Raw genomic sequence first — 286,250 nt, 5'->3', positions numbered from 1 at the left:
TCCAAGGGTTCTTCCTGCTCTGACATTCAATGTTCTAAGATCCATTCCAGCTCCAATATCCTATTTAGGTAAAAAGATATATAGTAAATGCAAACAGGAAGAGACCACTGTGGGAGAATGGGCAGCTTCCTAAAAGAAGCTTAGAAATAGGGGCCTCTAGTGGTTCAGGATATCTCCTCTTCAAACAGTTGGGCCAGCATCCTTGTAAAGCAGATAAGGCTAATCATATTCTTCCCCATTTAACAGGTAAGGCAGTGGAAGACCAAAATGGTCAAGTCCCTAACCCAAAAAGAACATGGCAAAGCTGGAACTAAAACTCAGAACTCATCGTCAAGCCTTCAATCATTCAATGAGCATTCATTTAGGATAATTTATTATTTATTACATGTGATTAAGAAGTATTTGTAAAGCACTCTGGAAACCTTAGAGTGCTGCGTAAATACTCCCCCTCCCTTTCCTCCTCCTTTTTCTCTCTCCATCACCATTACCATCCTTACCATCTATGCCTCTTCCATGCTGCCTCACTAACTGTCCCCTACTCACACCTGGAAAGCTTCCCCTCCTCCCCTCTTAGAATCTCAAGCTTCCTTCAAAGAACAGTTTTGGTGCTACTTCCTACAGGAGCTCCTCCCTGATTCTCCCAGCTACTAATGCCTCCCTCTAAATTATCTTCTATTTACTTTGTTTATATTTTGCATATAGTAATAATGCTACTTCCTGGTGGGGTGGTTGTTGTCCTCCGTTCTCCGAGAGCACCCAAATGACATGACTATGTTGGCGTCAAGGTACAGTGTGTCAACTGTGTGGCTGGTCAGACCAATACGAGCTCAGAAGGCTCTACCCCAGGTTGGGCACAAATGGATCACGAGAACACGTGGAGTGGAAACGTCTCTAAATAACAATACCTGACATTTATATACTGCCTACTATGTGCCAGATGCTGTGTGTGGTGCTTTACAAATATCGCCTTGTTTGATCCTCATGACAACCCTGGGAGGTAGGTGCTGTTATCAGAGAGTAGCTAGTAATAGGTGTGTAGCACTTTGAAACCTTAAAGTGATAGATATATCCATATATAATTTTATATGTGCGTGTATTTATACATGTGTATATGATATAGTGTATATATTATACAGCACATATGGGCTTGGTATATGTGTGTATAAGATTCCGTGTGTGTGTGTGTGTATGTGTGTGTGTGTGTGTACACACACTAGCTATTATTATTAGTCAGGAAGAGTCAGGAAGACCTAAGTTCAAATTCAACCTCAGACACAACACTAATTGCGTGACCCTGAACAAGTGATTTAACCATCATTTGCTCCAGTTTCCATATATAGACATGTGTGTGTCTGTGTGTATGTATAAATGTGCGCATATATATAAACATGCATGTATACTTCCATGTGTGTGATATATTAACTATTATTACCTTAAAGTGTCATCTATAAACACATACACATGAATATACGTGTGTGTCTCACTTTAAGGTTTGCAAAGTGCTATGTATCTATATATCTATAGACATGTGTATGTGTGTACATATATACATGTATATACATACATTTAAAAACTCAATTGAGTCTCACCGCCACCCTATGAGGTAGGTGTGTTTACAATCCCCACTTCACAGATGTACTGCAGTTGAGGAATGTTAAGTGATTTGCCAGGGTTACAGGGCCCGGAAGTGTACGTGGCAGCATTTGAACTCAAGTTTTTGTAAGGCCCAGGCCAGCACCTTAGCTGCCATCCTCACCCTCATCGCCCTCCTCCCTCCTTACAGGTATCTTGAGTGGGCCCATCGGCCACAAATGTTGCATCCAACTGGTCAATCCGAGGACCAAGGAGAGGACCCTTCCCTGCCTGCCCTCTGCATGTAAGGCTCCTGAAGACTCTCCCTAATGAGCTTCTCTCCAAATCCCAACACTTCCCTCCAAATCTGTCCTCACCAACCTCTCTCCCATCATCTCCCCCACATCTCCCTGCCCATCTTCTCTCTTGCCAAATCTCTTCCAGATGCTGGACAGCATTGCCTTTATGGCGGGACTGCTGCCTGCTTTTCCTTCTGAGGTGGACAGGGGAGGGAGCCTGGAGCAAGCACTCCCATTCCAGGCCTTCCCCACAAAGGTCCCTGAGGTCCAGGGGCTGAGGGGAAAAGAATAATAATGGGGGTAGCTAGTGTTTCTAGGGGGGGTTGAAGTTTTGCTTTCTATATGTTCCCTTATTTGATCCTTACAACAACCCTGAAGGGTAGAGGCTATGAAACTCAGACAGAGAAATTAAGAAAATTCCTTGGGGTCACACAGCCAATGGATCATAGGGCTTCCTATGCCTGCTGCATGTCTGTGTGTGGCAGCACAGGCTGCAAGCTTTGGGACTTCACAGATTTGCCCCATTGATGCTATATTGAGGGAAAGAAAGAACTCCCTCTCCCACCACCACCACCACCACCATCACCATCACCACCACCACCTCCATTGCCACCGCTGCTGCCGCCACCACCACCAACACCCCACTGGAGATCTTCCCTCTCTTCCCAAGGAACACAAAGCTAGGTCGGGACTAGGTGAGGTTATAGGGAAAAATGGAGAGGCCTAAGGCTAAGCTGGGCAGGGCCGAGGGTATCCATCTCATCTCCAGGGGGCCTGGATGTTTTGCTGGGTGATGCCTGCTAGAGGCCTATGTGTGTATATGTGTGTGGGGAGGATAGCCCCCTGACTTCTCCTGGCTCAGGGCCTAGGGGTGGAGGATACTCTCCAGGTGGGGCCTCCAGGGGGGCCTCAGATTTGTGTTTAGAATATGACATCATCTGTGTTTGGCTCCTGGCATGAATTACTACGATATTTAATAACAAACAGACATCAAATCATCCCCCTTCTCCCCTTTTAGTCCTGATGAGGTTTGCTGCTCTAAGTAGAGGTGAATGAGGCAGCTAGGTTCAAGGGGTCTTTTCCCATCCCTTTTCCCATTCTTGCTCAGGTACTACCTCCTCCATGAAACTTTCCAGGACCTCCCTTCTCCTTCCCCAGTAGAAAATGATCTTGTCCTCAAATTCTCCTAGTGCACTTTGCCCCATCACATCTCACCTTTTATCACACAGATTTGGGACCCCTCACTTTAACTACAGGCTTCTCAAGGGGTAGGAATGTCTTTTTATCTCTGCATTTATCCCTAGTGTGAAGCACAGTGTACACAACAGGGACTTAACAAATGTTGGTTGAATCTAGTTAAATGTACCCCACAGTCATTCATTCATTCACAGACTCATAGAATTTCTGAGTAATCTTTTCCTTAAAAACCTGCCCCTCTTCTAGTCCCCCCAATTTACAACCTCACTTTTCCTGCATTCTTTACCTTCTCTAACCTTCCCCCAATTTAATTAGTTGTCAAGTTTTGTCACTCCACATGCACATATGTGTATATACATACATATATATGTAAAACCATACTATGCATATTTCTATTTTTCAGTTCTTTTTCTGGAGGTGGATAGCATCTTCAAAGGTCCCTTTGTAGTCGATTTGAATATTTATAATACTCAAAATAGCTTAGACATTCACAGCTTTTCTTCAAAGAATATGACTGTTACTGTGTACAATGCTCTCCTGGCTCTACTCACTTCACTCAGCATCAGTTCTTGTAAGTCTTTCCAGGTTTTTCTGAAATCTGCCTGCTCATCATTTCTTATAGCGCAGTAGTATTCCATTACATTCGTATACCACAACTTGTTCAGCCATTCCCCAGTTGATGGGCATCCCCTCAATTTCCAGTTCTCTACCACCACAAACAGAACAGCTATAAATATTTCAGAACATATAGATTCTTTTCCTTTTTGCCCCCCATGACCTTGGGAAACAGACCTTATAGTGTTATTGCGGGGTCAAAGGGTACATAAAGTTTTATAAATCTTCCATTATAAATTCCAGATTGCTCTCCAAAATGGTTGACAGTTCCACTAACAGTGTATGTGTCCTAATTTTTCCACACTCTCTCCAACCTTTGTCATTTCCCCCTTCTAACATTTTTGCTAATCTGATAGGTGTGAGATGATTAAAACAAAGTTGTTTTAATTTGCATTTCTCTAATCAGTAATTATTTAGAGCATTTTTATATGACTCTATATAGCTTTGATTTCTTCATCCAAAAACTGCCTGTTCATATCTTTTGACCATTTATCACAAATGATATTCCTGTAGCACAACTCTGATCCATTTCCTTTCCCTGCTCAAGAAACTCCAGGGGCCCCTCATCGCCTCTAAGATAAAATATAAACTGCTTTATTTGGCATTAAAGGCCTCCCCTGGAAATCTGGCTCCTGGATGCCTCTATGGCCTTCTCGTACCTCACTCCACTTTATACAATGCCCATTCCGGTCAAACTGCTCTTCCCGCTCCTCCTGTTAGTTCAAAAGGTTCTGCCTAGTGTCTTTCTGACTTCCTGCAGACAGAAATGCACTGCCACCTTACCCACCTCTTCCACTTGGCATCCCAGGCTTCTTTCAAGGCTCAGGTCAGGAGCCACTGGCAATGTCCTTCCCGATCCTTGAATTCTCAAGACCCCCACTCCCCCACCACCCAGTTACTTTGCATATGTTTTGTATGAATTTACTTACTTGGGTGCATGTTCACAGACATAGACACACATTTCCAGTAGAACACCAGCTCCTAAAAAGCAGAGACTGTTTTTGGTTCTGTCTTTCCATCCTTAGCACCGACACCTTAGCACAGTCTGGCACCTACTTTGTTGTTGTTTAGTTGTCTCCGTCTCATCTGATACTTGGTGACCCCATTTGGAGTTTTCTTGGCAAAGACTGGTTTGCCACTTCCTTCTCCACTGGCACCTACAAGGAACTTGATAAATCCTTGATGAATGAATGAATGAATGAATAAATGAATGAACTTGTAGGCAATTCAGTGGCAATTGGATCCAACCCTGACAAGTGGTCATCCCGCCTTTGTGAAGATCTCAATCAGTCAATAAACATTTATTAAGGGCCTACTATGTGTTAGACTCCATGCTGGGTGCTGAGGATATAGAAAAAGGCCAAAGACAGTCTCTGCCCTGAAGCAGGGGCAAGCTAAGTGGCACAGCGGATAGAATGCCTGGCCTGGAGTCAGGAAGACTCATCTTCCTCAGTTCAGATCAGGCCTCAGACTCTTACTAGCTGTATGACCCTGGGCAAATAACTTAATCCTGTTTGCCTCAGTTTCCTCACCTGTAAAATGGCAAACCCCTCCAGTATCTTTGTCAAATAAAACCCACAAATGGGATTACGAAGGATGGGGCTGAAGAACAACAAAGACTGAAAGGAGCTTACAACATGCAAACAACTATTTCCAAACAAGCTAGAGATAGCATAAATTGGAAGTAATCAACAAAAGAAAGGCATTAGGATTAAGAGAAATTTTAAAAAGGCTTCCTCTAGAAGGTAAGATATTAGCTAGGACTAGAAGGAAGCTAGGGAAGCCTTAAAGTAGAGATGAGGAGACAGGGCATTGCAGGCATTGGGGAAAGGCAGGGAAAATGCCCAGAGTTGAGAGACATCCTGTGTTTTTTGTGGACCGAGCACAGAGGCCAGTGTTACCAGACCAAAGGGTATCAGGAGGTATATAAGGTATATCATACATACATGTGTTGTGTGTGTGTGTGTGTTCACAGAACAAATCTCCTTTATAACAGGATTTGTTCTGTAAAACTTGGACTCAGTCAAAAGGACCCACCCAAGGACCTAGAAGGCCACATGTGGCCTCGAGACTGCAGGTTCTCCACTCCTGGAAGAGAACCAGAAAGGCTGAAGGGGAAGGGCGCTAGGTTATGAAGGATTTCAAATGCTAAATAGAATATTTGATCCTGAAGGTGATAGAGGTCAGTTGAGTAGAGGGGTGATGGTCAGACCTGAGCTTTAAGGAAATCCCTTTAATGGCTGAGTGGAGGATGGACTAGAAGTGGAAGTGACTTACAGCAGACAGTTCCACCAGCAAGTTATCTCTACATCCAGGTGGGAGGAGATGGAGGACCTGCACCAAGATGGTGGCAGCATCAGAGGAGAGAAGGGGCAGTATTCTAGACATGTAACAAAGGTAAAAAGGGAAGTGTTCTATTTCTTAAGGCAGCCAAATCCTTTTATGGAACGAGTTCATTGCTTAGAAAAACTTTCCTGACATTAATAGAACTCAGATTAAAAGGTGCTAGAAGCAGAAGGGCCTTTAAGGTTCGCCCAATATCTATGTTTGCCTTTTTGTAACTTCCTCCCTTGCTTTGGGTTCTGTCCTCTAGGCCCCGATGCAATCAGTTTCCTGCCTCTTCCACCTGGCAGTCTTTGCCTCTTTCCAGCCTCCCACCCCACCCCATTTTTCTTCTTCAGGTTAACCACACTCAGTATTTTCAATTGGTCCTCATATGGTATGAACTCGAGGGTCTTCCTGGTTCTAGTAGCTCTCTTCTGGACATCCTCCAATTTATCAAGGTCCTTCCTAAAATGTAGTGCCCAGAACTAAGCACAATACCATAGACTCAGTCTGCCCAGGGCAGAGTCCATCAGGGACTATCTGTTTGCCTTGATGTAGCCCAAGGTCACATCACCCTTTGTGGCTACCATATCACATTCACAGCTGACTTCTATTTGATTTGTCTCCTACCAAAACTCCCAGGCCTTTTTCAGGCAAATTACTTACCCTGGCATTGACTGCCCTTCATCAGCTGCATATCTACTTTTCAGGGGTACACGGGCATTGTTCCCCTTCATACACTATGTTCCAACCATGCTGACCTCCTTGTTCCCAGAACGTCTCACTCCACTTCTCTGCCTGTGGCACAGTCTGTGTTCTGTATCTGGAATACACTCTTTCCTCAATCCCTGCTCCTTAGCTTTCTTCAAGGCTCAATTTATTGGCTACCTTCTTTCTCCACCCCACCCCACCCCACTGAGCCTTTCCTAAAAGACCAACTTCTTAATGCTTTCTCCTACCTCAAATGATCTCATCCAAACAATCAATCAACATTGATTAAGCCCTTACTTTGTGCCAGGCACTGTGCTGAGCTCTGGAGATACAAAAAGAGGCAAAATGCAGTCACTGCCTTAAATTTGCTTAACTTTAGAATCTCCCAGTGGTCAGCTATGTAGGCCTGGAGTCAGGAAGACTCATTTTCCTCTGTTCAGATCTGGCCTCAGACACTTACTAGCTGTGTGACCCTGAGCAAGTCACTGAAACCTGTTTGCCTCAGTTTCTTGTAAAATAAGCTGGAGAAGGAAATGGCAAACAGCTTTAGTATCTTTACCAAGAAAACCCCAAATTTGGTCACAGAGTCAGACACGACCGAAATGACTCAACAATAACAAAAAAAGCTGGAGAAGGAAATGGCCAACCATTCCAGTATCTCCACCAAGAAAACTCCAGATGGCGTCACAAAAAGTGGACATGACTGAACAAAGAATCCCCCAGCACAGCCTAAGTTCTCCAAGACCAAGGACTATCTTTCTTTACAAGGCCCTGCCTGCATTAATGAATGAATCTATGGTTTACTGTGCAGGAAAAGGGGGAGAGGAGGGAGGGAATATGTAGAATTTAGGTAGAAAAGGACCATCTAAACCCACAAAATGAAAGGATTTGCCTGGCCCAACCCATGCTTAGGTCTTCAAGGTTCTAAACTCAGAGCTATTTCCAGTACAGTAACCTGACAGGGGACAGTTAGAAGGGACTGGGAAGGGGGGGGGGCTGGCAAAAATGGGAAGTAGGTGGAATTTCTTCCCCCCCTTTTTCTACTCCTACTAAGGGCATAGGTCAAGCCTCAGATAAATTTACTTAGGAAGGTGTTAGAGATTTCCTGATTTACTCATGCTAAGAGGATCTGCATCTCAATAGAGGACCCGGGGAGAAGGCCTCAGTGGTGCTTAGCTCTAATGGAATAACTGATTCATGGAAGAATCACTGACTCTGGTGACAGGCCCTGGGGAAGATCGGCCAAATGGGCAGGTATGTATAATGAGGTGCCACTTCTGGGGTCCAGAGCATGGGGAGAGGAAATAACAAAGAGTGTACTGGACCTGGGTTCAAGGCTAGGCCATGTGATGGCTATTGGACAAATCTCTTCTTTCTAGAGACTCAGTTTTCTCTTCTGAAAAATGAAAGATGAAGACCAGAGGTTCTCCTTTTTGTGTGTCATGGACCCTTTTAACAATCTAGTGAAACCCAGGAACCTGTTCTCAGAAACAAATCACAACTGAAGCAAATACTAAGGTTGAAAGTTAGTGAAAATCAAGATGTGATTTTTTCCCCCAATCCAAGTTCATGGATCCCCTTGAAATTCCGCCTCATCTTTCAAATTGTTCCTACCATCCCCCACCTCCTGTAATCGATCTTTAGTATGGTCATAGGTTTGGAGCTAGAAGGCACCCTAGAGTGCCGCCAGATCCTCAGAGGAGGAAACTGGGGCCCAGATAAGTGACTTGTCCAAGGTCATAGAGATAGCAAACAGAAAGATTAGTAGGCTGAAGCCAAACCCAGCACTCTTTCGGAATTGCTGCCTTCAGTAGAGCACAGGAGACCAGCCATTTCTTTGGTTCCCTGCCTGCTTCTTTTAAGGGTTTTTCCAATGCTCTCCCAGACCCACGACCCTCAACTCCACCTACAAGGCTGAGTCTCTCAATTCAAATCATTACTAGATAATTGTTGGGAGAAGTTAAATCCTTTGTCTCATTCTTAGTATAGTAGTAACAGCCTGCTAGCTGTGTAACCCGGGGCTGCTTGGTTAATATCTCTGAGGCTTGGTTTGCTCACCTGTGAAATGGGGAGAGTAGTTTTTTTATGAACACTTAGGATCAGAGATTCCAAGCTGGAAGGGACCTTAGAGGTTGAGACCAACTTTTTCATTTTATACATGAGGAAACAGAAGCCCCCCAAGGTTAAGTGACTTGCCTGGGGTCACAAGACTAATAAGTGTCAGAGTAGGGGTCCGAATGCAACTTGGAGGCAGAAAAACTTGGAGTCTCTCTGATTCCCCAAACACTGTTCAACCTACCAAGTCTCACTGCCTCTCAGACCCCACAGGGCTGTTTATGAGGAGAGGACTTAAGCTCAGAGAAATGTGAGTTGTTATAATTAATAATAATAATGAAGATCTGCCAGTTGCCTGGAGCTGCCTCACTGTCCAAGCCTGAAGCCATTAGACCTGCCTCTCTCCACCACCCCCCCCACACACTACAGGGTGGGGGAGGCTTGGCCCGGCTCAGACCTCCCACCCCCAGCCCCCTCCCTTCCGCAGACACTGTGTGTGTCTGTGCTGGGCACGGCTGGCCTGGGAGCTGCTCACAGGTGTTTGCTGGCGCCCCGATGTCTGAGCTCAGGCCTCCTTCCCTCCGCCTCCCCCTCCCCTTCACAGCCTGGTCCCGGAGCTTCCCAGCACCCGCCTCTGCAGACAGCCCTAACTTCCTTCCCCAGATCTGCCACCCCCTGGCTGTGAGCACAAGCCCTCCCCACCTCCACCCCCAAACAGGGCAAAAGAGGCAGCTGCCCACAGCTGGCCAGGGGCCCGCCAAGCTGGGAGGTGGGAGTGGGGGTGGGGGCGGGGCGGGAATGGGGCTCAGACAGCTGTGACCGGCTTGGAACGGCGCTGGACTGGGTGCCAGAAGATTTCACTGTGTGACCCTAAGCAGACCCGGGCGTCAGTTTCCTTCTCTGTAAAGTGAGGAGATCGGACTAAGATGATTTCTAACCCCCCACCCCCACCCCACCCAGCTCTGATGTTTTATGCTGGAGCATTCTATGTTGGGGGCAACTAGGTGGTGAAAAGCACAGAGCGCTCAGCCTGGAGTCAGGAAGACTCATCTTCCTGAGTTCAAATCCGGCCTCAGACACTTACTAGTTGGGTGACCCTGGGCAAGTCACTCAAACCTGTTTGCCTCAGTTTCCTCATCTGTAAAATGATCTGGAGAAGAAAATGACAAACCACTCCAGTATCTGCCAAGAAAACCCCAAAAAGGGTCATGGAGAGTAGGACGTGACTGAACAACAACATTCTGCACTTTAAGACCCCCTCTGCCCTGACGCTCTGCCTTCTACGGTCCCTTAGAACTCTGACGTTTTATGTCCTGACGCAGTGTGTTCTAAGGTCCTTTCTTGTTTCTCTTCTGGGTGGCACAGTGGACAGAGCACTGAACCCGGAGTCAACAAGACCGGAATTTTTGGCCTTCTCAGACATTGACTAGTTCTATGACACAGCCGCTGTTTGCTTCAGTCCCTCGTCTGGAAAATGGGGATAATGGTAGCACCCGCCTCGAAAAGTTGGGAGGATCAGACGAGATATTTGAAAAGCACTTAGCACAGTGCCTGATGCACACTTGTTCCCTTCTAGCTCTCATACTCTTAATTCTAAGGTTTCTACTGTTCTAAAATTCTGTATTCTAAGATCCCTTCCAACCCTAACATTCTATGTTCTAAGGGCCCTCCCAGCTCTGACATTTTATGTTCTAAGGGTCCTCTTTGCTCTGACATTCTGTGTTCTAAGGGCCCTCCCAGCCCTGACATCCTGTGTTCTAAGGGCCCTCCCAGTTCTGACATCCTGTGTTCTAAGGGCCCTCCCAGCTCTGATATTCTTTGTTCTAAGTCACCTCCCAACTCTGGCATCCTGTGTTCTAAGATCCCTTTTCAGCTCTGGCATACTATGTACTAACATCCTTTTCAGTCCCAATAGCCAATGTTCTAAGGTACCTTGCAGCTAGAAACATCTTTGATTTCCTGACCTAGAAGACTTCTACTTGTCAAACCTCAGAGCTCTATGTAAATGCCAGCTATCCATAGTTCCTCCTAGCTCCTTCCACTTCTACTTTAGAAAGGTTTCATAAGGAGACCCTTCTCTATCCCACCCCCTGGCCACAGTGGGATTTCTTGGTTCCTCTGGCCTCCTATTCTGATGAATGATATAACCCATAGGAGGAAGGTACTTGATTTAATTTGGGGACTCTAAGATTTCAGACCTGGGCCTGAAGCAGAAAGGGGCAGCCTGGGGCCCATTGGGCTAGCTCCCTTGGAGATGCTGCAGATCAAAGAGTCAGCTATGGAGTAGGCCGGGTGTATGAGTCTGGGGCAGGGTTAACCCAGGCAAGCCAATTCCCGGCCCTTGCAGGGCCCTCCCCTGTGCAGCTGGGACCAGTGCAGCTGTGAATCCTACGAGCCAAGGAGGAATTCCTTGTAATCACAGGCCTCAGCATGGGCACAGGCAAAGCTGGCAGAACTTGAGGGCATGGGGGAGGGGGTCTCCTGTCTACACTGAAGCAGGAAGCTGGTCCCAAGGAAGATGATCCCAAGTCCCTAAGGAGTCTTTGTTCCCTCATGGATATGGAGTCAATTTGTGGAGGAGAGAGCCCACTACTAAAAACACGGGGCTGGGCATGGAGGAAGAACCCTTCTGAAGTCTGGCATCTTTGGTGGCCCAGGCTACTAGGTCCCTAAGGCCTAGGAGATCACAAAATCACAAGTCCATAAGATTTTAAGCTGGAAGGGATATTATAGTGGAGATTTTAAGGGCAATGTGGTATGGTGGGAAGGGTCTTGTTTTGGAGCCTGTGAGATCCTGTGGAATCAATTCAACGCTTGTATGGCTCCAGAAGAATCTCTTACTCTTTCTGAGCTAATATTTTTCCATCTGTAGAACAGTGATAGTAGTATCTAGTTCCTAGGGTTGTCTTGGGGGAGGATCAAGCGGGAAAACTTTGCAGACCTTAAATTACTACGTGAATATGACCCATTCTATCAATTGGGAAACAGCTAAATAAGCTGAGGTTGATGGACGTGATGAAATGTGATGACCATAAGGAAGAGTGAAGAGAAGAATTCAGAGAAGCATTGGAAGATTTATAATAACTGATGCAGAGTCCAGTGAGCAGAACCAGGAAAACAATGTACATGATGACTGCAATGTGAATGGAGAGTGCAGAATTGTTAGTCTTGTAGTTATGATAACCAAACTTGGGTCCAGAGAGGGGTGGAGAATAATAAGAAGTATAATAATAGCTAACATTTATATAGTTCCTACTATGTGCCAGATACTGTGATAAGCACTTTACAAGTATCTCATTTGATCTTCACAATGACCCTCTGAGGTAGGCACTATTTTGATCTCCATTTTACAGATGAGGAGACTGAGGCAAACAGTATTGAAGTGACCTGCCCAAGGTCACACAGCTGGTAAGTATCTGAGGCTGAATTTGAACTCAGGTCTTTCTAACCACACCAGAGCATTCTGTCTTTGCAAAGGTGGGATACTAAAAGTCATGAAATATTTTATATACTGTCAAATATTGTTGCTGTGTTGGATAGAGGACCCTTCTTCCCCCATGACGCATGCTGGTTGCATGACCCTGTACAAGTCACAACCTCTATATCCCCAAGGCAATTCTCTAAGACCCTTGGAGCTCTTTGATAAGTAGGTACTCACTGACCTACACTGGTAGAGGGAGTTTCCTTTCTGGAAACCTCCTACCATGGTGAAATCACAGGTTGAAAAAATCAATAAAAATATTGTTAAAAATTGTGATCTATTATTATTGTGAGCTTGCATTCACAGAATATAATTTAAAGTCTATCAGCCACCTTCTGTGTGTTCTCTCATTAGGGACAGGGCTAGATGGCAGACCTGGAGTCAGGAAGACCTCAGTTCTAATTTGGTCCCACCCACTCACTAGCTGTGGGACCCTGGTCAAGTCATTTAACCTCTGTTTGCCTCAGTTTCCTCATCTGTAAAATGAAGATAATAATAATAGCACAGACCTCCCATGGAAGTTTTGAGGATCAAATGAGACCATAATTATTAAGTATTTAGTACAGTGCTTGGTGTATAGTAAGCACTATATTAGATATTATTTAATATATTAATATATTTTAATATGTTATTATTAATATTGAATATTGTTGTTATTGTTATCATTTGTCCTCACAACAACCCTTTGAAGAAAATACTACAGGTATTATTATCTAGGTTTTACAGATGAGGAAACTGAGGCAAATGGGGTTAAGTGACTTGTCCATGGTCACAAAACTATTGTCTGAGGCCAGATTTGAACTCAGGAAGATGAGTTTTCCTGACTTCAGGCCCAGTGCTCTATCCACTATGGCGCCACCTAGCAGCCCCTAGGTGTTGATAGAGGCCCAGTAATAAGACCTAAGACTTCTGTCTCCTTCCCAAGACCATATTTGAATTAGGAGAATTCCAGATTCTTTTTGTTTTTTTTTTAGAATTCCAGATTCTTCCCAACACTGTAGGAGGAAAAACAAGATCAATTTTTAATCCAAATTCTAGGAAGCCTGAGATTCCCTCAGTGATTCCTAGTGTATCCAATCCAATCCAATCTAACAAACATTTATTAAGAACCTGTCAAGAACTGTGCAAGTGCTGGGGATAAAATTAATAAAAAGAAACAGTCCTTGCCCTCAAGATGCTTACAGTCTAGTGGGGAAAGATAACACACAAGAGGCAGAAAGGATGGGAGGACCAGGGATACCCAGCTTGGGGACATTTTGTTCCCTATGGCACCAGGTAGAGCCATAGATGAAGAGGGGATCCATCTTTCCATCTTGGTATATGATAAAAATTGGTATTGATGTGGCTTTAGAATTTACAAAGCACGTTCACATTCATTATTGTATTTCTTCCTTACAGCAACCCAGTGAAGCAAGCAGGGATTATCATCCTCCCCCCCACCCCATTTTACAGATGACGCAAATATGCCTCAGAGAAGTGAGATCATTCATTCATTCATGCTCATATTTATTTTCTTTTTTATTGATTTCTTCTGTGTTTACACTAGCTACATTTCCCAAAGGACTCCTTGCCCTTTCCAGAAAACCATTCATTCTAATGAGGAATAAAAAAATAGGGGGGAAAACAGTCCAGCAAAACTGACCAACAATCACACAAATTCGACATTATATGGCTGCTCCACACCCACAGGCCTCCATCTCTGCAAAGAAGAGAGGGAGGTTCATTCTCTTCTTTCTTCTTTGGGGCCAGACTTGATTGTTATAATTTCACAGTATTTAGGCTCGTGTTGGGTTTTTTTTTTTTTTTTGCTGTTCTTTATTTTTTTTAAATAATTTTAATAAAATCTGTGGTTTTTATACCACCTGCCCTAAACCCAGTGTTTTTCCTTCCCACCTCCATCCCTTATAACAAAGAATAGAGACAAGGGAAGCAAACCAGTAAAACTAGCCAATGCATAGGAAGTTTGACATTATATGAAATGTTCACACCCACAGTCCTTCAGCTCTTCCAATAAACATGTGTAGGGGAATAGTTTTCATTTTTCTTCCTTGGATCCAGCTTGGTCATTATAAACTCACAGCATTTGGTTACCATTGTTTTCTGGCCATTCTTTCTACTTATGTTGGGGGCGTCTTGTTTATCTTGTTTTCCTGGTTCTGCTGATTTCACTTTGCCCAAGTTCATAGAAGTCTTCCCACACTTCTCTGCCATGCATGATGCTGTTTGTCCTTCGTTTTCAAAGAGGACCAGGATGATGTCTTGACTTGTGAGTTATTTGTATTTAAGGGAGGCAGAGATGCACAAAGTCATCAGCCTCACTCTCTTTTCCCGAGTCATCAAAGTCCAGTGGCAAGACAAAAGTCAGGACGACTGGTGATGGCACTGGATGTAGTTGATGACCTTGGTGTCTTCAAAGTCTGACCAAGTTCTAAGACTTTACAAAGCCTGCTTCAGACGCCTTTGTGGCGTTGGAATTGTTCTCAACTGCCCATTCTGCTGGGGAAAGTCTTCACATGTTTGGGGTAGACATCCCCCTAACTCACTGACTGGTCTGAGGCCTGTTGGTTACCCTCAACCCGGTTTATCCCACATGCTGAGACAGTTTTACCAGGGTGTGGCTGTTGAGCATGCTACAACTTCTTGGAGCCACAGTTAGGTGAAGGTGGACACCAAGGGTGGATAAACAGCCCTGAAAAGCTAAGCCCTCACACGAGAGGTGTTATTCCTCCTGAACACTCCATACACTCCTCTCTGCCATGCACACATCTACAAAGCACCCACTGTGGGCAAAGCCATTAGTGGCAGCAAAACAAATGTACAAGAAAACCCACCCTCCCCAAAGTGGCAGCCTCTGCTCCCAAGGACCTTAAGATCTAATGAGGCCAACATCCAGTTGAGGATTTTTTACAAGTGCAGATGGAACAAGAGCAAAGACAAACCAAAGATGTTGGGGGAAGACTAAGGGAAAGACTGCTTTTAGATGGGAGGAAAAGGTAAGGCAGGGTAAGCTTTCAACAGGGTGGCGCCTGAGTAGAACCTTGAGGGAAAGAAGAGAGGGTGGATGGGAAAGGTGGGGCTCAGGAGAGGAAATGCACAAGGCATAAGGTAAGGGACATAGGAAAGACAGGTTATGATGAGACTGAGGAGCTAGAAGTCCAGTTTGACTGGAAGCGCATCATGATACCAAAGTATGAACTAAGGCTGGATAGACAGCTTGAAGCCAAATTGTGGATCTCTTTACATAGCATGTGGCAGAGCCATAAGTAGGCATTCTTGGGTTCAGGGCAGAGGTGGGACTAGGCCATAGGATTGATGTAGACAAGAGACTGAGCCTGGGTGCAGGCATGAGGCAGATAGTGTGGGGCTGGGGGAAACCTGCTGGATTCTAAGTAAAGAATCTGAGGTCAGTTTCTAGCTTTCTCACCTGCTACCTGGATGAACCCGAGCCTCTCTGAGCTGTCTGAACCTTGGTTTCCCTGGGTGTACAATGAGTTGGGTTGGACTAGATGGCCTGTGAGACCTCCTCAGAATCCGGCCCATGGCTCCAAAGACAATGGTGGAGGGGTGGGAAAGGAAGGAGCCCTGGGAGAGAGGTGGTCCCAGGCCTAGTTGTTTTGCACAGTGTCACCAAACTGGGGATGACCTGGAGGTGATGCATAGGGATGGCAGTTACTCTGGGAAGGAAGCACATGCCCACCTCCATGTTGGTACCATGGGCCAAAGCCCTGGTTACCTCTTACTAGTTATGGTGGTGGAGCCAAGACAAAAAACCTGTGTCTTCTGACACTAAAGATGCTCTATGCACTACACCACACGGCCTGTATCATTACTCCATACCCAGCAGTATCCTCCTCTCCATGTTGGTCCCAGAAAATGGACCATTCTGAAGTCCCTCAGATGTGTGGGACCACTGGAAGAAGCACCTCTAGAGGGAGAGACAGTATGATACTCCTCATTGTCACATGCTGTCCCTTCACTGAATAAAGCACTAAGTGGGCGATGGTGGGATTTATTTTTTAATTCAATTTTGTCCTATTTTCAGGTCTACATTATTTCTCTCTCACCTGCCTCATTAAGAAAGCAAAAAAAAAAAAAACCTCAAAACAAAACCCATTACAATCATAATAGTCAAGCAAAATAAATTCCTGCATTAGTGATATCCAAAAAAATTCTCAGTCTTCACCCTGAGTCTATCCCCTTTCTGTCTATTCCTCTGGAATTGTGATCAGAATTCTTTGATGACTCTGGAAAAGAGAGTGAAGCTGATGACTTTGTGCATCTCTGCCTCCCTTAAATACAAATTACTCACAAGCCAAGACGTCATCCTGTGATATCATTGGTCCTCTTTGAAAACGAAGGACAAAGCACCGTGCATGGCAGAGAAGTGTGGGAAGACTTCTGTGAACTTGGGCAAAGTGAAATCAGCAGAACCAGGAAATTCAGATTGTTTGTTTCTACAATACTGTTATTATTGGGGGAGTTGTTCTCCCCGTTTTGCTCACTTGTTGGTTCATATATGCCCTCAGAGCTCATTTAATTCAACCCCTTTATTTTACAAATGAAGCAACTGAGGCCCAGAAAAGCAAAACTCCTTGCCCAGTCACACAGACAGCGGCATAGTAAGCAGAACTTGGTCACTGACTGCAGATTCACTGGCATTCCCCCTTACCCCGCTCCTAACTAAATGTCAGTCTGCTCTTCCCGTCTCGACTGTGAGTTCTGTAAGCGTTCGGATCATCTCTTCTATTTCCTGGACAGCACTCACTGATGCTCCCTTCAATGCATAGATTGAATTCGAGGTCCACGTTGGGCGGTTGTCCTAGGTCCCGGCCTGTGACTGCCCTCTGGTGACGAGGCCGCGAACTACAACCTTCAGTCAGCATTGGATGGATCAAGCACAGGACTTTGTTCCAAGGCAGACAAAAGAGACAGGACCACGAGATAGCACTATGTTAAGGCTGCAAAGGTCACTGTGTACGAGTGAGGGGTGGGTGGGTAGGGAGGATGAAACATAGAATGTTAGAACATCGTCACTTCTTCTCTAGGACTACTGTGAAATGCCTCAGCCCCCGGTCTCCTCTCCCCAAGTCATTCTCCACACAACTCCCCAAATAATCATCTTAAAGCACAGCCCTGATAGTCACTCCACTCCCCTGCTCAAGAATCCTCCATGGTTCCCTATTGCCTTCAGCATGAAATACAAACTGGCATTTAAAGCCCATCCAGTCTACCTTCTTCTGCTTATTACTTACTATATGAGTTATCCCCCTTCATGTTCTCTGTGTTCAGGCCAAAATTGGCCTACTAGCTGTTCCTAGAATTCAGCATTATGTCTCCCATCTGCACAGACTGTCCCCTTCCCTCCCCAAGAGGCGCACATTCTGCCACTTCAACCACCACCAAATTCCAATGTTTCTAGGCTCCTACAGAAAGTCTTTGCTGATTCCCATGGTTGTTAGTATCTTTCCCTGTCTTAAATTATCTTGTATTTATTTACCTGTTTATTTGTTGCACAACACCCCCCCTCCCCAAAAAAGTTAAGGACTATTTTTTTAAAGTTTCTAGCACTGAATCCCTTGCCTTGCACACAGTGGATGCTTAATAAATGCTTATTGTATAACCAAATGGGCCATAGAACCCACATTGTTAGAGCTGGAAGAATCTTAATGATCATTTATTTGGTCTAACTCTCGGATTTAATTGAGCAAATGGAGGCTCAGAAAAGGAAGGTAACTTTCTTGCCCAAGACCTCAAAGTTAATATTTGAGCTGGGACTAGAGCCCAGGGCTCCTGATTCATGCTGCCCTTCGCCTTTGAAAAGAACATCAATGACTAAGAGACTTAAGGAAACAACAAAGGCTTAAGATCATAAGAAACTCCAGGTAACCCTGAGAAAACCTGGAGGAGCTTGGAAGGCGTCCAGGGCCTCCTTCATCTCTCATCATGGCGGCCCTGGCCTTTTCTTCACTCTTTCTGGCTCCAAGCTCCCAGAGATGGGAAGCTTCACCTCTTATATGGATTGGTACAGAGCACCAGGCTTAATTTAGCACTAAAGGAGCTTGGTCTTTCTTTCAACTGGCTGTATTTGTGTTTTACAGCTTAGGGGGTGGGGGAAAGAAAGAAGATGAGAATTTTGGGGAGATGGGGAGAGAAATTAAATATATAGATTTTATAGCACCTGTTCCAGCCTCAGACATTTACTACATGTCTGACCCTGGGCAAGTCACTTAGCATCAATTGCCTCCAAATTTAAGAAAATAAAAAATAAAAACCACCTGCTATTCGGGAGGCTGCATAGGAGAATTAAATTGATTATGTGGTATAGGGGAAAGAGTAGTGGACTTGGCACTTATTTATGTGATCTTTATGTATTTATTTACGTATTATTTTAATTTACATAAATAATTTATGTATTGTCTTTCTCCCATTAGAATGGAAGCTCCTTGAAGGCAGGAACTATCTTGCTTATCTTGTTTGGCACATACCTACTTATTTAACTCCAGCCATTCACTTTCCTTGCTGGCCTTCATTTTTTCCCTCTGTAAAACAAGAGGATGGGGCTAAATGATCTTGAGGTCCTTCTAACAATGTGATTCCCTGATAAAAGTCATGGTCAATAACCCAGAGTAAATTGTGTTAGTCATTAAGCATTTATTAAGCACCTGCTTAATTTATTAATTCAATTCATTTAAATTAATTAATTAGGCATCTGTGCTAGGCACTGTGCTCAGTCTTAGGGGTACAAAAAGATGCAAATGACAATCTCTGCTCTCAAGGTACTCACAGCTAAGGGGTGAGACAACAGGCAAACACTACGTACCAACAGGCTATATACAAGGTAAAAAGGAAATGATCAACAGAGGAAAAGCACTGGAGCTCAGAGGCAGTGGGAAAAGCTTCCCCTAGAAAGTATTTTAGCTAAGACTTGAAGGAAGCTGGGGAATCCAGGAAGTGGAGATGAGTGGGGAGAGAGTTCCAGGCATGGGGGAAGAGCCAGGGAAAATGCCCGGAGTCGGGAGATGGGGTGTCTGGAGATGATAAGGAGCCACGGTAGTTTACTGAGTAGGAATGACACGGTCAGACCTGCACTTTAGGAAAATCATTCTGGCAGCTGAATGGAGGATGACCTGGAGTGGGAAATGGTTTATGGCAGACAGACCGTACCACGCCCCCCGCCCCCCATTAGCAGGATATTTGTAACAGCCCAGGCCTGAGGTATTGAGGGCCTGCACCAGAGTGGGGGCAGTATCACAGGAGGGCAGGGAACATATGTTGCAAAGGACAACTCCATAAGCCTTGACAACAGATTGGATGGTGGGGGGTGAGAGAGTGAAGAGTGGAGGGTGACAGCTACCTAGGTTGTGAGCCTGGATGTCTGGGAATACGGTAGTAATAGTGACGGGGAAGTCCGGAAGCAATGGGAAGGGTTTGGGGACAAAGAGAATGAATTTCATTTCAGACTGTTGAGTTAAAAATGTTTGCAGGGCATCCAGTTTAAGATGCCTCATGGGCAGTTGGAGGTCAGCAGAGACATTGGGGCAGGATAGGACAGACAATCATCATCCTATGGGACACCCATGGTTAATTGGTGTGACTTGGATGAGGATCCGGCCAAGGAGATTAAGAAGGAGCGGTCAGAGAGGTGGGAGGAGAACCAAGAGGCAAACCAGGAGGCAGTGGGGTCCCCAAAACCTAGAAACAAGTGAGGATTAAGGAGGAGAGAGTGATCCGCAGCGCCAAAGACTGCACAGAGGTTGAAGAGGATGAGGATAGAGAAAAGGCCATTAGATTTGGCCACTAAGAGATCACCGGTAACTTTGGAGAGAACAGTTTCCCTAGAATGAGGGGTCAGAAGCCGGACTACAGAGTTAAGAAGGGAGTAAGAGGAGGCATCCGTTATAAATGGCTTTCTCCAGGATTTTAGCCACAAAGAGCCAAGAAATATAGGGTGGATAGAGAGGAGAAGGGAATAATTAAGGATTTCTCTAATGTCTGTTCTGTACAAGGCACTGTGCTAAACACTTTTCAAACAACTTCTCTGAGCTTCATGGCAATCCAACCTTGCCGGTCACACAACTAGGAAGTGTCCAAGGCTGAGGCCTTCCTGACTCCAGGCCCCAGGCTCTTGAGCAACCAGCTGCCTCAGCTAGGCTGGAGGAGACATGGGCATGTTTGCAGGCAGTAGGGAAGCAGCTGGTAGTCAGGGAGGGGTTAGTGAGAGTAGGGATGATAGATAGAGGGGCAGATCTGCTAGAGGAGGCCCGTTGGCCTTGGCGAAGAGAAGGGTCATTTCTCCCTTCATGTTAGATGAGGTGAAGAAGGAGATGGTGGTAAAAGACACCTCACTTATGGGAGATGAGGATCAGGACTCACTAATATTTATTAAGCACCTTCAGGGCTAGATGAGGATGGCGATGTTCCGGCTGGCAAGTCTCAGCCAACCACCTCAATTTTCTTCAGTAAAATATGAGGCCAGGTTCTCAGTTGAGAGGGTGGGAGGAGGGAAACTCTGAGAGGGGGGAGGAGGGGCAAATAGGGAGAATTAATTAGGGAGATGTAAAAGGTTTGCCTAAAGCAGTTGTGTCAAACTGAAATAAAAACTGGGGTGGGGGGTGGAAGGGAAGAGAGAGAAACTGTTTGCAAGAATCCCTTTGGGCTCCATATTGACTTAGAAAACCACAAATTACTGTTATCTGTGTTCTGTTGTATTTTTATTTATTTTGTTAAATATTCCCAATTACGTTGAATCTAATTCTGGCTTCCTTTGGGAGTGTTAAGGGACCCAGGGAGGTCCACTTTGAATTTGACACCTCTGGTCTAAAGGACTTTATTTAAATCCTGCTTAATCATGTGAGTAAGAATTTAAAAGCTCTATGGCCTGTCTGTCCTAACTAAGGCTGGTATATATGCAATGTTGCCTGAAATAAGGTTGAGGCTGGAAAATAATGAATGGAAACTTTCTAGTCTGGGAGTCCAAAGACCTGGGTTCTAGAGTCCTGACTCACTGTGTGAATTGGGGAGGTCATTTCTTCTTCTTTCTGGGGCTGGTTCTTCAATAAAATGAGGGTGTTCTGGTAGATGGTCTCCTTTCAATTCTATTAGCTTATGTTCTAAGGTCCTTTTTAGTGCTCAGATTCTATGATGCTAAATATTTTGGTTGTCTTCCTGACCACCTGTAACATTTATTATCCGTATTATATATTTCTGAACTTACACTATCAATAATATTTACTCAATAATATTTACCTTTAGGACTTTTTGGTGTTGATGATGATGACGATGTTTGAGCTGGAAGGAACCTTAGAATATTAAACAGACCTTGAAGAAATACCAAAGAACATCAATCCCTCTCTTGTTACAGATAAAGAAATCGAGGACCAGAGAATTCAAGTCATTTATTCAAGTCCAACAGCAAGTTGGTGGTCCATCCATAATTTGACTCTTGACTCTCATTCAATTATTTTTTCTTTGTCTTATTTTGGGGATTCATTGTAGGACTTAAAGGGTACTTGCAGAAAAAAAAAACATATAAGTCATTCTGAAAGTAATAGACTTTTATTTGGTCCATTTAAGTGAAAGTCATGTAGCTTACCTGGATACGATCAAAGGAATATGGAGAGGAAGGCAGGGGAAAAAGGTAAAGGTTTCTTATTGTTGTTGTTGAGTCATTTTAGTCATATCCAACTCTCTTATTTCTTGGCAGAGATACTGGAGTGGTTTGCCATTTTCTTCTCCAGTTCATTTTACAGATGAGGAAACTGAGGCAAACAGGGTTAAGTGACTTGCCCAGGGTCACCCAGATAGTAAGTGTCTGAGGCCAGATTTGAACTCAGGAAGATGAGTCTTCATGATTCCAATCCCAGTACCCTATCCACTTCACCACCTAGCTGCCCCAATGGAAGGGTACTAGGGCATTATACACAGCTATTCCAAACTGGGGCAGCAGTTGATACCTCCAAAACTAGGGAGGCTTGATGATTTCCCCTCTGCCCAAATCTCCCCCCACCTCAGTGGAGGATAGGAGAGATACCTTCAATGGGTGACTGGGAAAGCCAGTCAGAAATACAATCCAGGATGTCATCATAAAGCTTCAGGAACCATGGTCTTCACGCCACAGCACAAGGACATCCGTGATGATCTTGTGAGATGCTGCTCCCCAGACTTGGCATTGATGAATGAACGGATGAATGAAGATGCACACCAGCCTCTCATTGGGACATCATCTGAGGGGCGGCTCCATTTCACCGGACTGATTCGGAGGGGTGAAGTCTTCCTTGCTCTCCTGGGTCCAGCCTATGAGGTCATAAACAAAGAGGCTAAGAAAGTAATCTGCTAGGAACCTGGAAGCCTCTAGCTTGGAAGACTCTAGGCATAAAAGATTTTAGATATGTGGGCATGGTTACACTTTAGACAGCTTGCAGCTTAAAGTCAAGAAGACCTGAGTTCAAACTGGACCTCAGACACTTACTAGCTGCGTGACCCCCGAGTAAGTCACTTCATCTGTTTGCCTCAGTTTCCCCAACTGTAAATAGGGGATTACAATAGCACCCACCTGCCTGGGTTGTTGTAAAGATGCAATATTTGTTAAGCACCTAGCATAGTACCTAGCACACAGTAGGTACTTAATAAATGCTTGTTTTTTTCCTAATGATCATGCTGCTTCTCAGATAAGTGCTGTTATTAGTGACTCCCATATAATCAGTGTATACTAGAGTGGTTCATAGAGTTGCCCAAAGAACCTCTTAGTCCATCCAAGAGGCATCTTAAGCAAACTTTTCAAACAAGGGCTTGTGTTCTGTTATTTGTTATCTGTGGAATCAGGAACATATGGGAACAACCCTGGCCAACTTGGGAGAGATTTAGATAAGATTTAGATTTGGCCAATGGGCCATATTTTCTATTTCCTTACCCCACCCTACAGGAATCTCAGTGAGTTTAATCTTTCTCTTTTTTTTAAAAAAAGTATTTTCATTGATACCTACTGTTTACCCCCACATTCATTTCTGAATATATTCCTCTCCCTCCCCTCCCCCCTGGGGACTAATCAGAAGTAAGGTAATGGGTAGAAATTGCAGAAAGGCACACTTTGCTTGATGTCAGGAAAAATACCCAAACAATTAAACCTACCCCAAAGGGGACTGGTCTCTGTGAAAGAATTACGGTATGAAACTATCTTCATGTGGCATTTAGCTAAGGTCTGTCCAAGGCACTTTTATGATTCTATAAGTGAAGCAACCCCTTGCACTTGGACTCATGGTTGGGGTGTCCCCACAGCGGGGGATTGGCTACTCTTTCTCTCAGGGTTGTAGGAATAGGTAATCCCGAGGGGTTGGGTTTCTAGTTCAATGCAGTAACTTTCAGTCATGTCCCGTTCTTCCTGACCCCATCTGGCAAAGATACTGGAGCGGTTTGCCACTTCTTTCTCCAGCTCATTTTACAGATGAAGAAACTGAGGCAAACAGTGTGACTAGCCCAGGGTCACACAGCTGGGAAGTGTTTGAGGCCAGATTTGAACTCATAGAGATGAGTCTTCTTGACTCCAGGTCAAACGTTCTATTCACCGTACCACCTAGCTGCCCTGTTTTTCTAGTATTGTCACTCAAACCTCAACCTTGCCCCATGCCCTGCTCCCCATTGATATTAGTCAGCCAGACTCCGTTAGCTTTTAGAGACAAGATTTACTGGGAAATTATAGCAAGTGCCTTCTCAATGGGTGGAGGAGGGGCAGGAGAGAGGGAGAGAATTTGGAACTCAAAGTTTTTTTTTTTTATTAAATGTTAAAAAAATTAGTTAAAAAAGAAAGAAAGAAATTATAGTAAGAACACTAGATCCAAAACATTTCTCTAGAAATCGGGCCACACTCTCCCCTTACCCATGTAAGGTCCATGGGAAGACTAGACTGAAACAAAGTACAATCATAGTGAGACATACATGTGTTGCTGAGTCTTTTATTAGTCTTTTTTTTTCAGTTGTGTCTGATTCTTCATGACCCCATTGGAGGTTTTCTTAGTAAAGATGCTAGAGTGGTTTGTCATTTCCTTCTCCAGTTCATTTTACAGATGAGGAAACTGAGACAACCAGGATGAAGTGACTTGCCCAGGGTCACACAACCAGTAAGTATTTAAGGCCAGATTTGAACCCAGGTCTTCCTGGCTTCAGGCCCAGTGCTCTATTCACCGCTCCACTTAGCTGCCCTGAGACATATATGTAAAGAATATATCTGGCGAATTCCTGGTACTGAGAATCTTTTTCTTCCCTTGTAGAGTCCTCAGTGAGTTCTCTTTAGATACAGACCCACGTTGGGCACTCATCCCAAATGGGCTCTCAGGCTCCGTGCCTTGGCTGAGTCTCTAGCTGACCTTCTTTGCTAAGGAAGGATTCCTGCTCCTTGAAGCTATCTCCATCCTCAGGTGATCATCTTCCCTTACCTGCAACAGGCAATTACATGCCTGCCTTCAGTCACTGCTGCTTGGGTCAATGCTTCAGACACTGTCTCAAAGGTCTCCCTCGACATTTGGACCTTTCAAAGATCATGAGGTCAAGATCTGAACATTTCCATATTAAGATATTCATTCACTAAAGGTTATTCACAAAAGAAACCGAGGCAGCCATGTGCTAACAGCCTTCTGCCAGTCAGGCTACCCCTCCACACAGTTCAGAATTAGTCTCATATCTCCAAGCTGGATGGAAGAGAGAAAAGAAGGAGCAGGTTGCCTCTTTTGTATGTACACTCATAGAACTCTTCATCATCATACAGCACAACCCCCCTGAATCGTCATCTCCACTTCCAAACATCTCTATTACTGTCCAGTGTAATAACCATCCTCCTGGTCCCCCAGGCTCAAAACCTAGGTGTCATCCTTCGCTCTTCACTCTCCATCACCCCTCCTATCCAAATCTGCTGCCAAGGTCTGTCAATTTTTCCTTCCTAACATCTCTTATATACCTCTCTCCACTCGCTCCTCAGATCCTACCTAGTAGAGTCTCTTATCACCTATTGCAATAATCTGCTCCTTGGTCTTCCCTCCTCAAAATCCTCCCCATTCCAATCTATCCTCTACTCAGCTGTCAAACTGACCTTCCTCAAGTACAAGACTGACCATGTCATTCCCTCATTCAATAAACTCCAGTGGCTCCCTATTACCTCCTGATCAATTATAAAATCCTAAGCCTTTTAAAGCCCTTCATAATCTGGCCCCTTCCTACTTTTCCAGTTTGTAAGGTTAATGGGGAATAAGATCTTCTCCGCCCATCAATAGGTCTCATGTGGAGCCCATTAAGGGAAGCTTGCTTGTAGGAAGGCTTACACACCTTTTGCTAATTTCTAATTAGGTGCTGAGTCAAGAGGGTTGTGATGCCTTCTGGCTCTGCGCCTATAAGCTGAAAGAATATATATTCTGAGAGGTGAGCTTTTGCTTTGGTGGGGCTCTCTTACAAGAAGGATCTTGTGATTCCCTGGTTGAGACTCACATATGTTCAGAGCTCCCTGACTGCTTAGAGGTAAAGGCTCTCTCAATCCAGTGGTGAATGTAAAGTATATATAGCAATATTACTTTGATTCAGGAAGTAGAGCCCTGTCTGTTGGTCTTTATTTCTCTGCTCTGTTCATATTTTATGTAATTAAAGATTGTTGACTCCTGAAACAGCCGTCTTTCCTAGTAAAGCAGATAAAAGAAGGTGTGTTAGCAGCCATCCTGGGTATGCCAGTGTGGTTGCCATTACACGGTCATCTTATACCTTACTGCCCTCGGTATATTCTGTAATCCAGTGACACCAGCCCCCTTCTTGTTGTCCTCACATGACATTCCCTCTCCCAATTCCAAGCATTTCCCCCATGCCTGCAATGCTCTTCCTCCTCCTCTGAGCCTCTTGGCTTCCTTCAAATCCCAACTAAAATCCCACCTTTTGCAAGAAGTCTTTCCCCATCCCCCTTCCTGCTGGCTTCTTCCCCATGTAAATGGGGTGTTCAGGAAGACCAGCACCTCTGGTGTGAGGGCTTGCTGAGCCCTTTTTGGGGCTGCTCATCCACCTTTGGTGTTCATCTGACCCACCCAACTCTCACCTGTGGCTCCAAGAAGCTGTAGCATGCACAGCAGACATACCCCGGTAAAACTGTCAGCCGATGGTCTAAACCAGGTCGTGGGTGACTGACAGGCCTCAAACACATTGGTGAGTTAGGAGGATGCCCACCCCAAGCATGTGAAGACTTCCCAGCAGAATGGCCAAATGAGAACGATTTGTTCTAAGGGCCATGAAGGTGGTTGAAGCAGGTGCTATGGAGCCTTGGGCCTTGGTCATCCCCTGCATCCTGGGCCAGTCATCCTTACTTTTGTTCTGCCCCTGGACTTTGATGACTCAGGAAGAGAGAATAAAGCTGATGACTTTGTGCAACTCTTCCTCATTTAAATCCATTTCACCCATGAGCCAAGACATTATCTCATGATGTTATTGGTCCTCTTTGAAAACAAAGGACAAATAACAAGTCCTTCCCTCTATTGATGATTTATTTACCTGTGTATAGTCTGTACATAGTTGCTGGTATGTTGTCTCCCTTATTAGACTGTGAGCTTCTTGAGGGCAGGGACTGGTTTTTTGCCTTTCTTTCTCCAGTGGTTAATGCGGTGCCTGGCACAAGTAGGTGCTTAATAAATGCTTGTTGTTGGCTTGACTTGATATATAGATCTGAGAATCATATGCATAGAGATGATAACTGAATCTATGGGAACTGATGAGATTGCCCAATAGGATCACATAAATAGAAAAGAGAAGAGGGCTCAGGACAGAGCCTTCAGGGACTCTCACAGTTTGTAGATGTGACCTGGATGAAGGTCCAGCAAAAAGAAACTGAGGAGGGGTCATATAGGTAAGACGAGAACCAGGAGAGAGTAATGTTTGGAAAACCCATAGAGGAGAGAGTATTTAGGAGAAAAAGGTGATTAATAGTGTCAGAGGCTGCAGAGAGGTCAAGAAGTATGAAAATGGAGAAAAGATAATTGGAATTGGCAATTAAGAGATCACTGGTACCTTTGGAGAGAACTGTTTCAACTGAGTGATGAGGTCAGAAGCCAGACTGCAGAGGATTTAGAAAAAAGTTTGAAGAGAGGGAGGGTGGGTACTGAGTATAGATGGCTTTTGCAAGGAATTTGGCCATGAAAGGTAAGAAAGCTATAGGATGACAGATAGAGGGGATGGTAGAATCAAGTAAGGGTTTTTTAAGGATGGGGGAGACATGGGTATGTTTATTGGCACCAGGGAAGGAGCCAGTAGATTGGGGAAAAAACTGAAGATGTGTGTAAGAGAGAGTGGGGAAGTGGGGTCAATTTGTTAGCAAAGTTGGGAGTGGGTGTGATCAAGGGTGCATATAGAGGGGTTGGCCTCGGTAAGGAGAAAGGCCACCCTGACAGCTGAAGAAGTCTCACCCTAAGCTTTCACATGATTTCTTGGACCAGACCTAGGCAAGATATATCTGCACATTCAAGTAATAATCCCCATAGGTCAGCGTACCTCTAATACACAAGCAATTGCTTGGAGAAAGAGTTGGCCAACAGAATTTCCTTTGCTATTTAAGGGCTCTGGCACCAAAAAAAAAAAAATTCAGCTCATATTTATAGTCACTGTGAAAAAAAAAGATGCAGAAATTTGCAGCAACAAAAAGACAAAGGTAGTTTCCAGTTATAGTTTTGCATAATCTCCCAAAGAGGACAATGGTAAAGTGAACACACTCACGGTGACCAAGCATGCTCCCAAATCCTAATCTGGTCATCAATTCTTAACAGAGATCATGTTTATCAAATGAATACTTAATTTTTTTCAACAGGAAGTCCTGGGTAGTACAAGTTTCTACCATCACCCATCTGAAATGAAGGAAGCAGGGTACTTTTTGTCAACTCTTCAGTTGGGCCAAATTTGGGCAATGTGATTAGTGTTGTTTTTCTTTTTATTATTTTTTATGTTCACACTGTCGTCATCGCGTGCATTGTTTTCTTGTTTTTGCTGACTGTTCATCTAAGTCTTCCTGTGCTTCTCTAAATTATTCACATTCATCTTTTCTTACAACACAATAACATTCTATTAAATTCATGTACCACAATTTGTTTAGCCATTCCTCAGCAGATGGGCACGTATTTTGTTTACACACACACACACACACACACACACACACACACATACACACACACATATACACCAGCACCCCTGCTTATACACTTTGGTGCATATGAGATTTATTTTGCGTCTGACCTTCTTTGGGTCTAGACTTAGCAGTTGGATTGTTGGGTCAAAGAGTGTAGCATTTTGTATACATTTTAAAAATGAATTTTGTTGATATTTACTTTTCCCAATATATCGCTCCCCTACCCCCTCTTAGAGAGCCATCTCACAACAACAAACAACAACAAAAGACACTTCATAGATTATGCTCTGGATTTACTCTCCCAAAGTGGGGCCTCCCAGGCAGCTAGGTGCTGAAGTGGATAGAGCACCGGCCCTGGAGTCAGAAGGACCTGAGTTTAAATCTGGCCTCGGACATTTACTAGTCCAGTGACCCTGGGCAAGTCACTTAACTCCATCACCTTCCCCCCAAAACAAAAAACAAACCTAAGTGAGGCCTCTTGGATCTCCTCTTCTTCACCATTCTAGTGTTAGCCACTGAGTGGTTTGGACATTCTCTTCTCTATAGCCATCCTCTTGAGCCCCCAATGCTTATATTCCCCCTGACATTGACTCATTTAAGCACTTAACATTGGTTAGCTTTTACAAAGTGAAATAAAACAGTAACAAAAATACAACTATTTTCTGCCAACATCCTGGGGGCACATTCTCCCCTATATCACCTAGGGAGAGTGGGCTCAAATTTGGCAGTTTTTACATAGCATTCATCCCACGAAGTTCCATCATAGAATATGAATTCCAGATGACCCCTTATCATGAATGCCACTAGGTCATTAATACCACTGGGCTAGGTTTGGATAGTCACTTCTTGCTCCAGAGGTAGGTCAATGAAGCTAAACTGACTGCAAAACCCAGAATTGTCTCTCCAATTTCCAGACTCCTGGAGGTTTGCTCTCCTGTCCTTTCAAAATTCACAAGGTTGGAGCCTCCAGATTAATCTCCTTGACCTAAATCAAAAGAATAAAAATGAGTCAGGCAAATGAGTCACAAAGCCTCAGAGATTTGAAAGACAAAGGGCTCTGCTCCTACCATTTTGTTTCATGGGATTCTGTCAGTAGGTCAAACCAAGAGCAGAGATCTAATCGTGCAGAGCAGCCAAGGAGAATGATCAGTCACTAGCCCAGTCCTAGCTCTGTAGCCAGGGGAAAAGGCTTCTCTTGAGTGTGAAATTAGCAGATAGGAACCAGCTACAGACTATATCTCCATACTCAGGTCTCTCTACAGTACGTCACTCCATATCATCAGGACTCTCCCAGAAGCAGATACCAAAGCCTCTTCCACACAGGGAATTTGCGTCAGTACAGCAAGCTGATACATTGTACATGTGTCAGTCCTCATAAAGTGACCCATCATCTGACTAATGTCAGATAGTTATCCTCTCCTCTTCAAAGAAGGGAGATGGGTGCCTTCTGTTGAGGCCAACCTTGCTCAATATACAGTATATTCATTTTAAGTTACCTTTTAGCATCATTACAGATGCCTTTCCAAAGTTCCTGGACCAGTTCACAGCTTGCATAGAATGTGCCTGTCTTTCTGCAGCCCCTCCAACATGGGCAAGGTCCAGTTTCTGTCATCTTTGCCACCTGGGTGTGTGATGAAACCTCAGATTCTTTACATTTGTATTTCCCTTAGTATCAGTGATCTGGAGCAATCTTTCATTAGTCTGTTAATAGCTTACAGGTTTTTGAGAACCCGTTTGTTCTTTGACTATGTTATCTCCTGGAAAATGGCTTTTAAATCTTACTTATTATATATTTATGTTAATTCTCTCTATATTTTGGATAAGGGATCTTTACCATATATTTGCTGTAAAGGCTTTTTCCCTATCAAGTTTCCCTTCTTATCGCGGCTACATTGATCATGCAGAGCTTTCCAGTTTTGTGAAACTGAAATAAGCTAGTCCATCATTTGTGATCTCTGCTCTCTCTTCTTTAGGTAAAAATTCTCCCTCTCACCATCTGTGAAAGGCACCTGATTTGGTTATCTTTTAATTTTTAATGGTGTGATCTTTGATATTCAGGATGAATATTCATTTGAGCTTATTGTTAAATATGGTATAAACGACACAGTGGAAAGACCACTGTCTCTGGAGTCAGGGGACCTGGGTTCAGATCCTGATTCTGATCCTTCCTATTAGTGTGACCTTTGGAAGTTAAGTGGTACAGTGAATAGAGTGTCCCGAAATAGAGTCAGGAAGATCTGAGGTCGGATCCAGCCTCTGATCTGTACTGTCGGTGTGACCCTGGGCAAGTCCCCCGTTTGCCTCAGTTTCCTCATCTGTAAAATGGGCGGTAATAATAGCATCTACATCCCAGAGTTGTTGTGAGGATCAAATGAAATAATATTTGCAAAGCCCCTGGTACAGAGCAGACACTGTGTAAATGTTGGTAACCTTTTCGGACTTCAGGGTCCCTATCTGTAAAAGCAGAGGGTTGGATTACATGGCCTCCAATGTTCCTTTCATTTCCAGATCCACTTTTCTTTGTTGGTGTAAGGCTATTTCTGCTCTCCAGTTTCCCCAGCAACTCTTGCCTGAGTTGCCCAACTCTTCCTCAATTAATTTATATTTTCTAGTTGATTGAATTTCATGATTTTCTGATTTTTGCTTTTCTACTGTTTCACTGATCTGCTTTTTCTATTTTTTTAAATTATTTGCCAAACAGTTTTGATGATTCTAGCTTCCGAATATAATTTTGTGCCTAGAAGTGCCATTCGAGTAGGAGTTAATTAATGCTTGGGGACAGACTGACTTAGCTTGGAATCAATGCCGGCTATCTGATGGAGTGGCCCTAGACTTCTAGATGGCACTTGCCCCCTAAAGGCCGCTGATTGGGTCCTCTAGGATTCCCTGGGGAGGAGAAGGGTCACACTCGATGCCTCCTCTTCTGCCTAGTATTAGCCTAGGCTCCTTTGTAACTTGCTTATGAAAAACCAAATTCAGCTCTTACTATATGCTTTGACCTGTGCCAGGCACTGTGGATACAAAAATAAAACAAACAAAAATGTGGAAAGTGGATAATAACACTCCTACTTTTAAAGCGTTTTTTCTCTGTTATACACATAAAAGAAATGGGAGGGAAGAAAAGGAAACTGTTCCACCGATGACCCCGAGTGAGGCGGGCAAAGATGCCCTCCCCCTCCCACATCACGCCCTGGCACCAACCTGCCTCACTCTAGCTGCCTCCGTCATTTCCTTGAGAACTAAATATCCCCAAACTATTGGTCTGCGTGTCCCTAGGAGCAGCAAATCCTGCCCCGAACGAAAGAGAAGCACAGATCCTCGCTAACTAGGAGACTACGGGTGCGGCCCCTTTAAGGGGAAGAACCTACTGTTGCAATTGACTCCTGGCAGAATGTATCCTTTCCGTTGGGCGGAGCCTATGCGTGTTGCTCTGACCAATCCAGGAGCTCTATTTTCCGCGGGAGATCCGAATTTCGCGGCACGCAGTTTGGCGCTAAAAAAAAAAAAAAGGAGCCCTAGACCAAGAGAAAGGAGGGAGGACTGGCGCAAGTGGAGCGCGGTCGGGGACCAATCTGGGCCTATCCCCGGCGGAGTGAGCCCCGCAGCCTCCAGGCACCCGGCAGGGGCCCCGGCCCCTTCGGGTCCTGGAGCCAAGCCAGGCTTCACCTGCGGGGCTGCCTGGAGGAGGCGGCGTGGGCCCCTCCTACCCTCCCCGCCCTTCTGGGGTTTGCGGCTGCCTGACCGGCTCGGACCCGGGCCGACCATGCCCATCACATCCTAGCCCCCGCTTGGCTCCCAAGCCCCAGCTGTGTGCGCTCCTCCGTTCTCCCCAAAGTCTCCAGATCGTCACCCCAGGCCCGATGTTGAGGATCCCCAAGGGGGTCTCCCCGGCTCCGGGGGGCTCCGCCCCGGCCGGACAGCACAAGCCTCCCCAGCCGCTGCAGATCAAGAAGGCCCTGCCAGTGGTGAGCCCGGTGTGGACGCCCGACGTGCGCAGCCCGCAGGGGGGCCCGGTCCCGGTCAGCCACTTCACGCCATTGTACCCACCGATGGTGGCCGCCGTCGCCCCCGCCGCCTCGGGCAGCTGTCTGGACGCCACCCCGCAGGGGCCCGGGATCCGCTCCGGCCGCGCCTCCGCCGGCCGGCTGCCGGTAATACCCGGGGACCCCTCCCTCGTTCTCTCCTTTCTTGTTCCCTTTATCCCTGGTTTCTCCTCCTGCTTCAGGAAAAGCGCCGGACTTTTGGCAGGTCGGAGCCCCAGGCTTTCTGGAATTTTATGTGGTCCATATCTGTAAATGGGGAGGGGGCACCTTGGGAAGGTTCGTGGATAATAGGGTTTAACTGAACGTGCCGCTTCCCAAGCCAGTGAGACTAGGGACACGTGCCCCTCTTTTGCAGGTCCGATTTTAGCTTTCAGAGTCTCCTGCCCTATTGACACGTGCCCCTGTACAGATATGGAAACTGAGGCCCCGCGGGGGATAGAGGCTTGGCCATGGTCACAGGTGGTCGGGCTGGGTCCCCGGACCTCATGCACTTTGCATTCGAACGTCCTCGCTCTTCGAAGCATTTCAGTCCAGGATTCCTTCATTCTAGCAATGGTGTGTGTCTATTAGGGTCGCTTTGATTTGCCTTGTTTCTTCCCCGGGCCTTCAGTGACATCTGCGCCCCCACCCCAGTGAGATGCAGGAGCCGTGAGAATGGGCCAATTACTTTCCCTCTCGGGCCTTCAGTTTTCTCATTCTGGTGGGGGGTGGGAGGGGAGATCATGGGCTGGAAAGCAGGTTGTTGACTTCAGCTCTACCATACAAACACATAGGCTCGGCCAAGAATGGAGAGACCAGCGGAGTAAGGGGCTAGGGGAAGGGGGAGATGTTCCCACGGTCTAACCCTGACAGCCACTTCCCATGTTATTTCTAGGGTGTAATCCCAGGTCTTGTCCCACCCCCAGATCCCATGGCTGAGACTCTTCACCCCCTGCTTCCTCCTTTTAAAAGGGTGTGACCTGGAGGTTTTCCAGACCAAACCATCGGGTGTGCCCTGATTTTACAGTGCCCCCTGAACTGAATTTTTGCCAATGAACTCTATATTCTGACTGGGACCTTTGGTGTAACGCAACCTTTAGGGCAGGGCTGGATAGTCCAATTATCATCTTACACTTTGAAAAGAAAAAAAAAAGCAACTCCTTTAGAGGCAGAATCCTGGTCTCAGCTCTGAGCCGGGCTGGGCTTTCCCTCCAGTTTTGCTAGGATGGGTGTAGCTAACCTTGGAGAGCCCAAGGTCACCTCCAAGCCCTGCTGAGGCTTCCTAGAAGGGAGGATTTCAACAACAGTCACTAAAATCCACCAGCCCTTGTTAAGCATCTCTTAGGATACTAAGACAACAGTGAGAAAATAAACCCCAGTTTCAGGGAGCTTGCTTTTTAACTGGGATAGGAACGAAATCTGATTTCCGCCCTATAGGGAACTTGTATCTACCAGTACAATCGGGCACCTTCTCTCCATTTTAGTCTTACGTTGTTGCCTGAGGTACTGAGTGGTTTAAGGATTTGTCTTGGGTGGCCCAGCCAGGAAGGGTCAGCGTTGGGACTAAAGCTTGTCTTCCTTTCCCAGAAGCCGGCTCTCCACGATAATAATAAGACCGCCTCTGCAGTAGCTCACGTATAGGGCACCAAAGATTGCACCTTTCCTATCTCCCTTAGACTTCTTGATAACCCTGAGAAGTGGTTCTTTAAAGGATGCCCATTTCACAGATGGAACAGAAGAAGCCCAGAGTGTTGAAATGACTCATCTAGAATTCTGCTGTTACTTAGTGGCAGGATTCAGGTAATCCTGACTTACAAAGCTGGGGCTCTTTCCGTGACACCCCAGCTGCCTGGGGGTTCTTTCTTCAATACCCCTTCCTTTGCCCTCCCTATCTCTTCCCCTGGCACCCGTGGCCTTTATGCTGCTCCCCACCCCCTTCCACTCAGGCCTGAGTTCCTTGGACAGGTCTAGGTCAGGGATGGGAAACTTGGGGTCTCGAGGTCACATGTGGCCTTCTAGGTCCTTGGGTGCGGCCTTTTGACTGAGTCCAGGTTTTACAGAACAAATCCTTTTATTAAGGAGATTAATTCTGTGATGTTTGGATTCAGTTAAGGCTGCAAGTTCCCCACCTCTGGTCTAAGTTTATTCTTTTTTGTTTGTATGTTTGTTTTTATTTATTTTTTTTTTGGCCTAGGTTTATTCTGTGGTCTAGCAGTCATTCCCTGAGGGTCAGGTCAGGTCTGGTCAGCTAAGGTGCTAATGGGTATTTAATGAAATTACCTGAACCATGAATATGTATAAATAGCGTTTTAAATTCAAAGAATGATAGGGTCATAGGATATGGAAGCTGGTGGGAGCCTGGGGAGCCAGGGACTTTTCTGCTGGAGAGGACCTTTGGGACCAATTGAATGCCCTAAGGCCCAAGAGAGATTCCTCGTGGTAGAATTTAGTGGAAACTGGCATGGAATTGGGAGACGGGGCACTTGAGGCTCCCACTTCGCCACCTGTGGGACTTGGAGCTAGCCGCTTAACCTCAATGGGCTCTGGTTTCCTCCCTCTGTGAAATGGGGTTTGAATTAGACCTCAGGTGACACTAGCTAACATTAGTCTAGTGGTTTAAAGTGTGTAAAAAGCCTCTCCAGGTCGTTCCCTTAGATCCAGTCCGATGGCCTAACTCGGGCCGGGTCATTAATTGAGTCAAAGACCAGAACTGGGGGCTTCTGGCTTCCTAAGTCTGGAGGCTCTGCTTTAACTGTCTATGAACTTCTTTGTGAATCGAAAACTCTTCTGTAATGCAAATGACCGTTCCCTCTTTTATCTGTTGGGGATGTGACAGCCCTTTGGGGCCTCTAAAGGCCTACATCCCTGGAGCTGCTGCAGCTGCAGGGGGCTGGGCCTGGGCAGCTGGGCTCTACTGAGGTATGGGGGGGGGGTGACTGGCAGGGTGGGGGATGGTGCCACATTGGTAGTGGGGGTGGGAGGGGATGGAGAGTACAGTGATGGGTACTGCAGGGTGGTGTGCAATGGATTTGTCCATTTCTGCCCCTGGCTGGTTTCTTCTAACTCACCTGGGGCTCCTGTAGCTGAGAGCTCCGTATTCAGAGGTGGTTAGAAATGGAGACCATTTCCTCCTCTCCTACTGCCTTTGCCTCCAGTATGCCATCAGCCAGGTCTTCTGGGTGTAGGGCCATAGAGCTGGCCGCTCCCCCCAAAGCAGTGGGGAGTCCTTGCTACAGGGTCCCCTTGCTCTTGTTGGATGAGGTTGTGGTTCGGGGTTCTTCGAATCATAGGATGTTAGGAATGAAAGAGCCTTAGAACACAGAATGTCAGAGCTGGGAGGGCCCTTAGAACACAGAATGTCAGAGCTGGGAGGGCCCTTAGAACACAGAATGTCAGAGCTGGGGAGGGCCCTTAGAACACAGAATGTCAGAGCTGGGAGGGCCCTTAGAACACAGAATGTCAGAGCTGGGAGGGCCCTTAGAACACAGAATGTCAGAGCTGGGGAGGGCCCTTAGAACACAGAATGTCAGAGCTGGGAGGGCCCTTAGAACACAGAATGTCAGAGCTGAGAAGGACTTTTAAAAGATGTAATTAGTCTGGGATTTCTTTAACCTGGGGTCTGTAGATAGATTTTTTTAAGGGGAGTGGTGTTTGTGAACTTGTTTTCCATTTTTAACATGTATTTTAATGACTGCATTTTAATAGAATTTGTTTCCTTTTTAGTCCTATGGATTTTTATTTATTTGTTTAAAAACATCATTCATAGAAGGGGCTCATAGGCTTCACCAGCCTGCCTTAGGGGATCTATGACTCCAAAAATATCCAATCTTCATCACAGATACTGAAAGGTCTGGTCATACATGCTGGTCCAAACACCCTCTCTTTGTCTTTCTGTGGAATTAGATAACTTTCCACTGCCCCACTTTGAAGAGGAGAAAACTGAGGCCCAGAGAAGTTGGTCAAAGACTCTGCCCCTATTACTCATTCACTCAGTGCCAGAACCAGGGATAACACCCAGGTCTCCTGACAACCTCCCCTCCCCCACCCCCAGGGGGCCTTTGCCCTCCCTGGCCCCATCCTTGCTTCCTCCTCTTAGCCTTGGACTTTCTTCTCTCTCTCTCTCTCTCTCTCTCTCTCTCTCTCTCTCTCTCTCTCTCTCTCTCTCTCTCTCTCTCTCTCTCTCTCTCTCCCCCCCTCCCATCCCCCCCTTCTTCCCTCCCTCCCCCTCTCACCCTCTCTCTCCCTCTCTCCCTGTCCTGGCCTTTCTTGGAGTTGAGAGCCTTTTGACAAACCCCGAGCACCGGGGAGAGGCACCTGGAAAGGAGTTAGACACTTTTTAGTGTTAAGAGTTGCCTGCCTAGGCCTCAGCTTCCTCATCTGTAAAATGGACGTGATATTTGCATGCCTTCTCTCATTGGGTTGTTGCAGGGCAAGTCCTTTCCATGCCATCAAAATGGGGTAGGTTTGTTTAAATTAAGACCCGTGATTTCATTGAGAGACTGTTCTTGTGTAACTTGAGAGTCTGGGGGGCGGGGCAGGTGAGGCTCAAATTGCTTGTAGTAGGTCACCCAGGGCAAGGGCAGGGGCAGTACTGGACCTCTCACCTTCCAGCACTTCTACATTGTTGTTGTTTATTACTTAATATTTATCCTCGCACTAAAGCCCAGGTACCCCACCCTCCCATGAGCAGAGACTCCCCTCCCCTGTGATTGGCTGTGGTTTCTGGGGCCCCAGGGCTGGGCCCTGGAGAGCAGATGTGGCCGTGGTCTGATTTCCCCAGCAGGTGTTTCCCAAGCCTGGGGAGGATGGGTGGAGAAAGGAAACTAGGCTGGGGTAGGGGATTCCTCGGTTGCTGGCCCTGACGGCTGGGCTGGATGGGTGGATGGATGGGTGGATGGATTGATGGAGGGACTCGCCCTCAAAGATCCCTTTGGGCTCTGGGGTGCTGTGGCAGCACCCACCCCTCAGGAAGCTCTGGCCCTGGCCTCCTGGTGCCCTGTGGGTGCTTAGCTTGGGCTCTGAGCAGGTGGCACAGGGCCAGGAAGCCCTGCTAAGGGGGAGGGGTTGTGGGTGAAGCTTTACCCTGATAAGGACCAGCTGGGAGGCTGCTCTCCAGCCCCACCCTACCCTGCCCAGCCCTCCCCTACTGGCCCCTGGAGATAGGCAATGGGCCCAGGGGTGCTGACTTGAACATCCCACAAACAATTGTAAACCCCATGCTCCTCCCCCCAGCCCTGGTAGGGGGTACAAAGATAAACAACAGCCTTGTACGTGAACTTAAAGAAATTGCAATTCACACACGGTAAACAGATTGTTCAAAAAAGGGGAACCCTCTCCTTACCCGCGCCCCTGCCATAATATTGTTGCAGCCACTTGAGATAGGCTGTGGGGAAGTAGTTTGGTCTCGGCCCCAATACTCTGCTGTGTGACCTTGGGCCAGTCACTCACCTGCTCTGGGTTTGTTTCTCACTGTGTGAATGAAGAGAGAATTTCAGAGGTTCAGCCCAGCAACTGACTTGGTTGGTTTTAACCTTGTATGGTTGATTCTGTGGTTATGAAAGCTTTCTCCACTCTGCCCCCACCCCTGGCTTGAGCCCTTGCCCAAACACTGGCTTCCCTCCCCTGGAGCACAGCACATACTTAGGGGCTCCTTGGGACAAGTCAGGAATCCTTGGCCAGATCCACTCCAGGTCAGAACTTGGAAGATGGGAGTGCCCCCTCTGGGGATTTTGGTCTGTTTGGTCAAGGCTTACGTTATGGAGCCCCTGGAGGTTCCCTGCTAGACACAGCTTCTCCAGCAAGGATAGGGAAACTGAGGCACTGATGTGGCTTCAGTGTCCTGGCACCAAGAAAGAGGGTGTGGGGCCTGGGAGGGTCTGGTTCTGTTTCTATATTCTATTGATTTCCCTCTTTTGGTTTTTAGGGTTTCAAGGCCAAGAGGAAGTTGGATCTGGAGGGGATGGGACGGCAGGGACTCTCTGAGTTTCGGACCCCCAAGGGGAAGTGCAGAGGAGGAGATGGCCTCCCAAGTCCCAAGAGTGAGTGCTCCGGAGCATGACAGGAAGGGGATGGTCCAGGGGATCCTGGCTAGGAAAACAAAATGTGCAAATGAGCTTGGCTTTCCTAAATCTCTGCTCTGTGTCTAGCGCATTGTGAGCATGGACACGCAAAGGCGTAAAAACCATGAGTCCTGGCTCTCAGGAGTCACAAGCATAGAACACAGAATGTCAGAACCGGGAGAGCCCTTAGAACACAGAAGATTAGAGCTGGGAGAAGTCTTAGAATTCATTGCATTGGATATCGCATGGTGCCTGACAGGTGACCTGGCCCTCTGGTTTGGGCCCAGTGATAGATTGCTCTGAGACCTGTGACATCTGTCCTCTGAGTACTAAGTGAGGGAAGGGCTCATTATGCCACGTTGGATGCCAGGACATCATTTTCTTTGGCCACTGCAATTCTCAAAGAGCCTCAGCTAAGGTGCAGAAGAGTTACCTTGGTGATTCAGTGTGCTGTGGGTTAGAATATTCCCTGAGGGCTCAGGAAGACCTGGGTTCTGAACCTTCCTAGCTCTATGACCATAGTAAACAAGTCATCTAACTTTTCTCAGCCTCGGTTTCTTCATCTGGAAAATGGGTGGGCCAACACCTATACTATCTTCCTCACAGGGTACCGATGAAGAAAGTGTTTTCCAAATGAAGTGCTATATGATTGGGAACTATTATTACCCACTCTGATAAAGTCACCAATCCTTGGTATGTTGAGGCACAAGTAGCTTACTCTGAGCTCCTGGATGGTTTTGTTTCTTTAAAAATGTCCCATGATCCCCCATTCTTCTCCCTCATTCCACATACTCCCAGATCCCATAATTCTGAGACCCTGAGAACTGGCTGGCCACCGTTCCACCATTGAGTGGCTTCCCTGACCCCAAAGTAGGCCAGCTCATAATAGCAGGATCTTACCTGAGGTTTTGGGTGGTATTATGGAAAGAGTGGTGGGCATGCAGTCAAAAGCCCAGCCTCTATAATTTGGATGGGTATGTTTAATTCATCCTCCATTAATCTATCCATAAAAGGGCAAGACCCCGGGCATACAAAGAACCTGACTGCAACGAAAAAACCCGATGAATACAACTACAGTATTCTGGGTTTTAGTCTGCAGGGAACAATTCTATTCATTTAACATTAAATCCGCTTTTACCTTGGAGAAAGATGTTCCCAACTGGCATAGTCCCTTGTGCCCTTTGAAATGACTCTTTTCCAAAATAGTTTACATTGATAGGAATCCTCAATTAAGAGAGGATGTTTTAAAATGCAGGCTGGGTTACCATTCCAGGATTGAGCTTTAGAGTCGTGTCTCTCCGCCCCCGCCCCATTCTTCCTGCACCACTCCCTTCACTCCGGGGGTTAAATTTCAGTTCACCAGTACCTTAATCCTTTCTCAGTGGAGCGGTGTAGGGCTTGGTACCTGTCTTGCCAGGCAGAGATATGAATGAACTGAAGTTTTTCTTAAGTCTTACAATATCCGACTTAACTCTGTCTTTAAGGTAACGGACACCCTTAAGGTATCACATGTTGGAGTTGTCCTATCATCAGGTATCATCCTTAATCCATTCCCCTATAAAAAATCTTTTGTCCAAGTATCAACCACCTTTCCAAGGGACTTGTCTCTGAGGTCTGGAAAGGACTTCAGAGAAAAACAGCAGTAATGGCTATTAGGTCTACAAAGCACTTTCCATGTTTTAATTTATTTTGACCCTCACAACAACCCTGAGACTTAGGTGTGATGACTATCCCCATTTTACAGATGTAAAAACTGAGGCTAAGGGAGGTTTACTGACTTGCCCAGGATCACACAGCTAGTAAGTGAGGCAGGATTCAAATTCTTTTCAGTTTTATTTAAAAAAGAGGTTTTAAATACATTTAAAAGAGGTTTAATTAATAAAGTAATAAAACAGATTTTTATTAATGATTAACATTTATTTTATATACTTTATATAATTAGCGCTGATGATGAACATAATATATTTAAAGAAGATTTAATAAGAAATAGCATTTATAATGAATTTATTAATATTTATATAATTACTATTATCAGATAATAAAATATAAAGAAGATTTAATAAGAAATAATATAATGGATATTATTAATAAATAATATTCATTGTTTACCTAACTAGTATTAATAATTAATTTAACCTAAGCCTATTCAAATGTTTATTAATATTATATTATAATTAAATTTATTAATAACAAAATTTACTGGTAAACAATATTTAAAGGTTTTAAAACTCAGAATCACAGAATTTTTACCACCAAAAGGGATCACCTGGTCCAGCCTAGACTCTCTCCCCATACAAATATTTTGTGTAACATTATATGAGTGGTCATCCAGTCTGTGCTTGAAGATGCCACCATCTCCCAAGGCATCCCATTCCACTCTTGGATCCCTCTGCTTTGGGGAAGTCTTTCCCGACACTAAATGTCCTTGTCTCCATCCGAGGAGTCTCTTCTCCCAACATGTCCGGTCCCTTCTGCTGCTCTTCCTCAGGTGACACGGACTGACAGTTCCTCACCATCCTGGGTGGCCTCCTGGATACCCTCCAGCTTATCAGTGCCTAAACAGTGGTGCCCAGACCCGGACAACGGCCAGAGCCTGCTGGTTGGTCTGTCTCCCTGCCTCCAATCTCTCCCAGACACTCTGGGCCCTGCCTCCACTCAGATGTCAAAATCACCTTCCTAACACGAAGGTCTGGCCATGCCGCCTCTCTCCTATTTCATAAACTCGGCCAGCTCCCTATTACCTCCTTCTCCTCTCTGGCTTTGAAAGCCCTTTATAACCTGGCCCCTTCTAACCTTCCCACTCTTCCCATCTTATTCTCCTCCTCGTATTTTTCCGTCCCTTAATACCAGCATCATTGCTGTCTCTCAAGACACTCCCATCTCCAGATGCTGGGCATTTTCCCTGGCTGTGCCCCATGCCTGGAATACCCTTCCTTCAAGGCCTCCCTAAAACCAGCCTTCTATATGAAGCTTTTTCCTGATCCCCCTCAGGGCTCATGTTTCCCCTTGGTTATCATCTCAGTTTTATCCTCTCTATATATCCTGTTTGTGCCTGGTTAATAATAACTAGCACCTTTACAAATGTCTCATTTGAGCCTCACAACAACCCTGGGAGGAAGCTGGTATCCCCATTTTACGGATGAGGAAACTGAGGCAGAGAGGGGTTAAAGTGACTTGCCGGCTAGTAAGTATGTGAGGCCAGCCTCGAACCGGTTCTTCCTGACTCTAGGCTTAGTGGCCACCTGGCTGTCGTCACCTCTATTCTTGGAGGGCCTGGGACTATTTTACTGCTTTTCTTTATTCTTCATCACAAGGGATAGCTTTTGGCAGGGGGAATGCCTGTGTTTGGAGGCAAAGAAGATTTTTTAAAAAACATCAAGAAAGGAGTGAGTGGGTTTTTTAAAGCACCTACCATGTGCCAAGTACGGGGCTAAGCACGTTGCGCTGATTATCTCCCTTGAGCCTCACAACCACCCTAGGAGGTTGGTGCTGTTATTATCCCACTTTACAGATAAGAAAACGAGGCAGGCCAGGTTTAAGGGACTTACCCAGGGCCACACAGCTGGGAAGTGGCTGGGAAGGACTTAACAAAATTTAAAAAAAGAAACGAAATGAGAATTAGGATTCCCTAAGCCAGGTCTTTGCCTTCTTTTCTCCCTCCTCACCAGCCCCCAAGTCCCCGGGTGAGAAAACAAGGTATGATACATCCCTGGGGCTGCTCACCAAGAAGTTCATTTACTTGCTGAGTGAGTCAAAGGATGGGGTCCTGGACCTGAACTGGGCGGCCGAGGTGCTGGAAGTCCAGAAACGGCGCATCTATGACATCACCAACGTGCTGGAGGGCATCCAGCTCATCCGGAAGAAGGCCAAGAACAACATCCAGTGGGTGTAAGTGGCAGGGAGGGACCCCCAGGGAAGAGGAGGAGGACAGGTCTGTCCTGGCTGAGGTGGGGGGGGGAGCCTGGCCTGAAGGCAAGGACCCCAGACCCTCAAGGAGCTGAGCTGGGAGGCCTGGATGCTGAGGGATGAGCTGTGGAATCCCAGCCCCTTTATTAGTCTGGGGGGGAGGAGGCTGTTGGTGCGATCCCTGGAGCATTGTGGGTGGTCACAATAAGCCTCCCCGACTCCCTGCTCCTAGAAACCAGGATCAGAAAGCTCCCTCCAAGGGGCAGCTAGGTGGTTCAGTCAGTAGAGCACCGGCCCTGGAGTCAGGAGGACCTGAGTTCAAATTCGGCCTCAGACGCTTGACACGCTTACCAGCTGTGTGACCTTGGGCAAGTCACTTTACCCTGCAAAAAAAAAAAAAAAAGAAATGGAAGCTCATCTAGGGCAGGCAGGTTTCTTTCTTTGTGTTCCCTCGCACCTAAACAGAGTGCCTGGCATCTCGTAGGTGCTTAGTGCTTGTTGATCTAGTGAAGCAATGAAGTCATTTCTGCACTCACTTCATTCAAATATTAAGCGTGAAAATCTGGATTGGGCCAGACTCAGCAGCCAGCCCAGTTGTGTTACCTGCCCTCCAGCTTCAAGGCCCACCGATGCTGGGACCAGGCCTGCCCAGGAGTTAAGAGTGAGGGTGTGGGCCTCTCTATTCCCAGAGGCAGGGGAATGTTTGAAGACCCAGCTGGGCCCAGGAAGCAGCAGACCCTGGGGCAAGAATTGAAGGAGCTGAGCAACACTGAGGGGATCTTGGACCAGCTGATTCAGAACTGCACTTTGGATCTGAAGAACCTGACCGAGGATGAGACCAACCAGAGATATCCTTCTTTTGAGGAGGGGGTCTGGGACGTGTGGATGGGGGCAGGGAAGGGGGACTCCTACTGGGAGTGAGATTGCTCTCACCCAAGGGGAAGGTCCTGGAAGCCTCTAGAATTTCAACAGATGGAGGTTACCAGTAGAGAATGCACTCTAGGTAGAGGAAGGTTGTGAGCAAAGGTGCGGAGATAGGGAAATACATATGGCACCAAAGGAGTAACTGAGTGCTGGTCAAGGAGTAATAGGGAAGGGCCTTTGAAAACCAGACTGAGGAGCTTGGAGCTGACAAGACTCCCATTGCCCTTAACCTGGCTTCTACATTGGCCTATGTAACCTACCAGGACATCCGGGCTATAGGAAATTTCAAGGACCAGACGGTGATTGCTGTGAAGGCCCCTCCTGAGACTCGCCTGGAAGTCCCGGACCTGAGGGAGGTGAGGGGTAATTGTACTGTTCTACTAGAAATCCAGGATTTAGGGAGCTTTACCCCCCACAGGGGATCAGTCATCCAACAGGCTCCCTGGGCACCTATGTGCGCTATGGTCACCAGCAGTCCAGGGAACTCTCATGCAATGTTTCGTGGAGCCTGATGGTATCCTAGGAGCGTGAGAGTGGGAACAAGCTTTAGAGCGTGGAATGTCAGATCAGAGACCTGAGGAGACAGAGTAATAGTGGTGAGTGGGACAGTAAGACAGTTTTAGAACATACATGTCAGCTGGAAAGGACTTTAGAACACAGAATGTCAGAACTGGAAGGGCCTTAGAACACAGAACATCAGAGCTGGGAGGGACCTTAGAACCCAGGATGTCAGAGCTGGGAGGGGCCTTAGAACACAAAATGTCAGAGCTGGGAGAGCTCTTAGAACACAAAATATCAGAGCTGGGAGGGGCCTTAGAACACAAAATGTCAGAGCTGGGAGGGGCCTTAGAACACAGAATGTCAGAGCTGGGAGGTGCCTTAGAACATAGAATGTCAGAGCTGGGAGAGCCCTTAGAACTCAAGACATCAGAGCTGGGAGGTGCCTTAGAACTCAAGACATCAGAGCTGGGAGGGACCTTAGAACCCAGGATGTCAGAGCTGGGAGGGGCCTTAGAACACAGGATGTCAGAGCTGGGAGGGGCCTTAGAACACAATATGTCAGAGCTGGGAGGTGCCTTAGAACTCAAGACATCAGAGCTGGGACGGCCCTTAGAACACAAAATGTCAGGGCTGGGAGGGCCCTTAGAACACAGAATGTCAGAGCTGGGAGGTGCCTTAGAACACAGAATGTCAGAGCTGGAAGGGCCCTTAGAACACAAAATGTCAGAGCTAGGAGGGGCCTTAGAACACAGAATATCAGAGCTGGGAGAGCCCTTAGAACACAAAATGTCAGAGCTGGGAGGGTCTTTAAAAATTTTCTAATACAATATGACAAAATAGATACCAGTGGGAGACTTGGAAGCAGGAAGACCTGGATTCAGGCTCTGCATCATATGCTTTCTAGCTATGACCCCCAGCAATTGCTTAACCTCTGTCTGCCTCAGTTTCCTCATCTGTAAAATGGGGATAACAGCCCCCACTCCACCTGTTATTGTAAGAATCAAATGAGATCATGTCCCTAGGGGACATTGCTGACCTAAAAGTCCCACAGCAATGTAAGCTGTTGTAAGAGAATGACTTACCCAGCAGCCCCACAATCTGCTAATGATAGACTATAGCTTCTCCAGACTTCCAGCCTAGTGTTTCTATGCTAATGAATATATGCCTACTGTCTGTGTATGCACACCTACTGTGTGTGTATATATGCCTACTGTGTGTGCCTACTGTGTGTGTGCACCTTCTGTATGTGCCTATTGTGTGTGTGTACCTACTGTGTGGGTGGGGGTATGTGCATACAACTACTCTGTGTGTGTGTGTGCCTACTCTGTGTGTATGTCTTGGAGGAGGGCTCATTGAGGGGCAGACCAAGCTCAGACAAAGGCCCTCGCAGGCTCCCCAGCTTCTTAAACACCAGCAAACCTGCCCTGGAGACGTTTTTTCCTCTCTCTTCTCCCAGGACAACCTGCAGATTTACCTGAAGAGCACCAACGGACCCATTGAGGTGTACCTGTGCCCGGAGGAGAATAGAGAGGCAGGCAGCCCCTCCCAGGTGGCTGCCCACTCTGGCCCAGGCCCCTTCACTGGCCTGCCCAGCAGCCCCAGCAGCTCTTGCGGCCTGGATCTCATTGCACCCTCAGGTAGGTGCTGAGCCAGGGGTTGTGGTCTCTTTCCTCACATTCTGGGAGTAAAGGAGGACACAAGTCCATCACCCCACTCTGAGACTCTAGGCCTTTGAAGCTCCCCAAAAAGTTTCTTAAGCTTAGACTTTAATTTTACTATGATAAGGATCATCAGAAAGGATTCCTTGATTACATACTTTGTATAGGACATTTAGAGCCCAGGAGGGGATATGGAGAAACTTAGTCTGATCGCAGTCACTGAATCACAGATTCGGTGGGAAGTATTGAACATGGAGGGCCCTTAGAACACAGGATGTCAGAGCTGGGAGGACCTTTAGAACACAGTGTTGGAACTGGGAGGCATCTTAGAACCCAGGATGTCAGAACTGGGAGGGGCCTTAGAACCCAGGATGTCAGAACTGGGAGGGATCTTAGAACACAGGATGTCAGAACTGGGAGGGATCTTAGAACACAGAATGTCAAAGCTGGAAGGGACCTTAGAACATAGGATGTCAGAGCTGGGAGGGCCCTTAGAACTCAGGATGTCAGAGCTGGGAGGGGCCTTAGAACCCAGGATGTCAGAGCTGGGAGGGGCCTTAGAACCCAGGATGTCAGAGCTGGGAGGGGCCTTAGAACCCAGGATGTCAGAGCCAGGAGAGCTCTTAGAACTCAGAAGGTCAGAGTCTCCTGTGCTCCCGTTCATGTTACAGAGTAGAACACAGGCTGAGTGAGTGCTTTTCCCCCGACCATGCCGCTCCTTGGTGATGGCTGGTTCTTGGACCCTAGCCCAGTGGTCCTTGTAGCCCAGCTGTCCCTTGTGTGTGTGCAAAGATAACTTGCACTGCCTGGTGCATTGAAGGAGTGCCGTGTGCATGGCATACATAATAAGGATAACTGGAATTTGTCTGACGTGTTAACGTTTACAGGTGCTTTATGTATATTATGTCATTTGACCCTCACAACAATCCTGGGAGAGAGGTGCTATTAATGTCCCCGTTTCAGAGATGAGGAAACAGGCTGACTGGTCTCACAGCCAGCCAGGAGGTATCTGTGTCTAAGCTTGAACCCAGGTCTGTCCTGTGTCCTGGTCTATCTGTCTTCACTCTGGCACCACTTACCTGCCTCCATTCCATGTGCCCTATGTGCCATCTCCAGGGGTGTCAAGGCAGGAGTGACAGGTGATAAGGAACAGCTTCCTGAATGAGGTCGGGTTTGAATAGGACCTTGAAAACCTTTGGATTTTCCTGGCTTCCTCCTCGCAGGGGCTCTTGGGGCTCTTGGGGCTGAGGTCTAGACAGGAGGATAGGTTTCCCATCTCTGGACCCCGCCTTCTCCCCACAGATCCTCACCCCTCCAAGTGATAAGACTGTAAGTCACAGCCCCCAGGCCTTGATACTGGGCTGACGATAACATCATTGAGTCAGACGTGTTGACTCCTGGCGGGCTTTTACATCCATTATTTCATGAGACCTCGAAACCTGCTGGGGTCACTTTACAGTTGAGGAGACCAAGGTTCTCAAAGGGGCCACAAAAATGAGAACTAGGTCTGCGAGTTTCCCAGTCTGATACCTTTCACCCCACATCCTTCTCGAGACTCAGAATCCCCTGGGAACATCCAGGAGCCACCGCCCCGTTTCCCTGCTTAATTCCCCTGGCCTCCAGCCCAGTTCCCCATCTCTTTGGCCTCGGCCTGGGCCCCACCCTGCTCTTCCTCCAGTACCTTAGCCAGGGGTGGGGTGCAGCCTTTACCTACTGAGCTGCCGTTTGGGGTGGGAGGAGCCCTCTGAGTTTGGGCAGGAAGGTGATGCAACCCAGGCTGGCTTGAGGGAGTACCAGGCCTACTCACAGCCCTTCCAGAGCTGGGGAAGAGACTGGGGAGCGCCAGCAAAGCCCCACCTCCCCGAATCCTTCCTCCTAGAATGCCTGCCCCAGGGCCTGACATTCTGCCCTTAGGAAAAGTGCCCTTTGGAAAGTGAAGCCTTCTTTGGTCTTCCAGAGTCCCCTGTTAGAAAGGTAAAACCTTAGGCCTTTATGAACTTGGGGCTTAAGGAGGATATGTTTCATCTTCTAGGAGTGGAGGGGGAGCCCAACGATAAGAAGCCTCAGTTTTTCTCCTAAAAAATAGAATGTTAGGCATCCTTAGGATGGTGGGTCATAGTGAGAGGGGTAGTATTTTGGGGGAGTGGGAATTCCAAAATTCCGTTCCTTTATCTAGATACAGAGCGTAAGACAGGGTAGAGAGAACTTTGGACCCCTCCCCGCCCCTTCTAGAGCTCTTCCTGCTGTGTGATGTTAGGCAGGTGTGACATCAGCCTGTAGGTGGCGCCATAGGGCTCAGAGCACAGAATCACGAAAGACCTATGTTCAGAGTGGACCTCAGATACTTACTAGTGCTTTGTGACTTGGGGCGAGTCACTTGTCTTCCTCAGTCTTGTCAAGCATAAAACAGGCACTGTAATAGCACCTGCCTCCCCGAGTTGTGAGAATCAAATGAGATCATGTTTGTAAAGCACTTCGCACAGTGCCTGCTGCATAGTAGGTGCTCAAAAAAATGCTTATTATTGACTCTTCCCCAGGAAAGTGACTATATTCTTCCAGGCCTTAACTTAATGATCTTTGATGGGTTGTTTAACTCGCCCATCTGCAGAATGGAGAGGTTCTGGGGTCAGATCACCCAATCTCAGAGCTAGATGGGACTGCTAAGGCTGTCTGAGTGTACATGGACAAGAACCCCCCCAGCTGACAGTGGCTTGGAGGCTTCCAGTGACAGGGAGCTCACCCCCTGACGAGGTTAGCACTCAGTGGTATCGGATAAGGGAAGATGGCTGCCTTTGTAATTATCCTGAGATAATCTACCTCTCTGGGCCTGTTTCCTCATTTGTAAAATTCAGGGACTAATTTGTAGTTAAACTAATTACTCCCTGGGGTCCCTTCTAGGCCTGGGATCCTGAGGTCTCACCTTGTGAGATCCTTTTTGGCCTGGCATTTGAAGATTTTAGCAGCCAGCCTGTTTGTAGGGCTGCTCTTCCCTGAGGGATAGGGAGCGTCCCGTGTGGGGTGGGAGCTTGATGACTTGGTCTCTCTCCCTAGCCGTGGCTCTGAAGTGCCAGCCGTCCCAGGCCCTGCTGGAGGTGAACGAAGGCCTCCTGGACCTGCCCCACCCACTCCTGCAGCAGACGGAGGACCAGCTCCTGTCCTCGTCCCTGAGTGGCTCGCCTCTGGTCACCTTCTCCCCACCCCTGGATGAGGAGGACTACCTGTGGGGCCTGGATGGTGGGGAAGGGGTCAGTGACCTCTTTGAATCCTACGATCTGGGAGACCTACTGAGGAACTGAGTATCCTCGGCTCTCCGCCTCTTCATCAGCACCAGGCGCTCAGAGTGGCTGTTCTGGGCCTGGGGAGGTTGGAGGTTGGGGTCAGGGGAGCGTCCTTCCCCTTAGGCCCTCCATAGCTCCCCAGTACCCTCCAGGAGTCAGACTCCAGTAGCAGCAAAGTTGGGGCAGCACCTGTTTGTGGGATGGTGTTCAGGGCTTGGATGGGGTGAGGCAGGGGTGGCAGGTTGCCTTCCCTCTATGTCCTGCCTGGGGTAAGGACTGCTCTTTTTCCTTCTGATCCCCATCTCTGATCAGTTCCCAGGTAACGCTTCTCTCCCTGGCTCCCCGGCTGGGTGGAGGGGCTCCTTCCTGGTGGGAACCCACTCCTCAGAGGGGTTTAGATCCAAGTTAATGGTGCTTTGGTGTGCCTCAGGGCTTTGGAACCCACGATGCACTTAGTCATTATTCTATTTATTTGGGATTTTCAGGTCTGAATTGCTTCAATATTTTGCCCAATTTCCCAGGGGTTGGTTCAGCAGGGAAAACATTCATTTCCCTGGTTTTTGTTTTCTTTTAAAGAAACATATACTTTCCCCAATGTGGCCAGTCCCCTGCCTCCATACCCCTGCCCCAACTCAACCACTTCCTGGGTGGCTCTAATACCTTAGTGGGGAGGGCTGCATGTGTGCGTGTGCGTGTGCGTGTGTGTGTGTGTGTGTGTGTTCATGTGTCCATCTGTCTGTCTGTGGGAGGAGCCTGGCAGAACGTTGGCCAGACCAGCTATGCCAGTGACTGGCCATCCAGGTCCTTCCCTTCCCCATTCTAGGCAGACCAGGACCCTGTAGGCAGCTGAAGGAATCTTGGTTCCCTTAACAGATGGGGCCTGCCTTATTTCCAGGGCCCGATGGGAGTTGTTCCATGCCAGCTCTGCACCTCCAGCCAGTCACAGGTTCCAAGCCTGGGAGATTTGCCCTTTCTGTCTTGCCACCGATGATCCAGGCCCCTGATGTGTGTGGCCTGTGATGTGACTGATGGGAAGGTGACTGGTATTCCCTCCCAAAAGGCACTTGGGAGTGGTAGGAGATGTGTGTGGCATTCCCACCTAGTCTGAAGGTCCTGATTTGTTAGGATACTTCTGAGCCATCTCTAGCACTCCCCTCACATCCCCCCACCCCAGCCTCCTTCTCCCATTTTTTGATTTGATCCTTTCTGATGTAATAGCACTACCTGTAGGGGGATGGAGTTGGTGGTAGTTCCCAGTAGGAGACCCCAGTTCATTCCACCTCCCCTCCACTCCCCTTACCAACCACCTTTGTGAGAATCTACTCACATCCCTCAGCTAAGTTCCACTGGCCAAGGGGTTGAGGCCCTGTCATCCCACCAGGGGGGTCAGACAAATGCTGACATTCAGTGCCCTTAGGTGACTGCTGTGACCCAGTTCCTCGGGGCTCTGAGACGACTCTCCCTTCCTGTCGCCTTCCATGGGGGATTGGGGGCTGCCAGCAAAGATATGGTTTTTTTGGGGGGTGTGGACCCAAGCCCTCTTGGCACTGGGCTGGGAAGCACTTTTTATTTTTTTAAGTTGAAATTTGTGGCATTAAATTCGTTTGCAATGTGAAGTTAATACAGTTGCTCCTGAGTGTGTTTGCTTGGCACCCTTGGAGCCGGGGATGGATTGGTTTTACTGACAGGTTGGAGATGAAAGTGCTGGATGTTTGGAGCCAGGCTCAGGTGAGCCCCATTTAGTGGCATCTGGGAAGAGATATGCCCAGCTCCATGTTCAGAGGGAGAGGAGGGCTGATCCTGCTGTGGTTTCACCTGACTTGGCTTGGCTCAAAAACAGCCCCTTATTGGGGGAAGAAGAGGCTGGGGTCAGTCAGCTCCCCCACCCCTGGACACAGTTAAGCTCCTTCATTGAGGAATTACAGCCAAGCCAGCGTTCTCTATGTCCCGTCCAGCAGTTACCCAGGAGCTCTGGTCCTCCAGGTGGGAAGCCCAGGGTAACCAGTTGGGATACAAGGAGCACCCAGAGACCCTTTTGACTCCTTGTGTGGTGGGGGGAAAGAGGAGAGCTGACTGGACTTGGCAGAAAACTTTGCTAGTCTGAGAACAACTTTCCAGGGGGAGAAGAGGCATCTCATCTGCACAATCTTCAAGGAAGGGACTATGGGGTAGATTAGCTTTCTATCAGCTAAAGCTAAAGGAGGATTTCAGATGGGGAACTGGGCTGTAATTGACTTTTCTTGTCTCCTGAGGGAATCTTGGAAGGAGAAAAAATCTGCTGGATTCATTCTTTGGGTCCTTTGGTACAGGGCAGAGCCCTGACCTAGCTTCTGGAGGGAGAGGATGAGGGTGAGAAATCAGGTGAGCACCAGAACCCGGGGTCAGAATCTGAAGCAGTTGGGGCAGCTAGGTTGCACAGTGAGCACAGCACCAGCCCTGGAGTCAGGAGGACCTGAGTTCAAATTCAGCCTTGACACATACTAGCTGTGTGACTTTGGGCAAGTTACTTAACCCCAATTGTTCTCCATTCCCTCTTCAAAAACCAAAAACACAGAATCAGAAGCACTTCCCTATGGAACTGGGGGTGTGCTCAGACCTGGGCTTGACATGAAGACTCAGGTTTGAATCCTGCCATCGATCTGTTCTATCTGTGTGACCCTGGGCAAGTCACAACCTCTGAACCTCATTTTCCTCACTGGTTAAAAGGGGATAGTAATAGCATAGGTCACCCCCAATCTCAGTTTTCCTCATCTGTAATCAAGTGAAATATTTGTAAAACATTTAACAGTGCCCAGTACGTAGGGAGCTGTATAGAAATGCTCATTCCTGCCATCCTGTTCATCCCTGTAAAATGGGACCAATTATTATCTCCCTCAGAAGTTGTGAGGATCAGATGAGAGAATGTTTGAAAAAGCACTAAAATGCTGTAAATGTTGGCTGTTCTTATCCTGGTCCTCCTAGGGGAGCAGTCCCTTGGAGCTGTGGATAGTGGGACCATCTCTAATCAGTCAACAGGCATTTATAGAGCACAGCTAAAGGGTGCCAGGAGAGGCCCGCCCTGCCCCTGTCTTTGGACCAAGGGTCTGGCCCTCCCCATCCCAGCCCCACAGCCGGCAGAGACTTTGACCATCAATAAACAGGGAAAAGGTCATGGGCAACAGAGGGGAAAACTGCCTACAGGCTTGGGATGTTTGCATGTTTTTATAGAACACCCTGGTGTAGAGGGAGATTGGGGGTGCAGCCAGGGTCCTAGCCTCTTCTGGGTCAGGGTCTTCAACCTGGGGAACTTAAGGCCTTTGGGGCTAGAGGCCAGAGTAGCTTTAAGGGAGGCCAGTGTGAAGCAGGTCTTTGCTGTAGGAATCTTCCCCATCCAGTGAGGGACCCCTGACTTTCTGCCCATGAGCCCTCAGGGTTCTTTACCCTGGTCCCTCCTGCCTGGTCCTGGGTTTAGTGGGGAAGAAATTGTACCAGCCAGGCCAAGCCCCAAGTAGCATGAGGGCATTTCCTGGAATTTAAAATTCAAAGGGTTCCTTTTAGTTCCTTGCTATATATTTTTTACTAATGGGCTGTGTCTTCTGCTGCCAGAAGGGGGCAAGCTCGCTAGCTATCTTAACATCCACCTAACTATCCTGTCTATTTATAGCTAACCTAGACTCATACTCTCTCCCTCCTTCCCTCTCTTTCTTTCTCTGTCCTTCTCTTCCTCTCTCCCTCTCCATTTCCCTCTCTCTCCCTCCCTCTCCATTTCTCTCTCTCACTCTCCCCCTCTCTTTTTCCCTCCCTCTCTTCCCCCCTCTTTCTCTTCCCCACCTCTCTCTCTCCATCCCTCTCCCCCCTCCCTTCTCCCCCTCGTGGCATCAGAAGAAATTAGGGGTGTTAGTGTGCAATGCACAGCAAAGGGCAGAAGAGACAGCTTTTTCAATCTTAATTTCTAGTGTTTGTGTGTATAATATTAACGATGGGAGTGAGGGAGGAGACTTAGAGCACAGAATGTGTGTGTTTGTGTAGAGAGAGGTCCTCTATACACATGCATGTGTATGTATAGATATCACACACACAAACACCTGGCTGTCTTAAGGTTCAGTCTTTTTTTTCTCCTAAAGTGGTTTTCAGGTTCAATTCTGTGCATCAGTTGGCAATTTCAACAATATAACATTAAAGCTTTTGCTTTCTAAAAATACAGGTGCCAGAAAGCTATAGATCATACAATGTAAGCATTCAAAGTGAAAGGCTTTTTTAAAACATCAGCAATTTTAAAAAATTCTTTGTGATGAAGTTGCCAGACACCCACAAGCATGTATAATTTCCCATAAAAAGGATAGAAGAGGCTTACATATTAGGGAAGCTACGAGTAATGATACAGTAGAAGGAGTGTAAAATTTGGAGTCGGAGATCCTGGGTTTGAATCCCACCTCTTAAGCTATGTGAACCTGGCCAAGTCACTTACCCTCTCTGGGTGACAGTTTGCTCACTGGTAAAATGATGATGCTGGGACTACATAAACCCTGAGGCTCCTCCTGCCTCTAAATCTCCGATCCATGAGATTGTGGATTTCCCCAGCTGGGTTTTGAAACAGAGTGTCAGATTTAACATCTGAGTTGCAACACAGCCCATGTGTCTATTTCCTCTTCTGAACTTCCTGCAGCTCACAGGTGAGTATTTTTAAACAATTCATAGTTCTTGTTCTCTGGTACCATTCTGGCTCCTCCCACTATTTTCCCCCAAAAGTCAAAGCCCTCCCTTGTCACAAATAAGTACAATCTGGCCAAACTAACCCCTAGCTCGGCTGGGTCTGCAGGTGTGTGTCTCATCCTGCAATTCTACCTGGAGCAGTTTGGATTCAGGCACCATAAGATTCTCTCCCACCTCCCCATGCCCTGAGCCTTGTCAATGGGATTCATTGACCCTGGGACACTTAGTTGACAAATCAGGAAGGTCCAACAGAGCTTTATTGGGGGGGGGGGGTGTCGAGGGGGAGGCAGCTTGAAAGAAAGCCACCTTGAATGTATATTGGAATGGTTCCTTGTTCCCACTCTTAGGGTCCTTTTTCCCATCCGAACATTTCATTCTGGATCTGGACCTGTTTTGGTGAGCATGCTGGAGAAATGGGAAGCATGCGTTGTATTGCTTGGCGGCCGCTAGGGGGCACCATAGTGACCAGAGAGCTTGCCTGGCTTTCCTCACAGGTAAAACGGACCTACCTTCCAGGGTCCCTGTGAGGCTAATATTTGTAAAGCGCTTTCTAAACCTTAGAGCACTATATGAATGCCATAATAGTTACAGTATGTAATTATGGTATATAAAACGGGTTCTAAGATTCTAATTACAGCGATAGTGTTTTTATAGCACCCGTGTTCCAAGCACTGTGATGAGCATGTTGCAAATACTCCATTTGATCCTTACAACAAGCCTGGTATTAAATGGGGGCTCTGTGGCTTTGGATGCCTGATGTCACTTAAGAGGCAGTCTTAGAAATACCCTCCTGGGCCCCAAGGGCAAAGCAAGGGCAGCTCAGGGTGGCAGGAGCCCTTCAGGGGAGGATGGGATCTGAGAATGGGAGCTGGGAGAGATCTCAGACACCATGCAGGCTAGCCTCTTCATTTTGCATCAGACTGCAAAAGAGAAAAAGATTCACAAATATAAGGTCACACAGCTGGGATTCAAACCAAGGTTCTCAGGCTCCAGATTCAGTGCTGGCTGGCTCTCTCTCACCACCCCGACCTCTACCCATTTACAAACACCTTCCCCCCACCCCATACACAATGAAATCCTACCATTTGTGATTCATTTCTTTGTCTTGGTCCCATTTTTTTTTTTTTTGCTGGAGCTACAGGAAGAGCAGATGGGAGGAGATATGGTGACCTGAGGATGCTAGGCAGCTTCCTTTCAAGGCTGAGTCCATATTATGGACTGAGTGGAGATTACTTGTTGGCAGGAACATAGTACTGACTATGACAGGAAGCGCCCTTCTTTCCCATGTGGGCCCAGTTAGCTTTTGGTGGGGGGGAAATTCATATCTGTGGCAGTGCTACATGCTATCCCTTTCTCCTGGTAGCCACCCTGACAATGTCCATCATGGATCCCAGAGGGGAAGAGGAAAGAGTGGTTAAATTGCATAACACCATCCGCTCTACTAGAAACATAGCTAAGACTTTACTGGCTTGTCTATCCTAGTCAGTAATGGTCAAGCTTTATTGATGTGCATCATAGAATGTCAGAACTGTGAGGCCCTTACAACCCAGAATATCAGAGCTGGGAGGGCCCTTAGAACATGCAGTATCAGAGCTGGGAGGAACCTTAGAACACACAGTGTCAGAACTGGGAAAGACCTTAGAACATACAATGTCAGAGCTGGGAAGGGCCCTTAGAACACAGAATGTCAGCTGGGAGGGCCATTAGAACAGAAAGTGTTAAGACACAATGGCAGATCTGGAAAAGATCTTAAAATAGAGAATATCGGAGCTAGAAAGGGCTTTGGGACATAGAATCTTAGAGCTAGGTGGGATCTTAGAATTTGGGACCTTTTTGAGATCGTCGAGGCCAACCATCTTTATGTAACCCATGAGAAAACTGGCCTAGAGAGCTTAAGGTGAGGGCCAATGATACACTGTAAATACTAATTAGGTGACAGCCTCATCAGCTGTGACTGGCCCTGTTTCCCTGTGACAGCCCACGATTGACCTCGACCAAAGACTACCATTGGTCACTGACCACAGCTGGACTGAATGACCACTACGGATGTTTCTATAATAAACTCTTTTCATTGGGCCAGAGCTGAGTTGACTTGAGATGCTGGCACTGCCATTCTCAGGCATGGGGTGACAAAGGCACCAAGTTGCTCTCCTCAGGCTCCTCCCTCCCCCAAGCCCCCTAATTCTAGCCAGGACCAAGGCCAGGGGTTGTATGAATCCAGATTGTGGCGATCACTGCCCTCTGGTGGCCAGAGATTCATAGTGTCGACCAAAGCTCCCTCCCATTTTCAAATTGCCAGTAGAATAACTCTTCTGCTCATACGCGCCAGTAAGAAATACTGACCTACAAGGTATTCACTGTTGCACTCCAATCTAAGTTAGCCCCAAGTTGTTGCAAAGCCCAACACTGCAGAAAGGCTATTGTGCTGTGTGTTTACTCACCAGAATACAAAGGGATACCACTAATGATAGCTAGCATTCAAATAGTGCTTTAAAGCTTACAAAATGCTTTACGCTTATTTATCTCATTGGCCGGTCATGACAAGCCTGGGAGGTAGATGCTATTAGTTCCAAGAGCTGAGGACAGAGTACCCACTGAACCTGATTAAGTCTAGGGCGAAGATCCCAAAGGGAGGAATGTCAGGCCAGAGCAGAGGGGGGGATGGGCTGGGAAAGTAGGAGGGGCAGAGGGCTTGGAGACTGAGATAAGGGTGGAAAAAGGGTTTGGGAGAGGTAGAAAGTGATGTCGTGAAAAGGGAGAGTAGAAAGTCATGGTCTGAGGAGTTTCAGGTTCACTACATGAAGGTCATCCTCAATTTCTCTCTTTTACCCTCCTCATATATCCCATGAAATGCCAAATCATTTCTTTCTCTGTAACATTTCTCATATATCCTCTCTTCTCCACTCATAATCACCACCCAAGTTCAGACCCTTATCATTTCTCAGGTGGACTACTGCGCCAATCAATCAACCAATAAACATTGTCAAGCATGTGTCAGGCACTGTGCTAAGTGCCAGGGATACAACAAGTGGCAAAAGACAGTCCTTGTTATCCAGGAGCTTACAATCTAAAGGGAGAGACAACATGCAATTAAGTGACACAAAGCCAGCTACATAGAAGCTACAGAGGCAATAATTGACAGAGGGCAGGCACTGGAATTAAGAGTAGTGGGGGAAGCATTCCTGTAGAAGGTGGGATTTTAGTTGGAACTTAATCAAAGCAGAGGAAAGAGAGTGTTCCAGGCATGGGGGGCAGCCAGAGAAAATCCTGGTAGCGGAGAAATGGAGTGTCCTCTTTGAGGAACAGCCAGGAGGCTGGTGTCACTAGACAGAAGAAGATGTATAGGTGGAGGAGTTAAGATAGGAGCGGGCTAGATTAGAAAGGGCTTTGAATGCCAAACAGCATTTGGTATTTGATCCTGGAGGCAATAGGGAGCCACAGCAGTTTATTAAATGGGAGGTAGGGGTGGCATGATCGGACTTATGCTTTTTTTAAAAATCCCTTTGGTGCTTGGTTGGAGGATAGACTGGAGGGGGAAGAGACCTGAGGCAGTCAGATCCCCCAGCAGGCTGTTGCAAAGGTCCAGGTGTGAGGGTCTATGCTAGATTGTGGCAGGAGCCTCCTAATTGGTCTCTGCCTCAGGTCCCTCCTCACTCTGAGGGGAGCTGCCAAAATGACCTTCCAAAAGTGTAGATGTGCCCACATCACTCTCCTGATCAACAAATTCCCATGGCTCCCTATTACCACTAGGATCAAATACAATTTCCTTTATTTGAAATTTAATGCTTTTCCCAACCTAATCTCTTTTTATCTTTCTAAACTTCTTATATTCTACTCTTCTTGGCATGCTCTATGGTTTAGCCCTATAAGCCTTCTTACTTTTCCTCAAATACAAATTTGATCTGTTCCTTATGCCTGGAATGATGATGCTCTCAATCTCTGACTCTTAGAACCCCTAGCTCACTTTAAGACTCAGTCCAAAAGCCACCTCCTCCAGGAAGCTTTTCCTAGTATAGGGTTAGGAAGAGTGGAGGTAGCAAGATTGTGGATGATGAGATCAGGGACACATGACCATCCCCATGTGTGGCCAAAGCGGAGTGAGGGTGAACATCATCAGAACTGGGGAGACTGATGAACTCGAAAGGCAGGATATCTGAGGAAACATCGCCATGTAAATTTAAGTCCCTAAGTCTAAGAGGAGGGAATTGGGATATAGAAGAAAACTGTGAGCCAGGACCTGAACACCTTGAGAAGGGAGAAAGAATGGCCTAGAGACTGGGACAGACATCAGAATTTGGATGGGGAATATGTCTGGTTGGAGTGAGCCTCAAAGGAGGGGAGAGGTTTGTTCAATGACAGTTCCAGAGGAAGATCTTAGAAGTGGCAGTGAGGAGTAAGAAGCATAATCTCTCCTCCTTGACCATTGTGTTGACGGCCAGGATAAGGGTATATTCAGGGTTGAAGAAGATGGCCAATGATGCATCTTCTGTGGGTCATAAACTGGGTCATGACCCCATGTAGGGTCACAAAAAATTTGACAACAGTAAAAGGTTTCTAAATGTGCAACAACCAAAAATTAATTAAAAATCAAACGGATAATGAATCTCAGGTATCTCTAGCATTGCTTGCCCATGTTGCATCTGGCAACTTCACTGCAGCCTTAGTTCAGAACACAAGCCCTCAGGCCATGCAACACCAAGGAACCCCAAGCCTGTGAAAAGGAGTCAGGAGAGGGAAAAGTTCCACAGGGAGTCCTGATTATAAAGAGTGTTCGAAGAGTAGCTCTAGTAGGAAGGGCAGTTTTGTTACTGATAGAACAGGAATTCCAGAGGGCACAATGGGAGGAAGGGTCAGACTAGGATGGAAACACAAGAAGGATAGAACTGATACAGATGGGTATGAGGAAGCAGGGAGTGGTAGCCAAGCTTTGGTCTGGACAGCCTGAGACTGAATCATAGGGATTTCTAGGACAAGAAGTTGTCCTGCCTTTTGCCAAATAAGCAATCATTCCGTGAGTAAAAGTCAGAGGGGGAGATGGCCGGGCAGGTATAGGGTGTCTGGTCTGGAGGGGAAATCAAAGGCAAAGGTTGGTCAGTGGCTGCATGTGCCTGAGACCTTTCAGCCAGGATGGGTCTGGAGGGGTAAGGTACACTTGACTTCCCAATCACCAACCAGGTCAACTATGGAAAGATATTTTTTCTCCCTGCTTGGGGAGGTCTGAGAGGCTCCCACACTGGTGGCTAGGCAGGTGTCATAAGATCATAGATTTAGAACTGGAATGGACTTTAGAGGCCATCTAGATCACACAATTCTGAGGTGTCTGAACCCTACATTGAATATCAACGCTTATCATCTTTTAATTAATTGATTCGTTGTGGTAGTTGCTGTTATTCATCCTTTGGTCTCGAAGAGGACCAATGGCATCATGAGGATGATGAGCAAACATGTGCTGTTGGTCGATTATGAGCAAGGCCCCGTGCTGAACTCTGAGGAAGAGGCAGAAAATGAGACACAGGTCCTGGCCTCGAGGATCCTACACTCTAGAGGTGAAGCAGGGAGCACATTGTCATGTTCTGCAGCTCTAGGCCTTAGGAGAAGTACCAGGAGCTCCAGAATGTCAGAGGCCAGGGAGGCAGCTGCCTAGAACAGGTGGCATTTGGGCCACCAAAGGCTGGGCAAGATTTAAGGATTTGCCCTCAAAGGATGGGCAAGATTTGACATGGTCTGTCCCCCTCAAACCTGACTGCTAGCAGCCTCAGTGGCGGAATATGGGCAGAGGCAGGAAAGACTAGGGTTGGATTGGAGAAATAGGAAGTGATAGTCTTGAATCAATTAATCTATCTACTAGTCAACACGCATTTATTAAATACCATGTGTGTTTAATAGGGCCTCTGGGCACTGTCCTAAAGATTGGGGACACCTAGACAAAAATGAAATCACCTCTGTCTTCAAGGGGTTTACATATTATTAGATAAGATAAGCTGTACGTATAAAGTAAAATAAATACAACATTTTGGGGAGATGCCAGGTTAAAGACCTTGGACTTTAATCCACAGCTGACAAGGAGCCAGTGAATTATCAGGGGAGGGATGTGGTCAGACCTGTGCACTAAGTCGAATCTGGCCATGTGCTCTAGATGGATTGGAGAGGAGGTGGGGGGATGCAAGGAGATGAGTTAAGGTGTCATACAAAGCCCAAGTGATGTGGAATCCAGTGATTGTCCTTGAGTCTCAGCTCTGCCACCTGTATCTCTCCCATCCTTAAAACAAACAAAACAAAAAAACCCTCCCTTGTTGCTACCATACCTATCAGCTATCACTGTATCTCTCTTCCCCTTCATGACTAAACTCCTCAGAAAGCTGTCTACACTAGGTACCTCTATTTTCTCTCTTTTCACTCTCTTCTAAACCATTTGCAGGGGTCCACTGCTCGTCATCTTGACCTATGTCTTAAACCTGGACTCTGATGATTCTGGAGGAGAGAATGAGGCTGGTGACTCTGCATGGTTCTACTTCACTTAAACCCAATTCACCTGCAAGTCAAGACATCACTCTCCTGATGTCATTGGTCTGAGAATGAAGGGTGAACAACAACAAACCCTTTGCCATCTGGCTTCTGACCTCATCATTCCCCTGGGCAAGCTCTCTCCAAAGTTACCGGTGGTCTCTTAATTGCCAAATCCAACAGCTTCTTCTCAGTTCCCATCCTTCTTGACCTCTCTTGCAGTCTTGGACACTGCTGATCACCCTCCCCTCCCCACCCCCACTCCTTTCCTAGGTTTTCCTGGTGCTGCTCTCTTCTGGTTCTCCTCCCACTTCTCTGACTGTTCTCTGACTCCAGCTCCTTTGCAGGTGATCGCATCTGCTCCTTTGGGTTCAACCATTATCTCTGTTGCAGGCAATTCCCTGATCTCTACACATCTAGCCCTAATTTCTCTCTTGACTATCAGTCCAGTATCACTAAATGCCTCTGGCTATCTGGTGGGTACTTTTAACTCATAATCTTTCTTCCCCAAAGCCTACCTCCCTTCCTAACTTTTGTGTTTCTGTCAAGGGCATCCCAACCTAGTCACCTGGTCTTGCCACTTCAATGTCATCCTCAAGTCCTTCACTCATGCTCACTCATATCAATTCTGTTGTCAAATTTTGTTTTTACCTTGACCTCTCTGGTATCTGTCCCCTTCTCTCTATTTTTCATATGGCCCTTGTACAGAAACTCATCAAATCCCATCTGCACCATTGTAAATAGCTTTGGGCCCCCACACCAATCCATCCTCCACTAAGCTGCCAAAGTGGTTTTCCTAAAGGGAATGTGTAATCCTGTCACCCCCACCCCCACTCAGTAAATTCTGGTGTCTCCTTATGGGTCACATATAAAATCCTACTAACCCCTCACAACCCCTCAACCTTAAAACCCCTCACAACTTGGCCCTTTCCTACCTTTCCAGATGTTTACATACTATTTCCCTCCATAAACTCTATGATTCAGCCGCATTTGCCTTATGTCCTGTTCTCAAGGCACAAAAAATCCATCTCCAGATTCAGGGCTTTTGCACTGGCTGTAGCTCATGCCTGGAGTGCCCTCCCTTCTCACTTCTAACTCCTAGTTTCTTTGGCTTTCTTCAAGAAGCAGTTCAAATCTCATCTTCTGCAGATGTCTCTGCCCCTCCCCTCCACCTCCCCTTACTGCTAGTACCTCAAGCTCTGAGATTACCTTCAGTTGACACTGTAAATATCTTGTCCCCACAGTTGTTTGTATGTGGTCTCACCTGTTATAACAGGAGCTCCTTGAGAACTGGGACCGAGTTTTGCCTTCCTTCCTAGCTTCTGGCACATAATAAGCTCTTACTAGATGTTTGTTGACTGACCTTAGACAAGTCACACCACTACCACCACCCCACCCCGCTCCCGGGCCTGTTTTCTCCTCTGCAGAGTAAGGAGTTTGGACAAATAAAGTCCCTCCTAGTTCCGAACCTGCCCTGTGACCCAATAGGGAAAGGAATTGGGCTGTGGGTTGGGTGACTGTGGGCACGGACAAGATGGGAAAGGGAGGAGTCCGGTATTACGGAGCCGGGTGACTGGAGAATGGCCCGGGCCAGAGGCAAGAAAGGGGAAGTCCCCATCAGGAGCCAGAGGCTGGCCTTTGTTTTTTGGGGGAAGGTGAGGACCCCCCACACGGGGTGGGGAGTGAGAGTCAGGAGGTTGGGGTTCATATCTTTGGGTTATGAGTTCCTGACATCACTGCCCTTCTCTGGGCCTCAGTTTCCTCCTCTGTAAACCGAGGATATTGACACTCGCACAACAACTGACTTAGCGTTTCGGTTTTGTGAGAAGCACTTTGTAAACTGTAATAGCCCTGGAAATGGAAGACTGGAGGGCTCATAAGGGCAACGATTGTTTTGTGGGGGGAAGGGACCGGGAGCGGCTGTCTAAGGGATGGGGGGAACCTCCCAACGTCCTGGAGAAGTCGGGCCAGTACAGCCGGGTTAGGGGGGATGGGGCAGTGTTCCTGGGCCCGGGGCCAAGAGTTGGGCGGGGCAGGAGCCCGGAGAAGCAGGGGCTGGACGGGGTAGGGGGAAAACAGGCTGAGCCCACATGACTGCGGGGAGCCCCAGGCGGGGAGGCAGAGGGCGGGGCTACGGCGTCGGGGCCCAGGTGGGAAGGAGGGAAAGGGGAAGGAGCTGGACTGGACCTGGGGGCGGGGCTAGCGGGGACTTGAAAGGGGAGGGGCGAACGCAGTGGGGCGGCCGGGAGGTGGAGCGGAGGGCCTTGCAGAGTCTAGGGCGGTCTAGAGGGGGAGGGATGAGATGGGGGCAGACCTGGGAGAATGGGGATGGGGTCTGGAGGGGGAGGGACCAAAAGGGGCGGGGGCTGCAGGAGGAATGGGGGAGGGACTTGGAGGGAATGGGGTGCTGGAGAAGAAATGGGGGACCTTGAGGGCGGCAGTGGGAGGGGTTTGGAAGGGGGGTCTGCAGGAGGAATGGGGGACCTGGGGCGGGAGTGGGAGGGATTTGGAGGGGGTGGGAGGTCTAGGGAGTGGGGGCGGGGCAAGGTGGGGGCCAAGGGCAATGGGGACTCGAGGGGGCGGACCTAGCCGGCTGGGGGTGGAGGAGGGTGCTCGCAGGGGCTGGCCGTAGGAGGAGGGAGGCGGGGGTGGGGCGGTCCCTCGGACTCGGACTGTGCCCAGGCAGGGCAGCGAGAGGCGGCCCGGCGCGGCGCGCTAGCACTGCTCGGTCTGACCCAGCCGGCGCAGCTGCCCGTCCCCCCGCGCCCCGCGCCCCGGGCCGGACCCCAGCCCCAGCCATGCCGGAGCAGCTCAGCGTCGCCGAATTTCTGGCGGTCACCGCGGAAGACCTTAGCTCCCAGGGTGGCCCCGCCGCGCTCGCCTTCGCCGCCAAGATGCCCCGATGCCGGGGGGCGGCTCTGGCCCGGGAGGAGGTGAGGGGGAGACTCCGGGACTGGGTGGGGGGGCGTGTCCCACCCGAAGGGTCCCTCCCTCTCTGAGGGGCCGGGGAGGAGGGGCAGAGCCTGACCCGGACACCTCCCGGGCCTGCCAGGTCGGTCCGTGCCGGGCATGTGCCCCAGACCCTGCGCATCCGAGAGCAGGTAAGGTCACCCGGAATGGGAAAGCCCAGGGCTCCTCAAGCTGTCTCGGGCTGGGGGACAGTTCCTAGGATCGCGATTCAGGGATGGAGGGAACTTTAGTGACCCTCTGGGCCATTTCACAGACCAGAAAACAAGCCCAGTGACGGACCCAAGGTCATCTAGATACTTAGGGCACAGTAAGGATATCCAAACTCACGTCTTCTGGCTACAAACTCAACCCTCTTTTCACTAAACCCAACTGAGTCTTGCCCACTGAAGACCCGAGGAGACTTCCTCTTCCTTGAAGCCTGTCCGGATTAATTCCAGCCCATGGTCATCTTCCTGAATTCCCCTCACACAAACTTATATGTCACGGTAGCGGACAGAGCACTGGACCTTCATTTGAATCCTGCCTCTGACACTTAGTAGCCATATGACCCTGGAGAAAGCCCCGAATTTCTCCCAGGCTGTTTCCTCCTTGGCAGCACAGGGACAATAACATGTACCTTCCAGAGGGTGATAAGAGATCACAGTTCCAACGGGCTTTGCTAACGTCGAAGTGCTTTCAAAATGTTAGCTATTGTTCTTTTTATCCATGTTTTGTCTTGTTTCACCAACTGTCAGTGACATGAGGGCAGGATCCCTGCCCTTCTCTGCTTTAGTTTTGTTTCGTTGGGTTTTTTTATTGACGTTGTAGTCGTTTTATTTACACATATTGTTTTCCGTTCTGCTTACTTCATTCGACATCATTTCATAAAAGGGTAAGAGTAGGCATTCACGAATGAATGCTTCATTGCCCACTTGGCAGTCTCTAGGGGAGTGCCACAGAGATCTGTGCTCAGCCCTTGTCAGTTTAACACATTTGTCCATGATTTGGAGAAAAGCATGCATGCACTCCAGATTCGCAGGCGACACAGAGTTGGGAGCACTTCGCTAACTCTCTGAATGACAGAGTTGGAATCCAAAGAGAAGTATCCATTTATAGTCACGTATAAGGCCTACCCTATGTGTGGGCCTTCCCCCACTGCTGTGTGTTGGGGGAGGGGAGGGGCAAGGGTGGGGAACCTTCGGCCTCGAGGCCACACGTGGCCTTCTAGGTCCTCAAGTGCGGCCCTTTGACTGAATCCAAACTTCACAGAACAAATCCCCTTAATAAAAGGATTTGTTCTGTAAAACTTGGGCTCAGTCAAAAGGCTGCACCCGAGGACCTAGAGGGCCACGTGTGCCCTCGAGGCTGCAGGTCAGGTTCCTCACCCCTGGATAGAGAAGGGCAGCAGGTTAGGTCAGAACACTGGGCTGAATCTTACAAGATGAAATGAAATTGGGATATATAGAATTATATATACCAGGAGGTACCTTATAGGTCATCTCATCCAACCCTATCATTTTAGAGCTGGGGAAAATGGAGATCCAAGGAAATCAAATGATGTGCTAAAGATCACACAGGCAACCTCAGGACCTCAGAATATCTAAATCCATCAGGTTGTCCACCATGCTTCGAGGCATCCTCAGTACATTTCACTACCTTTGCCTGGTGGCCACTGACTCCTTTTCTGCCCCACTTTACACAATGATCTTCCTCAAGAGGTAGTGAGCCTTGGGAGGTAGTGAGCTCCCCATTACCAAGGCCTTCAAACAGCCACCCTGTGGACTGATTGTTATACAGTTATACAGCAGATCTCTGCACAGGTTTGGGTTGGACCAGATGTCTAGATTAGAATCTATCCCCCCACCCCCAAATGAAAGGGTCTAAAATTCTCGCTCTCCATGCCCAAGAGAAGTGAATGCTGAGGATCCCGGGGATTTCACTGGGTGCTCCTTCTGCAAGATCATTTGTTAAAAATTAAATAAGCTTCATTCCAACCCCCATCCCTGACAGGCCACACTATGAATACTTCTCTGTAGACAGAAGTGTCCATTTATACTCACACATAAGGCCTACCCTATGCGTGTGGGCCTTTCCTTCTGTGTGCTAGGGGAGGGGAGGGGAGAGGAAGGAGGCAGCCTTTGGCATGGGCTACTGAGAAGGACAGCAGCAGCAGTAGGTTAGGACCTCGTTATCTATGCCCTGGTTCAGACCAGGTCAAGCTGGTCCCCATTTTGGCTTGGGAACGTGGCAGCCTTTCAGCAAGTATTGTCTCTGCCTCCTCTCTTTTGACAAAACCTGAGGACACCGGTCCCATGTAACCATCTGCCTGATGGGAGGCCAGGAGAAGGGACAGGGATGTGCTTTTTGCCTCCTCAGTGATGCTTTCAGACCAACCTTCCACTGCCATCCTTCCATGATCTTAGTGACTTCAAAGGCCACTCCATCCATTTCTACCCCTCTCTCCTTATCCCTCCTGATATCACTCACCCAAACTTATCAAAAACATTTGCTCAGCTCATTGCCTGACATTAGCACCTGGCTCCAGGGTCTTCCTCCCTGCCTTATGATCTCCCTTCCCATCATTCCCCCTCTCCCCCAACCCCCATCCTTGGAACTTCAGTATTTGTGTTGACATATCTCTAACTAACAATCTGACCTACCTCAGCTATACTACTAGATTTAATTATCCATTCAATCTACAAGGATTTATTAAGCACCTACTGTATTCCAGATATTGTTTTAAGCATTGGGAGGAAATGTCAGGGGCCATCTAAGCCAATCCCTTCATTCTTCAGTTAAGAAAACTGACACCTTAGGTGTCTCATTGACTTACCTAGGGTCCCATAGAGTCCCAAGTAGCCAAGTTGGGATTTGAACCTAGACTCAAAAACATAAACCTGGCCACATTTTAGCTCTTTCCATCTCAGGATCGCCTTATTTCCACGACCCAGAACTTTTAAATACTCCCCACCAACCACCTCCAGTCCTTATATCTTTCTCCCTCTTTTGTTCATATTCAATCCAATTCAACCATCATTTATTAAATACCTACTGTGTGCTGGTTCTGGGACAAAACAAAAACTGCCCCTCCGCTCAAAGGAGGTTCCATTTCTTTTGTAAGGTGAGAGGGAGATCTTACAAACCTCTAAATGTCAGCTATTATTGTTGTTTTTGTCCCAATTTTCCCGGTCCAGCCTCCCAATGTTGGCTTCTTTTTTCTCCTTGAGTACATAGTAGGCCCACACCTGTGTATCCCTAGCTACTAAGCTGTGCGTTGCCCCTGACCTTGGAATCCTCATCTCTGGGTAACCCCTCCACCCTGACCCCTGGTGTCTCTGCTCCCGTTCCCAGGCAGTTGATGAAATCATGAAATCAAGCTGGTTTCACCCACCACAAATTCATGGTACCTCACCCTCAGCTGGGCTTTGGCTTCTGCTCAAAAATCCTTCTTCCTTTCTCTTTCTTGGCTCCTTATCTCTCTCTCTTCTCTAGAGATTTGTTCCCAATCTTTTCTTCTCTCCTCTAGTCACCAACCCCACCTTCATCCCCAGCCCACCTACTGAAAAGATTGAGGCCATCTGATGGGAGCTTCCTCAGCCTCTTACCTCCATCTCTTTCCCTTCCCCCCACCTCATTCCTTGCGCCTTCAGTCCCAGAAGAACAAACAGCCCCACTCCTCATTAAGGCTCATCCCTTGTTTGTAGGGCCTCTTCTGATGCTCCCAGACCCTTACTCCAGCATTCCCTCCTCTCAGGCTCCCTCAGGTTCACCCTCGACCCTGATTCTTTCCAGTCTGACAACGGCCATGTTCAGGTCTCAGAGGCTCTGAACCTCAGTTTCCTCGTCTGTAGAATGGAGCTAATAAGACCGCCCCCGCCTCCTTCACAGTGTTATCTCAAATGAGGATTCTTCTATGACCTTTAGAAACTTTCTTCATAACTCTGAGCCTCAGTTTCCTAATCTGTAAAGTGGGGCTATTAAGATCTACCCTGACTCACTCAAAGGGTTGTGATCTCAAGAAGATATCTCTGCGACCTTTAGAAAGTCCCTTAATGTCTCTGAGATTCAGTTTCTTCTTCAGTAAAGTGAAAATAATAAGACCTACCTCCAAGGCTGGGACTGGGTGGCCTTCCTCTATTCTTTTAGGATATCTGAGGATGCTGCGGTCCTTCTCAGGCTGTCGATCTGTTGTCTCTCATTCTTTTTTTGAGGCAGTTGGGGTTAAGTGACTTGCCCAGGGTCACATAGCTAGTAAGTGTGTGAGGCTGGATTTGAACTCGGGTCCTCCTTTCTTTAGGGCCGGTAGGTACTCTATCCACTTCGCCACCTATCTGCCCATTGTCTCTCATTTTCAGAATAGGAATAGTTTATATATTAGGAGTAGTTATCATAATTATAATCATTAATGTTGATCCATAAACACATGCGAGTGCCATTTTTAATAGATGACACCACAGCAAATACTCGAAGTATCCAAGGTGTGTAGAAGAAAAGCTTCCACTGTAGAGAGACCTAGAAGGAGAAAATCGAAACAACGTGGAAACATGATGGGGCACATAATCCCCTCCTCATCCCTCCTTCTACTGGACCTATCAAGGATGCTGTCGAGGATTAGTTGTTCAACCACTGAAAGCAGCCACTTTACTCACCTGCCCAATGGTCTGCAGAATATTGAATTTAGAAAAATCACAGCAGGAAAATGGCTTGGCCCATTTATCCACTGAAAAGGCCGAGGCTATCCTTTCCATAACAGTAATACTTTAAGAACTTTGTTATAAGAGATGGCTTTCTGGAAGGGGAGAGAAACTGGGTGAAATTTGGAGGGTGTAAAAACAAACTTATTGATGAAGCATATTTTTTAAAAATTTAATGCTTTTTTAGAAAAAGACTTTTTATGAAGACCTTTATGGTTTACAAAACCGCATTCCTTACAACAACCCTGTGGGCTGGGTATTTGGAATTGTATTAACCCCATTTTTTGGATGGGAATGCTGAGGTTTGAGGAGGTAAAGGAAAAGGCCAGATCTTATTTGGCAGGAGCCAGGATCCTGGATCTTTAGATTTAGAACTTAAGTATAATCTTGTTCAACCTCCTCAGCTGAAGAGGAAATTAAGTCCCAGAGAGAAATGATCTGGCCAAGGTCACATAGCATAGGCAAGTTTGCCCCTCAGGCCATCTGCAGCTCCATCTTCTCCTCCATGCTTAGCAAACATGCCGGTGCTTCTTCCCCGAAGAGATGTCTGTAAAGCCTGGCATGTAGTAGGCTCTTAATAAATGCTTATTCCTCCCCTCGCCTTTCCCATGATGCTCTCTATGGCTTTGGGAAATCATTTTAACTCTCTGGGCTTCCGCATCGGTCAAAAGGGGCTTCTTTCAGTTCAAAACCCAGAATCTCCTGCTTCCTCCCCCTTTCCCAGTCCTGCTGAGGGCATGCCAACCATTCAAAGCCCAGCAGGTCTGTGCCTGCTCCTGGAAGGTACTGGTGAGCACCCACCACCCCTCTCTCCTCTGACCTCTGGCATGGGAAGAATGCTGGATCTAGGGTCGAGCCCCACTTTGGCTACCTCCTAGCTGTGTGACATTGAGCCAGTGAACTAACCTCTCTGGGCCTTGCTCTCATCTGGAATAAGAACAGCAAGTGAGGTTCACAAAGTAAGTTCCTTTTATCTTTATAACCACCGCATGAGGAAGCCAGTAATAGCAGCAAAGCGTTTACCTAGAGCTTCAAAGTGTGCAGAGCGCTTTGCAATTATTATTTCAATGGATGTTCACAGCAGCCCTGGGAGGGAGGTGCTGTCGTTGTACGGTTGAAGAAACCGATGCTCTGAGAGGTCAAGTGACTTGCCCAGGGTCACCTTGTTGTTTTGGTTCATCTTTCGTTTTCAAAGAGAACCAACGATATCGTGAGGTGATGTCTCGCCTTGGGTGTGAATTGGATTGAAGCGAAGCAGAGTTGTCCAAAGTCATCAGCCTCACTCTCTCTTCCAGAGTCATTGAAATCTAGTGGCAGGACAAAAGTCAAGCCCACTGGTGATGGCCCGGATGTAGCAGATGAACTTGGCACCTTTGATGTCGAGTGTTCAGGGTCACACAGATGATCAGTCAGTCAACATTGATTAATGCCAGGCACTGCGCGAAGTGCCAAGGATACAAATTGAGGCAAAAGACAGTTCCTGCCCTCAAGGAGCATACAATCTAATGGGAGAACCAACATGCAAACCAATATATACAGACAAGCTGTATGCAGGATAAATGGGGAATAATTAACAGAGGGAAGACACTATTACTAAGAAGGATTAGGTGTCTGAGGCAGGATTTGAACTCAGGTCTTCCTGATTACAAGTCCAACATTCTAACCTTTTCCCCACCAAGCCATATAGTGGCTAGAATTCTAGAAGTCAGGAAGGCAGGTGCTATTATTAGAGCCCAATTTACAGATGAGAAAACTGTGCCTGAGAGAGAGGCCAAGTCACTTCACCAAGGCCACTCATCCAAGTGTCCATTGCTCTCTCCTCCATCTCTGGATGTCTATCTTGTCCATCTGTGAATCAGGAGAGCCAAATAGCCCCTGGCTTCTCAAGCCGTGACTTCTCGTCTACTCTGGTCTTCTAGAAGGAGTGGAGAGGCTGCAGTGGGTCTTTAGTCTCATCTTTCCCCTGACTCCTAGCTTTAGCCAGAGTGGCCTGTCCTCCCAGAGACAATATCATATAGGAGAAATGGCTTGAACCCCAGCCCCACTGGTCACTTCTCCTGCCAAGCTCCCCCGAGATAGTTGATGGAAAGCACTCTTCAGTCCCAAAAGGCCGCTGCAGATGTGACTTGTCCTCTTCCTCTTTCTCCTCGGCTACCTGGTCATGAGTAAATTCCTTCACCTCTCAGCTTTCTCATCTGTAAAATGAAGATAACAGTCTTTGTGGTGATGACCTCACAATTCTGTTGTAAAGATCAAATGAGGAAACAGAATAATTCGGTCTGTGTGATTGCACCTCAGAGGGGTCACTTGAATGTGGAAACTCCCGTCCCAGGTGCAGATCGGCAGCTTCTCTGAGGGAGGACTTGAACCCTTCAGGAAACAAATGCTGGCCTTCTGTCCATTATTCCACAAGTCATTATGCTTTTAAAAAATCCGATATGTTTATTTTTCAAACCTTCAGTTGGTCGGTCAACAAGCATTTCTTAAGTGCTAGGTGCTGTACTAAGCACAGAGGGGACAAAGAAGAGCATAAAGACATCTTTAGGGAGCTTCCATTCTAATGGGAGAATTGACTTACAAAAAATTGACTTACAATTGACTGACCTCTTATTTTTTTTAAACAGTACAGTTAAAAAAATGAGTGTATCAAGCGCCAATCCAAAGACTCTACCCCTTCACCTCACCATTGCTTAAGGGTTCCAGACAACCCTTGGAACCAGGAATGTCAATTGAGCATGTCCCAAGAGAGGGCGAGGGAGGAGGAAATGGCCCCTGTTTTTTAAATTTTAAGGTGATGTCACTATCACAGTCATTTCTGGATATGCCCTCTTCCCTCTCCTCCTTTATAACGGAGAAAAACAGATAAAACCGAATAACTAATACAGCGACTTCATCCATTAGTTGTATGCAACGTACTGCCCTGATAGACCCCCACCTGTCTGCTGAGACATTATCTGTGCCATAGTATCATTACTAGTTTCCTCAGTTACTTAGAGTTGGACTTCCTTCCAGCAAGTTCTCCATTTGCTTTGTTGTAATCACCAGGTACATTGTTCTCTAGGGTCTGCTTATCAATTCTACATCAGTTCATATAGCTCTTCCTAGGTTTCTCTGCAGTCTTCATAATTGTCTTTTCTTACAGTCCCAGCACCACAATAATGCATTTCCTCAGTTGATGGGAACTCATTTTGTTTCTCCTGATGTTGATTTTTCCCTAATATAATCAGTGTCTGTCTATCTATCTATCTATCTATCTATCTATCTATCTATCTATCTATCTATCTATTTATCTATATATCTTTGGTAAATAGTATTTTATTTTTTCCAATTATATGTAAAGATCATTTTCAGTATTCATTTTGATAATATTTTGAGGTTCAGAATTTTCCCCCTTTCTTCCTCCCTCCCATCCCCCCAAGATGACAAGCAATCTGATATAGGTTACACATGTGCAATCATGTAAGCGTATTTCCACATTAGTCATGTTGTGAAAGAAGGAACAGAACAAAAGGAAAAAACCACAAAAAAAAAAAACAAAAAAAGAGCAAAGAGTCTGCTTCAATCTACATTCAGACTCCATAGTTGTTTTTCTGGATGTGGACAGCATTTTCCATAATGAGTCTTTTGGAGTTGTCTTGGATCATTGTATTGCTGAGAAGAGCTAAGTCTATAAAAGCTGGTCATGGTTACCATACACATGCTTCTGCTCACTTCACTCAGCATCCGTTCATACAAGTCTTCCCAGGTTTTTCTGAAATCCGTCTGTTCATCATTTCTTCTAGCACAATAATCATTTCATTCATATACCACAACTTGTTCAGCCATTTCCCAATGGATGGGCATCCCCTCAATTTCCAATTTTTGCCACCACAAAAAGAGCTGCTATAAATATTTTTGTACATGTGGGTCCTTTTTCCTTCTGATGTTGATTTTTTAAAAACTGTTGCTTCTTCCAGGGGTGAACCCAGCCTGGCAAGGCCTTGGAAGAAACCTCGTGGGTGAGGGGGTATGTTGGCAGAATGTTCCTCTGACTACCTAGGCCAGTGCCCAGCCTAGCTTCTCGATGTGGGGTCACTATTCCATGTTGCTGACTGAAAGAGGACTCTGGCCCTCTGGTTCTCTGGTCAACAATCTGATAATTAATAAGAATTTATTAAATATCTCCTGTGTGCCGGACACGGTACTAGATGCTAGGGCTACAAGGACCCAAGTGAAAGTTTACATTCTAAAAGGGGGGGACTACATGCACATATATAGTTATAGGCAGAAGAGATTTTTTTTTTCTAGGTCAGGGAAGTGGAAAAGAGGCACTGTTGACTGTTGGAGTAGGCCGGGCCTCACTCAGAAAGTGGTGCTTAAGCAGCGTCTTGAAGGAAATAGGGATTCCAAGAGGTGGCAGTGAGAAGGGAAGGCATTCCAGGCATAGGGGACAGGCATGGCAAAGGTGTGGAGGAGACAAATGAAGTATATATATAGTGTGTGAAGACTGGCAAGAAAGCCAGTTTGGTGTAAATGGTATAAAGGCCTGGACCGGGAGCCACTGAGACAGTCTGGTCCCAGCTGTGCTACAAGTTCTATCTGACTTGGATCAAGTTCTCCATGCATTGGATTTCCTGTCTATAAAATGGGGATGATAATAACTGATAGTTAATAAGAATGATATTCTGAGGTTTGCAAAACACTGTAAATATTAGCTCACTGGATCCATACCCTAGGAAGGCGGTTCTATGGTTACCCCCATCTCACAGATGAGAATACTGAGGCAAACAGGGTTAAGTGACTTAACCAGGGTCACACAGCTACTAAGAATCTGCAGATGGATTTGAATTCTGGTCTGCCTGACTCCAGGTCCTTTGCTGTCTTCATTGCTAAGATGAGAGGAACAAACTAACAATAATTATGTGGCCCAGGGCCACATAATTAGTAAGGTCTTGAGCTGAATTTGAGCCCCATTCTATTTGTTAAGTCCAGGACTTTCTTCACCACACCAAGGTTTCTCTCATATAGTACGCATACATGCATACGCACATGCACATACATGCACACGTATGTAGAAATACATCACAATTATTAATTTATATCAAGTATTTTGCATGACCATAAATTGGGCTAGGAAAAAAAAGGAAGGGCTGTCATTCAATTTGCTGGCTATAGAAAGAGGAGTTTATAAATAGTCATCCTTCCATATTTGTCGGAGTTACTTCATAGGAATAGCATAAGCGTATAGTCTATCGATTTTGATGCTTCAAGCAGGTTAAGAAAAAACTGGGTTTTCCTAGCAGGACCACCTGGGGTAAGGGAGAGGAAAACACTTTGCATATGTTACCTTATTGGAGTCTCACTGTGAGATGAATAGTATTTTCTCCACTTTACAGATGAGGGAGCTCAGAGAGATTGTGATTTGCCTGAGGTCACACACCAAAAAAATGTCTGAAGTGAGATTTGAATTCAGGTCTTCCTGACTCCACATCCAACACTCAGGCTTTACGCCAGGCTGTTGGCATTAGTAATGGCTGAGCTGCCTGCCTCCCAAGGACATTGAGAGGATCAGATGAGGGACTGTAGAAGCATGGTTGCTTTTATTAGTTGTTATTATGGTGGTTCTACGAATATAAATGGGATTGCTTTTATTAGTCATTATGAAAATAGTTTTGTGGCACATTTGTACACAGGCCACTTCCATCCTTCAGCCTCTCAGGGAGCTTGACTTGGAGGTGCGTCTGTGGCCTAGCACCCAGTATTTGCGGTAGGAGGGTCACAGATGAATGCCCTGGTTATTCTGAAATGGGTTGCTCTGTCCAAACCTACAGATTGGTCAACTCAAGCTAACAAGCATATATTAAGTACTTACTATATGCCAGGCACTGAGGTTAAAAAACAAAAAACTTCATCTCTGCTCTCAAGGAGGTCATATTGTAATGGAAGGAGAGCATATTTGCCTTATGCATCATAGGATTTAGAACTAGAAGGAGCTCTAGCACAGTCCATAATCATCTAAGCTGTAAGGGACCTTAGAATATAACAGAGGTCGTGGGGTCCTAGGTTTGGAGCTGGAGGCCCTGAGAGACTGGCTCGTCCAATCTCTTCGTTTTCTGAAAGCTGAGGCCCAGGGAAGTGAAATGGTTTACCAAGGCTGCACAAGTATTGAGTGGAAGAGCCAGGATTTGCACCAAGGTCCCTGGATCATAGTTCTAGAGCTGGAAGGGACCTCAGAGGTCATTGAGCCCAGCCTCTTTATTTTACAGCTGAGGAAAATAAGACAAGGGGAATTAGTGATTTACCCAAAGTTACCTAGGTAGTAAGAAATGAACCCAGAACCTCTTAACTCAAGAGCAGGAAAGGCCTTGGAACATGGAATGTCAGAGCTGGGAGGGCCCTTAGAACCCAGAATGTCAGCGCTGGGAGGGCCCTTAGGACACAGAATGTCAGGGCCGGGTGGGCCCTTAGAGCACAGAATGTCTGAGCTGGGAGGGGCCTTAGGACACAGGATGTCAGGGCTGGGAGGGCCCTTGGAACATGAAATGTCAGAGCTGGGAGGGCCCTTAGAATATAACTCACATGCATTAGAAGCAGATGTTAGGAGCTGGAAAGAGGAAGTTCTAGTTGACAGAAAGCTATCTTCAGTATCCAAGCCCCTTAGTTTCAGTCCTGGCTCTGCTACTATGTGGACTTGCTCAAATTACTTCCCCTTTCTGGGCCTCGGTTATTTCAGTTATTACAAAAAAAAAAAGAAGAAAGAAGGAAAAAAATAAGGTTTATTTCTGCCTTTTGTTTTACATCACAGTCATTTACTTGGTCCTCTCCTTTCCTCCTTCCCTGTAACAGCCCTGAGCACCCTCATAGATCGGGTCTCTCAAAGGAAAGAAAAGAGGTGAATCTCCTCATCCCTTTTCTGTGCTAAGGCGGGGCATTCTGACGACTCACTAATAGGCCCCATCTCCTTCAGGAAGAGATACTGGCTCCCTGGCTAGGGAAGGAAGAAGGGGGCACTTGTTTCCTGACATTACTGTAGTCCTTGTGTATTTCAGCCTCTTGGTCTTGCTCATTTCACTCTTCGTCAATTGCCGTGGGTCTTCCCCTCTGTTTCTCTCTGAATTTTTCCCTTTCTCCTTTCTCCAGGCACAGCAACATTCCATCCCATTCGTTAGCCAATCGCTCTATAAATACTCATTAAGCACCTACTGTGTGCCAGGCACTCGTTTAACATGACTGTTTTGCTCATTCCCCAATCGATGGGCACCCCTTTTCTTTTCAATTTTTTGCTACTCCTTCTATGAATATGGCGCTGGAGATGGAGGATTTCTTTTTGGTCATTGGTGGAGGAGGTAGGATTTTATGAGCATATTGGCTCGCTTTAGTTTGCTCATCACTAAAATGGGAGCAAGTGTCAGAACGATGAGGTTTCTAAGTTCCCTTCCAGTTCTAGACTTTATGGTTCATTGAATGAGGAAAAGAAAAAGTTCATCGCTATTACTAATAATACTCTCCCCCCTTTCTGAAGTACATTAGCTTTTACAAGGTACTTTCCTTAACAAGAGCCCTGTGAGAGAAGAAGTGCAAATATTACCTCTATTTTACAGATAGGGAAACAGTCACTCAGAGGAGAATTTTGACTTGCTCGAGCTCACACAGCTTGCTTCGACTTGCTTTCACCACAGCTTCGACTCAGAACTAGGTTTTTAAAATTCCACTTCCTCGCTATTGGTGAGCTCGAGGGGAGAGAGCATCTTGATTTAGTTCAACCCAACGACCATTTATCGAGGGTCTTTCTGAGCCTGTAACATTAATACAACACATTTAGTAAATTCGTGGTGACTGATTAACAGTGCCAGCCACCACACTGGGGTGTTGGGGATGCGAAGACAAAACAGTTCCTGGCCTCAGGGAGCCCCCATGCTGGGGGTTGGAGTGTGAAAGGAGTGAGGAAGGTGAAATAATGTTGCACAGATGGGTGCGTAGAAAGTAGGCCCAGAATAAATACAGGGTGTCCCAAAAGTGATTCAGGATTGCACTAAGACTTTTGGGACACCCTATAGAAAGTGAAAAAACGATTACACAACAATAGAGAAAGTGGCGTGTTCTTTCTACTCAGCCAGGACTGGTGTAACAAGCCCTTTTGTTCAGTTGTGTCTGACTCTTGGCAGAGATACTGGAGCGGTTTGCCGTTTCCTTCTCCAGCTCATATGACAGATGATGAAACTGAGGCAAACAGGGTTGAGTGACTTGCCCAGGGTCACACAGCTAGTAAGTGTCTGAGGCCAGATTTGAACTCAGGAAGACAAGTCTTCCCTGACTCCAGGCCCAACAGTCTGTGCACTATGGCACCACCTAGCTGCCCCCAGTACATAGTTATAGAGATCGTGCATATTTGCCAGGCAGTGGACTCACACAGAAGAAGAGATTAAGACCAGGAGTAATTTGCTCTAGGCCAGTAGTAGAGCCGGGCCTAATAATGATAATAATAAGAGCTAGCAGGTAGCAGGTGTGTTATTTCTTGTGGTCTAGACAGGAGGTAGGTGCTATGATTATCCCCATTTTACAGATGAGGAAACCGAGACTCACAGCGTCTTGCCCAGGATGATGCAGCTAGCGAGGGCTGGAGGAAGCTCTAGTATTCCTTACTCACAAATCCAACACTATCCACCACACCACCTCATCTGAGTCAGTCTCAGGGTGGGGAGAGCATCTGGCCTAGGGGATCTTTGCCTCTTGCCTCTGTCTGTCTGTCCTCTTTGTCGTCCTCCTGTCCTGCCTGAGTAGGAAAAACTACTCTCTCTCTTCCCCTTTCCCCCCTCATCTCTCCTCCCTCCCTCTCTTTCCATCTTTCTTCTCCCTCCTTCTCTCCCTGCCCCCCCCCCACACACACACGGCACTCCTCAGAGCCTACTCTCCTGAAGCCTTTCACAGGCTACCTCTGTCTGACCTGTCCGGTCTTATCCCATAAGAGTGAGTCCCCCTCATGTTTTCTGATTTTTCTTTTTAATTTTTTTTGGAGGGGGGAAGGCAGGGCAGTTGGGGTTAAGTGACTTGCCCAAGGTCACACAGCTAGGAAGTGTGTCAAGTGTCTGAGGCCAAATTTGAACTCAGGTCCTCCTGACTCCAGGGCCTGTGCTCTACTCACTGAGCCACCTAGCTGCCCCTTTTTCTCTGTTTTAACCCAACTAAGACACTGGCCATGGTCCCTCATTCTCCTGCCTTTGCTTATAGCTGGAATAGATTCCCTGCCCACCTCCCTAGACTCAGGCTCCCAAAGGTCTTCTCTTCCTTAAACAGCCAACCCCTGAGCCACCACCTCCAGGAAGCCTTTTCTGATTGCCTCCAGGAGACAGCATTTTCTCCCTTCTCTGATACCCCCCAACCCTTTTCCTGGATTTCTCTGTTCTCTGTCACATTCTGCCTTGTAGTACAGTTATTTGTGTGTACATCTCGACCTCATTAGGTTGTAAGTTTTGTTAAGAGCAGGGTCTTGTGTGCATACACACACAGTGCTAGGCCCTGGGGATACAAGGACATAGATAGGTGTGCACACACATATAGCTCGTGTATACAAGTGTGTATGTGTGTAGACATACTGTGCCAGGCACTGGGGATACAAGAACATAGTTGTGTATGTGTGTGTGTATTTATATCTGTATACGTGTATATATACCATGTTAGGCACTGGGGATTGTTGTTTGGCAGATTTTCTTGGCAAAGATACCAAAGTGGCTCACTATTTCCTTCTCCAGTGTTTCCCTATTTTACAGATGAGAAACTGAAACAGGGTTAAGTGACTCGCCCAGAGTCACACAGCTAGTAAGTGTCTGAGGCTAGATTTGAACTCAGATCTTTCTGACTCCGGGCCTGGCCGTCTGGCTGTCCCAGACACTGGGGGTGTAAGCACATATATGCATATACACACATCTATATGCTCACATCGGTGTATGCACATACACAAATATGAATATGTGTGTGGATGTGGATGTATATGTACACACACTGTGCTGGACTGCTGGGGGACAAGGACACACACATATATGACTGAGCACATGCACATTTATGTACGTATACTATGCTCGGCACTGAGGGTGCAAGGCCACATATACATACACATGTCCACGTATACGTATACATGGTTGTGCGTACATGTGCACACACCAGGCTAGGCACTAGGCTATAAGGCCATAGATAGTATATATGCACATACATGCATGTATAATTGTGTACACATGTATATGTCTGTTATAATGCTAGGCAGCAGAGGGACAAGGGCGTGCATGTCCTTATGTCTATGTGTGTACATGTTATATGTGCATGTAATAATGTGTGTACACATGTTGTGCTAGGCACTGGAGATCCAAGGACATGCGTGTGCCCACCCAGTGCCAAGCACAGTATATATGTACACGTATATGTGCGTATGTGTATATACATGTTCATAGACATAGACATAGATATAGCTACATACACACTCCACACGTACATCACAGCATATATTGTGTAAACACAAAGATATGTGTGCATACACATGTATGTATGTATATGTCTTTAAAACTCTAGTGCCCACCGTCGTGTGTATACATGTATGCACACATACACACACATGCACGTATCTCCTTGTACTCCCACTGCCTAGCACAGCATATATACACATATGCACACGTGTTTCCTTGTAACCACCATGCCCAGCACAATACACACATGCATGCACACACAACCAACATGCATTGTGCACATGTGCATGCAATGTGTGTCCTTGTACCCCCGGTGCCTAGCCCCATATGTATACATATATGTACATGCATATAACCCCATGTGTGAGGTATACACACACAGACACATGAAGACACACACGTGTCCTAGTACCCCCAGTGCCTTGCACAAAGTGAGCGCTTAGTAAACGTTTAGTAAATGATGAGAACCCTCGAGAGAATGGCTGGCCCGTGTGCCTAGCTGGCCCCGCTGGCCAATGGAGCCTATGTGTAGACAGTGGTTCACACGCATTTGTTCAGCCGCCATCCGTTCATTAATTCAGCAAACCTGAAGCATCAGCCATACGTGGGGGCCTGTGCAAGGGGGTGGAGGTGGGGTGCAAAGTCAGCCAAGACACAATTTCTGTTTTTCTGGAGATTACAATCTTCAAGGAAGATAAGGCAAAACTGAAGTGTACATTATTAATCAAGGATAAATACATCATTATAGGACAAATGTTCCGTGAGCCTGGGTAAACCATCCACCCTCTCATGGCTGTAGGCAACGCTACCACTGGAAGCTGCAGAAAGGATGCCAGCTTGCTTCGGTAAAGGGCGTTTCCTCACCTGAGAGTTCCCTATACCAATGAAATCTCTGGTCCAGCCCTGGCCCCCATCCCGGTCTCTATCCCCGGTCTCCAGGCTGTGCTTTGTGAGGTCTGAGTGGGGCAGTCGGTAGGGGTGGGGGTGAGCCTTGGAAGTGAGCCATCTCCGCCAGCCTGTGCTTGATACTGAGATGCCCCCAGGGAGAGGCGGGGGGGGAGGGGCGGGGGGGGGGGAGAGAGAGAGAGAGAGAGACCCTTGCTCTATGTTCTGTCCTCCTCCTCTTCCTCCTCCTCCTCCTCCAAGGCTCAGCCAGAACCAGGGCTGGGGGAGGAGGCGCCACAGGCCGGCCCACAGACCAGGGCTCTGGCCTTCATCAGCACATGGTTGGAGGGGCTTAGCTCGGGCGAGGCCTTCCCTGGGGTCCCAAGGAATGCTGGACTAACCCAAGTCTTTCTCGTCTCTGGTTTCTCAGAGCTTTGTCTTTGGATGTTTCCAGAGCACGTATCTCATACCATGCCTCACTGCAGCATTTGATTTGCCAGTGGAAAACTTGAGTGCAGGGACTGATTCTCCTGCACCTCGGGTTATATGAATGGAACCGAACCACTTTAGACTCAGTTTTGTCATCTGTAAAATGGGGACAGTAGCAGTCACCCTGCTGACCCCTACAGTTGTAGTCAGCAAACTGTGGAGAACTTAGAAATGTGTTTTGTTCCTCTTGTAGATACAGATTTATCCCCTGTCCCCTTGCCAGATTGAATCTAAGCTCCTTGAGAGCAGGGCACCTGTGATTCTCTCCCTCACCCCTTTTAATTCAAAGCCTAGGGCCTTTCTCTCTCTCTCTCTCTCTCTCTCTCTCTCTCTCTCTCTCTCACACACACACACACACACACACACACACACACACACACACACAGTAGGTACTTCATAGCTGTTAGCTGAGTTTGAATTTATCATACCATGACAAGATTCAGAGTTTGAAGGGATCATCTGGTTCAAATTCCTCATTTTTCAGGTGTGGAAACTGAGGCCCACTGTGGTGTTTTGAACCTGCATCATTGAGGAGGCGGTTTTTTTCATCAAGATTAAATGACCTTCTTTATTGTATAGGATGGCTGTCTGGGAGAGGACGATGATATGGTGGAGAGAATGCCAGGCTTGGAGTCAGGAGGATCTGAGTTCAAATGTGGCCTCAGACACCTACTGGCTGTGTGACCCTGGGCAAGTCACTGCCTGCCTCAGTTTCCTCATCTGTAAAATGTGGATAATAGCGGCACTTCCCTCCCAGAGTGGATGTGAGGATCATATGCGATAATATGTGAGCCCTTTGTAAGGCCAGCTACTATTCTTATTAAAGGAGAAGGAAGGGGAAACTTAGGCAATGGAAAACCAAAGGGATCACTAAAAATTGGTTTTAAAAAATACTAAATGACCATAGAATTTGAAGTTGGAAGGTAACTTGGAAACCTTCTCATCATAAGATCCTGGCTCTAGAACCAGAAGAGACCTTGGAGGCAGTCTAGTCTGACCCCCCCCCCCACTCTTTACAAATAAGGAACTACGGCCTAGGGAAGTTAAATGACCTGCTGGGGGTTCACTCTGACCCCAGGGCCAGCATTCTTTCCACTGCATCTTGCTGTGTCCTGTGTATCCCCACATAGCCCCCTTCATTTTACAAATGAGGAAACCAAGGCCCAAAGTCACCCAGATGTCAGTAAAAGGGCTGCAATTGAGATCGTAACAATAGCAACAAAAAATCCCCTTCCCTGGGAAAGTCCCCACCTGGAGACTGTGGTCTCCTAGTGTCCTTCTGCCAATAGCTATAATGTCGCTGTGGTGTCCCTTGAAAAATCCCCTTGAAATTCCAGTGCCTCTTTCTCTCCTGAGTCGTGACATTCTCTAGGGTACAGCCTGGGTTCCCTGGGGAAGGCCAGAAGGAGAGGCCAGCCACGGGCCTCTCATCTCTGGACTCCCTCTTGAAATGTGAGAGGTGATGGGGATCGGGGCTGGATTCCAGAATTCAGGCCATCCCTCTCTGATTGCCCCAGTTCCTGGCAGGACTGAGAGCTGGGAGCCGCAGGAAGCTGCAGCCAGGATGCTGGGTGGGGTCCTGGCTCGAAGAGAATGCAGCCTTCTGAGCTCCAGCCGGGTGGGCGGGCTTTGGGTGGGGGAGTGGGGGCCCTGCGGGAAGGTTCTGAGTTTCCCTCGAAACCAAGCAGCTTTTGGGGCCCTGCCTTCTCTGCCTCCATCAGGGGGAGGAAGGGGAAATACATCCAAACGAAAACTATTTGGCTGTTCCTAAAAACTTCTGCTGGTTTTGCTGTTTTTGCTGTTTCTGCCTTTGTGCAGAAGTTAGATTTTTGTGAGGACTGTTAGAAACTTGATATGGCTAGGAAGATACCTGGAACCAGAGGATGCCTTAGACTGTAGCATGTCAACACTGGGATGACCCTTAGAAGATAGAATGTCAGAGCTTGGAGGGGCCTTAGAACACAGAATGGCAGAGCTGGGAGGGCCCTTAGAGCACAGAATGGCAGAGCTGGGAGGCCCCTAGAACACAGGTCAGAGCTACCAGGCCCTCAGAACACAGGTCAGAGCTAGGGAACCTTGGGTGAGGAACTGGATTTTCTGACCCTGAGAAAGGATATAAAAATGCTATTTCAGAGCCCCTAAGTAAATGTTAAAAAGAAATAAAACCCTACCACTTAACCATTTAATTTAGAATGTAAGTTGCTTCAGTAGAGAGGAGTCTATTCAGATTCCCATCCTAAGCTGGTCAGCCCTGAGGCCACCTCCTTGCCCACTGTCTGTCCCTAGGAAGCTCCCCATGCCCTCCACTCTAATCCCTTCCCTGCTTTTAGTGCCAGCCTCCTTGGTGAGGCCACAGCTCTCCTTTACCTGCTGTCTCCTGTAGCCCCTCAAGGTAGGTCTTGCCCCCAAAGGGAATTGTTTGCTAGAATCACCTAAGTTCAGCCCCTTCCCTCATTTTCCCCCCTTGACTCCCCTAAGAGAAGAGGCAACTCTGGGCAAGAGGGTCCTCTTCCCTCATTGGTGGAAGGGGCACTTTGGCTCCTGAGAAGGAAAGGTTGGATTGGGAAGGATTTCTTTGGAGCCATTATCTACACTTTTCTCCTGATGGGGAGTGAGCAGATGATGGGCCTGGCCTGGCTTGGCTTGGTGAAGGCTGCCAAGTCATTAGGGTGGAAGGTTGTGCATTCCCCACTCCCCACCTTCTCCTGCCTTGGCCACCCACAAAGGAGCCTGCAGAGCTCCCCTCTTACCATGGGCCACGGAGGGTGGGTGGGCCGAGGAGAAGAAAAATACCAGAAATGAATCGAATGGTTCAAGATTACACTGCATTCCCAGAGGAGGGCTTGGGTCTGGATCTGGGGTTTCACTGGCATACAGAACTCCCAGATGAAAAAACTCTCTCTACCAATTCAGGTTGGCACACCACACCACCACCACCACCACCATCATCATTGCTGTAATAATCATAATAGCAGCTAGCATTTATATAATGCTTACTGCGTTCCAGACACTTAACACACAGGCCATTTTTATCCTACCAACAACCCCAAGAGGTAGATGATATTATCCCATTTGACACTTGAGGAAACTGAGGCAAATGGTTTAAGTGATTTGTCCAAGGTCACACAGCTAATTTGTCTAAGCTAATAAGATCCGAGGCCAAATTTGAACTATTCCTGTACCAGGGCTCTAGCCCCTTCACCCCCAGGTGCCCATTAGTGTTAGCAAGTTGGCCGAGGCTCCAAAGGTTGAGTCACTTGGCCACAGTCACACAGCCAGATGGTGTCAGAGGCTGGAAAGGCCTCTCTCTGACCCGATACTCTAGGCTTCTCATTCCTAGAGAGACGAGGAAAGATACTTCCCTCCCTTCTTTGGAGAGGTGGGGGACTACAGGTGTGCAGCATGGCATCTATTGTCAAAATTGGTTGATGTGTTGGTTTTCCTGAGTTGCTTTTTTCTCTTTAAAAAAATTATTGCAAGGAATGTCTCACTAGGCAAAGGAGGAGAAAGGGATAGGTTTATAAATGAATTTGATATAAAACAAAATATATTGATTTTATTTTAACAGGGATGACTTCATTGTCTGGAAGGGCCAACCCAAACTGGGCCGTGTAGGGAAAGGTCCAGGAGCCAGAAGGCTGGCTTGCCCTGCCCCAACTAGCCACCAATCCATTTTCTTCTCTGTAAAGGAGTATGCTGCTAAAGGCCCTGCCCACTAACATTTCTCCAGTTCAAACCTAGATGGCACGTGAGGGTTTGCAAAGCGCTTTCTCTGCACCAGTCCTGTGGGGGAACTCATGAAAATATTGTGATCTTCGATTGGCAGATGAGAAAACTTGGGCCTAAAGTGAATGGCCCAAGGTCACAGAGTAAGGGCTCAAAATTGGAATTTGAACTTGGGACTCCTGATTTAAGACAGCAGAAGAGGGGATTCTTGCATAGGTGTGGTCTGTTCTAGAGCACCTTCTATGATACCGACTCTACGTTCGAGGGCTCTTTCCACATCATGTTCTGAGGTTTCTCAACATTCTAAGGTTTAATGTTTCTTCTAGTTTTAACATACCAGTGTTCCTCCTGATTCTGAAATTTTGTGTTCTAAGGGCCCTCCCAGCTCTGACATCCTGTGATCTAAGGGCCCTCCCAGCTCTGACATCCTGTGATCTAAGGGCCCTCCCAGCTCCGACATCCTGTGTTCTAAGGCCCCTCCCAGTTCTGACATCCTGTGATCTAAGGGCCCTCCCAGCTCTGACATTCTAGGTTCTAAGGCCCCTCCCAGCTCTGATATTCTGAGTTCTAAGGCCCCTACCAGCTCTGACATCCTGTGTTCTAAGGGCCCTCCCAGCTCTGACATCCTGTGATCTAAGGCCCCTCCCAGCTCTGACATCCTGTGATCTAAGGCCCCTCCCAGCTCTGACATCCTGTGATCTAAGGGCCCTCCCAGCTCTGACATTCTAGGTTCTAAGGCCCCTCCCAGCTCTGATATTCTGAGTTCTAAGGCCCCTCCCAGCTCTGACACTTTGTGTTCTAAGGGCACTCCCAGCTCTGACATCCTGTGTTCTAAGGCCCCTCCCAGTTCTGACATCCTGTGTTCTAAGGGCCCTCCCGGCTCTGACATCCTGTGATCTAAGGCCCCTCCCGGCTCTGGTATTCTGAGTTCTAAGACCCCTCCCAGTCCTGACATTCTATGATGATGATGATGATAATGTTCTAAGGCCTCTTTGACAATGACATTCAATTCAGTTCAATTCACCAAACATTAATTAAGCACTAGAGACAGTGGCCACCTCTCTCTTCAAAGTTTGAGTAAGACAAATAAAATCTTGTCCCAGAGATGGCCCCTCTCCTGCCCCTTCTTAAAGCAGGAAGCCTGGGTACCTGAGCAAGGATCCCCACAGAAAGAGATTCACTCACTCCTTAGGCCGCACTGGGGGAGGGGGAGCAGTGAGCTGATGGACGCTGTTCTGAGTGGTCCTGAGAACAGCCGCCACATCCCTACAGCCCCTATGCAGAAATGGCCCCTGTAGCTGAAGCTGATGTTTGCTGAGTCTCCTTCCACCAGGCCTTCCAGGCCTGGGGCCTTGGCAGTTAGGTGCATGCTCTGAGCTGGACCCACAAGCTTCCTGTTGCCTTCTGAGCTTGAAGTCTGGAAGACCTGGGTTCAAATCCTATGTCTGAGCCTCAGTTTTCCCTATCTACAGAATGAGGAATTCCTGTGGTGCCTCCCTCATGGGGCTGTCATGAGGCTCCCATAAGTGCTTTGCAGACTTGATATACCTTGTAAAATGTCAGTTATTATTAACCAAGACTTTGTCCTGCTAGCCTGTGATGTTGCCTGAAATTCTACCATTAGATATTCATTCTTTGGATATGCAGAATGACACAGGAGAAAGAAACCTAGGTTTAGAGTCAGAAGACCTAGGTTTGAGTTCCAGGGGTGCCACTGACTAGCTGTGTGATCTCAGGAAAGCTATTATACCTCTCTGAACCTCAGTTTTTGTAACTGTAAGTGGGGATAACAGTACCTGCACCACCTACCTTATAGAGTCATTATGAGGAAAAGTACTTTATGAACCATAAAGCTTGCTATCAAATATAGCTATCTACTGTTTTGATTAAGTTAAAGCCTTGGCTCTTCAGGCCTCTTCTTTTAAAAAATTGCAGATACTCCTAGTCGGGATCATAGATCTGGAGCTAAAAGGAATCTTCAAGGTCATCTAATCCAAACCCATTTTACAGATAAGGAAACCAAAGCCTAGCAAGATTAAGTGATTCTTGCAAGGTCACACAGGTAGTAAATGGCACAGTCAGGATTTGAACCCGGGTCCTCTGACTCCAAATCCACTGTCCTATGCCATTTAAAGCAATTCCTCATATAGCTTTTCCCTTGGGAATACCTAAGGGCTGTGCACTGAGGGCATGCCCTCATCTCCATCATCCAGGGCCTTCCAAAATCTTGGTATCCGTTCATAATCATAAAATCGTAAGATTTAGAACTAGAAGAGAACTTATAATGTCTTCCAGTTTCTCTTATTTTACAGATAGGGAAACTGAGGCCCATAGTCGTTTGCCTCTTTTTCTTTTTTTTTTTTGTATCCCCACTGCTTAGCACAGTGCCCTCGCTCTTAATAAATGTTCACCAGATTGCATAGTGGCTTAAGTGGTTTGTCTGAGGTCCTGTGGGTATTCAGGGTAGAATCTCTAGAGACTCTAGCTCAGGTTCCCCAACTCCCAGGTCTGTGTTCTTTCCACCAGACCAAGCCATGCTCCCCAGCTCTCTGATTGTCACTTTCTGATGGCTGTCTGTGACTCTGTGGTCACAAGGCAGCTGGAAGATACCCAGCGACTCTCTCCTGCAGGGCTCAAAGGTGGGGAAGGGGTGGGGGGGAGCCCCAGGAGAGGCAGTGCCCAGGGCAGGAATGCAGCCTGAGGCCTAACGGAGGGAGGCTGCCCAAAAGGCACTGTTAGGGCAAACCCCCGCCCCTCTGAGAAGAGCAACTGAGGGGGTCATGTGGTCATTCTTCCCATGGGGCATAAAGACAGATGGAGTGGGGACATACTGACCTACACATTCTTTCCCATCCACTGGCCTATTTCTAGGCTCTGGGCAGAGCAGCCTCCTTGGGGCACGTACTTGTCATTAAGAGCTCCTTCTCCCTTTCCTGGCAGCCTTCCAAGGAGTCACCAGAGCTCTGCATGGGGAGTCAAGACTGGCAGGGCTCTGCAGCTAGTTCACTCTGGGACTTTGGACAGTCCTCTTCCCTGTCTGATCTTTGTCTCTATGTCAATGTGTTCTTGAGTCCTTTCCTAGGTTTTAAGGTTTTCTAACTCTCTTTATTCTAATATTGTGTTCTAAGGGCCCTCCCAGCTCTGACATCCTGTGTTCTAAGGGCCCTCCCAGCCCTGACATTCTGGGTTCTAAGGGCCCTCCCAGCCCTGACAGATAGGGAAACTGAGGTTCTAATGGCCTTCTTAATAGCCCTGACACTGTGTTCTAAGGACCTTTCCAAATCTAATGTTCTCTTTTCTAAAAACGTTCCCAGCTTTTACATCAGAGTGGGAAGTGTGATATTAATCAATCAGTAAACAAACATTAAGCAGCTACAATGTAGCAGACACTGCTACATACAAATACAAAAAGATATAAACGCAAAGAGCAGTAGTCTTGTCCTCAAGGAACTTCCAGTCTAACTGTAGGAGAACACAGATACAAGTAAATACAGACTATGTAAAATACACATTCGAAGTGTTTGGAGGAGGGCAGGCATGAGTAGATGTGAGAATCAACAAACACTTCATGTAGGAGGTGGTAGTTGAGCTGAGTCTGGAAGGAAACCAGAGATATGGAAAAATACTGGTGCTGGAGTCAAAGGACCTGGATTCAAATCCCTCCTCAGATATTTACTAGCTGTGTGATTTTAGACAAGTTATTAAATCTTCCTGGGCCTCAGTTTCCTCTTCTGTCAAATGAGGGGATTGCACTTAGGTTTCTTCCAGCTCTAGATCTTTAATCCTGTGAACCTTCATTTTCTTTTTTTAAATATATTTTTATTCATTTTGTTATTACCTAATTACAGGTAGAGAAATTTTTAACATCCATTTTTTTTAACATTTTGAGCTCTATATTGTGTCCTTTCCTCCCTCCCTCTCCTTCCCTACCCTTTAAGAAGGCAAGCAATATGATATCAGTTATACATGTGAAATCATGCAAAACATATTTATACATTAGCTATGTTGAAAAAAACACAAAAAACCCCAAGAAAAATAAAGAAAATTTTTAAAAAATTATTCTTTAATTTGCACTCAAAGTTTTTCAGTTCTCCCTCTAGAAGTGGAGAATATTTTTCATCATGGGTCCTTTGGAATTATCTTGGATCATTGTCTTGATCGGAGTAGCCAAGTCTTTCACAGTTGGTCATCCTTAAAATATTGCTGTTACTTTCTACAATTGAACCTTTATTTTCTGAGAGGTCTCCCCCAGCTCTGACATTTTATGATTATATCTGAGACTGGCTTCTTCTGAAGCACAACTGGGAAAGAGCTTTAAACATGTCTCCAAACACCACAGTAGAACTGAAATCATCTGGGTAGAGTTCCCGTCTATAAAGGGCAGCTTCTCACTCATCTACCTTATGGAGATCCCTCTTCCCATCTTTCTCCAGGTTACCGTGTCCTTGTTTGTCATCCATTCAAAGTAGATTGGGCTTTGCATCTACCAATCTCTGTCCTCGTGATTCCCACCTTAGGCTCCCACAGAGGGCTAGAAAGGAGGGATCTCCCCACTGTGATCAGTCCATGGACATGGATATCTAGATGGCACCTGCTCTCCTGTACTCGCCCGACCAAGACTTTCAGGGACGTCTGGTTTTTGTCATTTTGTTACATATGGGCAAATACCCAAATTTTACATGGTATCATAAGATTGCATACCTAGAGCTTCCTCTGCAGCCAGCTAGGCCATCCCCTTCATTTCAGTGATGAGGAAATGGAGGGGGAAGTGAAGTAACCTGCCCAAAGTCAAGGAAGTAGTAGTAACATCCATCCCTGAACAGGAAAAGGGAAGATCTAGTCCTCTATGGTCTCAGGTGGAGTGGGGGCCAGGTGCTCTGGTAAATAGTTATTATCTGGGTTTCTGGAATAAAGAATATGCTCATGACACACTTTTAAATTTAATCTGCATTATTGACATTTTCTACATTACTTACCAAGTATAGACAATTGACAAAATAATATTAATCAAGCTCAGATTGTAGTGTTTGCTGTTTCCAGGGTGAAAATACATTGAAAATTTAACAATCAGCTCTCAAGCTGGCTCCAGCATAGCCCTGAGTGGAGGGTCTGTGGTCTCCTGTGTGGAGATATTATAGTTTAATATTGCCTGATTTATTCACAGCATGACTATTGTGGATATGTTTCATATGACTACACATGTATAACCTATATTAAATTGCTTGCCTCCTCAATGCGGGGTGGGGGGCAAGACGGAATTTGGAACTCAAAGTTTTAAAAAGGAATGTTAAAATTGTTTTTACATGTAACTGGGGGAAGATAAAATGCTAAATAAAGAAAAAAATATTACCTGATTTAGTGATCTGTGTGGGTGTCTTAGCCTATATACTTGACTATAAGATGCTAGAAAACAGGGATTTTATTTTGTCTCATCTATTTTTCCCAGTGACAAGTATAGGGCTCTTTATACACTAGGCACTTAATATGTGCTTTTGGTATTGTTCTGTACTGGATGGAAAGCATTCGTCACCTCCATAGGCTCAGGAGGAGTATAATGAGCTGCATGGAAACATAGCGAGCCCCCATCACTAGTGGTGTTCAAATGGAAACTATATGACCTCTTGTTGCTATATTGTGAAGAGGATTTCTTTTAAGTTAAGTTTGGATCAAATGCTTCCTGAGTTTTCTTCCAGCTCTGAAATCCTGTGATTCTATGAGGGGGGGAAAAGGGCTCTTGTCCTCTGGGTCGAGGAGGTCTGTGGTGTCTGTGTGTCCCTATCAGGGGACCTGGGCCCTAGTTTTGAAAGAAAGGACCCCTGCTCTATTGGTCTCTTTCAGAACCTCTTTCTTTACTTCCTAGACCCTTGAAGGGGACCAGGCCATTTTGCAGCGAATAAAGAAATCAGTCCGGACTATTCATAGCTCTGGCCTTGGTGAGTGAAGGGGCAGCTTCAGTGGCCGGGGTAGTGGTGGTGGTGGTGATGGTGGCAACCAGAAGCCCTCCTTGCTCCTTCCCACTCTCCAACCCCCAGCTAACTTAGTAGAACAACACCCCCTTCCTAACAGTGACAGCTAACCCTTGGACTTCCCTCCCCAGCCCATGTGGAGAATGAGGAACAGTACAGCGAGGCCCTGGAGACTTTCGGTAACAGCCACCTCTCACAGAACAACCATGAGTTGTCCACAGGCTTCCTGAACTTGGCTGTGTTCACCCGTGAGGTGGCTGCCCTCTTCAAAAACCTGGTAAGAATGGAGGAGATAGACTGGCCTGCTGCCCTGCTCGCTTGCTCTCCTCAGGACCTCGAGGTCTAGCTGAGCTAGAGGAGAGCGTTAACGCTCAAAGAATGTCTAGCTTTAAGATCCAGTGTCATCCAGGTGGTGAATAGGGTGCTGGCCTGTAGCCAGGAAGACCTGAGTTCAAATCCTTCCTCACATGCTTACTTTCTGTGACCCTGAACAAGTCGCAAGATCATAGAGTTAGAGTTGGAGAGTCATTAGAGAACATAGTCCAACCCCTTTACAGAGAAGGAAATTGAGACTAGCTATGTGACCCCAAGAAAATTCTCTATGAAGATAAGGGACTTAGCTAGGGTCATGTAGCTAGTAAGTATCTCAGAAGAGATTTGAACCCAGGACTTCCTCTCTCAGCCTCAGTTTCCTTACCTGTACAAAGTGGATAGTTTTATCACCCAGGTTGTTGAGAGGCTCAAGAGGGATCCACACATATAAAGTGTTTGGCAAACCTCAAAGCATCATGTAAATGGTGCATATGTAGGATACACATATTTATGTGTACGTACATACAAAAGTAAATGAACACCATGATTGTTATTGGAGCAAGCCCTTTTCCAGATAGGAAACTGGCCCTGGGAGGGGAAGATCCCTCAAACAGTAAGTAGCAGAGCTGAATTAGAACCTGGCCCCCTCCCATCATGACACAACAGAGGTTTATAAAGTCCTTTTCATACTGTGACCTCATGAGGGATGTAGTGAAAGTCTCATGACAAGTGAGAAAGCTGAAGCTTAGAGACAGGAAATGTTTCAACCATAGCCACGAATCTGGAAGTGTGAGTAACAAGATTAGGACATGGCCTTCCTTTTCTGCACACGGGACATCACCCCGTGATGGGAGGACTCGGGGCTAAGTTGTGTGGTTTCTCGTTCTGTGTGATTTCTAAGTTTTGTGTTTCTCCTTCTATTAAATGGACTAGGTCCTTCTAAATCCATAATTATATGGATCCTCCTTCTCTATTTCTTCCAGGTGCAGAACCTGAATAACATTGTCTCTTTCCCCCTGGACAGCCTGCTAAAGGGACAGCTGAGGGATGGCCGACAGGTGAGTTTGGGGGAGGGAGAAAAGAGATCCATGACCCTTTGCAGCTGGTTGGGCTCTCCTTAGGTCCAGGGCAAGGGCTTCTAGAAAGAGGTCACCACGGCACCTCAAATCACCTCTTAGGAAAAGTATAGGGGCAATTTTAAGACCATCTAAGGCAAGTTTAGTCCTTGAAAGACACTCTTGACTCCATTAAGTCTAATGAGAAAGTAACTTTCAGAGGAACTCTTTTCCCATTTTGATGGAGGTAAAACTGCTACAAGAAGACACCAGGAGGGAATGGGCGACTGACGGCTCCCCTGAGACTAAGAGAGTAGGAAGTGGTGAGAGAGGGGTGACAGGACTGACCTGGCAGAAAAAGAGAGGAGTGTGGAGAGCAGAGAGAAAGGTGGGGAATGGAATGGAAAGAACACTGGACTGGGTCCAGCTCCAATCAGCTGTGCAACTTGGGGCAAGGCTTTCCTCATTTCTGGGCCTCAGTTTTCTCATTTGCAAAATGGGGAAGTTAGACTAGATGGTCTCTAAGGGCCCTCCCAGCTCTGGCATCCTGTGTTCTAAGGTCCCTCCCAGCTCTGACATCCTGTGTTCTAAGGTCCCTCCCAGCTCTGACATCCTGTGTTCCAAGGGCCCTCCCAGCTCTGACATCCTGTGTTCTAAGGGTCCCTCCCAGCTCTGACATCCTGCGTTCTAAGGACCCTTCCTGCTCTGACGTCTTGTGTCCTAAGGTCCCTCCCAGCTCTGACATCCTGTGTCCTAAGGGCCCTCCCAGCTCTGACATTCTGTGTTCCAAGGGCCCTCCCAGCTCTGACATCCTGTGTTCTAAGGGTCCCTCCCAGCTCTGACATCCTGCGTTCTAAGGACCCTTCCTGCTCTGACGTCTTGTGTCCTAAGGGCCTTTGCAGCTCTGACATTTTCTGTTCTAAGGGCCCTCTCAGCTCTGACATTCTGTGTTCCAAGGGCCCTCCCAGCTCTGACATCCTGTGTCCTAAGGTCCCTCCCAGCTCTGACATCCTGTGTCCTAAGGGCCCTCCCAGCTCTGACATCCTGTGTTCTAAGGTCGCTCCCAGCTCTGACATCCTGTGTTCTAAGGTCCCTCCCAGCTCTGACATCCTGTGTCCTAAGGGCCCTCCCAGCTCTGACATCCTGTGTTCTAAGGGCCCTCCCACTTCTGATGTCCTGTGTTCTAAAGTCTTTCCCAGCTCTGACGTTCTTTGTTCTTTGTTTTTGCCAGCAAGAAGAGAGCTATTTTTGTTTCTTTTTTTTTATTTAATATTTTCCCTCAATTACATGTAAAAAGTTTTTTTTTTTCAAATTTTGAGTTCCAAATTCTCTCCCCACCCTGCAGTTGAGAAGGCAAGCAGTTTGACTTAGGTTATACATGTGTACTCATATAAAACACATTTCCATGTAAGCCATTCTGTGAAAGTAAGCACACACAAAACAAAAAACAAGAAAAATAAAGTAAAGAAAAAGTATCTTTGCTCTGCATTCAGCCTCTCGCAGTCTCTTCTTTGGAGCTGGACAGCACCTTTCATCACAAGCCCTGCAGAATTGTCTTGGATCATTGTATTGCTGAGAAGAGCTAAGCTGAAGTTCTGCACTCTAGGGTCTTCCTGCACATTCCGTGACTGTGTGAAACATGCAGTGTTAGTAGAGAGGAAGAGGGAGGAACTGGGAGGCGAAAGTAGGGCCTGGACACTGTGGGAAGGGCTTTCCCAGCCCCATCATCAGCCAGGTGGCCACTGAAGTTCCTCCTATGTGACTAGGCTGAAGGGGGAGGGCAGCCTTAGAGGGTGGAGACTGAGGCCCCCCAGAGAGAAAGCTTACTGGTAAGGGGTTCTCCTGACAGCCCTAGAGGTGTGTTCTGTTTGTCTGCCCAAGGGCTTACTCCCAGCTCTGGGGCTGCCTTTTCCCAGTCAGTGGTAACAGCCCAAACCAGACAGGCAGCTTTCTTTGAAGTGGGTGGGGTTGAGGATGAGGGAGAATTGGGGGTGGGGAGGGCCTTACCTTTGGGCTCCTGGGCTTGGCCCTGCCTCAGCAGTGCAAGGAGTGGACTGGAGGACCTGGGAAGGACCTCACACCCTCATCAGAGGCTGAAGTAGCCCCAGTGAATTTAAGCCTGGGAGTCATTTAGAGCCTCAGATAGAGTCCAAGGCCTTTCTGCTCACCTGCTAAGATGGTTGTGAGATAGCCGGAGGATCTCTGATTTTAAATTTAGATGCTCTAGGTTCAAATTTTCTCTTTATTACTTATTCCCTGTTTTGCTTTGAGAGAAATGGACTAGATAACCCCGTGCCTTCTCCTCCATTTTTAAGTCTTTGACCTCATGATCCAACCGACTCATTTTACAGGAGAGGAAACTGAGTCTTTGAGTTAAGTGACTTGGGATTCAAGCCCAGGTTCTCTCTTAGGTCAGGGTAGAGACCCCAGGCCACTTGAGACCCCTCCCTGGCTCCCTCCCTCCACCCTGCCCCAGCCAGGCCACTTAATATCTCAGATTCTCCATCCATAAATCAAGTAGTTTGATACAACACTAAGGTACCAGTTGAGCCCTTTGGATCAACGCTAGACGAACAGGCCTGGGATTTTAAAAGTGGTGGAATTATGAAAAGTGGAGCCACCTGGTTTGGAATTGGACACCCTAGGGTTCAGGTTCTGGTAAGAATGGATAAGTTTGAACAGGGTACTTACCTTCTCTGGGAGTCAGTTTGCCCACTCTGTAAACTGAGGAGGTCATACTTAGATAATCTGTAAGGTCCCTTCTTGCTCCAACAGTACGTAAGCAAGCCTCCTCTCCCGGTCCCCATCCACCCTCAGCTCAGATCCAGGTGTATTGATGCTTACCTGGGTGCTGGCCCATTGCAGGAGGTGCTAATGTGTCAGGCTCTAAAAACAACTCCCTTTTCACCTCTCAGGGATGAGCTGATACCTTAGTGGTACTCTACACTTTACAGATCATTTCCCTTTCCATAGGCCCATCCAGTCAAGCAGGGTAAGGACTCTGGTCCTGGGTGAGGTCAAAATATTTGACCTTTCTGGGCCTCAGTTACCTCATCCGTAAAAGGAGAGGTTTAGATTAGCTAATCACTCAGTCCATTTCCAGTCCTAAAACCTATGATCCTGTGATGATTATTCTCCTTGTACAGAGGGGGAAACTGAGGCCCAGGGCAGGAAAGCTACTCATTCCAGGTCACGAGGCCTAGCAAGGATGTCTCCTGAATCTCAAGCCACTTCTCTTTGGCAGGGCCTGGCAGCTTCTCACTCCATCCTGCCCACTCCAGGTCAGATCTGCCTGAGGGTACAACTGGGGTATCCACAGGGACAGACCTCACCTAGCTCATTAATCAGGCACCCATTGTGCTTGTGTATAGAGGGGCAGCTCCCAGGCTCTGCCACCTGCTTTCATCAAGCTCTGGCCATTTCCAAGGTTTAAATGCTCACTTTGAAAATTTAACGGTTTGCTCTTGTAAGCTGATTTGAACTGGTGCTACTACACTGCTGGTCATGGGCACATTCCCCCCTTGCCAGCGGTCTGGTGAAGGCTATAGACCCTTCTCAGATTAATGTTTGTAAGAGTGTAAAACAAAATACATAGGATTGCAAGGGAAACTGATTATATTGGAATACAGTTATGAAGATTTTTTTTAAAGTTTACAGTCCCCAGATCAGGAACCATTCTCCCAAGATCTCTTCCAGCTCTGACATTCTGTGTGGGAAGGTCATCTGAAGCTCTAGACATTTTATATTCTAAGGGTCCTCTTTGCTCTGACATTCTGTGTTCTAAGGGACCTCCCAGCTCTGACATTCTGGGTTCTAAGGGCCCTCCCAGCTCTGACATCCTGTGTTCTAAGGGCCCTCCCAGCTCTGACATTCTGGGTTCTAAGGGCCCTCCCAGCTCTGACATCCTGGGTTCTAAGGGCCCTCCCAGCTCGGACATTCTGGGTTCTAAGGTCCCTTCTGATATTCTATACTGTAGGTCTTGCCCAGTTCAGACATCCTGTGTTCTAAGGTTCCTTCTAGCTCTTATACCTAATGATCCCATGATTCTGTTTCCTTATATAGGAAGATGGCAAAGCTTAGACTATAATAGGCAAGATGGGGGCAAGGGTTGCAGAGGTCTGGGTCTACCAAGAGTAAAGGCAGGAGCAAGACCAAGTTGATGGGAAGGACTAGTTCAGAATGGAGACACTTGACACACTTACTAGCTGTGTGACCTTAGGCAAGTCACTTAACCCCAATTGTCTTCCCTTCTCCCCTCAAACTCCCACCCAAAAAACAAAAACAAAAACAAAAAAAGACCAGAATGGTGTCAGTTGGAGGGACAGCTTTTATGGGCATCAAGGTCAGGACTAGGAGAATGAGTGCACAGATCTGGATGGAGGGAAAAAGCAGATTTGAGGGGCCACAGGGTCAAGATTGGGGAGGATGGCATGATCAATCAGTCAGTCAATAAACACTTATTAAGTGCCTACTCTGTGCCAGGCACTGTGCTAAGCACTTGGGATGCAAAGAAAGACAAAAGATAGTTCTGCCCTCGGGGAGCTCAGAGTCTAACGGAGGAGACAACGTGCAAGCAACTACATGCAAACCAGTTACATACAGGATAAATTGGAGATAATTGATCAACCAAGCCAAGGCAGTAACATTAAGGCTGTTCCTGTAGAAGGCTGGATTTTAGCTAGGACTTGAAGGAAGCCAGGAGAGGTGGAGATGAGGAGCAAGAGCATTCCAGGCATGGTGGGGAGCTGGTGGGTAGAGTGGAGGGATGGGCTTTATTTGAGGGAAGGATTAGGAAGGGACCTTGGTCAGAGTGGAGGGATGAAGTCAGTCTCCAGGAGTATGGAGGGTCGAGTCTCAGTCAGGCCCAAGGGAGCAAGGCATGGGGACAATCCCATAAAGCCACAGAGAGGCGTGAGTTGTGTTGGGGTCCTTGACTGAGCCCCTTTCTGATCCTCTTTTCCTTGAATCACAGGATTCCAGGAAGCAGGTGGAGAAGGCGTGGAAAGACTATGAAGCCAAAATGTAAGTGTTCTCTGGGGAGATAGGCTGCCCCAAGAATCTGCTGCCTTCTTCATCAGAGCAGTAATAATCATAATGGTAACCTTCCTTTGAGGTTAATAAGTGCATCCCTCACACCGCCACTGGGGCATTAGTTATCCCAGTCTTACAGATGGGGAGACCAAGGCTTAGAGAGTTTGGCAAGGGCTTGATTCCAGGACTCTTCTACCACGTCACGCAGCCTCCCCTCTCCCTTGCCACTCTGCTGAGGCTCCTGGATCTAGAGAGGACTCCTGTTGTAGCAGGAGGGACTTAGGTCAAAGATTTTTAAAAGTAACAAGCAAACTTCCTGATTGTAAGAGCTGAGTGAGCTTGCAAGGCCACATGTCCTTTCCTTTTCTGAGGAAGAAAAGCAGGGCACAGCCTGGCAGAGACATCCAATGCCGAACGTGGGCTCAGCCAATAAAAGGGAGGCGGAAATGCTGGTGTGGCCTCCTGTATCTTCCCTGTATTTGGTTCAGAGCCCAGGTCATAGTCCCTGGACCATTCCAGGGCCTTGGTGCATACCTGGGCTCCCCTAGTGTGCACATCCCAGGGCTGTCCTGCAGCCAAGAGAGAGAGTTCTAGGCCGGGGTCTTGTTCATGGGAAGTCCTAGGCACACAGAGATCACAAGAGCTAGACGCCATCCGGAGGCCCACTATGCCAGTCCCCTCATTTTACAGATGAGGAAACCTAGAGCCTATTGGTAGTGTATACAGTGGTGAGAGTACAGGCTTTGGGGTCAGAGGACCTGGGTTCAAATCCTCCTTTTGTCACTTCTGCCTGTGTGATTTTAGGCAAGACGCCTTCTCTGGATCAAAGTTTCCTCATCTGTAAAATGGACTGGATGACCTCTAAGGTCCCTTCTGACTCAACAGGAATGATCCTCTGAGCCAATGAAATAATATTTGTAAAGTGATTAGCACAGTGCCTGGCACGTAGTGTGATAGTAGTGATGATGGTGACAATGATGAGAACAAGTATGCCAGAGCTGGGAGGGCCCTTAGAACCCAGGATGTCAGAGCTGAGAGGGCCCTTAGAACCCAGGATGTCAGAGCTGGGAGGGCCATTGGAACATGAATTGTCAGAGCTGGGAGGGTCCTTAGAACTGAGAATGTCAAAGTTGGGAAGGACCCTAGAACAGAGAATATTAGAGGTGGGACAGATCTCCAAGCACTGAAGTTCAGGGATGGGAAGGACCTTAGAACACAGAATGTCAGAGCTGGGAGAGCCCTTAGAACACAGGATGTCAGAGCTGGGAGGGCCCTTAGAGCACAGAATGTCTGAGCTTGGAGGGCCCTTGGAACATGAATTGTCAGAGCTGGGAGGGCCCTTAGAACTGAGAATATCAGAACTGGGAAGGACCCTAGAACAGAGAATATTGGAGGTAGGACAGATCTCAAAGCACTGAAGTTCAGGGATGGGAAGACCCTTAGAACACAGAATGTCAGAGCTGGGAGAGCCTTTAGAACAGAGAAGTTCAGAGCTGGGAGGGCCCTTAGAACCGAGGATGTCAGGGCTGGGAGGGCCCTTAGAACCCAGGATGTCAGATCTGGGAGGGCCCTTAGAACCCAGGCTGTCAGGGCTGGGAGGGCCCTTAGAACAGAGAATGTGAGAGCTGGGAGGGCCCTTGGAACATGAATTGTCAGAGCTGGGAGGGCCCTTAGAACTGAGAATGTCAGAGCTGGGAAGGACCCTAGAACAGAGAATATTAGAGGTGGGACAGATCTCCAAGCACTGAAGTTCAGGGATGGGAAGGCCCTTAGAACACAGAATGTCAGAGCTGGGAGGGTCCTTAGAACACAGAATGTCAGAGCTGGGAGAGCCCTTAGAACAGAGAAGGTCAGACCTGGGAGGGCCCTTAGAACACAGAATGTCAGACCACATTTTTAGACTATAGAATGTCCAAGCTGGGAGGACCCTCAGAGATCAAAGTCCAACCCCCTGATTTTAGCTTTCAGGATCCTGAAGCCCATAGGAAGATAGTGATGGATTAACACATAGTGCTGGGAGGCCTTCACTGTGCAGGGCCCAGGGCCTGGGCATTTCTGTATCCTCTACACATTTTTGGTGAAGGGGATAATGACTGAGTGGCTGGAGGTTTCTAGGCTCTCAGCTGGCTTCTGGAGTAAATTTGCTCCCGTCATTCCGGGACGGGCCTCCACCCCTCTCCGGGCCTCAGGGTCTCCCAAGGAAGCTGCCAGCTGGGGGCGTAGGGGAGGGAACCATGCAGAGTCAAATTTAACAGACACATTTATTAAGCACATCTGTGTAAAGCCTTATGATGGGCACTTGGGGGAGACAAAAATAAATGAGACTCTGGCCTAACCTTCAAGGATTATAGCAATCCAGTCGAGAAGAGCAGATGTGGACACAACGTCCGTGGCAGTTAAAGCTGGAGGAGGCCTGAGGGATCATACAGTCCGATTCCTTCCTTTTACAGATGAGGAAACTGAGGTCCAGAGAGGGGTGGTGGCTTGTCTCTGCTCATACAGTTAATTTAGTAGCAGCACTAGGTCCTGTGGCTCCAAATCTGGTCTCCTTTCTACTATAATTACAGGGATAGGAATTGGGGCTGGATCTGGGGCTTCAGAGATATAGGGAACTCCCAGATGAGGAAAATCCCACTACAATGCAGGTCAGCACCTCCTCTGTGACATCAGAAACATGTCTTAGAAACTTACGTGGGACACACAGAGAGAAGTGGGATGTGACCTCAGTCCTTCCTGCCTCAGAGATGAGCTCTCCATCCACCACACCCCAGTAGCCTCATATTCTTCAATTATGCTTTAATTATAATGCAAATTAAAATAGATTATTAAAATAGTCCAAAGAGAGTGCTAGCTGAGAGTTGAGGATGAGCATTTCCAGTTGGGGGAGGGGTTTCTGGAGCACTTGGGGACCATGCTGGGCTTCCAAGAAGGAGACTGATTGCAACAGGTGGCTGGGGGTGGAGGTAGCAGGCTCCAAGGACTAGCAGAAGGGTGGGGCCGGATCCTGGACCTCAGACAGCAGGAGCAGAGTTGGGGAAAGGAGCCTCACAGCCTGGCTGCTGTGGGTGGGGTCCCCTTTGTAAAAAAGTGTCTTTGCTATCATGAATTTAGCAATCATCAACGAACCAGTCAGTCAGTGAGGATTTCTTAAATGTCTACTGTGTGTCAGGGCCTTGCTGGGGGCCAGGGGGACAGAAATGATGAATGAAACAATCCCTAATGTTCCAGGAGCTTAGGTTCTTTAATGGGGGAGATCTGTGCACAAATTAGTACATACAGAATAGATAGAAAGACAATAAATACAAATGTAGGCCCAGCAGTTAAATACATGGTTGTCTGGGAAGGAAGGAAAGGAGGGAGGGAGGCAAAAAGGAAAGGAAGAGAAGGTGGAAGGGGAGGAGGAAGGAAGGAAAGAAGGAAGGGAGATAGAGGGGAGGAAGAGAGGGAGAGAAAGGGAGGGAGGGAGGAAAGAAGGAAGGAAAAGAGGGAAGGAAGAAGGAAGGAAGGGAAGAAGAGAGGGAGGAAGGAAAGGAAAGAGGGAGGAAGGAAAGGAAAGAGGGAGGAAGAAAGGAAGGAAGGAATAAAGGGAGGAAAGAAAGAAAGAGGAAATGGAAGAAGGGAGGGAAGAAGGAAGGAAGATTAGGGTCTTATGTGTCAGGCACCATGCTAAGCACTAAGAATACAAATAGAAGCAAAAGACTGTCCCTGCCCTCATGGACCTTAATTCTAAAGGGGGAAGAGAATACATCAAAGGGAGCCCTAAAACAGGTAAGAATTGGGGATTGAAAGTACAAGAAGAAGTGAAGGGAACATAGTTTTGAAGTCCTAGAAGCCAGGATCAGGAGGGAAAAGATGCAAAAAAGAACAAGGAAGGGGATTGTATAAGGAACTCTGAATGTCTGTCATGTACGGTGGTCTGGCTTTGTTGTTGTTTTAGAAAAAAAAAAAAACCATGAAGAACTGGGTTCAAGTCCCACTTCTGACCCTGGGTGAACCTCTCAGTGTTTCAGGAAACTCTAAACATATAGGTTACCAGGAAGGTGGCAACCTGCACTATCAGAAGGGGTTGTCCTCATCTGCAAGTTCCCTTTACTAGTGACCTCCCAGGGCCAGTCCCTATCCTCTATGTTGGTGGGGACCTTTCCAAGGCTAGGGAGACCACAGTGTCTCTGAATTTCACTGTGGCTGTTGGAGTCTAGAGTGAGGAGTGTGGTCCCTATCCCTCGAGGGTCCCCCTTCTGTCTGCAGTGAGAGGCCTCTACTTGTTCCTCAGCTTAGGATCCTACGGAGGGGAACAAAGTCAGCTGTGCTCAGGCACTGCAGCCTCCGGCCTTGGCAGGCACCGGGTCACCAAGAATAGAGCATGTCCTTGGAATTAGGAAGCCTGGGGCTCAAGTCATGCCTCTGAGACTTACTGGTTTGGGGACTCTGGCCAAGTTTCTAGCTCTCTCTGAGCCTCAGGTCTGTAAAATGGAGATAGTAGTACCTGTAAAACGTAATCATGGAGCAGGTAGGTACTACAATGGATAGAGCTCCAGGTCTGGAGTCAGGAAGACCTGAGTTCAAATCCAGCTCTAGACATTACCTGGATGACCTTGGGTGAGTCACTTAAACCTGTTTGCCTCTGTTTCCTCGTCTGTAAAGTGAGCTGGAGAAGGAAATGGCAAACCACTCCAGTATCTCTGCCAAGAAAACTCCAAATGGAGCCAGGAAGAATCAGACATGACTGAAATGACTGAACAACAAGACCTTAGTTGTGGGATTATTAGAAGTTTAAATATGCTAACGTATGATAAGCCCTATATGAATGCCAATTATTATCTTGGACAAGCCACTCTGGGGACCTGGGTTTTTTTCTCATTTGTGGAATGAACGTATGAAGCAGATACTCTGATTTGACTGGGGATTCTTAATCTGTTCTGTGTGTCCTGGACCCCTCCTCGGGCAGTGTGGGAAAGCCCAGGGACCCCATCTTGGAATCATGTTTTTAAATGCATAGAACAAAATACACAGGATTACAAAGGAAGCCAATTATGTGGAAATACAATGATCAAGATTAAAAGCAAATAAACAAACAAACAAAACGTAAGTTTCTGGACTCTAGGTTAAGAACACGTGGAGATGATGATGTTACAGTCATATAATGCTTTAAGGTTTGCAAAGTCCTTTATATAAGTTATTGTTTGATTCTCACACTGTCTCTGCTAAGGGAGTCTTTGTGGGTGATATTATCCCCTCTCTACAGGCAAAGAGATTGAGGCTCAGAGTGGTTAAGTGACTTACCCTTGGTCACACAGCTAAGCTAGGAATTGGCAGAGGTGGAATTAGAACTCAGGTGTCTTATTCTGTGTTTTAAAGTTCTTTACAGCTCTGACATCCTGTATTCTAAGGGCCCTCCCAGCTCTGACATTCTGTGTTCTAAGGCCCCTCCCCGCTCTGACATTCTGTGTTCTAAGGGCCCTCCCAGCTCTGACATCCTGTGTTCTAAGGCCCCTCCCCGCTCTGACATTCTGTGTTCTAAGGGCCCTCTCAGCTCTGACATCCTCTGTTCTAAGGGCCCTCCCAGCTCTGACATCCTGTGTTCTAAGGCCCTTCCCCGCTCTGACATTCTGTGTTCTAAGGGCCCTCCCAGCTCTGACATCCTGGGTTCTAAGGTCCCCCAGCTCTGACATTGTATGGTTTTGCTGACCTCACTCAGTTCATCACTAAAGCAGTGATAGCTCTCAGAGATAATGAGGGCTGAGAGCAGACGGGCTTTTACAGGCTTTGCTCTCTGTGTGGTCTCCAGGGCCAGGCTGGAGAAGGAGAAGGAGCGGTCCAAAATGCCTGGAGGGGGTCCTGGAGAGGCAGCTCAGGACACCCAGAGAGAGCGGCGCGTCTTCCAGCTGCATATGTGTGAGGTGGGATGGTGTGTGCCTGGTGGGTGCTCTCTGGGCACCTCAAAGGGCCCATCTCAGAGCCTGGCGTGGGCCGAAGAGGCCGATGGCCTGGGATCCAGGCCCCAAGCTCTGCTGGGCTCTGACCTCCAAGCTACCTTTGAGCTCTGAGACTATGGTGCTGAGGTCCTTGGGTAGGGATGTCCCTGTCACTAGGTGTCAGATGACAAGGGGCCAGAGAAGGTTGGTGTCTCCCTGGCACTGGGACAAGGAGATGGGCTAACAGAGGCAGGAGCGGGATCGAAGCAGACAGGGTGGCCTCATGAAGCCCGCCGTTCCCAGGTCCCAGCCTCTGTGCTAGAACGGGTCATCTACAGGCTCTCGTCCCCAGGAATGATAATAGTAACACATGGTTATCTGTGCCTGCCTAATAGCAAAGTTAGAAAAAAAGAAAATATAATAACAATCCAGTAAAGTAGGTCATACGAATGTTATTATCCTCATTTTAGAGAAGAGGGAACTGAAGTTCCTACAGGGAGGGGGAGGGGTTAGCCAAGATTCCACCCCCAGTGTCTTTCCACTAGTCCATCTCTCCAGATAGCTGCTGCCCCTCCCAGCCACCAGTGACCCTCGCTCTCAGGCCTACCCCTCTGGCCAGTCCTAGACCCAGGCCGGGTAGAGATGGGAAGGGGGCAAAGGTGAGGGAAGCAGAGTTCTGGCTAATGTCTCCCTGACTTCTTCTCCCCATCCCCCATCTCCCTTAGTACCTGCTAAAAGCCAGTGAGAGCCAGATGAAACAAGGTCCTGACTTCCTGCAGAGCCTCATTAAATTCTTCCACGCCCAGCACAAGTAGGTGTTGGGACAAGCCCCCCTTGCCCCCCTGTCCTCATCTGGCCCTCATGCTCTGGGGCCTCCTCCAGGGCCAGCAGGATCCTTGGCCATAGGAGATCTCAAGTCCCTCTCGCTTGGGTCATGACCCGGTAAATCTGTTCTGGATCTCTTTAGTCAGCCATGGTGATGGGGGCGGGGAGCAAGGCCAGGGGAGGGGGTGTCCTCTAACAGCCCCCAACATTCCCTTTAGATAAGGAAAGCCGGGCCCCTTTCCTTCCGTCTCTGCCCTGGGTGGAGTCAGGGAGCAGGGTGAAGTGGCCCCAAGTCCCTAGGTACTCTATGATGCTCTAAGCTGCCTTCCTTTTTCTCCCTCTGATCTCTGTCTTTCATTTTGTCCATCCATCCATCCATCCGTCTATCTGTCTATTCGTCCTTCCCTCCTTTGCCCTCTGAAATCCCTTAGCTTTTTCCAAGATGGCTGGAAGGCAGCTCAAAGCCTGTCTCCCTTCATAGAGAAATTGGCAGCCTCAGTACATACGGTAAGTCACAGCCCCTGGAAGTGTGGCCAGCTGACCTTGGTGGATGGACGGATGGATGGATGGATGGATGGATGGATGGATGGATGGATGGACGGATGGATGGATGGATGGATGGAAGGAAGGAACATTTATCAAGCACCTACTAGATGCCAAGCACTGTGCTAAGTCCTGGAAATTCAAATACAGTAAACATGACCCTCAAGAAGCTTACACACTGATGGGGGAAGGCAAGGCAAGGCAAGACAACAAGCATTTATTAAGCACTTGCTGTATGCTAGCCATTGTTGTAAGCGATGAGAATACAAATACAAAAAGACAGTCCCTGCTTACATGGAAAGCAGGGAGTGGGGGAAGAAGAGTTCTCAAATTGGGGTGATACTGCAGGCAAAGAAGGAGAAGCAGAGGGAGTCTGGAGTGAGTGAGGTGAAGCATGACTGTGGTCCTTCCTATAATGGGGGTCCTGGGGTGGGAGTCACCAAGCAGAAGAGGAGGACATCGGAGTGAAGGGTGCTCCAAGATGACAAAATGGTGGCCAAGTAGAGAGAGGAAGAATATAGAGATAGAGTCTGGGCATGAGCTAGGTGAAGCATGATTGGGATCCTTGCTAAAATGGTGGTGAAATGAATGGATGGGTGGAGGGAGGGAGGAATGGATGGATGGATGGAGAGGGAGGGATATATGAGTGGAAGGATGGATGGGGGAGGGAGGGAAAGAGATGGAGGGAGAGGGGGATGAAAGGAAAGATGGAGGAAGGGAGAGAGAGGAGGAAGAGAGAAATGGATGGAAGAATGGAGAGGGAGGGGAGAGGGAGGGAGGGAAGGATGGAGGAAGAGATATCCAAATGGAAAGATGGAGGGAGGGAGGGAAGGCTGGATGGAGGGAGAGAGGGATAGAGGGAAGGATGGAAGGAGGGAGGGAGGAATGGATGAATCTGGCTCCTATGCCTGGAGAACTCTGCAGTATACAGCGTATGATAAGCCTGGCCCATGTACACATGATAAATGTCTCCCACCCCGATCCATGGTGTGTCCCTGTAAGCGCAGTGAGTACAGTCCTTGTCTGCAGGGGAGGTCCTGCCCACAGGCATGGTGAGGCCAGTCCTTGTGCAGGCTCCAGGCAGCAGCAGCAGCTGCCAGGGTTGTGGGAGCAGGGACTGGGGTTGGCAGCTGCAGCCTGCCTTCTTCCTTCCCCAGCTGCACCAGGCCCATGAGGAGGACATTCAGAAGCTCACACAGATCCGGGACTCTCTCCGGGGTGCCCTGCAGCTGGAGAGCAGAGAGGTCAGGCCCCCGAGCTGAGAGCTCTTGAGCCCTCCCCCACTCCACCCCTCCCCAGGACAGCCGGAGTCCTCCTGAATGAGCCACTGTCCAAGTAAATGGCTAGCTGCAAGTGAGACTCCCTCCCCATGCCCCGAGGAGGCTTCCCCAGGGCAAGACCTCCCTCCTTCTCCCCCTCCCTCCACCCCAAGGATGGCCCCCACCAAGTCAGACCTTCTAACCATTGGCCTTTGGGTGACTTGGAGCAGGAAAGCTCAAGTCGGAAGAACTCTGGGAGTGGCTACAGCATCCACCAGCACCAAGGGAATAAGCAGTTTGGTACAGAGAAGTCGGGCTTTCTGTACAAGAAGAGTGATGGGTGAGTTTGGCTGCCTTCATCCCAATTCATAGTCTTGAGGAGTCTCCCTGGACACAGAACAGGGGGTGATTGGCCCAGAGTCACACAGCAAGGACGAGTCAGAGCAGGCCTGAGCCTGGGCTTGGTGGCTATGCCAATCTACATCCCATGGAGGTAATAATACTTGCCATGGGTTTGATAGTTAGAAGGGACCTCAGAAAACAAACAGGCCCAGAGAGGAGGCGGCATGGCATTGTGGGTAGAGTGAGGAGGACCTGGCTTCAAACCCTGCTTCTGATTGTGACTAGTCGTATGGCCAGGGACAAATCCCTTGTCCCCTCTGAACTTCAGTCTCTGAACAATGGAAATAAAGGTCTATGTAGGGCCTACCTCCCAGGGGGTGGTGAGGAAAGCATTTTGTGAAACTTTAAGTCCCGTGTTGAGAATAGGGACTGGACCTGGAATTTCACTGGGGTAGGCAGCTTCCAGGTGAGGAAATTCTCTCCAGCAATGCAAGTGGGCACCTTCTCTGCAACACAGAGAATAGCCTAGAGCCCTTTGAGGTTGAGTGATGGGCCTGGGGTCACTCAGGCAGAAACAGGATTTGTCTTTTTGGCTTTGAGGTCAATTCTCTGCCCCTGTTGCAACTATTTATCTAGTGCCTTCCGTGTGTTGAGCACCGTGCCAAGGAAGGAAACAAGTATTTAGTAAGAGCCTACTATGTGCCAGGCAATGTGCTAAGGAAGGAAAGAAACAAGTATTAAGAGTCTACTATGTGCCAGGCACTGTGCTAAGGAAGGAAGGAAACACATATTTAGTAAGAGCCTACTATGTGCCAGGCACTGTGATAAGGGAAGAAGGAAACAAGCATTTATTCAGAGCCTACTATGTGTCAGACACTGTGCTAAGCATGGAAGAAAATAGGCATTTATTTAGAGCCTAATATATGCCAAGCAATGTGCTAAAGAAGGAAAGAAACAAGCATTTTTTAAGAGCCTACTATGTGCCAGGCACTGAGCTAAGTGGTAGGGATACAAAGAAAGGCAAAAGATAATCTCTGCCTTCAAGCAGGTCACAGTCTAACAGGGGAGACGACATGTAGACAACTATAGGAAACAAGATTTGTACAGAATTAAAGAAATGATCACCAGAGGGAAGGCACCAGAGTTGAGAGGGGGTGGGGAAGGCTTCCTGTAGAAGAGAGGATTTTAGGTGGGACTTGAATTATTATTAACAAGCCACATTACCCAAGGTGCTGGTCCGAATGATGGGGTTTTACATGCCTGTCCCCTAAGGGAACGCTTCTTAGTTTAGCAGGTGTTAGGACACCTTGGTTCTGAAACAGAGGAAAGGATGCTACCGATCATACCTTATTTCTGGTGTGAAATTCAGGGCTGGCATTCAACATACTAATGATATGGAAACACATTTGTCTTTGCCAGTCAGCTGTGATGGGCAGATATCCTGTTAAGCAGTAGACCCTTAGTTTGAACATGAACCAAGGTTCATGAGTTTGCCAGTTGTCCTTCTGGGTTCTAGGTGTTTTCCTGATGGGTCCCTAACTTGTAACGCACTTCTGCTGTCTGGGTGCTGCTTGCCTTTCAGACCTGAGGCTCCGTAAGGGGAGGAGCTGGGTCTCCCCCATCAGACCAGGGTTCCCTGAGGACAGGCCCTGTTTCCCTCTCAGACCTAAGACTCCCCTAGAGCGGTGTCTTTTCCCTCAGCCTGGAGGTCCCGTAAGGGTTTGCACTGTGCCCACCCCCCAAGAATGGGAGCTTCTGGAGGTATAGGGGTGGAAGTATGGTAAGGAGGCCCAGCAGGGACAGGAATAGGGCAGACATGGGCTCCTTCTTCCCTGGAGAATGGTCCTTGATGACGGTGAGCCCAGCCATAATCCTGAGCTTTCTTCTTTCTCTTTTTGGACTCCAGAATTCGGAGAGTTTGGCAGAAGAGAAAGTGTGGAGTCAAGTATGGTTGTCTGACCATCTCTCACAGCACGGTGAGAGGTCAAGGGGGTTGGGGCCAAGGTGAATGGCTATTGTCGGCATGAGGGCTGGGTGGGTCTGAACAGACTAAATGACTAACCAGCAAGCCCTCATTGCCCTGGTTAAGTCTAGCTGGGCCCAGAGGTTGGAGGCTCCCTGTAGCCAGGCCAGGGTGAGGGTGGGAGGTGCTAGGGATAACTTCCCCTGTTTTATAGATAGCGAAATTGAGGACCCAAGAGGTCCTGTGAACCTGAGACCTGAGAAAGACATGTCTGCCCCTAGAGAAGCCAAGCATATTCACACCAAGGAATTCTGCCCTCTTAATTTATTTCTCTTCCCTTCCTTTTGCCCACTTTTACAGATAAATCGGCCGCCAGTGAAGCTCACGTTGCTGACCTGCCAAGTGAGGCCAAGCCTGGAGGAGAAGAAGTGTTTTGACCTAGTGACCCGTGAGTAGCAGCTGACCCCCTCTTCCTCCCTGACTCCCCAAATCCAGGAAAGAAGAATCTTTCCCTGGCCTCCAAACCTCCTTTCCAAGCAATCTCAGTCAAGTGTAGACAGATTGCCAGTCACAGGGGCCCAGAGCAGCTCCTGGAGAGTCCTGCTTCACTCATTGGGTATTTAGGGAACCCCTGCTATGTGCAAAGACTTTCTGCCCACCCCTGTGAGGGAGTTCAGGAATAAATAAGACACAGTCCCTGCCTGCAGAGAGCTTCTTGGCCGATAGAGCATCTACGAGACAATGGCACATATTAATGTAATTGAAGGCGAATTTTAAAGAATACTAGGGGACTATAATAAGGCAAAGAGGAGAGTAAAGTGTTAGAGAAGGCCAGGGGAGGGGGAAGCCATTTATGCTCAGGGGAATCATGAAGGCCCATAAGGTATAATATTAGGACTAGAAGGGCCCTGAGAATAAAGAAAGTCAGAACTGGGAGGGCCCTTGGAACAGAGAATATCAGAGCTGGGAAGAGCCTTAGAACACGGAATGTCAGAGTTGGGAGAGGCCTTAGAACACAGGACATCAGGGCCAGGAGGATTTTTAGAACACAGGATGTCAGAGCTGGGAGAGGCCTTAGAACACAGAATGTCAGAGCTGGGAGGACCCTTAGAATACAGAATGTCAGAGCTGGGAGGGCCCTTAGAACGCAGAACATCAGGGCCTGGAGGATTTTTAGAACACAGGATGTCAGAGCTGGGAGGGCAGTTAGATATGATCTGTTCTAGGAGCTTGTTTTTACTGGGAAGGCAAGTTAGGCCCAGGAAAGGGAAGGAACTTTTGCAAAGTCATTGACTTGTGGGTGAGAGGCCTGGGATCCCAGTGCAGGGATCTTGTGGCTACCCCAGGACCAACAGGACGGTAAGACACCTCTCTCCTGCTCCTGAGCCAGGAGTCCCGGGCCCTGACTGGGGGGCTTGGGAGTTTCCCCTGATGTTCCAGGCGGCCCCCTTCCCTCCTCTCCCTGTAGATAACCGGACGTACCACTTTCAAGCTGAGGATGAGCATGAGTGTGAGGCGTAAGTGCTCCTGGGTCCCTTCTCTGACCTCTTGCCTTCTCCCTTCTTTCCATCCTGTTTATCTCAGGGCAGGTCCTGGGATCCCCTGGGGTTCTCCTGGGGGGCTTTGAGAGAGAGCTGAGTATGCCACTGTGTCCAGGGAAGGGGGCTCTTGGTTGGCTCTCCACCCCCAAAGAGAGTCATGGCCAACTTGGGTAACACAGTCATCCCTTCCAGGTGCATTATTCCCTTCCCCTCACTGCCTCAGTTTCCCCCTACAGGTGGGTGTCCGTGTTACAGAACAGCAAAGATGAGGCCCTGAGCAGTGCCTTCCATGGGGAGTCAGGAGGTGGACTTCAAGGGAGCCCAGCGGGGGCCGGACTGGATGGGGACCTTCGAGACCTCACCAGGCTGGTCATTGCTGAGATCAAAAGCAGGCCTGGAAATAGCCAATGTTGTGACTGTGGAGCATCAGGTAGGCAGGCAGGGAGGTGGAATGTGTGTATATTGAGGGGGAACCAATTAGATTTAATTAGTTTAATTAAGCACCCATTATGCTTAGGTACTGGGGGAGAGACCACATTGGGATGTGATCTCCACCCTCACAGAGCTTAGAGTCCAATAGGGGTATAAGGAAAAAAAACCATGGCTAATTCTAATGGATGTGACTAGTCCATTGGACAGAGGCCAGCCACCCTACCATGGTGGACATGACTGCATGCTGCGGGAAGGGCATTGCCAACAGAAAGGATCATGGAAGGCTTCCTGGAGGAGACTGCATTTGAATGGGGCTTTAAAGGAGGAGGAAGAGTTTAATAGGTCAAGACAGGAAAGATGTCTCTTGTTTGGCATCCAGAACCCAAGGCTTAGAGCTTTCCTAGTTGCTTACACTTTACTCTCCTTTACACTGGGCAGCTGTGTGGCCCCATAGTGCCTAGAGCACTGGGCTTGGAATCAGGAAGAACTCATCTTCCTGAGTTCAAATCTGGCCTCAGACACTTACTAGCTGTGTGACCCTGGGCAAGTCACTTAACCCTGTTGGCCTCAGTTTCCCCATCTGTCCAATGAGCTGGAAAAGGAAAGGGCAAACTACTCCAGCATCTCTGCCAAGAAAACCCCAAATGGGATCACACACTTTATAGTCCATCCAAACTGGCTTTCTCACAATTTCTTCCAGCCTGACAGTCCCTGCCTTTGCATTGGCTGTACCCCATTCCTAGAATTCACCCCCTTCTCACATCTGCCTCTTAGAATCCTTAGATTCCTTCAGAGCCCAGCTCAGGCTTCAGCTTCCCCATGAGGCCGTTTCTGATCCCCTCAGCCGCTGGTGCCTCCCACCCAAATGACTTTGATTTGTTTTGTCTGTATTCTGCATATGTGTATGTGTTGTCTCTGCACTAGAACGTAAGCTTCTTGAGGACAGGGATAGCTTCATTTTTGTATTTGTGTCTCCACCACCTTGCACAGTACCTACTAGACACTTAATATATTTGCCTTGGTTGATTGGTTGATCGAAGGTGGTCCCAGGGCAAGAAACAGGGAGAGAAAAGACATAGAAGTCTGAGAGCCAAGGGCATATCTGAGGCCAAAACGAAGGCCAGGTTGGCTGGAATATGACAGATATAGAGGGGAGTATATAAAGTAAGCCTAGAAAGGGAGGAGGGTGCCAGAAGATCCATCCTTCCCAGAGAGGGACCAGAGAGGCCCCAGACATAGGGCGTGTATATGGAGCCAGAGCCAATTCCACCCCTCAGCACATGCCTCTCTTCCTTCCAGACCCCACGTGGCTCAGTACCAACCTGGGCATCCTCACCTGCATCCAGTGCTCAGGCGTCCACCGGGAGCTGGGTGTGCGCTTCTCCCGAATCCAGTCACTCACCCTGGATGTGTTGGGGCCTGCAGAGTTGCTGGTGAGTGGCGGTAGCAGGGTGGGGGAGCCTGGATGAAACGGGGGAAACCTGGTGGGTGGGGAAGAGGCCCCACCCCACAGACCTTGGCATTGGTCCCCTACCTGGCCTGACAAAGCCCTCCTCACATGCAGCTGGCTGTTGGCATTGGAAATACACAGTTCAATGAGATTATGGAAGCCCAACTTACTTCAAATGGTGCTACCAAACCCTCGAGTGAAAGTGACATGTGAGTAGTCCTACTATGCAGGAGGTCTGAGGTCCCAGGTCTGAGGGTCTTCAAAGCAGGACTTGTTGCAGTCCCAGATACATGGGTCCCCAGGGGAGGTCTAAAGACAGTGGGGCTATGTAGGTCCCTCGGATGGAGGGATTCAGGGAAGGGTAGGTGGCCCAGGTCTGAAGGTCCTGGGGTGGGGATTGTCTCTTGCAGGAGCACCCGAAGAAACTACATTGTTGCCAAGTATGTGGAACACAGGTTTGCTCGCCGAGGTGGGTATGAGCCCCACAGACTCTGGACGGCAATCTGCAACCGGGACCTCCCAGCTGTACTGGAAGCATTTGCCAATGGCCTGGACTTTGGGCAGCCACTGCCTCGGCCAGATGGGCAGGTAGGACCTTCCTCTCTACTTCTTGCTTTCCAGTGGTCATCCAGTGACCATCCCTAGTTCTCCCTCAACCCAAGATATGATCCCATTCCATCATGCATGGGAAAACCAATGAACAGTTAAGTGACCCAAGATGTTGTTATTAAGTATCTACTATGTGTCTGGCACTATATAGAGGAGGGAGAAATCAGGAAGGACTGGTTAGTCACAGAAGGTTTCTCAGAGGAAACAGGACTTGGGCTGGACCTTGGAGGATGGAGGAGACTTTGAGAGGCAAGAACAAACCATATAGAGATAGAAAGGAGTGGGATGAATTTTCAGGATAATGAGAAGACAGTCTTAACCTGAGTGGAGAGTTTATGGTAGAGATTGTAGCAGTCTGTTTGGACGTAGGGAAAAGAAGCAGCTCACGCAGCCTGGGGCTCTGGGGCGGTGGGGCTTCTCTTCACTGAAATGGGGAAGTCCAGATTAGGGATCCGGGTTCTGAGCATCATTGATGAGGGCTATTTTGGACAGGCTGAGTGTGAGGTGTAGGCGGGAGCTTCAAGGGAAGACCTCTGGCAAGGAGGTGGATTCAGGCCTGAGGTTGGGAAGAGGTCAGGGCTGGAAATGGAGATCTGAGTTTCTTCCACCTAGGAATTATAGCTGAAGGCTGAGATTGGAAATCTTTTGGGGAAAGAAGGGGAGTAGAGAAGAGGGCTGGGAACTGAGCCTGAGGGAATACTGATTAAGAAGGCAGGAGGAGAAGTTAGAACATAGGATACTGGGAACTAAGGAGGGCCCTTAGAACACAGGATGTCAGAGCTGGAAGGGCCCTTAGAGCACAGGATAGCAGAGCTGGGAGGGCCCTTAGAACACAGAATGGCAGAGCTGGGAGGGCCCTTAGAACACAGAATGGCAGAGCTGGGAGGGCCCTTAGAGCACAGGATGTCAGAGCTGGGAGGGCCCTTAGAATACAGAATGTCAGAGCTGGGAGGGCCCTTAGAGCACAGGATGTCAGAGCTGGGAGGGCCCTTAGAACACAGAATGGCAGAGCTGGGAGGGCCCTTAGAGCACAAAATGGCAGAGCTGGGAGGGCCTTTAGGACACAGGATGTAAGAGCTCGGAGAACCCTTGGACCATAGACTGTTAGAGCTGGAAGAGATCTTAAACAGAATATTGATGCTGCAAGGGACCTTAGGACACAGAATGTTAGAACCCCAAATTTAGAGAGGTAGAAGAACTGAATCTGCTTTCTAAGTTCCCCATGGGAGCCTCTCCTTCAATCTCAGTGACAACCCTGACCCTCCCCAGCAGAGGCTTTGGTCTGACTTTTCCAACTTGGCCCCCCCAGGTTGGCATTTCTCAACAGAGAGTTGGGCTGGAGGGGGTGGGGGAGCTGAGGGAAGAGGCTCAAGGTCTGAATGGTGTCTCTAGACTTCCGGAGAGCTGGCCCTGCACTTGGCCATCCGCCTTGCCGACCAGACCTCCCTTCCCCTGGTGGATTTCATCATCCAGAATGGGTGAGAAGTGACCCTTCCCCTCCTCCTTGGTCTTTTTCCCATTTTTGACTCTCCTTCCCTCCTCTCCTCAGTAGCTTCCCTTCCTCCCCTCCTCTGTCTCCTTGGCACCCGCCCCCTCCCCCACTCTGACTTTCCCCCTTCCCCCACAGAGGCCACGTGGATGCCAAGGCCCTGGATGGGAACACGGCTCTGCACCTCGCTGCCCTGCACAACCAGCCGGACTGCCTCAAGCTGCTGCTCAAAGGGAGAGCCTCCGTGGGCACAGGTGAGGCTTGGGCCTCCAGGTGGGGAGTGGAGGCCCTGCCTCCACATAGTTACCCACTCCTGCTTATCCTTTGGGAGGGAAGTAGAGGACTTTTCCATGGTGCAGTCTGTCCATGGTGCTGTCTGTCCACTCTCCCAGTGTGGGGAGAGAACGTGAAGTGGAAAGATTTGTCATTAAAGATTCGGGTTTAAGTCCCAACTCTGAGGCTTAGTAGCTGAGCCATGTAGAGCAAGTCATTTACCTTTGTGGGCCTCTGTAAAATGAGGCACAAGAGGCATCCGGGTATAACAGGTAAAGACCTAACCTAGGAGTTGGGAAGAACTAGATCGAGTCTGGCCTTTGATACCTTAAGACAATTACAGGTTGCAAGGAAATGGCGAGGTTGTTGTTTTCAACCTTAAAGTACTCTTACCCAAATGTGCGCTATTGGTGGTAGTGGAATGACCTGTGACCTCCTCACAGTTAATGATGCAGGTGATACTGCCTTAGAAGTGGCCCGGAAAAACCAGCACAAGGAGTGTGAGGACCTGGTGAGTGAGGGCTTCTAGGGGCCGGGACCGGGGTTGGGGTGGTCCAGGGCCCTTCCTGGCTCTAACTCTGACTCCCTACCTCTCTCTCCTCTGTCCTGTGGCAGCTGGAACAGGCCCAGGCTGGGACCCTCATCCTTCCATTCCACATAGACTATCCCTGGGGGGTTTCTGTGGACCCTGGATCTGAGAGTGAGGAGGAGGAAGAAGATAAGGTGAGTCTCTGTCTCCTTCCTTGTTCCCTCCCCACCCCCCCATCAATGACTTTCTGGGGTCCTCGAGCTGCTGCGTTGCTGGGAATTGCAAAAGGAAAGGATTTGGTTGAGGTTATCTTGTTCAGCCCTCTGCCTCCCAGTATGGTCCACATTAAGAGAGAGGAGGCTTTGGCTTATGGCTATGGTTGAGTTGTCTGCCATCAGACAATATCCCAACTAAAGAACTGTACATCAGAACTGTCCTCTTGCTGTGTTTTTCTCATGGTTATTCCTCTAATCTTGGCGAGAGCAAGCTCCTTCTCTATGAGAAAGGCTTTTATAGGTCTGACTACGTGACTCGAGACCTCAGATTTTCTCTACTTCTAATTGATGGTCCCCGTTTCCTTTTCTCTTCTCTCCCCCCTGCCCCCATCGTCTTTCTTTGTGGCTCATTCCTTCCTTCTTCTATACCCTCCTTCCATTTCTCCTGACCTTCGGCCAAAGATGACGGGCTCAGAAATCACACGCACCCCCAGCCAGGAAGCTGGAGAGGGTCGGGGTCACTGTGTTAAACAGAGAAAGGAGGACAGATCACACTAAGTCTGGAGGTTGCAGCCAGATGGCAGAGGGCTTTAAATGCCAGGGCGTGGACATTTTATTTTTAGCATCCAGGCGGAGGGAACCATGAAAGTTTTTTGAGCCGGGCCATGGTAGGTGCTTAAGGAATGTTATTTTTGCAGTTGTGTGAAGGATAGACTGGAAGGCAGAAAGACGGGAATTGTGGAGCTCAGTTAGGAGACGCTTATGATAGTCTGAGACACAGTCAAGCAAGGGGGGGCCGCATGTGGCCCAGAAGGCTCCCAGGTGCAGCCAGAACCAGATTAGAATGTAGTTTCTGCTTGATTTTAATGTGCTGGTGTTTCAGTAAAAAAAAAGTGGGATCCTTATTAGGGTTTAGTGGTCCCCTTGTCTATTGACATTTGACACCCTCATGTTGGCAAGAGAGGAAGAGGAGATGTCTCTAAGGTAGTGGCTGTGTGAGAGAAGAGAAGGGGAAGAAGGAGAGGTTTGTTACCCAGGTAGAACTGACAGGATTTACCAACTGATTAGATATTGGGAGTGAGGGAAAGTCATAATCTTGGAGATGCTTAAGCCCATCAAATACTCTGCCCTCCTCAGAGCACATCTGGAGTCTTTTAAGTTCTAGGCACCAAAATTTAAGAAGGATATTGGGAAAGCTGGAGAGAGGGACAGCCAGAATCCCAAAGGGCCATGTGAAGATCTGTGGAGGGGGAAGGGAACAAGCATTTATTAAGCACCAACTATGTTCTAGGCACTGTGCCAAGTGCTTTTAAAAATATTATCTCATTGATCCTCACAATAACCCTGCAAGGTAGGTGCTTTTTTACATTTGGGGAAACCGAGGCAAATAGAGGTGAAATGACTTGCCCAGGGTCACACAATAAGTGCCTGAGGTCAGATTTGAACTCAGGTCTTCCGGATTCTATGCCAACATTCTATCCACGACACAACCTGCTATGTCAGAAGGAGTTGTTGAAGGAACTACCTCTCCTGGGCTCGGTAGGTGCTGCCTCACTCCTGTTTCAACAATCTGGCTAGCAGCTTCTGTGGGGGTATAAGATCCACCCACAGCCAGCTCCCAGAAAGCTGCCAACAGCACAGGTTCTTTTGATCTGCTTAACTAAGGAAAGCAAGGTGAAGGGGTTGGCAAGCTTACTTTAATTCAGCATACAAATATCTTTCACTTAGTTCAGAGGAAAAAACCAGCACCCTGAACTTCAGAACAAAATACAAACAAATTACAAATATCAACAGACAGACCTTGTCTGATTCAAATCCCAATACATAGTTACCAGAGTTCAACAAAGTCTCAGCATCTGGGTTTACAAGCTGGAGGGCTCCTTAGCTACACCTGCCTGGAGTCTCCTCATCAACACCATCTCGAGAGCCCTGCACAGATGGCTCTGTCCTCCCTTCTTATAGGGCTTCAGACGTCATCAAACATCGTCTGAATGACCAGAGTTTAGGCTCTGGTGATTGGTTCTTGAGTTGGCCCCTCCCCTTAGGACCCTGGGAGGTTCACATCCACATAGATTAGGTTAACACCTAATAGGGCATGGCTCTGCAGTTAGCACCTCCCCTTAGCCAGCCCCACCTTGGGCCTGCACCCCAGTCACCAATCCACACCCACATAGGTTCCATACCTAATAGGGGTTTGGGCCTGGGGCTTAGCACCTAGTTAGGCTCAATGAAATACACTGAATTACTCAAAACAAAAGCCAAACTCTTCAATCACTTGTTGAACTAAGTGCTAAGGAGTCCATTTTGCTTACCAACACAACTCCCTTTCCCACCAAGAGAAGGGAGCATCCACTACAACCATTGATATGTTTCAGACCTGCTTTACCTCTAGGGGAGCCTGGCCTCTAATGAGAGGTGTTAGGTTATTTTTTTATTCACATCCTCATTACACCACCCCCCCCATCCTTGTAGCCTGAAATGACTTACTTAAAGTTTAAGTTTGGGCTTGTATCTGGGGTCTCCCCAGAGGGCGAAGCAGAAAGGTACTCACTGTACAACATGAATCAGGTATAGGACAGATATTTATTTTTCACATGCAAAAGAAATGCTAAACACAAAATATCAACAAGCACATATTTGACAAAAACACATTTGAACAGGTGATAACAATAACTTCTGTAATACCCTCCCAGGAAGTTGGCATTAAACCTCGATTCAACAATAAGGCATTTTTCAGGATAAATGAGTGTTGTTAAGTTGATTAGTCATGTCTAACCCTTTATAACCCCATCTGGGGTTTTCTTGGCAAAGATACTGGAATGGTTTGCTATTTCCTTCTCCAGCTCATTTGACAGATGAGAAAACTGAAGCAAATAGGGTTAAGTGACTTGCCCTGAGACAAGATTTGAACTCAGGTCCTCCTGACTCCGTGGTCATCATCATCCGTTACACCACCCAGATGCCCAAACCTCATTTAAAAAATAAGACGTTTTTCAAGATTAGTGATTAGGGAGGCATTTTACATTTCATTTGGACTCTGCCTTGTGGCCTTCTGACAAGCCAGTCAGAGCTTGGGCTCATCTTCTTGGGCTTCATCTGCTCCAAAAGCACCAAAGTAGTTATCAGAGACTCCTAACCTTGCTTTCAATCCTCTCTCAACAGCGGACTCATTATCTGGAATTTTTTTAATTCACAAGGCTGTGTCCAAATCTTGTCCATCTTGGAATTGATTCTGGGGTTCACATGAGATCAGGAAAGAAGAAATATAGAGGAAGCTGCCACAAACCCAGGCTCAGGCTTGTTTAGGCAGCTGATGGACTCTAGCCTCCATGCGCTGGGGAGTTGGCTATTTCTGCTGGGGTCAAAGTGGGAGGGGAGTGGAGGGGAAGGCAGTCCCTCCTCCCACCCCTCATGGGAGAGCTATTTGCCACATGGTGAGTCCAAGGAAGAAGAGCAACAGGGGTGAGGTCATTCCCTTTTTTAAAGGTCCACTGAGTCATTGGCTTTTTATGGCAGCTTGGTGGCAATAGTGCATAGAGATCTCAACTTGGAGTCAGGAAGACAGGTTAAAATCCAACCTCAGGCACTTATTAGCATGGGACACTGGGCGAGTCACTTCTCTGTGCCTACGTTTCCTCATCTATAAAATAAGGGAGTTGGACTTGATGACCTCTGAGATCCTTCTAGTTCTGGAGTTTCCTGTTCCGTGGCTAGTAAGGAGATGCTTCCTTATGTTAAAACACCAAGCCTCACTCAGGGCTTTCACACTTATGGCCCACCAGAAGCAGTCAGGGTTTCTCATCCCCAAAGGGGCAAAGCACGGAAGGTCAGCCAGAATTAGGAAGGAAAGTTTTTGTGGGTACCCTATTTAACTCCTGGTTACATAAACCTATACAGTAAAATATCAAATAAACGCAAGGTTTTTTGTTGGGCTCATGTCTAGGGTTCCTCTAAAGAGGAGGGTGATGAGGTGAGAGGGAGGATCAGGGAAGGCCTCCTGGAGAACGGGGTGCTCAGGCTGAACCTGGAAGGAATTGAAAGATTCTAGGAGGAAGAGGTAAGGAGTGGGGAATACATTCCAGATCAGAGGGACAACCAACACAAAGTCACAGAGAAAGGAGGTGGAGCACTGTGTGTGAAAAACAGCCAGTTTGGCTGAATCACGGAGCATGGTGGGGGGGGGATAATTTCCGGTGAAGCTGAAAAGATAAATTGAGGCCACATTGTGAAAGTCTTTAAAAGATGAACAGAGAAATATTTATTGGATCTAGAAGTAATAGGGAGCCACAGGTGTTTATTGATCAGGGTAGTGACATGATCTGTTCTGTGCTTTCGGAAAATCCCTTTGGCATTTGTATGGAGGCTGAACTGGACGGGGGGAGACTTGAGGTAGAGAGGCCAATGAGGAAGCAAGAGACATGTGAGGCTTAATTACAGTGACAGCTATGTGAATGGAGAATGTGGAGATAGAAAAGGCAAGATTCAGCAACTGATACATGAGGTGAAGAACACTGAGAAGTTGAGGATGATGATGAGGTTACAAATCTAGGAAGCCAAAAGAAAGATGGCGCCTTCAACAGAAACAGGAAGGTTTAGTGGAGGATGGGACTGAGGGGAAAGATAATGGTTTCTGTTTTGAACATGTCGAGTTTGAGATGCCTGAGGGACATCCAGTTTGAAATGGCCAATAGGCACTTGGGGACGCGGACCTGAAACTCCAGGAAGAGACCAGAGCTAGATATATTGATCTGTAAGTCATATGTGTAGAAATTATGGTGAAGTAAATGCATGGGAGCTAATGAGGTCACTGACGCCGATTGTATGAACAGAAGAGAAGAGGACCCAGGATGGAACCTTTGGGAAAACCCACAGCTGGGGGGAGTAATAGAGACAATGAGCCAGCAAAGGCAGTTGAGAAGGGGTGGTCAGAACTTTGATAGACTTAGCTCTTCTCAACAATGCAATGACCTAAGATAGCTCCAAAAGACTCATGATGGAAAATGCTAACCACATCCAGAGAAAGAACTATGGAGTCTGAATGCAGATCAAGGCAGACTATTTTCTCTTTTTTGTTGTTTTTTCTCTCTTGTGGTTTTTCCCTTTTGTTCTGATTCTTCTTTCACAACATGACTCATGTGGAAATATGTTTAAAAAAGAAAAGAAAAAAGAAATGGTGGTCAGATAGATAAGGAGGGAACCAGGACAGAACAACATCATGAAAACCCAGAGAGAAAAGAACAGGCAGGCAGAGAGAATGGTCAGATGCAGCAGAGAGCTCATGACGGATGAAAATCAAGGCAGCAAATGGGTTGAGGAGAGAGGTGGACATTGCAAAGAGACAAAATTCCAGTTATCCCTTCCATGTTAAGACTTTCCCCATTGTGGTTTCCATGTCATCGCTTGGGCAAAAGAAATTAAATGGGAATTTTGGGGAAGTTTTGCAGAAGGCACAGACGATACCCTCGAAGGCCAGCAGAAAACCCTGAGTTTTGACCAAATATTTAACCCAAATTTTACGATAATGTACTGTAAACACCCCATAAAAGAAAAATTTCAGACTTCTTCTTTGGTATGAAGGGAGGGCCAAAAAATTTTATGTGGATTTTCCAGATCACAGGGGCACCGAAGTCCCTAACCCCCAGGGGTTGTGGAACTGTACTCCTAATATGAGGGGAAAACTTCTCATAATTTGAGCTGTCCCGAAGTAGACTAGGCTTTCTGGAGGAAGGAATGAGTTCCCCATCATTAGAGGTCTTCAAGAAGAGTCCACATGACCACAAGTCAGGTATGTTGTAGTAGGAATTCCTTTCGGATATGGGTTGGGTTCAGTGGCCAATGAGGTAGGTCCTTCCAATTCTCAGATTCTGTGGTTCTTTGATTCTTAAGCAGATGAGATCACTGAGGGAGAAAATCTAGTGAGAGAAAAGAAGAGCAAGGATAGGGGGCAGGAGATGGTCGATGGTCCAATTTTTTAAAAAGATCGGATGAATCGATGAAGAACCAGGAGACAGCCCTGTCCCAGAACCAAAAGGAGAACAGAATAACCAAGAGGAAGGGGTTAACCATCTCAGAAGCTCCAGAGAGGCTGAGGAGGAGGAGGACTGAGTAAAGTCTGCTTTGTTTAACAGTTAGGAGGTCACTCACTGCCCTGGTTCAAGCCCAGTGATGAGGTCAAAATCAGATTGCAAGGGGTCCAAGAGGAAGCTGATGGACACAGTGTACATGGGCATCTGTTCCTAGGAATTTAGCATCCAAAGGAGGGCAAAATATAGGATGATAGCCTGAGGGAATGGGAGAATCATGTGACAGTTTTTCAAGGATTGGGGGGGGAGTGGGAGAGGGAAACTCAGCATGTTTTTAGGAGTTAGTAGATCATAAACACAGATAGCGTGTATTGTCGATGTCTAAACATATTTGGTTTAGATACCATATATTCAGAGGGATGTGGGGAAATGGAGCACATGCCAAAAAGGGGAGCTGGGAAGGTTATAGGCCTAGAAAAACAGTCCATATGGGGATCCACTGAGAGAACCAATAGGGATGAGAATGGCTCAAGTGTACAAGGGGAAAAGTTAGTCTTGGTGAAAGAGCAGGAGAGAGGACAGGTGAAGGCTTGCAGAGGTTCTTAGGTTTGGAACAGGGGAGGGTAGAGGGTGAGAAAAATGGATCACCTTAATTTTCCGAGTTAATCGAGAGGCAAGGTCACTTGCCAAGTGGAGTGGTTGAGGATGCTTCCAGGGAGAGAAGGTTAGAAGCAGCTGATATCTGTGATAGAGTCATCTCGGGAAGGATAAAAAGATTGTCATGTTAACAGTGAGGGCCCAAATGAGATTGGCTCATATGAATTTGTAGTGACATGATTTCGTGGTTTCCTCCAACCATGTCCAGTTGCTTAGGAATAGGAATGGAGGAGGCAGGTGGCCGGACTGGCCCAGGATTGAGCACTGGCAGAAGGACAAAGGGTAACAGGATTCAAGGGTAGAAGGGCCTTGCATGGTTGAATTGGTTAACTAGGTCAGCACTGGCAGGGTGGGGGGAAGGGGTGTGGAGGGCAAGAGATTGAAATGGGAATGAAGAACAGTTTGAGGAGGAGTGAAGCAGTAGGAGGCAGGGAAGTAAAGCCAGGAGATTATTCAGAGGGGAAGCATAGAGTTCAAGATCAAGGAAACTAAACAGGTTTGTAAGACATCCTGGGTTCTAAGGGCCCTCCCAGCTCTGACATCCTGTATTCTAAGGGCCCTCCCAGCTCTGACATCCTGGGTTCTAAGGGCCCTCCCAGCTCTGACATCCTGGGTTCTAAGGGCCCTCCCAGCTCTGATATCCTGGGTTCTAAGGGCCCTCCCAGCTCTGACATCCTGTATTCTAAGGGCCCTCCCAGCTCTGACGTTCTGTGTTCTAAGGGCTTTCCCAGCTCTGACATTCTGTGTTCTAAGCTCCCTCCCAGTTCTAACATTCTGTGTTCTAAAGCCCACCCCACCCCCAGCTCTGACATCCTGTGTTCTAAGGCCCCTCCCAGCCCTGACATTCTTCCCTCTAAGGGCATTCTTTGGCTCACTGGTTCTTTTCCTTCCAGCGCTGCCCCATCAAGCTCCCAGCCCCAGCTAGGCCCCGGTGGGGCTGTACAGGTCTGGACATAAGCAACAAGACCTATGAGACCATCGTCAGCCTGGGCCCCTCCCAGGCCAGCAACAGAAGAAGCCACACGGAAGAGCTCCCTCCCCCTCTCCCTGTCAAAAGCCCTTCCCGGGCCTCCTCCCAAGGTCGGATAGGACATGGGAGTGGAGGTAAGGCAGACTTCCCTTGCTCCCAGAACACTGCTCTTCCGAATGCCGGGGAAGGGATTTGTAATTTCTCAACTTTGGGCAATTTGGGTTTTTTCCCCCTTGTTAACAAGTATTTGCTAAGCATCTATTGTGTACCTGCCTCTAGATTACTTCTGTGGGGGAGACAAGAAAATGAGATAGTTTAAGCTTTTGTATCATTTTAACTTTCTTGTCCTCAGCATCCTGCACCAGCAAGCACTTAGTACATGTTTGTTGAATTGAAGCAAGAAGACACAGTCTCTGTCCCCTAAATCTCTGCATCTAGGGATCTTTGGGGAGACCAATACATATACAACAAACATATATTAAGCACCTGCTGTGTGCAGAGCTACCTCCAATTGATTAGTTGGGGGGAGGGGGGGAGGGGGAAATGCAAGTCTTGATAAGTCCTAGTCCCTGCCCCTGTGGAACCCATATGCTAACGGAGGTAAGTTGCCAACAAGGAGGAAAGTAACTTTATTGATAGGAGTCGGTCAGCACAGGATACATCTCTGCAGTATCACCAGTGTGCTGGTATAGTGGACAAAATCTAAGAATTTAGAAGTCTAAAATCCAAGAATCCTTAAGAAGAGACCTCAGAAGCTGACTAGACCAGCGCTGTCACTTTTGCTCAAAGACCTCCGGCGATCAGGAGCTCATTGCCTATGGAGGTAGCCCATTTCACTCCACACGGCACTGTCAGAAGGCTTGTTTCTCGTACCAAACCTTCCCCTGCCTCTCAGCAGCTTCCCTGAATTGCTCCTGGTTCTGCCCTTTGGAGCCAAACAGAACAAGTGTAATCCCTTCTTCATATAACAGCCCTGCAGATAACATGACCACGGCTGGCTGTCATATTCCCTGGGCCGTTTCCAAGCTGATCATCTCCCATTTCCTTCAGCTGATCCTTGTGTGGCCTCTTCTGGGTCCCTCCTGTTACCATCCTGTTGGCCTCTTCAGCATGTACTCTAATTTATCCATGTCCTTCTTCCAGTATGACTCATGGAAATGAACAGAGTGAGACAGCTCAGTTACATACTGTTTACATGAAAGGGCATCAGAAATTTTCCCCCCAAAGTATTTGGTGAAATATTTGAATAGACATGTAAAAAGTTAAGCAGTTATCAAGAGTTATGGAGCAAGAGATAGCCCCAGAACCAGAGAAGCTTTTATTAAGCACCTAGCATGTACCAGGCACTGTGCCAAGTTACAAAAGAAGAATTGGGCCTGCCCTCAAGGAGCTTCCATTCTAACTGGTAAGTAAAGACATACATATACAAGTATACATGCAAAAATGGATATGAGGTAAACGTGGAGGCCCGTGGATGGATTTCAGAGAGTATATGAAATTGGACTGGAACAAAGTTACATCTTTGTTTTGATTAACCTCTAACTGAAATTTAAGATTTCTTTCAATTATGAATATGGGAAACAAACATCATCCTGAGGAAGGGTCCGTAGATATCACCAGATTGCCAAGGCGGGGGCGGTCTGTGGGAATAAAGGGGAGGGGGTAGGAATAGACATGTGTTAAGAATCTACTATTTTTAAAAAAAGAATCTACTATTTAGGCCACTATGTTAAAAAATTACTTTATAAAAATTATCTCATTTGATCTTCACAACAACCCTGGGAAGTAGGTACTGTTACTACAGGGTGTCCCTAAAGTCTGAGCACATAGGAAATCTCATTAACGTCTCATTAACCATTTCACCAAAGACTCTGTGTTGTTCAGTGACTTCTTTTTCTGAGGTATGCTAAAGGAGAGGGTGTACTCAATGAAAATCACAGACGCAACACACTTGATTGAACACATAAAGAGTGAATGTACTAAAATTGACGGCAATGTGGAGTTATTGCATGGAATTCACATGAATCTTGCAAAGCGCATCAACCTTTGCATCACAAATGATGGAAATCATATTGAAGATGTTATTTGTTAATATTCCAATTAAATAAAATGTTGTTGAAAATTTCATTCATTTCATTTCTTGAAAATATGCATCTTTGCCTATGTGTCCAGACTTTAGGAACACCTTGTATTTCCATTTTATAGCTGAGGAAACTGAAGCAGATATCAGTGAAGTGACTTGCCCAGGGTCACACAACTAAGTGTCTGAGGCTAGATCTAAACTCCAGTTTTTCTGACTCCAGGTCCAGTGTTCTATCCACTCTACCACCTAGCTTCATCCAGCACACAAAGCAGTTAAGAATCCTTGCCTTAGACAGAAAGGCCCTAGCAGATGGGGAGGGAAGGGGTGGGAAAGACCTCCTTCAGAAGGTAGCACTAGATCTGACCCTTGAAGGAAACTAGGGATTTTAAGAGGTAAAGGTCAGGATAAGAACATCTCTCTTAAGCATAGGTGACAGTTAGTGGATAGGCCTGGAGATATGAGATGGAATGTAGGCCAACATTTCTGTACTTTCCAAAATATTGGAAAGATAAAGAAGAGCTTTAGATGTCAAACATAGGAGTCCATATTTGATCTTAGCATCAATAGGAAGCCATTGGGGTTTACTGAGTACTTTAGGAAGTGACTTTGGTAGCCGGGTGGAAGATGGACTGGAGTGGGGAGAGATTTGAGGCAGGGACATCAGTGAGTGGGCTATTGCAGCAGTCCAATGGAGAAGTGATAACGTGGCAGATGAGGGTAGTGGTGGCCATGTGGGTGGAAAGAAGAGACATTGTGGAAGGTAGAAATGGCAGATTTGGGTAACTGATTGCATTGGGGAGATGAATGAGAATGAAGAATCAAAGATGACTCTGAAGTTGAAAACTTGGGTGATGACCTCGACAGAGTAAGGATTGGGGAAAAGACAGTGAGTTGTTTTCAACATGTTGAATTGAGATGCTTGTGGGACATCCAAGTCAAAATGTCCAATAGGCAATGCGTGTGGGGGCCTGGAGCTCAGGAGAGAGAGAGACAGACAGAGACTAGAACTTTAAATCCAAGGTTGGCCGGGCAAAGCAACAAGCATTTATTAAATGCTTACTGTATTCAAGACACTGTGCTAAGCCCTGATAATACAAACATAAGTAAAAAGGAACACAAATACCTGCCCTCAAGGAGCTTCCATTCTAATGGAAGAAAACACATGCACAAAAAAAAAGTAAGCTGAAAAGTGTTGAGGGGTGGAGGAGGGAAAAGGTACCCACTTGGGAGTATGGTGGTGAAATCTGGAGAGTCAGAAGTCCATCTCTCAGTTCTGCAACTTCACCGCCATCTTTGAACCTTCATTCTCATTCATCCCACACATCCAGAGGGTCTGCTCTCAAGCCGCTCAAGTAACGGGGGGAGACAACATGTAGGAAGTAGGTCTCAGCTGGAAGTCCTGTGGTCCTTAGGGTGCAGCAGCGCCTTAATTCTATTTCCACGGATAAAATTGTACCAGGTCCTGATGTCGATCCATTTGACAGGGCCAAGGACTTTGGTGGTGAGAACTGTCTTTTCTGGGTCTTCAGTAGCTATGGGTTCAGCTTTGTCAGCAGCAGCTGCCAGGCTGCATCTCCATGGGGATTGCTTCCCTGGATTCTGAGTCCAGTGCTGGGCTAGAAACAAGACTGGTGGTCTATAAGCTGCTGCCAGTTTCAGAGTATTTGGTGGTAGCATTTAGTCAGCATTTGGTGTTTGTGGTAGCAAGGAAAGGAAGTAGGGTATGGGGGGACATATTCTACTATTGAGTCACAGTAATCTGTTTGCTGAAGGATGAAACATCATCATCATCATCATCATTATTATTATTATTACAGATGGCCCGGAAGTTCTCAGCCCAGGCTCGGAGCCACCTGGATCCCTGGAGTCTCCATCTGTGTTCAGTCCATCCACCTCCAGCATCTCCAGCCCCACAGAAAGCATTCTTGCCCGGCCAACCAGCTGCAGCTCCTCAGGTCCCCGAGTCCTAGGCCAGACAGAGGCCTGCTCAGAGGAAAGCCTCTGGGAGTCCTCAGGAACAGCCCATCCCCTCTCGCCCTCAGGGGCCACCTCTCCTGAGCAGCTTCCCCCAGTCAGGTTCAGGTAGGTGAGGACCCACTTACAACCTTAGGCAATTAATTTCACTGGGTCTCCATTGTCTAGTCTGAAAAATATTTAACTCTAATTTACCTAATTTTCCCTGCCTAGAGTGAGAGGAAGCCCAGCTCCAAAGGGACACCAATGTCCAAACCCCTGGGTTGAAGGAAGTCCTTAATTTTCTCTCCCTCTGAGCTGGGGGTCGTTGGTCAGGGAAACCAGAGTCCGAGGGGAGCAACAGAGATTGTAAAATTGATCACTGGCATTCATACAGTGCTTTGAGGTTTCTAAATTCCTCCTTTGAACCTCACACCAGTCCTGGGAAGTGGGAAGTAGAGAGTAGCTAGGTGGTACAGTGGAAAGACAGATCCTGGAGTCAGAAGGACCAGAGTTCAAATCCAGCCTGAGACACTTACTGGGTCTAGCTGAGCAAATCACTTAATTCTGATTGTGAAAGAAAGAAAGAAAGAAAGAAAGAAAGAAAGAAAGAAAGAAAGAAAGAAAGAAAGAAAGAAAGAGAAAGGAGGAAGGAAGGAGAGAGGGAGGGAAGGAAGGAAGGAAGGAAGGGAAAGAGAAATTCAGAGTTCTTCCTTGCTTTTGGTCAAACAGCTACTCAGAGTCAGAGGTGGGATTTGAACTCAGGTCTTCTGGCACTCTATCCATAACACCACACTGCCTCATAAAGAGATGATAGGAAAGGGACTGGAAATGGGATTAAATGGGCAGAGAGAGGGGTGAGCAGAACCATAACTTCATACATAGCATCGGCACCGTTGTGTGTTGATCAAGTATGAATGACTTAGCTCCTCTCAGCAACACAATGATCCAAAACAATTCCAAAGGACTCAGGAAGGAAAATGCTCTCCAGCTCCAGAGAAAGAATGGATGGACTTGGAATGCAGATTGAAGCATATTTTTTCACTCACTTTATTCTTTCTCGTGTTTTTTTTCCCTTTTGATTTGTCTCTTCTTTCACAACTGTGACTAATATGGAAATATTTTAACATGATAGCACATGTATAAACTCTATCAAACTATTTACCATTTTCAGAAGAAGGGAGGAGAAGGGAAGGGGGGAGGAAGAAGAAATTGGAACTCATAATCTTGTTAAAATGAATGCTAAAAATTTTCTTGAATGTAGCTGGGGCAAAAAATAAAATGCTATTTAAAAAAAGATGGGGGCGGGGCTCTGGGTTTTATTGGGAAAGACTTTGGAAGTGAGGAGACCCAAAGTTTTGAATTCTATTTTATCTTGGACAAATTTACTTCATTTTTCTGGGCCTCTCCTGTACAATGAGTGGATTAGTCAGGAGTGAAGAAACCTTCTGCATCGAGGTCACATATGGCCTTCTAGGTCCTCAAGTGCAGCCCTTTGACTGAATCTAAACTTCACAGAACAGATCCCCTTAATAAAAGGATTTGTTCTATGAAGTTTGGATTCAATCAAAGGGCTGTACTTGAGGACCTAGAAGGCCACATGTGGCCTCGAGGCACAGGTTCCCCACCCCTGGACTAAATGACCTCTAAAGTTTCTTCTAACTGTAAAGCCAGTGATCCCAGAGAAGAGGAGGTAGAGGGCCACATGTGGCCTTCTTCTCCTGTGTCTGGGGAGGGGGTGTCACAGAACACCCATGGCTCTACCCCGCCTCAGATGAGAACTTGTCTCCCTCCCTGTTTGCCTTCACCAGGAATTCCCGGGAAATGCTATGAGCACCCCAACCTGCTATGGACTGTTCACCCCAGGCTATGACCCAGGCTCCCCTAACGAACCCCATCCTTACTCTTAAGCCATCCCTCTGTTTCCCCCCGACCCCCACATTGTGACTCTAAGGGATCTGGCCCTGCCTGAGGGTTTCCAGTATTACTTCCACTCCTTCTCATCTTCTAGCTCAGAGAGCACTCGGTCCTATCGCCGAAGCGGTCGAGGCCTGGAAGACACCCCCTCGGTCAGGCAGCTGCCCCCTGGGCCTGTGGCCAGAAGAGCTGTGTCGGTATGAATCCTAGAGAAGTTTTTTGTGGGGAACAAGGTGGGGGGGTGAGGATGGGGTGGGGCAGGCCAGAAATTGGAATGAGTAAAGATAGGCATGTTGGGAGTATATGGTCTAGTTGCTGGGTGTGAAGTCAGGGACTGGAATGACTGAGAATTTGGAGTTTGAGATTAAACTGTTTGTTGTTTTGGCGCTGGTTCGAGCACCACAGTTTAGGAAGGGCGATGACAAACTGGAGAGCCTCCATGAGAGAACTGGGGTGGTGAGGGGCTTTGGTTCTCCATCATGGGAGGGCATCTGCTAAAGGAACAGGGGATGTTTATCCTGGAGAAGAGAGAGACTCAGGGTGCAAGCTGAGCTCTGCATGCAAGTATTAGAAGGGTAGTCATCATGTGGGAGAAGGATTAGTCTTGTTCTCTGGCCCCAGAGAGCAGAACCAGGAGCAAAGAGTGGGACAAATCTGGGATTGATCCAAGGAAAGACTTCATGACAATGAGAACCATCCATGAGTGGACTGGGAGACCGTGGGAGGAAGGGCGTCTTTTGTGGGTGTCGTAGTGGGGATTTCTCTGCGGCCGTGGGTTGGACCAGGTGGCCAATGAGGTCTGTTCCATGAGAGGCAGCTTGATGTAATGCATCGAGCCCTGGATCTGCCTCGAATATTTCCTGGGCAAATTAAATGCACTGAGCCTCGGTTTCCCCATCAGTAAAACAAGATAATAAGCACTTACTTCACAGGATGAAATGCAAACCTTACTGGAATATAGAAATGTCAGCTGTTATTATCATTCCAAATCTAAAACTGTCATTCTATTTTGGGGCTAAGGATAGATTGTTGGAAGTTGGGGTTATGGTACTGAGAGTGTGGGGTGAGGGCACAGGTGTGATTGAGGGTTTTGGAGCTGGGCTCTGGGTCTTAGGGGTGTTGAAGATGGGGGATCTAGGTTCTGACACGGCTACTGATGATATGGGCTAAGGGTGTTGGAGACACGAGCTTGTGGTGTTCCGCTGGGTATCAGAGGGTAGAGGAGACCTGGTCTTTTCCACCCACAGGCTTTACATTTCTCCCTATTGATGAGGGTGAGGGGGTAGGATACACTCTGGGAATTTTTACTGACCCCTGCTCTTCCATACATACACAGATCCCCCTTCCTGGACAGCCCCAAGGGAAATCAAAAAGAACCAAGTCCCTGACAGACAGCCGGATTGAGGACACCCGATCCCCTCCCACCTTCTCCCAGGGGGAAGTGAATGTAGCTCCTTATGCTGAGGATGAGAAGAGCTGGGTAAGCCATGCTTGCCTTGGGAAAAGCAAGGAGAATGCCAGAACTTCAGAGCACCCCAAGCTGGAGCTTTACTGGCTGAAATTAAATCCACCAGGATTCTCCTGGAACTTTCTGAGAGATTCCTGGTTATATGTGTGAATTGGGGAGAGCAAGGAGTGGCCGGGGTGTCAGCTTACTCTCCTGGCTTCTGGGCCCAGAGTGACTGTCAGAAACCACTGGGCTTGGGAGGTGGGCAGCAGGAAGCTGCAGCCTCGGTTCATCAAAATTCCCTCTCCCCCCAGGATGGCGTCACTGAAGTCGATGGCTCCAAAGCCGGACTCCACCTGGCCAGTTCTGTGAAACTTTCACCAGACTGACCCCACCTCCAGTATCCTGCCCGGGCTGGGCTTGGGCTGTCCCCTTCAAAGTAGCTGGCACTTGGATCTGCGGTGAGCTCAGAGGATCAGGTATCCAGGGGGCTTGCTTGGTTCTAAATTCCTCCTGCGGACCACCTCCTGGCACGGAACTCACTCAAACTTAGGGTCATTCCGAGGCAGTGGCTATTGGGGAGGAGACGCTGGGAAGATTTGGAGTCGACTTTCCAGCTGCATCCAGGACCCCCACATCCCCTGCCCCCCACCCCATCCTTGGATCACTATTTCTGTTTCAACATTGTCACCAGTGTGACAATCCCAGGTGAGAGGCTAGTCTTGGCTATTTTTCTTTGCCCAGCATGGCTTTGGCGGTGGATTCAAGAATAGGAATTTGCTATGCCAGACACTCACCTAACAGACTGAAAACTGATTCTCTACCCCAACCCCTCCCCCAAGACAAGGACTGCATCTGTCCCATCAAATATGGGGGGGGGGGTTGTTCTTCTAAGGGCTGGGCTATGTATTGCCACCGCTTATTCATTTAACAAACATTTCCTGACCCCTTTGTGCTGGACCTTACACAGAGGAATCAGTCTCTACCCTCAAGTTTACCTAAGAAAGCTTATAGTGTCCAGAAGGTAGAGATTGTCTATCTTCCATGAGGCCCAAGGGAGAGGCCTCTGGGCTCAGAGATTATTCAGGCTAGGCTGTCTCTGGGGCTGGTCCTTGAATCCTGGCTGTGGGACAGTTCAGGTGAAGGGGAGAAAGGGGGCAGGGTTGAGGTTACCAGACAGGAGGGTTATCCAGGGTTGGGTAAACAAAGCCAGAGTTCTGTCCCCCAATGTAGAAAATAGGAAGACATTTCCCCCAGTGCTCAGGTCAGGGAAAGGAAGAAAGGGGAAAGGGAAAGCAGGGACGTGTCTCTGTCTCTGTCTCCCCTCTTTCTACTCCAGCCAGTTCTGATTTCAACAGCTCAGAGGAGTTTTCTTGCCTGGGAGGAGGAAGAAAAGGGAAGGGGTATTTGTGGGTATATATGACCCTGGCAGCAGCAGGCAATCAATCAAAGAGTATCTTGGCAGGGTTTTGCTCCACAAAAACAAAACAAAACAAAACAGCTCTCTTCCCCATGGCCTTTCCCAGAGTCCAATATTCTACCATGAGAAATCTTTTGGGAGCTTAAAGGCTTACCTGTCTCCCAGAGCTCTCAGGGAACATTCAGATTCTCCTGAAAGGGGGAACAAAAGATAGGAGGGGCCCCAATGGGGTGGCACCCTGCTGTTAGGAGTGTGTGGACACTATGTGGGGGCCTCAGTCATTGCACCGGTTTCCCTTGCAGATGTGACTGGCTCCGTGGTTCTTGGAATTACTCTGGGGCCACTATCTTACCTTGTTCATCTCAGACTTTTTGTTTCACCGATTTTGAATAAAGGATCTATCATTGTTATTTTCAGTAAACTGTGGTCATTTCATTTGTTGCCATCACTGATATCTAGAAGGGGCCATCTCTGCCTGTGGATGCCTGGAAACCCCCTTTTCTTACAGTGATGGAGAGAGAGAAGTGTGGAGGAATAAGCACTGGACCTCCAGGAGTCAGAACACTGAGATTCTTAGCCCCTGACGCTACCTGGATGTGTGACTTAGGGCAAAAGACTTCTTTCTAGAATCAGTTTCCTTATCTGCAAATAAGGGGGTTAGACTGGATGGTCTGGAAAGTCACCTCCACCTCTGACATTCTGTGTTCTAAAGTTATCCTCAGCTCTGATAGTTTATTGCCTAAGACAGTGGTTCTCAATGTTTTTGGTCTCAGAACCCCTTTAAACTCTTGTTTATGTGTATTCGATTGATATTTAGCATTTAGAAATTAAAACATCTTAGTATTATTATGTGACCCCATGGACCCTGGGAAAGGGTCTCAGGGCCACACTTTGAAAACTCTTGGTCTAAGTTCTCTTCCAGCTCTGACATCCTGTGTTCCAAGGGCCCTCCCAGCTCTAACATCCTGTGTTCCAAGGGCCCTCCCAGCTCTAACATTCTGTGTTCTAAAGGCCCTCCCAGCTCTGACATCCTGTGTTCCAAGGGCCCTCCCAGCTCTGACATCCTGTGTTCCAAGGGCCCTCCCAGCTCTAACATTCTGTGTTCTAAAGGCCCTCCCAGCTCTGACATTTTGTGTTCTGGGGGCCCTCCCAGCTCTGAAATTCTCTTTTCTAAGCTGCTTCCCAGTTCTTAGTATTCTAGGTCCTAACTTCCTTTCTATTTCTAATATTTTGTGTTCTAAGGTCCTTCCCAGCTCTGACCTTTCATGTTCTAAGCTCTAAGGTCTGTTTTGGCTGTCACAATCTATGTTCTAAGCCCTCCCAGCTCTAACATTCTGTGTTCTAAAGGCCCTCCAAGCTCTGACATCCTGTGTTCCAAGGACCCTCCCAGCTCTGACATCCTGTGTTCCAAGGGCCCTCCCAGCTCTAACATTCTGTGTTCTAAAGGCCCTCCCAGCTCTGACATTTTGTGTTCTGGGGGCCCTCCCAGCTCTGACATTCTCTCTTCTTAGCTGCTTCCCAGTTCTTAGTATTCTAGGTCCTAACTTCCTTTCCATCTCTAATATTTTGTGTTCTAAGGTCCTTCCCAGCTCTGACCTTTCATGTTCTAAGCTCTAAGGTCTGGCACAATCTATGTTTTAAGCCCTTCTAGCTCTAACATTCTACCATAGCTCTGTGTAGAGGAGCCTAGGTTAAGGATAGAGAAAGGCCTAAATAAAGGGAAACATGGTGCTTTTTTCTCTTTAGGAATCCCAAACAACCATCGGTGGAATGGGCCTCCCCAGGGAGTGCCATGGTGCCTCTTCCAGGCCCAGGCTATCATAATAGGGGATGTAACAGGAGCCAGCAAAGGGCTTTCTGGACTCCCCCTATTTACTCAGACTTGGGCATATGTCTGCCAGAAGGGTATAGCCAGCCCTGACTCCTGTGATTTCATGCATTTCCATAAAAATCATCTGGCTCAACTGGCCCACTTAACAGATGAGGAAACTAAAGCGAGAGACATGATTTGCCTAAGGTCACACAAGTAACATGTGGCAAAGCTAGTGAACCCAGGTCCTCTGACTCCCATCCCAGCCATCTTCCACACTAACATGCCCTCCTCCCCTAGGCCTGGGTCGCATCCCCAGAGTTTGGAAAGATGCTTTGCACCAGTATTCTGCACTTAGTGGTAGACAGCCTGGTGGGACCTCAGACATAGACTCTGGTGCCTAATGTCTTGAGAGGGGCTGTGGACCAGTTCCACAGGGCCCCTTCCACCTTCGAATCCTATAGGAGGTTCCCAGTCAGTGAGAATACCCGGCACTCTCCAGCTCACAGGATTGTACAAAGACTTCTATAGATGGACAATTGTAATGCCTATTGTGCTGAGTGGGGCCAGGTACATCAGGAAAGAGAGATGCATTTAGGTGGATGATCTGGATTCTAATCCTACCTCCACCACTACACCTCAATTTCAAATGGAAAATGAGTGTTAGACTAGAATAAGAGTGTTTTTGTGTTTGTGTGTATGTATTCTGGACCCCTAGAGGTGTATCCTGGATCCCTAGAATGGGGAGAGGGTGTATTCTGGATCCCTAGAATCAGGGGTATGTATATCCTGAACTCCTGGAAATAGGAGGGGGTTGTATATCCTGCAGTCCTGGAATCAGAGGGGTGTATCTTGGACCCCTAGAATGGGGGCAGTATATTCTGGAACTCTAGAATCAGGGGTATGTATATCCTGGATCCCTAGAATCCAGGGTTTATATACCCTGGACCCCTGGAATTAGGAGGGGGATGTATATCCTGCAGTCCTGGAATCAGAGGGGTATGTGTGTATCCTGGACCTCTAGAATCTACGTGTGTGTGTCTTAGGCCACTAGAATCAGGAGGGTGTGTGTATGTATCCTGGACCCCTGGAATCAAGGGTGTGTGTATTTATGTATCCAAGACCCTTAGAATCAGAGATATGTGTATATCCTGGACCCCTAAAATCAGTGGGGTATATGTATCTTGGACCCTTAGAATCAGGGGTGTGTGCATCCTGGATCCCTAGAATCAGGGGCATGTAGGTATCTTGCACCCCTAGAATCAGTGGGGTGTGTATATTCTGGACCCCTAGAATCAGGGGTTCGTGTGTGTATCCTGGACCCCCAGATTCAGAGGAGGAGTGTATCCTGGACTCCTCAGGCAGTCTGGTGAAGCCCGTGGACCTTTTCTCAGAATAACTTTAGATGCATAAATTAAACCCATAGGGTTACAAAGGAAAGGAAGACGGAGTTTTTTCCCTCTCTCAGTGTACGGGGCTCCTGAGGTCTATCCACGGACCTGGGACGGACGCTCTCCCAGGCTCCTTCCAGCCCCACACCTGTGACTCCCCCTTTCCTAGAAGGGGCGCCCCCCACCCCACCCCTCCCCTCCCGCGCGGCCAGCGGGGCAGGCTGCAATCTTTGCCCTCCTTAGTCCTTGAAGCCTATAATTAGCCTCCCCTCGCGCAGGCCGGGGCGGGGGCGGGGCCGCGGCGGCGGCGGGGCAGCCCAATGGGCCCGCGGGGCCCCGCCCCCCGGTCCGGCCCCGCCCCCTTTGCTGGGTGTCGGTGCTGAGCTGTCAGCCTCGGCCAGCGACCTGGGAGCCCGACGGAGGCGGAGGACCCCCTGGCCGGGCCCGGGTCGTATCGGCGTCCTCCCCCCGGCCCCGCGAGCCAGCATGGGGCAGGAAGAGGAGCTGCTGAGAATCGCCAAGAAGCTGGATAAAATGGTGTCCAGGAAGAGCACGGTGAGCGCTGGCTGGGTTAGGCGGGGAGACCCCCCCCCCGCCCGCCCCCAGGGCCCCGGCTCGGAGCAGGAGCGCCAGAGCCCCGGAGGGGCCCCGACGGGAGGCCGCCGGGCCGCGAGAAGAGCGGAGCCGGAGCGGGAGCGGCCGCCGCCAGGAGGAGGAGGAGGAGGAGGAGGAAGAGCAGCAGCAGCAGCGGGAGGAGAGCGGCGCCGGGCAGAGCAGAGCGGAGCAGCGCAGAGACCCTGTTTCCTCTGCCCTGCCCTGCCCTGCCATGCCCTGCGCCGCGCCGCACGCAGCCCCCGGCCCCGCCGCCCCGGGGCCCCCGGACCCCGCCCCTCCCTGCAGCCCCGGAGCGGCGCGCTGCAAACTTTCCCTGCCCCCGGGCGGGCCCCGCGCCTTCCCGGGCGCTGGGGAGGGGGCGCGGGCTTCCTTCGGAAACTTTCCCTGCCCTCGTGGCGGGCTGGGGAGGGGGGGAGGGGGCGGCCCCGGGAGCGGAGGCGCGGGAAGACGGGAGAAGGGACCGCGGGGGGAGGAGCGGGCTGGGGAGGGAGAAAGGGCGCGCGAGCTAGAATGGAAGCCCCTGGAGGGCAAGGACTTTGTTTCGCTTTTGTTCCCCAGCCCCCCAGCCTGTAGCGCAGGGCCTGGCCTATGTAGCAGGCGCTTAATAAATATTTGTTGGTTTGGATCGCATCGGGATGGGAGGAGGGGGAAGGAGAAGGGGAGGTGCGGCGGGAAGGGACTGGAGGAGTGGAGAAGGGGGGAAGGGGGCCCTCGGGCTTCTCTTCGAAACTAGACCTTGGCTCCGGCCCCGGGTGGGGCCCTGGCCGGGCTGGGGGGGGGGGGGCGGGGAGGGGGCAGAACAGGTGCTGGGCAGATATAGCTTGCGTGATCGGGGCCCCAGCCCCCGTCCTAGCTGGTGGGGAGGGGGGAGGCCCGGCCGGGCTGGGCGCGGGGCCAAGGGGCTCCAACCCGCCCGCCGGAGAGGCTGGAGCAGGCGCGGGGAAGCAGGAAGAAAGTTTCTGTCCCTGGGGGGAGGGGTGTGGAGAGAGCCAGGCTGGGGGAGGGGCTGGGGCCGAGCTAGGGGGAGGGGGTTGCCGAGGGAAAGGGGAGACTGAGATTCCTTTAGGGGAAGTGAGCCTGGCCCTTCCCCCACCTACGCCCCGCGCGTACACAGACACACACACACTCCCTTTCTTTCCCCCTCTCCCCTCCCAAATTTGGAGCCAGACAGAGCGGGAGCTGAGCCGCGGCCCAGCTGGGAGTTAATGTTTGACTTTCCATCTGCTCTTTGCCTCGGCTCACAAGGCCAAAACAAACTTGGCTGGGGCTGGAGCGAGCTGGGGGCTCCCCGAGGCCCCAGCCAGGGGCGGGGTGGGACTGAGCGCAGAGGTCCCTTGGTCCGGGGGCCCCAGCGTCCCACCCTCTGCTTTTGGGGAAGGGGGTGGATCTCACTTGGCAGCAAGCTCTGGGCAGCCTGGCCAAGGCGGGAACTCCCTCTTTGTCAATTTCTTCGGGGTCCCTAGGAGGGGCTGGGGAACGAGGGCGCCTCGGAGGGGGTGGGTATCCTGTAGCCTCGCCTCCGTCCCTCTACGTGTCAGCGCCCACTCCGGCTTCCAGCGCGGAGGGTGGGGTCTGCTCTGGCGGCTGGAAGGAGGAAGGAGGGGGAAAGTTTCCCATAGTAATAAGACCAGAGTCGTACCACGTTGCAGCTCCGGCTCCAAGTCGGCTGTTTGTGGAACAGGCGTGTGCAGACACTCACATACACACAAGTACACACCTCCCCCATCCAGCACATCCTAGCACAAGCCCGTTTTCACCCACCCGCTCCACAGCAGTCAATAAGTTAAAATCAGAGTTGGAACGTGGTCTACCATTAGGGCGGTTCTGATGGCCAAAGTCATTTCTTCTGTCTTCCCTAACTCTGCCAGACTCCTAGAAAAGTGTATCTACACTGGCTGCCTCTGCCTTCTCGTCATCCCCTGGGCTTTTCAGCTTGCAGCCTGGCTTCTCACACAACACCCTACTGAAAGTGCCCTCTCTCAGTGGAAACTCTCCCCTGACATTTATTTAAAGGCTCTCCATAGAGAGGTCCCTACTCCTTGGGAGCCATCTCAATGCCCTGGAAAGACTTGGATTTAAGAGTTGTGCCATTTATTATGGGTCACTTTCTCAAGCCTTAGTATCTATCCTCTGTAAAATGGGGAGGGGGTTATTGAACCAGTTGGTCTGTAAGGATAATACCCCTCCCCTTTATTTCACTGTACTTCCCATTCATGCCCTCTCTGCAGGCCAAAAGAAGCACTGTCTTCTCCCTCCTTCATTTCAGGCCTGGGATGCACTCCCTGGTCCCTTTTTCTTCAAAGCCCAGTGTAATCTGAAGCTTTTCCGGATATCCTCAGGTGGCAGTGCTCAGTGCTTCCTTAAATTACCTTGTATTTACTTCCCAGTAGGCCATATTTCCCGCTAGAATTGTAAGTACCCTGAGAATAGAGGCTTTTTGTACTTCTAGAATCTATTAGCGCCGTATGCATATGTAAACACACCTATATAGACACACATATACATAGTGAGGGTTTTTTGGAGGGGCATGTGTGCCCCATTGAGGCCAGTGGTTTCATCTATTTGGAGAAATCCCCGTGTGGAAACCCCACTCACTAACCCAGGCCCACAGCTCCTTTGTGATATACAGTCTGAGCTTAAAGGCTCAGTCACTCAGCCCAGCCTGTTAAGAGTTGGGCTTGAACCTAGGTCTCTCAGCCTCCACGAGGACCCCTAGCTGTTGAAATGAGTTGACTAAAACACGAAATCGAATGGAGGGAAATGAAGCAAAGTCCTGGTTAAGAAAATGCCACGTGTTCCAGGTCTGTGGGACAGAATAATAATTATTAACTGACTTGGATGTAGCACATAGCTGAACTCATTAGTCACAACAACCCTTCGAGGGTAGACAGTACAGGTATTACTGTCATTTTACAGAGGAGGAAACTGAGGCTCAGAGGTGGCATCTGAATGTGATTCTGACTCTTTAGGCAGAGTGGCCAGCTAATGAGTATGGTTTCAAATCTCTGCTTATTTCCCAGTTTTTAATTGAGGAGGCCTGGAGTTTCAGCCCTACCCTACAGTCACAGTGAGAATTAACTGGTCAAGGATTTGGTCCCCAAGGAGGTATTTTAGTATGAAAGCATCTCAGTCCACCAAACAGGGTGAGGTGCTAGTAAAATCCCAATTGGTGTCCCATGTACAATGCAGGCTTTATACAGTCTTCAGGACTCAATCGGTCTCATTCTAAACTCTTACGTTTACCTTGGCCGTGACTTCTGGGTCTGGTCCTTCCAAAGGGCTGGCCAATTCAGCAGTCACAAAATTACCCAGACTTTACTTTTCCACTCGTCAGCCCATGTCTGGCTTGTGGTCTTTTTACCGTTAGGTTGACGTTAGAGAATAAAACATTCCTGGAGCCATCCGTTTGACTTGGAGCCAGGTCTTCCTTTCCTCCTTTCAGATATCCCCTAATCCCCTATGCCACTGCCAGACATCATCTTCTTTGTTCATAAGTTTGGCTATGCCATTTTTCTAATCAAAAATCATTACTTGCTAAGTACTGCTCCATAGTAAAATTCAGATGTTGCTGCTTGGTATATCACTGACTCAGCTTACCCTAAGTATCAACCAATGGAGATCACTCTCTCTCTCTCTCTCTCTCTCTCTCTCTCTCTCTCTCTCTCTCTCTCTCTCACACACACACACACACACACACACACACACACACCCCTTGATTCATGATGAGCCTAATCCCTCTAGTGCCCTTCCCAACCATGTTCCTATTGAAATAGCCTAACTCATGCCCCTTTCTTTAGCAAGTCTGCCTTGTTCCCCTCTTTACCTTTTCCCAGTAGATTTAATTTCCCACTTTCAAAACACCTCTCGGTTGTATTCATCACATATTGTTTTGTCTCATGGGAAGCGGATAGCTTTGAAGCCAGGAAGACCTAGGTTTGAGTCTTCTAATACTGGCTAAGTGACCCTGGATGAGACATTTTACTTTGTCAGCTCTATGAGTTGTAGAGATAGTGTTAACTTGTATCAGTGGAGGGAGTTTTCTTTACCAATAATAGCACAGATTTATTCTATCTGTGCATGAATCTCCCCCCAGCTTCTGGAAGGCATAGATTATATCTCATCTAAATTTTGTATTTCTCCTAGTACCTAAAGGATCTGAATTTAGTATAGTTGCTTAATAAATTTGTTAATTCACCTGGTCACCTACACACAGAAATCCAGCTACATGTATGAAGCGAAGTAATCATGCACATGCATGTGCACAAATCACATGAGACAGATACACACTGAGAAAAGAGTTTGGTCATTATTCCAGTGAGTTAACTTGAGTGACCGAGCAAGAAGCTTCTCTCAGGCTCGGATTCTACCTCTGCAAAATGAGGGGGCTGGATTGGATGATCTCCAAGGTCCTAGAACTATCAGATTTTGAAATGGGGGAGACAGATCATTTTAGTCCAGAATTTTCATCTTATACCTGAAATTGAGGTTCCTCCCAGCTCTGACATGTTAGACCCTAAAATCGCTCTCTGTGTCCCCAGGTTAGCCCTGTCATTCTGTGTTCTAAGACCCCTCTCAGCACTGACATCCATGGTCCAAGGTTCTTTTCCACTGTGATTATTACATGTTCTAAGTTGCTTTTAAGCCCTTGTATTTAAGGATAGTTACTCTGAAAATGGAGAGAGGCCCCATGAGAGACTACTTAGAGTAAATTCCAAGGACCCCAGCAGGAATGTTTTGGTTAGCAGACCAAAAAAAAAATTAGCAAGAGAAAACCATATTTGGGGCTGGGATCTGTTGTTCAAGGTTAGCCAAGGCTATAGATGACTTCCCTTCCTGGGATGTAAGGAGGTGGGCCTGTAAGTGGCTCTGTGATAAGAGATGGATGAAATGGCTTTGATGGGGGAATCCTTGAGATAGAACCCACTGAATTTGACTTAGACCTGAAGAGGAATCCCCCCTCCACAAAGTGTTTACTTGTTTCTGTTTGCAGCCCTTCCACGAGGGAGAGGAGCTATCCTCCTTGGACAGCTCCCACGGGAAGTTTTCCTTAACTTTGAGCCTAAATCTGCCCCTTTTCCATTCCCAAGCATTGCCTCTGGTTCTATCCATTGGGGGAGAACACATCTGATCCCACTTCCACATAGCACTATAGATCTGAAGATGGAAAGGAGCCCTTAGGGACCATCTAGGACAGCCTTCTTCTTTGCCACATGAGGAGCCAGGCCCAGGGAAAGCTTGCTCAAGGTCACACAGGTCTAATCCTGAATTAGAAGCAGGATTGGGGGCAGCTAGGTGGTGCAGCGATTAGAACCCTGGAGTCAGGAGGACCTGAGTTCAAATCCAGCCTCAGACACACTAGCTGTGTGACCTTGGGCAAGTCACAAAGCCAATTGCCCTGCCTTCCCCCTTTCCCCCCTCAAAAAAAGAAGCAGGATTCATACTTGGGGCATTTGATGAGCTTTTCAAATGCTTGGAGACAGCTATCATGTTGCTGCCCCTGTACCCCTTTCTCTTTAGAGACTGTCTAATCCAACCCTTTAGCTGAGAGGAACAATGAGGTCAGATGGGAGAATACAAGATTTGGGAGTCTGGAGACAAGAGTTAGGGGTCTGACCCTTGAGAAGTCACTAGCTTTGTTAGCCCGTGAAATGTTCCACAGTTTTGAGCCTCAGCTTTCTCACCTGTAAAATTGAAATGACATTGATCCTAACCACCTCGCTAGGTTGTTGTGAAGAAATGTTATTGAAATGGAGGGTGTTATTACAGATGGGGAAACTGAGGCACACCCGCCACACACACTTACCCTACCTTTCTACTTTTACATTGCTTGTCTATCAGGGGTCATTTGAAACTCACCCAGGGTTAGGGTACACAATACTGACTCGGTGCTCTCCTTTAGGAAGGAGCCCTGGATCTCCTGAAGAAACTGAATGGCTACAAGATGTCAATCCAGTTACTGCAGGTGGGCAGTTTCTGACGGGGCTGGAGCCTGGTTTGGGAGGAGAGAGCCTGGGAGAGGGAGGGATCTTTCAAGAGAAAAAAGAATGGGGAGGGGGGGGAGGAGAGCTGTAACATAGATCACGTTTGGGGGCCCTGCATGAGAGACCCTGGGAGAGAAGCCAGGTGGGGCTAGCGTGAGGATGCCCGGCAGGAGAGAGCCTGGAGCATGGGGGTGGGAGGCAGCAGGAGAGATCCTGTGGAGGAAGACTCTGCAGAAGCTGTCCTGGGTGAGTGGGGCCCTGCAAGAGAGAGCCTGAGTAGGAGAAAAAGGGAAGGGGTGCAGGGGGAGGGAAGGTGATCTCCTTGTTAGATTCTGTTTGGTGGGCCCTAAAGGAGAGAACCTGGGGGAGGGTGCCCCATAAGTAGAGGCCTGGGTAGAGAGGCCCTATCAGAGGCATTCTAGGTAAAGTGAGCTCTTTAGGAGGGAGCTAGAGCTGGGGGAGGTCATGAGCACCCTCTCTATGTTGAGAACCTCTGTGGGTGGGATTCTAGGAACCTAGTCCCTAGGGAAATAAATTAGCATCAGAACCAGGCACTCCCAGGTCAGGCTCCCTTCCAGGGGAGGTCAGAGGCTGCATTTTTTTTTCTTTACAATGCACCCTGCCCTTCCCCAGGCTGGCCACACATTCTGCGGGGCCTGACTTTTCCTGGGAAGCCCCTTTGTTCTCAGAGCCCTCCTTCTCAGGCCAACTCTGGCCCCAAGACAGTATTTCTAAAGGGATATTGTTCTTGCTCTCCACTCTGTCCTGTAGATGACCACAGAGTTTCAAGCCTTGCACTGCTGGGGTCAGGCCTTTAGTTATTGGTCATTGTTAGGGGCTTAGGCCTTCCATCTATGCTCATCAACTAGGAAGAGTTTGTTGATCACTTAATATGTGGCAGGCCTTGTGCTCGGTGCCAGGGATAGAAAGCAAAAAAAAAAAAAATCCTGTTATTTCTCCCTGGGTAATGTAGGCTCCTGACCTCAAGAAGCTTATATTTTACTGGGAAAGAACATAAGTAGATATAAGGTAAAATTTAGGGGGATGGGAGCACTAGCAGCTGGGGAGATCTGCAGAGGTTCATGCAAGAAGTAGCCCCTGGCACCAGATTTAAAGAAAATTAGGATTCCAGTAGGCAGCATAAGGAGGGACTGCCTTCCAGGCATGGTGGGAATGGCCTGTGCAAAGGCTTGGGGATGGGTTATTAGGGTCCGACATCTCAGTTGTTGGTTAGCGTGGGGGTCAGAGCTTTAGTCAGTGTTCATGCCTGGGAGATGGGTGTTGGGCAGGTAGAACAGCTTTCCTTGTGAACGTATCTTCTCCAGCCTCCATGGCTCTCCTTCATCAAACACTGGCTCCAGCCTCACCCCATGTAGCACCCAGGATAGAGACTGGAGTCTAGTCCTGAATCTCTTTGTTCTTCCAGACCACCAGGATTGGGATTGCTGTCAATGGGGTCCGTAAGCACTGCCTGGACAAGGAGGTGGTGGCCTTGGCCAAAATTCTCATCAAGAACTGGAAACGGCTCCTGGGTGAGGGAAACCGTTCATTCACCCACCATCTCCTGGGGTTGGAATCCTCAATTACCCTGGCGGGGTGAGGGCCCTACGCTTCACACTCTTTTAAGGGGTCCTTTAGAGAGTATACTGAGACTTGGGAGCAGGGGAATCGATCTTATTTATTTATTTATTTTATTGGTCCAAAAGTTCCCTCTTTTTGCCACATACATACATACGGACACACATGGGCAGCTAGGTGGTGCCACAGTGCACATAGTGCCCAGCCTAGAGTCAGGAAGATTCATCTTCCTGAGTTCACACTTACTTGCTGTGTGACCCTGGGCAAGTCACTTAACCTTTGCTGGCCTCAGTTCCCTCATCTGTAATGTGGGGATAATATACCTCCTAGAGTTGCTGTGAGGATTAAATGAGATAATGTTTGTAAAGCGGTATATAATGCTAGCTATTAATATTATTTTATCCATCGTGCTTTGCTGCCTCTCAGAAAACAGCAAAACCCCACCTACTGCAACTCGTATTCCATATTGGTTTCCCATCCAAATACTAACCGTTGAGGTTGGCATGGCCGTGTGCTCATATACAGACACAGAGATCCATGCTTGCATTGTACGACATATCGCACGCCAAGAACTAGAATGTGTTGTTCAGTCACTTTTCAGTTGTGTCTTTTTGTGACCCTATTTGGGGTTTTCTTGGCAAAGACACCAGAGTGGTTTGCCATTTCCTTCTCCAGCTCATTTGACAGATGAGGAAACTGAGGCAAAGAGGGAGAAGTGACTTGTCCAGGGTCACACGGCTATTAAGTGTCTGAGGCTGGATTTGAACTCAGGTCTTCCTGACTGCAGGCTCAGGGATCTATCCACTGCCACCACAGCCATAATTAGCAAAGGGATAATGGGCTTTTTTGGTGCGCGCGCACACACACACACACACACACAGGACCACACGGTAACCTCTGTCTTCTACTTTGTCCAGAGGCACAGGCTACCCTTAGGCTTGAGGGGAGGAACTGCCCAGTCTTCTGCCTCAAATAAACCCATACTCAACATCATCCTCTTCTGACCTGCCCAATCCTCCTCCTCGCCAATGCCTTTTTTTTACTCGAGTGGAACCATCCCTAGTTCTGGCTCCGTGGGGTCCCTCAGGCTCCAGGACAAACTTTCCCAGGTTCCACAGAAGACACAAGGGGCAGATCATTCGTGATCTGGTTATCTACTTTGCGGGCAGCTATAACATTAACACTTCTATCACACTGTCCTCACAACGACCTCATGAGAGAGGCGATGGAAGTATATTTATCCTCATTTTGGAGATGTAGAATACTGAGGTTCCCAGAAAAGAAAACTCGAGTCTCCTTGAGATGAAATGATTTCTCAGAGGTCACAAGGGCTTCCTGCCTCTTAGGTCCAGGCTCTTTATTGTCCAATGGACGTTGGTCCAGGAGAAGATGAAGAGCAGATGGGGCTCTGTGGTGACCCACCCTTAAGTGACCTTCCCTGCCTCCCCCTGAGTCATTATTTCCAGTGCAGTTTGTGAAGCAAGGTGGAGCTTTAGAGGTCCCTCCGACTTGTGGGTCCTGGCCAAGGAAGGGCAGGGGAGGGGAGGGCCCTTCCCACTCTTAGCTTAATCTGCTCCCAGCTCTCTCTGGTCCTCCTGGCTTCCCTCCTCCTGGTAATCCCTCCTTCAGTTATTTCATTGTTTATTAGTACAAGAGAGTTTAGGGTATTGGGACAGAGAGAAAATCTCTGTGTGTCAGCGTGAATGCTTTGAAACAGCTCCAGTAACAGGTTAGGGAGGGAGGGAGGCCCGCATAAAGGACTGACAATGAAGGAATATGAAGTGCTTACAAAGCTCAGTGCTGAGGGTTAGGCCCACAAAGATGGAAGGCCAAGCAGTCCTGTCCTCAGAGCGGGAGAGAATGTGGGGGCGTGCAGACAGCTGCGGGGTTCTGTAGAGATTCACCATTTCTGCCACCCCAGGCATGTCAGCCTCAATTTCTTTATCTGTAAAATGGGAATGATATATCTTACAGGGTGAGATAAGGTGTAACGTCCTTTGCCAACTTTAAAGGGCTTTACAAATGCTAGCTGTTGTTTTTACTGGTGTGATAGGAGCAAAGAAAAAATTCAGACAAATTACCCGAAGGAAATTTGATTGTTTCTCTGTGTGTGTGTGTGTGTGTGTGTGTGTGTTTGAGGGAGGGGATCAGAATCAAGGAAGGCTTCCTGGAGGAGATAGCAGAGGAAGTAGGCCTTGAAGGATTTTAACAGATGAAGAGATGAAGATTTCAATGGGTCAAACAGATGTTAACCTTTCTTTGTGACCTCCAGTTGAGAACTGAATGTAGCATGAAGAGAGGGGTCACCCAGCAGACCCCTCCCATTAGGCTAGGGAGCCTACATGGTCCCTACCTATCCAGCCTCACCAACCCTGCCCAAGGTACCCTCTTCAGACCCAAACTTTATCCCCTGGCCAGCTGACACGCCCAGTCTTAACACAGAGGATCTGCTCCAACGTTACCAGTTGTTGACTAGCACAGTGCCTGGCACATGGTAAGCTTGTTTCCTTCCTTCCTTAGCACAGTGCCTAGCACATAGTAGGCTCTAAATAAATGTTTGTTTCCTTCCCTCCTTAGCACAGTACCTAGCACATAGTAGGCTCTAAATAAATGCTTGTTTCCTGCCTTCCTTAGCACAGTGCCTGGCCCATAGTAGGCACTTAGTAAATGCTTGTTTCCTCCTTTTCTTAGCACGGTGCCTGGCATATAGTAGGCACTTAACAAATGCTTGTTTCTTTCTTTCCTTCCTATCCCACTTTTCCTCTCCTGACTGGCGTCCACAGTTCTTACTTGGGCCAGCTTGACTTTTTCTGGCATATAATAATAATAACAGCTAGAATTTCTAGAGTACTTTAAAGTTCACTAAAGGACTTTCCACATATCTCATCTGAACCTTAAGACAACCCCAGGCTGTAGGTGCTGTTATCCCCGTTATACAGGTGAGGAGCTTGAGGCAGAATGGCCCCGGGGTCGCAAAGCTCATAAGCGTCTGAGGTTAGATTTTAACTCAGGTTTTTCTGATTCCAGTCCAGCACTCTGTCCTCTGAGCCAGTTAACTGCTTCCCTGCCAGGCATCTCCTCTGAACAACTCTCTTTTACCGTCCCTGTAACCAGGATCCATATTGTTAACCTGCCTTGTCCATTATACTCTTGCCCTGGGTTCTCTATCTTCTTTTGGAGAGCCTCAAACAGAGGCCAATGACCTCTGACATCACAGGACTGTAGATTTAGAGCCAGGAGGGGCCTCAGCGGTCACCTAGTCCAGCCCCTTCATTTTACTGACCAGGAAACTGAGTCACAGTGAATCCAACTGAGATTTTCTGAATCTCTTGCCCTTTGACTACTGCATTGGAAAAGAATAGGTGCGTTTCTAGGCTGTAAAATCAGATAAGCTCAGATGATTTTTTTAAGTGCCAAGATTGGTGTTAATTTATTTATCCCCTTCTAATTAGATGGGGCATTGAAATTCTCCCCTCCCTGTCTCCACACCCTCCAACTCTCTGGTCCTCAGGAATCTCAGATATCTCTGCTCCTCTCCAGCCCACATGAGGCCTCCAACTTCAGCCACGATAACCGCTGCTTGTGCCAGGCAGTCTCTCCACCCCGCCTCACTGCCCAGGCCAGTGTTTAGGCACGCTCATGTGGAGTCAGCCCCATTGAGCTTGGGGGCTCTAAACTCATCCAGCCATGGTGACCACTAGGGGGCACGTTCTGTCTGCCGAGCAGTCCCACCTACAGCTAGGTCTGATTTCTCCTGGCCGTCTTAGATCCCCATTCCTATTTCCCAGGTGGGGAAACTGAGGCAGTGAATTCATTCAGTGAACATTTATTGAGTGCCTCCTGCGAAGAGGGCTTTTTGAGACACCCCCGGGGATTACAACTAGGTGACAGCACAGTCTGTTTCCTTCCAGATACCCCTGAGACCCCCAAAAAGGAAAAATCGATGGAAAAAGAAAAAGAGAAGAAGAAAGAGCAAGACGCTGACCTTTCTGACTGGAAACCACTGGGGGCTTTTTCCCCACAGAGCAAAAGCCAGAGGGAAGAACCCAAGGATAGGTATGTTGCCAGGAAGGGGACGATGAAACCACTATCTGTATATCTCATTCATTTGACTGGGACCCCCCTTTTGGTCCTCATCCCCCATCACTGTTGATATTGGTCTATGGTTATCTTTCTCGACTTTCCCTGATGTGGGCATCAAGACCGTATCTGTGTCCCGTCACTGTCCATGCTGGAACCACGTGGTATGGGAAGAAACCTACTAGACTTGGCAGTAAGAGACCTGTATCTGAATTCTAGCTTTTTCTACCTTTGTTACCATCTTGTGCCTCAGTTTCCTTCACTGAAAAATCAGATAAGAACACCTACACTGCCTGATTCATTGACTTGTTACAAGTTTTTGCTATCATTACTTCTCAGAGCCCCCACTCACTTATCTACAAATCTTGCCCAGATCATACCAGCTTCAGGGAGGGTCTCCTATAGGTGGGCCGCACATGCTGCACCCCTCCTAACATTTAAGGAGGTAAGATCTTAGCGTTAGGGCCTGGACCTGTGATCTATGGATAGATAGGGAGGTCTCAGGTGAGGAACGCCCCTGCTGATACAGGTTGGCGCCTTCCCTACAACTTTATGGTATTAGATGGTTGTTTACAACAGGGCTTCTTAGATTTTTTTTCCACTCACAACCTCTTCAGCACTTCTTAAACTGTGGGTTGAGATCGCGTTTGGAAAGAGGATATGTGACTTGTCCAGGGTCCTACAGCCAGAATGTCTCAGAGACGAAACTTGAATCTAGGTCCTCTTGGCTTCCAGATTAGCTCTGTAACCACTATACACACAGCCTCTCTTAGGGATAATAAGATAATGAATTGATCATTTAACAAACAGACCAGATTTTACACAGCCATGAAGGACCCCTTTGTCATACAGGTGGATCCCCCTACATGATGTTGCCCCAATTAACTCATGCTCTAGTAACATCCTTAGGCCATTATGCATTCATTCATCCATCACCAGAGCGTGAATTCGATTCAACAAGCGTTTACCATGTGCCCTTCAGCCCTCAGATAGTTCCGTGTCATTGGGCCACAGGCTACATTGGGCACAGCCTATATTGTATCATATTTGAGCCTCTCTCTCACTTTCCTTTGGGGTCTTCTCCCGAGGGAGACCACAGAGGTCATTTCATCCAGTCCCCGCATTTGACAACTGAGGCCCAGAAAGGTTCATTCAGGTAGTAAGTGACAAAGGTGGAATTTGAACCCAGGGCCTGGTGCTGGTATCATCCTGAACTATTCCATTCTTTCAGGAGATACCCTGGAGACTCCAGAGGTAGAACCCACCCTCTTCATTTACATATGAGGAAAATGAAGCCAAAAGGGGATGGAATCTGCACAAGGTCCCATGAGTCATAAGCATCCCAGGCAGGACTCAAACCCAGGTCCTCTTACCCTGGAGCCAGTGACCTTCCCACACTGTCTGGCGCTGCCATCATCCTATAAAGCGCCTCACCCCAAATTGTTCAATTCTTCCAGGAGAGACTCTTCCGAGTCCGGATCTTCCTCCACCGTCTCCTCCCCATCTTTCTCTTCCTCCTCCTCATCTCCTCAGAAGAGGCTGGTGGAAAGGTATGTACCTTTGTCCCAGGGTCTGACTTCATTGTCAGCTCTTCCCTCTTTACCGGGTTTGTGATGGAGGCATCTGGAGCGGGGTCTCACGTTGGAGAACCCATGTCTCTGGATCTGCCCAGTTACGGGTGGGTGGGGTCAGACCCAGACAGACCTGAGCCCTGGAAGCCACCTCTGGCAACTTCCCTGCTGCCATCTTGGACCCCGGGGACCCTCCGCCTGCTCCAGCTAGGTAAATACTGGCTGTTACTGTATTGTATTTCAGTTGTTTTTCAGTCTCTTCACGACCTAATTTGGGGTTTTCTTGGCAAAGATATTGGAGTGGTCTGCTATTTCCTTCTCCAGTGGATTAAGGCAAACAGAAGATTAAGTGACTTGCCCAGGGTCACACAGCTAGTAAGTGTCTGAGGCTGCATTTGAACTCGGGTCTTCCTGACTGCAGGCCTGGTGCTCTATCCACTGCACCACCCGGCTGCCCAGTGATGTGTTCCCTCTTCTACTTTGGGGAACATGTGTCCCCTGATTGCCTTTGCTTTATATCCCCAGTGCTTAGCACAGTGCCTGGCACATAGCAGGCACTTAAAATTTCAAGAAGCTTCAGTAGTTTCTTGTAGCTTCTAGGATCCAATACCAGCTCATCTGTTTGGCATTTAAAACCTTTTACAATCCAGCTCCAGCCATCATTCCAGCCTGATTATAAGTTACTCCCCCTCATAAACTCAGTGCCGGACAGGCCTTTTTTTCTGTTCCCTGTAGAGTACCTTTCATTTTCCATCTTCAGCCCTGTGAACAAGGCTGTCCATTCTCCCTGCAATGCTCTCCTTCTGCTTGGAATCTCCAGCTCCTTCCAGGAGTCAGCTCAAGGACGCCTCCTACAGGAGGGCTTTCCTGATTCCCTCAGGTGTTTGTTCTTCAACCCTACCTCAACCCTCTGTTATTTTGTATTTATTTTCTGTGTAGTACATTTACTTGTCTGTAAATATATTGTATTTCCCCTTTGTAAAATTCCCTGTAGAATCCGTGAGGGCAGCAAGTTTCTTTCTTTCTTTCTGTCTGTCCCTCCCTTCTTCCTTCCTCTCTTTCTCTCTCCTTCCTTCTTCTTTCCTTCCTTCCTTTCTCTCTATCTCCATTTCTCTCTCCCTTTCTTTCTTTCTCCTTCCCTCTCTTCCTTCTTTCCTTCCTTCCCTCCTCCCTTTCTTTCACTTCTTTCTCTTCCTTCCTTTCTTCCTCTGTTTCTCTCTCCTTTTCTCTCTCCTTCCCTCTCTTCCTTTCCTTCCTTCCTTCTTTTCCCTCTCTCCCTTTCTCTCTCCTTCCCTGTTTTCCTTCTTCCTTCCTTTCTCTCTATATCTATTTCTCTCTCTCTTTCTTTCTTTCCCTCCTTTCTCTCCCTTCCTTCCTTTTTTCCTCTTCCAGCCTGGAGCACAGTGCCTGGACCTTAATAAGTGCCTGACAAATTGAATCCAACTCTCTTTGGCTCTCTGGCCCTTCTTTATAAAATAAGGATTGACTAATGTCCTCCATGGTCCCTTCCAGCTCCAAGCCCATAGAGATGCCTTTATTCCCTCAGGGTGTCCCTTGGCATCGCCTCTTTCTGCTCCGTCCTTCTCTCCTGGACTTGGGTTTTGCCTCATGGGAGAGCCCAGTCTGCAGTGGTCAGGGCCCCATGCGTGCTCCTCTGGCTTCAGGTGGTCTGCCCTCTCTTGGTAGCTCTAGGCAAGCTTTGGAGCCCATCAGAGGATGAGTAGCTTCTTTACCTCTAGTCTCAATCCACTCCAATCTATCCTCTACAGCAGAGGTGCCAAACTCATTGCTGGCATTTGGCCCACAATACTCCCAAGTGCAGCCCAATCTAGATTAAAATGTAATTAGGAAATATTTAACAAAATAGATTAAAATACTATAAAACATGGAAAATGTCAATATGTGATTTTCTAAGTCAGTGTGTGGACAGCTAGGTTGTGCAGTGGATAGAGTGCCAGGCCTCAGGTCAAGAAGACCTGAGTTCCAATCTAGCCTCAGGCACTTACTACCTGTGTGACTCTAAGTAAGTCACTTTACCCTGTTTGCCTCAATTTCCTCATCTGAAAAATGAGCTGGAGAAGGAAATGGCAAACCACTCCAGTATCTTTGCCAAGAAAACTCCAAATGGCGTCGTGAAGAAATGGACATGACTGAATAGCAACAACAAATCAATATGTGATCGGCAGTATGTTTCCATAAAAGTTTGATTCCACCACTTTACACTGGTGCCAATATGATTTTCCTAAAGTCTAAGTGCCAGGGCGGAGCCAAGAAGGTGGAGAAAAGGCAGCAGCTCACCTGAACTCTCCTCAAAACCCCTCCAAACACCTTTAAATAATGTCATAAAACAAGTCCTGGAGCAGCAGAACCCATAAAAGGATGGGGTGAAATAATTTTCCAGCCAAAGACAACTCATAAGGTCAGCAGGAAAAGTCTGTTTACCTGAATGAAAGGGGAGCACAGTCCAGCACAGGCTGCGCCAGCACAGCCCTGGCCCCAGCAAACCAGGAGCAGGCCTTGGGAGCCACTGAATCAGCAGGACAAGCAGCAGCAGCTACTTCTGGAGCTCTCAGCCCACAGATGCTAAGGGGGTTGAACAACTGGTCAGAGGGAGATTATAGGAGTCTTTTTGCTAGCACTGAGGCAAGAGTCTGTTGTTTTGCCCATCCTCAGATCTGAGCTGCAGTCCTGGGTGGCAGTCCCAGTGCAAGGAGGAGCATTAGCATGGCAGAGTTTGAGGCCACAGTGGAGGGGGGACCCTCTTCACTGTTCCAGGCAGAGGAGAGTACTTATGGTTTCTCACAGACCAGAGCACAGGCCAGGAGAGGAGTAAACACCTCTCCTTAGATCATACCACTTTGGAAGAACTGAAAACTTACAAGTCCCTAAAAGTATCTCTGGAAACAGCTGCACAAAACCCCTGAAGCATGGGACAATGTGCCCTCCACCCTGGAAGCAGAGCTCTACATTAACAAAGAGTTAAAAGTCAAGAAATAAGCTGGGAAAATGAGCAAACAATAGAAAAAAATTCTCACCATAAAAAGTTACTATGGTGACAAGGAAGATCAAAACACACACTCAGAAGTCAAAGCTCCTACATCCAAATCCTCCAAGAAAAATTTGAATTGGTCTTTGGCCATAGAAGAGCTCAAAAAGGATTTTGAAAATAAAGTAAGAGAGATAGAGGAAAAATTGGAAAGAGAAATGAGAGTGATGCAAGAAAATCATAAAAAATGAGTCAACAGCTTGGTAAAGGAGACACAAAAAATACTGAAGAAAATAATACCTCAAAAACCAGACTAGGCCAAATGGTAAAAGTGGTCCAAAAAGCCAATGAGGAGAAGAATGCCTTAAAAAACTGAATTGGCCAAATGAAAAGAGAGGCACAATAATTCCTTAAAAATTAGAATGGAGCAAATGAAAGCTAATGATTTTATGAGAAATCAAAGAACAATAAAACAAAACTGAAAGAATGAAAAAATAGAAGACAATGTAAAATGTCTCATTGGAAAAACAACTGACCTGGAAAATAGATCCAAGATAGATAATCTAAAAATTATTGGACTTCCTGAAAGCCACAATCAAAAAAAGAGCCCAGACGTCATCTTTCAAGAAATTATCAAGAAAAACTGCCCTGATATTCTAGAACCAAAGGGTAAAGTGGAAATTGAAAGAATCCACCTATCATCTCCTGGAAGAGATCTCAAAATGAAAACTCCCAGGAATATTATAGCCACATTCCAGAGCTCCTAGGTCAAGGAGAAAATATTTCAAGCATTCAGAAAGAAACAATTCAAGTATTATGGAACAACAGTCAGGAAAACACAAGATTTAGTAGCTTTTACGTGAAAGGATCAGAGTGCTGGAATATGATATTCTGGAGGGAAAAGGAACTAGAAGTACAATCAGGAATCACCTACCCAGCAAAACTGAGTAAAATCCTTCAGAGGGAAAAGTGGACATTCAATGAAATAGAGGACTTTCAAGTATTCTTTTTATTAGTATTCTTTTTTGTTTTGTTTTTGGAGGGGGGAAGGCAGGGCAATTGGGGTTAAGTGACTTGCCCAAGGTCACACAGCTAGTAAGTGTGTCAAGTGTCTGAGGCTGGATTTGAACTCAGGTCCTCCTGACTCCTGCTCTATTCACTGCACCACCTAGCTGCCCCACTTTCAAGTAATCTTGATAAAAAGACCAGAGCTGAATAGAACATTTGACTAGTCTAGAGAAGCATAAAAAGATAAACAAGAAAGAGAAATCATGAGGGACTTAATAAGTTTAAACTGTTTGCATTCCTATTGGGAAGATGATATTTGTAACTCATAAGACCTTTCTCATTATTGGGGCAGTTAGAAGGAATATATATAGACAGAAGTTGAATATGATAGGATGATATCTAAAAAAAATACAATTAAGGGGTGAGAGAAGAATGTACTGGGAGAAAGAGAAAGGGAGAGGTAGAATGGGGTAAGTTATCTCACATAAAAGAGACAAGAAAAAGCTTTTACTGTGGAGGAGAAGAGGGGAGAGGTAAGGGGGAGTGAGTGAACCTTATTCTCATCAGAATTCTCTCAAAGAGGGAATAACATACACACTCAGTTGGGTATAGAAATCTATATTACACTACAGGAAGGTAGGAGGGGAAAGGGAACAAAGAAGGGAGGGGGTGATAGAAGGGAGGGCAGATTGGGGAGGGGATGGTCAGAAGCCAAACCCTTTTGAGGAGGGACAAGGTGGAAGGAAAGAGAAAATAGAATAAACATGGGTTGGGGGAGATAGCATGGAAGGAAACACAGTTAACAGCAGTAAAATTTTAAGCAAGTTTCTCTGATAAAAGCCTCTTTTCTGAAACATTGAGAACTATGTCAGATTTATAAAAATAAGAGCCATTCCCCCAATCGATATATGATCCGTTTTCAGGTGAAGTAATCAAAGCTATCTATAGCCATATGAAAAAAATTCTCTAACTCACTATTGATTGGAGAAATGCAAATTAAAACAATTCTGAGGTACTACCTCATACCTATTAGCTTGGCTAATAGGACAGAAAAGGAAAATTACAAATATTTGAAGGGAATGTGGGTAAAATGAGACATTAATGCATTGTTGATGGCATTGTGAACTGATTCAACCATTCTGTAGAGCTATTTGGAACAATGCCCAAAGGGCTATAAAACCATGCATACATAACCTTTGACCTAGCAACACTACTTCTACTAGATCTGTATCCCAAAAGAGATAAAAAACAAAAAAGAAAAGGACTCATACCTAGAAAAATATTTATAGCAGCTGTTTTCTGGTGGCAAAGAATTGGAAGTTGAGGGGATGGCCATTGACTGGGGAATGGCTGAACAAATTGTGGTATGTAATTGTGATGGAATACTATTGTGCTAAAGGAAATGATGAGCAGGATGCTCTCAGAAAAACCTAGAAAGAGTTGCATGAACTGATGCAAAGTGAAATGTGGTGTGTACAAAGTAAAAACAATATTGTGTGATGATCAGCTGTGAGTGACTTAGCTATTCTCAGCAGTAAGATGATCCAAGACAACCCTGAAGGACTTACGATGAAAAATGCTATCCACCTCCAGAGAAAGAACCAAAGACATCTGAATACAGATTGGAGCATACTTTTTTTTTACTTTATTTTGCTGGAGGGTTTTTTTTTTGGTCTGTGTTTACTTTCACAACATGACTAATATGGAAATGTTTTGCATGACTACACATGTATAATCTAAATTGAATTGCTTGCTCTCTCAATGAGGCAGAGTGTGGAGGGAGGAGGGGAGAGAATTTGGAACTCAAAGTTTTTAAAACGAATGTTAAAAATGGTTTTTACATATAACTAGGGGAAAATAAAATACCAAATAAGTTTAAAAATTAAATTAAATTAAAAAGTCTAAGTCCCCTTCCCCCACTCAACAAACTCCTATGGCTCCCTATTGCCTCCAGAATTAAATATAAATTCTTTATCTGGCATTCGAAGCTCTTTGCTTCTTGGTCCCTTCCTGCCTTTGCAAGCTTCTTACATGTTTCTCCCCTTCATATATTCTATCATTGCTATGCTGGCTCACCGTACACGCTATCCGCCTCACCACCTGCATTTGCGCCAGCCATTCCCACTGCTTGGAGTGCCCTCCTTATTTTCCACCTCCTGGAGTCCCGGGCCTCCTTCAGCCCTCCACTCAAGTGCCACCTTCTCATAGATCCCCCCAGCTGCCGATGGCTTCCTCTCTAAGTTTTACCCCTCTGCTGTAGAGGATAGATCAGAGTGGGCAAAGACACCAGCAAAAGCCCCAGGTCAAAAGCCACCCATCCTCTGATGGGCTCAAAACTCTGCCTAGAGCCACCGAGAGAGGGCAGGCCGCCTAAAGCTAGAGGAGCATGCATGGGGCCCTGACCACTGCGGACCAGGCTCTCCCATGTGGCAAAACCCAAGTCCAAGAGAGAGGATGGAACAGAAAGAGGCAATGCCAAGGGACACCCTGAAGAAATTAAGGCATCTCTGTGGACTTGGAGCTGGAAGAGACTGCAGAGGACAGTAGTCCATACTATGGAGGTGTCTTGTATGTACCTAATGTTGTCTCCCCCATTAGACTGAGAGTTCTAGGGACTGCCTTTTGCCTTCCTTTGTATCCCCAGTGCCTGGCACGTAGTAGGTGCTTAATAAATGTTTGTTGACTGACTGTCTGACAGGTGTTACTGTTTAGTAGAACCTGAGAATTCCCTTCTTACTCAGGTGTCTGGGCTCATTGTCCCCAGCTGTGACTGGTGGTGAGTGACTCGGCCAGAGAGAGCACCCCTGAGGGGGGCTCTGCTGTTCTGATTTCTTAACTTCATGATTCCCTTTCATATTTTGGCTTTGCCCCTCCCCCTCTCCACCTTGTGTGTGAGAAGGAACTCACCAGGCTGGCCTGAATTCTCTCCAGAGAGCCTGCTAGCCAACGGTGTGTTATTTTGTTGTTTAGAATAGAGGTTTTGTTTTCGACCGTGGAGTGGTCTGTCAGGAGCCTGTAGAGGGAGGTTGTGTGGGGCAGTGGTGAAAGCTGTGGACTTGGAATTAGAGGACATGCGTTTGAATCCTAGCTCTGCTGGATGATAATGCTAATAAAGATGAGGGTGGGGGCAGTGTCAGAGGACAGAAAGGGACACACTTGAGAGATGTGCAAAGGTGGTACTGCCAGGCCTTGGCCACGGCCTGGAAATAGGGGTGGGGAGAGGGAGGAGTCCAGGAGGACTCCTGGGGTGGGAGCCTGGGGGAATGGGGGGATGCTGGTGCCCCCTCCAGTAATAGGGAAGGTGGGAGCCGGGAAGGGTTTGGGGGAAAGATAATGGGTTGTGTATTGGACATGGTGAGTTTAAGATGTCTATTGGACATCCAGTTTGAGATGTCGGAAAGGCAGTTGGAGGTGGGAGACTGGAGGTCAGCAGAGAGATGAGGACTGGACAGGTGGATGTGAGAATCAATCTAGAGATGGTAACTGAAGGAGAGTTTTGTTGGGCAGCTAATTACTTTGATATATGAGCCAGAAGATAGGAGGAGGAGGAGGAGGCCCAGACTGGGGGTGGGGAGTAAGTAACCCTAAATTCTCGTTCTAATTTGGAACTTCCTCATTCTTTGAGTGGCGGCTAGGTGGCAAAGCGTATTGGGTGCCAAGAAGTCAGAAAGACCTGAGTTCAAATCCAGCCTCAGATACTTACTAGCCTTGTGACCCTGGGCAAGTCACTTCACCCTGTCTGCCTCAGTTTCCTCATCTGTCAAATGAGCTAGAGAAGGAAATGGCAAACCACTCCAGTGTCTCTGCCGAGAAAACCTTAAATGGGGTCACAAGGAATCTGACATGACTGAACACCACTCTTTGACCTTGGGCAAGTCTCTGGCCTTCTCTTGGTCTTTATCTGTCCCTTGCTTTTAAGCTCTAGCTTGGACCAGGTGACTGCTAAGATCTCTTCCAACTCTGAGGCAAGTCTATAATGGTATAATTCTGGATACTTTCAAATCAATCCAGCATCAAGGATTTATTAAGTACCTACTGTGCGCCATATATGATGTTGGTCACTGCAGATATAAAGGAAAAAGTGAGATAGTCTTTGAAGTTCTGGGGTTCTCAGATAGAAAGATGGGTGGCATTTGGTGTCAGAGGAGCCCTGGGTTCAAGTTCTGACTCTGCTATGTGCTGTGTGACATTGGGTAATTCACTTACCCTCTCTGATCCTCAGCGTCTTCATCTCTAAAATGAGGTGAACAACGTCCCCTTGTTACCTCCCTCGAGGGGCTCAGATGAGCTGTTTGGAAGGGTCTTCATAAACCCCAAAGCTCTAGAGATATGTGAATTCTTGTCTTTATTTATCCTGATTGTCTTGGGCCCTGGAAGGGGGAGAAGATGCTTGGAAAAGCTGAGATGAGACTGGCATCTCCAGAGATTTCTGTCCTCACTCACGCTCTGCCCTCTCTCCTGCAGCCAGCCCTTTTCTAGGCTCTGCTCTGGGGGGAACCAGAATTTAAACCCCACATTTACAGGGCCTCAAGTAGGAAAATGAAGAAGGAGCTAGGGGTCTCAGTGGATAGAGCGACATTACATGGAGTCAGGAAGACCCAAGTTCAAATCCAGCCTGACACTTCCTAGCTGTGTGATCCTGGGGAAGTTACTAAACCTCTGTCTTCCTCACTTTCCCCAACTGTAAAATAGAAGTAATAAATAATAAATAGTACCTACCTCCCAGGGTTGTGGAGATCAAATGAGATGGCACAGCGGCTGGCACATAGTAGGTCCTTAAGAAACACTTGCTCTCCGAGTATAACTGTAATTATTAACTTACTGAATTATCTTTTACCTTACTATCAATGTGTTTGTGTGTTAGCTTTTCATTTGTGTATAGAAAATAAATACCTGTCCCATATCTGAAAAATAATGCTCGCTCCCCTCCTTTGAGGCTTAAGAAAAACCAGGCAGCCATGGTCCTGGTTGCCAAAGAAGGTGGTACTAGGGAGAATCCAGGGTTCAATTGGCTGGAGCTGCCATGGGTTGTTTAGGTCAGGCCAGGGGCCTTAGGCATCATCAAATCAGACCCCTTTATTTTACAGATGAAAAGATGGAGTCCCAGACACCTGCCAAGGGTCCCACGGTGGTGGTAGAGCAGGACTAGATGAAATTAAGGGGGTCAGCAAAGCAGAGTTGGCATGCCTTCAAACAGGCAGGGTCGAGTCTAGCACCAACAAAGACTCTTAAAAAGCCAATTATAGCATAAGCCTCAGTTTGATTCATTTCAATTCAATTCAGATCAATCTGACAGGCATTTATTAAGTATCTACTGTATCCAAGACCCGAGTGGCAGAACTCTGCCTGTTGGATAAAGAGCTGTCCTTACTCAAAGTTATAGCAAGACCTGGGTTCAAGTGCCCCTTCCAAGAATAGATTTGTTATGTGACCCTGGGGAAGTCACCTAACCTCTTAGAGAGCCAGCAACCCTCTCAGACTGTAAGTTGTCAAACAGATGCCCCTCTGTATCAGGAAAGGGAGTTTCCCAGCTGGGAGTTCTTTGCACCAATGAAAACAGAGGCCTGGTTAAAAAAAATGCTCAAGGTATTTATTGGGGTTAAGGAATATTCTGTTGGAGAAATACAACCTGAACATGCGTGAGTACTAGGTGATGTGAGAAGGAGAAAAGGACTAACCAGGGGTGAGGATCAGGGAAGGCTTCACGGAGAGAGGAGGCTCTGAAGGGAGATAGGGATTCTGAGCAGGTGGACATGAGCTCCGAGCTCCCCAGGCAGCCCTGCTTTTGAGGTGGCCATTCCAGGTCTTAAAGTCAAGTCAAGAAGCATGGTTGTTACTCAGTTGTGTCCAACTCTCCGTGACCCCATCTGGGGTTTTCTCGGTATTGGCGTGGTTTGCCATTTCCTTCTCCAGCTCCCTTTTACAGATGAGCTGGATTTGAACTCAGATCTTCCTGCCTCCAGGCCCAGCATTCTATCCCCTGCAACACCTAGCTACAGATCTCATCTTGCTAACGTGAAGGAGAGCAAGGGAGTGACGAGAGGAGATTTCATCAAAACAGGGAGCCATGGTGTTCCAAGGAGGCTTCCCCGCTGTCTACGCTCCCTTGTATCTTTATGTCCCAGAGGAAGTCTCACGCTCCAGCCTGTGCTGAGGCGTCAAGCACAGAAAACTGAAGGCCGGGCCCATGGATGATGCTTGTGTTCTAGGCTCACTGCTCCTTGGTTACACTTTCTGAGTCTTTTCTCATTCTCTCAGATCAGCCTATGGTGCTGGGCATTGATTGATAAGCTGGACAGTGTCGGGGGTGGGGGAGACAGTCAGGACGGTGAAAGGGTCTTGGGTTCATGAATAAATGAATGAAAAAATACTTGACTAAGGGATCACTATGCACTAAAGTGGCTATACAAAATTTAAATGAGTCCCTGCCTCCAAGGGACCTGTGTTCTAATAGGAGACAACAGCCCACATAGGGGAGTGATGACCTGGGAGGACTTCTCTTTTGGAAAACTACAAGGATGCCTTGTGGGTCCCTAGGGCAGTGAGTAATGGACACACCCAAGCCCGTAGAATGAGGGAGTTGACTTGATCATTCAGAGAGAGCGGGGTGATGGTGAGCAGAGAGGGAGAGGGTGGATGCTAAGAAGAGGGGAGCAGCACGGCTTGGAGCCCCCCACTTATGGGGCAGCTGGGGGGTGCATTGGATAGAACACGGGCCCTCAAATAAGGAAGACCTGAGTTCAAATGTGGCTTCAGATACTTATAAGCTGTGTGACCTTAGTCAAGTCTCTTAACCTTTTTGCTTCAGTTTCCTCACCTGTAAAAAGCGCTACCTCCCAGAGTTGTAAGGATAAAGTGAGGTCGTAATTGTAAAGCACTTAACGCAATGCCTGGCGCATAGTAGGCTCTATATAAATGTTAGCCATTAGATGAGCCCTATGAAACAGTCCCCAATGAGGACAGCCCCAGGGTGACCCTTTGAGGGGAGACCCAGGGGAGCCATGATGACTGTCTTCAGGGCTGCTTCGTCCAAGAGGGAACAGACCCTTCTACTGGGATGTCAAGGGCAGGCCAAGCCAAGTAGGTGTTGGATGCAGAGGGACAGAGGTGGGCTCCGGGTTAAATAGAAGCTTCCTGGCCATTGAGAGCTGACCAGCAGTGGGGTGCCCAGGTGGGGAGACCCTTTCCCTAAAGAGCAGCCTTCGAGCATGTGGAGGAGAGACTTTGAGGGGGATTCATGTACACCTAGGCTTGGCCTGGAGGGCCTCCAGGGGCCCTTCCACGTCTGAGATTCTGGGATATGTGACCTGAGTGCAAGAGGTTCTAAGCAGCCTGAGTCCCACGGCAAGGCCAGGGCCTTAGCAGAAGCCAGGACAAACAGCAGCTTGCATTTATAGAAAGCTTTAAGGTTCATAAGGCAGCTAGGTGGCACCATAGTGCATCGAGTGCTAGGCTTAGAATCAACGAGAGTTCAAATCCAGCCTCAGACACTGACTGGCTGTGTGACCCTGAGCAAGTCACTTCACCCTGTTTGCCTCAGTTTCCTCATCTCTAAAATGGCCTGGAGAAGGAAATGGCAAATCACTCCAGTATCTTTGCCAAGAAAACCACAAACGGGGTCACAAACAGTTGGACCCGGCTGAAAAATGACCAAACAGAACTGATTTAAGGTTTATGAAGTGCTTTCCAAATATCTTCTTATTTGATCCTTACAGCAACCCTGGGAGTAGGTACGATTATTATCCCCATTTTACAGATAGGGAAAATTGGAATGATAGGGGTTAAGTGACTTGTCCAGGGTCACACAGCTTGGAAGTACCTGAGGATTGGAACTCAGATCTTCTGCCTCTAGGCTCGGCACTCTTACCCACCGGTATGGAGACATAGCCAGCTGTGACCATTTCTCTTCCTCTATCCTCAGATCCAACAGCAGCAAAGGGAAAGTGGAGACCCCAAAGACACCCACCAGCCCCTCTTCCCCTACATTTTCTCCATCGATCTGCTTCTTAGCCCCCTGCTACCTCACAGGAGACTCAGTCCGGGACAAGTGCGTGGAGATGCTGTCAGCAGCCCTGAAGATGGATGGTGAGGAAGTCTGGGGTGGGCCTTCATGGGCAGAGGGGATCAGCCTTGTCCTGCTTGTCCCTAGAGCTAGGAGCAGTGGATAGAAGTCACAGAGAGACAGATTTAGGTTCTATGGAAAGAGAAACTCCTTGACAAAGCCACGCAAATGTAACTTGGGCTGCCTGAAAGGTAATGAGTTCCCCAGCACTGAAGGTCTTTAAGAGAAGGCTCAATGACTGCTTGTCAGGTGAGTGTCGGTCGAGATGCGACTTCTGGAGGTCCCTTCAGACCTTGGGATTCTAGAGGAGTCTTTGAAGATTGAGAGTGGAAAAAGAGAAAAGAAGAGGAGCCAGCATTTCCCTGGGGCCTGGGAAGAAAATTCACCTATTTTTGTTCTTGACTCTTCTATGGGGGGGTTGGGGAGGAGATCATAGGCAGGAGCAGTAGCTGGGATATTTGTCTTAATTCCTACCCCTCTTCCCCACACACCAGTAACCCAGTTTATAATTGACTTCCTTGCCAAGACCAAGTGAAACATGAATTTATGTATCTTTTTTTAGATGATTACAAAGAATATGGAGTCAACTGTGATAAGATGGCATCAGAAATTGAAGATCATATCCTTTTATGGGCTTGTCCCATGTGGCCCTGTATTCCCGGCAAAGACCTTTGCTCCTTACCTGCTTTGAGCAGTTGAGGGATGGGCAACTGAAGTCACACCTCTTGTAGGGTGGTCTGGCCTTTGTCTTTATGGAGGCTGTGGAGGGGATGGGGCCCAGAAGAAGAGCACCATGGTGATGAGCCCCCAGAGGGGGTGGCCCAGGGCTGGTACTACTGTATTGCCACATGGACCAGAAAAGGACTGTGAGGTGTTCAGTCTGAGGAGGAAGTGTGCCTCCCTCCCCCCAACCCAACATAGGGTCATAGCTAGGTGGTGCAGTGGATAGAGCCCTGGGCCTGGAGTCAGGAAGACCTGAATTCAAGTCTCAGACATCTAATAGCTGTGTGACCCTGGGCAAGTCACTTTAACTTCTATCTACCTCAGTTTCCTCATCTGTAAAGTGAGGATCATAATAGCACCTACCTTCTAGGTTGTTGTGAGGATCGAATGATATAATGATTATAAATCATTTAGCACAGCGCTTGGCACATGGTAATTGTCATAGGGCAGTTATATACTAACCGTCATTATCATCATTATTATTGTCATAGATGTAGGGCTGGAAGGGACCTCAGACCGTGTGGTCCAAACCCTTCCATTTACAGATGAGGAAACTGAGGCCCATGGAGGCTGTGACTTGTCCGGCATGGCGCACCCCAAGGCCATGCTGCCTCCATGGATGTCATCTCCCTGTGACAAAGCACCATTGGTCTCATGGGAGTTCCAGTCCTGGGTCTGGGTCCCTCAAAGCCAGAGGCATGGCAGTCTCCACAGCTCACCCTCTCTTCTCACTGCTTCCCTGGGAACAGAGTCCTCCACTCAAATACTTCCTTCCCCTCCATAGACTCAAGAAATGATGACGTAAGAATGTCGAGATGTGCTTGAATGGGCCCGGCATCGCTTCCTGCATCTGAGTTGTCAGGGAAGGGAAGGATTTCCTGACCCTCTCACCCCTATCTCCCACTCTTGGACTGGTCCTCGTAGCCCTTCCTGCTTCCTTCCTGCATGATGAGGATCAGACTTCTTGGAATCTCCCACTTGTCCCTGACCCAGTGAAAGATAACCCGTGATTACTTCTGAAAACGGGGCGTGCCGGCTGAGGCTACCGTGTGTGGCACGTGGGAAGGGTCCCAATCCAAGAAGATACCTCCTACCCACCTTTACCTGCCCTGCCCTGATGCAACATATGATGAGGGAAAGAACACAGACGGAGGTCTAATCCCAGCTCCACCTCTTACTGCAGGGTGATTGTGGGCGAGTCACCCACCTTGCTGGCCCCGTCTTCCTGTGTATAAAATCAGACAGCTGGACTAGATGTCCCTTCCAGCAGGAGATCTATGATCTTATGACCTCTGGACTAGTCACTGGCCCTCTCCAGTCTCTCTTGTCGGTCTCCTCATCTGTAAAATGAGGGGATTGGATTAGATGATCTCTAAGGTCCCTTTGATTCTGACATTCCATGTTCTAGGGCCCCTACCACCTCTGACCTTCCGTGTTCTAAGAGCCCTCCCTGCTCTGACAGTCTGTGTTCTAAGAGACTTCCCAGCTCTGACAGCCTGTGTTCTAAGAGCCCTCCCAGATCTGACATCCTGTGTTCTAAGAGCCCTCCCAGCTCTGACAGCCTGTGTTCTAAGAGCCCTCCCAGCTCTGACATCCTGTGTTCTAAGAGACCTCCCAGCTCTGACAGCCTGTGCTCTAAGAGCCCTCCCAGCTCTGACAGCCTGTGTTCTAGGGGCCCTCCCAGTCCTGACATTCTGTGTTCTAAGAGACCTCCCAGCTCTGACAGCCTGTGTTCTAAGAGCCCTCCCTGCTCTGACAGTCTGTGTTCTAAGAGACCTCCCAGCTCTGACAGCCTGTGTTCTAAGAGCCCTCCCTGCTCTGACATCCTGTGTTCTAAGGCCCTTCCCAGCTCTGACAGCCTGTGTTCTAAGGGCCCTTCTAGCTCTGACATCCCGTGTTCTAAGGGCCCTCCCAGCTCTGACATTCTGTGTTCTAAGGGCCCTCCCAGCTCTGATAGCCTGTGTTCTAAGAGCCCTCCCAGCTCTGACATTCTGTGTCCTAACATCCTCTGACTATCATCCCTTCTGGCTTGAACATTCTATGAGTCTGTGACACCTAAAGTTCCTTGCCAGGTGACCAGGACTTTCATTACGCGATCAGAGATAAGGGTCAGACTATTCCTGAGGTACAGAACACAGGGCATTAAATGTGCACCAAGGCATACATGACTGATGTCAGAACCTACCCTGAAATTTGGAAAGGGGGAGATAAGAAAGAAGGGGAGCTCCAGTCCCAGAGGAAGGGGAGGAAAGGGGTGCCAAGAAGGGAGTGCAGGAGGTGGGCTTGGCTGCCCCAAGATGTCACTGAGGGCTGGGCCTGGCTCCAAGCCCTTCCTGGGCTAATTCATCCTCATTGTTTTCTCCGCTTAATTATTGCCCAGTACATCATAGAATGTGACCCACCATTGAAAACCCGCTTCCTACTCAACGCAATGCCTCCCGTCCCTGAGTTAGAATGAACTTCGTCTTCATTCCCAGAGCTCAGCAGCTCCTTTGCTTCTGTCTCTTGGCCCTCTACCACAGCTGGGCTTCAAACAATGTGTGGAAGGATTTAATACTCATTTTCATTCATTATCTCAGTCTCTCATCACCCCCTCACCACCCCTGCCTGCTCCTCCTATCTTGAGGTGTCCACCCAGAGGTGCCAGGTGAGATGATGAAACCCACACTGATCACTGTTCAGGTGACAGAAGTTCGAGGTTTGTTAAATTATTTCAGTCATGTCTAGTTCTTCCTCATCTGGGGTTTTCTTGGCAAAGATACTGAGTAGTTTGCCAGATCATTCTTCAAATGAAGAAACTGAGGCAAACAGGGTTAAGTGACTTGCCCAGGGTCACACAGCTAGAGTGTCTGAGGCCAGATTTGAACTCAGGTCTTCCTGACTCCAGGTGCTTTATTCACTATGCCACCCAACTGCCCTGGAAGACAGTCGTTTAGGCCTGTTTTCTTTCTAACCTGGATCACCAGGGTGGATCCTGAGGTCCACCAACACCCAAGGGGGTCTGTAGATAGATTTTTTTAACAGTCAATTTTATTTTCAGCTCCAAATTTTCTCCTTTCTGTCTCCAGCTCACAACCCACCTGCACCTATTCATTCCTATGAGGTTCTTGACCTTTTCCTCCCATAGAAGGATAATCTAGATGGACTTTGCTTGCCTCCCAGCAGCCCTGGGAAGGAAGCTGAGCAGGTATCATTAGGATCATAGATTTCTGAGAGCTCGATGGAATCTTTGAGGTCATCTAGTCTGGAGGTGTCAAATGAGGCCCAGTATATCCAGAACCAGATTAAAATATAATTAGGAGGTACTTAACAAAATAAAAGCAATGCAGTAGAACATAGATAATGCTAACAAGTGGTTTTCTAAGTCACAGCATGCAGCCAGCAGGGATCCCCCTGTACCGTTTAGTGACCCACCATTTCTGTTTGAGGTTAACACCATTTATTTAATCTGACTCCCCTCATTTACAGAGGAGGAAACAGGCTGGTGGAAAGGAAGTTATTTGCCCAAAGTAGCTTATGGAAAATGGAGATTTGAATTCAGGTCCTGTGTGACCCTGAGTAAGTCGGGGTTAGTTTCCTTGTCTGAAAAATGAGGGGGTTGGACTCAATGATGTCTAAGGTCCCTTCCAGCTCTCAGCCTGTGATCATTAACCTTAATTTTCTTTGTACTCCTGTGTATTTTATTTTATGCATTGAAAAATATTCTTCTGAGAAAGGGTTCATGGACTCCACCAGAGAGCCAAAAGGGTCCAGGTCACAAAAAGGTTGAAAAACCCCTGTTCTAGTCCAGCTTTCTCATTTTTCATATGAAGAAAGAAGCCTAGGGATGTCAGGGGACCAGGCCAAGGTCACACAATAGAGCCAGGATCGAGACCCACTGGATTCCAAACCCGGTGTTATTATTATTAGACGGTGGGGCTGTGCTGGTGGGAGGGAAGAGAGGCTTCTCTTTGGGATGACTCCTTGACTATTTCACATATATATCAAGAACTGAAGGGCACAGACATGAAATATCGGAATAGGGTACGCAGCCGAATCAGTAACCTCAAGGACCCCCGGAACCCCAACTTGAGGCGGAACGTGCTTTGCGGGGCTATTTCCACCAGCCTCATTGCCAGGATGACGGCTGAGGTGAGGAGCTCCATGGTAGAGCCATTTCTGAAGCTGAGGTCTTGGCTCCTGGGGAAGTGCCAGGCAGGCTCTTTGTGAGAAGCAGAGATACTGAGCAGACACCCAGCAGAACCGGGCAGGGGAAGGCTGTCTGGGTGTAACAGTGTTAAGCCTGGCCACTCTGACTTTTCACAGCCAAGGTTTCCCCTCAGAGATGCTGATGATAAATCATTATTTAAAAACCTCATTTGACCACAAGAATTATACTCGACAAGCTGGATCCGCCTACGTTTGTCTCAGCCAAAGGACGTGAAACTGGGGTCAACTACTTAAAATTATAACCTTATGACTCCTCAGACTATGGGGTTCAAAGGATACTGATGTCTGTCCATGTAAGTCAGGCCCAGGAGACACATACCCCATGACTGCATCGGCCCCAGCAAGGCAGCCAAAGTGTATAGATGACACAGTAGAGGCCAATTGTCTGGGGTCAGCTGCTCATAATTATGGCCTCGTGGAAGGTATTGAAGGAAGCATATAAAAGTGTGTTGTTGTTCAGTCATGCTTGACTCTTCCTGACCCCATTTGGGCTTTTCTTAGCAAAGATACTGGAGTGGTTTGCTACTTCCTTCTCCAGCTCATTTGACAGATGAGGAAACCGAGGCAGGCAGGATTAAGTGACTTGCCCAGGGTCACACAGCTAGTAAGTGTCTGAGGCTGGATTTGAACTCACAAAGATGAGTCTTATGAACTCCAAGCCCAGCCCTCTGTGCACTATGAAGACACCTAGCGGCCCCAGTATGTTACCAGAATTTCCAGTATAGTATTTAACAGATGCTGGTGACTTCTAGGCTGAATAGAACATCTCATACTCCTAATGGTGCTGATTCCATTCATTGATCACAACCTGGGAGAGTGTGGGACTCCCTATGGTTTCCTTCTATGAAATTCACCTTAGTCCTGCCTATGTGTGATCTGGGAAGGTGGAGGTCTCTGTAGAAAGATTCTACTTGTCTCTGTCTGCATGTAAGCTGGGACCTGGGTTGGTGAGGGAGGGCAAAGCTGGCCTGAGACTCCCAATGGGGCACCTTAGCAGGTAGAAGCACCTCCCGTGGATGGCCTGGCTGGAAGTCACGCCGCTCCTGCAGAACCAGGTTTCTGTGAGAGCCCACAGATTTTTCCGTGTGCCATTGAAGCCCCGTCTCGGGAATCCTGAGCCGTCCACTGATGGTGCCCCTCCAGGAACTCATGGTGGAGGAAATGCCCTCTCTACCGCAGACATCTTGGAATGTTGGTTGGTTCATTTAGGAAATGGCCAGTGATGAACTGAAGGAGCTGAGGAACGCCATGACTCTGGAGGCCATCCGGGAGCACCAGATGGCCAAGACCGGGGGCACAACAACCGACCTCTTCCAGTGCAATAAGTGTAAAAAAAAGAATTGTACCTACAACCAGGTGCGTACCAGGGTACAGGGGGACTCCATGCAGAGGCTCAGAAGGGAATCATCATGGAAGACCAAGGAGGGGAGGCCATGAAGGGGAGGCGGTGTAGATGCCAGAGAGGATGCATGGATGGGGGTGTGGGGGCGGCGGAGAGGCAGGGCTCTGGGATTATGGAGCATCAACCAGATGGCATTTATTTTCCTGCAGGGTTAGATAAGGGGAGATTGGAAATAAGGCATGGAGACCAATTATAGAGTGTCAGAGCTAGGAGGGTATTGAGAACATAGAATGTCATCACTGGAAGATACCTTGGAACACAGAGGGTCAGAGCCGGGGGGAGGGGGGGTGCTTGGGACACCGAATGTCAGAGCTGGGAGGGCCCTTAGAACACAGGATGTGAGAGCTGGGGGGGAGCTTAGAAGGGGAATAAGAACACAGAATATCAGAACTGGGAGTGCCCTTAGAACGCAGAATGTCAGAGCTAGAAGGGGCCCTATTACATAGGATGTCAGAACTGGGAGGGATCTTAGAACACCGGATGTCAGAGCTGGGAGGGCCCTTAGAACACAGGATGTCAGAGCTGGGAGGGCCCTTAGAACCCAGAATGTCAGAGCTGAGAGGGCCCTTAGAACACAGAATATCAGAGCTAGAAGGGCCCTTAGAACATAGGATGTGAGAGCTGGGAGGGATCTTAGAACCCAGGATGTCAGAGCTGGAAGCGCCCTTAGAACACAGGATGTCAGGGCTGGGAGGGCCCTTAGAACACACGTCAGAGTTGTGGGAGGCCCTCGGGACATGGGATGTCAGGGCTGGGAGGGGCTTTAGAACACAAGAGGTGGATCGGAGGGTCCTGATGGGAAAAGCTTCTCTGAAGACGTTGTCCTCCGCTTACATCATAGATCACAGTTCTGTAGCATTTTACATTTTGTGACCTTTCTTCACAAAAACCCTGTGATGTAGGTAGTGCAAGTGTCATTATCCCCATTTTACAGACCAGGAAACTGAGCTTCATAGAGGTTAAGTGATTTGCCTAAGGCCACACAGTAAGTAAGTTGCAGAGCCAAGACTCGAACCCAGATCTTCAAGTCCAGTGAAGGATGTAAAACCCAGAATTGGTGGAAAGGAAGGGAGAGAGCGTTCCAGGTGAGGGCAAAAGCATCAGTAAAGGTCCTGAGGTCAGAAAAAAAAAATCTATCTTTCAATTTAATTCAGCAAACATTCCTACTCTTCATAAGCCACTGTACTAAGAGGGCGGGTAGTCAGGGGACTGGCCTCGATGGAGTGGTGGGGCAGGACGGGAAGTTCAAGGGGTGAGGCTGGGTGGGAAGAGTCTGTGAAGGGGAGGGAGGCGCCTTCAACACCGGGGTGAGTTGTTTGGCAGGAGCCATGGTAGATTCGAGAGCAGGGGAGTGACTGGATGATTCTGCTTCCTCAGGTGCAGACACGAAGTGCCGATGAGCCCATGACCACTTTCGTCTTATGCAACGAGTGTGGCAACCGCTGGAAGGTCCGTGTTTCTTTTGCTTCCGAAGCCCTCAAAAGTAGCCGACGGCCTCCCTCAGGGTCTTTCCCAGTCAGGGTGTGGGGCCCATCCATGCAAACCAGCTGATTCACTTATTACGGGGTCCTAGGATTTGAAGTCAAAAGGGACTTCAGAGATTCTCCCCCCCTTCCCAATGGGGACGTGGCCCCCGAGTGCTCCGGGGACTGCTCAAAGAGTGAGCAGCAGAATGAGCCTCCAAACCTAGTTCCCAGACCCCCACTTCACCCGTCTGCTCCGTCTTTTTCTCTAACGGTCGAGAGCACAAAGTGTTTCAGATTCCCTGACTCCTCAGCCTCACACAGGCCCCGGTAGGGCGGGTCTAAAGGACTCCCCATCTCCCTGCTTGGCTTGGCCACACGGGCTGGGCAGAGTGGCCTTTGAACCTCCCTCTGCCCGATTCCAAGTTCGGTTCTCCACTGGGCTCCTCTGTTCCCATTCACCAACCAGACTATCTTCCCTCCTTGAAGAGCCACGTGGAGAGGGTTCTGGCAGGGAGGGTGCGTTTCTTTTCTCAAAAACTTTTCCCTTGTGACACCCTCAGGGCTCAGGGTTGAGGTAGCTTCACCCTTGTTACAGTATAGTAGGTGAGTCACCTTTACAGTTCCTTCAGGTGAGTAGTGTCCCATTTTAGAGATGAGAAAACTGAGGCTCCAATTCCATCTTGTCCAGACCAGTACCACATTAGAAGGAAGGAAGGAAAGAAGAGAGAGAAGAAGGAAGGAAGGAAGGATGGAAGGATGGAAGGAAGGAAGGAAGGAAGGGAGGGAGGGAGGAAGGAAAGAGGGAGGGAAGGATGGAAGGAAGGAAGGAAGGGGGGAAAGAAGAAAGGAAGGGAGGAAGAAAGGAAGGGAGGAAGGGAGGGAGGGAGAGAGGAAGGAAGGGAAGGAGGAAGGAAGGAAGGAGGGAGAGAAGGGAAGTAGGGAGGAAAGAAGGGAGGAAGGGACGGAAGAAGGAAGGAAGGTTTACTAAGTGCCTGCTATGTACTGGATATTGTGCCAAGCACTTTATAAACACTTAATTTGATCCTCACAACAATCCTGGGAGGAAGGTGCAATTATTGTCCCCATTCCACAGTTGGGGATAGCAAGGCAGAGTTCAAGTAACTTGCCTGGGGTTGTTCAGCTAGTAAGTGTCTGAGACCGGATTTGAACCTAGGATTGTAAGGATAGAACATTCTGACTGATATCAGGAGAGCATCACAAACCCTGTTGGCATTTCTTGTTTTTTTCCAGTTCTGCTGAGTGGTCCCAGCCGGGCCTGTGGTGGTTGCATCAAGCACACACGAAGAAGAAACCACTTGGCCCACATGCCTGGAGCACAGAGAGAAATGCTCAGATAGGAAGGGGAGTTCTGGGTGGTGCCAGCTAAATGTAGGACTCTCCCCAGAATACGTAGCTAGCTTTGCCCTCTGACTTCAGAGCTTTCCCTAGTGGGTGAGAGAGGGTATTTTTACTGGGAAAGTCCACACCAGATGAGCTCTGACCTGTACCTCCCCAAATCCTGCAGTAAAGCAGAAATCTAAACCTACTTAAGGATTCACATAGAATGCCAGAACTACCAGAGAAATTAGAATCTAGCCTCAGAAATGAGAGGTGGTTTAGGACACAGACTCTCCATGCTGGGAGGGGCCTCAGCTGAAAGGGATTTTTTGAGACCTTTCGGTCCACCCTCCTCATTTTATAGGTGGGAGAACCGAGGCCCAGAGAGGAGCAATCACTTGCCCTAGGTGGCAGAGACAGCAAGCGTCAGAAATAGAACAAGCTGCCCACATCAGGCCTCTTCCCCCTGCCCCATCCTGCTTCTGGGGACTGATTGTGCCAAGACAAGGACATTGAGTCCTTCCCCAGTGATTAGCCCTTCCCTAGTTTTTCTCCATGAAAAATACCAGGCTGACAAAAGTGATGCCCCTGTCTGTCCTATCACTTCCTTCACCTAGCAACCAGTGTGTCATTTGGTCTAATAATAGGTTTGATACTGTATAGAAAGAACACAATCTTTGCATTTAGGTGCTGAGTAATTTTCAATCATGTCTGATTCTTCATGACCCCATTTGGGGTTTTCTTGGCAGGGATGCTGGAGTGGTTTGCCATTTCCTTCTCCAGCTCATGTGACAGATGAGGAAACTGAGGCAAACAGGGTGAAGTGACTTGCCCAGGGTCACACAGCTAGGAAGTATCTGAGGCTGGATTTGAACTCAGGTCTTCCTGACTCCAGACCCAGTGCTCTATCTACTGCACCATCTCAAATCCCATCTCTGCTGCTGGGTGAGCTTGGGTTGAGTCCATTTGCCTCTGTGGGCCTCAGTATGAACTGTAAAATGGAAGGACTGAATTAATTAGCTTCTGATATTCCTTCCAGATCAAGATCCATGATGCCATGAGGCATTTATATATCACATTGGCGCTACAAAATCCTCTCTCTTGTGGCTTCCTCTCGGACCCCCCGTAGCAGTCCTGTGAGCTGGGTAGTGTGAGTACTATGGCCATTTTACAGATGAGAAAGCTGGACTCACAGATCCTAGAGGCAAAGTCAGGATGTGTCCTCACATCCTCCTGACTCTTAGACTCATTGCAATCTGATATACTTTACCGATCTAGACCTGTGTGACAACAGGGTACCCTTCTCCCTAAATTACAAAAGGTCTTCCCTGTCCTCGTCCTCACGCCCTCCCAAACTATCAGTAACTCCTTGTTCTCATTGGGTTTGGGGTGGGGGACCCTTGGTACACCCACAGATTGAGTCCTGGAATCAGGAAACCGTGCCTCCTGACTTCATGTTGCCACACTGCCCCCGGGCCACAGGCTGAGATGGGACTCTCCATAGCCAGCTCCCACCAAACAGAAGACAGGGCACCTGCAGGCCGGAGCTTCCTTAGGATGCTCTGTGCAAAGCAAAAGTGCCCTTCTAGGCTTTCCTCTTTGACTGCACTTCCTAATTGATTCAATGATTTAGTCACAGGTGACTTTCCCTGGCCCCCAGGTCAGGAAAGGAGGCTGCCCCAGGAAGAAGACTTCTGGGAACCCCTGCTTTTCTTCCCCTCCCCCTTCTTCTGGCTGCCCCCCAACCTGGGAGAGTTGCCTCTCCTTCCCTGAAGATTTCCATCCCCCGCCCCCAACAGCACCCTGCACAGCTGAAGAGCAGAAGCATTGGCCAGTCCTCTGCCCCTCCTAGGGGTCAGCTGGATGAGCTTGTTTCACAGCTGTACTTAGGGATCAGTCAGAGTAACTTACTCAAGGCCAAACAGCTAATGAGTTATATGGAATGCGGTCACAGCGACCTCTGACATTTTTCCCCCTGAAATGCACTAGGTACCACCCTCCCCTGAAATGGAGACCCCAAACAGCTTCTCCTATAGGCTAACTCTGTAAATAAACTCTGTACAGAAATCTGTCTCCAATTTCTATTATTGTACAACAGTATTTGGAGTGGGAGGAGAGGGGGTTGTTGTACTGTGTGTGTCTAGTGCAAAAGTAATCAATATAGTTAGTACCATGGGGCAGCTAGGTGGTGTAGTGGATAGAGCACCAGCCCTGGAGTCAGGAGAACTTAGGTTCAAATGTGACCTCAGATACTTATTAACCAGGTGACCATGGGAAGTCACTTAACCCCAACTCTCTCTCTCTCTCTCTCTCTCTCTCTCTCTCTCTCTCTCTCTCTCTCTCTCTCTCTCTCTCTGTATATACATATATATATACTTTCAAGATTCATTTTTATAAGATTTTGAGTTCCTAATTTTTCTCCCTGCCTCCCTCCCCAAAATGACAAGCAATCTGATATAGGTTATACGTGTGCAATCATGTAAACATATTTCCACCATTAGTCATGTTGTGAAAGAAGAAACAGAACAAAAGGGGAAAACCACAGGGGAAAGAAAGTGAAAATAGTATGCTTCAGTCTGCATCTGGATGTGGATAGCATTTTCCATTAGGAGTCTTTTGGAACTGTCCTCAGCCATTGTATTGTTGAGAAGAGTCAAAGCTATCATAGTTGATCAATGCACAATGTTGTCATTACTGTGTACAGCGTTCTCCTGGTTCTGCTCATTTCACTCAGCATCAGTTCATGGAAGTCTTTCCAGGTTTTCCTGAACTCTACCGGCTCATCATTTCTTATAGCACTATAGTATTCCATTACATTCATATACCACAACTTGTTCAGCCATTTCCCAATTGATAGACATCCCCTCAATTTCCAGTTCTTGGTCACCACAAAAAGAGCTGCTATAAATATTTTTGTACATATGGGTCCTTTTCTCTTTTTTTTTCTCTTTGGGATACAGATCTAGCAGTGGTATTGCTGGATCAAAGGGTTTGGTCATAGTTCCAAATTGTTCTCCAGCTCACAACTTCACCAACCATTAACGCATTAGTGTTCCAATTTTCCCACATCTCCAACATTTCTCATTTTCCTTTTCTGTCATATTAGCCAGTCTGATAGGTGTGAGGTGATACCTCACAGTTGTTTTAATTTGCATTCCTCTAATAAATAATGATTTGGGGCATAAAAATACATACATATATAATATACATATGTATGTGTATATATATATATATGTATGTGTGTGTATATATATATATATATATATATATATATATATATATTCTTAGTTTCATTCTCCAGTTCACAAGTCACAATTCATATCCTTAGTTTCATCTGTACTAGTGTTGGGAGTAAAGGGCAGGGTATCATCATCCCCATTTAAAGGGGACAGTAGCTTACCTATTTTAAGGTGATACCCATTATCTCATTTGCTACTCTTAGTAGTCCCATGAGGTAGGGTGAATGTTACTTCCCCCATTTTATGGATGACAAAACTGAGGTTCAGCGAGGTTAATTTGCTGCCTCAGGGTTGTGCACCTAATAGGTATGTCAAAGGCAAGACTTGAACCGGCTCTTCTAGACTCCCAAGTTCAGTACTCTTACCTACTATACCATCCTAAGGCAGATAGATGAAGGAAGTGGCAGAGAGAAAAGGAAATGACATACTTAGGGTCACACAGTGAATAAGGTAAACCAACCAAGCCAAGGGTTCTTTCCACTTCAAGATATGTCCAACAACAGTATAAAAATCGGCCCATTATAATCTATTTTAATATGTTCTATTGATGCCTTTTGTCCTAACGTCATAGCCATCTCCTACCCACTCCTGCCACACTTGTGACCCCCCTAAAAAAATAAGCAAAAACATGACATAGGAAGACCCTGTTTAGCAACATGGTATTCTCACTCATCTCTGCCATGAGATGTGGTTCACTATCTCTTCTGGGCCTACACTGGTTTTCCAATTATTTAAGACTCTGATTTCCTTTTTTTAAAAAATTATTTGTATCTTTCTTTTCTATATCACTTTTGTTTCCCAGTACGCACCCCTCCTCCACTCCAAAAAAGCCGTCCCTTAAAGCAAAGAAGAAAAAAAAGAAAGAAAGAAAAGGTAGGGAGAGACTGTTCAAAAAAATCTAAGAAGCACATTAACAAATGTTATATGTAGTGTTATATCCATTATATTACATTATATTACTGTTTGATATATACGGTATATTTGATATATATAGATATCCCTTCTACATCATGGAGGTTAGGGGCATGGCACCTTCCCCCTCCCCCATCTGGAAAATCCACATAAAAATTTTTGGCCCTCCGTTTGTACCAGAAAAGTCTGAATTTTTCTTTTTCTCTTATGGGCATTTACAGTACTTTATTGTAGAATTTGGGTTGATATTATACAATATCTCACATTTTTATGCTTTTCTGAGTTTCTAAATGTTTTCTGTGTTGTCTACTGGCCTTTGCTTGTCATCTGTGGCTTCTACAAAACTTTCAAAAAATTCCCATTTAGTTTCTTATGCCTACCCATGATATAGCAAAATCACAATGGGGAAAGTCGCGATGTAGAAGGAATAACTGTAACGTTATATTTATTATATTATGTTAGGTGGGGCAGAGCCAAGGTGGCACCTGGAAAAAAGGGATGTGCTTAAGCTGTCCCCCAAATCCCTCCAAACACCTGTAAAAAATGGCTCTGAACAAATTCTAGAGCTGCAGAACCCACAAAATAGCAGAGGGAAACAGGTCTCCAACCCAGGACAGCCTGGGTGGTTGCTGGGAAAGGTCTATTGCATGGTGCTGGGAGTGGAGCACAGCCCAGCATGGGCCGCTCCAGGACAGACCAGACTGGGAGTTGGCCCAGAGCAGGCCTTAGGGCCATGAATCATTGAGCTGTGACAGTCATCAGACTTCTCAACCCACAAATGCAAAGACCATGGAGCAGATTAGTAGGAAAACTGCTAGATCAGGTTAGAATGCAGTCCGGCCCCAGACCTGGGGGTGGTGGAGGTGGTGCAGCGGGGGTCACAACAGGGAGCTCCTGCAGCTGCTTCCAGAGCTCCAGTGTCAGCTGCTTCCAGAGTCCCTGGCTCACACGTTGGGAGGAATCAAGCGGCAGACCACAGAGGGAGTGTGGATCTGGGTCCCAATCCTGGTTGGTGGTTCTTGGGGGAGGAGGAGTGCTGTTGTGGCCGAGCTTATGGTGGCAGTAGAGTAGAAGTAGTTCTGAAAACAGCAGCGCAGCCCCTAAAACTTGGGACAAAGCACTCTCTACAAGCAGTCATACCCTGACAAAAAGCTCAAAGGTCAAGTAGTTGGCTGGTAACATGGCCAGGCAATGAAAAAGGACACAGACTCAGACTCAGACTCTAGAATGTTTTCTTTTTGGTGACAAGATCAAAACATACAACCAGAAGAAGTCAACAAAGTAAAAGAGACTACATCAAAAGCCTCCAAGAAAAATATGAATTGGCCTCAGGCCATGGAAGAGCTCAAAAAGGATTTGGAAAAGCAAGTAAGAGAAGTAGAGGAAAAATTGGGAAGAGAAATGAGAGAGATGCAATAAAAACATGAAAAACAAGTCAACGACTTGCTAAAGGAGACCCAAAAAGTACTGAAGAAAATAACACCTTAAAAAATAGACTAACCCAAATGGCAAAAGAGCTCTAAAAAGCCAATGAAGAGAAGAATTCCTTGAAAGGCAGAATTAGCCAAATGGAAAAGGAGGTCCAAAAGACCACTGAAGAAAATACTACCTTAAAAATTAGATTGGAGCAAGTGGAAGCTAGTGACTTTATGAGAAATCACAATATTATAAAACAGAACCAAAAGAATGAAAAAAAATGGAAGACAATGTGAAACATCTCATTGGAAAAACCACTGACCTGGAGAATAGATCCAGGAGAGATAATTTAAAAATTATTGGACTACCTGAACACCATGATCAAAAAAAAGAGCCTAGACATCATCTTTTAAGAAATTATCAGGGAAAACTGCCCTGATATTCTAGAGCCAGAAGGTAAAATAGAAATTGAAAGAATCCACCGATCGCTTCTTGAAAAAGATCCCCAAAAGAAAACTCCTGGGAATATTGTCGCCAAATTCCAGAGCTCCCAGATCAAGGAGAAAATACTGCAAGCAGCCAGAAAGAAACAATTTGAGTATTGTGGAAACACAATCAGGATAACACAAGCTCTAGCAGTTTCTACATTCAGGGATCAAAGGGCTGGGAGGTCAAAGGAGCTAGGATTAAAACCAAGAATCACCTACCCAGCAAAACTGAGTATAATACTCCAAGGCAAAATATGGATTTTCAATAAAATAGAAGACTTTCAAGCTTTCTCAGTGAAAAGACCAGGGCTCAACAGAAAATTTGGCTTTCAAGTACAAGAATCAAGAGAAGCATGAAAAGGTAAACAAGAAAGAGAAATCATAAGGAACTTACTAAAGTTGAACTGTTTTGTTTACATTCCTACATGGAAAGATGATGTGTGTAATTCATGAGACCTTTCTCAGTGTTAGGGAAGTTGAAAGGAATATACATATATAGACATATACATATATATACAGACAGAGGGCACAGGGTGAGTTGAATGTGAAGGGATGATATCTAAAAAAAAATTAAATTAAGGGATGAGAGAGGAATATATTGAGAGAGGGAGAAAAGGAGAGATAGAATGGAGTAAATTATCTCACATAAAAGTGGCAAGAAAAAGCAGTTCTGCTGGAAGGGAAGAGGGGCTAGGTGAAAAAGGAATGAGTGAATCTTGCTCTCATCGGATTTGACTTGAGGAGGGAATAACATACACACTCAATCGGGTATCTTACCCCACAGGAAAGTAGGGGGAAGGGGATAAAAAAGGGGGATGATAGAAGGGTGGGCAGATAGGGGGAGGAGGTAATCAAAAGCAAACACTTTTGAAAAGGGACAGGGTCAAGGGAGAAAATTGAATAAATGGGGACAGGATAGGATGGAGGGAGATATATTTAGTCTTTCACAACATGATTATTGTGGAAGTGTTTTACATAATGATACATCTGTGGCCTATGTTAAATTGCTTGCCTTCTTAGGGAAGAGGGCGGGTGGGAAGGGAAGAGGGGAGAGAATTTGGAACTCAAAGTTTTAAAATCAGATGTTCAAAAGAAAAAGTTGTTTTTGCATGCAACTGGGAAATAAGAAATATAGGGAATGGAGCATAGAAATCTATCCTGCCCTACAAGAAAGTAAGAGGAAAGAGGAGTGGGGAAAGTGGGGTGATAGAAGTGAGGGCTGACTGGGGAATGAGGCAATCAGAATATATGCCATCATGGAGTGGGGGAAGGGTAGAAATGGGGAGAAAATTTGTAACTCAAAATCTTGTGGAAATCAATGCTTAAAACTAAAATATTAAATAAATAAATAAAAATTTTAAAAAATAAAATATAAAATAAAATTAAAAATATATATTACATTATATTAGTGATATATCTGATATCATATGTAGTGTTATAGCTGACACATATACTGTTATATATTTTGTGTGTGTGTGTATATGCATATATACACATATATACATGTATATGTATATGTGAGTATGTATATGTATATATACATGTATATGTATATATACATGTATATGTATATACAGTCCCCCACTTCCACAAAAAAGAGAGGGAGGTGTCTTCTCATCTCTCTGCTTTGGGACCAAGCTTGGTCATTTCAATTTACACAACATTCAGCGGAAATTCTTTTGGTTCCTTCCATTTACATTGTTGTGTCATGGTGTGTCCTGTTTTCCTAGTTCCACCTGTTTGACCTCACATTGGTTCAAAAGTCTTCCCATGCTTCTTTACAATCTTCTTATTCATCATCATTGGCTTCTTTTTTGTGATCATTTCATCTGAAATTGTTGTATCCAATAGTTCATGGTGTAAATTATCCTCTCAGTTCTGTTTTTTCTGTTGGTTCATGTCAATAGTCTCATATTTCTCAGAATTCCTCATATTTATCATTTCTTAGAGTGTGGTAGTATTCTCTTGCATTCATATATCATAACATTCTCAGACATTCTTCAACCAGCGGATTAATGCTTTGCTTCCAATTCGTGTTGTTCAGTCATTTCAGTTGTATCCTACCCTCTGTGATCCCATTTGGGGTTTTCTTGGCAAAGATACTGAAGTGGCTTACCATTTTCTTCTCCAGATTATTTTATGATGAGAAAAGTGAGACAAACAGGGTGAAGTGATGTGTCCGTGGTCACACAGCTAGTAAGTGTCTGAGGCTGGATTTGAACTCAGAAAGATGAGTTTTCCTGACTCTAGGCCCTATCCACTGTGCCACCTAGATACCCCTTCTCATTCTTAGCTATCACAAAGAATGCTTGGACCATTCTTTCTGTGTCTAAGCTGGTAATAGAATTGCTGTCTCAAATGACTTTTCTTACTTAATTCTAAATTGAAATCTAGAGTAGTTGGACCATTTCATGGCTCCATCAACAAAGCATCAGTGTGTGTGTCTTTCCACAGCCCCTCCATCGTTGATTCTTCTGTGTTAAATGCTGAGGATGCAAAAAGAGGCAAAAGATGATCTCTAGCTTCAAGGAGCTTAATATCTATCATGGTTCCCCTAGATCTCCCAGCCAGCTCCAATATGGCAGGGTCTGATGGCTTTTCACTATCTTGGTTACTCTCTTCTGGCTGCTCCACAGCTTACCTGAAATTCGGTGCCCAGAACTGAGCCCAGTATGCCAGCTATGGATTTTTGTTTATGTTTGTATCCTTCAGAGTCACAAAATAGGACCTTAAATATACCAGGGGCTCTGTCAACGTTTCTTTGAAGAACGAATGAATGAACGAACATGTCTTTGTTGAACTCTTTGAACCCTAATGTATCTTGAATTAACACTAATTAACTGTAGGTTAAATTTTCCCCTTCATCTTCCTCCCCATCCTCAGGATGGGGCACACTCTCTCTGGATTTGGGAGTGGGTGAGGGAGATTTTCTTTGGTGCCAGAGCTCACCCAGATTAAGAGGGAGAGTGAAGAATCTTACTGAAACTGTCATGCCCCCAGGTCTTTATTCAAGGAGGCCTCATTGTGGCATGGTGCTGACTCCCGGTTCTTAAAAGCTGTGCCAGCAGAGGGGAGTAAACTGGTCGATCCTACTGAACTGGAAAGCCTCTAGGAACGAACCTGGTAAGGATTCTGGATCCAGCAACTGAGGTCTGGCCTAAGTTAAAGCCTCATCATTTGGTTGGGTGCTGGGAAGGAATTTTTCAGCCCCGGTAACTTTTGGAGATCATCCCCTATGGCAGGGGTTCTTAACCCGTCTTGGGTCTGTAGACATTTTTTTAAATCTACATAATTATATTTCATTATCATTGGTTTCCTTTGTAATCCTATGCATTTTTATTTTGTGGATTTAATCACTTCAGTCTAAAGAGGAAGGCATAGGTTTCACCAGACTTTCCAAGGGGGCCATGACACCCAAAAAAAGGTTAAGAAGCCCACCTCTCTCCCATAATGCAAGATGTGGGAGCGGGGAGAAAGGAGAGTGCGAGATCTACAAAGGGGAAGGAATGCCCACAGTAATGAAATCAAGACCATTAAAATATTATATTAGATATGTGCAGAGCTTTAGACAAAGCTAAACAATAGAAAAGAAATGAGAAATCCTTGCTTAGAATTCTTCTTCACAACTTGACTATTGTGTAAATAAGTTCAACATGAAGGTATATGTAGAACCTATATCGGATTACATGCTGTCTTGGGGGAGAGGGGGAAGGAGAGGGAAGGGTAGAAAATTTGGAACTCAAAAACTTGTGGAACTGAGTGTTGTAAACTAAAAATAAAAAATAAATTAAAAAAAAAGAAATGAGAAATCTTTAACTGATGGGACAACCTGTTACAGGCCAGCCCTGATTCAGACCGGTCTGGGACTTCAGGTTTGTAATTAGAAGACACTAGAAGACCCTTTCTAACAGAGTACAAAAAGTGGCTTACTTAGCCATATCATGGAAAGGATACCCACCAAGGACACAGCATTGATTCACTTAAGAAATACAGCTTCCCTGTCTCCGGGTTGGTCATCCTGGTGTTCCAGTCAAGCTTGCAGGAGAGTGTTCCTACCTCCTTTTGAGTTGGCCTTTGTACTTAGACTATCAGGAATCTAGGCCAACTGCTGGAGTAGTTGAAGTACAGTTAGGACCCTGGGTCAGTTAAGTGTCAAGGACAATTTTAATATCCTTTAAGGGAAAACTATTCTAGCTTATTGTGGATACTGTTTATTCTACACGTTTACTACTCATCTTTCAAAGCTCAACTCAAAGTCACCACCTCTAGGAAGCCTTTCTTGATCTTACCAGTTAGAAATGAGCTTTACCTCCTCAAACCTCTGATAGTCTTTCCTTTGTGCCTTTCTTACTCATTTATTATGTTGTATTATGGTTACATTTATATGTTTTTTTCGAACTTAGAAGTGGTTTTCCTCTGACATCATGTTGATACCAAGAGGCATTTCCAAAGCTATGCCATTGGGACCTTATTAATCAGTCAGTCAACAAGCACTTATTAAACACTTACTATATACAGGTATTACACTAAGCACCGGGGATACAAAGGCAAAAAAAAATTACCTTCCCTCAAAGAGATTACATTTTAATGTCAAAGACAACATTAGGCCCATTAGACTGTGAGTTCCTTGGGAAGGTTTTGGGAGAAAGGTAATGAATTCTGTTTTGGACATGTGGAGTTTGTCCAAAAGGCAGTGGGACTTAGATAACTGCAGCTGAGGAGATATGCTAGGGTTGGGTCTAGATATAGGAATGAGCTGCAGAGACGATGGAACCAGGAGAGCTGATGACATCGTCAAGTGAGATAAAATGAAAAAGAAAAGGGCCCAGGGCGGAGGCTTTGGGGAAACCCATGGTGAGTACGTGTGACATTGATGCAGACACAGCAGAAAAAGACAGGATAGATCTGGTAAAAAAGGAGAGCTAGGAGAGGGCAGTATCACGACAAACCCAGACACGAGAGAGAACCCAGGAATAGAAGTCGATCAACAGTATCAAAGGCTGCAGAGAGGTCAGCAAGATCAGGATTGAGAAAACGCCATTGGCTTTGGCCATGAAGACATCCCCGGTAACTTGGGAGAGAGCAGCTTCACCTGAATGTTGAGGCTGGAAGCCAGGAGGCAGAGTGTTTAGAAGGGAGTGAGTGAAAAGGAAGAGGAAGCACCGAGTAGAGAAAATTTTCTCATGGTGTTGAGCCATGAAGGGGAGGAGAGATGTAGAAGGGTAACTGGTGGGGACGGCAGGAGGAAGGGAGGACTTTCAAAGGTTGGCTCCCCTTCCACACACCTATATTCCAGCCAAGCTGGTCTATTCCCTGTTCTTCACACATGACATCCTATCTCTTGGCCCGAGGCCTCTGAACACACACTGTCCTTCGTGCCTGAACTTGATCTTCTCTCCCCTCGGGACTTCCCAGCTTCCTCCAATGCTCAGACTTAGTTCATGTCACCTCCTGCTTGGAGACTTTCCTGACCCTCCCGATTGCAAGTACTCTCTGGAATTACTTTGAATATATTATGTATTTTCTTATCTGTGTATACTATTTTGTTATTTCTAATATAATGTAATTCCCTTGAAGGCAGGGGCTGCTTCATTTTTTTTTTTTGGTTCTTGTATCCTCAGTATGCATTGTGCCTTCCACCCCGAAAGTATTTAATAAGACATTTGTTGAATGAATGTATAGAGGGTTTGCTTCAATAGCACACATATTCAATGAATGAATGAATGAATGAATGAACAAATTAATGGAGTACAAACTCTGGCATGTTCCCATCCAAGGATGCAGGAAGCTAGTCACAAGAAACTCAATGACCACAGAACTAAAACTTTTTTAGCCATAGTGATTTGTGAAGGTCTACTAGGGCAAAGAGATGGGTGGCAGGAACTATAATTAGTAACAGAAATAATAGCTAGCATTTACATAGCACTTTAAAGTTTGCAAAATGCTTTTCAAACATTATTTCATTTGGTCTTCACCATCACCCTGGGATTTATTATCCCCATTTTATAGGTGAAGAGACTGAGGCTGACAGAGTCTGCTAAATGACTTGCCCAGGATCATAGAGCTTGTAAGTGTCAGAGGCTGGATTTGAATTCAGGGCTTTCTAATCCTAGACCTGATGATATTTATAAAGTACTTTAATGTGTGTCAAGTGCTTTACAGCTATTATTTCATTTGATCCTTAACACATATAGGTATTTTTGTGACACATATAGGTATTATTGTTTCTATTTTACAGATGGAGAAATTGAGGTCCAGTGAGTGACAATAACTGATTTTCCATGGTCATATAGCTAGTAATCCACCCATCAAACAGCATTTATTAAGCACCTGCTATATGCCAGGCACTGTACTAGGCCCTAGAGATACAAAGACAAAAAGGAAGCGGTCTTGTCTCATCAAGGGGTTCTACCAGGGGGTATCTTCAAGTCCATGTGATAGTCCAAACTGGCCCCCGGTGTTCCTGACTCCATGTGTGATCCAGCATTCTGGTCATTGTCACCACACAGTAAGCACAGGGTGAAACTTGGATTCTTGAAGTATTGATGACTGGGGCGGGGGGCGGGGCAGGGAGGGAAGGAGGGATGTTACTTCCCTCCACCATCACACCCTCTACATACCCCTCAGTTGGTGAAGTCATGGGATGTATTCTCGCAGGTCGAGGCTTTAATGTGTTAGCAAGATGTAACACGCTGTCATCTTTTTATAAGGTGCAAATACTTGGCTGATTGTGTCAAGAAAGATTGGATGCGCAAATTAACCACGGCCCTGGGGGCTTTAAATAGCTAAGCTAAGCTAAGCAGTTCCACAGCGAGAGATATTTAAAACTGAGAATTGCCAGGAGAGGAGACCCCCAGGGAGGGAGAAGTGATGGAAGGAAATTTTCTCTCCCCTTCCTTCCAATTTAACCATGTAGCTCTGAAGGGGAATTATGAGGCCCCCAGGGCACGCTACATCCAGTGGGGGAGCAGAAATACACATTCTAGCCAGAGATGGATACAGACACACAGACACCCAGGGGTGATTAAGCAGCTCCAAGGAGCATGGCCCCTGGCAGCGGAAAGGAGAGCTGGACTGTAAAAAAAGGTAGACCCTTGGCAACCAGCTGAGCAACTCAGGAAGCAAAGATGCATCACCCAGGAAGGACTCCATGTGTGAGGACTCCCTGATGGGAGAAAGGACCTACAGGTCCCACAGTCTCAGAAGTTGTGACTTACCTTTGCCACAAATGTGCCTCACTATCTCTGAACCCACTCTTCCCATGGTTGTATTTGTGGGTGACTGTGCCCCAGGTATATAGGGGAGTTTTTTTAGCTACTGTTTTTAGCCCTTACCAAGAGCTAAATATTGTTTTCTGGCTGACTGTCATTGAAAAATACACCAGCAGGGGCCTGTGAATTATAGCGTTAAGAATGCAGATCCACAGGGTTACCCAAAGAATCCAAGAGTAGTCTCCTTACCTGGGAACCCAATTCTAAGATGCAAGTGCAGGTTGAGGGGGTAGCCTTGAGCAGCGCTAAAGAAGTACACGGGTGTTGCAAATACTTCAGCTGGTACTGTTGTTCGTTCAGCAGTGTCTGACAGTATGTTTTCTTGGCAAAGACACTGGAGTCATGTGTTATTTCCTTCTCCCCTGTATTCCCATTTTACAGATGAGGAACTGAGGCAAATAAGGGTTAAGTGGCATGCCCAGGGTCACACAGCTAGTAAGTGTCTGAGGCTGGATTTAAACTTGGATCTTTCTGACTCCAGGTCCAGTGCATTATCCACCATACCACCTAGCTGCTCAAATGGCACTACAATGCAAATCCCTTGAGGGTGGGGACTAAGGGGGTGAAACCAAGATAGTGGAATAAAGGAAGAGACTCACCTGAACTCTCCCAAATTCCCCTCCAAACAACTATAAATTCGTGCCTCAAATCAAATTCTGGAACAGCAGAACCAACAAAAGGATGGGGAGAAACAATTTTCCAGCCCAAGACAACTTAGCGGGTTCGCAGAAAAAGTATATCTCACTGGGTTGAGAGTGGCACACAGGCCTCATCTGGTAAGCCAGTAGCAGGCCTTGGGAGTGGTGGAATCTGCATCAGTGGCTCTCAGCCCACAGATGGTAAGGGGGTCGGGAAACTGGTCAGAAGGAGACTACAAGGGACCCTTTGCTGGCACTGGGAGCAGAACTCTATTATATTGTTCCAGGTTGCAGTCCCAGGTGAGGAGGAACACTAGCAGGAGCAGGAAACTTGGTCACAGTTCTAGGGTGAAGAAGATGATGAAGAACTATATACAATGAGCAAGCATGTTTGGGGTACTGACTTACATCCTTAGAGGGAGCTCCCTCACTGATGGTCACAGGGATCCTTTGGAGTGGTAGAGGCAGAACTTGGTTAGACACTGAAGAAGCCAAGGTCACCTACCGTATCAGGGCTCTTCCAGCTCTAACATTCTACATTCCCAAGACTCTCCCAGCTCCAACTTTCTATGTTCTGAGGTTTATTCCATTTCCAAGACCCTATTTCCTAAGATCCCTCTAGGCTTCAACATTCTACGTTTTAAGAGTCCTTCCAGACTTAACATTTCATTCAGAATGAATGCATGAAAAAACATTGATTAAGTGTTTTCTACGTGCTAAGCACTTGGGAATACAAACAGAAAAGTAAGACATCCTTGGGGTCGGGAGCTCACATTCTAACGAGAGACACCACAGATAGGAAATTCAACTCCAAGTCAGACGGAAGGGTGCCACGATCCTTGGGCTGCAAGTGGGTGAGGCCTCTTCTTTAATATTATTCCCACTAATCAAATCCCACCCGTCTTTGACAATGAATCATTTGAGGGGGCCAAAAACTTCTTTTCTGCGTCTTCAGTTGCTGTGACTCCAGCGCCTGCAGGAGCAGAAGCCAGGCTGCACCTCCAGTTGGCATTGTTTCCAAGATTGATGGCTGAGGGCACTGGGTTAGAAGCATTAATGTTCCCAAGGTTCTTCGGTACAAAGTCTTGGGCTGTCTTCACCGGAGTCTAAGGGTGGTTAAGGTGAGTGTGTTGGTCTCACTTGCCCGGCACATGCTGCCTCCTGTCTCTCCCTCAGGGTGCCCTGCTGCTTCAGCTAGCCTGGTTTGCCTATCCTGTGTATGGTAGCCATTTAGCAGCTGTTGGGACTGACTGGCCCTTTCTCTGTAAGAACTACTTCCAGGGCAGCTTGGTGATGCAGTGAATAGAGAACTGGCCCTGGAGTCAGAAGGACCTGAGTTCAAATGTGGCCTCAGACACTTGAAGCTTACTAGCTGTGTGACCTTGGGCAAGTCACTTAACCCCAATTGCCTTTCCTTCCCTCCTCCAAAAAAAAAATTAGAAGAAAAAAAAGAATTCCCCGTGTGAAGGCAGTGATCTGCCTGTTGGTAATAGCTGGTCATCAGCCCTAACATTTCATGTTCTAACATTCTGTGTTTGACGGTCTTTTCCAGGGCTAAATCCCAATCAACAAATTTTTTTGTTTCGAAAATGTTCTCTTTTTTTGACTGAACAACAGCAACATTTATTATTTCCATTTCAGATAAAATGCTTAAGACTCAACATTAATAAGTACTTAACACATGAAACAGTAACCCCATTACCCCTGTTATGCTCTTTAAGTAGGTAAAGACTCCCAGGAGCTTTGTAGAATTGCTGAATGGACAAAAAAAAATTTTAAAATAGGAATTATAAAATTCCTAAAATTCTCTAAAATTTCTAAAACTGATATCTGTTGATTTTATATTCCCTTCATCTCTGAATACACTCCTTTCACCTCTCTTACCCAGCAAGCCTTCCCTTGTAACAAAGAAATAAAAAGAAAGAGAAGAAAAAAGTTTAGCAAAGTTAACCAACACATTCATTAACTAAGCCTGAAGATATATACTGGGCTCCATCCCTGCAGTTCCCTGCCACTGCAACAAAGGGAAGGAGGTGCCCTTTCTCATCTCTTCTCTGGGACCAAGCTTGGTCATAAGAATCACACAGTTTAACATGTTCTGAGCAGCTACTGTGTATGAACATTGCAACTCAAGGATTGTGGGACCCTTCCTTGACTGGGAGCTGAAACTTTCCATATCCATTAGAATGTGAGCTCCCAGAGAACAAGGATGTCTTACTTTTCTATTTGTATCCTCAAATGCTCAGCACCAAGTCTTTATGTCAGTTTCAATTGCTGACCTCATGAAACATACAAACAAAACAAGTCATAACCATGGAAAGCAATGACAATTTCTATGCATCAGACAGTTACACAACAAAGCTGCTTGCCAAGCCAGAGGAACAAAGTCCTTAAGAAAGGGTAGAGGGTAGCTCATAAATTTCAAACTGGAAAAGAGCTCATCCCATGGAACTTCCTCATTTTATAGGTGAGGAAGGCTCTGAGAAATTAGCCCACTGGTATCATCGAGGACTGCCTGATGGAGGTGGCTTTGGAAATAGGCTTTAAGGGACGGGTAGGAATTCTACAGGAGAAGGGAGAAGGGGGAGGGAACACATTCCAGGCATAGGGAATATAAGTGGGTGGGCACATAGCAAATTCTGACTGGAGCACAGAATGTATGGAGAGGAGTAATATGAGATGACTGGAAAGGTGGGGGATGATGCTAGATTTTAAAAGGCTTTGGATGTTAGGCAAAGGAATCTGAACTTTACCCCAGAAGCAACAGAAAGCTGTTGGAAATTTTAAAAGCAGAGAACTGATAGAAATTTTGGGGAAAAAAATTATACTATCAGGGTTCAGCCAGTTAAGTGACTACTATGTGCTGGGGAGACAAAGAAAGGTAAATGACAGTCTATGATCTCTCCAGGAGCTCACAGTCTGATAGGAGAGACAGTATGCAAACAACCACATACAAACAAGCTATGGACAGGATACACTGGAGGTAATCAACAGGAAGAAGGCATTAGAAGTAAAAGGGAGCAGAAGGGGGCATTTTAGATGGGCCTTCAAGGAAGGCAGAGAAGCCAGGAGGAGGAGTTGAAGAGGGAAGAGATTTCCAGGCCTTGGGACTGGGGAGTGAAAGTATCCAGTGGGGAGACCGTGTGTCTTGTTGGAGGAACAAGGAGGCCAGTGTTACTGGATTGCAGAGTGTGTGGGGGTGTGAGGTGTGAGAGGACTGGAAAGGTGGGGGAGGGAAGAGGACATGAAGCTATGAAGGGCTTTGGAAGGCAAACAGGGGATGTTATAGTTGATTCTGGCAGTGATAGGGAGCTCCTGGAGTTTATTGAGTAGGGGAGTGACAGGATCAGACCTGCCCTTAAGGAAAGTCTCTTTGACAGCTGAATGGTGGGTGGATTGGAGCGGGGAGAGATTTGAGACAGGCAGACCCACCAGCAGGTTATTGTAGTAATCAAGGCATGTGAAGTGACAGTGAGGTGACAAAGGTCTGCACCAGAGTGGGGACAGTGTCAAAGGAGAGAAAGGGGTGGATTCGAGAGGTGGTGCAAAGGTGGAATTGGCAGACCTTAGCAACAGTTTGGATGGGGGAGGGTGGTGTGTGAGAGTGAGGAGTTCAGGATGACCCCTAGATGGCAAACCTGGGTGACTGAGAGGAGGATGATTGTGCCCTCATCAGTTATAGGGAAATTAGGAAGAGGAGAGGATTTGGGAGGAAAAATAAGTTCAATTTTAGATATGTTGAGTTTAAGGTGTCTAAGGGATATCCAGTTCACTCCGTCCAGGAGGCAGCTGGGGCTGTGTGTCCTGGAGGTGGATAAGGAGGTACGAAGGGGGTATGAGGACGATCGATGTAGGATGAAGCAGGATAAGTAGGTGAGGACCTCCAATAATTCGGGTATTGAAGGTCTGTGCTAAAATGGTGACAACAGGAATAAAGAGAGGGGGAAATGTCTTGACATCTTATGTTCTAAGGCTCCTCCCCGCTCTGAGATTCCCTGTTCTTAGGCTGCTTCTAACTCTGACACGGATGATAGCTGACATCCGTGAATTGGGCTAAGATTTATAAAACAGGTTATAAACATTCTTTCATTCGATCTTCACAAAAACCCAGTGGGGCAGACTCGTTTCACAGATGAGGAAAATGAAGCTCAGTGTCTTGCCTACGAAGGTCATGAAATTAAGTGCCAGAGATGGACTTTGAGCCCTGGTTTCTACTGTCTCTATCCTTTGGGCTTTCTATCACATCATCCTCTCTTTTGTGATTTATATTTTAAGGTTCCTCCCAATTGTAACATTCTATGTTCTAACTTCCCCATTAACGCAGGGGTTGTGTATATTGTAAGGCCCCTCCCCCCCTCTGGGCCTCAGTTTCTTTGTAAGTGAATTGAGGGGGGAACACAAAGTTTCTGAGCTGAAGACAAAGACTGCTAGATGGAGCACAGAATGTTAGCGCTAGGAGGGTGTTGTCAGAGCACAGATGGGGAAGGGACTTTATGACTAAAAATAACCGTTAGCTTTAAGGTTTGCCAATGCTTTATATATGCGATCTCGGTAGGTGCTATTATCATCCTCATTTTACAAACTGAGGCTGAGAGGTTTAGTGGCTGGCTCAGGATCACAGTTAGTACAGATCTAAGGCTGGATTGGAACTCAGGTCTTCCTGATTCCAGGCCTGGTGCTCTATCCACTGCACCACCTAGCACATGGTTTAGTAGGAAGAATCTAGAGGTCTGGTTAGCAAATCTGAGCCTTAACTTCATTACTGTTACTAACCAGTTGTGTGACCTAGAGAAAATCTTTTTCTCTGGCTTTGTTTCTTCCTTTATAAAACTGAGAGATTGGAGTAGGTGATCTCTAAGGGCACCCATAAATAATCGGGCCCTGAGAATAGCACACGAATACCAGCCTGGCCCCAAGGCATAGTTCAGAAAAAATCAAGTCACCCTATCGATCAGAGTGTCTGCAAACAAAAGAAAAATCTTTTTTCCCAGCTCAGAGACGTCCCCTGTACAGTTACAAACAATAGACATCCGGGCACCTAGCCAAGGCTCTGGAGATATTTATAACATGGAGAGGGTGGGAGTCCCTAATAAGCTGGTGTGTGTTTTTTCCCACCTCTTCCCTCTCTCCTACCCAGAGCCCTGAGCTGTTCCCCACTCAAGAGGCCAGGCTGACTTGTCTTGGGCCCTGGCTCCTCCTCAGCCGCACAGAGGGAAGGCCTTGTTGGAGCCCCTGGTCAGGGGAAGGACAGCTGCAGGGAGCCAAGGTGGTGGAATTCCTGGGCGGCTCCCCTTTCCCCTTGAGCTGATGCAATCTCTGGGTTCTGTCCGGCTTGGAAGCTGCAATCTGGTGGACCGAGCTGCTCCAGGATTCTGCCCCTGGACCAAAGAGGTAAGTGACCTCTTCTCGGCCCTTTAAATGGGCTCCTCCAAAGCCTACAGCATTTGCAAAGATGCTGATGGGTGACAGCCCCCTAGACCTCTGCTACGGGGCTTGCTGCTGACGTTCTCCTTCTCCCCTCCCCTCCCCCGCACTTCCGACCCCCCAGGTCTGGGCTATTCTGGCCCTCCGCCTTAAAAGGGGCTTAGCCTCCCTCTCCCTCTCCCTTGTTCCCTTCTCACATCCTTCTGCCCTCCTTTTCGGTATGATTCTTCCCTAGCATCCTCCTCCCACCGCCCACTTTCCATAGGATTCCTTCTCACCCCCTACCCCCTCTGTAGAACTTGCTCTTTCTTCCCACTTCTTCTCTCTGCAGTACTCTACCTGCCCACTCCACACTCCTCTCGGTGGATCTTTCTATACTGCCCCGGCCTCCCAATCTTCTCCCACTCTGTGGGTGGGATTCTCCTCTCCCCAATCTATGGGGCTGTCCCCCCAACTTTTATCATAGCCCACCCCTGCAGGCCTCTCTCTCCCCTTTCCCCACCACCCCCATAGGACTCTTCCCATGCCTCTGTAGGACTTTCTCTTCCCCCTTTCAAGGACTCTTCCACTCAAGAACTTGGAGATTGAGAGATCTGTTCTGGGGGTAATCAGAAAAGGCTCCGTGAAGGAAGAGGGATCTGTGAAGCTTTGAAGGGAAGGGAGGAACTTGGGGGGAGGGGGTTGAGAAGTGGAGTTGGAGAGCCCCTGGAAAGTAGCATGAAAAATTGGGAAAGGGCAGTATGAGAAAGGGGGTCGTTCAGGGTGGCAGAAAATGTAAAGGGAAAAGGTAGGAGATGAGGCTTGAAAGGTAGGTTAGAGCAAGATTGGGAAGTACCTTGAGTGCCACCCAGGAATATATATGTTATCATTTGGTAAGGGATGAGACGCTGAAAGTTTGTCGGTAAGGGAGCGACATCTTTGGAAGGTTACTTGGAAATTAAGTCCTGGAGAGTTTGGATTGGAGATGGGAGAAATTGAAGATGAGAGCCCAATTTGTAGTTTACTAGAGAAGAGCTGAGGGGCTAGAGAGGAAGGAGGGACCAGATGCAGGAGACTCAGGGAGAAAGAACATTATTTGGAAACTGTTTGTGTGGGGCAAAGGAGGGGGAGGAGAGAGGGATGACTGAAAAATGACAAGCACCGGCAACTGGAGGGATGCTGGTGTGCGATCTGGAGGGATTAAGTGGAAGGTCAGGCTCATAGGGGAACATGCAAACAAAACACAAAGAGCAAGGGGACCTCAGAAGTCAGCCAGGAAGATCCCTCCCTTTTATAGATTAAAAAACTGAGTCCCAGAGAGATGGAGTGGGTAACCAGACCTAGCCCAGCAGACTACAGTTCAGTTTTAGACTTATTTTGGGCTGAAGGTGCTGGAGAGAACAGTCTGTTTTCTCTTTCCTCATCTCTGTCTCTTTCCATCTCTCTCTTCCTCTGTCTCTCTCTCCCCCTCCATCTCTCTGTGTCTCCCTATCTCTGTCTCTATATCTTTTTGTCTCTGTCTCCATCTCTTGTCTCTCTCCCCATCTCTGCCTCCATCTCCTTTTGTCTGTCTCCATCTCTTGTCTCTCATCTCTGACTCTCTCCGTCTGTCTCTCTCCCTCCTCCTATCTCTGTCTCTCTGTGTATACCTGTCTCTCTCCCTCCATCTCTGTCTCTCCCCATGTCTCTGTCTCTCTCTCCTCTCCCTCCTGCCATCTGTCTCTCCCCATCTCTTTCCCTCCCTCCATCTGTCTCTCTGTGTATGCCTCTCTCTCTCCCTCCCTCCCTCTGTCTGTCCCCCTCCCTCTCTCCATCACCCTCCCTCCCTCCATCTCTCTCTCCCTTCCCTCCATCTTTCTCTCTCGGTCTCTCTCCCTCTCTCCCCCTCCTTCCATTTCTGTCTCTCTTTCCATCTCTCTCTCCTTCTGTGTGTGTGTGTGTGTCTCTCCCTCCCTCCATCTCTGTCTCTCTCCCTTCCTCCATCTCTCTCTGTCTCTCCCCATCTCTATCTCTGTGTGTGTGTGTCTCTCCGTCTCGGTCTCTCTCTGCATCTCTCTCCCCTCCCCCCCTCCCGGGACTGGGGTGAAGGTCGAAGGTTTAGGGTTCAAAGAAGCTTTAAGGCCTTCTCGGGGCAAAACCGAGCCCTACGGAAAGGTTAGCTATTATTGTTTCTGCAACGCCGCTCCTCGGGACACCCCCACGCCCCCAAGCCTCGCCCTTCCTGCAGGGCTCCGCCCCTCCAGCTCGCTCTCCCCAAGGCCTCGCCCCGCCCCCAGCATTCACTCTCCTATGAAAGGAAGCTAGGGGGTGGGCTTGACCGCGAAGTGGGGCCTACTGGGAAGTGTAGTCGGAGGTGAGGGCACCGTAAGGGCTGCCGGGATCTGTAGTACGTGGGCGGAGCTTCCAACCCAGCGAGTGGCCTCGGGCTTGGCGGAGCGGGTGAGTGGGCGTTGGCCCGGGTAGCTGTCCCTCTATTCTGCAGTCCCTTCTCTGGGCCGGTGGCTGGGAACCTGGGACTGGCTTGGGTAAGGCGGCTTGCCCGCCGTCGTGCTATAGGTACATGGCCTAGGGTGACTAAGCCCGGGCAGAACGTGAGGAAAGCTTCGGCGCCATAGGGCGTCCAGAAGCTAAAGCAGCTCAGGCTAGAAGCCATCCAACTAGAACCTGTCCCTTAGCAGCGCTTGGCCTCGGGTTGGCCTTGCCTTACCCCCGGACTACCTTTCCCGTCAGGTCCCGGGGCTCGACGCAGGCGCAGGTTTCATCTTAGGCCGCACTGCTCGAGGAGGATGGGAAAGGCCTTTGATTCGGACTATGATTGGCCGAAATTTCCTGGGTCTCGGTCTCTGATTGGCTGTATCTGGGAGGCGGAAAGGGCGGAGTATTGGGGGACGGCGGCCGAGCGGAGGCGTTGGGAGCCGCCGGGGCGGGCACTGCCCCGAGACCGTCCCAGTCCGGGGCCCTGTGGGAGCCGGAGCCTCCTCCACCTTGGAGGACTTCACTCCGGTACGAGTCCCAGGACGCCCAGGGGCGGGGCTGGCTGCGCTGGCTCTGTCTAGGCGGGGATGTTTGGGCGCTGCCCCCGCCCCGCCCAACCGCGTAACCCCAGGGAGTGGGCCGGGCCTGTTTTTCTGTAGCTCCCAGCTGTCTCCTTGTCTCTACAGCGCTGCCCGTGTCTGCGCGCCCCGGAACAGGACCGGAGCCCCAGTCACCGCCATGGCTGCCACCCTCCTCATGGCCGGCTCCCAGGTAAGCTGCGGACGAGCGGCCCCGAGCCTGGCGAGGTGCAGCGTCCGAGACGGGAGGTCCTGAGACCCGAGGGAGGTCAAGGTTGCGGGGGGCCCTTAGAACCCCGGACGTCAGAGCCGGGAGGGCCCTTAGAACCCGGGACGTCAGAGCCGGGAGGGCACTTAGAACCCCGGACGTCAGAGCCGGGAGGGTCCTTAGAACCCAGGACGTCAGAGCCGGGAGGGTCCTTAGAACCCAGGACGTCAGAGCCGGGAGGGTCCTTAGAACCCAGGACGTCAGAGCCGGGAGGGTCCTTAGAACCCAGGACGTCAGAGCCGGGAGGGTCCTTAGAACCCAGGATGTCAGAGCCGGGAGGGCCCTTAGAACCCAGGATGTCAGAGCTGGGAGGCCTCTTAGGACAGAAAATGTCAGAGTTGGGAGGGTCATTAGGATGGAGAATGTCAGAGCTGGGAGGGCCTTTGGGACACAGAATGTTAGAGCTGGCAAGGCTTTAGAACCCAGGATGTCAGAACTGGAGGGGGGGCCTTAGAAAACAGAATGTCAGAGCTGGGGCGACCCTTAGAACACAGGATGTTAGAGCTAGGAGGGCTTTAGAACCCAGGATGTCAGAGCTGGGAGGGCCCTTAGAACAGAGAGTGTCAGAGTTGAGAGGGCTCTCAGAACAAAGAATGTCAAGAACTGGGAGGGACAGAATGTCAGAGCTATGCGGGATCTCAGAACAAGAAATGTAAGAACAGGAGGGGATAAGGTTTGAAATGGCTTTTAGAACATAGACTTACAGCTTGGAGGGACTTTTGAACATAGGATGTCCTTATAGGACATCGGATATCCTACCTAAGATGTTCTAGAAAGGTCCCTTTGGACCGAAGACTAACAGGGCTAGACAGAGCCATTTAATTTAGCTTTAGTTTACAGATGAGGAAACTGGAGATCCAGAGTGGGAAAGTGACATGCTTGTACTCTATAAGTAAGTTAGTGACTCAGCTGAGGCTAAAACCTGTCTTCTGCCTCCCCATGCCATGGTTCTGTGTCCCGCAGCAGACCTTCCTACTCTGGATTTTGTACCATTATGTCCGTCCATCAAGGGCATTCATTGCCTGGTAATCTTCCAGACATTGGTTACCACAGGTCTGGTATCAGCCCGTGGATGATGATGATTTCTTCACAGGTTATTTCCTTATTGTATTACTGTATCCTTCCTGTTGGCTTTTGGCTATACTGTACACATGTCCTATCTGCTCCAGTTATCAATTATTTTCTACACATATCATGGTATTGTCCTTTAGGTAGCTGGTAACAGTGGAGTCTTTCATTTCAGGGGCCTATGACGTTTGAAGATATGGCTATGTATCTTACTAGGGAAGAATGGAGGCCTCTCGACCCAACACAGAGGGACCTTTACCGGGACGTTATGCAGGAGAATTATGGAAATGTGGTCTCCTTAGGTAAGAATTCTTACTTTGTTCCATTTCCAAGTTTGTAGCCGTAGGACTTTTGAGCTGAAAGAGACTCTAGAGCTCACCTTGTCTACCATATCATTATCATGAGGTGAGGAAACAGGCTTAGGGAGAACAAATGACCCACATTGAGTTTGGTACAGCTGGGACTCTGCCCAGGTTCTCTGACTTCTAAGTTCATTATCCTGGCTACCTCTCTGATTCTGACCCATCTCCTCTCCCAGAGCTGGGTACATTATGTGACCTGCTCCTGTGGACTCACAGACCTTTGAGGGTCTGAATGAGAAGGAATTGCTTCTAGGCATTCCACAATGTTCAGATTGTTGTGCCATCAGTCACTTCCTGTTCCCACAAGGTTCTTTTACAGATCAATGACCAACTATAATCCTAATAGTTTGAATGAATGTAACACTTTAAAGTTTTCAAAATGTTTTCTTTTCTCACATTCTTGTGAAGTCTATAGTAGTATTAAGCTTGTCTCTGTTTTACACATGTGGATATTAAGAATCTGAGGAAAAGTGATTTACCCAATGTCCCACAACTGGTAAATCTCAGCACCAAAACATGAAACTCAGTTTTCTGACCCCAAATCACAGGCACTTTCCATGACAGTACAATGCATCAGAGTTTGTTTTACATAGTAGTGAGGACCACAATATACATACTCTAATGAACAGCATCCCTCTTTTTTTTAATACTGGAAGGTAAATGTCTTTTTCTACAAGGAAGCCTATGTTCAGAACCGTTATCACCAAGGACAAATCCAGAAGGATTCACAGCATTTACTTTCTCCTTGTTGCTGCTCCAGAAAATCAGAATGGACCCAGTATACCTCTTATCTAGAGCCATCTCCAGGCTTGAAGACTTATAGAATCTTTATTATTTATAGAAATCTTTGGCAGGTGGAAGGGGTAGGAAAGATTCTTCAGTGGAATCGTGGACTAAACTACCTGAGAAAGAGGAACATTCACTGGGCTTTTTGTTTCACAACAGGATTTCTATGTAAAGCACCCTTTTTGCCTTGGATACTTTGATTGTGACCTTTCAATAGTCACTCATTCCATAAATCTCTTCCTCATAAAATCATTCATAATTAAATGGAAACAGGCTCATCAACTCTTAGTGACGTAAAGGACCTTAGAGATCATTTGGTCCAATTTTTTCATTTTTACAGATGAGGATGTTGAGGCCCAGAGAGAGAATGTTATTTGCTTGAGGTTACAGAGAGTCATCAGAGCCTTGACTAAAATGTAGATTTTTCCTAGCTCTCTGATTCATCAGTCTTTTCACTGTACTTTTTCCTTTCCTAGTGATAATAGTTGACATAGAGTGTTTAGATTTGCAAAGTGCTCTGTGTTTATTATTTGACTCTCATAATAGCTCTATGAGGAAAATATAAGTATTTCTCCCATTTTATAAATGCATAAACTGAGGCTCAGTGAGGTGGTGACTTCTCCAGCATCACACAAATTAGTGGATGTCAGACATTTGATTTGAAACCAAGTCTTTCCTGACTCCAAGCCCAGTGCATTTTTGATGAGATCACATAGCCTGTGTGAAGACCTTAAAGTGTGGAGGGACATAGCAATGGAGATTCTTGGCCAGTTTTAGGAGCCTATCAGATGGTTGGTGTGAGAACAAGGAAAAGACCTGGTGAAGTCAGCAAGAGAAACATTTGAGAAAGGTTACCAGTCTCTCCAGACTCTAGAAGAGTCTTGGGATAGTGACTGTGTATTTGGTATAATCTTTATGGCCGCTTGGTAGTGAATAGGCCAGTGTTGTGAGAGTTGCCATACTTTTCCCCATGTGACTTCCCTGCCCTTATCTCCTTTTCATAAACTTATTTTAAAAAAATAAACTGGGAAGGGGCAGGTAATCTTTGACACCCATTTTCCATGGCCTTAGGTTTGATTTACTTCTAAGAGAAGTTAACTGACAACAAAAGAATCTACTTCCTTCCCTGCATGGCTAGTTCAACACATAATTGATCTTCAATAAATACTCACTGATTGTGACATGAGAATGTTCCAAACTTAAAGCATAAAATATGTAAAACATTAACCGTTATGTTTCGGATCCTAAGAATCTTAACTTTGTTTTTCTTTAACTGATTCTTTCCTTCCTAGCATGGGGACTGTATGATATCTACCTTTTCTTTTATTTCAGATTTTGATATCAGGAGTGAGAATGAGGCCAATCCAAAGGTGATATCTGAAGACGTAGAATTTGGGAACATATCTGGAAGGCCTATTGAGAGTGATCCCCAGAATCCTGAGTGTGAAGACAGCTTTGAAAGTGGGGACAAGTCAGAAGGACAGTGGGGAGATTTAACTGGGGATGAGTGGGTAAACTATCCTCTTCAACAAGTTACAGATCTCCTTGTCCACAAAGAAGTCCATGGAGATATAAGATTCCATATATGCTCTCAGTGTGGAAAGACTTTCAATCAAATCTCAGACCTGAATCGACATCAGAGAACTCATACTGGAGAGAGACCCTATAAATGTTATGACTGTGGAAAAAGCTTTAGCCGAAGCTCCCATCTCATTCAGCATCAGAGAACACACACTGGGGAGAAGCCCTATGATTGCAGTGAATGTGGGAAAAGCTTTGGTCGAAGTTCACACCTCATTCAGCACCAGACAATTCATACTGGAGAGAAACCCCACAAATGTAATGAATGTGGCAAAAGTTTCTGTCGGGTCTCACACCTTATTCAGCACCAGAGGACCCATAGTGGAGAGAAGCCTTATGAATGTGAGGAGTGTGGGAAAAGCTTCAGCCGCAGCTCTCACCTGGCTCAGCACCAGAGGACACATACTGGTGAGAAGCCTTATGAATGTAATGAATGTGGGAGAAGCTTCAGCGAAAGATCAGATCTCATCAAGCACTACAGAGTCCACACAGGAGAAAGGCCCTACAAATGTGATGAATGTGGAAAAAACTTTAGTCAGAATTCAGATCTCATTCGCCATCGGAGAGCCCATACAGGAGAGAAACCATATAGATGTAATGAATGTGGGGAAAATTTCAGCCGGATCTCTCACTTAGTTCAGCACCAGAGAACCCACACTGGTGAAAAGCCCTATGAATGCAATGAGTGTGGAAAAAGCTTTAGCCGGAGTTCCCACCTCATTACACATCAGAAAATTCACACTGGAGAGAAGCCCTATGAATGTAATGAATGTTGGAGAAGCTTTGGTGAGAGATCAGATCTTATTAAACACCAGAGAACCCATACTGGAGAAAAGCCCTATGAATGTGTGGAATGTGGAAAAGGTTTTACCCAGAGCTCAAACCTTATCACACATCAGCGAGTTCATACTGGAGAGAAACCATATGAATGCACCGAATGTGACAAAAGTTTCAGTCGAAGTTCAGCTCTTATTAAACATAAGAGAGTTCATACAGACTGAGTCCCTTACTTATGATTTTATGGGAATAATTTTGGCAAAGAACAGAGAATTTTAAATTAGTGAGCTCCCTTTGAATCAAGCTCCTTTCACTATATTGAATTTTCTAGTTATGAGTCATAATTTAAATTTATAAGAAGATGAAGTCATTTGGATATCTGATCTAAGGCTCTGGCATCTTGATTTCTTCTGCCTTAGAAATAAATCATAATCCTTTTTAATTCAACATTAATGAATTGCTCAGCTAAAAGTATGAACCAAGTGACTGAAGATCTGCAGTCCCAGGAAGAAATACTGGCCACTGGCTGTTTGGACCAGGGACTGCAGTGATGATGTTCTAGCAGCTCTTTATCTTACTTCCCTGGCCCACACTTGTTCTTGGAGGAAAGTGTGGGATTGTAATAGTTGGTGAGCTACCTTAGAAGAAGGCAATCAGGAATTCTCCGAACTACAATGCCTATACAAGCCTTGTTAATTCACATACCCATCGTATCCTACCAAGGGCTTTGTTCTTGAGTTGCCTGTGTATCCATAAGTAGTTTTTCCTCTGCTTTCCTGCAAGCAGGACTCTGCACAGTGGATGCAGTCGTTACAGCATTTATCTTTCTTGTTTTCATTTCTATTTATTCATTGTAATATTTTAGCTTTTGTTAAAACACTTTTAAGAAAAAAAAAGATCAAAAGGGAAAATGAGCAGTGGGGTTTGGGAAAGATGATCTCTTTCCTGCTCCCAGTGAGTGACTGGCAAGATTTGCTTGGTGTTATTATCACCATTAATCAGAATTTACTAATTATCTTTTGGGATGGCTGTAGGGTGTAGTTGTGGGGGCATCATCTTCAAGGAAGACAGGGCAGTGGAATGTAACCACAGCCACAGTGAGACATGAAAATGGACCTTTGAGGAAAGAGGAAGGAAGGTGGCTGCTTTTTCATCTCCTCCACCCTTTAAGATTCCTGACTGTTGTGAGGAGCCTGGATTCCAAGTGTCTTCAGTACTAACTAGGATTTGATAAGGGATGGTTTCCAGTACTTCTCTTCTTACATAAGGCCTTATAGGCATACCATCAACCCCATATGTGCTTGTGGTTCTACAAGACAATTGCAACTGTCAGGATTACACAGTGTCAGCGTGGTTTGAAATGAACATGCTTTTGTGTGATGGAAGTCTGAATTTAACTCACAGGGGTGAGAAATGGATTTTTAAAAAACACTGGTGCCCTGGGACTCACTCATGTAAGAGGCTAGCATATACTTGTTTGTGTAACTAGATTGTTGTGGGGTTGACTACCTGAACAGATTGATACAGTACTGTAATTGAAAACACAGCCAGGAAGCTGGACACTGTTCTGGTAGAGAAGAACAGGTATATCAGGGCAGGGCTTTTTATGTGTTACTGTTTTTTAAATGAAAAACAAATAACAGATGGATAGAAGAATTCCAGAACAGGTGGTTTGAGTTCCCCTCTCTCAGGGTAAGATTTAAGAGCCATTCCTAAATCTCAGGCATGGCACTGGGGGAGAGGTAGGAACTAGGAAAAGGAGAAATTTGGATTCTTTCCAGGAATCCCCGTAACTTCTTATGTTGTTTTGTATCGTGACCGTCGTACTGTTTTTTTAAAAAAAAAAAACGACAAAACTTTCTGTTCTATCTATTTGGAGTATTCTAGGGGCAAGTAAGCCTTTTGGGAATGTGATGCTCAACTAAATCATTGTGACCTTGAGCTTTATGGGCCTGGGGATTCTATTGCTTTCTATGAAACTTGACCTCCAGACCAAACCACAAGGACTACAGCCACACACACAACACATGTTTCTTTAGGTTGCCTAGCTTCATTAAGTATAAGTTCCTAAAGGTCAAGAATCACATTTTATGGTTTTCTTTTTTTTCAAGAATCACCTAGATTGTTTGGGGTGCCACTCAAGTATTTTAATTCCTCTGGGAGATCTCTGTTCCAACACTAAAGTCTTATACATTTTGTCCCATATCAGTGTTCCTGATAATTGTAATGAAAATCAAGAGTTCTAACCCTTGAGATCATTTTGGGGGTGGCCAGAATCTCCACTTCTCCATCTTTCCTGCTGCTGTGCCAGCTTCTTGCTGGAAGGCTCCAGTCATTGCTTCATAATTTGTGCATGCCTGCTGGTGAGGTTTTGGTTTTGGGGGGAGGGGTGGGGCAAGGAATGAAGAGGACAGGCCACTCAAACTCTGTCCCCTACCACCACCTCCCTCTGCCAGGTGCTGCTCCCACCGTTGTCATCCTGTGCTTTCTTGAGTAGAAGTTTCGCATTAAAATTCTTCCATGGCTACTTCTGCATGCCCTGTGCCCCCAGGCTCCTGACTGCCTCTGCCCACACTCTGAACACTTTGTGCCTGTTTTCTCTAGTTGTGGAGAATGAGTGAGCCAGTAAGTAGGGCAGTTTTTGCTTTTAAGGTATTGGTAAAAAGTTATCCTAGTGTTTATCTACATTTGTATTCTAACAATATAATGGAAAATATACTTTTTAAATGCAGATGTTGAAAATCATTTTAGTAACTCAGCCTTGGTTAGTATTCTCTGCTTCAAATATATTAAAGCTCAGCACGAACACATCCAGGTGTTAGGAACTTAAAAGATCGGAGCTGGAAGGGACCTTAGAGGCTGTGTGGTCCAAAGCGCTCATTCTACATGAGGAAACTGAGGACTAAGTAGATGAAGTGATTTGTCCAAGCTCGCACAGCCAGTTAGGAGCAGATCCAGGATTTGGAGTAAGGACCTTCGCTGCCAGATCTGGTGCTCTTAGTAATACACTAGGCTGTCTGCTCTTCCATAGGTGCAATAGGAACACTAGTTTTGTGGAGATTCCAGAGAATAGTGTCTTTGGATGAATTGCTTTTTAAACTTTGAAAACTCTCTCTATTGCCTTTTCTCAGGCAGCTGCAAAACCTGGTAAGATTCTATGAAGGCTGTGCTGGTGGCAAAATCAACTGGAAGAGTTGGGTGTAGGTGATTCACCTTTTTGGGAGAGGGGAGGGAAATGATCAAATTTGCAAAAGAAAGGTGTTAACTGCTTCAGGAAGATGCGTTGGAGTACCAGCCTCCAACACTAAAACCCAGGATGTCTGCAACTAGGACCCCTGAACACTAAGACTGAGATGGTTCATGCAAGCAGGAAGGGCACTGTGCACCGCGCCCCCCTCCCCAAGATAGGCAGGCAGAAGATAATGCCCATCCCCAGCTGTGCAACACCAGGGGCTTGACATTTTCAAAGTATTTTTAAAAATTAAAGTTGTCATATGAAACTTCTTGTTCTCTTGCTTTTTGGGGGGATAGGGGATAGGAAAGAAAATGTATGTTTGACTCCCAGGTTGACAGTATGGTTTAGTTCTTTGAAAAAGACCTATCAACACAGGAGCCTCCATGTAGAGCTGATACGGACCATGGAGCTGATCTAATCCAACCTTCTCATTTTGTCCATGCAGAAAACGAGACCTAAGGTCACAATGTCTCGAACTTTAAATGTCATTCAGACCCAGGCTTTTGGATTCCAAATACAGAAAACCAGAGAGCTAGTCATTTCACCAAAGTATATTTAATAATACTTCTCTTTCTTATTAGTATCCCCATATTACAAATGGGGAAAGAGACTGGTCTGCCAACAATCTACGTTACTGATCACAAGACACATCAGATGGAGGTATTTGATTTCCTGGCCTCCATGACTGCATTAAAAAGTTGGACCCCCACTCTTCTCTCCAGAATTAAAATGCTTTGATTCTAGTAGAGAGGAAGTGAAGAGAGCCTGGGGGAGGGAGGATAGCTAATTAAGAGCCTGCAGCCAAAACTTATTCGATGTGTTAATTTTGGGTTGGTAGTAGTCATTACTTGTAAATGTTATGGGTTAGGAGCCTGCATTCACTCTAATCCATCTAGCCTTTAGAGCCCCATTTACTGTAGAGATGTCGTAATTGGCTAATGGTACCCTAGAGGTAGGAAAAGGGGAGTGTAGCTCTCAAAGGCTTTTTCCCTAGCCCAGAGAGAAACTGGGTTATTCTTACATGCCCAAAGCATGTGGAGGAATTTACTTAGAAGCTCAGTTAACCTCTACCACTGCATATGACGCTCAGCAGGGTTGGCCCTTGGCATATATTGCCGTACTTGGTGTTTTTGTTTTTGAAAGGTTTTAGTGTCAACACTGGGAAAGAAAATCAACAGAAACCATCTTGCTCTACAGACCTGGAAGAGTCCTTAAGGGATCATTAAGTCCAATGCCTTCATTTTGCAAATGAGTTGAAGCCTAGAGAGGGAAAGTAATTTGTCCAAAGTCACACAGCTAGTAAATGAAAAAGCAAGAGGTTGAACCTGAATCTGATTCTTAAGTTTCATAACTGGTCCAGCAGTTTCTCTTTTTTTTTTTTTTTTGAAGGAAGGGGGTAGGAGTGGGGGCCTGGGTCAGACCTGGATTTTATCCATGTAGGGAACCACCTCTCCCAATACAAATCAGTAACTGCCATGGAGTGGTTAAGTGACTTTTCCAGGGTCAGTCAGTCAGGAAACGTTAAGTACCTACTATGTGCCAGGCACTGTGCTGAGAGCTAAGGATCACAAAGCCAGACTCTGTCAGCAACATGAACATCTAGCTAATTTTAGCATGATACTGCCCACACCAGGCTGCCTTACATGACTAACATTTACATCTATGTGGCACTGTAAGCCATTCATCAGACTCCTGAGGCTGAAAGGTCATACAACTGGTGACAGGGATGGTCTGGGACTCAGGTGTATGGATCTGCAGAAACTTTTAGACCAGACCTGCCCAACTTGGCAGTAGGTGGGGACCAAAATTAAAATGGGCTAAACTTCTTTGGGTGGCAGATAGGTTTTTAGTGGCTCACTTTCCAAGTAAAGGTAACGAGTCAGACTGACCATGGTTGGTAGCCACGGGTCATGTGGCAAATAGGAGAGAGTGCGCAGTGGCCAGCTGCCCCAGAAATCCTTTGGTGGGCAGCAAGCGGCCTGGGCCGTATGTTGTGCAGGACTGTTTCAGATAGATTGGCTCTTTACTAGCACCACCTTGCCAAATAAAAGAACAACAACAAAATAAAAACCCCTGAAAATGTGCTTATTGCTATAAAAATTATATGCATATCCATATTTATAGGCATTTACTTTTCTGAAATGAGCTGGGTACTGTGTTAAGTGTTGGGGGCAGGGTTGAAGGAAGGAGGGAGGTGACAGAGGCACAAAATGGATCCACTGAGTCCCTTGTCTTCAAGGAGTTTACGCAAAGCCAGGAATGGGTATGGACAGATTCCCTTCCCCATTTCCATCCCCCACCTCCTCCTGGGGCCTTCTAATTCCAAGGCCTGACCAGTGCTTTTTCTGCTACTAGAATGGAATTTTGCAATATTTAGCATTTATTATAAACTTACTGAAACTAAGATTTTAGGACTCCAGTATATTGTTTACTGAAAATACGATTTTAGGAATCTAGTATGTTGGGCTACGGCAGGGATACCTAAGATAATATAGCAGAAAACCTGTGGGTAAAATATCCTCCAATCATCAAGAAGATGACCTCGGAGAGGCAATAACAATCATATTTTGATAGTAGATTAAGTTCTAGAAATCTTTTTTCCTCATAAAGAGCCTGGTTTTTTTTTTTCTTTCCAGAGATACCACACCATCCTTGGTTCTTTTTAGATCTCTCTGGCCACTCATCCCATCTTTGCTAATTGATCAACCGTTCCTTCCCTCTACTAATTCTGATGGCCTCTTCTTAGTGCTCAGCCTCCTTGACCACAGCAGCTTCTGACACTGTTGACTACCCAGAGTCCTTGCTTGGTTTCTGTGACTTCATTCTCTCCTACTTGTCTAATCTCTCCTTTTCTGGGCTGCTGTCCACCCACCATCTCCTCAATGTGGGTGAGCCTCCAGGCTAGCCCTGGACCCTCTCCTCACTGGTCCTTTGAGAACTCTTCTGCCTACACAGACTCAAGTAGTACCTCTATAGAAACTACTCCTAAATCTGCGTATCTCCTAAATTCCTGTCACATCTTTTTCTGCCACCATATGAAAGTTCCATCATTATCTCAAACCTGGAATGTCTAAAACAAAACTCCTCCTCTTTGCACTGCCCCACTTCCAGCCCAGCCACGAACTTCCCTATTTCTGTTGAAGGACTGCCATCTTCTCAGTTGCACAGGTGTATATCCTTAGAGTCATTTGCTCCAAAGCAGACTTTAAGCTAGGGGTTCTTAGCTTTTTCGTGTGTGTCATAGACCCGATTGGCAGTTTTGGGAAACTTATGGACACTCTTCTCATAATATTGTTGTCTACATATATGATCAAAGGAAATGATATATTTCAGGAGGCACGTGAAAATAAATTTTTCCCATCCAAGTTCATGGCGCCCCTGAAATCTATTCAAGGATCCCTTGGGATCTATCTGTGAACCATAGTTTAAAAACCCCTGTTCTAAGCTGTCTCAGGCCTCAATCTCAGACTCCAGAGGTGTAACTGGCCTTCTCAAAGAAGGGCCTTATACTAACACTTATCTCAATTCTCAGTGAACCAAAAGTAATGTGGTAGTGAGGTTGCTTTCTATGACAGAGAGATGGGGAGGTGAGTACCTGTGCCACATAGAGGATAGCTTTTGTGAGTGCCTCATGCCCTACATGGCAGCTAGGTGGTACAGTGGGTAGACCACTGGGCATGTGTGACTCTGGGCAAGTCATTTAACCCTGTTTGCCTCAGTTTCCTCATCTGTAAAATGAGCCAGAGAAGGAAATGGCAAACCCCTCCTGTATCTTTGCTAAGAAAACCCCAAGTGGGGTCATGGAGAGTGGGACACGACTGAGAAATGATTTAACAACAAACTTAACATGCCCCACCATCTTTTGAGACTCTGGGAGCTTGAAGTTCAGCCCAGCATCCATGAAGCAAATCCTCCTCACTGTGACCTCCAATCCCTCCACTGCACAGTTCTTTCCCAGGCTATGTCCTTCACTATCTCTACTCTCTTCCCTTTCCCATCTTGACTCCTTAGTGAACCAGTTCAACTCTACACTGTCCTCTTTCCTCGAGTCCCCTCCCCTTAGTGTTGTTGATAATTCCCCTGAGAAGCCTCAGCCCTGGATCAGTGCCATTATCCACTGCCTTTGCTCCTCCTAAGCTCATGAAAATCATGAAACTGAACTGTCTCACATAAAGAGGCGACTCTTCTTTGCCAAAGCAAGCCCATCTACATCTACAAGTGATTCCATTGCATTACAGCACCCTGTCTCCTCCATCTCTCAGGTTAAGTCTATCAAATGCTTCTAAACTGCCTACAAACACGCCCAGGTCTCTCCCATCCATCCCCATTAGCCATCTTCCCATATCTCTCCTCTCTTGGATGATGAAATTCCTTGAGAAGGCCACATATAATAACAGAGACTTCTATTTCTTTACCTCTCACTTTCTTCTGGCTTCCAAGCTTACAATTCAACCCAAAATCACCAACTATTTCTTGCTGCCAAATCCAATGCCCTTTCCTCACTCCTCATCCTTCTTGACCTCGATGCTTTCGACACTGTTCTTCCTTGATACTCTCTTCTCTCTATGTCAGAGGTGTCAAAGTCAGCCAATGCAGCCTGGAAAACTTCTCAGTGCAAGCCTGAACCAGATAACTGTAATTAACAAAAATACCAAATGACATAGCTCATATTCACTTTCCAAGTCCATGTTCAGTCTACAGGGGGCTGTTTGACACCACTGCTCTAGGTTTTCAGGACACTCTTCTCTCTTAGTTTCTTCTCCATGCCTGACTGCTCTTACCCAGTCTCTTTGGCTGGATGGTTATCCAGGTCATGACTGCTCAGGGTGGGTGTCCTCCAGTGCTGTGTCCTCTGTTCTCTCTCTATACTACTTCAGTTGGTGACCTCGTTAGGTCCCATGGATTCAATGATCATCTCTAAGCCAATGAGTCTCAGATTTAGTTATCCATCCCTAACCCCTGTCCTACCTTCTAGTCTCGCATTTCCAACTGCCCAGTAGATGTCTCAGACCAGATCCTCAGATATATCTTAAACTCAACATGCTCAAAACTGATTATCTCCACTCCCAAGCCTCATCATCCCTTCTTTCAAACTTCCCTATTACTATGCAGCAGAAATATCAAATATAAGACCAATAAAACAACTTAAAATGTAATTGGGAAACATTTAACAAAATAAATAAAAATACAGCATAACACAGATAATGTTGATGTGTAGCTTTCTGAGTAAATATGAGGCCCACAGGGATCCTTATGTATGGTTTAATAAAAATGGATCCCTGTGGTGGAATAATGACTTAGAAAATTACAACTTAACATTATCTATGCTGTCTGGTATTTTTACTTATTTTGTTAAGCACTTCCCAATTTCATTGTAATACCATTTGGTAAGAGCTTGTCACTTGCAGGCTATCTCTGCTGAAGAAGATACCTCCATCCTCCCAGCCACCCAGTCTTGAAACTTGGGCATTCTCCTTGTCTCCTCTACTCCTTTTCTTTTCTGACACTGTCACTGTTCTGGTGCAGGAAGGAAGGAAGGAAATAAGCACCTAAGTGCCTACTATGTGCCAGGCACTGTGATAAGTGCACCTACATTTCATAAATATTATCTCTTTTGATCACAACAATCCTGGGAAGTTGGTGCTATTATCCTTGTTTGACAGTTGAGGAAAATGAGGCAAGCTGAGATTTAGTAACTTGCCCAGTAAAAGCCAGTCTGAAGCTTCCAGATTTGAATTCAGGTCTTCTTGACTCCAGGCCCAACCCTATTTATTGTGCCACCAGCTGCCTCTGTCACCTTGTGCCTGGACTACTGGAATAGCCTGCTAGATGGTCTTGCTTGAAGTCTCTCTTCATTCCACTCCATCTTCTGCTCAGTTGTCAGACAGATCTTCTCAAAGTACAATTCTGACTGTGTCACTCCCCTATTCAACAGACTCCTACGGTTCCCTGTCACCTCCAGGATCCAATAGAAAATCTTCTGGCTTACAAAGCCCTTCATAACTGCCCCTCCTCTGATGCCCACCACCACTGCAGTCTTCTTATGCTTCATTCCCCTCTCCCCTCTTTCGTGTACTACTAGATCCAATAACCCTAAACCCTTTGCTGTTCTTTGAATGAAACTCCCTCTTTCCAGACTCCAAGTATTTTCCTTGGCTACTCCCTACTTCTATGAGAAATGTTTCCTGATTCCTCTTAATGCTGGTGCCTTCCCTCTATTGATTATTTCCAAATGATCCTGTATGTATCTTGTTGGTACACAGTTGTTTTCATGTTTTCATTAGACTGTGAGCTCCTTGACAGCAGGGACTGTTTTTAAAAAAAAAATGTGGGGGGGTGATGTTGGCCTTACTCTGTATTTCCAGGGTTTAGAACAGTGCCTGGCACAAAGGAGGCACTTAATAAATGGGTATTGACCTGACTAGGCAGCATAAGACATACTTTTTTGAGGCATGGCCAATATGGTCATTTGTTTAGCTTGTCTTTGCATATTGGTTATAAAGATTTTGATTTTCTTTTTTTCAATGAAAGAGATGGGAAGAAGGGGGTGGTATTAGGGATACACACAAAAAAAGAAAGGAGAATAGTTGGAATATTTTTAAAAATGCACACAGGAGAAAAGGAAGGCTGCCGAAATCAATGACAAGCTAAATAATTTTGAACATTACATATTAAATTTATTACATAATTAAAAAGAAAAACAAGCTGTACATAACAGAAATTCTCTGAATTTCACATACAATCTTTTTCTGTTTTACTATGTATATATAAACAATCATTTTGTTAGGTGTTAAATTTAACATTTTTAAAATGAAAAGGAAAATCACCTAACTTACAAAGTGATCTAATCTAAACTGGGCTTTCACTACTATAGGGCAATCTTTTTAACTTTCCCTAGTTGACTTTCTTTTCACACACTCTGCACAGCAGTTATTCTAAACTGCTTCTCTTCTCAAATCAATACCACCTTCTCCCCTTGCCCTCTCATCAAAGGACTTTGTCTTCTACTTTATTGAAAAAAAAATAGAAGAGGATCTGTCATGGGTTTATTGTTCTCTCCCACTCCACTTCTCAAAAGCACTCTTCATCATCCCCTATTCTGTCTTTGTTTGCTCCAGTCTCTGGCTGCTCTTCTCTTTGCCAGACTCTTCCCCAAGACTAACTCTTCCCCTTGTGACCTTGATTCCATCCCCTTGTCCCCATTTCCTCTGGAAAACTATTTTTCTTTCTCTCATCTTCAATCTCTCAGCCACTGGCTCCTTTTTCCTAGCCCAGGTCTCCCCACAATTCCTAAAAAATATCTTTACTTGATCTTGTCATCTCCAACCATCATCTTACATCTTTAGTCCTCATAGAAATGGTGACTTACACTTTCTATTTCCCCATTCTCTTCTCAGTCCCTTGCAAGCTAGTTTCCAGCCCCACCACTGGACTGAAATGGCTATTGCTCAGGTTACCCACAAGCTCAGCTGCTTTGCCCAATGGCTTTTTCTTACTAACCAATTCTATTTTCCCTCTCTAGAGCTTTCAACACTGGGACATTCTCTCCTCCTTTGGCATGTGTGATACCGCTCTCTTCTAGTTCTCCTCCTTCTTGTCTGACATCCTTTGGCTGGATTCTTGTCCGTCTCCCACTTCGTCACTGTGGGCATTACCCAAGGCTCCCTCCTGGGCCCTTTTCTCTTTTACGCTGCTGCCCTTGGTCGTCTTATCAGTTCCTGTAGGCTCTGTACATATTTGTATAGATCTGTGTGTGCATGTGATCTCATGCTTGTACAAGGGCATGCCTGGACTTACGATTTTAGTGGTGTAGGGAACTCCTGGCGAAGAAGCTTCTTCTACAGATAAAAACAGACTCTAAGATTTAATGTTTTTTTTTTCAAGAAGTTAAGTGGCTTGGCTAGGGTCCCACAGTATTTCTACATTTTAACTAAATAAGGCCTCCTTGTCTCTTTAGCCCCTGTACCGCACTGCCTTTCATCCATATGGAAGAGTTTGTATCTCTCTATCCTAGTCTCTCTTCTGAGCTCCAGCCCTACATCATCACCAGCCTGTGGGACATTGCTGCTGTTGTTTATGCTTTGTTCTTGAAGAGGACCAACGTTTAAGCGACCTGGATGTCATCATAGGTGTCTCACATTCAACATGTTCAAAACAGAACTCATTATATTCTTCCCAAAAAAGTTTGAAAAATCTTTTATAAATGAAATGAGAGTACTTGAGGAAAAAAACTAGAAAAGAAATGAGAGCTACGGAAGAAAGAATTGAAAATGTAGTTATCAGCTTGGCATAAGAGGTACAAAACTTAGTTCAAGACACAAATTCCCTGAAAATCAGAGTAGACCAAATAAAAGTCAATGACTCTATGAGACAACAAGAAATATTTAAACAAAGCCAAAGACTGCAAATACAGAAAAAATGTAAGGTTATCCCAGAGCAAAAACAAGTGAGCTAGAAAACACACTGAGGAGAACACTTTAAGAATAGCTGGACTATCTAAACACTATGATCAAAAAAAGTATCCAGACACACTGTTTCAAGAAATCGTAAAAGAAAACTGCTCGGATTTCTTAGAACCTGAAGACAAAGTGGAAAGAGAAAGAATCTACCAGTCACCTCCGGAAAGAAACACCCAAATGAAAACTCCCAGGAACATCATACTCAAAATCCAGAATTTCCAGGTGAAAGAAAAAATACTACACATAGCCAGAAAGAAATAATTCAAGAACTTAGGAGCCACCATCAGGATCATATGTGGTTTAGCAGCCACCCCTATTAAGGAGAAGAGAGATCAGAATACAACATTCCAGAAGGCAAGGGATATGTGCCCAGAGGCAAGAATAACTTATCCAGCAAAACTGAGCATAATGTTACAGGGGAAAAAATGGACCTTACAAAAACACCAGGGCTGCAGAGAAACTTTGATTTTTGTGAATAGAAACACAAAAAGGTAAACATGGATGAATAATGATAAATGACTAGATAGGATAAATTGCTTACATTCAAATATGGGACGATGATACCTATGTTCCCTCTGAACCCCACCATTATCAGGGGTCATAGAGGGAGTACAATTAGACAAGGCCTAGAGGTGGTTCGATTATGTCTTAACGATCTTGAGAAAAGAATGGAAAAAGACAGGAAGAGGAGTGCATCATGAGAGGAAGGGTGGGCAGGGTGAGGAAGAGAAAGGAAGATTAGGGAAAATTATCTCACGTAATTAGGGTGTACAAGTAGACCCCTCTACAAATAAGGATGAGGGTGTGAGGGGAGTGGTTTCCATTTGAACCTCACTCTCATCTGAACCGGTCAAAAGAAGGAAAAATACACACAAAGATGTGAGTATAGTAATACATATCACTTAAGAGAAAAATAGGAAGAAAAGGGGAATAGTAGGGAGTGGAATTAGAAGTGTAGATTAAGAGAAAGAGTGGACCTAAGCAAAACAAATACCAAGGGTGTATAAAATATATTTATAGCTCTTTTTGAGGCAATGGATTGGATTTGGGCAATGGACAAACAAGTTATAGTGTATAAATGTGATGGAATTGGTGGAATGCTATCATACTAAACTCTTATCAACATAAAGGACAACCATTATTCTAGAGGAACACGCCACCCGCCTCCTGATAGAAAAGGTGAATGATTCAGAATGCAGAATGAGACAGTTTTTTTTTTGAGGGGGTGTAGGGTATGGCCAATATGGAAAATTGTTTTGAGTGACTATACATGTTTGTAATGGGTTTTGCTTTTCTTATATTCTAAACTGGGAGTGGGGTGGGGTGGGAGAATGAGAAGGGGGATTTTGGATGAGTAAAACAAATAAAAATATTTTCAAAGACAAAAAAGACAGATCCTGCTCTCAAGTTGCTCACAGTCTAATGAGAAGGACAAATATGTACCAACAAGCTATGTACAGGATAATTTAGAGATAATCAATAACAGATAGAACTTTAGCTGGAAACCAGGGAAATCAAGGGGCAGAGATGAGGAGGAAGAGTATCCCAAGCATGGGGAACCTCCAGCATAAATGTGGAGTCTGGAGGTTGGCTAGTGTCAGTGGGTGGCAAAGTGTAAGAAGACAAGAAAGGTCAGAAAAGGCCAGGTTGTAAAGCACTTTGAGTGCCAAACCAGATTTTATATATGATCCTGGAGGTGATAGGGAGCCATTGGAGTTTATGAATAAGGGGGTGAGATGATCAAATCTGTGCCTTAAGGAAGATTAATTTGACACTTAAGCAGAGGGTGGACTGGAATGAGGCAATCGATCACAATAGTCCAGGAATGAGGGGTGAGGATCTGCATCAGGAAGATGATAGTATCAGAAGAAAGAAGGGAGAATATGAAAGAGAAATTAATAAGGTAAAGTCCACAGGTCTTGCCGGTAGGTTAGATATGGGAGATGAGAGAGAATGAGGAGTCAAGGGTGAAACCTAGATTATAAGCCTGGGGGACAGGGAAATGGTGGTGTCCTGGACAATAATAGGGAAGTTTGGAAGCAGGGAACATTTTTGGAGAAAAATACGAGGTTCAGTTTTGGACATGATGAGTTTGAGATGTTTACAGGACATCCAGTTTGAACTGTCAAGTAGTTAGTTGGAGATTTGAGTCTGGAGGCTAGAAGAAAGGTTAGGGCTGGATAAGTAGATCTGAGGACCACGTGCATATCAAGGAGAATTGAATCCTTGGGAGCTGATAAGATCACTAAGTGAAATGGTATAAAAACATAAAAGAAGAGGGCCAAGGACAGAGCCCCAGAGCAGACCCAAACTGGATGGAGATTAGGCAAAGGAGACAGAGAAAGAGTTGTCAGACAGTATCAGGTGAACCAAGAGAGAGCAGGGTTATGGAAACTTAGAGGGAAGAGAGTATCAAAGAGAACAGTGTGATCAATAATGTTAAAAATCAAGAAGAATAAAGATTGAGAAAGGGCCGTTCGGCAATTAAGGGATCTTCGGTAACTTTGGAGAGAGTGGTTTCAGTGGAATGATAAGCTCAGAAGATGGATTGTAAGGGGTTAAGAAGAGATTGAGGGAGAGAAAGTGGAGGCACCTATTGTAGACAGCCTTTTGGTTTTTTTGGGGGGGGGAGCAGGGCAATTGGGGTTAAATGACTCGCCCAAGGTCACACAGCTACTACATGTGTCAAGTGTCTGAGTCTGAATTTGAACTCAGGCCCTTGCCACTCCAGGGCCGGTACTCTACTCACTGCGCCACCTAGCTTCCCCATGTAGACAGCCTTTGTAAGTTTAGCCACCAGGGATGAAAGATCCGGGATGATAATGGGGATGGAAGAAAGGGTTTTTTGGAGGATGGCATAGACAAGAAGACTTGTTTTTAGGCAAAAGGGAAGCAGCCAGTAGACAAGGAGAAACTGAAGATTAGTTAGAGTGAGACGATAAAGGGAAAAATCTGGTAGAGAAAATGAGATGGAATGGCATCACTTGCGCATGTATGTAAAAGTGTTTGCTTGCAAGGTGTCATTTCACGTGAAATGAGTTGAAGGAGGAGATAGTAGTGTAAGTGTAACAACAATACTGCTTGCAGCTGCTGTGTAGGTGTAAGGCCAACAACTGCAGCACACAGCAGGGCTGCTAGCACAGGTCTTTTGATCTGCTTTTCTAAGTAAAGTAACTTTAAGGGGTTTACAATCTCACTTTAATTAAACATACATATATCATTCACTTAGTTCAGGGGAAAAAGTCAGCACCTGAATTTTGGAGAAAACACAAACAGAAATTACAAGCAGAAATTATATAAACAGAGCAAATAACACAAATTAGCAGCCAGGCTTCTAACTGTCTGTCCATAGAAATATATACATGGTTACCAGAGAGAGAAGCACCAACATCTGGGTTTTCAAAGCTGGGGGGCTCCTTAATGGCTACCCAGAGTCTCATCTGGTGAAATCACAGGAACACTCTTCTAATGAGTGAGCCCCTGAAGCAACATGCTAGCCTCAGAGTACAAATACACTTCTTTAGGGTCAGAGAGTGTCACAACCACCTCAAACTCATGTGACTTAGGCTTTCTTGTGACCCAAGCAGGTCATCAAAGACTCTTGATTCAATCAAAGACTCTTGATTCAAACAAAGGCAAGACTCAATCAAAGACCCCGGTGCTGAGAAACATTCCAAAAGAAAAAAACAGCAAAAAGTCCCACCCTGCTTGCCACCACAGGAAGGCATCTGAGTGACATGAGATGAAGTGGAGGGAAGAAGAGGGAATGCTGTGCTGAAGGCCTCCATGTCTTCAGTTAAATATGAGGCCAAGTTCTCAAGTGAGATAGTGGAAGTTGGGGGAGGTGTGGGAAGCTTGAGGAGAGATGGAAAAATTTGGAAATATGCTATGGTGTGTGGGATAATCATTTAATTACCAATGTGTAAAAGGATTTCCTCACCACCGTGAGGACACCTCCATACTAAGGCCATTATCCTTCTGACCTCCTGATTTCTGTGGAATAACCATCCTTTTTATCCCCCGTGTTTGTAACTTTGGACCTGTCTTTGTCTCTTCTCTTTCCTTTATTTTTCATTTCTACTCAGGTAATTGGTTGACATTAGACCTATTGATTCTATATCTGTAACATCTCTGTTTATTCTCCCCTCTTATTGTCACTGAAACCACCTAAATTACCACTTACCCAGCCTAGTGAACTGATAGGTCTTCCCACTTCCAACCTCTCCCTTCTCAAATCTATCCATCGTAATGCTGCCAAGATAATTTTTCTTATGCATAGATTTGATCAACCCTTCGCTAAAATATCTCCTGTAGATTCCATTTTTGCCTTCCAAGTTCAAATTCCTTTGCCATGCATTCAAGGCTTTTGATTTATAGAAATGGCACCTGAAGCCCTGGAAGATTATTTGTTTGTAGTCATATATAGAGTGAACTTGCATCAGAGCCAATACTAGAACACGTGACTTGCAACTGCCTCCAGAATAAAATACAAACTCTTTAGCCTAGATTTTAAGGATCTCCCGAAGCTGCCTCCAAAGTGCCTTAGTGGCTATCTTTCACATTCCTCCCCTTCAGGAACTCTATATTTTTGCTAATTGGATAATTAGCTGATGCCTTAACTCTGCATTCCTATCTCCTGTCTCTACATTCACACAGACCTTCCCCCATGCCTGGAATTTCTGCCTCAGGATCCTTACCTTCCTGCTAGACTCAGTTGACAGCAGGTGCCACTGAAACATTCTCTGGTTCCCCAGTTAGTGCTCTCTCTCTCACCTCAGTTTACCTTATATTAGACTTACTTTTGTACATGTATCCCTCTGGCAAAACACAAGTTTCTTGACTTGTAGAGATGTATCCCTCAAAACTCATCTTTCATCTATTTGTATTTATTTGTATACTGTCTTATTAACCACACTAAAGTATAAGTCCCTTGGGGGATGAGATTGTATTTTATTTATCTTTGATAACAAATTCAACCAAAAACCTTTACTAAGATCCCACATTGTACATAGGCACTGTGCCGGGTGCTGGGGCAAAGCTCATAATCTAATATGTACACACAATAAATATGATAATAGTTCCCATTGGTGTGTCATTGTACATACGTTATCTCATTTGAGCCTCAAAACATCCCTGTGAGGTGGATGCTGTTATTATCCTCATGTTACGAATAAGAACTTAAATGACTTGTCTCACTAAATTAATTTTAAAAAATTAAATGACTTGACATGGTTAGTGTCAGAGATGGAAAATGAACCCAATTTTCTTGATTCCAAATCCAGCACTCTACCCACTTTGCCAGGATGCCTCTCCTACAAAGTTATGGCAAGTAGGTGGCAAAATGGAGAGAGCCCTACACCTGGTCAGGAAAACCAGAGTTCAAATCCTGCTTCAGATACTAGCTATGTGACCTTGGGAGAGTCACTTAACCTTGGTTTGCCTCAGTTTCCTCAGGTATAAAATGGGGATAATAGCACCTACCTCTTGGGTTGTTGTGAGGATCAAATGAGATACTATTTTTAAAGCACATAGCACAGTGCCTGGCACACTGTGGGTACTATATAAATGCTATTATTGAAGTAAGATATGACTAGAGCAAAAAAGAAATACAGAAAAAGTTCTCCCTTATGGCTAATGTGTAGATCCGAAGACCTAGCACAGGGCTCTACACAGGGTAGGCAGACAATAGTTATTTCTTGAATGAGTGAATCCATTCAGCGTAGTGCTAAATATGCAGTAGATACTTAAGAAATACTTAAATATTTCTTGGTTGTGTTTTCATGGTAACTTCATCCTGAAATGGCCTTGGAAATGAAGACTAGCTTGATCGAGGTCACTCTTCACCTACATGCATTGAATTACAAGTGAAGGGGAGAAATGAGGTCAGGCTTCAACATGCACTACTAGATTCTAAGTTCCTTGAGGTCAGAGAACTTAATCATCGTTTTATGTTTAGCTCCGTGCTGAAGCAGGTTTTGGCAAGCAATAGCTTTCAATTGCTGAACAAGTGTTTGTTAAATGCCTCCTGAATATAAGGCTCCGCAAAAGCATTGGTCTCAAGGAGTTTACATCCTTACATGCCACCAAGATATGAAAGAAAAATAGATTTAGGGTAAATGGGAATTTGTCTTCTTTGTCTACACAAGGTAGGGAGAATAGCACAAGATTCATTTTTCTTTAATTGAAACTCTTATCTATCTATGGTATTTTGCCCCTATCCCATCTATTTCATAATAAAGTTCATGGACCTCTGTGTAGCCCTCAAATATACACTGTAGGTAAGAGAAAATTTACATATATTTGCATTTAGCATTTCCTGAGCTTATCATGTGAGGGATGGTAATTATCAATCACTCTGAGGGATGGTAATTATGAGGGGAGATGGAGATGGAGGGGAGAAACAAAAGGGATCCCTAATCCTGGTTTTGAAAGTGGTCACTTCAAATTTTCCTAAAGATATCCTATACTCTCCTATCATGGTCTTTTTGTTGTTGTTCAGTAGTGCCCAACTCTTCAGAACCCCATTTGGGGTTTCCTTTGCAAAGATCCTGGAATAGTTTGTCAGTTCCACCTCTAGCACATTTTAGAGATGAGGAAACTGAGGCAAACAGGGTTAAGTGACTTGCTCAGGGTCTACACATCTAGTAAATGTCTGATGGAAGATTCGAACTAAGAGAGACGAGTCTTCCTGACTCCAGGCCCAGCACTCTATCCACTTCGACACCTAGCTGCCCTTGTGGTTTGCCTTTGATCATAAGAAGACTTCCCTTACTCCTCGCTGCTTCCCCTTGATAACATCCCACTCCCTCAGACTTGACATAATTATGTTTGTACTTTTTTAACTGCTTTTTTTTCTTTTTCGTTGAAATCTGGCATTTCATGGGTATAGAGAATTCCAGGTCCACCAATGCAGATCTGCAACTTGGGCACTAAGTGAATTGGCTTCCCTAGCATCGCAGTTGGTAGGTGCCAAGAGGAAAGACTTCAATCCCAATCTTCTCCACTAGAAGACCAGCTCCCTATTGTGTTGGTAAGCAAAATGGGCTCTTAGCACTCAGTTCAACCAAGTGCCCTTGAAGAGTTCGGCTTTTGTTTCCTTTGATTAATTCAGTGTATTTCATTGAGTCTTAATAGGTGCTAAGCCCCAGGCCCAAACCCTTATTAGGTGCTTAAGCCTATGTGGGTATGAAGCTCCCAGGGTACTAAGGGGAGGTGCTAACTCAAGAGCCAATCATAGGAGCCTAAGTTCTGGTCATTCAGATGATGTATGATGATGTCTGAAATGGTATAAGAAGAGAAGATGGAGCTATTTGGAGGGGGGGGGGGTTGGGGGGTGGCGCAAGCTGATGCAGACCCTCCAGGCAGCTATAGCAAAGAGCCCTCCAGCTCGTAAACCAGGATGTTGGGACTTTGTTAAACTCTGGTAACTATGTATTGAGATTTGAATTGTATTTGGTCTGTCTGTCGATGTCTGTTATTTGTTTGTATTTTGCTCTGAAGTTCAGGGTGCTGGCTTTTTCCCCTGAACTAAGTGAATGGTATTTGTCTGCTGAATTAAAGTAAACTTGTCAACCCCTTAACGTTGCTTTCCTTACTAAAGCAGATCAAAAGAACCTGGGCTTTTGCAGCTCTTGTTGTTGGGCTTCTGTTGGTCTTTCACTCCCACAACAGCTGCTAGCCAGATTGTTGAAAAGCCTATTCACTTAACCATACTACTCCTCAATGGACTCCCAACTCTGTTTTATAGTTATTTTGTGTTGGAGTTTTACCCTCACCTACCTTACTGAGCGCCAGGAGGGCAGAGACTGTCTTATCTACACTTGGCATCTCCCCATCCTTTCCTAGGGCTCTTCACACTGTGATCACTACATGTTTTTTGAATGAATACTTATCAGCATATTTTCAGTACACTCCTTGAAGACATAACAGATTGTACCAGTTTTCATCTTTCATTTCTCATAGCGTTCAGCTTCAGGGCCTGGCATTTAATTGTTCCTTCAACAGGTATTTAATTCTGTTCACATCCTATTTTTTGCTCTGAGAAGTAAGGGACTAAGTGAGTTTTTCACCTTTTTCATGATACCCAGTGCCCAGCTGGCAAGGCCTGGCACATGGCAATTAATAAACATCGACTCTTCTACCCTCGTGTATATTGTATCCTCAAAGTAGGCTGCAAGGTCTTCAAAAGTTGGGGGCTGTCAGTTTTCACTCTTGGTCCCAACGCCCAGAACTAATAGTCCTTAACACACCATTGACTGTACTGTTTTTTGATCAGATCCTCTTTAATGCCACTGCCTTTCCTTTGTTGATTATCTCCAATTTACTGGGTCTACAACTTCTTTGTAATTTTTTGCACGTTATCTGCCCAATTAAGAGTGGGAGCTCCTTGAGAGCTGGGACTCTTTTTGCCAGTGCTTAGCAGTGCCTGGTACATAGTAGGTGCTTAATGTCTGCTTACTGCACACTTGTGGATCTTCGGTGACTCTCCAAGTGTGGGGGCAGGGCCTACGGCTGCCTTGGTCTCTGCTCCTTCAGCACTTGCCCAGGCACACGGGACACTTCATGAATGTAGACAGAAATAGCCCGATGGTGAGTGACAAGTCAGAGGGCTCCAATTATCACACTGGAAACTACAGATCCGAGGTCTGAAACGGGCTAGGCCCCTTTCCGCCAACGTTTGTTGAAGCGGTCACAAATACATCAAGCGCCGTCCGAGCGTCTGGCAGGTCTGGCCTCGGGGCCAGCCGGGCCTGAGGTCGGACCAAAGTGGGATGGGGGCGGTCAGGGACGTCGGTCGCGTCCCGGCGGGTGAGGCAAGTTGCAGGGAGGTCACGCCACTCACTTCCCCAGCGCTCACCTGGAACCCCGGCCCTCAATTAGACCACCTCAGCACCGAGCAAACCACTAGGCTAGAGCCGGCCTAAGCGCACCCTTTGTGTGCCTCCCTCCGCCCCCGGCTCCTAGTCCGAAGCCGCTGAGCTTCCCTATTGGCTCAGCGGAAGCCTCCGCTCATTGGCCCTCCGTTCGTCCCGGCTAGTCGTCCCCAGCTCAGAGTCCCGTTGCTATAGGTCGCCGCAGCCGCCGCTCGGGCCTCTCCCAGTGCTGATTGGCTCTCTCGGAGAGCCGAGTCCCTGGAAGCAGTTCCGGGAAACCCCGCGTGCTGCCGGGATCTCGCCGCCCGTTCCATGAGGAGGAGGAGGCGGAGGAGGCGGCGGAGGCGGCGGCCCTGGGGGGGGGAAAGGCGGGGGGAGACAGAAAGGGGGTGGCGCGCGCGCCATTTCTAGTCGTTTTCAAAGAGCCTCGCGCTCGTTCTCACGGGCCCCCATCGCCGGCGCCCGCTTTGCCCTGGTGAGTCTCGCGCCCGCCCGTGGGGGGAGGGGCCGGCCGCCCCGATTCGGCCCGGTCGGGGCCCCGCGCCACGTCCCCTCTCTGGAGGGGGCCGCCGGGCGGGCCGGTGCGAGCGGGGGAGGAGGGGAGAGGGAAGGAAGCAAAGGGAGAAGGGGGGACGGTTCTGGGCCGGCGCGGGGCTTCGGGCCTAGGTCGGTCGGCCGGGCGCCTTCCGCCCCCGCAGCACCCTCCGCTCCAGCCCGCGGGCCGCGCCTTTCCCGCCTACGAGGAAGGCCCAGCCATGAGCGCCGGGAGGTGGGGGGGGGGCGGGGGCCCAACCTGGCCTCGCCGTCTGGGCCTCGGGGAAACGGGAGTCCCCCCTCCCCCAACGCGCCCCCCAACCCCCCCCCCCTCACGTGAGGCCGGCGCCATCCCTCCCGCCTGCCATCCATCTCCAGCAGGCTGAGAGGAGGTGGTGGTGGTGGTGGTGGTCCGGGGAGTGAGAGTAAGTACCCCCTCACGTGGTGCCCAGGTCAGGCCCCCTCCCGCTGCTGGCCTTTGGCCTGCAGCCCTGGATCGTTCACGTGAACATTTAAAAACAATCTGGGACATGTTGGGGGTAGCTAATTTATCCCCCCTAATTTAAATGGCTTTCGTGCTCCCTCTCCCAAAAGAAAAACCACCCCCCCACAACAAAAACTCACTTGAGTGTGTTTACTAAATCCAGAAGTTTGGTCTGGCTGGGTGGTAGTTTGTCAATTAACATAATAGGATTAGTTCCTAAGCCTTGGTCTTGAAGGAGAGGGAGGTTTTTCTTTTGGATTCCCCAAGACCTGTTTTGTAAAGCTGCATTTTTTTGTAAAGTTTTATTGAACTTTTTTTGAAGTAAAGACACCCCCTCCCCCTTTCCTTCTTTTCCTCCCCTCCCCCTTTCCTTCCCTCCCCCCTTCAGTATCTCCTTATTTGAGGCATGCTGAGTACATCTGGTACTAATAGTATTCATGACTTTTTTTTTCCATCTTGTGCTTAATAGGCAACCTGTCTTATGCTTTACCCATACTTTGATAATGATATTTCTTAACAGAAATGTTCACATCTGTTAAGAGTTTGCTTCCATTCTGTGACTGCAAAATGTTGCTTTGCTGCGAAGGTCTTGCGATGTTGTGTATAACTTTGGAATTTTGAAGAATTCCTAGCTGTACTTGGGGGTGGGGTGGCAAGGGATATGAAAATTCAGGAGAATGGGGAGTCTAGGATGCGTAGGAGTATGGTTTGATTTAATAATGTGCATATGCCCATTTTTCGTGTTAAACAGTTGAGCACAATTCTGTGTAGTCTTGAGTGTGTTAGCTTTTAGCTAGTTCATTAGATAGTGTTTTGAGGCCTGCATAAAAAAACACTTACCCATGTCAATAAAAGAGTTCAACAGCAAAGTACTCGTCTGTCTGTACGCCACCTGTACATATCACCGGACAATCAAATCTTTAATAGTGTTCTTTGACCGTAAGACAGCTTTAGCTCTTTCAGAGTACTCCGTCTATGCTGTATTTCCTCATTTCCTCCTTTCTCCCTTTTTCTCCCCAACTCTGGTCTGTTCTATCTTCTCACATTATCTTCAACTGAACTTCCGTGGCCTTTGAAAGAAATTAAGTCGTTTCAAGTGGGACAATTGCTCCTGGTGCTTTCCCATAATGTCTGGTAGGATCTCTAGTAGCGTGGCTAAGGAAGAGCTTTTTGGGAGACTTGTATTTTCTTGATAGCTGAGGTATCTTGAGTTTTCTTCAAAAGCCAGGCTTATTCTTGGTATCCACCTTCATATCCTTTATTTCAGTATATGTTGCAATGTCTTTCTTCTGCTGCATATTATCTTCATCAAGTTGTCATTTCACCACAGACAAATGCACCTTTAACTCTTACTGCTTTTGTGAGGCAGGTACCTTTTCATCTATGTGGGTCTTGTAGAGCTCTCCATTTAAACTCTTCCCCAGGTAGTTGGTCTATTTTAGTAGTATGTGAATGGTGGAATATACAGAATGATTGCTGACTGGTTAACTGAGAAATCTGACCTAAGTTCACCCTTAATTAGGCACCATTGATTGGAACTCTTGGAAAGAAGCTAGCTTGAATGTGTATTTTTGCAGCCTTACCAAATTGATTGATATGGAAAATTCAATATATTGTAGACTTGGGTTTCCTTTTTAAAAAAGTAACCTCTGCAAATAGCTCATTTTAAATATGAATTAAATTTTTTATCATAAATTTATAGATGGGAAGAGGAAAATTAATTTTGTTAGTGATCTTAATGTGATCTTAGTGAGTGCAGGATGGAAAACCACCCCCAGATGCCACCAGCATGCTGATCAGGGCTACACTTCTGTCACACCTGTATTGGAATGGAAGCATGACATGGCAGAGAGCCAGGGATCTTTGAAAATTCTCAAACCTTGAGTGTTTGGTTTGTTTAAAAACAAGATATAATTGAGTTTATGTAAGAATGGGAGCTACAGAGCTTTTTAGACCTTTATAGTGGTGACTTGTTCATCAAAGAAAGTGTTTCTTTTTGATGACATGATCACCAGGACATAACAGCTGCTTTGCTAATCAGATACTTTCCCTCTTATCAGAAAGTTTGAGACCTCTGACCACCATGGTGTACATGAAGTGCCTTAAAACCTTGCTGCTTCCATGTACATTTTCCATTGTTTTCCAGGATGATTTTATTGCAAATTTAGGTCAGTTACCTCACGAAAACGCATTAATATGATTTTGATAAAGTATTAGCAGCATGTATACAAGTTAGTTTAGATAAATCATTCATTGTCCTGCAAACTAGTTATTTCTGGCTTAATGTAATATAGCTCCTGAATTTTTTCCAGCAGCATAATAAAATGGCTAATCAGGTGAATGGTAATGCGGTACAGTTAAAAGAAGAGGAAGAACCAATGGACACTTCCAGTGTAACTCACACAGAGCACTACAAGACACTGATAGAGGCAGGCCTCCCACAGAAGGTGGCAGAGAGACTTGATGAAATATTTCAGACAGGTATAATATGCATTTCTTGTTTCTGACCGGTTATGAAAGTGAGGGCAAACCACTTTGAATTGTATAGCTTTTTAAGGTTAAATAATACTACTGTTTCTGATCTGTCCGTGTAGAGCTGAATGTGTGACTTTCCTGTCACTGAAGGCAAATTGGGTTTGACTTTGACACTGACTCTTATTTCATGATTTTGAAGCCTTCTTAGGGTTGAATATGCAGTCTTAGTTGCTTCAGACCCAGTACATCAATTTGTCTTAGATTTATCACAAGAAAAATGTGTATTCCAGCATACTAAATTTTACATTTTTTCTCAATCCAAATCAATCATCATTTTGCTTTTACTTTTCTCCTTTTAGCTTCTTAATGTGACTCTTAAATCAGTTTAGCTCTGAACTAGGTGGCATAGTGAGGAATAGTTAGGATGTATTATTGCCTGAAACTATAATAAATGTCATATTATGTGAGTTTTGTGGCCTGTCCAGTTTTCATTGGACAGTAATCCACATCTCTCAGCATCTCATGGAAGTGTTTGGTTTGCAATAGTTGGCTGTTTTTTATCCAGAAGTCCCAGGGCTAAGTGCTTAGGAAAATCTGTATATCTTAAATAAGGTTTGGTTGTAAGTGGTTTCAGGTTTTAAAGTGGGAGAGAAATGTTTACCCTTAGGGAATCTTGTTCATAAATAATATATCCTCCCCCTTTGATTACATAAATGGATGGAAACCTTCCTCTTTAGAATGTTTGGTGATCTTCAGTCAGCTTCTGAGAAAGAGAACTGAATTGTATTATAAATCTTTCTTAAGTACTGTAAGTTGTAAAATAACTTTTTGTCCTTTTTTTTTTTTTTAAAAAAAAAGGAGATAAATGTTAAAGATTAAAAATGATTTCCTTAAATGTCTCCTGGGTAAGGTATCCATTTGGAAATCAGTCCTAGGGAGCTTTTTGTGCATTTCTGCCATTGGGAACAGGCAGTGATCTGCTTAAAGATGCCCTCTTGGAGAGTCTTGGTTATAAGGATGGCGAAGCTCATGCTTTGGGCATAGGCATGGTTGGACAGGGAAAGAAAGGCCTGATGGGCCTCTGGGACTATGGTGTTTGGGTGGTGCTGTGGAGTTTTTCATGTAAGGAGCTCCAAACTTACTTAGACATGCTCATTTGGGGACATTTAAATAAATTATGACAATGCATTTAATTTTCTTATATCAGTAACTGCAGGTGGCACTACATTTATTAAATTTTTTATTTCAGTATAAAACGAAATTTTGTTTGGTGGGCTTTGCTAATGTGGAGTCACTTTAAAAGTACTGTTTCCATTTCCTAACAGTTTACTTCACAGGCTCATGTATAACAATTGTTATAATAAATTCAGATTAAGTTAAAAGAGCTGTATTTTATTCCTTAGTAGATGCTTTATATACTATTTAACAGTTCATGTTTAGACTACTGGGAAGAATTTTTTCAAAAATACAGTTTCTAGTAGGTCTGTGGCCATAACATTAATTTTAGTTCATTTGAAAAATGTCTTTGTTGACATTTCATGTTCTGATTGCCACAGCATCCCTTAAATCTCAACACATCTCATATTCAAGAAGAAAATAAGAGGCTGCTAAAATGTGGCCCTCTGCACTTTTTCCCATGCTGCATCTACAAATGTTAATTTTATAAAACTTACAGAAGAGTGATATTGTATCTTTCCACATTTGACTGCAGCGTTTGTCTACACACTCAAACAATTTTTGATCTCTCTGGCCCTAAGAAGGAGAAAGCCTTTGCTACTCTTTGGGGCTGGAGTTGCTTAGTAATAGGTGGCTTTTCTCCCACCAGTTGGTTGGGTGACTCTACACTTGAATGAAGATTGCAAAACTCCCTAAGTCCATAGTTTGGAGCAGATAGATCCTTGGGGAACATAGTAATATTTATGTACTACTTAGAAATGTGGACCAGAATTTATCGATAATTTCAAGCCTCAGTTTGTTGCACAATGTGTACAGCAGATTTAACTCCTTCCAGGGCATTTGAAACTCAAATGTTCATTCTTTTGGTGGGGGTGTAGGGTTTGGGTATTTATGTGTTTTTTGGCAGGGGTAGGGGCGGGGGACGTGGGGAACGAATTCAGTTTCATAGTAAAAGTATTTTATTTTTTTAAGTGTTTACATTTTCATGTCCTTTCAGTGTTTGTATGTAGTTAAGAATAAGATAATTAGTGATAGAATTGAATGTAACTATTCATGATTAAAAGTTAATAATAAGACAGGCTCATCAATTTGTGTCCCCTCTAGCTTTTTGAACAATAACATTACCGTTTTTCAATTTGAATTTTTAGGGTTGGTAGCTTATGTCGATCTTGATGAAAGAGCAATTGATGCTCTCAGAGAATTTAATGAAGAAGGCGCCCTCTCTGTGCTCCAACAGTTTAAGGAAAGTGACCTGTCTCATGTACAGGTAAGATCAGGAGTCAGAAGAAGTGCTGAGTGAGTGAACTAAAGTGGAGTTTGCTGGTTGTCTTTAGTTACAGTGGTATGCTGGGCTCCAGGTGCTTTTGTAAACCTGAACTTGATGTACTGCTGAAAGTTAAATCTCAAAGCCACATTGAAAATAGAAGCTTGTTGGCCATTCATTTTACATGGTTGATGTCCTCAGGAGATGTTACTAGTTATACAGGGAGCTGACTGTCTGTAATATTGTTTTAGACTCTGCATTACCTTGGGGGGGACATATTAAGGTAGGAGGGATAAGTTAAGAACAGCAGATGATAAAGGCTAGGAAAAACTAAAAGTCCAGAAAGGCTGGTTTGGTTCCCCCTGATGTTTAAATATCTGGAGATATGGAATCATTTGTTGGTACAACTGCTTCTTCTGGCAACTCCAAATGGTTTTTCTTTTGTAGAACAAAAGTGCTTTTTTATGTGGAGTTATGAAGACCTACAGGCAAAGGGAGAAACAAGGGAGCAAGGTACAAGAATCAACAAAGGGACCTGATGAAGCAAAGATTAAGGTAAAGCAAACTTCACCTTGTGAGAATTAATGAGATTAATTAGTGTTATGTTTTCCAGAATGGTGTTTTTATACCCCTAGCAATTTTTTTTTTAAATTAAGGAAATTCTTCATAAAAAGTAAGGTTTTGTGTTTAACTGTTTCTCCCTCTCCCCATTGTTGAGAGTTAATTGAGTGGGAAGGACTCTAGATTTGGAGTCAGGAAGAGACAAATTCTGCTTCAGACTCTTGTGGTCTCTGGTCTCCGGCTGAACCTCCCTGGGCTTCAGTTAGCTCATTTTCAAAATTCAGGTATTGCCTGCGGTACCTACTTCACAGAGTAATGAGAAAGAGGTGAGATAATGTATTGTGTGTGTTCTAGCACAGCATGCTAGAAAGGTCCCTTGGCTTAATCATGCTAAGCCTCAGTGTCCACATCTGCCTGTTGTGAAGGATGGTAGTATTAATAAATCATAATCTGATATTTATATAGCCAGACACTTTTACATATATCATGTAATTCTCCCAATAGCCCTGTGAGATAAAGAGTGCAGGTATTATTACAGCTAGGAAGTATCTGAGACTGGCTTAGACCCTAGTCTTCTCTGAAGTTCAAGTTTAGCATTCTGTATTGCCACTGTTAGGCCTGCCTGTTGGCCTCCTGGTGGTTGTGGAGAGCACTCTGCAAATGTCAGATATTGTCATCATCACCAACATTATACCTGAATTTGAGTAGGGCCTTTCTCAAAGAATTTGTGTTTCTGTTTCTTTGGATTTTCTCCATGTATCTTTCTCAGTAAGGAAGTTCTCCAGTCACTCTTCCTGTTGACTTTCCATGTACTTTTTTGATTAAAAAGAGGCCCTGAAAAGTGAAACATAAGGTTAGGGCTAATTGGTGAATAGACCTTTAGGCTAACCCAGTTTTCTTGATTGGCCATTTACCTTACATTTGTGAACAGGAAACAGAGGCCAACCACTTTACTGGAATAACAGAACTTTAAAGAAGCCTGGAAGAAATATGTCTTATATTGTACTTTGTTTATAGGAGGTTGAATTTTTGTAGAGAAGTAGGAACAGCATTGAATTTGGAATTAGGAAGCTTGGGTTCTAGTTTCTTTCAATAACTTTTTTTTTTTTTGAGTCTTAGTACTTATCTCTGCCTCAGTTTTATCATTGGGAAATGGAATAATACCACCCATTTCCCTTCTTTATAGGTTAAAATTAGGTTAAAATATGGTATAGTAGAAAGAGTAGGGAATTTAGATTCAAGACCAAGGCTGGAATCATGGTTCTGCTATTGTCTTTGTGACCTTGGACAAGTCGCTTAACTTCTGGGGCTCAGTGTCCTGGACTAGGTGATCTCTAAGGTTACTTCTAGCTCTAAATCTTATAATTCTCTTCTAGGCAGTATATTTCAAAAACAAATTTTTTAGCCTTTGCAGTAGATAGGCCTGTATTGTTTGTCCTAAATGATTTGCTTCCTCATTAAGAACTCTTGACACTATTTAAAAAACAAAACTAAACTCTGGGTTGAAAGTGGGAAGGTGAGTAGGACCTCCAAAGAACCGACTTTAGGAATCTATTCAGAGATGATGGCTCCACTTATAAAAGCTAGGCTAAAGCCACCAGCCCTGGTGCTCACAAGTTCTGTGGTCTTGGTCAGATCACCTTCTTTCTGGCTTTGGTTTCACTTTCAAATGAAGGGGTTGTAATAGAAGCTCTCTAAGGTGCCTTCTAATTCTGAGATGTTTGTGATCCTTAAATAGAATCTCTGTTTAATGAATTAATATAAACTATATATAACCATCCCAGGCTTTCATTCTCTGTGAAGCCTTTGCTGAGTGATGGCATGTTGGCTGCTACTATTTTGTGTCACTTAAGCATGTTTCATGCGCTAGAGAGACCAGAGATTATAGCTTAATTTACATTTGGATAGTGTTAAAAAGTTTATAAGACACTCTTTTGACAACTTTATGAGGTAAAGCTAGCAAAATATCATCCTCATTTTATCGGTGAGGAAACTGATACATAGAGGTTGAGTGATTTTTCCCAAGGGAATAAGTGTCCCAACTGGGAATTGTACTCATATGTCTTGAGGCAGTGATTCATTGTTGGCTCCTCTACAACCAACTGCATGAAACACTCAGTTTTGTAGAAGTTAAGGACTGACTGGCTCAATGTGCCCAGGCCCAAATTCCTGTCAGCTTAGAAGGGTCAGTTGAGTGTTTATTCATATGGATTTAACCAAATTGAGGGCTGTGAGGGAAGCCTATTGACTGTCCTTACTGAATTCCTGGCTTAGGTAAAACTAGAGCTTGATACCAGATAGATCAGGGCTAGATTGTGGTACTAATTAGCAGTACAGGAAGAATGAGATAAGCGAAGACTAAAACTGGAAAAAGGAAATGGAACTTTTTTAAGGGTAGGGTGGAGAGGGGGACGTTTCAAATGGGCAGAAACAAAGATGGGAATGAACAAGGGCTTGTGGATACTAAAGACCGATTGGAACAGAGAATTTGTGTTGAGGAATAACAATAAATAAATTGGGACAGCTATTGGTAACAGAGTTGGGAGGCCTCTAGCAGGCATTTAGGTGGACCTCCCCCATCTTAAGTAGAAAATGCCTTTTAGGCATGGCCATCAATTGGGGAATGGCTGAACAAGCTATGGTGTGTGAATGTAATGGAATACTCTTGTGCTAATAAGAAATGATGAGCAGGCAGATTTCAGAAAACCTTGGGAAGACTTAGATGAACTGATGCTGAGTGAAGTGAGCAGAACCAGGAGAACATTGTACACGGTAATAGCAACGTTGTACAGTGATCAATCATGATTGACTTAGCTCTTGTCATTAATACAATGATCCAAGACAATTCCAAAAGACTCATGACGGAGAATCTACATCCAGAGGGAAAACTGATGGAGTCTGAATGCAGATTGAAGCATACTATTTTCACTTTATTTTCTTGTAGTTTTTCTTTTATTCTGTTTATTCTTTCACAACATGACTGATATGGAAATACGTTGTACATGATTGCACATAGGTAACCTATATCAAATTGCTTACAGTCTTAGGGGAGGGGAAGGAGGGAGGGAGAAAAATTTGGAACTTAAAATCTTATTTAAAAAATGAATGTTAAAAATTGTCTTCATATGTAATTGGAAAAATAAATAAAATAATATTTAAACAGTGGAAAAAAAGAAAATCCCCTCTGTACCATTCCGGAATGGTGGTCATCTCTGTTTCCCAGTAAACTGTAGCCAGATTTAATAGGACCCTTAAAAAGTCTGTCTTTATAAAGTGTTTTAGGGTGAAGGTTGATGAAGACTAATATACTGAAAAATTAGTTTTTTTGTGCAATATCCCTTCAGTTTTAATGAGCTGTGCAATCCTTTCTAGGCTTTGCTGGAGAGGACTGGTTACACACTAGATGTAACCACAGGACAGAGAAAATATGGTGGTCCTCCTCCAGATAGCGTGTACTCTGGTGTACAACCTGGCATTGGGACAGAGGTGAGTTAGATAGCTTTCTGCTTGGAATCTTTTCTGTAATAAGATAAGTGAATTAATTTCATGTTTTTGCAAATATCACTTGAGTTTGATTTTTTATTCATTTTAATTTTGCTCTTAGGAAGTATATAAGCATGAAAAACCAGAGTAAATCAAAAAGCCTTAGCAACACAAAAAGAGTCTGAATGAGTTTCTAAATTCATGACCTAAAACCCCACACTCTAAATCAAAGTTATAGATTCTGGACCTTGTTGTTGAACTTGGGAAGACTCTCACAGCACTTTGCTAGGAACTGAGTGGGGAAATCTCCTTTCTCCACTTAGCAGCAGTTCTGTATGGCTCCAAAGGGAAGCAGCATGGTCCATTGGAATATAATGTGGTCTTGGGAGGCAGAGTCTGGGTTTGAAACCTGGCTGTGCCACAATTAGTAGTTGTGTCATTTTGGGTAAGTCACTTCACTGTGGTATAATGAAAACAGGATGGCATACATAGTACAAAAAAGCCTTGGAGTCAGAAGACCTGGGTTTGAATTCTAGTTCTGACATTTATTAGCTATTTGACTGTAGGCAAATCACTTATCTTATCATGATTTGTTTTCTCACCTGTAAAATGACGTAAAAACTAATACTTGCACAAAATCAATTTATAACCTTTAAAGCGGCTTATAATTGTTATTATTTATTTCCCTGAGGTATTTAATCATTAAAGGAAAAATTATGTCTAGCACACTGTTAAGGTGCTAATAAACATTGGAAAGATTTTTATCAAGAGTTAAAGCAAAGGTTTGTGTTATAGTTAAAAGGTTATCCTATCCCCCTAGTCACGCCAGTTAACTGTATGTATGGTTTGTCTTTTTTTTTTTTAAGAAGAGAGATTTTCATTTACAGTATGGTTGTGGATTCATATATTTAAGTTGGATTTTAATGAACCATATTTTAAAAATTCCTTCAGGTTTTTGTAGGTAAGATACCAAGAGATTTATATGAAGATGAGTTGGTACCACTGTTTGAAAAGGCTGGTCCCATTTGGGACTTACGCCTTATGATGGATCCTCTGTCTGGTCAGAATAGAGGGTATGCATTCATCACCTTCTGTGGAAAGGATGCTGCACAGGAAGCTGTCAAGCTGGTATGTAAAGGGGCCATAGCGGCCAAGCTTCACAGTTCAAAGATCCTTTGGAAACAGTTCAGATGATCTGATGATCACTAATTCCTGCTTATTCTGGATTGAAGGCTTTAGTGGGTGACCTTTTTGGGGGTGGGAGGATGTACTTGAGACCTCTTGGTTTCAGGAGTTAAATCTCCATTTTGGCTTTTGCCTGTCTGCACTGAGAACAAGAAGAGGTCCTCAGCTCTGCTCTGTGTTTTCTGGCCAAAGTCTTCTTGGAAACGAGGGCTTTGCTTTAAACAGTGTTTTACCCCTTTCGTCTCTTGTGTCTATTAAGTTCTACTCCTATAACAAGAGATAGCTTCAGGTTCCTCGCTCTTAGGAATATCCTTGGCCCTCCTTTGTTTCTTCTTGTTACCTTTTTGTCTTGGGGCCCAAGTACCCTTGGCCATATTTGTTCTGTCTGTCTTCTATGTACCTTCTTCTGTCTGTTCCCTTGCGCTCCCTTACAAATAACAGTAAATGAGTCAGTGGTAAAACCGTTTGAGTTCAGCGTGTCCTCCAGTTGGGAAATAATGTCTTGTCACTGCCTTCTCATGGTGCTACGTGGAGTCAGAGGCCTTAGGCTTCCAGGGTGAGGTGTAGACGTCTTCACCATTTTGCTCCTTTTCTCCCTTACAGTTAGCTGACTCACTGAGGGGCTCCAGGTTCCTTCTTTAGTGTTAATGCCTCCCTTCCTAGAGGTTGGTAGCTCAGAGTCATTCCCTTTCTTCTCCCTTCTGCTCCCTTCTCTCCTCTTACACGCTTTCACCCCCTGCTGTCCATAACCTCAGGAAATTGAAATGTGGGTATTGAAAGCTTGTAAAAATCTTGAGTAGTGTGCTCACTTTGGTAGCACATAGATTCAAATTAAAATCAAAAAAGATTAGCATGGCCTCCCTACAAGGTCGACGTGCAAATTTGTGAAGCATTTGATATTTTAAAAATTTTTTAATATTATGATTTGTTAAACTTCAGACCCACAAATTTGTGTGCAGGTATTGCATATCATATGCCGCTGTGTTTCTAGTTGTAGTGTGTTTGGTTCAGTATTAAAATAAAATGACAGAAATGTTGAATTATTTTTTTAAGAAAGTTTTTTCATTATGTATCATCACCATACTTTCCATATTCTTGAATTCGTTTGGGGGCAAACTGTCCTTGGTTTTATTTTAAGTCTCTTGAATAATTCAACTCAGTTGACTTGTCTGAAATGAGGAAAATTTTGAAGTAGGCTCAATTTTGTTTAAATGGGGCAACTCCCTCCCCTCTTTAATTTTGAGTAAGTTGATTTAGAAACAAAAGGAGGAAAGTGACAAAACCAAATGGAATTGGGGGTTGAAAGCATTGAGTTTTTAAAAAATAATAATAGCATGACAAGCATTTACAGGATATAAGGAATAACTTTGCTCTAATGACTGAAGTCAGCAGTTCTCCAAGTGTGGTCCGGGGGTGGTGGGGTGGGGGCCCTCTCAGAAGTCTGGGAGGTCAGAACTATTTTTATAATAACAATATTGGCATTTTAATTCCTAGTATGGTAAATATCAATAGATGTAATCCACAAAAACAAAAGTGCTTTAGAGTTCTTGATAATATGAAGAATGTAAAGGGGTCCTGAGACCAAAAAGTTTGAGAACTGCTGATGCAAGGAATTGCCTGATTTTATAGAGTTATTAAATACTTTAGAATTAAAATCCAGTATCCTGAGTGTGGGGTGGTTGTGGGGTGTATTTGGGTTTTTTCTTCCTTGCAGTGTGACAGCTATGAAATCCGTCCTGGTAAACACCTTGGAGTGTGCATCTCGGTGGCAAACAACAGGCTGTTTGTTGGATCGATTCCAAAGAATAAAACCAAGGAAAACATATTGGAAGAATTCAGCAAAGTCACAGGTAAAAAAAGTAGTGTTTATAAATGAGTTTGGGGGAATCAGAGTTATCATCTTAGTGTCAAAGGCCACCTTAGACTCCCAGTGGTGTCAGACTCAGTCCAGCTACATGTTGACTTAGAAAACCACAAGTTAACATTATCTATGTTGTGTTATATTTTTATTTATTTAAATAGTTAAACATTTGCCAATTATATTTTAATCTGGTTCAGGCCAGTTGGAAGTTTAATGTGCCTTAATCTTTTGAAGTCAGGGCTCTATATAAAGTGAAAGGTCTTGTTTTCCTTCTCCTTCCTCTGCTTTTTAAACTATTCCTTTTTTTCTGCTTAGCTTTTGACTGATTTGGCTTCAGTTTGGTATTAATGAACATTGGGAGCCTCATTTGTTCACGTTAGTGAGTCGCTATGATGTGGAGACACTATTTAGTAAAACTCAACTTGGCTCCATATGATGGATTTACTGCAGATCAAGACAGGAGGACTAACGTTAACCAAAATCTGGAGAAATGGAGCCTCTCAATGTTAGATGCTTTGAGGCCAGGTATCCTTTGACCTGATAGGAGATGACCTCTCCCTGAGTGAATTAAAGCCTGGAACCTTATGCCAGGGAAGCTCTATTGTGGGAGTGGATTGGATTGACTGTGCCTTTCCTGCCCCAATTACATTTAAAAATACAACGAACACATAATTCCATGTGTCTTTGCTGTGTTTTTAAGATACTGGAACACATGAGTAATTAACCTAGTTCATCTCTTGAATCTCAGCAAGACTATGTCTGTCATGTTCAACAGATTTTAAGGATCTTTAGGGAGGAAGATTCCACATTCTTTGGTAACCTAGTAAAAATAGCCCAGACTGGATGATTTTTTCAATGGCTCACCTGTATTATGGGTGCTGCAACTCAGCCAGAGTTTTTCTTCTGTTTTTCTTTCAGAATTAGAACAGCTGTTTATCATCTATCCTTTGAAGAGGGATACTTTATATATTTGAACAGTCATTTAGGCCAGCACAATGCCCAATAAATGCTCTTATATGTATTCAAAATAAGAACGACTAACAAGCTAAATACTCTATTTCTCTCTTCATTTTTGGAGCAATTTGCAGTCTATCAGTAAGCCTTTATTAAGCACCTAAAATGTGCCAAATGCTGTGCTGGGGATAGAAAGACACCAGTGAAACAGGCCCTACTTTTAAGGAGTTTACATTCCAGGATGACAACATGAGAGTGAATTATTTTTCCTTTTTGTCTTAGAAAACGCACAAAATTAAGTGACAGCTTGCCATGATCATGGTCATTTTGCTTTTTGTTTTCAAGATCTAGGGTGATGTTTGTTGGAACCTCATCCTTGCTTCAATAACATTTCCTAACCAAATGGATTCCTGCTGCTCACTTAGTACTTAGTCTGTGCAAATTGCTTGTATTTTCTTGGAGCCAGGTATTTTTTAATGCATGGCCTGGCTCATTACTGTATAGGAGGTATTGGAATTCTTCTTCCTATAAAGGAATTTGGTGGTAGAAATTAAGTTCCTAGCCTTCCAAGAGCTTTTATGGCTCCTCTAGGTAAAACAGAAGTACTCGAAACAGTAGGAAGACAATACATTTTCATGCCCACATCTTCACCCTCACCTCATCGTTCCTTTCAATTCCCAGATCTTTGTGTGGAGACGTGGCTTCACAGTTTATTTTTTTAATTCAGTTTTATTTTATTTTTAGTTCCAAATTCTCTCCCTTACTTCCCTCTCCCCCTCCCATTGAGAAGGCAAGGAAAACAAAATCTGTTACAAATATGGGACAGTCAAGAAAAACATTCCCACGTTAGCCATGTTGCTGCTCCCTCTACCCATTCCCTTCCCCTTTAAAAGAAAGGAAAGGAAAAACACACTTTATGCCGCATGCTATCTCCTAGATCTCTGTTTGGATGGCGGTGGATAACATATTTCCTCGTGAGTCCTTTAGAATTGTGGTTGGTTATTGTGTTGATTAGAATTGATTGGCTTGGTTTAGAGCTGTGGAATGTCATCTAGAGCATAGCCTTCCCCTCTGGGGAGGGCCAAGTGCTGTCTTCATGGTAATCTGACTGGTGAAGTGAGGTCTACTGGTTAGACTTTTGTAGTGCTTTTGCCTTGGATGACTTTTAGGATCTAAGACTGTTAGGCTGTGTATAGTAGGGGACTGTCTCCTGAGTACCTCTGCTCCTTCCTTACCTGAGGCATGTGTCATGCACTTTGACAGCTTTTTCTTATCTAGGTGCAGGGGCCAAAGTAGGCCTAAATAGTGATGTAAATTTTATGGTGTTAAAATGTTTCTATTATGAACTTTATCATTGGTCAGAGTGAATTCTCTGAGACATCTGTTGATGGACTGTGCCCTTAAATATAATGAATAGTTTGGAATTTTAATAGTTGCTATAGAGGTGACCGTCAAGAGGCAACGAATGAAGTGTTGTCAATTTTCAGCAGCATGTTTGGGTTGGTTAAGTTCTCTGGTGTATGGCATTAGCATTTCAAGATTCCCCATATCTTGATCTCTTAAGCACGCTTATTACCTCTTCAATTAGTAGTATTATCTGTTGGACTTAGGGTGTAGCCCTTTCTCTTTAGGATTGTTTATTCCTTTTATGGCTTTGTGCCTCTCCAATGATTTTTGACTGGTCTCTGCCTGCCATGTTGTATACAGTCTTTGATCATATTAAATGTTTTGGATTATTTCAGTTTTAGTCCCATGTTTCCAAGCTGTGCGTGGTAATTCAGTCCCTCTTTCTGTATTCTTATGTGAGTTGGAAGACTTATTTTGGGGTAATTCTTTTCTGTTAACATTTTCCTGTTTCTTTTTGTTGTTAATGGTAAGATGTGACATGTGGGACTTCCTGGTTGAAAAGGCATCCAAAAGAGGACTTTGAGGAGCAGTGACAGAGAGCTACTTTATCAGCAATCGTCTGCGCAGATGGAAGGAGGGCAGGACTGCTGGAGGAAAGGCAGTGTAGTTCAGTAAGCAGTTGAGGCAGAAAATGATAAGGGTAGGCAGAGAGAAAAGGGCAAACTAAAGAGACATTGTGGAGAAGGAAGACTTAACTTAGCTGACTCCACATTGTAGACAATAAAGAACAGAGGACAATTGTGTGATTTCTATGTTTCTAGCTTGGAATGTCAAGAAATGACTTTTTTGTCAAAGTGTAAGGCTTTAAATGGTACATGGTGTGTTAATGATACTGTTGAATACAGAATCAGTCCTGACCTTTAGTGGAATCTGTTGGCTTTGATTTTAGGACTACGTTCAGGTTATGACCTTGGATCAAGAGCTTAGTTACTTAATCAGTAATTAGCAGAGTACTTCAGGCTGATTTTTCTTTTTTGGTCATGGGCAAGTGGATTTAGAGCATAGGTCAGCTCCCTAGCTGTGTGGTGGATGCTTTTGGCTCATCTCTCTGGATGTTGGTTTAACAGAGGGTTTGGTGGACGTTATTCTCTATCATCAACCCGATGACAAAAAGAAGAATCGGGGGTTCTGCTTCCTTGAGTATGAAGACCACAAGTCTGCAGCACAAGCCCGACGCAGGCTTATGAGTGGGAAAGTCAAAGTCTGGGGCAATGTTGTGACCGTGGAGTGGGCCGACCCTGTGGAAGAACCAGATCCGGAGGTGATGGCCAAGGTAAACGTAAAAATTTGTATTGATTATGGTTGAATTCCGCAGACCATAGAATGCCTGCATAGTTGTACCAGGAACACCAGTGAGGGCTTAGTTCTTACTAGCCGATTACCCACAGCAGTGCCTTAACCCTAAATGAACTCCCTTGGAGGCTACAAGCTTGGCTATTCCTGTGACTGTCAGTAGAGGGGGAGCTGAGATTCTGGGCCTGCCTTATACAGAGAGGTTGAGGAAGCCAAGAAAGAACCACGTTGGCAATGTATGCTGAGCTCATTTTCTGTTGGCCTAAGTCCTCTGAGGACAGGGTAGTGAATGCTTTCCCAGGCCTTGGGCTGGGCCTTTGCACTTGAGGTGTTTTTTTTTTGTTTTTGTTTTGCTCCCCTTATCTGTAAAAGGGGCCTGAGAAGACTTGTAAAGTCCATTCCAGTTCTGATTCCTGTGCTCTTTAGGACAGTGATCACCTTGAAAAAAGATGAAGATGGAGAGCATTGCTATTGAGTAAGGTTGGATTTGCCCGTCAAGACCTATGTATAGAAGCTGCTTGTTTCCTCCTACTTCCCATGCATGCAGCCCCACCAGCTCTCACCAGCGTGAATGGTGGTATCCTGGCATGTGGTGCCTAGACCTTGGGATTAAGTCATTCCAAGTGTGAGTCCTAGGATGTGCTAAGGCCAGGACAAGGATGGTCCTAATAGGATATTGAGGGTTTAAGAGATGGTGGGTGTTTTCTCTTTGGGAGCCATCATTCCCTCAAAATAAGTTACATCTGAGGTCACTCTGGGTTTTGGGAAACCTTGTCTCCAGCCTTACTCTCTTGGCTCCTCAAGAACAATTCCCCATCTTGAATGAATGAAAAAGGCATTTATTTAGTGCAAAACACTGAGGATCCAGATAGAAGAGTAAGCCAGTCTCTGCTTTCCAGGAGCCCACATTCTAATGGGACACAACACATATAGAAAGTTTTAGCTGCGTGTCCTTAGGGTACAGCAGCAAAGCAGATGGCAATGCCTCTCATTTAATGTTATTTCCAATGATAAAATCCTGTCAGTTTTTTTATGGTGATCCCTTTGACAGTGCCAAGAATTTTAGTCATGAGAACTTTATTTTCTTGGTCTTTAGTAGCTGTAACTCTAGTTGCATGTCCATTGGGCTTGCTTCCTAGGATGGTGACTTTGATCACTAACCATAAATACTGCTGTCCCTAAGGCTCTTGGGTTCTGGGTCCTGAGCAGTCAGTCTCCTGGGGTCCGAGGGGTGATTGTGGTCAAGAGGGTGGTGGTTTGACTTACCTGACACATGTTGCTTCCCATCTCTTTCTCAGAGTGCCTTGCTGCTTCAGCTAGGCTGACTTTCGAGCTCGTGGGTAGCATTTGGTGGGGATGGCTGGCCTCTTCTCCAGAGGAATTGCTTGAGTCAAGTAATTCTACTCCAGGGGCCTATGGGGTAGAGATGGAGGTAGGAGTGCACTGGGTATGTAGCATGTAGCATAGACCTGGGAGAGTTCCTGAGGACCATGACCAGCTAGGTCTGATCTTTCCTGTGCTCTACTAGGGTGGCTTGGTGTCTGTGAAAGAACTCTGAACTCAGAGTCAGGAGACCTGCATTCTTAGGCACTAACTCACTTTATATCCCCGAGGCAAATGACTTAATCTTTCTGGACTTCCAGTTCGTTCTCTGCATTAATGAGCCCTGGAACATTCATTAAGGCTAAGTATACATACCACAGAAGCATGTAAGTGAGCACTTGAGCCAAAGAAGTGTAAATATCCATATTACTGCTATCTTAGTTCAACTTTAGCTGTTATTTATCTTTGGCTAATATATTTCCCAAACCTAAGTATACTCAGAATTTCTTTTTACGCTGAGAAACTCCCTAGTGTTTTCACATACACAAACTCATGACTTAAACCCTAGAGGTGCCTTGCAGCACTGACTTATCTTTTTCTCTAACATCCAGAGAACTTAGTTGGCCATATGTGTCTGGCATGCCTCTTTTCCCTCCTTCCAGATTCCTTGCTGAAATTTCCAGTCAAAGAGCCCTTCCTTGAAAGGTGTCAAACTGTTTCCTCTTCAAACACAGACATAAATGGGAGTTTCTAAGCCACTTTATTCATATGAGGGGAGGGAGTTGTGCTGTGAATTGGCATATATGGAACTTTATGACATTTTAAAAAAATGTCCACATACAATTTAAAGCAGATTTTGACTTTCTTTGCCAAATTTGGAAGCCTACTCCCTGGTTTTACTATAACTACCCACATGATCATATGTAAGTCCAGTAACCCCTCAGGGTCTCAGTTTCCTCATCTGTAAACAGAGTGGAAGGAGACAGGGCCATAGAATCATAAATTTAGAGCTTCCAGGGATCTTAGAGATCATTGACCCCAGACCTTTCATATTGCAGATAAGGAAACTGAAACCCAGAGAGTCTTGTACAGGGCTGCATAGGTAGCAAGAGACTGAAGAGGGATTCCTCCTAGTCACCACACTCTGCTGTTCCTTGGACTAAAGAATCCTTAACAGCCTTTTTAGTTCTTTATTATTCTGCCAGCTTTGCAGTAGCTATCCAGTGACTGTTGGCTTGTTACAAAGTCCAGTCCTAAACATTATAAATAATTGTTGAATGCAAAAAAGCGCATAGGGAAGTGTGGTTAGAGGTGGATTGGAGGATGAGATTTTTCTTTTTTACCCTTAAGCAATGCTTTCCCACATATCTTCATTCACTCTGATAATCCAATCTTTTTCTAGCCTGGAAAGGAAAAATCTAGCTTGCTTTTTCCATTCCACCAGTTGGGCTAGTGTCTTGGACTTTATTTGTAAGTTATACACTTGAAGTAAAGGATAGGAAGTAGAGCTGGGAGAAGAGGACAACAGCCAATTACGTACCTGAAAACAAACTGTAGGATCGTTGCCCCTTTCTTGGTGGCTTTCCACAATCATGTTGCAAAAGTGTAAAACTTGTGTTTTATAGAGGAATAAATATCCTTTGCATTCCTATATGTTTTCAAAGTAGGTTTCATGAAATGTTTGTCGTGTATATAATCATGCACACTTTTCTTTCAATAGGTGAAAGTTTTATTTGTGAGAAACTTGGCCACCACAGTGACAGAGGAAATTTTGGAGAAATCCTTTTCCGAATTTGGAAAACTAGAAAGGGTGAAGAAGCTAAAAGATTATGCATTTGTTCACTTTGAAGACCGGGGAGCAGCAGTTAAGGTAGAAATGCAAAGTTTAGTGTCCTAATATGTTTTGAAAGGGATCTTTGAAGTTTTAAGGAAGCTCATTTCAGAGGAGTGATGTTTCATGGCATTTCGGTTTATTTGTTGAACTTTGGAAGTTCAGTTTTTCGATGCTTTGTAAAATGTAGCTCAAAGGACTCATGGAAGCTCCAATTTTTAACCCTTGACTCTTAGTAACTTACTGTGTGATCTTAGGCAAGCCATCTTCTGGAGTCTTGTTTCATCATCTATAAAATTGGTCCCAGTGGACTGTGAAGCTCTAATTCAGCACTGTTGTAAGTATATCAAGTAACATGTGGTTTGCTGCCTTCAACATTTTGTGGGTAAAAAAAAGAAAGCAGTCACTCTACAGCTCTAACCTGCATAATATTTCCTGGACTGATGGTTTACACTGTTGTTAATACGTCATAAATCAGAGCCCATTGTAACATTGGGAAACCTGCCTTAATGGTTCAGCTGCAAGTATAGACTGAGTGGTCATTCATTGATGACCCGAACCGTTAGTGCTTGAGCTCCAGTAGAATTAACATCCTGAACGTCAGTCTCCTCAATGTTGTACTATTGCTTACTTACTTTGTGTGCGTCAACATTGCTTCTATGGAGCTGACTGGATCCTGGAACATGGTTTCATATAAGATCATGTTTTCATGGAACCATTTAACAAGGTTAATTAAGGTAGGTATTCCTTGTTCTTGACTTTCTATAGAAATAACGTAGAATTCTCAGTTTAGATAATTTGTATTTTATTGTCAGTGAAGCATTGTGTGCCGAGATGTTCTTTGTCTTTCCTTCTATTGTTCTTCAACTTATTTTCTCTGTTGGTTTTTTTTTTTAAACATTGTTTATCACAGTTGTTAAGTAGTATAGAAGTGGGGCTTGCTGATTTCTTAGTACTTGACTCTTGGGGAGAATGGTCCAGGGTGAAACTTAGCTAGCTTAGAATCCTCAGTGAGAAGTGGAAGAAAAAATTTTGAGTCTGTGACTAAAAATATCAACAAATGTAGTTGTATTCCCACAAATTAAGTACAGAATTGGCTTGTTCTGCAGCTTTCTTTTTGAACATGCATCACTAACTTTATGTCCCTCACCTCAGAACATTCACATAGAAAAGCCAGTATCAAAAGATGTCCTTGTATGATTAAGAAACTAGAGGTTCAGTTTTCTGAATTAAAATGGTGACCATAACAGTAGTGTACTTGGCCTTGGTGCTCATTAAAACAGTTGTTTCTTTACATTTTACTCCTGTTAGATAGTGAGCTTTTCCTGTTGCCAGGGGAATCCAGCAGCTGGCTATTTCAAACTTTTAATTTTGGAATTATTCATTTCTAGCCTACACCTCTGTAAGATTTGCTATATTAGGTTGTACAGAAGGGCTCCTTGGAAGCTATGGTCCAACGAGGGAGACTATATCACTTCCAAATTTCCATGTTCTCCATCAGCCTGCTCGCCCTGGTCAGAATTCACTTGAAGGTCTTGTGTGCGTGTGTGTGCGTGTATGTGTGTGCGCACGCATGTGTCTGCTCCCTTGGAACAAATAAGTACCTTTACATATGTTTAACTCAGCATTGAGGAGACTGGCTTGCTTTCTAGTTGTTATCCATAAGAAGTGGTGGGAGGGTCTTTAGAAGAAGAGGAACTTGAGGTAAAATTGGCCTCCTGATCACTCTGTCAGTTTGTTTATGCTGTCCCCAGAACATGTGTGCACAGATTTTGTATCTTGTGTAGACTTGAGCCCTAAGCACTCCAGAAGTAAGGATGTCTTAGAAATTTGACAGATGTTATATGGGGAGAGTCTTAACTTCCTTGCTCTGGCCTTCAAAAAGAGTCTGCCTCTTAAAGATTCTTTATACCAAAGGCAACCTAGAGTATAACCATTCAAAGTACACTAGATGGGCTGCTATAATCAGCAGCCCCATTTTCTGGGCAGTTTTTCTTAATCTGGGCATTTATTTAGGTGGTTTTCCAGGTTCCCCAGTGGACATTTATAGTACGTCCCAGGTTTGTATTAAGGGAAGTTTTCTACTTACTTCATCAAGAATTTGAGTCAGTAGGCCATTGATGTGGTTCAATTCATCTTTATTCAAAATAAAAGTGAATTAGAACCATACATTAAATACTACATCTTTGTATGACCCAGCAAGCTCTTGGAATGCCTTCATTCTATTTCATGAAACAGCAAGCAGGGTAAGTAAATAGGAGCCCTGGGCTTTGGTTCAAATCTCGTTTGTGACAATGAGACGTTGATTGTTGGGCAGGTCCTCAGCCCTTTCTGAGCTTCTAATTTGTAAAGTGGGGTGACGATAAATAACTTGTACTATCTATCAGATGGGGCAGTGATTGTAAGATGAGTGCCTTTTGAATTTTGACAGGTCATTTAAATAACTTGGAAGTAGTGCAGGTTAAACCAGAGGTGATTTTCCTTAGGGTTGACCTGGCTTTAATGTAGACAAAGGAAATGCTTTAAAGAATACCATAGTGTTAGCTAGGCCTTTAGGAAATGGCCTTAATATGTACAGTGAACTTTATAGGAAAAATTGTTGCATATACATTTTGTAGAAAAATTTGAATAAAAATTTATGTAACAGAAGAATGGATCAGAAGGCAGTTACCTTCTCCAGAGCTTACTACCAAAGACAACTAGGTTTGCTTTCTACTTTTACTTACCTGTGTGTGAACCGAAACAAAAAATTGTTCACCTAATATGAAGCAGGCATCACATTAATCCTTGAGAATTTGATTGGATGACTTGTAGTGTTTAAATTTCTTTAAAAGTAAATTTGACAGTATTTTTTCATTTTTGTGCAGGCCATGGATGAGATGAATGGGAAAGAAATAGAAGGGGAAGAAATTGAGATAGTGTTAGCCAAGCCTCCAGACAAGAAGAGAAAAGAACGCCAGGCTGCAAGACAGGCCTCCAGAAGCACCGCGTGAGTCTGCTGTACTGTGTTTTGTAGTTGGGTCTTAGCATTCAAAGTTTTAGACCCTTGTCCTTTGGCCCGGGATAGTGATTCAGTAGAACAGAAGTCACCAAGAGCCTTCCAGAACAAACTAATGAGTGTTCTCTCCTCACTAGGTATGAAGATTACTACTACCATCCCCCACCTCGTATGCCACCTCCTCTGAGAGGCCGAGGGCGCGGTGGGGGAAGAGGCGGTTATGGCTACCCCCCAGATTACTATGGCTATGAAGATTATTACGATGACTACTATGGCTATGACTATCATGACTATCGTGGAGGCTATGAAGACCCCTACTATGGCTACGATGATGGCTATGCAGTAAGAGGAAGAGGAGGAGGAAGGGGTGGGCGCGGTGCTCCGCCACCACCACGGGGGCGAGGAGCACCACCTCCACGAGGTAGAGCTGGCTATTCACAGAGGGGGGCACCTTTGGGACCGCCGAGAGGAGCTCGGGGCGGGAGAGGGGGCCCTGCACAGCCGCAGAGAGGCCGTGGTTCACGTGGAGCTCGGGGTAACCGTGGGGGCAACGTAGGAGGCAAGAGAAAGGCCGATGGGTACAACCAGCCTGATTCCAAGCGCCGTCAGACCAACAGCCAGCAGAACTGGGGCTCCCAGCCCATCGCCCAGCAGCCGCTTCAGCAGGGTGGCGACTATTCCGGTAACTATGGCTACAATAATGACAACCAGGAGTTTTATCAGGATACTTATGGGCAACAGTGGAAATGAAGTAGACAAGTGAGGGCTTGGCAATGGTATTGGCGAGATTTGATTGGCTATAGATCTACATTCTTCAAAATAAAATTGGGCTTAACTGTTTCATCTTTCAGTAGCAATTTGCTGCCATTTGTATTGGGCTGAAGAATCACTATTGTGTATATACTCAAGTCTTTTTATTTTTACTTTTTTTCTCTTTTCATAAATGCTCTTGGACATTATTGGGCTTGCAGAGTTCCCTTATTCTGGGGATCACAATGCTTTTATCGTTTTAGGCTTCATCTTAGCAGTTTCAAAGCAGTCTGAGCATACTGTTAAATCATGATTTTTGCAGAACCTCTGGTTTTTGGACAGTTCCTTTTTCTTTTTTCTTTCTTTTTTTTTTTTTGGATTTGAGATAGACTACATAGGAGTATGAGTATGCTGTAAATAAAAGTACGAGCTAGTGCTTTGTCTTAGTAGTTTTAAGAAATTAAAACAAACAAATTTCAGTTTTCTTGTATTGAAAATAACCTATGATTGTATGTTTTGCATTCCTAGAAGTAGGTTAACTGTGTTTTTAAATTGTTATAACTTCACACCTTTTTGAAATCTGCCCTACAAAATTTGTTTGGCTTCAACGTCAAAGCCGTGGCAATTTGTTCCTTGATGTGATTGTATTTCCAATTTCTTGTTCATGTAAGATTTCAATAAAACTCAAAAATCTATTCAAAACATTACCTATTTCAAATTCAATTGTGTCCTAAAACATTATTTCATTCGTAATCCTTGCAAGGAATACTGTTTTCAAAGTATAACTGCCTATGTGAGTGATCAAATTCTTGCAAAATTTGTCTATTCCAACACCGTAGCATTGTGGATATTAGCCTGAGGATTAGATCAAATTATGAATTATTCCACATGGAACTCAGTTGATTGGTGTTCTCACAATCACTTCTCCTTTTGAAATTTTATCTTTTGTTTTAAAAATTAGATTCAAGTAGCTTTTGAACATTTTCACAGGCATGGATTAATTTGCAGTTCTATCAAGTATTAAGGAGTTGGGGAAGTGGCCTACAATTCCTTCTGACCCACATTCTTGCTCTGAAGGATCATTTGTGGTTGAAGTGCTTGTTTGCTGGATGACAGGGATGACAGTTATCAATAGTGCCGTGGGGTCAATTGCCGACCAAAGTTCTGCTTCAGCTTTTGTGAATGTGACTGATTATTTAGCATTTAATTTAGTCATCAGACCTGTTTTGGGGAGAAATAGACTTTTCCTTTCAATATGTAAATTTGCCTCAGAATTTTAATGCCTTTTAAGAAGGCAACCGATGGACCTCTTTTAGACATCGTTTTAATTTTCGATTGACAGCCTTTTTATTTTATTTTTGGACTATTTTGGCCACCATGTCATGACACTTCTTTCCCTGTTTAACCTTTGGAGCTGTGACTTTTAGTCTTCAGAAGAATATTTTGCTTTCCAAGAGAGGAGCAGAAGGATCTAAGTTTAAAAACTACAAGAACCCACCAGACAAAATGCTATTTGGACCTCTATTCAAATTACAATTATTGCCTTCCCCTCTTATACCTTGAGAGATTTCTAAAGCTCGTTTATAAATATGGACAAATTGTGAAAGTAATTTAAATGGCTACATACATCTTCCTTTTGCTTTTTGTTGCTGTTTGGTGTCTTTTAAAAATAAATATTACAATAGAAGACCAAATCTTCCAAAAAGAAAATAGAAACCAAACTATTCTCTTGTCAGTTTGGTAGATCATATCTTGGGTTTCATGGCTTGTAAATTGATTTGAAATAATAAAATTGATATTTGCTGCTGAAAATACATTTCTCATTTCCTTCTCAAAAGATTATATTGATAACATCACAGTCTTTTAACAGGCCTTAATTAATATTCTTTTTATGTTTACAATGCTGAATATTTAAAAACGATTATCTGGCCTGATTTTATTTTGTAAGTTTTGGAATAATATGAGTATCTCATTAAACTTTACCTTTTTTATTCCAGTAAATCATTTTTTAAAATGTGCCTGTTTTTTTTTTTTTTTTGATATGTGAAAAGACACTAAAAATACTCTACAGATAATAATTTCAAAATTGGAAGATGCAGACTTATGGTTGAAATATGAATCTTCTAAATTGGAGTTGGATTAAACCCTGCTTCTCCTTGGGGGAGAGTAAGAAACCTCCAAAGTTGCTTGGTTCCAAACTTGTATACAGTGCAAACTTGTTTGTGTTCTCAAATTAGAATTAGACATCAGTTAAGTATGTCTTAAGGAAATTCAGAAACATGAATAGAATTCAGAAAAAGTTGTTTCTTGTAAGCAAACAAAACTTTAAAAGTCATTGTTTCTCCAATCATCTTGCAGTAAAATGCAAGTCATTTCAGTGATTAGACTCTAAAGGCAGCCATCCTTCCTCAACCCTGACCAACTCCCTGGGTTAAAGTCTGGTGCCTGTCTGATATAATTGTTTATGTAATTCATGTGAGTATTTCTTTAATGGAAAATGTAACCATGTGGAGATATGATATATTTCACTTAGAGACCTCCCTTTTTTGGGGAAGTTTCTATTAATGCTGCAGCAGCATTATACATAGCGGACTTAAAGTTTGAAAACCTATCTTGCTTTCACAAAGATACCACAGTAATAACAAAATGTAATTATGTGACACTGGAAGTTGAGTAAGGAAAGATGTCATTTTGGCTTTTCGTTATTAGCATATTTTTAAAATTGCAAATTGTATGATGAATGAGTCCTGAAAATTTTGATTTCCTGGTCCTTTGCTGCCTTTTCCTTTTTCTCCCTCAGCTCAATTAAGTTTTAGTCATGAATCCACTGCAGGGGGGAAAAAGTGTGTTATCTGGTAAATGGTTTTACTTTATACTGAGGCAGATTTTGTTGTATATCTTGAAATTGACCTACAATTCCCTCTAGTAATAGAATGCTAATTTTTATTTGATCACTCATTTATAGCAGTTGTTTCAAGAGATGTATGTATTTATATGAAGGTATTTTGATTTAAAAAAAAAAAGCAAAAAATATTCATTAGACTGTCAGATTCCTAGTTAATCCTAAAAGTTGTTTCAATCAAAAGATCTGAATAACTTCTTCATGTTATTACAGTTAGTTTCCTATTACTGAAATTACTATGCAGGTATTTCAGCATCATTGTTTTTAGTTTTCTTAATTTGTTGGGGTTAATCTGCATTATGAAAGCCCACTGCTTTCAGTAGTTTATACTCAACTTTTCTCTAATACGACTTTAACATCTTTAATAGACAAATTGACCTCAAAGATGAACCTTCATCTTTTAAAAGTTGAATAGGTCTAAGAAAGTACATTTCAAAATCAATTACACATTTAGATTCAAGAGAATAGGGTCCTAAAATTCCATTCCTAATCTATAGCCATGTGGTGGTGTTATAATTGTATTCCTCAAAGTGCGTTACATCTTTTGCCTCCTTCCCATTGGGGTGACCTGCTTAAGTCCATTCATTATATTTTCAGTCCATTTAAAAAATACTTCCTATAAGGCTATCAATATGTTACATCAGTTATGGAAAGGACTTTTGGAAACTTCAATGAAAGCCATTTTATTGCCTACACCTATTGGTGTTTTTTAAGAATGCCAACAGTCAACACAGTAGGAATGTGATGTTCTTTGTGAATCTTGAATAATAAGCTCCTTTTATGAGTAGCTAAAAGCCTTATAGGAAGTATCTTGGCTTTAGAAGTGTTTCCATGTTCTCTAAAAGGGGGAGCTTCTGTTAACTTAGGGATTAAGTAGTTTTTAATGTGCCCCAGTGAATTGGATTATAGCTTTTAAGAATCCAGAATTATAAGGTGTGAATAAAATGAGGCACACATTTACTTTGACACTTGAAGATGACTTCCTTTCTTAACCTTGGAAATGAAAACACTAAACTTTCAAAATTATATATAAATGAGTTTAGTGTTGGCCAATAATGAATATCTGATGAGGATTGAATTTAACTTGAAATGGTTACAGCTTTAAATTTTTTAAAAAATGTTTTATTTTGGAGGTTACCAGAAGCTCTGAGTGTCTTATGTTTGTATTTTTAAAAAAATCATTTTCAGATGTTATCCAGAAATCTGCAAGTATACTTTTCCTGTTTTAACTCCTTCCTTTTATCACCTGACTATCAGGGAAGCGTGGTTGAGGCTGCCCTGACCTGACATGTCATGATGTCGACTTGCTAGGTGGGGTTCGCTGGGGACGATACCAATGGAGTTGTTGGTAAGAGCACTTTCTTTCTCATTTTTTGATCAGTAAAGGGACACAAAGGGTGGGGGAATACCCAAACCCTTTACATTGGGTAATTTACATGGGGCTTGTAGAAAAATCAGACTTTCATGCTATTAAACTTAATCCTATTTAAAGGAACACAAGACTTTCATACTCACTTTACTGTTTGCAGTCAACAGTCTGCAAAAAATCGGGACTCACCCATTCCATAATACTGAATGAAATATTTGCCAATTCATAAAAAATAACATGTAGGGTGCTCAGTCACCAATAAATTTGCATTCTAACAGGCAGTTTTCCTGAGGGGCAGTAGGGTGTAGGTGTCTAAGACTGGAGTTAGAGGGTTCTAATCGAAACACTTCCATTGATGGGCCTTATTTTGACTTGATGGGCCTCAGGGCTATCATCCTAAAATAAAGAGGGAGTGGAGGTGATTGACTCTTTTTCATTGCGGTTATTGCTGTTTCATGCAAAAAGGATACCAGCAAGTTATTTTAGTGATATTCTGAAGCATTGGCCTGAAGAATATTTTGAGAGATTGATTTTAAAACTAGACAGAGAAATTAGTTTTTTGCATCCACACTTTCCAAAAGGATGGGATTTTTCATTGATGTTTAGAAACAGAAATTATAGGACTATAAATTTAGGATTTAAAGAAAGTAATGTGAATCATCTAGATTACACTTGATTCCATAGCTGAGGACAATGTGAATGGTTGGGGTAAGTTGGTAGGATTATAATTGCTAATAATAATAATAATAAGTGACATAACAATGCTTTGACATTTGCAAGGCATTTTACACACTTTATATAGACAACATCACAAACTGAACAACTTGTCTTCTCTCAGACACTTCCAGGACACGATGACTATGGGGTGTATTAGAATTAACAATGAAAGAGGGTCAATTTTTAAATAGATTTGAAAATGTAAACAGGTTTACAACTTAAGTCACTAACAATAACATCATAAGCATTTTCACCCATTCCACTGTAACATTGTAAGATTTAGCTGCCCACATGTTGGGCCAGTTCCTTTAGGGTAACTCTCCTAAGGCTGTATTTCATGTCCTTTATTTTGTGATTCTGACTGCTCTTGATCCTATTGTGTTTGGGGGGAACTTGTTCATGTCTTCAAGTGGGGAATTCTGGACAGTAAAGGCTTTGTTTTACACTCTTTTTAGCATATCTATGGTGTTGTTGGGTGGGGGGAATCCTGGGGAAGTAGGGGGAGGAATGGCATCCAAGCATGATCGGGTGGGGCACACTGTCAGTATTTGGAGGATCCGTGATTTTATGGCTATGGGTACTGTCTCCACCAATGCTCGTTGCCCCTTGTTTATGCTTCAGTAGATGGTCTTCATGAATTGGCGCATTCACCACCACCCTGCGGCTAAGCTGGTAATGAGGCTCTCTGAACTTAGCTAGGAGGGTCCTTGGATGGCAGACACCCAGTCCACTGCTGGGCCCGTGCTCAATCTTTGCAGCTCGGCAGGACCTTCCGGAGCTTGCATTTTGCCTGGCATTGCCTTCAAGAACCCAGTTCACTTCCACACTACCATGTTGCTTCAAAGGAAGACTTCAATGGAGGTGATATTGATAACAATACTAATAAAAATCATATTTTTGGTACTGAAGTAAGATAGCCATAATGTACTTTCTTCATCCTACCTAGCTTCCTTACTCTGAGGTGACTTTCATTCCCTCTTTACTAATTTGGGCATCAGCTGCAAGGGCATATTTCATTAGATCTTGGGAAATTCTTGGACAGGAACCTTTGAGAAGGTTCTGGGAGAGCCTGGCAGTGTTGTGACACCCTCCTGTGCATTTTTGGGACTTAATGGCTGTGCACCTGTCCTTTCTTCTTCTCTTGGTCTACTTCACAACTCTGTGTGTTGTGAGACACTGGGCAGCTTATGTAAGGAATCCTTTGCCCCTCGGGGATTGTTTTATGGAAGCATACTGGGAATACTTAGAAAATCATGTTGAAATGCATAGAACTCATTAGACATATAAGAGTGGAGCATTGCACAATTCAGGAAGCTTTCTCTAATGGTGGGAAAACTGCCCTGATCTAGCACTTGGACAACTTTCATAGTGCTTTACTTAAAGGGATTCCCTGAGGTACACAATGCAGGAAGCATTGTCTCTGTTTTACTAATGAGGAAGCGTACTCCCAGACAAGTGAAGAGACTGAATGTAATATGGTTGGTTAGTCAGAAAACAGTATGTGTCGTGGATGGAATGTTTGCACACAGACAGATGGCCTCCACCTCTGTAATTGTGCAATAAGATCATTACTACACGATAAATAAACTTTGTGGTAATGTGATGCAATCTACTGACCTGTTATTTTGTCTGAAATGGAAATTACAAAACTGTTCTGTGGAGGTAACTGCCCTAAAAATTTCACCTGATGCTGAGTTTTTGTGGAAGGAATTAGATGTTAGGTGATATATTCCTGTTGTAACTAAGGATTTTACTGTATTTAAACAGCCCTAGTAAAGCTATCTTTCTTAAACCAGTTCATTTAGTGCCTCATAATGGACGAGGTTGCTCAGTTAAGCAGTTGTCCAGTAATGGAGGTAGAGTCGTGTTTGACTGTCGTGACATTGTCCAGTTCTCTTTAATAAGGGGCCACTGTTAGACCCTGGCCTAAAGTCTATACTAACGTGGCTTGGCTGGCATGCATACTTATTCCCATGATTAGGAAAGCCTGTAGAGTAAGGCCATTCACAAGTTTCTATCCACTTGGTAGGAAATTCAACAAAATTTGTACAGTGTTTATGTATCTGTACAAACTGTATTGGAATACCTGTATAATATTTAATTTTTTTTAATAAAATATTATGTGTTCAAAGTGTTTGTGCTGGTGATTTGGGGTGGAACAGGTTTTTTTTTTTTCTGTAAAGGATGCTTCTTGACTTACTGTTCAGGCTGGAGGCTTTGGTGGGAGTTTCCACCATTGAAATTTGATCCCAGTATTTCTCTTGTTTCTTCTGAGAGGGGGCAACATATTTAAGGAGGGATCCTAAGAACCTTAGTTCACCATTCCACATAGCATTGTGTCGCATATTTTGCTGATAACTGTGAGCTAGACAGACGTATCTTCCACGCTTCGGGGGTGAGAAGTACTTTGATGGGGGTAAGGAGTCAGGTGTGGCTTGAACACAGGTGTCCTGATGGCAGGCCCAGAGCTTTTTGTGCTGTGCTCTGCTGCTGACCATATTATTTTATTGGGAGCAGAAGGGGAAAGGCCGGGGTACTGCTCAGGACAGAATGGTCAGCATAGAGAAATAGGATGGAAAAGGGTGAGGAAGTAGGGATTATTTATTGGGGGGTAGAGATGTTTCTTTTCCCCCCTCTTGCTAATTAGTGGTATATCTTTTTTATTTTTTGGTCCCACTATTTCTTCTTATTCAAGTAGCTAACCTAGGTAAAGTTGTTTGAAAATTTGGGGGCTGGCATACATGCTAATACATGGTGTATTTAGGTATTTAAAATGCACTTAATGATAAATGGGCTTTGATCAAAGAAATTGTTATTAAGTTCAGTTTCCAAAATGGAAAAAAGAGAAGATCCAGATGAAAATCATAACCAGACCCAGATAATATTGGAGCAAAGTTGGAATGAGACAGAATTTCAAGATTGAAAGATTATAAATGAAATGATGTAAGTTCTAGTAAGTAGTGTTGGGCTTCCAGACTGGCAGTGCTGGTTTTCTAGGACCAGGTTGCCATCATGAATCTTAGAGCTGGCACCAGGGAGGCAGTCCTCATGGAAGAGGAAGAAAGCATGAAACAAAATGTGATAGAGAGGACAGTGTCATGTATGTAGACTACTATCTTTTGAGCTTCTTGCTTCCTTCCTATTTGGGCTTTGCCTGATACATAAATGATATTACCACCTCTCTACCTCTAACCCCAACATTTAATAACACTTTTCTAGTCTTACCCTACAGCTTTAAAAAGAATGTCTTTGAAATATGCCCAGAGTATGTTTTAACATTGTTTCTTTACAGAAGGCCTGTACCTATGGGCATATGAACACAACCAGTACTCAGTGTGGAAGTGGGAAGGAAGGGAAGAATAGAACAAGAAATAAATCTGTTACTGTATTGGAAACTCTAGTATGCTCTGGAGGAATGAGCAAGAAATCTTCCTCCTACTCTGACTTGTGGGATATAAGGGTCCATCTTAAAACTAATCCTGTGCTGTCTCACCAGCCCTAACCCTTGTTAGTTCATATATCTTACACCCCTTCTCAAAGCATGCCAATGTGGAAAATACTGTGGTTCTACCCCTGGCTTTATTAACCATTTACTTTGTGATATTCGGCAAGTCAATTTGGATCATAGAATTAGTGATTCAGAGCTGTAAAGGAAGATACCTTAAGACCTCCGCTAGTTCAGCTTTCTGGACCTCAGGGTCCTCTGTTTGGAGACTGGAAACACTGGACCAGAGTCCCTTATGGGTCCAATGTTCTGAGACTGACTGGTTTTTTTTTTTCCTCTTTTAGCCCTCCGCATAGACAATACCTTCTGATAAGGCAGATGTCCATTTCCTAACAACAGTACTTAATACTCCCCCACCCCTAAAACCTCATTAGAAGCCCTAATCTTGTCCCTGACCCAGACATAATAAGAGAATCACCAGCTAATCCCCATAGTATGTTGTCTTTCTTGAGGCCCTGACTGCATGAGGTTATAGTCAGTCTTGATTTTAAATCAAGAATCTTGTAAAATATCAGATCAGTGAGATTTAAGCTTTCATTTCTGTCAGGATGTTAATCGGATCTGAGGGTCTCACCTGATTTTGCTCCATCGAATAAGGTAGGTAGTTAGAATATAGAAAGTATTTTTGCAGTTTCAGTCAGTTCCGGATCACTTTGATACATTTGTCTTAGTGTAGGTCAGAATGACCAGCTGGTATTCTTTCTGTTTTTATTTAAATAGGTGAGTAACAGGCTTAAATGAAGTATTGCACATAGTTCCAGTGTCATGTAGAGAAGAATTTTGCCTGCTACTTTTAGCAAAAGTTTTAATGACAAAGGAGCTCTTTTAAGGTAAAATTCTGTGATTTAGGAAGGAGTGTTTTATAAATATAGTGGATCCTCTTAATGCATTTTAGGACACAACCTACAGCCAACTTAGAGGTTTTATGCATGTTACAGCAAATGTTTCATGTCTTAAGTTATATTTAATGGAAACAATTTTACCTTGGGTATAACCAAGCCTATGTCATAATGAGTGATAGAGTAGTGAGATTTTACTGAAGAAAATGAGAAATCAGTCTCTTTTTCCTAGTCTAATTTGTCAACTTCTGGGTTACTCAATTCCAAAAAATGAATTAAACTTCTGGTATTACAACTGACACCCATTTTTACTCCAAAGACAAAAATTAAACAAGATGAGTGAGCATATTTGACTCAATTCTTTGTGCTGTGCTATACTGTACCTATTATATTTGAACCAGTATTGACCTTTCAAGGCTTTCAGGGCCCTTGAGAATTTTTCTTAATTCATGCAGCTGATTTTTACTTGGGTGGAAAAAGGTTCTTGCTTAGTGTAAGTATTCCTAACACTTTAGTGCAAGGATCTTTAGTTTTACTAAATTGCTATCATTTGGTGTTTTAATTTTTCAGATCCTTAATAGTTTGAAAGCACTTAAATGTTTAGCCTGCTTCTTCTCTGACTTATTTGTAAGAATTTGGACCCTACAAGAAGTTAGAAAAAAGAAATCATCCCAAGGTTTCATTTTTCCAGATAATCAGAAAATTGTTTACCTTAACATGATACTCAACATAATATTTTGGTCAACATCTTGATAACCTTGTAAATGTGTATTCCTAGATCCCCTTATTAATTTGTTTAACTCAGTGTTGTAATATTGGACTGGTCGCATTTTGTAAACTTCATATTTTCTTACTGCTAGTAGTATTTGTAAACAGTAAAAGCATTTACCTCACAGGAACACCTGTGAATTAGGTGGTATGAATATTACTCCCTTTTTGCAGGTGAGGAAGCTGAGATTGGAGGGAATTGCCCTCTGTCACATTACTAATTAGTGGCACAACAGGACTTGGAACACCTCTCTTTAACTGTGGTTGCAGGGGGACAATGGTGAGGATACGCAAGTCACACACTTTGGTAGTGACAAAAAAAAAAAAACCAAAACACCTTAGTGCTGTGTCCTGTAGCCAGTTTGTGCAAAAACCTAGGCCCTCTTTAGCTCTGGCTCCTCCCTCAGATATCTGCCCCAAGAGAATCAGGAACGGGACCTGCCCAAGACAGAGAAGAGGGACTCTTTTGCTTGAATTTAGATCTTGTGAGATATTCCCTTGTGCCATATAGAAGTTAGGTCCAATGATAGTTGGCATAACCATGTTGATAGAATGCATAGATATCTGCCTCTGTAGGCTTCTAGTATTTTTTACAGGCCACTCTTAAAGTCCGCCTCACATGGTTTTCAGTGTGATACAGAGGTGACTTGGGTCCTCAAAAGACATGCCAAAGAGCATATTATCTGATAGGCTCCTCCCTAATATAAATGCCCAAATTAGTCTTTTACTGCCCAAGTCTTACATATGTCCATTTTCTACTCAAAAACATTTCCTGGCTCTCACTGTAGGATAAAATACAAACTCCTTATCTCTGCAGCTAAGACCCACTATAGTTTAACCCTACCCTGCCTTTCCAACCTTATTTTATGTAACTCCTGTCACATGCTTAGATTCTACTCAGACAGGACTTTTTGCTGCTTCCTAAATTCCTCCTGGTACTCTCTTCATAATAGCCTGTCCAGTGTATATGGAGTTCACTCTATGTAAAAGGCCAGCCCAAGTACCATTTTTTCCATGAAACCTTAACTGTATTCTCTTTCCCCCTGGCCAGTAGTCTGGATCTCTCCTTTGCTTCTTAGCACACACTACCCCATCTTGTACATGCTGGTGTCTGTGTCAGATCTCCTCAGGGAAGCCTGTCAGTGTTTAATTGAAGTTTATCAAATTGACTTGGCCTATTTGGAAAGCTATCCATTTCAGGTCTTGGGGTGGACGTTGTGTTTATTGCTCTTTTATTTCTGGATCAGGCTTTGTTGAATTCAGGGAGGCTCATCACCAAATGGTTAGTCACCAGGTAACTAAAGTTATTTTGCCTCAGGAATTGTAAGAACTAAGATATGAAGAGGTTGCAATCTATACCAGTTAGTGCCCATATGGGTTGCTGCTCTTCCAAAAGCTTCAGGGCGAAAGGCCTATTTGTCCAGCAGGTGGTCTGTATATTGTTTATAGTTTGTTCATCAGCTCTGCCAATCCAACGAGTTATTTGTAAAGCACTTAACACAATACTTGGCCCGTAGTAGGCTCTTAATAAATACTTTCCCACCTGGTGGCTTCCCAAAAATCAGTCTTTTACTTAAAAAAATTGAAGATTTTAAGGAAAGAATATTAAAACTTTCCATTCTCTTTGATTAGTTATTCAGTGCTGAAGCTGGAAGGGGAGTGTATTTCTGTGAAGGTTGCTCAGGGTTTTTCAGGAGGACATCAGGATTCCTTGGGATCTGATCTCAGCATTTCAGCTCTAGAACTAGAAAATCCAGCTTATGCTTTCCAAACACCTGTGGCTGCATTTGTCACGAGGTGGTAAGAAATCCCACCAAGGAGAGGTAGCGTGATGAAATCTTAGATCTTAGAAGGTCTAGTGAAATCCTTGGGCCCCAGTGGTGATCAAAGTAAGTAATCTTGTTGATTATCACTCGAGATTCCAGAGAAAACATTCTTTTCTAGTAAAAATTTCCAATTTAAACAGCACAAGTTGAGACATCTTGTCCTTAAGAGTAAACTGTATTGGCTCCCATTTTAATCATAAGTACAAATTGTCACTCTTGGAGGTAATATTCTTGGCACTGAGGTGGCCTGATTTAGTATCTGTAAGATAAAATGTATTAATGGTTGCCAGCAATATTAGTCCTAGTATCTCCCCAATGGAAAGGTAAATAATTAGTTCTCTAAAAGGAAGTAGAGTAACCTTCATATTTGATAATGTGTTTTGTTCCTTCAAAACAGGGATAGAGATAAGGCCTGGACCTGTGATATCATTGGTAAAGGGACCTTCCTAGATGAGGAGCTTCTCCCAATGCAAGTTGAAATCTCTGTCACTTGTAGCCTTGAGAGAGCTGCTGTGGAGCACAAACCAGAATTGAAAGTGCCTAGGGTCACCTAGCCAGTATGGTTCAGAGGCAGGACTTGAACCCAGGTCTTCCTGGCTCGAGGAGGCCCTTCATGGCATAGTTTCTCTCAACCCAGTCCCCCATGTTGTCTCATTTTATCCTACTACCATGGGCATGTATCTTAGATAAGAGCAGAGTAACTTACTGAGGTGTCATTTTACCCGCCCTTTGCCTCTATCAAACCACATCTGAAATGTTAGGTGCAGTTCTATAGACTGCATTTTAAGAAGGATGTTCACTGATAAGTTGGAATTAATTCAGAGGAGAGAAGCCTTGAATGGAAAGACATTGGAGACAATAACATGGAATTTGATGGAAGGAAATGAAGACATTTACCCTGGAGATGAGAAGGTGGTGGTGATGGTGGTGGTGGTGTAGGTGGTATGGGTAGGTGTGTATATATCTTTGACAGCTATCTTAAAATATTTGAATGGACTATCGTGTGAGAGATTAAATTTGTTCTTTTACTTGGCCCCAGAACACAGAACTGGGAGTAATGAGTCGAAGTGGTAGAGGCAGATTTTTCGGCTTGCTATCCTATGATGGTAATAGTTGACACCTGTAACATTTCAAAGCTCACTTTACATATATTCTCTCATTTGCTCCTCGAAGCAACCCTGGGTGGGAGGAGTAGGTGTCACTATCATCTCTACTGTACGGGTGAGGGAACTCAGGCTTCCGGATGTTGTGACTTGTCCAGGGCCATTGAAGTTGCCCCAGAGTTGAGTGGGCTAATTTGGGAAGCAGTGAAAACCTTTCATTGGAGATTTTCACGTGGAGACTGGATGAATAGCATCTTGCTGGAGATGTTGAAGAGGAAATGTTCATTTCTGGTACGTTTTGTACTAGCAGGTCTTTGAGAGATCCCTTCTGAGTCTGAGACATTGTGATAGGTGGTAGTGCAAATATTATAATGCCCCCCCCTTTTTTTTTTCTTGGAAACAGAAATGAGACACAAAGTGATTTGTCACACAGCTAGCAAGTATCCAAGCTGGCTCCAAGTCTAGTGCTTTTTCCTCTAATTGACAATTCCTGTAGTGCCTGGAACGTGGTAACCTGCTAAACTAATTTACCCTAGTGGTCTGAAGATATACCTAGGCAATAAATCATCTGTTTGGTTTTGGAAGGATCAGATACAGCTTTGCTTTTGTTAGATGTTTGTATTTCCTTTCTACTTAATTATGCTTCTTAGACAAAAGTTCCTCAGCAAAGCTAAATTTAGAGGTCCATTTCTAGTCATTCTTTGATCATCAGTCTTTTGTGTACTTCCTCACAATGTACGTAATTGAAGTGACCACTAGAGAGCAGAAAAGTGCCTTTATCTTATTTACTATAGCCAGTGAAAATCAAGCAGAGCTTTTACTTGGTATGACTTGGGTCAGTTGACTTTGAGCAGGAATTTTCCTCTCAGAGCCCAGCAGTCTTCTGAAGAAAGTTCAAAGACTATCTCTTTTGGAAGGCAAATTCTTGGGGTAGCCAAGGTGTACAGGACCTAGCAAAAAGCTGGTGGTTTCTATGCTTATGTGGCTCCATGATCCATGTGGGTACTAGACCCTCCATTGGTACAGATCACAACTCTTCCATACCTTATCCTTTGTGAATCTTGTCCATATTTTCCCATAAACCTAACATCCTCCCTATAAAAGATTTACTCGTAATTGTTAGATGATAGATCTTTTAATGGCCCATGGGTTACTGTCTTGCCTTCTACCTGCTGATCTGATGATATCCTGTTTCTTACTACATGCTTGGTTTGCCCCTTTATTTCTGATATACATTCCCTGGATTTCTGTTTGTAACACTTCTTGCTTCTGTGTCATTGTTGGTAATATGTTACATCCTGCTCATGTCCACCATACATTTTTCCACTGCCCTTTAGATTATCTGCAATTTAGACTCCTCAGAGAGTTGTGGTGGTCTTAAGATTTTCAGGCATAATCAAGAAAGAATCTATTTAGTCCCTGCTCTCAGGTACTGCTACTGAAATGGGAAAGAACTTAGATTCTAATGAGGTGAAAGGCTGTTGATTTTCAGTTAATTGCTCATAATTCTTTGGGCTATCTTTTCCTTCCATCGAGCTGTATATTGACAATGACTTTTATTTTCTAATTTTTCACTTAACAAACACTAGTTTTTTATTTAATCTTTTTAAAAGAAAAATAAAGCACTAACAAGTAGGTATAGCTAATCAAAAGAAATTATCTATTATACAGGTCCAAAAGTATGTCTCTTCCTCCTCCTTGAATAGATCACCTCTCAGGAAGCAAGTAGCATCCATCATCATTAGTCCTGAAATCATGTGATTGGACATTGCACTGGTCAACAAGTCTTTCAGAGTTGTGTTTGTTTTTACAATGTTGTTTATAACTTGTTCTCTTGGTTCTGCTCATTTCACTTTGCATCAGTTCCTACAAGTCTTTCAGTGTTTCTCTGAACCCCTTGCTTTGGTTACTTCTTGGGCAGAAGTTTTCCATTATACTCAGCATAATTTGTTTGACCATTCCCTGGCTGGGCACTGCCTACTCCGTTATTTCTAGTTGCCACTACTAAAAGAGATGCTATAAATATTTATGTTTTGTGAGTTCTTTTCCTTTTTCCCTGATCTCTTTGGGGTATAGGTCTGGTTGCTAGGTTAAAGGGTCACAGTTTAGTCACTTCATGAGTATAATTCCAGATTACTTTCCAGAATGTCTGTGCCAATTCATAGCTCCACGGCTGTGCCTTAATGAATGTTCCCTGTTTTGCCAGTCTGGTGGGTATGAATTAGTGATTTGTAACATTTTTCTTCATAAAGCTGTTGATAGCTTGAATATCTTCCATTGAGAACTGTCAGTTCATATCCTTTGAGCATTTATCAATTGAGGAAAGGGTCTTATTCTTATCAATACGAACCAGTTTCTTATATATTTTGGAAATGAGACATCAGAAACTTGTAGATTTTTTTCCCTAGTTAACTGTTTTTTCCCCTTAATTTTAGCTGTATTTTTGTTTGCACAGAAATTTTTGTTTGTGCAATTTTATGTAAGCAAAATCGTCCATTTTATCGTTTGGTCGTGAACTCTCTCCCCATCTATAGATCTGAAAGAAAATGTTCTCTTTGTTCTTCTAATTTGTTTATAATAATGTGACCTTTTAAGTCACTATCCATTTGGAGCTCATCTTGATATATATGGTGAGGTGGACAAGGACTTTTCAAAGGATATAAAATTGCTTGGTTCAAATTTCAGGTGACATTGGTTAAAAGGTAAGATAGCTCAACCATCCTAGAGATTTTCTCTTCCAACCCTTGTATCTTATATCTGGGGGAACTAAGACCCAGAGAGGGGTGAGGTTCCATGAGTTAGTAGCAGATGATCTTGTTTTACTTTTCTGTTAAGATTCCTGTGAGGTATAGAGGACAAGCATGAAAATCTTCATTGTATAAATGAATAAACTGAGGGTCCAGAGAGAAATTACTTTCCCCAAGATCACCTTGTGAAACAGTGAATAGGGAAGTGCCCAAGATCACAGATGAATGAAATAACCTGAACAGGAACTTGATGTCCAGAGGGAGAAGGGAGTTGGAATATCTTAAAGTAGGGCATCTTAACCTTCTCTGTGTCACGGACCCCTTAGGCAGTCAGTCTGGTGAAGCCTACGGACCAACATTCACTTCCGTAAGATTTTGAGTCCCAAATTTTCTACCCATCTCTCCCCTCCCCCCACCCCAAGACAACATGTAATTTGATATAGGCTCTACATATACATACATATTGAACCTATTTTCACATTTGTCATTTAAAAAAAAATTAGAACCAGCGCGAGAAACCACAAAAAAGAAGAAACAAAAAAAAAAGTGAGAGCAAATAATATGCTTCCATCTAGATTCAAACTCCATACTTCTTTTTCTGAATGTGGACAGCATTTTCCATCATGAGTTCTTTGGAGTTGTCTAATATCCTTAGGCTCCTTGTATTGCTAAGAAGAGATAAGCCTGTCAAAGTTAGTCATTGCACATTGTGGTTGTTACTGTGCACAGTGATCTCCTGGTTCTGCTCCCCTCACTCAGCATCAGTTCATGTAAGTCCAGGTTTTTCTGAAGTCTACCTGCTCATCATTTCTTATAGTGCAGTAGTATTATTCGATTACATTCATATACCACAAGCTGCCATTCCCAGCTGATGGGCATCCTCTCAATTTCCAGTTCTTTGCCACCACAAAAAGAGCTCCTATAAATATTTTTGTACATGTGGGTCCTTTTCCCATTTGTATGATCTCTTTGGGATACAGACCTCATAGTGGTATTGCTGGATCAAAGGGCATGCACATTTTTATAGCCCTTTGGGAGTAGCTCCAAATTGCTCTCCAGAATAGTTGGATCAGTTTACAACTCCATTAACAGTGTATTAGTGTCCCAATTTGTCCACATCCTCCCTAACATTTATCATTTTCCTATTTTGTCATGTTAGCCAATCTGATAGGTGTGATATGGTACCTGAGAGTTATTTTGATTTGCATTTCTCTAATCAATAGCGATTTGGAACATTTTTTCATATGACTATAGATAGCTTTAATTACTTCATCTGAAAACTGTCTGTTCATTTCCTTTGACCATTTATCAATTGAGGAATGACTTGTATTCTTATAAATTTGACTCAATTCTCTATATGTTTTAGAAATGAGGCCTTTATCAGAGGCACTGCTTGTAAAAATTCTTTCCCACTTTTCTGCTTCCTTCCCAATCTTGGTTGCGTTGGCTTTTTTTGTGCAAAAACTTTTCAATTTAATGTAATCAAAATTACCCATTTTGTATTTCATAATGTTCTTTAGCCCTTTTTTGGTCATAAATTCTTCCATTCTCCATAAATCTGCTCTCCAGTTTGTTTATAGTATCAGCCTTTATATCTAAATTGTCTACCCATTTTGACTTTATTTTGGTATACAGTGTAAGATGTTGGTCTATGCCTAGGTTCTACCATACTATTTTCCAGTTTTCTCAGCAGTTTTTGTCTAATGGTGAGTTCCTGTCCCAGAGCCTGGAGTCTTTGAGTTTATTAAACAGTAGATTACTATAATCATTAACTGTTGCGTCTTACGTACCTAACTTATTCCATTGATCCACCATTCTGTTTCTTAGCCAGTACCAAATAGTTTGGTGACTGCTACTCTATAATACAATTTAAGATCTGGTATGGCCAGACCACCTTCCCTAGCATTTCTTGTCATTAGTTCCTTTGATATTCTGGACCTTTTGTTCTTGCAGATGAATTCTGTTACTATTTTTTCTAGCTCTGAGAATTTTTTTAAGTACATAAAATAAAATACAGAGGTTTACAAAGGAAACCAATTCTGTTGACATATTGTTTATATTTTAAAAATAAATTCATGGACACCCAGTTAAGAACCCCGGTTGTAAGGAGAAGTTGAGTAGCATCCTGATTGTTTATATCTTGGGGTGGAGAAACTATTTTCTATTGCTTAATGTACTCTGCACTCATGATCAGAGCTGGAGCTGTGCTGTCGATACAGTTGTTGCTATACCAGCTTATCTTTCCCAAACCACATTTTGAAGAGTCCCTGTGAGACATAACCTCTCAGGGCTTCACTTTCCTATTCTACAAAACGTAGGGAATTGGATTAATGGCCTTTAACATTCCTTTTGGTTCTAAACCATGCAGTCTCTGTATCTCACTATAAATACAGACATGATTCGAGAGAGACACTGTGAAATTTATTCCTGATTAATCCTCCTTAAGCCTTGCTGGAACCAGTGATAGGGATCTGCCCAAACAGGGTTGTCCTCTGTTACTTGGGGGACCAGTCCAGTTGTGTTTCAAATGAACGGAAACACCAGGCATTAACCACACAGCTAATGCTGTTTCTCAGGTAGCTGCTAATAAACCACAGAACAAAACTGAAACAGCCTTCTGTCTGTCCAAATCAATTACTGTTTTTTCCCACGTCCTAATCCTTCCTGGCCTGTCCCCAGCTGCATTTGACACCAATGACCTCTGAATTCCCCCCTGTTGTCTTCAGTGCCACATTTCTGCTACTTCTTTGTGCCTTGTTTCCTCCTGGCTCCCCTGCTTCCTCTTGATGCGAGCGTTATGTTAAGCCTTTACCCAAGGCTCAAGCTTAGGGCCTTGGGCTTTTCCTTTTTCTGTGTCTTTCCTTAGGTACCTGATCTACCGTTGTGGCTTCCGCTTCTAGTCATGAGATAGCCATGTGATACAGTGGATAGAGAGTACTGGACTTGAGTCCAGTAAGACCTGAATTCAGAGCCCGCCCCAGTCAGTTACAGACTGTGTGGGCTGGGATGAGGCCCTTAAGTTTGTTTCCTGGTCTCCAAAATGGGGATTATGATAGCACCCATTTCATAAGCTTGTTGTAAGGATCAAATGGGAGAATGTGTGCAAAAGCAGTTTACAAACCTTAAAGTGCTGTGTAAATGCTAGTTGTTACTATCAGTATCATTATCGTCATTATCATAAGCACATATTCCCTGGCCTCCTTTGTCCATCTGTGTCTCACCCTCTTTCTGGTCTCGTGTACTCTGATTGCCGATGCACGGACCTTAATATTAAGCCACAGTTATTCCTTTTCTTCCCTGCTGTGTCCCTCCTGCTTCTTCAGCCCATTAGCTTTACGTTCTACCTTTACACGTGGTATTACCCTATTGGTGGCCCAGCCACAGCATTAGTTTTATGTTCCCACCTCCCCCCAATAGTGCACTAAGCCTTGCTGATTTCCGTCACACACTCTCCTTTTACATTTGTTCACTATAGTCACAAGAGCAGTCTTACCTAGACAACGTTTCTTCTCACTGTGATCTAACTTACATTTTCTTTAAACACTCTTTGTGAGCTCCTAAATTTACCTTTCCTGACATCACCAGCACTTAGCACAGTGCCTGGTACATGGTAGGCACTTAAATGTTTTATCAGGTCAGATCAGCCTTGGCATTCAAGGACTTCTATCAGATGCCTCCCCCCACCCCCATTTTTCCTTTCCAGAGCTCCTTTTATTACTACCCAGCATGCAACCTGTCCAAGTTAAACAACTTGCTGTCCCCTACTTAAAACTTGTTTATTTCTAGTATTATGCCTTTGTGTGTTATTTCCTGAACAAGAAACATTCTTTTTTTTCTCTGCTTTTCCTGCTCTGATAGCAGAGTCTGTTACCCTTGAGGCTTCATTACTTTATGACCACATTGTCTATTGATAGATTACTTTATATGTGTCTTGTTGGGGAAGGGGAGAGGGCTGGCTCCCAAGCTAGATTTTAAGCTTCTCATAGGCAGGGAGCCTGTCCGTTCTCCAAAGCTTTTCACCTCCCAAAACCCTGAATAGAATTCTCTGCATAAAGACATACAAGAAATGCTTGTTAACTGACAAAATTTGAGAATATAATTCTCTCTGCTTCTGATATGACTGTGGTCTTTGTCTAGATATAAAATGCTAGTTAGCAGGTTGGTGTGGGAGGACAGCAAGGTAGAAAGAGCCCTGGATGGGCAATCAAGAGACTGGGTCCTTCCCCCAGCACCATCATCACTGACTTATCTCTCTGATCCAGAGAAAAACACTTTCCCTCTGAGTCCCTCACTTTCTCCGTAAGAGTGAGGTTGGACTTGAATGACCAAGTTCTAAAGTTTCTTGCTCTAATATTGTGTGTAAGTAAATCTGTGATGTTTTAAGATTAGGTTGAAGAATAATACCTCACCTGGTCTTTTTCCCTGTGAAGAAACATCAGCCAAATGATAGATGTGTGTGGGAGTAGAGTGGAGGGTTTAAAGAAAATTGATCTCTTCCAAATGAGTCATGCCTGCCATTCTTAGAGTTTAGAGTTTGGGGAGCAGATTAAAGATTGACATGGATTGGAGGTTCTGATGCAGCAGAAATACTCAAGTTGGATAACATTTAAACAAATAGCGTAGCCAGAATCATTATCTCCCCTCTCCCTTGCCCCAAATTCTGAGTGCCTAATTAAGGCTTACTTGCTTTGTTGTACTACAAATTCTATTTGATCTGCTATCTGTTGTGATCTGGAGGCGAAACCTTGGGTCTAATCTTCTGTTATGTGTGAATTGTTTAAAGAACTGGGGTGGGAGGATATTTATTTTGGGAAAGAAAAGATTGGGGGGGATTAAGTCATTATTTTCAAATATCTGGAGGTTATCAGTCAGTCATCAAGCATTTATTAAGTTCCTGCTCTGGACCAGACCAGATATTGTAGATACCAAATAAAAATTAAGCCATCTCTGTGGAGAGGAGCAGGTTGTCTTTCAGGAGATAATGGAGACATTTCAGTGGATTCCCTGATCCTGTGTGAGCAGCAGAAGGATGAATTAGGATTAGTGGTCAGAGGAGGCAGACGGTAAGGGCTGCCCCAAATCAAAATAGGCTGCTTTGGGAGATGACCATGACAATGACGATGAGGATGAAGATAACTACATTTCTATAATGCTTTAAGGCATTTTCCTGGTAATAGCCCTGTAAAGGAAGTGGTGTAAATATCCCATCTAACAAATGATGAAACTTAGGTTCGTTGTCAGAGTTGGGGTCCTCAGCCAGGTCTCCTAGCTCCTAACACTCATTAGGTCCTTTCCGTTGATTATCTTCAAATGGAGTCTGAATGCATATTTATCGGGTATGTTGTAGAAGGGATTCCTTCAAGTGACGAGTTAGGTTAAGTTACTTCTCAGTTTTGTTCCAGCACTGAGAGTCTGCATTCTAATTCTGACTCTCCAGTCCCTAGGACTCAGTTCTCTAGTCCCCATGGGGCCGTGCCTTAGCCCTTTAGTATTGTGTTAGCCTTTGGGGACTTTTACAAGATTCTCTCCCAGGATGCCTAAGGCACGCAAAGAGCTAACAAGTCCATTTTCTGCAAAGCCCGGAAAATCCCCAAGCTGCCTGTAACCAGAGAGTGCACGTCAAAACATGTGCCTTCCATCAGTGTGTCACACAGTGAGAAAGTGATAAACCTGAGACAGGAACCCGTTTCTTCTGGCTTCCAGGTTATTCCCAAGTCAAAACCACAGAACCCTTTTTTAAATGGAAAATGATATGAAATCAAAGACTTAGTTCTTTCAGGACAATAGTAAAACAGTCCACAGGACGTGGGTTCAGATCCTGACTCCTACTTCATACCTGAATGACCTGGAGTAAAACATGATTCTGAGATCCTATGAAAGTCCCTTTGACAGTCTGAGATAACTGTTTCTCATTCTGAATTCTGTGGAAGCCAAGACCAGAGTCCACTTCTCATACATCCCATACATCCCTGAAAGTAGCTGGTGTCTTGTTATAAGAGCTACTATCATGAATAAAGCATGGATTTTGGAGAAAGGTTTGACTTTTCCCTGGAAGCAAAACCTAGGAATTGAGGGAAATGGAAAATGTGAATTTGCTATTAACTTTGCCATTATCAAAGAACATTTAGTGGGGCTGATAGAAAGAAAAGGTTCCTGCCCGCAAGGAGGGAGTTAACTGTGGGAACAGGTGGAAGGTAATGTCACTAGGGAAGATACCAGGCTGGAGGGGACAGGGCGTGGCCTGTAGGAGTTGAGATTTGAGCTGAGCTTGAAAAATGCCGAGAAGCAGAAGGTAGGAGGTGGCAGAGCATTCTAGGGCTGGGAGGGACAGTCGAAGAGAGGACACAGAGCATAGTGTTGGGAGAACTGCCAGGGAACAGGGTTACTTGGTTATAGAGTCCAGGGAAAGAAGTGAGTTGTAAGAAGACTGGAACAGTAGGAAGGGCTTAACTTATGAAGAGCCTTCAAATGCTGAATGAATGGGTGACTTGATATTTTATCTCAGAGGCAATAGGTGACAAGGTCAGTCTGTTCTAAGGCAGTCTTAGGAATAAGACTATCCTAAGAATAAAACAGCTGAATGGAGGTTGGAGTGGAGTGGAAATACATAAGGCAAAACAGGTAATTTTTATAGGAGTCCAGGTGAGAGGTTAATAAGAGCCTGGACCAGAGTGGTAGGTGAGTTGGGTGAATGGAGAGAAGGGGGCCAAATGGAGTGATGTTGTGAAGGGAGAAACAAGACTGGTAGCTGATGGGATGTGGAGTGAGAGCAAAGAGTCGAGGACTTGGTGTGAGCCTGGGTGACTGAGATGGTGCCGCCTTGTACCTACCTCCAAAGGGAGATTTGGAAGCAGGTCAGGGGCTGGGGGTGTGGTTCGTGAGGAAAGATGAGTTCTGTTTAGGACATGTTGAGTTTGAGATGTTAGTGAAAACCCATGCTGGAGCTCTGGAGAGACTACGGTTGGATTTACAGGTATAGCAACCATCTGCATGTAAGTGGTAATGGAACCTGTGGCAGTTAATGAGATCACTAAGGCAGAAGGAAAAGAGATGAGAACCAGGACAGAGCCTTGATGGACAACACCTGTGATTAATGGGCATGGCTTGGATGAAGACCTAGCAAAGAAGATTGAAAAAGGCAGTGATCTAACATGTAGAAAGAGAACCAGGAGACAGCCGGGACACGCAGAAACCCAAACAGGAGAGTTTCCAGGATTCTGTGGTAAACAGTTTTGAATGCTGCAGGGATTAAGAAGTTTGAGGACTGGGTAGCAATTCAGTTATTAGCAATTCAGTTACTTCCTTCCTCCTTTGTTCCTTAGCCTAATCATTTCCCCCTCCCCTTTCCTTCATTAAAATAGAACAAAACCACTTACAAGCCCACTGAATTATTTAGCTCCTTTTATGACCTCTCAAGACGGGAGTTTTCTGAAGGGACACTTGTAGCATTGGTAACTGTGGAGAAACAGTTTCAGTGGATCGGTGAATTTGGAAAGCCAGGCAGCAGTGGGGCTAGAAGAGATTGAGGAAAGTGGTGTCACTGACTATAGACAGCTCTATCCAGCCAGGAAGGGGAGAAAAGACAAGATGAGAGTTGGGGATGTTTGGATCAAGTGAGAGGTGGTTTTTGTTTGTTTTTAAAGATGGAGAGACATGGCTGTGTTTGTGGGCAGCCAGTGGGCAGGATCTTGTGGAGAAAATAGGGAATGGGATCAAGGGTCCATGTAGAGGTATGGGCTTGGTAAGGAGAAGGCCACCTCTTCATCAGAAGAGGAGGGAAGGAGCATAGGAGGGGAAGGACTGTGTGTGTGTGCGCACGCACTTGCGCATCAGGTCCTCCAAAGAGAGGCTGGGTGCTACAGGAGCCTTGAGAAGAGAAGAAAGATTTTGGAATGGCCAGGATGGAGAGTAGGATAGTGAACTGTTTAGGGAGGAAGCAGATGATTGTTCTGCTTTCTTTTGCTCCTGTTCTTCCTGCCCATTTCCTTGTCCCCAGTTTAGCTGTGCTAAATGTGAATCAGGGTTTAATGTGAATGTAGCACTTTGAGCTGGGGTGGATTTTTTTTTTTTACATATTGGTTTTACTTCCTACTTCGCAGGGTTGTTGTAAGAAGAGCACTATGTAAACCTTTAGACACTTGCAGACCTTGGTCAGCCTTGATTTTTGGCATTCGGTAGAATGGTTCAGAACCCCAAAGGGTCAAATAAACAATCGTTTTAACAAAACCCTATTCCACTGCCCTCAGGTAGAAAAAATAGCTGACAAGAGGGTTAAAAGTAAGGCCATTTCCCTGGGGTCTTCTGAATTCTCCAATGCAAATCCAGAGACTGTTTTTTTTTTTTTTTTTTTTTTTTTTGAGGGAAGGCAGGGCAATTGGGGTTAAGTGACTTGCCCAAGGTCATATAGCTAGTAAGTGTGTCAAGTGTGAGAGGCTGGATTTGAACTCAGGTCCTCCTGACTCCAGGGCCAGTACTCTACTCATTGCGCCACCTAGCTGTCCCCCAAGGACCGTTTTTATCCCTTTCTTGCACAAAGGTCTGAGTCCTCGATCAATCTACCTGGCTGCCAAGGTAATACACACTGTCCCTGGGTCACACCGCAACTTCTTTGCTTGCAGCAATCCCATCTCGAGATGCAGGACTATGGGAAGGGTGGGATGGTTATATTTAACCGTGGCCTCCCCAGTTCCACCAGCATCCTGGTCCACAATAAGATGGGAACTGTTATAGTCATTCCAGTGATCCTTGTTTTTCATTGGTTGAGTGCTCTTTATGCCCGTGAAAATCAGAACCCTCTCTCTGCTTGTGCAGGTGATCCTTAGGAATTGCTGCAGCCTGGAAATTTTTACATTGTAGTGCACTTGGTGACAAGTGTTTTACCACTTAGGCAAGCGGTGTCTCTGGATCATATACAAAAAGTACACTGCCATTTACAAAAAGGTAGAAACGCCTTTCCAGCTTGTCTAGAGCTTGTTCTGATGTTCTGAGCTCTTTGAGAGCTTCACACTAAGATGTACCAGAGGTGAAAGGGAGGTCCTGAGCAGAGGTTGATTACTTTGGTACTTCCAAGGATCGGCTGTTTTGTGAGTGAGGACTCCCTCTACCACTGCAGATCACAACCTCTAACTTAGAAGGTAGTCTCAAAAGTTACTGTTGCTGAAAAAAAAAAAAAAACCAAACCTGCGCCTCTGATTTGTTCTGTGCCTAACCAGGCCACTGCTCTGAGGACACACACACTGTCCATTCCGGTCTGTTCTCAGGGGTACCTGCCAGAGTTGGTGCTTCAGGCATGACTTCAAGAACGCAAGGTCGACTCAGTGTCACAGTGAGGACTTTAGTAGAGGGTTGCCCTCATGTTTACTTTGGGAGGGAAAAGAACCAAAGATTCTGTGGCATCCAGGAGAGGTCCTTTTGGCTTTGATTCCCTTCTGCACAAGCATTTATTAAGCTCTTGCTGCGTGCCAGACCCTGTACAAGGTGCTAGTGGGACAAAGACTAAAAAAAATGAAACAAGCAAACAACATTTGCAAGTGTGTACAAGATGTGTGCTTAGTAAAAACAAAAGTAATTGTTATTTACTAACAATTAGGGCACTGATAACCCGGATAGGGAAGGCTTCCTGTATGTTTCAGGACCTGAGCTGTGTTTTGAAGAAGGCTAGGGTTTCTAGGGGGAGGAGGTGAGCAAGGTAGAGGGGTGAAATGATAACATTTAATATAAGGAGTACACAGTGCCGATGGATCTCTGATCTCTTTGGTACTTGTGTATCACTTAAGTGGAGGTAGACAGGCTTTGATTGATACAGGTACAAAGCCATAATCTGGGTCCCTAATTTCCAGGTTTCCAGCCTCATGGGATTTCTCTGCCTTTACCTTTGCATCAGTTTTAAAGTTTAAAGTATTAGCCAACAAATTGGTATTGTGTATTTGTAAGGCTTAACTGAGTGTAAATTTGCTTCCTGACTAACAGATTGGATCCTAGGATATTACAGACGACCTGATAGGAAGCTGAGATCTCAGGGTTAGCTGATAGTCTGGCTACCTGGTTGTATTAGGACTATCATTGGCATAAGGGGAACATGGATTCCAGTGAATGGGCCTGAGAAGATTAGAAGGAAAGGTGCTTCAAATTTTTCTTTTATTTTGTGACTCTTCCTGTCCTGTCCTAATTCCCATGGCAGTTGTTTATTGGATATTTAACGAAGTGCTTTGTTTCCTAATTCTTGAAATTTCTGTCATTTCTCCTTTTCAACCTTTGGAAGAGGAAACCTCTCTGGGAAACTAATCAGAGATTTGGGGAATTTGCAAGAAATACTGTAGGATCTCTAATGTCATTGTGTCAGAATAGACTATTTCAATTCTTACTTATTTTGGGAAAACACATTGGGAATCTTCTGGCTCTGGGATTTGGATTGGAAAATGTTCTTTCTTCCACTTATTTAAATACATTTTAGGCCTCCTTCAGTCCGGGACGTCAGAAGCTTAGGGGTCTAAATGACTGGTAAGTCATTTTGTTTGCCTTGCATGTTTTCACTCAGCTATAGAAGAGTTTTCTGTTAGCTTTGTTTGTTTTTTTCCTTTTTTACATTTCAAGACATTTCAGAAGATCATTCATTTTAGAGGACCTGGGAAGGTCCTTTTTTTCCTACTGTACTGCTTTGCCTCCATTCATTCCAAAAATTATAATAAGCTGTGTTTTTTGAGCATCAGCAATAGTAGATATTTTAAATGAACTTCTCTTGTATTTCCATGAATGTAGTACCAAGTGTCTCATTGAGAAATGCCCAGAATCATGGCATTTTTTTAAAGATCAGAAAATGCCTTCATGTCTGAAAAGGTAATGTTTTTGATATCCATTGTGTAAGAACCATAAAAGAATGGGAGAGCTATCCTTAAAACCTTAGCTGGGAAGTAACTCCAGCTGCCACCTAGTTCAACCAAACCTCTCCTGTGACAGAGTCTCGAAGAAACTGCCCCAGAGAGGGACAGATGTCAGATTGTAAGTTCACAAGGTCAGTTAATGGCAAAAGTTTGGTTAGAACCCAGGTCTCCAGGCTCCCAATCTGTTGCTTTTCTGCCATGGCCCCAGTCATTGCTTGACTTCATATTATACCTTCAAATCTTGGATTATTTTAAGTCAGAGTGCTTACCAAAGTTTAATTTGTGCATGTTTATCTTTCAGTGTATTTTTATTTAGGCCAAAAATGCATTGAACCATTAAGCCAGTTACCTTGCTAGTTTGAATATGAGATTAAATCTTTTAATACTGAAACTACTTGGATGTTCTGGCAATGACTTAAGTTGTTTGGTTGCAGTTTTAATAAAGTAGATATTTATAGAAAACATCTGGCTTAATTCATATAGAAAGAAGGACCTGTTAGATAATCTGAGGTCCAGCTCTTAAAACTGGGGATGGAAAGAAGAATCTTAGAGAGCATTGACTCAGTCATTTAGGGCCAGGAACAATTTATCTCCCATCCAGCCTTGCTGATGTCCTTTCTTCAAATGTACTACTGTTGACTTAGAACTGTGATTCGCATTCTGATACAGGGGTGTATTGGAAGACCTTATAGTAGAGGTTTATAACTTAAGGTCTTTGGAGTCAGTGAATTTCTTTATGAACAAAATGATATCTTTATCTTCATGCACCTCTAACTCAAATTTAGCATTAAAAATTGTTGAAAAACATTATCCTGAGAAGGAATCCAGGTTGCTAAAGGGGTCTGTGACCTCTGAAAAAGGTTCAGAATCTAGGCCCAATAGGGCCCTGATCCTTATACTCTAGTGTCTTCCCTCTGAATTTTCCAAAAGGTTGTATAGATTAGAACCTTTATTTTTACATATAACAGATTCACCACTTTAGTACTTTTCGTGGTATACCTTACTTGATGTAGTCAAGTGACACGTCTCGACTTCAGGGTTCTAGGATTTCCTCATGGACATCACCGTATCAGAGATGGTGTGGGAGAGTTTCTATGTCAGAACAATTTATTACCCTGAAACCACATTCTTGAGGAACTTCTCCCCACATTAGCTAAGGTTAATTCATTTTTTTAAGTTAATTATTTTATTTTTTTTTTCGTTTGCAACACTCAGGTCCACAAGTTTTTGAGTTCCAAATTTCCTCCCCCCTTTCTCCCACCAAGATAGCATGTGATCTGATATAGGTTCTACATACACCTTCACATTAAACTTATTTTCCCAATAATCAAGTTGTAAAGAAGAATTACAACCAACACAATGAACCATGAGAAAGATGAAACAAAAGCAAAAATAAAATAAAATTTTAAAAGAGAGTGCAAATAGTTTGCTTCAATCTGCATTCAGGCTCTGTAATTCTTTCTCTGAATGTGGATAGCCTTTTCCATCATGAGGCTTTTGGAACTGCCTTAGAACCTTGCATTGTTGAGAAGAGCCAAGTCTATCAAAGTTAGTCATCACAGAAGCAATGTGTCTGTGGTTGTGTACAATGTTCTCCTGGTCCTGCTCCCTTCACTTATCATCAGATCCTTTCCAGGTTATAGTGAAGCCCATCTGCTCCTCATTTCTTATAGCACAATAGTATTCCATTACATTCATATACCATAACTTGTTTATCCATTCCTCAATCGATGGGCATCCCCTTGATTTCCAAGTGTTTGCCACCACAGAAAGAGCTGCTATAAATATTTTTGTACATATGGTCCTTTTCCCCCTTGTATGATCTTTCTGGGATATACCTAAAGTTAACTCTCAAAGAACATACATTTCCTGTCACCCCTGTGCACTGGGAACCTTTCCAAGCTTAACTAGGATCTGCCATGGCTCTTTGGTCAGCCATTGAGAATTCAAGGTTAGCGCTACATCATGATAAAGCATCATAGCAGGACTTCAATGGACTTTTTAAAAATTAAAGTTAATTTATTACCAAAAATTTTAGCACATTTTCCCATCAAGGAAATAATCTGAAATTTAAATGGATTAAAAAAAACTCAAACCCTGTAGTTGCTAAATGAGAAAGTTGTTTGATCACAGTTCACCTAGAGTAGAATTTACTGGTGGAAATACCAAATGTCTCTTAGGAAAGAGAGAGAAGTGAAAAAAAACACTGCATTTGGACACGTAAGACTCTGTTTCAAAGCTTGACTCTGCCATTTATTTGTATGAGTTGGACAAGTTCCTTCTACTCTCTAGACCTCCATTTTCTTGTCTTTAAAGTAATTGGTGGGGCAGCTAGGTGGTGCACTGAGTAGAGCACCAGCCCTGGAGTCAGGAGGAGCTGAGTTCGAATCCAACTTCAGACACTTAACACACTAGCTGTGTGACCTTGGGCAAGTCACTTGACCTCAATTGCCCTGCCTTCCCTCCTTAAAACAAACAAAATAAAGTGATTGGCTTGTCCTCACTGGTCCCCTTCCAACTTAAGATGATATGATATGAAGAGAAGCTGGATTCTTTGGAGAATTACTGGAAAAAGATACATGCCTAAGATAGCATTTTTCTTTTGTACCTACTTTGATTTCATGTAACATAATATAGAACATTAAAAAGACCTGGGACATAATATGGTCTTAACTCCTTTGTTTGAAGAGGAAATGACTATGGCCCAGGGAAGGGAAGTGATTTACCTAATGTAGCTATTCACGGGCAGAACTGGAGACTAGAACCCAGAAATGTGTTGGTAGGTGTCTGTTGAAAATCATTTGGGGGTCTGTGGTGGCCACAGGATGAAGATGACAAACCTCCTTCTTCCCCCCTCCCCCCTGCTGTGCTTTATTAGACTATCACTTATAAGTTGCTGTAGTTGAAAAATTCATCTGTCACTCAGGTGACCAGCCTCTTTAGACTTAATCACATGACAGACGCTATCAACAGATGTGTCCAGAATTTGAAGCCTTTCCAGTTTAATGGAACCTAAGCTTGGACTATACTGGCCTTGACCCCAGGGTCACTTCCACACAAAACAGATAAATGGGCATAGGAGAGTGGGGATGGTGGCTGGTTTACGTTCAGAAAGGATTCTCCGAAGGATCCTTTGGATAAGGCTTCCCCAGTCCATTTAAATGTTGTCTTACGTATTTTTAGCGGAGAAGATAGAGGTAAAAAAGTGGCTCTTGCCAACCGAAACACAATCGTAAATGAAGAAAAAAAATCTTTAAAATCAAGGGGGATATAATTTGGTTTAATACAAAGTGAACTTACATGCACAGCTGTTAGCCAAACCTTAACTACTACATAAAGTGAGGGGAACAGTGGCATAGGTAATTAATGAGGATGCTGTCCTGGCATCAGTTTTTCTTGCTTTGTTCAGTGACCCGGTACTGCATCCCTAAATACAGTAGTTGTGGCCATTGGTAACACGGGAATGAGTGAGAGTATCAGATGGGTAAGGATGCAATTCTTCCCCTCTCTGAGAAAAACAGCTCACATATATGGGCAAGGTATCTTTGGGTAGGTATTGACCCCACCCACCCCTTTCAATGGCACTGAAACTTGGATTTATGTAGTATGTTATATTTACTACTTCTGTGTTTTTGGAATTACTGTGATTTGATGCTTCAATTGGTCTGCAGTCTGCAATGGTTCTTCCCTCCACTGGCACAGGGATCAAATCCCCATTATGCCTCCTCACCCTTTGTGATCCTTGTTCATGCTTCCCCATAAATGTTCTATGGAGCACCTGCTGGAGACCTTCTCTTCATTTTTTTCAACATCTTGGAGGTACTTCTTGGTCAGTCAAAATCCATCTTATTCTTGGCTGCATGACCAGGTCTGTATGTCCAAAGTAACCCATTTATGTCACTTCTCTGCAAATGATTTTTGTGATGTAAGGTCTAAGTATATAAATATTAAAAATGTATGCTCAGATTTATTTGGAGGATCTCATGAGAGCAGGTAGTAGCCTACTCTGAAATATTAATAGTGATGGAAAAGAAAGAAAGTGTAGAAAATCTCAAAGCCCTTTTATTTGACTTTGGAATATGTTTAAAATTTATTTTGGAGTATGAATGATCCCATTCCACAAATATTCTCTAGACAAAGAATGAAGCCCAGACCTCAGGGAAGTAGGAGACTTCATTTCCTTCATTTGATACTTGAAGAAAGCACACTTTCTCAGACCAATGCAGAATTTCTCACACAAACCTTCCCTGGAGTAGGGAAGGTAGTCTTCCAACTTCCTCTCTTTTTCTAAATCAGAGTCAGTTGAGTCTGTCAAGATATCAGCAAAGTTGTGTGATTGAGCAAATGAGGTGCTTTCCTTAGCTTGGGAACTCAATAAGCATGTATTTGGAGAACAGGAGCTGTCACCCAGTTTGAAAGCTAGATTTGCTCTGGAAAATAACACACACATTTAACATTTACAAAGCACTTTTCCTCATGACCCTATGAGGTGGGGAGAAAAAATTTCACACTGTCCTAGAGAATGAACTGTTCCAAATTGAATCCCTAAGGACATCAAACTGTTACTGAAGCTACAGAAAATATGTCCTTCAGGAACCTTTGCCAGTGCCTCCTGAGATTCTTGGGACACGCTTGTGGAAGAAAAACTGGCACATCCCACCAGGCTGGAGGACCTTGAGTAAGGCTCTGGCAACGTGTCTGTCTTTGGACCAGCCTGACCAAGGTTAGATGCTCATCACCAGGAGGTTCACCACAAGCTGATGCTTTTTTTTTTTATTTCTTTTAGGCCATGTAGCAACTCATGAAGTAGTTAGTAGATAGTAGGGGAATGGAGTCATGAGCTGTGTTGGGAAAGATTGGACAAAATCACTAATCCTTCAAGTAGAAAAAATAGAATACGTCAGTGCAGCAAAGTCTACCGGATCGACTCTTCAATCCTCCTGTGTCTGGCCCAAGACCATACCTCATTTATACTCTTCGGCCTACTGGAGCCAGGTGATCAATCTGTCCCATGCCCTGAGTTTTGTTGGGGAGTCACTAGAGAACTCCCTGTTAGGAATGGAAATGTGAAAAGTTAGATCACCATGTTATAGATTACTCCATCATTCTGCTGATGAGGATATGACCTGGGAGCGAGGAAGGTCAGGATTTTTTTTTGAGGGGGACAATTGGAGTTAAGTGACTTGCCCAAGGTCACACAGCTAAGAAGTGTGTCAAGTGTCTGAGGCTGAATTTGAACTCGGGTCCTCCTGACTCTAGGGCCGGTGCTCTACTCAGTGCGCCACCTAGCTGCCCCACCAATTACCTTAAAGACACGAAAATGGAGGTCTAGAGAGTAGAAGGAACTCTACTCACTCTGCCACCTAGCTGCCCCTGAAGGTCAGGATCTTAACCACTAATTTGTGGCAGAGCCAAGACTGGGACACAGACCTTGTGACTCTTAGGTAGGGACCCATCTTTTGAAAGTATCACCTTGAGAAGGTCAGCCTTACCTTTTCTTTTTCCTCCTGGATCCAGGTCCCATCGATTGGTTATTCTCTGAACTTGGTTCTGCTTTGTTTCCTTTTGAAAAAATACGGTTATATGAACCTTGTCCTTCTCTTTCACTCAAATCTGACTTCAGGACTTGATTTTCCCCTCCTCTAGATTTTTCTTTTCAAGAACAGAAGACAGAGAGGCCTAAATGTTTTAATGACGAATAGAGTGTGAGACAATTCACAGGGTTAGTAGTTATAGCTTTGAGGGTTTTGGATGACCTTTACGCTCATTATCATTTCTTGCCTGGGACATGCACACCGGGTGATCTCAGTAAGCCTCTTCTCTCAAGGCGTCAGTTTCTTCATGTCTAAAATGAGAGCGTTAGATGAGACAGTGTCTAAGGTCTTCCTCAGCTTTGATGTATCTGGCCCATGCTTTCCTGGTAATTGTTGGCTGAGGCATCACATGTCTTTCACATTTATGAACTGCCATGCTGAGTAGAGTAGTGGTTTAGCGTTAGATAATTGAGGGGACGGGGGTATGTGTGTATGGAATGTGTCAGAAAGAGAAGAGATAGGAGTGGGCAGCTTTAATTTCAGGACTAGACTTTGCATCTTTTTTTTTTCTTTTAGTTGAATCATTGTGGCTCTGATTAATATTCTGCCCAACTTCCTCAGGCTTATGAAAATGTCACCAAGCTCATAGCTTCAGATTCTCCTGAGGCGTTGATAGTTTCTTTTTATTTCCATTTTGAGCTGCTAACAAAATTCGGGTGAAATAAACCCTCTAAATTGTGCCTCCCTCTGTGTTTTGTCCTTCACTGCTAATGGTGGCTGTAATGAGGTAGAAAAAGATGGTCTTGGTTCTCTGACCCCAGGATCAGTTGATCTGTGACTCAATGATCCAGAATTGCCAAAACTCAGACAAAGAGCTTTCATGCCTTTTCAGGAAAATAATAGACTGGCAGCTTTGCACTAGTAGTAGTCAAGCACTCTAGGTCCTAGTCTTGGCTTTGCCCCCAATTTGCTTTGGGACAAGCAAATCACTAGCCGTCAAAGAGCTCCCAAAAGACCTATGGTTTTTTCCCTCTTTTGTAACATGAGGGGCTTCAATTAGATGGACTTCAAAGATCCTGGTTCCAGCTCTAAATCCTGCATGTTATGAATTACTTTCAGTACATTTCCTCTGCCCACTTCCTAGTCCCTAAACTTCTGCCTCCTCTGAGTTTAAACATAGTAGTTTGTCAGTAAGAATATAAGAATATATGAGCTCAGGTCAGTAAGGAATGAAATACTATTTCTTGGGGTCTTCATTAGTTGTTAGAAAAATGGGTGTTGCTCTCCCAGCTGGCCTTGCCTTTGAATATAGTGTGAAGGAAAGTGAAGATGCTTCCTTTACAAGCATAAGGACTTTTCTCTGGATCAACATAGGAATGCAGTTACAAGAGAATAAGGTTCTCTTAACAAAGGGAATTCTGCCTACTAGTTAAAATGAGGAAAACAGGATTCTTGCTGCTAGTAATCCAAAGTCAAGAGGATCCAGATCTCTCAGTTGACAATTCCACATTGTATATTTGTTTCTCCCCTTTTCTCTTAATCCAAGCCAAGGTTTTAGAAGCCACATGTTGCTTTGGGAAGAGAAGTGAACAAGGAATTAGGAAGCCCAGGCTCCCGGCCTAGAGCTGCCTCTGAAAAGTTGTCACACTAGGCACATCCCTTCTTCTTGGTTCTCAGTTTCCTGCAAATGGGGCTGGGCCCTTTCCAGCTGTGATTGTTGGTGCACCTCAGCAGAGGAGAGAGCTGGTCCTGGGAGACCTGACTCCTCACCCTGCTTCATGCACTTAACTGCACGTGACCAATGGCAAGTCACTTAGGTTGGAAAAAGCTGTATTTCCTCCTCTCTGAAATGGGGATGATATTGTCACTACCTGCTTCACAGCATGGACATGAAGAAAATAAGCCTCAGATACTCACCTAAGTCATTACTACCTCATTCATCCACTGTCCCTCCCTCCTTCCCTTCCTTCCTTCCTTCCTCTTCCTTCCCTCTCCTAATCATTCATATATTCATTCCATTTTTTCATTTATTTTGCAAATAAGGATACAAACATCTAGTAAGTTGCAGGACCAAGTCTTGACCTGGGCTCTCCTGAGTCCAGGGCCTGTGTGCTTCCCACTGCCCTGACTTGCATCTCATGAACAATTCTGAGAGCCAACATTATGCCTGCCTTCCCAGTTTTGTCCTTTCCCGTTTATTGTGTCTGACCCTCGAGATTCCCAAGACAGATGCTGCAATGGGTACCTACTTGGCCAGCGATTTGGAAAAAGCCTGAAGAAGAGCACACTGGGGGAAGGAAGAGAGAGCTCGGTTTTAGCCTTCTCTAAGCCTGCTTGGCCTCTCAGCCACTGCATGGATGGGAGAAAGAAATGGCGCTTGTAGATGTTCCTGGCCAAGATTCCACATGTGCCTACAATGGTCTAGGAAAGTTTACCACCAAGGTAAGTGAGAGGTTTGTTTGAAGGGAAGAGTCTGTCAGAATTTTAGAATTATGCGGTTCTTTCTATGTGGGCAGCAACTGTCATCTTAGAAGAGTTCTTATTAATAGCTGGAAGTGTTGAGCAGAGTTTTTAATGTCATGGAACATGGAAGCCTCCCCTGTGTCTGCTCACCTGGAGTCCTGTTATTTGTTCCTTAGATGTAGCAGGTTAAGGCTCTCCTACTTCATTTTTGTCCTGTTTTGGCCACCAAAAGAATTACCTTGAAAAGAAGGGAATTTGGTGGTGGGAGAGTGGAGTGCCTGTTAAAAATTTAACAAAAGGATGAATTTGAAGTAGAACTGAATTTGCGTGTGTGTGTGTGTGTGTATAAGTTTTCCATGTGGTTACTTTCTACATCAATACAAATCTCTTTATGACTCAATAGACCTTCCCTATGGCCATTCTGGTGATGATGTTCTCCAAATCTAGCTGGTAGCCTGGCCCTATGAAGACAAAGCATGCATAGAGTTGGTAACTCTGGGCCCATACTTGAAACTTTTAACCTAGTAGGACCTGGTGTTCTCTTGGCCTCGCTTCTGAGAAGCAAAGATCGCCTCCTCCCCATGATATGGAGTCCCCCTCCTATGCCTGTGGTTATGTATTTTGAAATTTATTTTCTATTGGCATTTACCTAAGTCACCTCTTACTGGTCATTGATCTGTGCTCCCTGGAATAAAGTTTAGGTAGAGTGCTAATTTAAGGAATCCCCTTAAAGTATATAGCTTGCTCCAGTGAACCAGCAGCCTTCAAGAATTCTAGTCAGCTGAGAAGGATAAAGCAAAGTCCATTTGAGAAATCCTAGACAAGTGTGTATGTTGGAAAACAAGCCCTCCCCCTCCTTAAACATTCTATCTGTTCAATGAAGGTAGCCCCTTGGCATAATACTTTATACAACACACAGAGGATGTCAAATTTTCTGAATAAAATTTGGTGTACTTTTAAAAAAATAAACCCCAAACCCCAAAATGCATTTATACAAATTGTAAATACAGGCTGCAGCGGGGAGGGTGAATGTGGTCACTAGGGAATCACCCCTTTCCAAATAGTGTGGCCCTCTCCTCTTCTCCAGAATTTGTTTCTAAACATTGCTGTTTGTAGATAGAAACCAACTTGCCTCTTTATGATAAATTTCTAATCTAACAAGTGTTTGTCTTGAAGTATCAATAAATTGGGCATGTCACATATGGGCCTTCAGTGTCCTTATCTGTAAACCGAGGGAACCTGCCTGAATGATCTCTCAGATTGTGATCAGCTCTGACGTTCTGTGGGTTAACCTCTCTAAGTAAATGCATTAAAACAGGAATCCCTCTACTTACCTTCTCTTCAGCCTGGGTCGAGTACATTTCTTTGACCTCGGTCACATTGGCCAGCGCCCCCTCCTCGTCCATACTCGGCATTCTGGCTCTCTACACGTTTCCCTGATGATGAGACAGCACTACTATTCATATAGCCAGCATTTACATGGTGCCTGTTTGTGGAGTGCTTTACAAATGTTATCTCCTTTGATCCTTAACAACACCCTGAGTAGGGGAGGTAGGTGCTGCTATCATCCCCATTTAACAATGGAGAAAACTGAGGCAGACAGCATTTACGTGACATGTTCAGAGCCCTATAGCTAGTCAGTGCCTGGGGCTAGATTTGAACTCGGGTCTTGCTGACTTCAGGCCCAAGTGCACTATGCCCTGAACCACCCAGCTACCATACAGAAAAAGAGATGTAGACCCTAGTAACCTCCCTGTAGCTCCTGTGACTGGTGCCTTGGCAGGTTATGGGCTTGAGCCCATATTTATGAAACCATAGATAACAGCCAGGAAAAGTAATAATAGCCGAGAGGTCTGTAATTTTTCACACGTGGGTGAAAGCCTAACTTCACGTCTTGTATCTTGTTTGGTCCTCACAGCAGCTCTGAGGTTTACAGATGAGGAAACTGACGCCTGCTGAGACTCCCAGGGACTCCTGGGGTAAACATGGCAGACTTTTAGTTATCTGCACCCAGGTAGGTGACGCCCGCTGTCCTTGGCGCAGCATGCTTAGCTCCTCCGCTTCTCAGGGACCTGCTTTGTGCCACCTCTTCTGTAAGTTGGAATTTTGTCTTTCAATAAACTAGTTTCTAAAGTGAGTACTTTCTGTCTTATTTCCCATCACATCCTCTGCCACCTCCCAACATTTTCACACCCCTCAGAGTCATTTGGTTGACTCAGGTATCTGTTACACACTTTTGTGCCTAGCACAGTGTTAGGCCCCATGGAGGAGATTTGAGGAACATAGACCAAAACCCCTCCTCCTTATTGGAAGTTAGGGAACCAGTCTCACCCAGGAATACAGCCTTGCTAAATGTTAAAAAATGAAATGATTGGAAGCATGTGCCAAGGTAATTTACAGATAAATAAACTCAGGCTTAGGTTGTGCTATAACTCCTGAGACTCTTCCAGGAGCGCCTGTCCAGATGGGGCAAGCTTCTGTTAGGGTCACGGATTTCTTACAAATCATGCAGACCAGGAGCTCTTAACCTGAGCTCTGTGAACTTTTTTATTAATATTTTGATGACATTCCAGTTGGATCACTTTCCTTTGTATTTTCTGCATTTAGAAGCATTGTTCTGAAAAGGGTTCGAAGAGTTCCCCAGGCTGACAAAGGGGTGCGCAACACACATGCCCAGAAAAGCCTAAAAACTTCTTGATTCTCTTCTACTCCCTTTTGATAAGGAAAGCGGGACCTAGAGAGTACAGGTGAATTGGCCAAAGGTCATCCAGCTGAACCCGAGGCGTAGGACTCGAACCCAGACTTCATGCTTGGCCCTTGAATGGTCTGTGTGCTGCTTTGAACTTGGAAGCCAGAAGCTTTGGGCTTTGGGTTAGAGTTTGGTCACCATTCAGTTCAGTGCATCATAAGATCTCTGACCTCAGGAGGCTTTTGTCGAGTTGAGAAAAGATGGGGTCATAGTACTGCCACACTACATAGATCATGACTTCATAGAGAGACACAGACTGCCGTTTGAAGCCTAAAGAAGGAGACGCACTATGTTACAATAATACTAGCTAGCATTTACATAGCACTTTCCAAATATCTCATTTGATCCTCCCAAAGGGAGTCAGTGGCTATTATCCATGTTTTACAGATGGGGAAACTGAGGCAGGCAAGTTAAGTGACTTGCCCAGGGACACAGCTAGGAAGCATCTTGAGGCAAGATTTGAACTTAGGTCTTACTGACTCCAGGTTTTTCTGCTGTATCCCACATGCCACAGACTCACTTTAAGGATTGTTGTTCCCTCTGCTGACACAGCATCCCCTCACCCCCACCCCCCCCCACCCCGGTACCTTGAGCATCACAGCAGATACCCTTCATGTGTTATTGTGGCCAGCCTTTCAGTGATGTGGTATGATTCTCTGCATTGCGAGGACAAGCCTTGGATGGATATCAGACACTTGTGGTTGTTGGCCCATGCCCAAAGCCTTTTCAGGTTGTTGGCAAATTCCAGGACTTTTCCTCCAGGCATAGCCTTGAATGACAGGCTTACCCCCTACCATTTGATTGGAAGATGACCCTCAGGACAGGCTCAACAAATCACTGCTTAAAACATTTACTGCCTTAATCTTATTAACATGTTGATGCTTCATGTTAGGTGGCTGGCTATTAAGAAGCTAGTCTGCAATGATTTTTTTTTTAAACTTAGGAGGGCATGGTCCTTTCTGAAATGAAGGGTGTGGGGTGGGATGGGGGATAAACAGAGGGGGAGAGGCCCGATGTAGTGAAAGATGACCTGACCTGTGGTGTCAGGAGGCTTGGATTCTAGCGCCAGGTCTGTCACTAGCTGGCTCTGAACAAAATGGAAGCAAGATCCTGCCCTGGGCCTGGGCTTCTTTAGCTGTGAAAACAGTTGGACTAGATCTCTGAGGTCCCCAAAAACTAGTGGTCAGTTTGGTGCCTATCCTCCACAGAATCTGCAGTGCCAGGAGGGGCGGGATAAAAGGGTAAAACGAGGGAGCTTACAGCCTAGTAGGAAAGAATATGTAACAGCATCTGTATAGCCCCTGCTGTGTGCCAGGCATTATGCTGAGTAAGGTCTTTATGAATATCTCACTTGATCCTAACAACGCTGGGAGGTAGGTCCTACCATAACCATTTTACAGATGAGGAAACCGAGGGAAATGGTTAAGGGACCTGCCGAACACACAGCAAGTAAGTGAGGCTTGATTTGAACTGTGGTCTTCCTGACTCCAGGCCCAGTGCTCTGGGTATGATGGAGCCACCTGGTTGAAAGAATATAAAAGTCTCCAGGAAAATGATGCAAGCCAAAGATTAAAATTCAATGTCATAGGGTAAGCACTTTACAAATCCCTAATTAGATTTCCAAAATGAAAACCAAGGCAGGTAGCAGATAAATGACTTAGGATCACACTGCTAGTATGCATGAGAGGCAGGATTCAAATTCGGATTATCCTGACTACAAAGTCTAATAGGTTCTCCCCTGTACCACTTGGGCTGGCTCTGGGTTTAGAGAAGCAGATGAAGAAAGTCTCCCTCAAGCTGGGCAGGTGCTTGGATGGAGGGGGCTGGTGAAGCTAAAAATACTGCTTTTGGGGGCAGCTAGGTGGCACAGTGAGTAGAGCCACCCTGGAGTCAGGAGGACCTGTGTTCAAATTTGGCCTCAGACACATGACACATTTGCTAGCTGTGCGACCTTGGGCAAGTCACTTAACCCCAATTGCCTTGCCTTCCCCTCTACCCCCCGCCCCCCAATAGTACCTTTGGAGCACATTTCTCACTGGTTGCTTTTTCAACACTGTGAGCATGAGCTTAAAAGTGGGGTTTTACAGTTTATTATCTTTATTATCGTCCATTATTTTATTCATCAACCCCACCCCCATTCATTGATTTTTGGCAACAGGCAGGGATTTATCTCTAACTACAGATGGGGAAACTGAAACCCCAAGAGGTACCTCAGCTGAGGTCCCAGAGCCAGGGAATGGCAGCACCATGTGCTGCTGATCCCACATATTGCCCTCAGAAGTCTGATAGTCTTACTGTGACGTCATGCTCCATTCTTGGTATTGGTGGGGGAGGGGCACAGCATGCGGGGTCAGTTGTTCCAAAAACCAAACACAATAAAAGACTTCCCATTCATTGACTAGCTTCTCTTAATCACTTCCCCTGTTGTGTTGTGTGGTCATTTACTTTGGTTTTTTAGTTGAATTTCTGCTAAATAAAAGAACCCTTGTTATTTGGTTGGTTAACAGTGAGTAGCCCCATTTGGGCTATTCTTGGCAAAGACTGGAGTGGTTTGCCATTTTTTTCTCCAGATCATTTTATAGATGGGGAGACTGAGGCAGACAGGATTAGTTAAGTGACTTGCCCAGCTAGTAAGTATCCGAGGTCAGATTTGAGCTTGGGTCCTTCTGACTCCAGGACTGGTGTTCTATCCGCTGTGCCATCTGGCTGCTTCTGAATTCTATGCAGGCAGTACTTTTGAGTCCTGAGCTCTGCCAACAGTTCAAACAAACTTCCCTCTATAACATACGTACCAATGAGATTAATTTCAAATAAGGGCTGGGACTGAGTGAGCAAATACTCCTAGCAAATGCAAAGGAACCTAAGATATATTGTATTTTTTAAAAGTCTCTCTTTTTTTTCAATTTTCTAAAATTAAAGTTATTTTCCAATTAAGCAATTATCTTTCCTTCCTCTCCCCTCTCCCTCCCCCCCCCCCCAGCAGAAAAGAGAAAAACTTGTGACCGGTTGTGAAAGCCCTTAGAATGGTAGCATGACCATCTTTGAGGGAAACAATTGCCAAGCCGTGTCAGACACTTGAATGGATCTGTGCATCCCCCGACGCTGATGTTTCTTCAGCATGCGTCCATAACCTGCCCATCCTTTGGGATTCTTGTCTGTGACCCCCTTCACACCACATTCCATGGTCTGCCTTGGTTTCTCTTGATGTTAGAAATAGTGATGCTTACATGTGTGGTATAGATTGTAAATGTTGTGCTCTAAATAACAGACAGGTTCAGGGACGGAGGAGTCCAGGACCAGCTGGAAAGAACACTGGCTTGAGAGTTGGGAGACTGAGGTCCTCCTTGTACCTCCTCCACCTGCTGGACCTCTTTCCTTATCTGTTAAATGAGGGAGTTGGAATAGATTCCCTAGGTCCCTTCTAGCTTAAACATTCTCAGACTAACCTGGCTTTTGAGCTGGGTGTAGAAGTATAGAATTTAGGGGTCAGAAGGGACCCTGGTGCCCACTAGGGTAGTGTAGCAGATAAAATGCTGGGCTTGCAGTTAGAGACCTTGAGTTTAAATTCAGTCTCAGACACTAGCTGGGTGGCCCTGGGCAAGTCACTTAATCTCTGCCTCAGTTTCCTCAAATGTATATAGAGAAACCCCATGTGTATTGAAACCCATGTAATGGCAAGATCTGTCCCCTCAGCTGTGGTATGGGGGTATCGTGTGGCTTAAAGGGAAGCAGAATAGACATCTTTAGTCTTGTCACCCCCTCCTCATCCTCCAAACAGAATTCCTACCAGGATGGGAAGCAGAAGGTTGAGGCCAGAGGCCACCCTGCTCTACTCAGAGAGAAGGGATATCAAGTAGAATTTTCTGTCTGCTCCCTTAAGTATTATTCATCTAGGGGATAAGATCAGATTCAGTATAACTTTTGATTGCTCTCTCATCATCTGGGGGAAGGAGAATTCCAAGATCTATATCCAGGGCTTGACCCTTTTCTCACCAAACATTAGTTCCACAATGAATACACAGTGAATGGCTAAGAAACCCTTTTACCCAAATCAGTAGCAAAACTAATCAGAGATGGTATACCTGTGAGAATATGTATACCAGATAATGCAAAGTGAAGGAGTTCTCCCATTGGGATCCAGATAGCCCAACCAAGAGAGAGATTCCTAGTTCTCACCCAAGGAGAAACTACCCACAGTTTCTAGTGAAGTAACTAGGGGATGAGGACAGGATGGAGGCTCCCTTCTCCTGTCATGTCTTCCTAGAGTCTTTTCCTTCAGCAGTGTAGAGTGGGCTTGTCCTTGTCCATCTTCCCTCTTAAATCTGGAAGCCGGAAGTACCCAAATTGACTTGGAGTCTCCAAGGAAACTGGAGAGCTTTTCTGGTCTCACCTAACTGCCCCACCCCTCACAAAGGGTAGGGCATTCACCTCCCCCAGTGAAGAGAGTCCCACACCAGTGGGCTTTGAGACAGGGGTTACATGGAAAATGGAGATTATACTAGCACCAATCTCCCAGAGTTGCAAAGATAAAATGACATTTGTAAAGCACTTTGCAAATTAATATTTGTGTTATCAGCTCTTATAATCCTATCCAATTCCTGAATCCTATCCAATGTGCTTGCTTTAAAACCTTTGGTGAGAGGAAGCCCGTCACCTCTTGAGGTGCACTTGGGAGAGCTATTCTTGGTTTTATGAGTTTTAAATTATAAGGATTTGGGGCTTCCCCCCAATATCAAGGTCAGGTTTGCCTCTTGAACTCAAACCTATCATGTCAAGTTTTGCCCTCTGGAACCAAAAGAACAAGCCTAGTCCCTCCCCATGACATCTTGATTCCCCTAAAGTCTTGTCTCATAACTTTACATTTGGCAAGGGTTTCTTTGGGAATCAAGAAGGCATTTCAGGGTGCAAGAGACACCTTCAGCAGAGGTGGAGGATTTAAGTTGGGGAGCAGTGGTTAACAGAGTGGAGTCAGAGTGTGGAATCCTTTGAAAGTCAGGTAGAGTTCAGATTCGACGTGATAAGGAATATGCGAACCCTCTTTGTTTCTTGATTCGGGAGGTACTTCATTTGAGTCAACAAACATTTAAATGGCATCTGTAATGAGTAAAGAACTGTGCTAGACATAGCCTGGAGATAGAGACAAACACAAGTGTCAAGTCAACAAGCATTTATTATGTACCTATTGTTTACCAGGCACAGTGCTAAGCATTAGGGATATAAAGAAAGGCAAAACCAGTTCCTACCCTCAAGAAACTCACAGTCTAATGGGAGAGGCCACATACAGACAACTATGTATAAGCAAAATATGGACAAGATAAATTGAAGATAATCTCAGAAGTTATTAGCATTAAGGGGGATTTGGAAAGGCTTCTTGCTTGGGACTGTAGCTGAGACTTGCAAGAAGCCAGGAAGAATGGGGAAGAGGAGGCAAGAGAACAAGTAAACACATAATGATGTTCATTATTAATATGATACGGGGGAGAGCAGCATTTGCTTTAAGGATGCACTTAATCGGTATGTGCTAGGCACTGTGCTGAGCACCAGGGATACAGAGAAAATCAAAAACAATCTCTGTCCTTAAGGGACTTACACTTAACATGATGTCTAACAAATAACTGGGAACCTGTAAGGCATATGCTGAGGAAATGGAACATAGGTTCTAATACCTGCAGGGGACCAGAAAAGGGAGAATTGGAGCTGAGTCTTGAAAGAAGGCAGAGAAACTAAGATTTGGAGTTGGGTAGGGAGAGCATTCCAAGCATTGGAGACAGCAAAGGCACAGAGTAGATGAGTGTTGCTGCATTGAGATGTGCACATGGAGGGGAGCAAAGTGTATGAAGCCAGGAAAGGTAGGCAGGAGGCAGGTCATGGAGATCTTCCAATGTCAAATACTTTATATTCGATCCTGGAGGTAATAGCCACTAGAGTTTATTGAGTAAGGTGGGGTTGGCATGATCAGATGTGTGTTTTAGAAACATTTCTATCATTCGTGACAGGTTCAACATCTACTAGAAGATAAATCTCCAATGATTTGTTGACTTCCACTTTCCACTGTATCCATGATGCCTTGCTCATAATATACATTTAATGAATTTTTTGTTTTGTATGGAATTGGAAAACATCACTTCCTGAATAAACTCATTCATTCTACTTGCAGCAACTCTCATTAGGGAGATTTTTCTCTCATCCAGTTGAAATTTGACTCTCAACTAACCGATTATGGAGGTGACAGAGGGAATAGAGTTGAAGGGATGACCTCAGACAGAAATGCTAGCAGAGATTCTTAACCTGGGGTCCCTGAACTTGTTTTACAAATATTTCAGTAACTGTATTTTGATAGAATTAGTTTACTTTGTAATCCTATACATTCTATTTTATTCAGAGGTCTATAGGCTTCACCAGACTGCTCAAGGAGTCCAGGACACACAGAAAGCTAAGGCCCTCTGTCTAAAGGGACAATTGACATGGCTTGATGACAGATCAGACCTAGAAGGTGAAGATTAGCAAGTCATCGAAGATGGTCACCAGCTTTTAATAAAGTTGAGAGAACTGTTTAAGCCACTGAATTTAGAAGTGGAAGACACCATACAGAGCTGGCATGGCCCCATCATTTTAAAGAAACTAGAGCCCGGGGAGGTGAAATAATCTGCTTGCTGAATGTCATTCAGGTAGTGAGTAGAAGTGGAGCTTGAACCCAGGACTTCCTACCATTAAAAGCTAGATAGAAATAGAGGATTTGAGCCAAGGAAGGGTTGGGCATGATGGATTTCTAGTGATACAGCATCTAAATTTAACCAACATTTAATAAGTATCTATGTGCACTGTGATAAATCCTGAAGAGACAAAGAATGAAATCATTCCTGCTGAGCATTCCCGCATCCTTTATCTTACACCAATCCTATAATGGAAGTAGTGCAAGTGGTATGCCCTTTTTACAGATAAGGAAACTGATCCTCTGAAAGGAGGTCATATAGCTAATGACTAAAAGAGCTGGGATTCATTTTCCTCTTATCACTGTTAAATTTTGGAAAGAATAGTCTAACCACAAAAGGCGCCAAACTTCATACTATTAAAAAAAACCAAAAAGTAGAGATAGAAAAAAGAATTCAATTAAAATTAACCTCAAAATTCATAGCTGTGGGTCAAACTACCAAGACATGCTAATAACATATATAAATACTACTGCGAATGGCTTTACAGAAATAGAGTAGGGCAGACTTATTCAAGAATCAAAAGTGGTTTCATTAGCCCAGTATTTGGTAAACTCCAAAGCATAAGCCACTTAGGACTCCCTATTCTGTAAGATCTGCTAGGAAAATGGGAAATCCGTTTTGTAAAAAGCAAGTTCAGATTGGCATCTTAGGATATGTAGCACAATATTATCCAGATGGAGACTCAGCCTAAATATAAAAGATGATAGTAGTTTCCTTTAACCAGAGGAAAAAGGAACGTAGTACCTCTCACAACTCTGGGTAGCACAAAAAATTCTTGAGACATAAATTTTTACTACATGAAATTAAAAATGTTTTGCACTAACAAAATTTAGCTAAACGGTCAATTGGAAAAACATTTTGCATGAGCTATATCTGATAAAGGTCTGATATTGAAGATATATAAGGAATTAACACAAGTTTTTTTGAGCCCAAGAACAGTTCCTCATTATATGTGTTCAAAGAGTTTGAAATTTTCCAGGAACTGCCAACTAATAAGAACTATATGAAAGATTGCTCCAAGTCTCTGAAAGTAAGAGAAACACAAGTTAAAACAGCCCTGAGGCTGTTTAACTCAGCAAATTGGCAAAGTTAAAAGAAAACTAGGGAAGTAGTCAATGTTGGACAGGTTGTGGGAACACGGGTACTATTGCTGAAACTGGATTGGTCCAATAATTCTGGAAAACAGTTTGGAATTGGGCAAAAATAAAACCCAGCAAGTGACTTACACGCTCATAGCCTCTGATCCATAGAACTCTGTGCTAGGCACTAAGTAGGTCAAGGACAAAAAGAATGATCACATACATACTAAAGTATTCTCAGTAGCTTTTGTGGGTGCATAGACTAGGAACAAAGTTGGTGCCCATTAATTGACAAATGGCTAAAAAAATTATTAGACATAAATGTAATGGAATATTATTGCGCCACAAGAAAAAATAGGAATTATGAGGAAATCAGAGAAATGTGGGAAGAGGGATGAATTGATGCAGAGTGAAGTAAATAGTACAAGGAAAACAGTACGACATAATGACATAAATGAATGAATGATAAAGCATTTATCACGGTAATCTCTTACCGTGTAAGGGACTATACCAAGTACTTGGTGCCACCAGAGGCTGTGGTGCCGAAATGGCCGGAGATGGCTGAATGCCACGGAGAGTGAAAAGAAAACGCGGGCCAGGTGGAAGTGTAAAGAACAGCTCCATTTATTTAACTGAGGGACAGGCAAGCAGAATCAACAAATCCATGTGCGAGGCATTTGCATAATGCATGACTTAGTTCACCTTTGCTGTAAACAATGTTGTGTTAATAGCCCACAGGTGGTATTTAGCACGTGTGTGCCGTGGGGGTTTTGGACAGTGCACGTGTGTACAGAGGAGGCTTGAAGAGCCTTCATCCTGAGCAGCACGTGCATGCAGAGGGAGGGATGGAGAGTCCATGTGCCAAGTTATCAGCCCAAGGGCAAGAACAGGCCTCTGGCCTGTTATCTTATCCCAGAATGGACTTTCTCAGAGCTGGCCCTCTACAACTCGGGACAGAAATGAAAGAAAGACATTTCCTGCCTTCTGGGAGTTTACCTTCTAATGGGAAAGAAACACACATAGGGAAGTTAGAGGGGGGAGGGTACACATGTATCACAGCCATGGGTGGAAATGGCCCCTGGGATGGGATGGTATCCTGATTCTGGGCAAAATAAGGTGAAAGCTTACCTTTCAGAGCCCAAAGTGGTTTTGTGATCAAGAAAATGAAGATTTAACTAGTAATTATTCATGGTTAGGCTAACACATAATATGATAATATTATGCTTCCTTAATTTACAGATTTAGTGATGTCTATCAAAACATGATTAGAACTAGACAAAATAGTAGAATTTACCTAGGGAAACACAAGATCAGGAATCTCAAGGGAGAAAAGACAGAAATAAAAATAGAAATTAAGAGGGCATAATCCTACCAGATCTCAAACTGTATTATAAACCAATAACTACTGAAATTATTTGGTATTGGTTAAAAAATTGAAAAGTTAATCGACAGAACAGACTAAGCAAGCAAGACCCAGAAGCAACAGATAGAGTGGCCTAGTTTTGGATAAATGTAAGAATATAAGAGTTCCCTTATGGGTAAGAACTGCTGGAAAAAAGATAAAGTAGTTTGGCAGTAATTAGGCTTAGACTAACCTCCTACATCATCACAGGCTCTTGCAGAATATGAAACAACAAAAAAAATTAGAGGAATATAGAAGGAAGTGCCTTTTCATGACTATGGCCCAGGAAGAATTTTTAAGCAAAAAGGGATAGCGGTAAGAAATAAAAGGTAAAATAGATGCTTGATTGCATAAAATTAAAAAAGGTTTTCCACTCATTGAATCAATCCTGTTAGAATAAAAAGAAGCTGTTGATTGGGGGAAAAAATCATTGAGAAAAAGTAACTTTGCTAAAGGTCTAATATTCAAGGTGTTGATTGATATGAATACATAAGAACAAGGCATCTTCCTCAATGGTTAGGGTGTCAAAGGATGTCAAGTTTCCCAAATGAAATGCAAACTCAACAACCATATGAAAAGGGATCAAAATTTCTACTAATAAAGTCTTACTTCATATTCATCAGTTTGGCAATGGTGACTAAACACAAAATGGCTGATATTAAAGGACTCTGGGAAGACATACATAGCAATGCCCCACTGG

At 45.4% G+C, this 286,250-nt stretch overlaps 5 protein-coding genes and 1 non-coding gene across 13 annotated transcripts; all 6 read left to right on the top strand.

The window, feature by feature from the left end:
- Positions 1-32,247: 32,247 nt before the first annotated feature.
- Positions 32,248-49,414, top strand: E2F2 (E2F transcription factor 2). The gene is made up of 7 exons (XM_036746318.1): positions 32,248-32,538; positions 38,333-38,447; positions 42,137-42,356; positions 43,064-43,222; positions 43,540-43,654; positions 45,256-45,436; positions 48,509-49,414. The coding sequence occupies exons 1-7, from the start codon at positions 32,248-32,250 to the stop codon at positions 48,751-48,753; spliced, it is 1,326 nt and encodes a 441-aa protein (XP_036602213.1). The 3' UTR covers positions 48,754-49,414.
- A 12,096-nt stretch (positions 49,415-61,510) lies between these two features.
- Positions 61,511-129,747, top strand: ASAP3 (ArfGAP with SH3 domain, ankyrin repeat and PH domain 3). 2 transcript variants are annotated; one of them, XM_036745486.1, is made up of 26 exons: positions 61,511-61,586; positions 88,968-89,040; positions 89,205-89,350; positions 90,369-90,443; positions 95,413-95,462; positions 101,260-101,371; positions 102,112-102,197; positions 102,643-102,718; positions 103,912-103,998; positions 104,244-104,353; positions 106,262-106,331; positions 106,679-106,766; positions 107,787-107,835; positions 108,096-108,289; positions 109,591-109,724; positions 109,856-109,950; positions 110,152-110,329; positions 111,743-111,828; positions 111,978-112,093; positions 112,556-112,623; positions 112,728-112,835; positions 120,430-120,640; positions 124,407-124,671; positions 126,554-126,656; positions 127,796-127,939; positions 128,221-129,747. In XM_036745486.1, the coding sequence occupies exons 1-26, from the start codon at positions 61,512-61,514 to the stop codon at positions 128,293-128,295; spliced, it is 2,874 nt and encodes a 957-aa protein (XP_036601381.1). In that variant the 5' UTR covers position 61,511; the 3' UTR covers positions 128,296-129,747. The 2 variants fall into 2 exon arrangements, with proteins under 2 accessions (XP_036601381.1, XP_036601380.1); XM_036745485.1 differs by lacking the exon at positions 61,511-61,586 and adding an exon at positions 62,568-62,864.
- Positions 129,748-132,906: 3,159 nt separating this feature from the next.
- On the top strand, positions 132,907-169,613 carry TCEA3 (transcription elongation factor A3). 3 transcript variants are annotated; one of them, XR_005009547.1, is made up of 12 exons: positions 132,907-133,082; positions 139,042-139,104; positions 140,550-140,655; positions 144,613-144,757; positions 146,239-146,331; positions 158,268-158,431; positions 158,971-159,027; positions 163,108-163,262; positions 164,550-164,696; positions 165,677-165,827; positions 166,120-166,191; positions 167,460-169,613. XR_005009547.1 is itself a non-coding variant. In XM_036743409.1 (11 exons), the coding sequence occupies exons 1-11, from the start codon at positions 133,014-133,016 to the stop codon at positions 167,466-167,468; spliced, it is 1,080 nt and encodes a 359-aa protein (XP_036599304.1). In that variant the 5' UTR covers positions 132,908-133,013; the 3' UTR covers positions 167,469-169,613. The 3 variants fall into 3 exon arrangements, 2 of the variants coding, with proteins under 2 accessions (XP_036599304.1, XP_036599305.1); XM_036743409.1 differs by lacking the exon at positions 165,677-165,827 and having other exon boundaries at positions 132,908-133,082; XM_036743410.1 differs by lacking the exon at positions 165,677-165,827 and having other exon boundaries at positions 132,994-133,082; positions 140,550-140,719.
- A 17,209-nt stretch (positions 169,614-186,822) lies between these two features.
- ZNF436 (zinc finger protein 436) lies at positions 186,823-198,308 on the top strand. Its single transcript, XM_036746129.1, has 4 exons — positions 186,823-186,901; positions 190,075-190,159; positions 191,478-191,604; positions 193,783-198,308. Exons 2-4 carry the CDS (start codon positions 190,127-190,129, stop codon positions 195,030-195,032), a joined length of 1,410 nt encoding a protein of 469 aa, XP_036602024.1. The 5' UTR covers positions 186,823-186,901; positions 190,075-190,126; the 3' UTR covers positions 195,033-198,308.
- Positions 198,309-215,627: 17,319 nt separating this feature from the next.
- On the top strand, positions 215,628-239,672 carry HNRNPR (heterogeneous nuclear ribonucleoprotein R). Of its 5 annotated transcripts, none has more exons than XM_036744475.1 (11): positions 215,662-215,850; positions 218,706-218,874; positions 221,193-221,311; positions 221,756-221,863; positions 225,242-225,355; positions 226,304-226,480; positions 228,252-228,387; positions 231,818-232,032; positions 235,096-235,245; positions 238,074-238,195; positions 238,342-239,672. In XM_036744475.1, the coding sequence occupies exons 2-11, from the start codon at positions 218,718-218,720 to the stop codon at positions 238,952-238,954; spliced, it is 1,911 nt and encodes a 636-aa protein (XP_036600370.1). In that variant the 5' UTR covers positions 215,662-215,850; positions 218,706-218,717; the 3' UTR covers positions 238,955-239,672. The 5 variants fall into 5 exon arrangements, with proteins under 5 accessions (XP_036600373.1, XP_036600370.1, XP_036600371.1 ...); XM_036744476.1 differs by having other exon boundaries at positions 215,679-215,850; positions 218,709-218,874; positions 231,827-232,032; XM_036744474.1 differs by having other exon boundaries at positions 215,679-215,850; positions 218,709-218,874.
- Positions 227,339-227,441, top strand: LOC118840526. The gene has a single exon (XR_005009712.1). It is a non-coding gene; the product is annotated as a U6 spliceosomal RNA (small nuclear RNA).
- Positions 239,673-286,250: the final 46,578 nt, after the last annotated feature.

Source organism: Trichosurus vulpecula, chromosome 2, assembly GCF_011100635.1.
Source record: "Trichosurus vulpecula isolate mTriVul1 chromosome 2, mTriVul1.pri, whole genome shotgun sequence".
Taxonomy (NCBI): domain Eukaryota; kingdom Metazoa; phylum Chordata; class Mammalia; order Diprotodontia; family Phalangeridae; genus Trichosurus; species Trichosurus vulpecula.
This window is presented reverse-complemented; position numbering and strand designations above follow the sequence as displayed.

Excerpts from the sequence above, each read along its gene's own strand:
- E2F2 (XM_036746318.1), top strand. The coding sequence starts at position 32,248 with ATGTTGAGGATCCCCAAGGGGGTCTCCCCGGCTCCGGGGGGCTCCGCC. Across the intron at positions 43,655-45,255 it reads AAGTCCCGGACCTGAGGGAG|GACAACCTGCAGATTTACCT; the intron begins GTGAGGGGTAAT and ends CTCTTCTCCCAG. Across the intron at positions 45,437-48,508 it reads GGATCTCATTGCACCCTCAG|CCGTGGCTCTGAAGTGCCAG; the intron begins GTAGGTGCTGAG and ends CTCTCTCCCTAG.
- TCEA3 (XM_036743409.1), top strand. The coding sequence starts at position 133,014 with ATGGGGCAGGAAGAGGAGCTGCTGAGAATCGCCAAGAAGCTGGATAAA. Across the intron at positions 139,105-140,549 it reads TGTCAATCCAGTTACTGCAG|ACCACCAGGATTGGGATTGC; the intron begins GTGGGCAGTTTC and ends TTGTTCTTCCAG. Across the intron at positions 146,332-158,267 it reads CAGAAGAGGCTGGTGGAAAG|ATCCAACAGCAGCAAAGGGA; the intron begins GTATGTACCTTT and ends CTCTATCCTCAG.
- ASAP3 (XM_036745485.1), top strand. The coding sequence starts at position 62,730 with ATGCCGGAGCAGCTCAGCGTCGCCGAATTTCTGGCGGTCACCGCGGAA. Across the intron at positions 89,351-90,368 it reads CTGCCCTCTTCAAAAACCTG|GTGCAGAACCTGAATAACAT; the intron begins GTAAGAATGGAG and ends TATTTCTTCCAG. Across the intron at positions 112,624-112,727 it reads ACAAGGAGTGTGAGGACCTG|CTGGAACAGGCCCAGGCTGG; the intron begins GTGAGTGAGGGC and ends GTCCTGTGGCAG.
- HNRNPR (XM_036744475.1), top strand. The coding sequence starts at position 218,718 with ATGGCTAATCAGGTGAATGGTAATGCGGTACAGTTAAAAGAAGAGGAA. Across the intron at positions 225,356-226,303 it reads AACCTGGCATTGGGACAGAG|GTTTTTGTAGGTAAGATACC; the intron begins GTGAGTTAGATA and ends AAATTCCTTCAG. Across the intron at positions 228,388-231,817 it reads AGAATTCAGCAAAGTCACAG|GTTTAACAGAGGGTTTGGTG; the intron begins GTAAAAAAAGTA and ends CTCTGGATGTTG.
- ZNF436 (XM_036746129.1), top strand. The coding sequence starts at position 190,127 with ATGGCTGCCACCCTCCTCATGGCCGGCTCCCAG. Across the intron at positions 190,160-191,477 it reads TCCTCATGGCCGGCTCCCAG|GGGCCTATGACGTTTGAAGA; the intron begins GTAAGCTGCGGA and ends CTTTCATTTCAG. Across the intron at positions 191,605-193,782 it reads TGGAAATGTGGTCTCCTTAG|ATTTTGATATCAGGAGTGAG; the intron begins GTAAGAATTCTT and ends CTTTTATTTCAG.